The following is a 266,349-nucleotide window of genomic DNA, read 5'->3' as shown; positions in this document are numbered from 1 at the left end:
ATCTCCATCATTCTGATAAATATTCTCTTTTTTTTCATTTGTCCAAAGTTTTTGTTGTTGTTTCGTTTTATTTCTGAACTGTGCAGACTCTTCTGTAATTTGGCCTTCCAGTTCTTGAGTTTAACAACTGGTTTGGACCTCATCGTAAATACTCAGTAATTCCATTCATGAAGGCGTCTCTTGATTCTGTGGTCTTTCAGGTTTTTTGGGGTTGCTGAGCTGACCGGCCCATTCATTTATTTTGGCTACTCCTAGTAGTCCTAGTTCTTGCTCTCTGTCTCTCTGACAGGTTTATCTCATTTTTTTTCATGTGACAGCCTTTTTTACTTACCTTAATTCTAATACTTTAATGCTTTAATACATTTTTTAAAATAAAAACTTTATGAATCAAAGCTGATTTAAGATCACCTTTAGTGGTGTCTAAAGGCAAATTGACAAAAACTGTCCCTTTGTCCAACAAGTTATGCACCAAACCTTTTTATGTTTTGTACTGTGAATGTTGTAATTACACATATAATGCTCATAAATTGGTTTCCTTTGTCTTATTGTATTATTGTTTGCTGTGTTTTCAGCAAAGTTTTCAGGTGGGAAAGCTGGTCAACCACAAATCCTTGTGTCCGCGTTTCAAAGTGTTTAAAGACAAACAGTGAAAGGAAACAAGAAAGGGTCTTACATGGTAGTTAGCTGCAGCAAAGTGTGAATCATGGAAAGTATAAAAGATTATCATGGCTTCTGCGTCTGAAACATGAAGCCGAGCAGGAGTACCCTAAATCTCTCTTTTTTTAAACAACCAGCAGGGGAGACACCTGGCCTGCAGCAGCTAGATTTCTTACTAAAATGAAACAAAACAAAATGAATAAAGTCTTTGGCTAATTACTTGTGTTTGACAACTCATAAACTCAACAGGAAAGTGTTAACAGTAGTCAAATCAGACATTTTACCACTGCTTTATGACTGAACATCTTTTTCCAGCCAGAATTATTGCCATCTGGTACCTTCATATAGAGTGCTTGTTTTTATGCACTCCTGCATTGTCCTAATTTTTCCGACCTGGACCTAATATTTTTCATGTCAGTTTTCTGAGACATGGATGAACACATCTGGCTTAACTAGAAAACACTTTGGAGCAACTCCTGTCGTTTTACGTCTACTAGATAAATAGAGATCAATAAATCTTTTTGTTTTGTTTTGTTTTGTTTTTTTGCCTGTCCCGTTTGGCTCTTTTGCCATCAGAATTATTGTCTAAAGGCAAAGAAAGATGCCCAACGGATTTACTTTACCAACTTGACCATCCCAGCCTTGCCATAATGGTCCATTTGATTCACCTTTTATTGTTTATTTTATTTTCACTTGTTGAATACGGGACAGACTTGACTGGGGGAAAGAAGGGGAGAAAGAAAGAGGGACAGCTGAGAAGAGGGACGGGGGAGAAGGGCAAAAACCAAAAACCAACAGAATGAGCAGAAAAAAAAGAAAAGAAAAAAAAATGCATATATCAATCACCTGGATCACATGCTGAGAAAGAAAAAAGAAAACAAGCAGACGAGAACAAGAGTAATAGAATAAACAACATCACAATGATATATGGGAATATGACAGTAAATACTAAATATTAAACATTATTGTGCAGCACATAAGATCAACAGAACAGTGTGCTTTGAGGTAGGAGCCAAAAAGGGTGTAGTTTGTGGGTGTGATCACCCGTGTGTACACCTGTGAGCATGGACGCGCTTGTTTTTTTTAAAAGGTTCCTTCATGTAATGATCTGCTAGAGGGTGTGGGGGGGGGGGGGGGGGGGGGGGGGGGGGGCACAACCCCGTCCTCCAGGGCATGAAGCAGGTATGGAAGAGATCAAAACTCCAGACATCCAGAGGCCCCCAGAACACAAGAGACCAAGGAAGACTAACAGAGGGGCAGCCGCGCCACTGTCCCAGAAAGACAGCCTCTCGGCCGGGGGCACCCCACCTCCGAAGTGGCCCGAGCGAGCCCCAGGCTCCAGGCCCCGATATGCGGCCGCCAAGGAGTGAGCCGGTGTGTACCTGGACGCCCATCCCCGGACACAAAGAACCACCAACGCACCGATGTCTGAGGGAGTCCGCCACTGGCAGGGGAAGTGGTGGTAGGGGGAGATCAATAAATCTGCTAAACTTGACATAAAAATGCCCCACATTGCCTCAAATTATACACCTGGTATTTTCTTAAAAATTGCATCATCAAAAATGTATTTTATTCTAAAATGACTTGATCTGACATGAGAAGCTGGACTTTATATTTATCTCTGACGCAGGACAGCGTGAGAACAAAGTCTCACAATTTTTACAACCTTGTCCCCGACGCTGCTCTTTTTTCGGTACTGTTCAGATTTCTGGCCGAGGAGGTGGTGCTGCTGCTATTTTTAAAAATTCATTTTTATCTCAGATGATCTCTTTAAACTCCATTCAGATGGTGAAAACCAAAATTGGATGACTTAACCCTTTGTATGGTATTTTAACATATCATCCACTTGTGTCTGCTGCACTTTTTATCTTAGACTTTCAGGACTTTTTATCTTTGACTATTAAGTGAGGCAGCATTATCATTGTCTGGACTTTAACAGACAGCGATACCGAGTGTGAATGTGCTTGGCTCCATTCACCTTGCAGGACATGCTTTGGACTCTGCCTTCATAAATGCAGTCGCTTTCAGTGACCATAAAATCAGTCAAACACATTTTAATGTTACACAGAGATAAAACAATTAAGTACAAAATGCAGGTTTTGAACTGGCCTGGCCCTATCTGAAAAAGTAATTGCCCCCTAGCTGGTTGTGCCACTCTTGGCAGCAGAGAACTCCAATCAAGCTTTTGTGATAATTGGCAATGAGTCTTTCACATCACTGTGGAGACATTTTGACCCACACTTTAAAGAATTGCTTTAAATTATCCACCTGGGAGGTTTTTGAGCATGAACGGCCTGTTTAAGGTTATGCCAAAACAACTTAATAGGTTTTAAGTCCAGACTTGGGCCACTTCAGAACCTTCGTTTTATTTATTCATTTATTATTATTTTTGTGCTGGTGTGTGTTGGATCATTGTCCTACTGCATGATCCAGGTGTGCGTGAGTTTCAGGGTGCAAACAGTCAGCTGGACACGTTTTTCCTGGTAGAGAGCAGAATTCAGGCTTCAATCAGTTCTTTAGTTCTGGCCACTCATAGGAAGGCTTACCACTTATCAAAGTTTTCTCCATCTATTAGTCATGGCTCTCTGCATGGTTCACTGAAGTCTCAAAGCCTTATAAGTGGCATTGAGACTGATAGACATCAATGACTTTGTTTCATATATGTTCTTGAGTTTCTTCAGATGGTGGCGTGATGTGCAGCTTTTTCCTTTTCCTTGAGTCAGAAGTTCTCTCATTAATCATACCTGGACATGGCTACTGAAACTGAACTCAGCTTTTCTAAAAAACAGTTAATCTACGATTTAACGAGAGTGGAAAAAACCATGTGTGCTTTTTCATAAAAGGCAAAATTTTTGGACAGCCTCTTTTCTTCAATAAATGAACTGTATTTACTGAGGTTATCTCTGTCTGATATTAATTTTGTTTTATGATCTAAAACATGTTAGTGTGACAAATGTGCAAAAAATAAGAAATCAGGAAGGCAGCAAAGACTGTGGTACACACACACACTGCACCACATGGGGGCATGCTTTTCCACTCAGTAAATACCTCCCATCAACATGCTCGGCTTAAAAAGCCCCTTTTACAGGAAACTGGTAAACTATGACTCACTTTCAAGGAAAATGAGAAACACTTGTTACAGTGAACTTAAGTGTTGACTGACTTGTAAAAGATGTGCAGGCTGACATTGGTCATCAAGGTGAGTTAAATCTGAATTTTAGAGCATCATCAAAACTTTTTGCAGGTGCTTCCAAATATTCAAACTGTAGCTCTCTTCTCTCTGAACGCCGTGGTTTGTTTATCTCAGCTGTTGCTGTTGCATTATGCGAGCCAGAGTAAAATCGATAGAAGCTGCAATGAAGATGTCTCACTTGAGTGTCCACTTTCTGAAAAGGACAGCAGTTTCCTCTCTGTGGCATGGTACAAGGTTAGTCATTTACTTCAGGCTTAAAAGTGTAGATTGTATTTTGTAGATGCAAATTTTGTAAACATCAAAACTGCTTGTGTTTGTTATTTAACAGGTAAACAATGGGAATAAACATGGCATTATCAGGAGGAGTAATGGTGAGGATCCAGTGTACTACAACTTTTCTCGTGAGGTCACATTTGGGGAGAAGCAGAATCTACTTCTGCGTAAGGTTTCACCTGCCGATTCAGGCGATTACGAGTGTACCATCAGCGCAAATGTAGGGGGTCAAAACCGGAATCACAAAGTCAGCCTGATCGTTAATGGTAAGCTTTCAATTAAATATCGCTGGCAGAAATATGAGTTTTCGCTACCTCAGGTAGCGCACTGGAACTGAGCTACATATGAGCCTAGACAATGTATTGACATATTTGTTGATCCTGAGAGACAGAGTCAGACTTTATGATTAACGAGTTTATTATGGCAAAGCATCGTCTTCGTACAGGGCAATTAAAGCTCTGTAGGATATACAGAATGTTAAAGGTTTATCAGGAAATGTGAATATTGAACAAATGTTTGCTAATTTAAATTTATTTATTGATAAATGTACAGTGAGGTGTTAATGAAACTGTATATGATAAACCTAAATATACTGTAAAATATATATACAAATATGTCCTCATATGGGACAATGATTTTATAACACAATAAAGCCATCATTGCTTAACAAAGTATAAAACACCACTGAGCAGACCTGTAAGTGTAAGTGGCATCAAAGCCAGTGCATCATATAATTCTCACACAAGTATCAGGAAGTTAAATCTATCTAACAGTCTTACATAATTTAACCCCCGCCTTACCTCTGCAAACTGTCATGATGCCACATCAAAAGGCACGAAAAGCATTTCCAGAAATCAAATTTTTTCCATTTCCACTGTGACATTTAAAGAGCATATTTTCCATCCAGGCTCTTTTATTAATTCAAGCAAACAAATTTCTAATGGGAAAATGTTTAATTAAACCACATTTGTAACCCAAATGCAGAAATTCTGCATAACTGATATCACAGTTTTTCAGGAAGTAATTTGAAATCAATTCAAACTGATATGTAAATAACCTCACTTTGTGCTATAGTGATTTTTTATTTTATGTCGTCTAAATACAGAGTGCGTGCCCACAGCTCCACTGACAACACTGAATTATTTGAACACAACAATGACAACTCCGACCAGTCCGCCATGCCCAACACAACTCGTGGACCTGCCGGTCACGTGGAGCATAGCTGGCTATGCAGCAGTGGCCCTGGCCAAAATAGTTCTGTCTCTAATCGTCATCTGGGTAAATATAGTCTTTTATTTTTCTGCACACAGAGGAGAAATTAATCAAAACATTTAGGGGATATTTTGGTACATGCAGCACTTCAGATACTTAAATAGTTCTAAGCCTATTTCACTAGCGCCTGATCACAGACACCATGGGGTAAATAGATTCAAAGATGACTTCTAAAGTCACAGCCACTTAATAATTTGACAGTTGCTAAGTCTTCTAAGTAACAGCTGAACCAAAAACATTTGTTCATGACCTCTTAATGACACATTAAACCGTTTCACATTGTTCATTTGGGGAATTTTCCTCAGTGTTTCCAGTAATGTGGCTTTTGATTTTTGGGGAAAAGAACAACCGTTGTTGGTAGTTTAAAAAACAAACAAACAGTGTTTTGTTGGTGCATACATCCCTGCTCCTTCATAAATAATAAAAATAAAGTTATTAATTTCCCCCCATTTCCTAGGTCACAGTCAGCAACTTGACCCCTTGCCCCTAAAATTGACCACATTTTGGTCTTGCAGTGCCTACCAGAATGACTAGTACTGTCTTTTTTATTGAGAAGACAGTTTCCAAATGTAAAGTAAACAAATTGAAACGAAAGCAAACAGAGAATTACACAGGACTCCAACTGTAATTTACAGGCTCATGATTGCTACCATAAATTGTTGCCTTTCAAAAAATCATCATAGACAGTTTAGAAAGGAACTATTGGTTAAGTTAGCTAAGTTTAATCAAAACAGATAGAAAAGGGATAAGACTTGATTTTCAACGCACTTGCAAAAATCAAACATCACGGTCTTTTCTGGTTTCAAAACAGAATCAGCGGTGAAGCTAAAATTTCTTCCATGTAAACTGATATTTAAAGTAGGATGTGTAGCCTGAGCTGAGGGAGCAAAACAATTAAAACATCTATGTCTTATCAGTTTTTATCAAGAAACATTCACGCATTCTGTCTGAAAACGTTGTGGTTTTAGGGACCTAGAAACACATCTGGTGGAAACATATGTAGGTAAAAACAGATAAGGCTGAAACTAGAACTGTGTGGAAAAAACACAGAGACAAGTAAAGAAGAAATTCAACTTTTTAACTTTGAAACTCAGATATGTTTTTAAGTGTCCTTACTTTTATTTACCAGCCCTAGAAAAGTTCAAGATGTGGTTAAAGTGAAGGCTTTCAGGTTCAATTCAAAGGGTTTAGCTGTTTCCTAATACCCCATTTCCAGAGGCTCACAAATCATGATGCAAAATAACAATGTCAAATATAAGGAATTCCTCTAATTATTGGATGAACAATTTTTTGTAGTCAACGACTGACAGAAGTATAGAAGCCACATCACTAAATCCTTGTCTTTCCACTCGCCATCATCTGCATTAAATGCTCTGCGTGGCCTTTACTCAAGCCGCCTTCAGTTGCTGCTCTCTGCGAGTCTTTTGGGGTTTGGTTTTGTATTAAATGACAGGTGTATTTAATCAGGTGACTGACTCGGCTCTTGAGTAATATCCAATTTCAAATTAAAAAACTCTTGGGGGTATTTTTTTGTATATGTTGGGTTTTAATCCATTTGCACTGTGGACCACAGTGAATCAGTTTTGCAGCATTTGGCTGATTCTGAGGGGAGAGTGTAGCTACGTACACTTACCAGTTACATCATCAATAAACACCCTGGCTCCACTGGCAGCTGTAGACTTTAACAATAATACGCCTACATTCTCAAGAGTGTTATTCACTTAGTTCATGTGAAGTTGCTCATCTTACCTAGAAAACGATTCTGCGATTTTTTACTTTAGTTGTCTTCATTGTCATTCTTCTTAAGAATGTACCAGATTTTTCCGTTTTGTCCTTTTCTTACTTTTTTTGCTGTCTTTTTTATTTTAATTTATTCAGAGGCCTAATGATGGCCTCCCTGCTCTGACATCTCTTTGGAACTCAGATTTTAAATTACAGTGAAAAACTCTATAAACATAAATTCAACACTTTAAATCTGCTTTAGATGATAGGTCTGCTTCATTTTGCAATGAAATATCAGGGGAACAGAGCTCACCTGTACATGAAACTTGTGCCAGTTGTGCAATTAATTTTGAGCCTCTGAAAATGGGAGATTATCTATAAAAATAATTAATCCCTAATCAGTTAATACAATGCTTTTGTTAAACCCCTTGAATTTAACATAGAAGGCGCCACTTCAATCTTGACTGTTTGATTTAAAAGCATGGTAGTATACAGATTTAGAGTATATTTCCCAGACTTTGTAGAAGTAAAAATAAAGAATTTGTATACAAGTCAAGAGAGCCTAAACAGACATTTTCAAGAATATATTTATGTTTGTGATTACGTGAACACAACAATGTAAACACCGCAACAGAAGAAACGACTGTGTATGGTATGATCACGCCCGCCGTGTTAAAAACACAGGGAAGAAGGGGTTGTTGGGTATTGTGGTGTGTTGCATGTGCGGCTGGCAGCTTGTGAGCTGCAGCCGGGCCAAATAAAAATGGTCTTTACCTTGCAACTTTATTGCAAGGTAAAGAGCAAGTACTTCATGAGAATCAGAAGGAAAAATTCCCCTTTAACAGGAAGAAACCACAAAACCACAAAACCAGGCTCACAAAGCCAGGGAAGTTTGATAATGACTAATGATTAAATGTGGAGTGGTGTATAAACATGAGAGTGAAAAGAGGTGAGTGAAGAAGAAACTAATAATGCCTAATTTCATTTAGTACAAAAATCAAACTAACTAATGAAGAAGTCCAGGAGCATATCTTTTAGTAGAGGACAGACATTACAGAGATAATTAGAGTAATGGCTTAACGTCACTGTTGACGTTACCTCTAATATTCTAAATACTATGTAAATAACCCAGTTAGTGTGAAAACCCCATTTCCTGTTAGTCAAAAATGTCACTGCCTTCCTCCAGTTAATAATGTGCACCCATGCAACAGTTTGGTTGATGTGGTTCATGTTGTTGAGAAAATGTAGGCAAACACCTTCTTTCTCTGCACTGCATTTCCTGTTTAACTCTGATGGTATTTCTTCCTACAATCAAAGCTGACAGTCTTGTTTCCAGCATAATTCCCTCAATGTATCTTGTACGTACATATATATATTTTTTGTGTGTGTTTCTTTGAAAATCCAGGTTATTCGTCTCAGATCTTCAAGGCAACGATATAATAAGTGGCATAACTGAACCAACAATACAGACCCTCTACACACAGCCTTCCACGTGAGCGGGGAATTTTTTTCTTTTTAATTTATTCTATTTCTAAATGAGTTTTGTAAGACTCATGTATTATTTTTTTTACATGTAAATTGTAACACAGTTTTTGAGACCTCTACATAATGAATGTAAATTTTCAAATGTAATAAATAATAAACACTCCGGTTTTAACAAATTCGTATTTTCTGGCAGTTATTTCATGTTTCGGGCGTTACAGGTTTAAAAACACGCCTCGTCTTTTTATTGGTAACAAGGAGGTCAACGTTAACAGGCAAAGGTACACGATTCGTTTTGTTTCCTGTGTCCTAGTTCTTTTCGTCCACCACAATTAGTTTCAGAAATCAAACGTCCACAGAAAGCAAAAGTATTGTATCAACTCTTTAAGAAGTATAATCATTTTTATGCATAGTCCTTTATTTTACAAAAGCTCAGAAGTATTTCTAGCCTAGTATATTCTAAACTAGTATATGTTTTTCATCTTCAGATGAAAACCTTTCCAGCCTGCCTGAAATCTAAGACCTACAGACTTCTAGGGTTGCTTTTGCAGTATGCTTTGAATCATTATCGATTTGCACTGTGAAGCACTCTCTGATGATCTGAGCAAAGCCCTGTGCACTTCAGAATTCCACTTGCTGCTTCCATCAACAATCTATCCTCAATAAACACTAGTGACACAGTACTTCTGGTAGCCTTACATGCCCACACTATGACACTGCCTCCTCTGTGTTCAATAATGTTGTTTGGCTTGGGGTGCTGTTTCTCTCCTTCTTCATACTGATTTCTTCCTGTCCTTCTGCTACAAGTTAATCTTGGTTACATCTGACCAAATGTTTTTTTCCTAGAACTCTTGAGGTTCTTTTAGATGCTTTGTGGTGAAGTGTGATTTAGCCTTCCTGTTCTTGTGTGTGACCAGTGGTTTGTTCCTTGTTCTAAACCCTCTGCACGAAGATGTCTCTTGATTTTAAACTTTGATGATGATAAAACTGGAGAGTTCTTGACTTCATTAGATTTGTTTTTCTTAACCATGGAAATAACTCTGTCAGCATGCACAGTGGTCTTGGGGCTTTTGTGGTTGCTGAGCTTGCAATTGCATTCATTCTTTTTAAGTATGTACCAGACTGTTGATTTGGCCACTCCTGACAAATTATCTAATAGTTTTTTTCTGCTTTTCAACCTAATCATGGCGTCTTTCACTTGCATCAACATCTTTTAGGACGTCAATGTTAGAGTTCCAAATGCATGTTTAACACTTGGAATCAACTCCTGATGTTCCAGTTTCTCTTAGTTTGTCGTGAAATAGCGAGAGAACAGACCTCCGTTGTTCAATTCCTCCTGAAAATGTGGCACTATACATAAAATTAGCTGGACATATAAAACTACTGCTATAGTCAGTAGTTTTATAGTTTCAGTTTCAGTAACGTACAAGAGGAAACCATTTTCTCTATTTTTTAAGTCTTGTTTATAAAAAGTTAAACACACCCTTACTGCTTCCATAGGAATTAAGAGGCCAAGTAACATTGAGGGGTGCTAATCACATTCACATGATTAACTGATCATCAGTAGGTGTAACCACCTTTATAAATGCAAAACATTTGGCAGTTTTCTGGTCTGGAGCATTCAGGTGTGTGTTAACACAATGCTACAACCTTCCCCTGAGTGGAGTTTTGTGCATATTGATCGATCATTATACAGTTTTGTTTGAAGAGAGAGAAAGACCAGAAAACAAGCTGGTGCTCTTTTATGAGGATGTAACACCTATAACTAAACTTAGCACAAAAGGTAAGGAAACTTGTTCTTTGTTGTAACAATGCTTCTTGGCAAAAAATCTTATACTTTTGGAAAGCTTGTTTATTTCCCATCAAGTAGGTTGAGTTGAGTATGTGGGCTGCACCCATGAAAAGCTTCCCAGATCTTTTCTGCCAATGCCAAACAGGTTATGCTGTAATTAACTCTTGTTTGGTGTCATTTATTGACATGACTGAAGTCTGAAGAAACAAGATATATCATAATTTCACAATGTATTAATTTAATGAAAGCATGTAGCATGTGGAAAGCCATACACAGCCACAACAGCCTTGTTGTAAAGCACAGGCGTCGAACTCCAGGCCTCGAGGGCCGGTGCCCTGCAGGTTTTAGATGTGTCCTTGATTTAAATGGTTAAATTACCTCCTTAATATGTCTTGAAGTTCTACAGAGGTCTGGTAATTAACTAATCATTTGATTCAGGTGTGTTGACCCAGGGTGAGATCTAAAACCTGCAGGACACGGGCCCTCGAGGCCTGGAGTTCGACACCCCTGTTGTAAAGGCTCACCTTTCAGCACACTCACTTCACCAGATGCACCTTGTTTCTTTTCCTCACCTTTGATTGGGTGTGGTGCTTGCCCTTAATTGCATTCACCTGTCACCCGTTATAAAAGGACTGCACCTTATACTGCTGAGTTCATGTATTATTTTGAGTTACTTAAATCACACTTTATGTCTTTTCAGAAACAGCAGTCCATGTGTGTCTTTTCTTTTGCTCATTATTCAATAAAATGAGAAACTTGCAAGTGATTGCTGACTGTGCCAGTATTTGTCTCAACTCAGCCAGCGTGGTTTCATTGGTCAGTCTGGCAAGAACAGCACATCCAAGCAAATCCCACAAGTGTTCAGTGGGGTTCAGGTCAGAACTGCAGGTAAGCCATTACATGGACTCCCAAATTCCAGAGGTAGTCTCTGATAAACCCCACCCTGTGGGGGTGAGCGTTGTCATCTTGGAGGACAGAGCTTGTTCCTAGACTGTGGCGATATGGAATTTCCTCTGGTTGCAGAATTCCATCTCGATATTGCTCTACAAAGAGATTGCCTCCAGTCATAACGTGGAAAACAGGCCTGGCTGTGAAGGGCAGTCGTGGCAGGTCTACTGGAATGAGACCTATGAGACCAGAGATTAGCTGTCTTCAGTCTATTCCAGACTGTCTGGGTAGAGAGCTGCCAGCCATATCATCCTACAAACTTTGACTGAAAATCTGCAGGACAGCCTACAGTTTCCAAATCTTGACAGGGTGGTGAAGTTGCCCTATGGCATTGACCCTATCCAGATCAGTCAAATGTGGGCTGCTAGGTGAAGACACCAATTGACCACCGTAGCAGGTCCATGCTCATGGGTGCTGCTAATCAGGCACTTGGCTGTCAGCACCTCAGGTACCAGGGGGTCAAAACAAGAGTCAATAGCAGAATAACCAGTTTGGCATTGGCAGAAAACATTTGTCAAGTTTTTCATGGTTTAACCCACATACTCAACTCTGCTGCTCAAGCCACAAATGTACTTTCCTTACGAACATGGAATTGGTTAAGGGGGGAAATAAACAGGATTTCCAACATGTAATATTTATTGCCAAGAAACATTATTACATCAAAGAAATAAATCAGCCAAATAGAAATTTCATTAAAATTTCAAAATTAATAGCATTCATTTTCACCCCCACAGAGCAGCTTCTTTTCGGTGTTATGACTGCAGTTTAAGTTGCAGATAATAAATATTTTAAACTTAGACACAGACTGAATGCTTTCTCCTTACATTATTTTTATCATAAACTCTGATAAAAAGCTCTACTGCTCCACTACAGATTCACATTTTAAAAACATGCTTAACTGCTTTCTTGCTGAAGATCAATACCCATCATGTCTGCCTGTATCATTATGATTAACTCATCCATTTTCTGGATCAGTAGCACAAAATATATATTTTTACAAAAACAGAAATGAGACTTCTGTGTTAAGAGGAACTAAACAGATTTACTGGCATTTCACAACACCGAGCTCTTCCTGTGTGTACCACCTTTAATTCCTGTTTAAGAAGTGAAAGTGTAGCATAAGCTTGTGCTCTACAGTCTGCACAGACTTGGACTATTGTTGGTGCAGGATTCTAGCAGCTAGAATAAATGGTTCACTCGGTAGAGTGGAGTAAATACCTACCTCTGAGTTCTCCTCCTGCTTTACAAAGTCAGACACAGGATACACGTCATTGTGTTTGTAAATACGGATTAGAGATTTTACAAGAGGTGAGGTGTCTCACTGGGAGCAGCATGTACAGTGTGGAAAATAATGTGCAGAGGCCACCATCTACTGGCAAATCCTCAGAAAACATCACAGTCTGGCAAACCGGCACATCAGCTGACTTTTTTTTTGTGTCCCGTTTGGATCTTTAGCCATCAGAATTGTTGTCTTAAGGACAAGAAAGATGCCAAGCGGATTTATTTTACTAAGTGGATCATCATGGCCTTGCCATATTGGTCCATTTGATTGACCTTTATTACAATTGTGAATTTATTTTATTTTCAGTTGCTACAAACGGGACAGACATGACTGGGGGATAGGACAGGGAGAAAGAATGAAAGAAAGAGAGGGAGAGAAAGAAAACCAAAGGGGAGAAGAGACGGTGAGAAGGGGGGGAAGAAAGAAAAAAAAAACACCTGGGTCACCTGTATGGAGAAAAAAAACAGAAGAGAAAGCAAACAACAAAGAGCAACATAATAAAAAAAACGGCACCATCACAATAAACTAGCTAGCAGTAGATATCAGTAGATACTAAATAATAAACGATATTGTGCAGCACGCAAGATAGACAGCGCACAATGTGCTTTGAGGCAGCAGCCAAGAAAGGTGTAGTCCGCGTCTGTGAACACCCGTGTGTACACCTGTGTGCATACCTGTGTGGATCAGCACGCTTGTATTCCAAAGGTTTCTCCATGTAACGATCTGCTAGGGAGTGTGGGGAGCCACAGCCCCGTCCACCAGGGTATGAAGCAGGTATGGAGGAGATCCAGGCCCCAGATATCCAGAGGCCCCAGAGTACAAGGACCCGAGGAGGACCACCTAACCCTAACCCACCAAAGGGGGGGGGGGGGGGGGGGGGGACCGTGCCACCCTCCTGGGAAGAGCTGAGTAGAGCCCCAAGGGAGAGGTCACCCCGCAGCTACGGAGCAGAGGCCAGAGGGGGTTGCAGTGGCGTGCCTGCGGGCTCTGCCGGCAACCAGCTGTGCCAGAGAGGACCGAGCTTTTAAATAATGTATGATGTGGTCTAATAATACAATGGCATAATGGCCTATGATTACAAAATGTTTGGATGCACTTTCAAATTGTGCATATGTGCTGTGTTTAATGCACCTGAAGAGCATTCAACATGAAAATAGAGTCAGGGGCCACTAGTGCAATGCTACCATTACACTACCATTAACAAAAGTTATATACTGAACAGGGTGTTCAGTATATAAGTAAGTACATTTTTCCAGCTCCAAATTAGGTTAAACGGAGCAGAACATTTTACAAAGCAATGATAATGAAATTACTTTAGTCAACCAGTTGGGTGCTTAGTCAAGAAAGTAACTTAAAAAAAATAAACTTCAATGAATCTTCTAAAACAGACCCCAACAGCACATGCTGACTCACAAAAAATAGCACTGGAAAGAGGGCTCAAATGTAGGACACTGAAGCCAGTTAAATACACAAACAAAAAAGGCAAGCCTTTGATGGCCAATGGAAAAACCAAAGATACAAATTCCAACAGGTGAGTAAATAAAACAGAAATTCACACACGGGGCACAAGAAGCTAGGGAAGGCCAGCCAGAGAGCAAACAGTGAACCAGTGTTATAAATGTGGAGAGCTAATTAGGGAATTATGTGAATGCAGGCACAAGTAGGTGGGTTTTAAGTTTTGTGTCTTAATGGAATAAAATGATTTCTATTTTTATGTTGTCATCACATGTAGTGGTTAGAAAACATTTCAAGAGTCTGCAGGGCGAAGAAGGAAACGGTTAACAATGTTTCTGTCTTCTACCCTTTAAAAGCCAGCAACCTTTGACAACTTCTGCACATTTCAGCCCATTTTGACCTTTAAAACCTCTCATTTTTATAATAGGGTTAATGCATAGAGGACTCAGACGACCTTCAAAAGGTGTTTACTTAGTTTAAAACCACAAATCTCTCAGGCAATGGAAGAAAGGGTTATGTCCTTTATGTTTCCTCATATTTATACTCTAATGGTATTCTTTGTGTGGCAGCATCATGAAGTAGTCACAAAGTTCTAGGGAAAACAAACTTACCCATGGATGCTGACACAGTAAACACTAAATACAACACAAGTGGATGATTTTTGCAGCAAATACATAGCAGCAAAATAAGTTTTATTTGATCTTTTTCAAGTCTTCTTTGAAATTACTGTCAACAGTTTCTGAGAATAAAAAGCTTTTCTGCACTTTGCAAATAATGTTTGATGTTTTTCTTTTTACATATGTTTTATGGATTTAGAGAATAGAATAGAATAGAATAGAATGCCTTTATAGTCACAATACAGACGTACAATGAGTTACAGAGCATCTCCTACTCAGTGCAAACATGTGGGAGGAGAAAGGGAGGTGAGGTGCACAGTTTCAGCACTATATACATATGAACAGTAGTTAGAAAAAAACATTAAATAAACAAGTAAATAAAATAGTGTTATGTATTTACAGTGTGGGTTATTGCAGGTAAAATTAAGTATTGCACAGTGGTGGTTTATAGAGGGAAGTCCTTGGAATGGGGGGTGGAACTGTGTTATCAGTGCATGTATGAGTTCAGGGTGGTTACGGTACTTGAAAAGAAACTGTTCTCGAGTCTGTACACCTGAACACTTCCCCTGAGGGAAGCAAGTTGAACAGGTCAAAACCAGGGTGGGAGCTGGGGGATACTACGATACCCACCCAAGCCTCTCACCAAGGGCAACTTCAGACTGAGACAGAGTCCAGCCCCTTTCCAGGAGAATGGTTCCATAGCCCAAGCCATGCGTTGAGGTGAGCCTCACTATATCTAGTTGGTACCCCTTAGCCTCATGCACTAACTCAACCCACCAGAGAGGTGATGTTCCATGTCCCAATTTCTAGTCTTGGTAGCCGGGGATCAGTCTGCCAGGGCCTTCACTCCTGGTACGGCCACCAGACACTTGCTCTCAGGCACCCTCCCTGGGCCTGGCTCTAGGCCAGGGCCTCGGTAACCCTATCCCAGGCCGGGTGAACTGTTCCCTTGATCTTGCACTCATAGGGCTCTTCTGAGTCGCTCTTTGTCTGGTACCTCACCCAGAACCAATTTGCCATGGGAGACCATACCAGGGGGCAAAAGCCCCCAGACAACATAGCCCCTAGGATCCCTGGGACACACAAACTGCTCTACGATAAGGTAGCGATTCACAGAGGGGTAGTGTAGTTACCTGAAATAAAAAAATAAAAGTTACATTCTAAGAAAAACAGCAAATTTAAATACTTTATATTTAAAAACTAAAAAATGAAGTAAGAATGCATTTAATGTCTTTCTGTCTTTGTTAGGTTTAATTTCTTTATTTTTTTTTTATTTTTTTGATGTACTGTATTTGAAAACTAAGTGTTGAAAATTGCTACAGTGGAATAGAAGGACCTTAAAGCACACCATCTTTATGACTTCTTAGTATGACATTTCTTGGTATAGTGTATTCATGTTTAGATACTTTTACAAGCTTAACAAGCAACTCTGAGGTAGTCTTGTGTGACTAGTTTGTGTCTCTCTGTCCATCTGGAGCACAGAGGAAACTTGCAGGAGGAGAGTGGAGAATGCACAGGTGTATCCTTTTACTCTTGAAGTATAAAAGAGCCATGGCACACAGCTGGAACACACACATCATTTAGTTATTTAAATTCACCAGCAGCATAACCTGTTCTTTAACTTGTACACGTCTGAAAAATAAAGCTCACATTACCCGGGGTTGGGCTGGGAAAGGCACACTGTAGCTGCTTCCTTGGCTGGAGTTTGGCGTCTTGTCTTGTCCTGTGTCCTTGACCTTCTTGCTTATTATTGGGTCTTCTCTTTGGTTTTATGGTTGCTTATTGTTATATTAGATTTTCAGATTATTTTATATCTCAAACTTTTGCTCCTCTTTATTGATACTTGTATTTTTGCTTAGGGCTTATTTCATATAATAATAATATAATAATTCTTCAATAGCCTTGTTCCTTTCATCTGTGTGAAGTTTAAGTGGATTTTGGTATTTTATTTGTGTTTAGTAAGTTACTTCCTGTTTTATTTTGGTAGTAGTGATGGGATTTCCGGCTCTTTTTAGAGAACCGGTGTTGTGCCAAAAAGTGATTGTCTGCCAAAAAGTGATTTCCAATGTTTCTGTGTATTTTTTATGTGTAATATCTTTATGTATGTTTGTAAACAGAATTCGGTGAACAGGGTTTACAAAGGGGTTAGACATAGAATTAAAAAAATATCTGTTTTTCAAGTATCTTTACAACTCTGTGTCATTGTACTTACATTATAACCAATTCGGTCCTTTATCCCCACTTAAAATATTTTTACAAAACTATTGTAATAATTGCTGCCATTTCTGCTGTCCTCTTGGCCAGCTTACTCTTACAAAAGACATTTTTAATGTTAATGATATTTTTTAACTGCATAAATAAAGGTTATATAAAAGTCAATGCCAAAAACTGATTGCAGCTTCTACCTTGTTACATGAATGTTGTTTGTGGCTCAAGATGACTTTCTATCATCCATAAGGGATGCATTTGACATATGTTTCACATATTATAGCCCAGCAAGTTACTTATAGCAGTTTAAATACGAGCAATCAGTTTTTGGCAGACAATCACTTTTTGGCACAACACCGGCTCTTTCGGCTCGGATCACTAAAAAGAGCCAGCTCTTTCGGCTCTGAACTGGCTCTTCAGGTGGTTTTGTTGCTTTAATTAATTTATTATTAACAATAATATAAAATTATGCACAAAAGAAATTACTAATGTAAAAAAAAAGTGGTTTTATTTATATATGTTTATGTATAAATATATGTGCTGGCCCCTAGAGACAAAGCACGTACAAATTCCAAAAAGCACGTACAAACTCCAAAACACATTCCTAGAGTTAACTGAACTTCCAAAACAGAGCTACCTAGATCACTTAAATTACACAATTGAAAGCATATGTGTATGGTTTGTGCATTTATACACAAGCACTCATATATATTCAAATAATTTAAAAAAAAAAGTTCATTTACCTGTTACTACCACACACCAAATCCGGTCGTTGGTACTTGCTGGCTTGTGTAGCCACTAGGTAACAAAAGCTCAACACTGCGCCCAGCATCCTGGAACACGTCTGTTGTGTTTTGTACGTGTTTTGGAGTTTTTACGTGTTTTGGAGTTTGTACGTGTTTTGTCTCTGTAGGGGCCACCGTAAATATACTTTTATTTATTCACTCCACATAAAATGTAATAAATAAATTATATATTACAAAAACCAACTAGTCACAGTTTAGCTTTTAACTATTTAAATTTTCAGCTTTTTCCTTTTAAACAAATTTAAAATGAAACAATATTAAACACTACAAACCACAACACAATTAAATATAAATTAAAATATGAAAACAAAAAGAAGATGCACATTCTCTGTCATGAATAAACTTTCTGAATCCTTTATCATCTGCAACTGAAAATAGTTGTGGATGATTACTGTACCTTTCTAATGTGACGTTGTTGTCCCTGGCTCTCTTTCTCTCTCTCTCCCTCCTGCTCGGTTCCTGTGCTACTGCGAGTAACTACCACCCCTCCCCCCTCTTCCCAGCGCAAAGCACAAGACTGGCATGCGGAGTGAAGTGGAAAAAAGTGCAAGAGAGGGTGAGAGAAAGAAAAAGAAAAAAAAACCACGGCTTGCCTCATTCATGTCAAAGATCCGGCTCTAAGAGCCATTTCCTACACGTCACTATTTGGTAGTCTCGTGCCTTTCTTGCTTCTACTTTTCTTCCTGTCGCTCTGGTTTCACTGTTTTTGACTTACCTATTTTAACTTAAAAAAACAAATCCTGATAACGGGTAATGTGTGAAACAGTATAAATAGCCTTGCCCTCAGTCGTTGGGCATCTGTTAGCCCTCCCTCTTGTTCCTTGTTTATTCTGAGTTTTGTTTTATTTTAGGTCACCTTTCTGTTTGTGTTGTGGACTTTGTATTTATTTACACTGCTTTAACAACTTTATTTAAGGTCGGTTTTGAATTTCGTCCTGCATTTGGGTCCAAATTCACCTTTGGTCTCCTTGTTGCACTTGAGCTATTTCTGAACAGCGCCCATTTTATTTTTCAAAAACGCAAAATCAGGCCAGTAGTGATCCACCATGTCAACTGCACAGTTTATTCAGATTTCACTTTTGTATTACAGGGATAAAATAATAATAGAAAAATGTCAAATGCTGTGTGAAACAAAAAATGTGGTCTGTTGTAGGCATTCAGTTGTTTTTTGACTGCGGGAAAGTGAGCCGTCATTTGTGAGCCGCGGTCAAGCCAAGGAAATTTATGCGGCGGATAAGAGGCGGCTGGCCTCTTATCCGCCACATAAATTTCCTTGCGCTTTTACACAAGTCTTTACAGTAGCGCCTTTTCGCTTTATATCCTGATTGAAAGCCTAGATCCGCGCGCACACAAATTACAATGGAACAATGGAAATACAGCCATCGTGACAGTCTGGTTGCATATTCAAAAATTCATTAAAAATCATTCTTAACAGTTGATGCCAAGCTTTCAACACAATCCTCTTCTGGAACACCTACTTTACCTCTGGGCCAGGTTTTACCCAGATTTACTGTAATATTAGTCAGAAATTACAGGAAATTTGTATTCAATGCAATACAGTTAATACACTACAATTATGTCTATTTCAGAAATTCATTAAAAATCATCCTGAACACTTGAGGTCCAACTTTCAACACATTTCTCTTCTGGGACACCTACTGTACCTCTTTACCAAGTTTCATCCAGATCTACTGTAATATTACTCAGAAACGACAAGAAACTTGTATTCAATTCAATACAGTCAATACAATTATGTCAATTTCAGAAATTCATTAAAAATCATCCTTAGTAGTTGAGGTCCAACTTTCAACACATTCCTTCTCTGGGACACCTACTGTACCTCTGGGCCAGGTTTCATCTCAATCCGCTGCATCAATAATTGTTTAATATTGATGGATCAAAAGTGCTGCTGAGAGAGTCATAACAGGGACTATAAAGAGACAGCATATTTGCTTGTCTTCACTGACTCGCTTTGAAATCCAGATTTTAATTTTGGAATATTAGGTGTACTTGTGGTTCCTATAGAATTTTAAGGTTGAACAGGAATCAGTCTTCATCTCTCAGGCCTCTCTTCTGTGGATGCAGCTTACATCATTCTGTACAATACGATAATTTTTAATTCTACAACTGTTTATAACCTGCATAGTTCACATTTCTGTATAGCTGTATATCTCATATTTCTGTATAGTTTTTTTTCATATTCTGTATAGTTTTTCATATTTATATCCTGTTCATAGCCTGTACATAGCTTGTACTCACTACAGCCTGTACATACTTATAGTTATAGCATATTCATAACATACTTCATACCGTGTACATTGTAACATACCATAATAGACCCATTTCTGTAATATACTTACATACCTATATTATTGCTAATATATATTGTAATATATCTATATCATGGCTAAAGCACTTCTTGATGGATGCAAACTGCATTTCGTTGCCTTGTACCTGTGAAATGTGCAGTGACAATAAAGTTGAATTCTATTCTATTCTATTCTATTCTATTCTATTCTATTCTATATTAATTCAGAAGACAAACACCCGTCTCTGCTTTTGAGATTAGCATTAAAACCCTCAGTTTTGACAATTAATACAGTTATAGTGGATCAGGTGACCCTGAATCTTCCCTTATTTGTGCTGCAATAAGCCTAGGCTCTTGCGGGCTTCCCATCATGTATGAATTTTTTCCTTCTTTGCTCGTTCTGTGTTTATACACCTCTCTGCATTTAATCATTAGTTAGTATGTATCTCTTGCACAGTGTATATGTTGTCCTGTCTCCTTTTCATCAACCTCAGCCAGTCACAGTAGATGGCTGTCTCTCCTTGAGCCTGTTTCTGCCAGGTGTTTCTACCTCTTCAAATGGAGTTTTCCCTTCCCACTCACACTAAATGTTAGCACATATGGGGTACTTAAATTGTTGGGGTTTTCTTTGTATTATTGTTGTGTTTTTACATAAAGTGTCTTTAGGTGACTGTTGTTGTGATTTGGTGCTGTATAAATAGAATAGAATAGAATTGAATAGAATACTGTACTTCAGACCGGGAGATTGGCAAAATGTATAAATAGGATGGCGATTAGGGGAACTGGAGACAGCTGTGTAACACAGCAGGGATACATTGGGAATAAGAAGACAGTGGAAGTAAGACTCAACACAAGAAAGAGACAAGAGGCCACCAAACTAAAACACAGACTAAGACACACGAGCTTGACACAGACAAAACCATAAACAGACATAAATCTCCATTGTAATTTGTGTGTGTGCGCGTGCGACTGTTCGCGCGCGTGCACGGGTGCGCGGGTCTAGGCTTTCAATCGGGATATAAAGCGAAAAGGCGCTACCGTAAAGACTTGTGTAAAAGCGCAAGGAAATTTATGCGGCGGAGAAGAAGCGGCTGGCTTGACCGCGGCTCACAAATGACGGCTCACTTTACTGCGGTTATTATTTTTGCAGTCCGGCAGTTTCCAGTGTACTTTTTAAAATGAACGTATGAGCGGTGACATTTCCATCGCTGCCCCTGAAGATACCTCACTCCTGTCATGCAAGAGTCCATTCAATTGGGAAATTTGGCAGTAAGTCGACTATCCCATTTAACACACCATCACAGGAGGAGTTAACCTGTAGCAAAGCGTGTGGTTAATCTTCTCTGTGCTCAGCCACGGGCTTCAAAGTGCTGCCTCACAGGTTGCTCTCAGCCAGTCTGGACGTTTCCTAAACTGAGCACAACTTCAAGCCAGGGATGAGAATATCTGTACTGTCCAAGAAGCTGTGGTGCGTCCACAAACAGCTAATCCTTGTGCTCACTCCGCTCGTGTTTCTGCCTTTACTTTTTACTCTACCGGAGAAGGTGAGTGAATTTCTTTGTGCCACAGTTATGCACCCACTGTTTTCCAAAAAACTTACACACAGAAAGCACGGTTGTCCTATTATAAATGCATAACACAGGTGCAAGCAGGAGATTTATGTTTAAAATCAGACTAGTTCGCAAAGGGTTTGGTCCATCTTTATACTTGTTTTGATTAATCAGAAACTTACAGACATGCTTATATAAACTGAGATTTTTTAAGTAATAAATTTAGTCAATAATGCTAAAAACACTCATCTTCTACTGTCACTACAACCTCAATGCTTTTTACTCTTGGTTAAGCACAATAAAGCTTTTGCTGGGAGTATTTTCACTGTGCATACTCCGTGAATCATCTGATTCAGCCAAAGAGTCAATAATGCAAACCTAAAACTAAAAAGTGATTATTATGTTAATGCTTTCATGTTAACGATGTAAAAAAATAATGTTGTCTGTCTGAAACACATATAATGTGAAGGATACACAAGTTACTGAAAACATAACGTGTAATCTGCTTTCTTTTTTCTTGTTAAGTCTTTGCTTTGTTTTTTAGCTGTTTTTTTGTATTATTGCACAAATATTATTGACATGTTACTGATCTTTTTAGGAGGGAAAATGTCTTTACGTGGTGGTGCTCATGGCTATGTTTTGGTGCACGGAGGCTCTCCCTCTTGCTGTCACAGCCATGCTTCCAGTCTGCCTCTTCCCAACACTGGGAATTCTTCCAGCCAAAAAAATCTGCCCTCAGTACTTCATCGAGACCAATTTTCTCTTCCTCAGCGGCCTTGTGTTGGCATCATCGATTGAGGAGTGGGGCCTGCATCGCAGAATAGCCCTAAAGGTCCTCAGTATTGTTGGAGTAAAACCAGCCTGGTGAGAAAATAACTTTATCAGAAGGCAGTTTAAAGCTGATGAGGATTCTGTATTTATCCCATTTTAAGTAATACCTGGAACTTATTTTATTTCCCTGTGTTGTGAACCTCTGTGCTGTCCAGAAATACCTAAGTCACCCTACATGTCCTTTTCACGTCTGTTTAAATAACATTGTCACAAAATATGGTAGCTAGTTAATTCAGAAAATTCTGCAACAGGGAGGGATATAATAATAAAACATAAATGTCTGAATCTTTTGCACAGAACTACATTTAATTATATTTTTATTTTCATACTTAGGGTTGTTTACCGAGTTTAAGATTGTGGACTGAATTGTTTTTCCAGGCTCATTCTGGGAATGATGCTGACCTCATCCTTCCTGTCCATGTGGCTCAGTAACACCGCCACAACAGCCATGATGCTCCCTATCGCAAATGCCATCCTGGAGAGCCTGTTTGGTGATCTGGAAACCCTAAAACAAAAGTGCAAGTCTGTCGAGGATCACGAGAGTGCCATAATAAATGGTACGCTGTCAGTTTTCAAACTTATACTGATGACAAATCAAGGTTTTCTCTGAAATTTACATCTTAATATACTGAATGAAAGTGATTATCCTTTGAGTGAGAGAAAACGTTTGGCCAATTTTAAATCTTTTTTTGGCTGAACCAAAACATTGTTTAATTCAGTCTTATTGTCTTCATAGTCATTCAAGCAGCAAAGGGCATTGCTGTGACAGGGGCGAATGAACATTAAACACTTCATCTTCGAATGAATAGTGAATGAAGACAGGTTGAACGTTTATCATCCAACTGTGTCTCTTCACAAAATGTTTCATTCTTGAAAGATGATTGTTGCAACCTTGTTCCCAAGAGCCTTTAATATATAATCTAATATGTGAACTTTGTGCAGTGTTTCCAATGCACTGTCTGACAACAAGTTAGTGAATCCTGAAGTAGTAATGGATTAAGGGGGCTTTGTTGACTCAAAGTCAGCTATTAAATAAAACAAAAGTACACCACTGTAAAAGAGCTGAAACTCACAATTTAACTCATGTTTGGACACTTTGAAGATTGAGTAAGTTAGTTTCACATGTAACCCTGAACCCTGTCAAAATCTATTTGATTTATTTTCTTGCAGGTCAGTCTACTGTAAAGCTGCATTCACTGCCCTCAGTGCCAACAGAAAAACAAATAATGGCAACAGAAGGGTAAGAAGCATTTGTGTTTTGTTTTATATTTTTATTTTAAAGACATTTCACTCCTCTGATGTCTTTGCTAAATCATTACACAAACAATAGATGTTGAGCTTTGCTTAGCTTATGTCATGGTTGGCTGTGTGGCAGGCAAGCAAGCAGGAGTGGTGGACCCAAAATGCAGAACTCAGACACTGAAGTGAAACTTAAAGCGCAGCTTTATTGCTGAAAATTGAAAAACCTCGTACTAACTAAACTCACCAAAAGACAAACAAAAGTCTGAACAGAGGAACTGAGGACTGAAACACTGGAAAAGAAATACTAAACTGGAGCAGGAGACTCCATAAAACAGAAAGAAACAGACAGACTTGACACTGAACGAGAGACACAACCTAAGAACTAATCGCTCACAAAGAATAACTGAAACATAGAATAATACTAATAAACAAAGCATGACAAAAGGATCAGACTACAAAGGAATATAAGAACTGAAAATGCTGGGTCAAAGTGACCCAGGACTGTGACAGTACAGTACCCCCCCCCCCCCCAAAGGGTCTGGCTTCTGACAGCCCTAAACAAAAAAAAAAAAAAACAAAACAAGAGAAACAAAACACAAGGATCCCAAGAACAGGAATTACTCAAAACAAATCCCACTGGGTCTACCATGAGTCCACTAATCAAAAGGTTCAGGAAGCCGACAGCACAAAAGTCAAACAAAGGGTACTCAGGGGGACGGCCCCGCGGAAGGTAAATGGCCTATATTTATAGTATTTAGTATTTATTTATTGTCAAGAACAATGAAATTGCGTTTGGGGCTTCCATACAACCCAAAAAAAAAAAAAAAAAAAAAAAAAAAAAAAAGCGCATTACTAGTCCCTAAGGACCCCAAAGCGCTTTACATATCCAGTCATCCACCCATTCACATTTACACACTGGTGATGGCAAGCTACATTGTAGCCACAGCCACCCTGGGGTGCACTGACAGAGGCGACAGGTAGCGGAAGGCAGCGGCAGCGGCGACGACAGAGCTGGTCCGGAGGCCGCCCACGATGGCGACGACGCCCAGCCAGTGGCCTGGAAGGCGGCCGGCGATGTTGAGGGGCTGGACGTACATTGGACCGGGCGAAGCTGAAGGCTCTGAGGCAGGACCAGATGAGAATGGCGCTGCAGGCGGCGGCGTGGAAGCCGGAGACGAAGGCGCTGCAGGCGGCGGCGCAACAGGCTGGACGGATCCCTTGGACCCTTTAGCAGAGGGTGACAGCTGGGCAGGCTCTCCAGAAGCCCCAGCGTATGAGGTAGATGCAGGGCCAGAGGTCATTGAGACCACTGGTTGACCAGGTGGGTGAGAGTACAGCAGGCTAGGGGACTGAATTGAAGTCTGAACTGGTGGCCGTTGAAACGGTTGTGGTGAGAGTGGAGTAGGTGATGGAGTAGATGACTGCACTGGCGGCCAGGCGGGTAACTGGGCTACAGGCAACGGGGACACTGGAAACTGAGCCGAAGGTGGCGACTGAGCAGCTAACTGAGCAGAAGGTGGCTGCTGGGCAGGTAACTGAGCTGAGAGCAAGAGAGCAGATGACACTGGTTACTGAGCTGCAGGCAGCAGTAATGATTGTGATGGAGGTTTAGCAGGCCGGGCGGCTAGCTGAGCTACAGGGGCTTGAGCTAGTGACTGAGCTATGGACTGGAAAGATGACTGAATTGATGGCAGGGTTAAAGACTGAGAATACCAAGCAGCGAGGGTTTCTAAGAGGGTGGCTGAGTCTACTTTGCCGGGGCCACCAATGCCAAATAATCCAAAACAGAGCCTCGCTCTTAGTTCTGTTATGATTCGAGACAGCTCACTGATGTCTGGAAAACTCGGGGGGAAAACTTGTAGTTGACAGGAAATCATCAAAAAACACTACCTGAATCAGTCTCTTGGGAGTGTCCACAGCATGAATTACAGCCCGGCAATAATCCAACAGCTGCTCTAGCAACTCCTCCTCCCAGCCTAAAGGTGAGTCCACTGGGTCCATTTTGTGGTCGCGTCGTTCTGTCATGGTTGGCTGTGTGGCAGGCGAGCAAGCAGGAGTGGTGGACCCAAAATGCAGAACTCAGACACGGAAGTGAAACTTAAAGCGCAGCTTTATTGCTGGGAAAAACCTCGTACTAACTAAACTCACCAAAAGACAAAAGTCTGAACCGAGGACTGAAACACTAGAAACAGATCACACAGCCAGTTGAGGGTACAACACGATAGGGAACACAGGAAAACACAGGGCTTATATACACAGGGGAGTAATCAGGGAATGGAAAACAGGAGGGAGACACAGCTGGGAGGGTTTGGGGTAACGAGACACGAGGAGCAAAGCTAGACACACTGAGATGAGGATCAACCTTTCACAATAAAATAGAAAACAAGAAACAGACACAGACTTGACACTGAACTGAACTTATACTGAACGAGAGACTCAACCTAAGAACTAATCGCTCACAAAGAATAACTGAAACATAGAATAATACTAATAAACAAAGCATGACAAAAGGATCAGAATACAAACCATAATACAAAGGAATATAAGAACTGAAAATGCTGGGTCAAAATGACCCAGGACTGTGACAGCTTACTGCGAAGACTGGAAATGAGGTAGATGTAGTTCTAATGGCAACAAAATCCAAGAAACTATCCAGGTGCTAGTGCTATGAATATAAGGCAAGTTTAAAATACCCAGGATATATTTTCCTCTCTAGCATCATTTACCCTGATATCACGTTAGATGAGAGAGTGGTGTGATGTTCACGTTTTTGTGGTGTTATATGACAGAAGTGGCATATACACAGCCAGACAGAAGACATGTGGTTAGGTCTACTTACAGCAGAACTGCAAAGACAAACTATAATATTAGAAAAGCTCTGTACAGTAGTGTAGTATTAAAAAGTGTTGCATGAATATGACGGTGCTGTGGAATGCAAAACTGAAAAAGTGTCATATAAATGCAGACCTTGCAAGTCAACAGACTTATAAGTAACATAATTCTGTCATTAAAATATGAGGACCTGACTGTAACTATAAATATGTTCTGTTAAATTAGCAGGCGATGCTGTTTCATGTGCATCTAAGAGTTTTTGCCTTAGTTTTTCATCTTCAGCCCAGGCAGTGTTAACTGACCCGTAATGAACAGATGAAAACCAAAAAACAGATTTCAGATTGATAAATTTTCTTGGCCTTATGCTTAGGTGCCCTGTTTCAGTGTTGTAGTACTATAGTTTAGGTTTACAGAACAATACGGTTGCTTTAAATTGCTTATAGCAAACAGGTAAAAAGGACCTGTCTTGACTGAGGCTCATCATAGAAAGAAAAGAACTTTAGATGTTCTAGTCCTAGAACATGCTGTTACCGAAGCACTGAAGCCTGTGCATTTTTCAGGAATGGAGGCAGTGATTTTGTACATGATGATCTCTGATTGTGAACATGACCTGCTTTCAATCAGGCTTTCACAACAAGGTTAACCCTTAAGTAACCCTTCTAACCCTTCTAAGCCCCAAATCCTGCTTCATAGTGCAGGCATCATTCCCTTCGTCTGTGTTAAATTTATTTTTTAATTACTGACCTTTACATTTTACAGACTGTGAAATACAAAACTAAGCCAACACATATGAAGTTTGCGGATTCATTTTGCCATACAAACTAAAGAGTAATATCCAGCTGTGCAAACTCTGAAGTTTGTGTAATAATTCACATTTTATGTAAAATAATGCTTCTGAAAGGACTGATACACCAGAACTGACGGACCCGAGGACAGCTGAGGAGAGCCGAGCAGAGGCGCAGTATCAGCTCAAAGTCTGGAAGGGGTTTTTGATTTGTATCCCTTATGCTGCCAGTATCGGAGGAACCGCCACACTGACGGGCACGGCACCTAACCTCATTCTGATTGGACAGCTGAAAAGGTAACTCTTTTGTTTTTGTGTAGCATTTAAACAATGCTGATTCAGACACAGAAGTGATATGTTTCAGTGTGTTTAACAGTTATAATTTTGTCTTTCACAGCTACTTTCCAGACTGTGATCTTATCAATTTTGGCTCTTGGTTTGCATTTGCTTTCCCACTCATGCTCCTCTTCCTGTTTTTGGGATGGCTATGGATTGCATTTCTCTACGGAGGATTGAATACAAGGTTGTGTATCTTTTCTTGCTAAATTTTTCAATAACACCATCAGCATTACAGGATACAAAAACTGGACCATTCCATGAGTAAGGTCTTTATTTTATGAAAGCCAATGTTTACATTATGTGTTCAATTTTTTGCAGATTGTGCATCACAAAACAAGACAGGAGAACCCAGGCAGAAGCCAGAGCCAAGGCACTGATAAAGGAAGATTACAGAAAACTAGGGCCCATAAAGTGAGGACTCGTGTATGTCTTGAAATCTCATGCAATAGATGCTGGATGTAAACTTTCTAGGACATAGTCTTTGACTTACTCTTATTCTGCATTCATGCTTTCAGCTTTGCAGAGGGAGCCATCTCTTTCTTTTTTGTACTGTTTGCCGTTCTCCTCTTCACAAGGGATCCAAAGTTTGTGACCGGCTGGTCTGTGTTTTTTAAAAAAGGGTAAGAGAAGCTGACTTTTAAAACCTTGTATGAAAGCTAGCACATTGTATTCTGGTTCTGTGCTCTATTAGGTGTCCATTTCAATTTTGTGCTCGTCTTGCTGTCCTTCAGGTACGTTTCGGATGCAGTCACCGGTGTCATCATTGTGTCTATACTGTTCTTTTTTCCTTCACAAAAGCCTTCCCTGAGATGGTGGTCCGACCCTCAAGGTTAGTGATAGCATATCTGCTAAAATGCCATTTATGAGGCATCATTGTCTCATTTCAGTTCTATTTGTTACCATATATAGGATTTTCTGTCGCAATATTACAACTTTGATAAGTCAAAAGTTAATATCTAAGACCAGATATTTGTGGAAAATTCAAAGATTCTGTGTCTCTGTTTCTAGAACAGCTTTTGCAAAACACAGAAATTAAGCTGAGGAATGTTAATAATATAGATTAGAGAGTCTGAGGAAAGTTCCCGTCTGAAAGTGAGACTGTAGTTTCTCTGTTTCTGTGATTAGAATAATCTCTTAAAGCTATGTGGACACACTTTGGGTTTTTTTCTTTGTGTGTTTGTGTACTTGTATTTTGGATTACTCGTGTTGTAGCTACATGCCTGAAACGTCCATTTAATAATCAAATTCTGGTGAATCTTTTTGTCTTGGTGGACAAAAAAAATGTCTTATGGAAATCATTTTATTGATTTGGTTAACTCCAAAATGTGAATACAAATGCGAATCAGCATCCACTAAAACGGAGAAGCGTGTGTGTATGTGTGTGTATGTGTGCGTGTGTGTGAGTGAATGCTTATGTTATGTTCAGCTGGTCAAATAAACAACTTGATGCTGGAAAAGAAAGCAAGCCATGTGGTTCATCTGTCACTGAGGGTCACATTATTCGAATAGAGTGGGTTCACTCTATGTCAAACAGAGTAGGACTTTTAGCTCATTAAACTAAAAATAGAGCAAATAAATACAAAAATATGGTAAAACTACAAAAGAATATTTGGTAGAAAGCACTAAAATGTGTATGTTATAACATGCCAAATATATTATATGGTAGACTATATGGTTTGCTGCTAAGCAGTTTGGTAGTAGTTTGATTTTCAACTCATCCATATGTTAACGTGTTCTTCACCACAACCCTAAACCCAGAGATACTTCTTCCGCCTCTTTAAGATTCAAGATTTTTATTTGCCATTTGAGCACAGGACCAACAGTCCATGCACACTGGAATTCTTGTGCAGAGCTCTCCGGGTCAAGTCAAACTTTTTACAAGATAAAGACAAAGCAACTAAAAAAGGAAAATAGAAATAAAGTAAGGAATGGAGATGTTATACTGAGGCAGAATCTTTTACTACTCATTATAAGGTTAACAATTAAGTTTAAGGATTTTAATCTCACATTGTATCGGTGCACAACAGCCTTTACATTTTTCTACACATGATAAACATTTTCTAATTGTTTTATCTCACATTTTTCCTCAGCTCTAAACACTCCTTATGTGCCTCTCCTTTCCTGGAAAAAAGCCCAGGAATCGGTTCCTTGGAATATCATTATGCTGCTTGGAGGCGGCTTTGCCATGGCCAAAGCTTGTGAGGTAAAGATGTTACATATAATATGTATGTAATACATATAATACATCAACAATGTTTCCTGTCTCTGTGCTAAGTTAAAACTGCTATGTGGTGCCTATGGTGGCAGCCAACTTTTTAGCAAATATTTTGGGACCATTTCCCCCAAAATACCAAAGGAAGCTGTTATTTTCAGTTTGCTTACTAATGTTTCTTTAAACCTCTATAGTTTAGAGTGGAAATGGAGGAAATTAAAGTCTACTAAGTCTGTTTATTAAAACGTGTCTCTGCTCTCCTTCGGTTGTCAGTGCTTTGTTTGATTCAAGTTCTCTGTTTTGGTTTCTTATGTTGTTATTTGATCTTCAACCTTTCACCTCTGTCACGTGGCATTCTGCAGGAGTCTGGACTCGCATCCTGGATGGGAGGCCACCTCCAGCCTTTGGCTCAAGTCCCTCCTGCTGCAGCTGTGATGTTGATCACTGCTTTCCTGGCTTGTTTCACTGAGTTTGCCAGTAACACTGCCACCATTATCATATTTTTACCTGTCATTGCTGAACTGGTAAGGCTGGTCTTCAACCTAAATATATAAAATTTTGCATACAGTTTTAGACTGTATGCGAAATTAAAGTGAAAGTACAGTATATCATCAGATTATTTTTTTTATTCCTGTGTTATATTTTAGCTGAGAAAAATATCTTCACATATCAGTTTACCTGTGTGAGGTACAAACTCATTGCACCATGTCAGTGCAATCAAACTGACACAGATGACCATCAGGGAAACAAACTGGACGACTGTCTTACAAGATAAAGAAGTCAAAGTGAAGGGTGAACACGTTTTGCTGTCGACCTTGTCCTTTATGTCACTCAGAGGTTTAGTGGTCTTGTTAAACTTTTGCAATAGATGTTCTTATGTTTGTAGACTGTTGGACATTAACTGTTGTTAGACAATTATTATCTGGAGCTTAAGTACTCCAAGACAATGGCTACACAGGAAGAATAACCACTTAATAGCATGTATATAGGCTAGGTTTAAACTTTAGGATACTAAGCTGTTATTACAAACACAAACAGGCACAACACACATTTTGCTTTTACTGTATTTGAAGTTGTACACGCGCTAAAATAATAATTTAGTTTATCTTCTGGAGCTAACAAGTGAATGGCATTTCCTATATTTTTATTTTTCTCCCATTCTGCAGTACCTTCATTAGTGGTGTTATTATTTGTTATTTAACTGGTTACTGAATTCCCATCCTTGAGCTGAGTATTTTGGCCATCATCATCTTGTTTTGAAACTGGAAGTTACAAACAATGGGTGGCGCTGACAATAAGACTTAAAACTAGTGATTAAGACCACAAACCCATCAACAAAGTGTTAAAATAGTTTATAGATCGAGGGAGACAAACATCCATTTTCACACAGATCCCAATACAATTGTTTTGTAACTAGCAAAGTTGCCTCCATCTTGGTATACAGTCTATAATTATATAGAGTGAACATGTGATCACGTTAACACTAGCATTTAATAAAAAAAATAAAAATAACTATTCTGTACATAGTTAGTTCATATAAGTACTGTAACATGATTTTTCAGAAATGTAGTCAGTGATGATTAAGGCTTTAGGATTTAAACAATTTGTAGGCTAGGGTCCTAAAGCACACAATAAAAGAATTGACTGATTGACCGTTATTGCATTTACAGCCCATATTCGTTTCTTAATTAGTTTCTTAATTTTTTTAAATTAATTTTGTATATTAAATGTTAATTGGACTCCAGAGAGCCATGCAAACCCAACTCCTGTATTATCTGTTTTTGCAATGTATTGCTCCAAAATGAAGTATATAAAACTTTTATGCTTCTGTATTTTGCTGCCTTTGCCAAATGATAATGAATGTTCTTTTCACCTTTGTCCCCTTACTGTACTTTAAATTTAAGATTCTGGATTTTCACTCTGAATAAGCATAATGGGCCTTTTTATACATCCTGTCATAAACATCTTTTCCCTCCACAGGCTATTAATGTCTCAGTGAACCCTCTGTACTTCATGATACCTGCCACAGTAGGATGTTCATACGCCTTCATGCTGCCAGTGTCCACACCACCCAACTCAATTGCCTTTGCATCTGGACACCTTATGGTGAAAGACATGGTAAGATCCTCATTGGCTCTTGACGTTGAAAATATTACACAAAATTACAGCTTATGTTTTCCATTTCTGGTTCCTCAGGTGAAAACTGGCTTTGTGATGAACATCCTGGGTATCCTGTCAGTCACTCTGGCAATGAATACGTGGGGCATTGCCATGTTTAATTTGAATACTTACCCTGAATGGGCTCTCCCATTTAACAAGTCTGCTCTTGTGACCAATGCGCACTTATCTGTGGCTCAGTCGCTTAATGCCACGTTGTGATCACACACCAGATTTTAGCAAGAAGTTATTATAGAAGAAGTACCAGAAGAGTGAGCAGGGAGGAAAAACTGAAGTAGATACAGTTGTGATCAGAGGTTTACATGTACTCATCGTGGGCATGTGTGTCTCTGTAATTTAGGGCCTTTAATGATTTCTTTGAATTCGAGATTTTAATGGGTGGGATGATTACACAGCATACATGTTTCATTGGAATATTTGGGATTTTTGGTCATTAGACATCTACCAATGACAGTGAAGAATACTGTTGATTGACATAAATAAAGTAGTGGGTCACCTAGGCAACCAGGACCTGAAATGTCCACAAGTGACTAGGTGGCAACTTTAAAGCAATATATGCCGTGAAAATTGACCCCTTCCAACTGTACATATATTTCACATACATCACATTGGGAAGACAGGGAGAAAAAAGAACTCCACCCAGACTGAGCTCCTACAGGCAGTTTGAGAACAGAAAAAACACAGCAACACTGAGAGCACATGAACACACCATACAACAGAAAGGACGGGCATCGGAGGCATTTGGAGGGGAGGAGGGGGATTGTACATCTGTCTGTCTATATATTTGAGCCTGTACATATACTTTTGACTTGTGGATTAGAGAAAATCCAAAGTAAATTCAAACTTAAGATGAGATAACCTTTATTAGTCCCTTGTGCACCTAAATATTTTTTTAAGTCATAAAAGACGCTGTAAAAGTCATTCCACCCATTAAAAAGTCTAGTTCAAAGAAATCATTAAAAGCTCAAAATTACCATGACATTCATGCCTATGATGAGTGTATATAGTTCTTCACTACAATTGTTTCTGTACTGTCACAGTCAGAAAACACATTTTTCCAGCTGTTAATGATGCTTTGAAAAGGTTATCATATATATATTTGACTGCCTTTTTAGGGTCTCAAAGGTCTAGATTTTAAGCTGTGAACAGATTTGGTACAAAAATGTTAAGTTTTAAAGACAATGAAGCAATACATGAACTCAGTTAATGAGAGTTGATGTATTGCTAAGTTTAAAAACTGCTGAAGTATTTTACTCTCTGCTTTCTTAAAACTGAATTAGAGCAACATCTAACCTCAAACACATGCTTTGAGCACTGAAGAGTGTTTTATATTTTTTAAATAATCAGTCAGACTGCGGAGTGTGCTGTTTGTATCGTTACTACAGGCTGACCTCTGCTGGAAGAAGGAATGAGACTGTGAATAACACTTTTTAAAGTATATATTATGGTTAAAATCACTAAAAGATTGTTACTTGTTTATGTTTCACATGGCACACTGCTAAAGCCATACCACATAAACAACATTTTAAATCATTTTCTTTATTATATTATGAATCTTGACTAATGAATGTGTAACTTTTGTTACATGGTGATCTGCACTCATATATTGTGCTGTCATAAATAAAGCCAGTTTGTAACTTGATGTTGTTTATGTATTTGTTATGCACAGTTTTGTTTTGTTTTAAGTGAGTTCCCCTGTTTGTATCAGGAAAGTTTTTTAAACTCTTGCTGGAACATTGCGGCCCCTGCACACACACATAGACACACAGTACAAAGCACAAAATTCCTTATAATGTTCTCTTGGTGTTCTCACATGCCCCAACAATTGTTAACTTGTGCAGTAATGTGCTGGTTATTCAGTGTAAGCGTTGCCACAGCAAAAGGTCTGTAGTGTTTAAATGTGAAATCAGAAAATTTATCCAAAGCTAACAGACTGTAACCAAATGTACTAATTTGTACAACAAATACAAAGGTTACAGGCAAATAACCTTTGACCCAAAGCAGATTCATAACTGTGACTTGATGCTTTTATTTATTTTGTGTGTTTGTTATTCATAAAATTTGAAACAAAAACCAATTAGTATTTAAGACTCAAAATAAATAGGCCTACCTTTTTACCACAATAAGTAATTAAGTATTTTGTGTATCTTCTCTAACAACTCACACTGTGTTCACAGCCGACAGGTTAGCTTACTTGAATAAGTTAAAGTAGGCTTTGAGGAAGGCTTTTAGGAGCCATGGGTACAGCTTTCATTACAAACAGATATGCCAGCACCGAGTATCCATCATAGTCCTGAGTCCTGACTCAGTTTTGACTTCTTATGATCTTTTTAAACTTTTATTGTTTTTAGGGTGTCTGTCTGCCTTTGGGTTTATTGATTAGAATTGAATTCATTTGTGTTAGTTTATTCCTGCCTACTCAATTGTTTTCTGCCGATTACCCCTGTGTATCTTTCAGTATAAATAGCGTCAGGTGTCCTTTATTGTGGTGTCTCATGGATTTGTTATTCTTCTTTGGATTTTTGGATTTTTTGTCCCTTTGCCCATTTAAATATGACAGCCCCTTAAACCTGAATTCTTTCTGATGTTCACCTGACTCACTTGGTTCCAACAGAAGTCTAAGGAAAAATAGCTTCGATCTCCTTCGAATGTTTGACCTCATTAAATTATTTCCGTACGTGTTTGTGGTCTCAACACTAGTTTAAACTCTTATTGACTATAATAGAGTGAACATCACAGTTCCTATTAGAGTCCAAAAGGGAACTAAAACAGGGTGTGCTTTCCTGGAGCTGGTGTAACAAAAGTAAGCCAGGATGTCCAAGCTGTTATGTAACAAATTAACAATCCCAAGACACAGTGCCAATAAACTTCCTACGTATTCAAGACCTGTGTGAAAATTATAATCCATTTGGTAGGTAAATAAACAAGGCTTTCGGATTGAAGATGTAACATTAGCTTGTCTGCAGTTTTAGGGTCCTCCAAGGAACCTTGTGATTTTTTTTTGGCATTGCTTCCACCAAACCGAGTAACTAAGGACACAGTGGACAAAACGTAAAACACAAGGTGGTTACTGAATGTCAGCTTTTATTTGTTTAAACTTGAAGCAATTCTGATGTTTTCTGATGTTCAATTGGACAGAAAAGAGAAAACAAACCCACCTTCATGGATTTCTTGCCTCCATTCAAGAGCTAAAAAAAAAAACATGTTGTTGCTAGATATAATTGCCTAATATAGCTTATTCTCAATTATATTCTTAATTCTTAGCACCCAAGCTCAGTTGACACAAGACAGAAAGTAAATTTCAGTGGGGAACGTAACAATGACAAACCAGAGGAAAGATGACACACAAAAGTGTTATGTCATCTAAACTATTTTCAGTTTAGAAGAGGAGTTATAAGCAAAGTGCTCTGTTACTTGTATTGTCAGTGTCACCATCATCAAATCATTCTGAAAGCGCACTTTGGTTAGTGTGACCTGCCACATAGGGCTTATGAGTGTGTCATGCTCTCCATATGATTTTGTGTCATGTGTGGTTTAGATGCAGAGGGACTATCTTTTTTATTTTCCCACGTGGAACTTGTAGGCAACCAACATGACAGTGACTGTTGCGCAAAGTTCCCCTTTTTAGCCTTTACAGTCCACCAACACTTCCTGTTTATTTTCTCAGGCTCCTAATTTCTTAGAGAGGATGAAGATGATCACAGAAAATTTTGTTTTGCTTGTCAGGTAGGAGTTGATCTATTTTTTTGTTATTTAAATTATTTATATTTAACTGTTATTATTATTATTATTATTATTATTATTATTAAAAAACTTTTGTTTTCCACTGTGTCTTTTACAAACCCAGGCATTGAAAATGCATTATTTGTAAAATAACACGATAGGGAGAAAATAGTTGCATGGTTTTTTGTAACGTGCAGAGGGAAGAAAAAAATAATGTTTTAGTTTAGCATATGTTTCAATACTTTAGCCTTATAGATGTTGTTGTTTCTCCTCTGATCTTGAGTTTCTATAGATTGAGCATAACGTGTTGCTTTTTTAGATGTTTTAGCCTACTTTCCTTTGTCAGACAAGTTCTACTTTAGTGATTTCTTGATTCAACTGGACTAACAATTCAGGGCTGGTGGGAGGAATTAAGCTTTCCAAAAGAGTTAATTTGTGATTTAGGGGGAAATTACTTTTTTTTACATAGAGCCAGGTTTGAATAGCCTTTTTTCCTTTAATAAATGAAATTATCATTTAAACTTGTATTTTGTATTTGTTTGTGTTGTTTTTATCCAATATTCAGATTTGTTAGACGATCTGAAACATGAGACAAATATGCAAAAAAAAAAAAAAAAATAGAAAGGGACAAATACTTCTGTACTGTTTAGTGTTAATAAGAAATGCTTAGAGCCACTTCTCTGTTGAATCTTTAAATATTCTAAATATAAAGTGTTGTATTGTTTTCTCCTCAGAAAGAGAGCAGGATCTTGCAGACAGGCCTTAACGTCTCTGCTGTCATACCTCTGGGAAGTTTACTCGGCACCTTCTCCTGCAGGCAGGGACATCCTCACTCTGCTGTCTCTCTGTTTCACACTTGCCTGTGTTACTGGTGGCTTGCTTCACCACTGGCTGTCAAAGAGTCTGAGATATGATTACGAAGCGTCGGTTCAAACTGTCAGTATCTACAGCGTGAGCATGTTTCTGGTCTCCTTCCTGTGTCATCCCCTGCGCTGTGTGCTAACAATGATTCTTCCTACAGTCTGCACCAAACAAGGACGGAAACTCCTCATCACGGCCTCTGTCATGATTTTGGTGCTGAATGTCATCCCTAATATCACAGTAAATGTGGGAGCAGTGGCACGCATCCTGAAATGCACTGCTGAGGGTTTTGCAAAGACTTTATTAAACTCATCTGAACCTTTGAACAAAGCCAAGACAGACCTTGTTGAAGAAGCCATCAAAGTAAAGTGGGAGGACTTGAGCATTGTTACCAACTTAAGGACTTTGGATCATTACACACATATTGATGTGTCAGATGTCAAAAGCATGTTTACTAAGATAATTGGGAAGATAGAGGTCAACTTCTCACATGCCAGGAACCTCCTCAGAGAATACAAACTGCTGTCAAACCGGATTCTTGCTGCCGTCTTTGTTGCACTGCTGATCGCTGAGTCTGCACGCTACTTGAAATCTTATCTGACATCAGTTCATTTTGATAATGGGTACATCTCCAAAGAGCTCTTGCAAAAAATGCCAGTTAATGAAAGGCCAGCTAAAAATAAAATCAATCTTGAAAACTGTAAAGTAATAAGTCAGGAATGTTCCTCTTGTTTCGTATCACTGATTGTGGTAACTTTATATTTCATTGCAATAACCCTAATAGTAGTTTTGGATCATGTTGTGTACTACATAGTTCAGATGATTGTGCCATGGTTGCTGGATTTTCCACCTACATCTGCTGTTATAAGTGTCAATTATAAGGTAAGACAGCACTCGCTCAATTTAATCTTTTTATTTTCTTTTTGGCTTTTTGGAGTCTTTTATAAATTTGTTTTTCCTTTTAGGTTCAGTGGTTCCCCCCTGCGTTTTGTATTATCCCACAATCCTGCATCAAACGGGAGCTGGTAAACTTCCACAGGGATTACAAGTGGAATTTCAGCCCTGGGCCATCTCTCTGTGATGTGACAACTTCAGCTCCAAACCTGGGAGTCACACTCCTGCTGGGATGTCTCTGGCTGATGAGCTACTTTCTGGTTTTCCTCGAGGTTTACGCAAGGCGGTTACGCAGAAAAATCTCTGCATCCTTCTTCAGAAAGCAGGAGGAGAAGAGAATAGCTTACTTGATGAGGAAAATGCATGTGAAGCAAAATAAAAAACACAGAAAAGGGCACATTTCTGTTCATGTGCAAGTTTGAATGACATGTAACAGCTAATGAATAGACTGCTATGGCAATGGGTTGCATGTTTAGCCCATTTGGATCAACTTATCTAGTGGTACTTTCACTTTGTGATGTAACCAAAGTCGTGTGGATGTGTAATTTTGTATATTGGTATGATCTGTCCTGTTAGCCTTTTAATTCCGAACTCTAATAGAACAGCTTTGCTTGATTCACAGTTCAAAAAGTTATCTTATACTGGGCTTTGGTGCAGCCCCTCTCTTTATTCTCTATCCCTACTCACACCCATCAAAGCCAACTTTAGTTGTTTTTTTTTTATTTGAGGCTTTTTGCAAACAAAAGGTTCATGCCCACAGAGCTGTGTATTTGTGTCGTATTAAGGCTGTTCAACGACTTCATACAAGAGTAGAAATAACAGAGCTGTCTCAATCCTGACCTTTTGGCTCACAGGGCTCACAATGTTTCTTGTTTCATTCGGTGGTCTTCGTTGTTTCTGTTTTGCAAAATGTAAACTGAATACAGTGCATCCTGTGTATGAGTCACAGTTATAACACCTTTCCTCTGTAAGCGAGTCAACACTCAACATACGCCTCTTCAAACCCTGTGGTTCAAAGCGATGCACCAACACTTCTGCTGAATCTGCATCTTGTTTTGGACAGAGACTCGCCTGGTAACTTTTCCCCCCCATGATATCATCACAGAGCAATGTTTTCCGTGTTCTCTTTTATTTCTTTTATTTCTCTGCAAGTTAGCCTTTTTTTGTTTTGTTGTTGTTTTACCATCCAGCCCCACTAGATGCCACCATGGTGCTTTGGACAGCTGGGGACAAAGACTAATAAGAGGTGGTAGTTCCTGTCAGGAAATGAACAGTAACAGGTCGGATCTTACAGTTTTTGGAACACTATACTGACCCGAATACCTTTAATAGATTAAATGAATCTGTTTCATCCACATGTTCAATGATTCGTCAGCTTATTTTAATCACAGTGCCCCTATTTCCTTTCTCTTTTGCATATCAGTATGCTCCTGCTTAAAATTCCCATGAGGCTGTGAGGGTTTATTTTAAGACCTCATCCCAGAATATTAATAGACTTCTTCATTGTCTATTTTTACTCCTGACTTTTGGCCACTTCACAATTGTCTCAGCAGTGTAGAGATGATAATAATAAATTATTCATGTTTTGTCTGATATTATGAGTTATTGCTCCTGTGTTACCGTATAATAAATAAAACAAAATAAAAGAAATCACTTTATCATCCTTTTTATGTATATTTTTCATAAACTCTGACTGATACCTTTGACTTGACAAATAATGTGGCCTTCTAAACACACTAACTATAATCCTCATTAAGCTTTCATAACATGAAGCAGTTCAATCAGAAAATTACCTGTTCTGTAAGTTTTTTTCTTCTTTGACACTGTTACATATTCATTACACGCAGTCTGCAGACTGAAAATCCAAGAATCTGCGTGCATTAGTATTCTCAGTGACAGCCTTGTCCAAAGACAGAGGGTCAAAAAGCTTTTTAATCTGTTTTCAATCACTTCTGATTTTGTGGATGACCAGTGTTATCATTTTTTCTGCTATGGGGAGCGCAACTATTTAACAGTATCAGCTCTACCCTCACATGTATAATGCCAGAAGCTGTAAAAGCGTTCCCAAATGTGCATCATGGGAATAGCAAGACTCTTAATCTTAGGATGTCTGTGTCTGTTTGTCCCTCTGGGGAGAAGAATTATTCTAATTCTACACACTTTAGAAAACTGGAGAATTTAATGTAAATTATACAAGGAGAAGAGTTAACTAAATTACATCTGGTGTCCACAAAGGCTGTACTTAATACAGCAATTAGTGCTATTTTAATTGCATGTTCAATCATTCCAGTGGATGGTGTGTTGAATTGCATGGTGCCTGCGCTGTTCTTTCAGTAATTACAGGGTTATAGCCACAGAAGCTGACATGATGTTCAGGGCTTGGATGGTAAGATAAAATTGATTTGTACGTGGTGACTGTAGGAGGTGGGTTTGGATATAATGGTGTGAGATGGAGGGAGGAGTATATTGGGAAAGGAGAGAGAGGGAGAGAGCGAGTGAGACAGATGTGGGCGACTGGAGCAACTCTGAAAGAGGATTAAGCAGTCACTTATATTTCCTGGGATACTGCACCTGGGTACTGCCTTTCACAAATGATGGTAAGCTGCCAATTTTTTCCCTTTATCATCTCATTATTTTATTTCCCTGAACTAAATCAAATCCGAACGTGCATTTTTGTTCCTTCCCGAAGAGTCTGGCATTTGTAGGAGAACTGGGAAAGTCTCACATTTTTGATCACCCTAAATGTATATTGCAGCATTACCTTGTGAGATGATTTTAAATGGTTACATTGCTGGAAATTATAGATTTAGTCTGCATGATGGCTTTTAATGCAGAGGAGAACAATCATTTCAATTTTGAGGGTTACATTTTTTTTTATCACATCCAAGCATTGAATAAAACCAGTGTTTAATAATGAACTGAATGAAGACAACATTAGCATTTATGAAGATGGGAGTTTAGCTTTTTAGAAGCATAATTGTAGCACCTTTTTAAATCAAGTTGCTGCTATTAATGTGTGCATTGATGGCTGTTAGGACTATTTCTTAAAATCTATTATCATTTACAGAGCTTGCTACAGTTATTTCATGAAGTGTGACAAAGTGATGTTTTCAAGCCTTGTGCCAGAATAATTGCAACAGGAGTCCATATAGGGAGGAGATTAAAGTGAGTGAATGGATCAACAAAGCGCTAGACTAAACATTTCACACAGTATTCTTATTTAAAAAGTGTAACCTTAACAAAATGCCTCATTTAACCCAAACTAGCTTGAACTTAATTGGCTAAGGTTATTGTGTGGGTCATTGTTTAACAAAAGCAATTTGTCAATGCTCATGTTTGTTCATCTTATAATGTATTATTATATTTTGTTGCATTTAGGCTGTCACACCAGAAAACCTTCAGGCGGTCTCTGTTGTTTCAATTTGACTTCTTGCTTATTTATTTACTAATTTTAAATTATTCTTATGATATGCCCCTTTTAATCAAGGCGCATCCGTACACTGGTTTTAAACTGTAGCTGGGAGAGGGAGTATTACACTTTTTTAAAATCTAGACAAGAATTAAAGGCTTTTACGAAAAGAATTGTAATATTGAACACCCTGCAAGCAAAACTGCTGTCTAATAATTTTGTTTCTCCACATTTTTGCCTTGAGGATTCCCATTTTGCCCCTGAAGATTAACTGAATTTTGGCAGCTGGACTTGAGCAAGATGGAGAACAACACAACCACCTTTCAGGATGTCAGTCGGGTTCTAAATCTGACAGAAATGCCTCTGAACCCTCTTGAAGAACAAGTCATAACGATATTTTTGACCATGCTCATTTGTGGAGTTGGGATTGCTGGGAATATCATGGTGGTGCTGGTTGTTCTGCGCACTAAACACATGGTGACCCCGACTAACTGTTACCTTGTCAGCTTGGCTGTCGCAGACCTCATTGTGCTCCTGGCTGCAGGCCTGCCTAATATCTCTGATGTTGTAGCCTTCTGGATATATGGCTACACGGGATGCTTGTGTATAACTTATCTTCAGTACCTGGGCATCAACGTGTCATCCTGCTCCATCACAGCGTTCACTATTGAACGATACATTGCTATTTGTCACTCCATAAAGGCACAGTTCATATGCACTGTTTCCCGAGCCAAGAGAATCATAGCTGGAGTGTGGATTTTTACCTCGCTCTACTGCACGATGTGGTTCTTTTTAGTGGACACAGATGAGACCGTCTATACCAACGGGGTGGTCGTCACCTGTGGCTACCGTGTCTCCAGAAGCCTCTACATGCCAATTTATTTCCTAGATTTCACTCTGTTTTACGTGATCCCTCTCATTGTGGCCACTGTGCTGTATGGGCTCATTGCCAGAATTTTGTTCATGAGCCCTCTGCCTTCGCATCTTAACGACCGAGCCGGAGGCGGGTCAGTTCACCAGGGGCACTCCAGTACCACCAACAAGGCCAACAAGGGTGCAGTCTCTGCAAGAAAACAGGTACTCCTAAGGTTATAAAGACAAGAAGCTTAGAGCAAAAAGGAAATAAAAGTAATAAAAGGGTTTTTTCTGAGTGGTTCTGAATAAAAATCCATAAACAGATTTAGGTTCAGTCCTAATAGGGTGCTTGTTTGGGTTCAAAGTGGCTTTGTGGATGGGTTTGACTATACCACAGCTAAATAACTCAACAGCCTGACAAGATAGTTCATAAACACGCTGAGTATTCCCAGAGGAGGAAACCAGTCTCTGCCATCCCCGCTAACCTGACCTTTGTAGTTTTGAGTGAACTAATAGAAAACTATTAGAGTGTTTGCCATGACATTTGGATTGGCCACTCACATCCCCCTCAAGGTGGGCTGTAATTGTTTTGTTCTTCAATTATGTTTTCATCTAGCCTAAGGAAACAATTGATCAAAATTTTCATTTGTCCAAATTATTTGTTCATAGCCAAAAGGTACCAACAATTCCCGTCAGCTTTCACTGATGAGACTAATTAACAAATGTCTTCAGGGCTAACTAGCAAAAGTAAGCACTATGAATGTCTTCAAGGACTTAAACTGAGTGCTATGATCTTCATATCAACGTATTATTTATCATTTGGCTCTCTGTGATAGCAGACTTTCTCACTGTGGTTGACAGGGTCTTTTATTCTCACTGCAAGCATGTTTGCAAACTATCCTGTCCTTATGTACAGCCTTAGAGCTATTTATGTGCGTCATGGATTCATATTGGGCATCCTCTACAACACTCACTTGACAGTAAACTCTGAGTCACGGCATGCAGTATGTCTGCTGAGATAATTCACATAATTGTATTCTTCCTCATTGTTATTCCTTATTTCCTTCCTCTGCTGTCTCAATAGATAACAAAGATGCTGGCTGTTGTGGTCATCCTGTTCGCTCTGCTCTGGATGCCTTACCGAACGCTAGTAGTGGTCAACTCCTTCATTGACCCGCCGTACCACAACACCTGGTTCCTGCTCTTCTGCCGGATGTGCATCTACACCAATAGTGCCATCAACCCCATCATTTATAACCTCATGTCGCAGAAGTTTCGTGTTGCTTTTAAAAAGCTCTGCAAGTGCCACTGGGGCCACAGGGAGGCCGAGTACAATGTGCCGATGTATTACAGTGTGATGAAGAATTCGACCCATGAGTGCAATGAACCGGTCACAGAGCAAGAAGAAGTCAGTTATCACATCACCCACAGGTCCAACATGACAGATGATGAAGCTCTCAGCATTTCTTCATGAATTTTCCTGAAGAAATGAAGCGTTTCAGTGATTGTGCGTGTTTTATCGGTCCATTGTTACTGGCTGTGGGTGCATGATAAATTAATTATGACAATGTTTAGGTTTTCTGTTATTTGCACCTGTTAAAAAATAACTACTGTGAAATCATTTTACGTGTGGTTTAATAGTTGTGGTACTTTGTGAAACAGTATTGTAACACCTATGTTGTAAATATCAGTAGAGTCTGTTAGTCCATGCGTTCATGATCTCAGTTACCTCGCCAAAGGAGGTTATGTGATTGATTCAGTTTGTTTGATTGCATGATTACTCAAAATGTTATAAATGGATTTGCATTTTACCAGAGGGGGGCAAGGCCCAAATGAGAAGTTATTAACTTTTGGAAATGCTCAAGATCCAGGACTTTTTGGAAGGATTCTTTATCGCAGCACTTTGGATCATATCTTCATAAATACATATCGAATTGAGTTAAGAAAAAAATGGGAGACACTGTCTTGATGTTATCAAGAAAATATCACAAAACATTTTGCAGCCACATATCCTTCAGTGATTCGTTTTACGCATAACGTGGAGGAAGTTTTTAGTCTTGGTGGAGCTATGAAGTCTCCAGCTGCTCTTGTTACAATGTGCGCTAAACAAAATGTATTCGTTCTTCCAAATGCTTTGTTTTAAGACACACTGGGGATTTTATGTAATGCATGCTTTGTGTGCGTAGCTTGCCTCAAGACATTGTCCAGCCTTTGTAACTAGTTGTGTCAAGAGCTCGTTCTCTACAGCTAAGCCTCTGCAATACATGGCTCTACAAATGTTAATAACAACTGAACTTCTGCTCTTAGTGTGCTGAACAGTCTGAAGTGGCCTATACTTTGCGATAAATCACACTTTTTACCAACACCAATGATCCACACACACCACAGTCCATTATTTTTCTCTTTTTTTCCCCACAAAGGACTACATTTACTACATGGAAACAAGATAATATAAACAGCTTAAAATTTACTTTATCTGTGGGCACTGAGCATTTCAGACTGTGCAAGTATATCTTCCATTGCATCCTAATTTCAACATGACTAGAGGTCCATGAAGCGAGAATATTTGAATTCCTGCACAAATATCGACAACTTTCAGTGTTTCAAGTACATAGTAGCAAATTCTTTTTTCTTTATATCACATTAACCCTCATCGTCTCTTCCCTGAATTTAGACTAACGTATAATGCTAAAAACTAAGCAAATCTTATCCCCTCATCCATCCACCAAAATTATTCCAGACTACAAAGGATTTTTTTTATGCAGGACATGTTTGTATCATTACATTTTCAGTCCTGCAGGAAAGAGGTAATGATCACAGAAAGCCTGATGGCAAACACATCCGTTTTGATTCGAAACATTAAAATACAGCCAAAGGAGATCTAACAACAAGCAACAGTATTAAATAAATATTGTGATGCTAATTGGCATCAACAAGTTTGCACTCTCCCTTATCTTCTTATTGTTGTGGTGTGCTGCCAGCTGTATCAATGCGTGTCTTTGCACCTAAATATATGCAGGTCCATTTGTCACTTAGTATGTAAAGAACCAGTGTGAGGCCCATGTATTAAACATTTACAAATGTTTTGCATATATTGCAGTTATCTATTCTGTACTTGACTATGGAATTTTGTAAACAAGCTTGTGTTGCCCTGTGAACTGGGATTAACAAATCCCCTTTACACATCTAAATGTATTCATTATCTTTATGACAGTTTTGTGTGTTGAATTAAAATAAATCCCTACCATATTATTCAGGCATTTCTTTTAGAAAATAGGGATTTAATGTAGATTTGCTTTTGTGAAGTTGATTCACAAGTACAGTGGGGAATTAATTATTTGATCCCCTGCTGAATTTGTTCTGGTTTGCTCACAAAGAAATGAACAGTCCCAGAAATGCAGTAGTTTCAATAGTTTCATTTTAACCCTCTCAAGGCAGGCGTTGCAGATTTGCAACAGTTAAAAACTAACAACCTGATTACCCCACATACATATTTTATGAGGTTTTTTTTACTCAGAAGTACCACTGCAGGACTTGGTTGTGCATTAGCAACAAAAAGTTCAATTTGAGCCTGAGAGGGTTAATGGAGAGAGACAGAATATCAACCAAAAATCAAGAAAAAATGCATTACAAAAAAATTTATGAACTAAAAGTGAAATAAGTATTTGATCCCCAAGCAAAACCCTACTTGATGGGGAAACCTGCATTGGCAAGCACGGCGGAAAGATACTTCTAGTAGTCGGTCACCTGGTTTTCACACATCACAGGGGGGATTTTGACCCACTATTCTTCACAGAAACTCTCTAAATCCTTTATGTTTCTTGGCTGCCATTTGCTAAATGGCAAAGCTTCAGTCCTATCCACTGATTTTCAAAAGGTTTTAGAATTTCTTCTTCTTTAGCCACTTCTTTGTTACCTTGGTGGTATGTTTTGGGTCATTATCATCCTGGAAAGACACATCCATGCCCCACCTTCAGTGTTCTGGCAGAGAGAAAGAGGGTCTCAGCCAAGATTTTATGTTACATGGCACCATCCATTGGGCCTAAGTGTGAGAGCTGATGTTGTTCGCTACCCTTAGAAGAAAACAGCCAAAAAGCATAACGATTACACGTCCATGCTCGGCTGTGGGGGTGGTGTTCTTTGGGTCATAAACACCATTTCTCTTTCTCCAAACACAGCAGATCGAGTTGATCCCAGAGAGTTTGATTTGTGTTTGAGCACAGTATTTCCTCCCACGATTTCTGTAAATCATTTAGGTGTTCATTGGCAAACTTGACAGGCCATATCTGTGCCTTCTTCAGTAGGAGGATCTAGCAGCACTGCAAGACTGTGTAGCCACATAATGAGTTGGAGAATCTGTAATTCACTGGCTTACTGATTGTAACAGGATCAAATAACAATTTCCCCTACTATTGTTCTACAGGATATTTCAAGCAGCACATAGCTATTGTCCGTTTTCATCACTCTTAATAACCTATATCTGCTCACAATATGAATTAATTCCATATGCAGAGTTTCATAGTGAAGCACCACAAGAGCCTGACAAAGAGAATGAGGACGGAAACCTACAGCACAGAGCCAAAGAGAAGCAGCAGAAGCTGTTGACTGAACTCTAGGGTGTGAAAAAAGGAGCAATACTGTGTGTGTAGGTATAATAATAATACCACATGATTTATAATTCTCTCACATTGTTGTGGAGGACTTCTGACCCACTCTTCTTCACAACGTTGCTTCAGTTCATTGAGGTTTACAGGGATTTGTTTATACACAGGGCTCTTAAGTTCCTGCCACAGCATTTCAATCAGGTTGAGATCTGAACTTTGACATAGTCATTAAAAGAACTTGATGATTTCTTTTTCAGACATCCTAAAACAGATTTGCTGGTGGGCTTGAGAGCAAGCAGCTTGTCCTGTTCCATGACAGGATATACTGTGATAGGTCTCCACCAAACATGGTGCTCTGTATTATGGCCAGACATGTCCATTTTGATCTTGTCTGCCCAAAGGATACTGTTCAAAAAGCCCTCTGAACAAACCACCCAGTGACTGGGCTGTTTAGGTGCAGCTTTGCAAACTGTTGACATGTAGTTTTTAAAGAGAAGAGGCTTTCAGTTCTACACAAGCCGTGCTTGGTTTTGTTTCTCAGAGCCTTTCACAGTCTGACATTGGCATGAATTTACTGGGACATCACACTCCTGAGAAAATTGTAGCAGACCAGACCAGAAACCTGCCAAAATTGTTTTTACAAAGACAAGAGTACTGTATGGGTGACGTAAGGGTGTAGACATTAAACTGTGTACAATTCTGTGAAAATTACACTTTCTTTAAACTGTAGAGTAAATACACATAAAAATGTGTAACATACTCGATCAAAATCAAATCAAATCAAATCACTTTTTATTGTCACATCACATGTGCAGGCACACTGGCACAGCACATGCGAGTGAAATTCTTGTGTGCGAGCCCCACAAGCAACAGAGATGTGCAAACACAACAACACAAACGAGCAAAATACAAGAATGGCCAACCTGAAACTAATAAATATATGTACAATATATAATAGTGTATGCATTTCTGGATGTGTATACTAAATATTTTCCTACGTGTGTGTGTGTGTGTGTGTGTGTGTGTGTGTGTGTGTGTGTGTGTGTGTGTGTATACACATTTTTACAAATTAAATAGTAAAAAAATAAAATAAAATAATAATAATAATAATAATAATAAAATATATAAAATATACAGAGTTGAATATGTGCAAAACAAGTGGCATTTATATACAGTGTGGAGTGCATAATGTTGAAGTTCCAGTAGTGAAGCTGAGGTGTCTATGACGTGTTCAGCAGTCTGATGGCCTGATGGAAAAAGCTGTCTCTCAGTCTGCTGGTACGGGACCGGATGCTGCAGAACCTCCTTCCTGATGGAAGCAGTCTGAACAGTTTATGGCTGGGGTGACTGGAGTCCTTGATGATCCTCCCCGCTTTCCTCAGGCACCGCTTCATGTAGATGTCTTGGAGGGAGGGAAGCTCACCTCCAATTATCCGTTCAGAGCACCGCACTACTCGCTGGAGAGCTTTGCAGTTGTAGGCGGTGCTGTTGCCATACCAGGTGGTGATGCATCCAGTGAGGATGCTCTCAATGGCACAGCGATAGAAGGTCCTGAGGATGCGGGGGCTCATGCCGAATCTTTTCAGTCTCCTGAGAAAGAAGAGGCGCTGCTGCGCCTTCTTCACTGTTTTGTTTGTGTGTACTGACCACGTAAGATCCTCAGCCAGATGTACGCCAAGGAACCGGAAGCTGCTCACTCTCTCCACAGCAGCGCCGTTGATGGTGATGGGGGTGTGTACTTCTCTGCACCTCCGGAAGTCCACTATCAACTCCTTTGTCTTTGCGACGTTGAGGGTGAGATGGTTGTCTTGACACCAGTGGGTCAGGGCGCTGACCTCCTCCCTGTAAGCCGTCTCATCACCGTTGGTGATAAGACCCACCACTGTAGTGTCGTCCGCAAACTTCACAATGATGTTGGAGCTGTTAGTGGCTGTGCAGTCGTAGGTGTAGAGTGAGTACAGGAGAGGGCTCAGTACACACCCCTGTGGAGCACCAGTGTTCAGTGTGATGGGGGATGAGGTGATGCTGCCCAGTCTGACCACCTGGCGTCTGTCAGACAGGAAGCTAAGGATCCAGCTGCAGAGGGAGCTGCTCAGTCCTAGATCCTGCAGTTTCCTGTCCAGCTTCGAGGGAATGATGGTATTGAATGCTGAGCTGTAATCTACAAACAGCATCCTCACATACGTGTCTCTCTTCTCCAGGTGTGACAGGGCAGTGTGTAGTGTCAGGGCTATGGCATCATCAGTGGACCTGTTGTGGCGGTATGCAAACTGTAGAGGGTCCAGTGAGTCGGGTAGTGCAGAGCAGATGAAGTCCCTGACCAGCTTCTCGAAGCATTTGCTTACGATGGGGGTCAGGGCTACAGGTCGCCAGTCGTTCAATGAGGAGATGGTGGAGGATTTGGGTACAGGGACGATGGTGGCCATTTTGAAGCAGGCTGGGACTACAGACAGAGAGAGGGAAAGGTTGAAGATGTGCGTGAACACTCCAGCCAGCTGAGCCGTGCATGACCTGAGGACGCGGCCGGGAATCCCGTCCGGACCAGTAGCTTTGCGTGCGTTCACCTTCCTGAAGCACTTCCGCACATCCTCCTCAGACACAGTGTGCGCACTGACGTCATCCGCGGTGCGCACACTGTCCGGTCTCATGGTGTTCGCTGTGTCGAATCTAGCGTAGAATACGTTTAGATCCTCACACAGAGAGGCCGTGGTCTGCGGTGTGCTGGTTTTCCCTCTAAAGTCTGTGATCGTGTTTAGTCCCTGCCACATACTCCGAGGGTTGTCATTTGTCATGCATTGCTGTTCTTACGAAGTGTGTCAGACTATATCACTTTTTTTTTGCTACAAGAAAAACAGGAAAAAATACATCAATTCCTGAAATAGATGAAAGGCTGCAGGCTGCTGTTTCAACACCGTCCCCTGTTTGTTGTCAGTTTTCATAGAAACTGCCCAGACATGCTAAAGAAATGACTCAAAGTAACGCAGACCAAATTTGAAAGAGATCTAATTTCTTTTAAAGCAGCTAGTCTGACTAGTCTTGGTTACCACATGTTGAATTGTTGTTTAAAAACATGCTGTGCTTCAAGCTGACAGTTGTTAACATGGAGTTGTCTGGCTGTAGATTATTCAGTCAGAAAATAACTAGCAAGGAGGTTTACTGAAAGCAGCCCTCTCCATACAACAATTCTTTAACCTTTAAGGGACAATTTAGTATTTTTTTATTTTATTTTAATTTTCCTCTAGAGTTTTCTTTGTCCCAACGATTCACATCTGCGATCCTAAACAGATTTGTCAACTGTCAGTTTTCATGTTAATACTGTTATAACCTTTAACAACATCAATGATTCCCAAATGTCACCAAAACAAGAAAAACATGCAAAAAGCTCAACAGTTGCCATTGTTTCACATCAAATTGAAATGCTAATGAAAAGTAGCTCATTTGAAATTTAAATGCAACTGAGAGAAGAGTGAAGTGTTTAAGGGGTGAAAATACAAAGATCAGATAATGCAGAGTGCGTTTATACAGAGTCAAAGTTCCTGACGTGTTTTAAACAGTTTCTCTAACTTAGTGGAATCTCCTATTCAGTGTTTCTTTTATCAGTCTTTATGGGAAAAACAATTATCTGCAATCAGAAATTAAGACATTTCTGTTAAAGGACATTTACTTTTTAATCACAGAACACACAAAACACAAACCACAGCTTGAATAATGAAAAACAAAAACTGGATAAGAGCTGAGTATCTCTTCAGCAGACAAATATGCACAAAAAAAATACGAAGGATATGAAGCCATTTTAACTCAAATTCTAATATTAGAATATTTTAAAACTCTAATTAAGTGGTTTTGATGGTTGAACTTAGCCAAACGGGAAATTAAAAAGTTCTACCACAGGGGTCAAACTCCAGTCTCGTGGTTTAAAGTCATGTGTTTGTGCAACTCACCCAAACAGTTTCATCAAACTGAAAATGTTCAAGTTACTCTAACATAGGCACACACATTGACAAGAGTGAAATGAGACACAAGGTGATATTCTTGGTGGTTTTATGTCATATTAGTATAATGTTGACACAAATGCTACAAAAACATAAGCTCCTTGGCAGAAGTAATAATTTGACTGGCTTTTAATGATTTGTGAAGTAGTTCTGATGCCTGTCCTTCTCATTACATGCACAGTCATTAATAATCAGGCTCCATCTTATCTTAAAGATGCCATAGTACCATATCACTCTCTCTATCAGAATGCTGTTCTAATCTAAGGTCTTTAAAAGTAGAACAGGAGGCAGAGCCTTCAGCTTTAAGGCCCATCTTCTGTGGAAGCACCTCCCAGTTTGGATTTGGGAGACAGACGCCCTCTCTGCTTTTAAGATTAGTCTTAAATCTTTCCTTTTTGAAAAAGCATTGGGGCAGGATTAGGGATGGGTATCGAAAACCGGTTCTTGTTGAGAACCGGTTCCCACTGTTTCAATTCCTTGGAATCGTTTGCCATTTTTGCAAACGATTCCCTTATCGATTCCAGTCGCCCGAATGACGTCACCACGTTGCGGAGCGTCATTTACCTGGCAGGAAACACGGCGCCTAAGCGGCTCAAACGCTCAAAAGTTTGATTATACTTTATGAGAACCGATGACAACAGGGCAACTTGCAAAGTAGATATTTCATTTAAGGGAGGAAACACTACGAATATGCAAAAGCATTTGCTCACAAAACACGCGATGACACGCGTTTTTAATTCCGCTCCGGACTCGTGACTCTCAACCCAGCAGCAGCGCTAACGTTTGCACGTCCTCTCCCGTTAATGCGGCAGGTAAATAATCAACTAACAGTGCATATTATGTTAGCGCAATCTGCCTTATTACAAGACCTGCCATTACTGTACATGTAGGTGACCATGATGAGAGAGACAGACAGAGTCTGGCTCAGATGCTGGCAGTTCTCGCTGCAGTCTACCGGTAGCGTCTCCTTTCAGGCCAGGATAGACTAATGTCACCGAGCAGTGTCTAAGTTTGTGGTCAAAGGCTTGCACCCATTTGCCACAGCAGATGCCCCCGATTTTTGGTAAGTGAATGTGTTTAATTGTGGGCAGGGACATTACTGGATATTCTTGTGTAATTGCCACAGAACAATTTATGTTATACTTTGTTATTGCTACAGAAGAATGTTGCAGCTTTAAGGCAGGGATGACTCCTGGAGTTGCTTTCTCACTGCATATGCTTTATTTCACAATCAGATCGATTCGATAACAAAAACATACAGCAGCTCCTCTCCTACTCCTAGCCCTTCGCTGCGGTGGAAAAAAGAACGACTTCAATCCCCTTCAAGGAACATACGTACAAAATAGTTTTCCTGATACACCAATGGGGCGTTCAATGCCATCTTGTAAATATGAGTACTCTGGCAGAGTAACAGTTCAAATGAAAAATACACCAGAACAAACAAGCAAACAAAAAAAGAAGTGTGGGGTACCTTTGAACCAATGAACAAAGTATAACAATTTATACTTTTTAACATAACCCGACCCCGTCAATATGTGATATGTCTCACAAGAATATTTATTTTATTATTTTACATTTACAATTTTTTTTCCTGGGGACCCTGTGACACCCCATTGAAGAGCCGTAGGCTGGATCTCTCAAGATCTCACTGTTGGGTTTGTAAGGCCATGTTACTCCTAAATTATCTATCTTGTTCAAAGAGAAGATATAAAACAAAGCTCTGAGCTAATCGACCTTAGTGTTCTCCTTTTTAAAAAAAAAAAAAAAAGAATCGATAAGAGAATCGATAAAGAATCGAATCGTTAAACAGAATCGAAAATGGAATCGGAATCGTTAAAATCTTATCAATACCCATCCCTAGGCAGGATTGGCTGACCCCAAATCTTTCCTTAGTTATGCAGCACTGTGGGCTTCCCATGATGTGCTGAGTGTTTCTTCTTCTCTCACCATTTTCACTATATTTTATGCACCACTCTGCATTTAATTTTTAGTTATTAATAATTATTAATACCTATTAAAGGCTCTCTTTCACAGCTTGCCTTTGCCCTGGCTTCCTCACTTTACCCCTAGTTGGTTGCCCCTCCTTGAACTAGTTCTGCCAGGGCTTTCTTCTAGTTAAAAGGGAGTTTTCTACAATCATAAGGGGCCCAAAATGTGAAAAGAAAATATTCTTCACACATTCTTCCCACCCAATAAACCAAGACCAGCAGTGATATGTATGTTGATAAAATGTAACCGTATGGCAATTATAGTGCTAGCATTGGAAAATACATTTATTGAACCGAAGGCATTGTGTATTATTGTACCTACAATGATCATTTCCAGGCCCCCAGTTTTATCTTTAGCCTCCACGGAAGTATCTATGCATGATTTACAGTTCATAACAATCCCATGTTTGTGTTTAGTTTACCTTCTTTAGCTCTCCATTAAACCACATTTTTTTTCTGATTGGCTGCCCCCTGTAAACAGACGCTTTAGCCAGCAGTTGGGTGTGGGGTGCCTAGATAATAGGGATAGCCACTCTTAGTGACATCATACATATCCAAGAGTGGAGACTGGTGTCTGAAACAGAGCAGTCTGAAGCCTGGGATTTTGGTTTATAGGTGTTACTTGCACATACACCATTATTTAATACTTTGGAAATGTTCACTATCAAGGTTCTGAAGTAGGATTTTTTTTCAGTGCACTGATTCCACATTTATGGCTCTCCTAATTTACAGCCCTTACATTTGATAAATGTAACAGATCTGATGGGAATAAAGCCTAATGTGATTAAGAAATGAACCAAATTGTGTTTTATTTGTGTCACAGATGAATCTCAAAAAGCTCCTCTCAGCCTTTTTGTAAACATCATGCAGGTGATGTTGAACATAAAGAAAAGAACAGGCAGCAGCAAATGTTTTATATTTTAAACCCTTTTGATAACGGAGAACACGAGAAGCTGCTCTTCTGTGAGGATGAATAATTTGTTCATTTGTTATTATTCATTTATTTAATAACATGCGACTGTCGAGAGCTCTTGTCTTGTCAGTATCAACATAAATAATCAAAGGGCAGCCAGAGTGTTTGGTGTTGAACAGGAAGCCCATTACACTGTAATGAAGAGCCTGCTTATTTTTTCTTATCCATTAATCCTCCCATGTTTGAATGAATTAGTCTCTTAGAAGGTCCTTCAGCAAAAGTACAAAATGCTAGAGAGCCGACTTTATTGCGACATGAAGCTGGAAGACAGGGGATGGGTGAGCACATCTCACACTTTTCAGTACCCTCAAAGCAAAACTTTTGCTTTTGTTTTGTTCTTCAAAGGAGTCTGATGCGCACAGAAATAAACACCCTGGAGGTCTTGAGGTAAATAATATAAATCCATAAACATAACTCAATTTTTTACTGACCTTTAACTTAAAAAAAAAAAAAGAACAAAAGCTCTTCGTGTTTTTGAACGCGGGCACCAATTTTGTAAGATGAAAAGGGAGCTGAACTTAGCCAAGCTGATACTTGATGTATATGCACAGACGTTCAGTTTCGTTAAAGTGTGCAATACAGTACGCAAATATTTACCCCATAACTGCTGTCATAGTAATCTTTCTTACACCATTTATATAATTTCTTTAACTTTTTCAGGATCCAGTTATTTAAGTTGCATCTATAATGTATATGTTTGTTTTTAGCTCAACTTGTGATGCTTTTATTCTGAAGGTTTGAGTAACTCCTGCAAGCAAACAGCAAGCATGAGCATGTTTTGAAAGTCATGCTAATCAAAATGCACTTTAGCAGGATATTTTTAAGAAAACCTTTGATGAATGGACACAAATTTTTGTGCATATGGCCAACAAGAAATTTATTAGTTTTATCTTTGTTATTACTTTAGTAGAATTTCATTTTGCCAGCTGTGTCTTATATTAACATTCTCCATCTTGCTATTGCAGTGCATTTAGTTTTCAGCATTGCTTTTGAGACAAATCTTTGAATAAATCAGTTTGTCTGCCTGTAGTTCAAGAGAACAGTCATTTGACAAAGAGAGCACACCCTCACATTTGGCATTTGACAAGTCCTGTGGGTCTGAGATCTAGCTCCAAGAATATTGGACATATTAAAACAACTTAAACAGCCAACCCTATATGGGATTTACAACCTCATGCATTGAAATGTATCAGTTGAGCCATCAGCTGATGTGTCCTGGCATTTAATTAAAAAATTCATTGAATCTTGTTTTGACTTTATTTTTACTCCTTAATTAATTGTCCCTCCCTTTGACTTATCTCTGTGTTTATGGCTTCATATTCCTGGTTTGTTCTCCCCCACCAAAGGCAGGGAGTGTGGTCAAATTTTGTGTGATTGTAAATGGTAATAAAGGCTCGAGCTGATTTAATTTTGATGAAAATCGGGTCAAGCAACTAGTCCCAATGTTGACCTTGAAATTAAATTTTATAAAGCCATATTGAGAATAATATATGATATGAAAGGGCATGGAGAGAATTATACAACACTGTTTTTATTTTTTCAGTACAATTACCTCTCTATTATTCCCTACAATAATACCCTAAACCCACATTGTATGAATATATCTTCAAATCTCAAGTTTTTCTGGCTTATAAAAGCCAAAGACTTCAGTCAGCTCTGCTCCCTCACATGGGTAAAGATAATAAAATATACCATTTAGTATGTAATGCTTTAGTGTCATAAGTCAAAAGTTAGACACTGGCATGTTGTTATAAAAACAGGCTAATGTCAGCATGTTGAAATAAAAACATCATAAAACATTAAAGTTTTAAGATAAGATGAGATAAGATAACCTTTATTAGTCCCACACGTGGGAAATTTGTTTTGTCACAGCAGGAAGTGGACAGTGCAAAAGTTATGAGGCAAAAATTAGAATACAATAAGAATAAATACAGTACACAACTGTACAGAATAGAATAAAATACTATATACAGTAGAATAAAATAAATATACAATAAGATAAAAATAGAATACAAATACAAATACTATATACAACTGAGTAAAAATACAACGATGACAGAAAGGATTATTGCACTTAGTATTATTGCATATGTATGGATGTGGTTGCTTGATCAGTTAAAGTCTTTATTATGGAGTCTGACAGCAGTGGGGAGGAAAGACCTGCGAAATCTCTCCGTCCCACACCGTGGGTGCCGCAGTCTCCCACTGAAGGAGCTGCTCAGTGCTGTCACAGTCTGCTGCATGGGGTGGGAGATGTTGTCCAACAGGGGGAGTTGTCTTCTCTGGCTGCTTTTGTTATAGTAACTGAGTTTCCTTGTGAGTCTTCTGTGCTTTTACTTCCTTTATCTGAGTTTACTCCTTTGTGAGTGGTTGTTTGGCTTTAATTTTTTTCCAACCGAGCCCTGTTCCTACATCTGTATCACTGTGTAATTAGTCCTCCATGTATACAGTCTTGTCTTTTCCTTTGTCATATTTTCTGTTTTCCCTTTGGAATTCCACTTTTTTAAATAATAATAATAATAATAATAATGTTTAAATTCTTTTTTTTGTTTACTTTTCCTTGTATGAACAGATTGAGTACTCAATAGGACTCGTAAAAATTTTCAGTGTGATATTTTGCACTGCTTTTTACATCAAACAAATACACAGGCTGAATCTTTCCCTCATCTCTGCAGCTCAAATAAAATTCATACTGCTTGGATATATACACTGAAAGAATATATCATATATCCCCCTGTGAGTTTTCCTACCATGTGATGAGCCTCTCAGAATCAGGGTCTGATTAGCATCAGAGACCTGACTGAATGTGGAGGTTGTGGGTGAGGTTGCTATGAGACGGCCTGAACTTCATTCCTGGACTATAGATTAAAGTAATGATGGGTAAGAAGTATGCAGCTGTATCGCAGCTGTACTGTTTGTTCATGTTTACAGGAGCTGAACAATTCTTTGTGTTTGTCTGTGAAACCCTCTTCCTTCCATCTATGACTGTATCATAATCACAGTCAACATGTTTAAGTTGTGCTTTAATTTAATGCCCTCACTTGTTTTAGATCAAATTCTTCCAAAACTGGCTTCACGGATTTACTGGAACTGGTACATTACAACACATTTCACTGCACCTGTGGCAGGCAGTGGCCATTTCATTATAATGTTACCAGATACTGATACATATATAGATACTGTTGGTAAAATAAAATACTAAAATAGTGATGAAAAGTACCTACAGTTAGGAAAATTTGTTGAATTATGTAGAACCTTTGGTATGACTTACCGTATTAAGTAACACACAATAAGACACATAAATGTTACTACAGTAGATGCCAGATGTTACAAGTCTGTGACTTTTATTGCAGTCCTCTTGCACCAGGGGTTTGGTGAAGGTTGAAGTAGAATAATGCTTAATTTGAAATATCACAATTGTGTCCATTTATTGAGTCATTTGCCTATCGAGAGCCTACAGAGAGAGGTTTGGAACCAACGCAAACATACTCATGTGCAGTCTTCCAAACTCACAACTACACAGCGAAGGGAGTGGAAGCAGGTTTACCAGGAAAGGAAGAAGTGAAAAGAACAGTCATTGACTGAAGTGAATCATTTTCACTCAGTTTCACTTCATCTTTTTGTATATTATAAGATGGTGTGAAAAAAATTTGCATCCCTTCCAGATTTCTTTTTTTTCTGCATGTTTGTCACACAGGTTTCAGATCAAACTCATTTTAATATCACACAAACATAATCCATGTAAATACAAAATGCAGTTTTAAATGATGATTTCATTTATTGTTTATTTTTCATTTATTGTCTGGCTCTATGTGAAAATAGAATATGTAATCAAGCATTTGTGATAACTGGTAATGAGTTTTTTTTAACATCACTAGGAACAAATTCTAGCCTTGTTTGCAGAGTTGCTTTAATTAAGCCACACTGGATGGTTTTTGAAAGTATGAACAGCTTGTTTTTGGACAATCTGATTTATGTCCAGACTTTAACTACAACGCTTTCACCTGGGATGTTTCATAACATTTTGCTGCTGCATAACAAACAAGTATGGTTGGGGCACAAAGTGATGTCTGGACATTCTTCTTCAAGATTTTCTGGTAGAGAGCAGAATTTATGGCTCCATTTGTTACAGCAAATCATGCAGAACCTGAACAACCCCAATCCATCACACTACCACTATTGTGGTTTTTTTTTATTGTTTATGTGATGTTCTTTTTGCAAAATGTTAGATTTACGTCTGATTTAATGGGACACAAACCTTCCCAAAAGTTAAATTTTTGTCTGATCACAACAGAATATTTTCCCAAATAATCAAGATGCTTTTTGGAAAATATGAGTCTAAACAATAAAAGGTGAATCAAATGGACCATTATGGCAAGGCTGGGATGGTCAATTTGGTAAAGTAAATCCGTTGGGCATCTTTCTTTGCCTTTAGACAATAATTCTGATGGCAAAAGAGCCAAACGGGACAGGCAAAAAAGAAAAAAGAAAAAAAAAAGTATCTCATATATGTTTGCAAAAGGTTTAAACTGAAAAAGACCCAATTACTTTTTTTTAAATTGACATTTAGGAATCACTGTACAATACCATCAACTTCAACAATTTGTCACTACGTGCATTTTTCTTTTTTCTGTATTTAAACAACTAAAATATCCATACAAAAGGAATGAAAGAAGAAAAAAGAGGAAAGAAAGAAAAAAAAATATGAGTCTTTGTGTTATTTTTGGTCAGCAGTGGTTTTTACTGGGGAACTCTCCCATGGTCTCTTTCTTATTGTTAAATCATGAAAGCTTACCTTAAAGTTACAGTGTGTAAAATCTCACCACTAGATGTCAGTAGATATAAAATGCATGTTCACGTCTGTTTATTCTGGAGGAACCTGTAAAACTTGGTAAAAAGAAATCCGATATGAGTCAGTGACACTCACGTCTGTCTGATGACAGCAATACTGAGGTTAGTTGTTGAGGATCCTCTAAACGTTTCCCTTACTCAGGTTAGCTTTCACTAATATTTTAAAAAATTTAAAGAATACAGAAAAATACGTAATCAGGAAGGAGGTAAATTTTTCACAGCATTGTAACGTCACTCTCCTCCACAGCTCGCTGATGGACCAAGAAGAGCATACGCATCTCTGCAGGTACATACATTAGATACACATTTCAAAGCTGCCCATGGAGTAGTAGCAACATGCTACCACTACTGAACCATCATTTTTATGATATGAATTTTTATTACAAGTCACCAGCTGCACATATGGCCCAGGTTGTCGACCCCAAGCAAAGAAATACAACAAGAATGACCACTTGACTGTTGGTCTCCAGCTATCTGTGTCTGCAATGGAGTATAATCAAGACTTGATAGAACAAATCTGCTGAAGAGGTCAATGTGAAGAGCTGTGGAGCATGTGGGAGGACAGAGGTCTGATGGAAAAGGCAGAGTGGCTGAAGCTGAGCTGGAGAAGGTTTGCTTGGCAAAGATTGGATGGTTTGTAAAGACGAACTGATTTGGTATAAACAGCAGACACTAAAGCCTTGATTATACTCAACTGCCGACATGGACAGCTGTAGACCTGAATCCCGAGTAGACTTTCCTCTCATACTTCCTTCTTCACTTGAAGTTCGCTTGAAGTCTGCTGCCTGGGGTGCATGTTTAAGTGATACACTACAGCATAAATTCTCTGTAGCCAAGTCCAGAGGATCACAAAAAAAAGAAAAAAGGCACACAGATCATCATCTGATGGGGAAATTTACATCACTTGCACCTGAGTGGACAAGAGTGGAACGAAGCGGACTCGCCGTCATGGAAAGTGTGATCGAAACTTAAGTGCAAACTAAATTGCATCAGAACAAGAGACCTGGCATGGCTATCAGTAAAGTAGTGAAAACAATGTAGTAGAGAAGAGCTCAAAAACCAGGGTAGCTTTTCTGCATGATGATGAGTAGGTGAGTCACAGGTGTGCATACTGATTAAGAGGAACTTTGAGAGCAGGACATCAGGATGCCAGACTACCACACACAAGAGGATGAATAGTGTATTCCTGGGCTGTGGTCAAATGGTTAATTTTGCATATGAACCTTCCTCAAATGAGTGAATCAACCTGGAAGTATCTGAACAGCAGCCATAACAACAACTAGTTTTAATGTCTTTTTTTTTCACTTCATGCCATAACCTGATGACTTGGGCTGGACCTTGAATAACAACATATGTTAAATCTGCAACATTAGGTAGCCAATGATAAAATCTGCTTCTAATTAGGGGCATTTCCAAGATTTGTTTTAAATGCAGTGACATGGGAGGTGTCTAACAACCTTTTGCAGGCTCAAGAGAAATCAGAAAATTTACATTCATGCATAAAATCCAATAAAATTTCCTGAAAACTGGTTGAAAATTCACACATCTTTTTTGTACAGTTCGGGTGAGGTTTGACACACCATCCAAACCCCACCCTTAGCCCCGCCCCCTTTAAATAAGGTACTCTGTAAGCTCTACGACTATCAAAATGATCCGAGTGAATTCAGTTAGAATCAGGTCTGTCTGTTGCTTTATTGCCAGCCTTCAGGGTTAAGATTAATGACTTTTACTTCAGACACAGAGAGCCATTATAAAGGTATGAGTCACATTTGATCATGAGCAGCTAATCAGTGTGACAAGCATTTCATTTCACTTTACAGGCTAGATATTCCCCTTTCTTTAAAAATCAAACCTGTGTAGGAAATTCATGACTATCACCGATTCTCTTTTATTTGATCTGCATGAAACAACACAGTATTAACACGTTGGGCAAAGTATCTACAAAGATCTTTGTGTGATCTTTCTGTAGTTTTACCACTGCAATAATAATAATAGATTGCATTTATATAGCGCTTTTCAGGACCCCTCAAAGCGCTTTACAATACCACTATTCATTCACTTGCTCTCACATTCATACACTGGTGAAGGTAAGCTACAGACTGACAGAAGTGAGGCTGCCATATTGCGCCATCGGCCCCTCACCAGTAGGCAAAGTGTCTTGCCCAAGGACACAACAACCGAGACTGTCCGAGCCGGGGCTCAAACCGGCAACCTTCCAATTACAAGTCGAACACCCAACTCTTGAGCCACGATCGCCCAACTGCAGATGTACATTAATAAGCAGCTTTGTAGGAGTCTGGTCTGAGCAATGCTGGTGCCTTTTCCTCATGAGCTGTCTTTTTGATGATTTCCTTTGAGATTAAAGACAAATGTTTAGAAATTGTAAGACTTTTTTTTACTGCCTTCAAAAAAAAAGAAAATTATATGACGTATATGATGTTTTTTTTAACATGTCTGAAGATGTGCATTAATATGTGAAGATACAGATGTGGCATTGAACATGGCACACTATGAAAGCATACAGAATGCTTCAGTTGATGTGCTTTCACCATGATTGAGTAGAAACATTTCAGTGTTGATTAACGGTATTTAAGGTGTTGTAATGTGAACTTTAATGAGACCCTGCTGTATGTTCATATTTATGTTTGAGACAATATTATTGCGTGAATTTATACATAAAATTCTAAAGCACACACAAACGTGAGTGAAGCAGGTCATTTAACCTAGATAAGAATTTCAGAATCAGAATCAGAATCAGAATACTTTATTGATCCCTGGGGGAAATTATTTTTTGTTACAGTGCTCCATTTTAAACCAACATTAAGACAAGACAGACAATACACTAACTAAGAATAGTACAATATATACATATATATACATACATACATACATAAGTCACTTATAAATAAATAGTTGGAAAAGAAACATGTGTAGCTGTAGCAGCAAACAGTGTGTTAAGTGGATGCGTTGTACAGGGAGATGGCCACAGGCAGGAATGATTTCCTGTGTCGTTCAGTGGTGCTTTTCGGTAATCTCAGTCTCTCACTGAACGAGCTCCTGTGGCTGACCAGCATGTCATGGAGTGGGTGGGAGGTGTTATCCAACATTGGTATTTTAAAGGTAAATTAAAATATGCAGTAGTTTGTCTTGTAAGTGCATCCGCAGTTCTGCCTAATGCTGCTTCACGTGAATATCCATCAGACAGACAATGTTTTCAACCAGCTGACAACATGTACTTTTACTGATTCCCTGCAGTATCAAATAAAAACTGTCCATAAATACCTGTATATCAAATAAAACATGACAAATCACAATAATGAAATCCATATATATACACACAGGAAACATTCTGTTTGTATGTGCAATATCTGTGATGATTCAACTGAAAGGTAGATGTTTGCGATTTAGTGGTGTCTGGATGTGCAGGGTGTTGTGCTGTGGAGTCTGATGGCTGATGGCACCGAGGATCCCCCTGAGCGCATTAAGACACTTGTCTGGATGAGTCTGCAGCCAAAGATGCTCCTGAGCTGTCTCAGCTCGGCTACAGAGGATCAGAGGATGGATATTCTTCAAACAGAGCGGTCACGCATACTCTGTCAGTGTCACCGCCACTACCAAAGTAGATCCATGATGTCCACATTTATACCTAAAACTGTCTGATAGTGTTAGACCTACACAAAAAAGCTGTGTGTTGATGTAGTGTTGATGAGCTATTATTATTTGAAGTGTTAAATAGGTTCTAGTGTTCTTATATATAATTAAACAAATACTGGTTTTCTATTAAAATGTGTGAACACTGATAATAAAGTTTGAAAATGATTTATACTCATGATTTAGGTAAAATAATAGTTGAATATTTTCTTTATTTTTTTTTCAGGACATTTTGGGGCCTGAGGCAACAACGCAGAGCGCATAGAAATTACAAAAGTAGGCCAAACTAAGTAATGTTGCATCTAAGGGTGTATTGTTGTTGCCTGATGGACAAAAAAAAGCAGTTAGCCTTTGGAACAGTACAATAAAGTGTATGACAGCATTAGATACTGATGAATATCACATGCAAAAGAAGAGTGGAGTCGTCAAATCACATCCAGAATCAAATTATATATGCTTTTTGACCACAGCTTTTTGTCTGCCAAAATTCATACAATCAGTAAAACCTAGTTCTAATGGGTGTTCAAAGCACTCCGGGTACAAACACCGCTCTCTGAGAAACAGTCAACCCGGATCAATACATCTTGCATTGCAATCAGAACAGTCTTAAAAAACACACACTCACTCTGAAGTTTTTATGAATCGATTGATTGTATTTTTTTTTTTCCTTTGGGACCAACAGAAACATCAGTAGAGTGCTATAAATGAATATTTTATATGTGCCTTGAGGGGAGAATTTTTCACTACAATTCTTCTCTTACCTGTATCGCTGCTTTTTACTCTTCACTGTTGCCAAATATTGCTCACGGGGAATTTTTTAAATCACTGGGTTTTTCTCATATCTTGAACAGCAGTTACCTTGCAGTGTAAATTTCCTGAAAAGACTTTTGTTTTTATTTTATATTATGGTTTGTAATCAAAGAATAGAAGTCTGCTTTAATGCAAATAAGCCAACATTATCATGAGTGTGCAATTTGCTGACATATGTGAATCCTTATATGGAGGCTATAATTATTATTCCTTATACTAAAGCAATACTTGTTATTCTGTCACTGATAAATTCAAAAAGTGTGAAAAAAGAATCGAGCTGAAAATGTAGAGATACTGAACTGAACAGTACTGAACAGGCCGATCACAATATTTGTGGACTACATCAATGAGGCAGTTCATTACTCAGTAACTCAATGGAGAAGCTAACTTTTTAAACTACAAGTTACATTAGTTTTGCATTGCCCCTTAAAATGGTCTGAAGTGCATTTTCTCAAAAATACCAGTTAGTGATGTAAACCTGAGGTTATAGTCTCACATCTACACAAATCCTTGTCCAAATTAGGACATGCATACACTCTTTCTCTTAGTTTTTATGTATGAACACAAAACTTGATGATGGCTTGAACCCAACAGAGTTCAGTGAATGTTTTTGCAGATGCTACAAGGGTAGATGAGTATATGGAGGATCTCAGGAGAGCTGGTGCTAATGGGGGTGGGCGGGAAAGAAAAAAAACATCTATCATGTGGCACATGAGAATGAACAGTAGTGGCTGGGTTATAGCAGAAGCCTTGAGGCAGAACTGAGGTGCAGATGAACCAGGTGTTTGTTCCCCAACAATGAGACCTTAAACATAACAAACCACATTACAAACACAGATCACTACATGTGGCATCTGGTTTCAGCAGCCCCTGCTGCTAATATGCAGCTTTTCATAGACAGCTACACATTAACCTGCAAGTCAAACCAATGTTTGTTAAACTTTATTACTTAACATCAGCCTAAAAAATTTGTAATCAATAATATAATATAAGTTTTTATTGTCATTGCCATTACAAAATTTGCTGTGTACACGAAAAACAATATTTCCACACACCCACACGCTCATGCTGGAAAAACAATACATGCAAATAACAATTAGACATCCTCACATGCTTGTGTAATCACGCCAAATACCAATATGTCACACCCATTTCCACACTTACACATAAATCACCCACCTCTGTCTACGATAACTGCAAAGTACTCTGATAGGAGCATCAAATCCTGTGCTGTAAAAATAAAATAATAAATACGACTATTGCACCTGATGTCTACAGGTTATTGCACACGGATACGACATGACATGCAATACTGCACATACTGTTACGAAGCTGTTACACCTGAGCCTGACCAGTGTGATGTAAATGTTATAGTCAGTGGTGTAGTCCTGAGATTATTAAGATGCGGATGCTTGTAAAGTGCTGAGCGCTCTTAGCAAGAAGTGTCTTCTCGATGTCAGACAAAGTCATCACCTTAGCCTACAGGTTATCATTTAAAATAAAAGTTTGTATACCTAGTTTATTGCTGCGTTAATTACACTTTGTGCCACCTGGGACCTTTAAAACATGTTCAGGATATCTGGGAATCTTAGACTGAACACCTTAAGGAGTAAACTAAAATCCAGTATTCTTACAGATTACTTTAGGTATCTCTTAACTTCTATTCTATGTCTTATTCATCAGTACAAGATGGGAAGCTATGGCACTAAATACAAATTGCAGTTGTGGCTTTGCTGACATTTGATTATAAAAGTCACGGTAGCTCAACGGTGGCTCAAGGTAAAAATGTCTGATTAATCAACCACTCTGAGAGGAACAGAATGACAAAGGTGCAAAACAGCAATCAATACCTGGTGAGACATTTCACTCAAAATTATCATAAATCATAAATGTCAGTTTTGTGGTGGCTCTACAAGACACCAGAATTCAATATCTGGACAACATAAACATCTGTACAAGATTTCCCTTTGGGCGAAAGAAGGCGACAAACCGACCGACAGATCATCAATACCGTCTCTAAAGCTGAACCACTATATCGGCACTGCTAAAAATAAACAACCTTCCACCTTTTATCACCAAGCTCTTTTGTCAGTTTTCATCTAATCTCTCAAGTTTTAAAAAGCATGGTGTTGTTTGATCTGCCAAAGCAGACAAAAGACATATAAGACCAATGAAAGCATGACAAGCTGGTACTGTCCTTATTAGACGTCTCACTGGAGGAACTTAATTCTGAATGACAGCTCCATTTCACTGCCTGTGTCAACCTTATTGCATCTCAGTGTCCCGCAGTTGTATGGCCATGGCTGCTGTCATGATTAATCTGCTCCATCTCCCCTGACATCTGATTTTTGTGCCATAACTCAGCCGCTGACTTGAGGTGAGTGTTTTTTTCACACTCTGCTGTTTCTGCTCGTGTGTCTATAAATAAGACTTTTGCTGCACTGTAAACTGCCCGGAGCAGATCCCTGTTGATTGAGTGCTAACTTACTACTTAATCTCACAGTAAGTACATGCTCTTACTATGCCAGCCTGTGGAGGGAAAATGTAATAACTAAAACGTTATACTCGGCGAGACTGTCTTTTGAAAATAAAGGATTATCCGATTTGACAAGTGTGGCATCTTGTTTGTCTGAATTTGTTGCCTCGGCCCAGTTCTCCCACAGAAATAATGAAATAAACTTGAACTCAGTGGCATCTGAAAGCAGAAGAGACATAAAAATAAACCCACTAACTAGTCGTGCTTGGACTAAAATCCTTCTCTGTATATGTGAAAATGAGCACAGCTTCATTTTGATTTGTTGCCGAAAGCAAAATGAAAATATTATTACTATTTAATAAAGAACCAGTTATGCAGACCAATCTTAGTACTAATGAAAGAATAAAAAATATACTGAGACTATAGCTTCATAATAAGCCTGTGCATACATATCGATGTATACAATTCAGGTTTGATAACAATAAAAAACAGCTAAAATATATCAACTTACTTTCTGCACTTGCCCTACAGCCTTAATTTTTACTTCACTTGACCTCCTCAGTAAAACGCACCTGCTCCCCTACGTCTTACTCTCTTCACTCCCTTTGTTACTGTTTACTTTTTTCCCCCTCTGTCTTATTTTTTTTTTTTTTTTTTTTTACAGTACCTTGATTTCTAACTGAAGTATGAAATATTTGCCTTAAATAATTTCCCTGATCATCTTTGCACTGTTCTCATAGATTTCAAGCTGCATCATTGTTATGGTTGATTTTACCTCCAGTGCTGAACTGCCTCCCTTCTCTCTTTCTCCTTCCATTTCGCTCGTGTTGTCAGCACCTCCCCCCTGGAGGCATAGCTTCGACCGGTCTCTTCTGGCTTCCTGGTTGGTACACCTGCAGTTGGTCACTCATCATCTACTTTTTGCAAGATTTTTCTGCCAGTTATGTGGCACTGACTGTGTGTGGCAGCATTTTTTCAGGCCCCCTCGTGGTATTTCCTGTCTACTTTTAAAAGTTTGAAGTGTGTTGTCCTAATATCTCAGATCTTCTTTCAGTGCATCAGACAGTGACCAATGCCTCCAGGCTCCTCTGGTTTGGATATATGTCTGCCCACTCTGCACCTGCCTCCCCTTGGACCGTTCATTCATTCATCCATCCATTCATCCATTCTTTCCCCCTTATCCAACTCAGGGTCACAGGGGCTGGAGCCTATCCCAGCAGCCATAGGGCGAGAGGCAGGGTACACCCGGGACAGGCTGCTAGTCTACTGCAGGGCTAACACATAGAGACAGACAACCATTCACACCTTTGGGTAATTTAGAATTACCAATTAAAGTAAACCCACTAAGTGCATGACTTTAGGAAGGAAGTCAGATTACCTGGACAGAGAACCCATGCAGACACAGGGAGAACCTGCAAACTCCAAACAGAAAGACATTGGATTAGAAACCAGGACCTTCTTGCTGTCTGCCAACAATGCTAAGCACCATGTTGCTGTGCTTCCCCCTTAGACCATTATTGTGTATTTGTGAATAAACATTTTAAACTATTCTTTTTTAACTACCGTTTACTTACCTGCCTCACAAATCTTCTTGTTTATGTTTTTTATATTTATGCAGAGCGCCTTTTAAAGGAGACTGTTGTTGTTTTGCTCATATTAAAAATGGCCAAAATTTCAAATAATGAAGCCACTGTCTGTAGTTTAATTTTTTCTACTCTTAGACATCAGTTTGCAGATATCATTAAATGATCATCTATGGCACAGAGCCCTGTCTGAGCGCACGGAAGTCCTACATCTTTCGTTTATCAGGGCAGGTGATAAAAAGAGAGCTGGGTTGAAGGGAAATTGATAAGCGCTAGAATGAATTGTTTCAGGCAGTGGAGTTTTCTGAGAATCATGCAAATGCACACCAGCAGAAAGCACAAAAACAAGGAAGATACAAAGCAGAAAAATAAAACAACAATTCAAAAAATGCACGATAAGTCTGAGAAATCGATAAAGGTAAAAAGGAAAACAGGGCAGGTTAGTCGTCATTAGGCTCAGGAAAGCAATGAAAAACAGTGACAGTGATGACAGCACAGACAATCCCAAAGGAGGGAAAGGAACAAAAGCAGACAGTGAAACCAAAACAAGTCAAAAGAAAAAAAACAACCTTCAAAGTAAAACAGGAAGTAGCTAACAAACAAAGAACTATCAATGACCCATGAAGACAAGCCCTGATGACAGAGACAAGGGCACAAGGAGGGCACAAACACAAAGAAAGCAACAAATATAACAGGGAACAAAATACAACGAGCACATGTAGGTCCCCTATGTAGCATGCAGCTTTGAGATAAAACATTAATTTTAGCAATTGCAGTCCAGATGTAGATATGAGCTCAATAAGTTCAATAAGGAAGTTCTCTGGTCATTCATTTACCTGCATTCACGCTGCTCTTTTTTCTGCATTACTTCCTCTTTCCCACGCAGTCAAAGATATATATGTTGTCATCACTCTGGCCCAGTCTTTTTCTCACCTGCGTTCTGGGAGCCAGTCAGCCTCTGTTCCACATAGTTTAAATCTCAATGCTCTCCTGTCATTCTGCCTTTCAGACTTTTACTTCCTGCCTCCTCTACATCTCCACGTCATCCTGACCATTTCTGCCACCACCAGCGTCTAAACTCCAGGAGGGTCCTCTTCTATTCCTTGCCATTGTTGGACTCCACTATGCTATGTGGCTTCATTGCAGTCTAATTACCAAATACATTATTACTCTAAATTTCAATAACTCATGCTCAGTTCCTTCAAATCTTGACTTATTGAGATTTGTAGGCATAATGTTGCCTACATGCTACCACCTTAGTTTAGCATGCTAAGATTCTGATTAGCACTAAAAACAAAGTATAGCTAAAAGTTGTTGTTAAATTTCAACCTCATGGTGGCAGTAGAGGAGAAGCTCAGGGATCACTTAAGTCAGTATGCATCATCCCTTTAAGACCACAAGTACCTTCACAAATTTTAATGCAGGTTCATATTATATATAGCACTAAAACTTTAAAGGCACCCACTTTAACATGGTTAAAACACACACACACATTTAGAATACTGTTTGCAACCCATCATGAAAAGGATTAAATTACATTTTTGTGGGGAGATCCTATGAATAAACACAAATCAGAGCCTAAAACAATATTGTTTTGGTGCAAACTGAATTTAACCTTAATGAAAAGTCACACTGACTGAAATAAACTCTGAACTGTGCTGTGGCTCCAGCAGGATCCTGGGTAGTGAGAGTTGAACTCTCAGCTGGTCCGGCCTTGGACTTGGTAGCAGCTTTGTATTGACGCTGGGGGCAGATGGTCTCTCTCTCTCTCAGAGTCAGGCGTCAGCTGTTCACAAGCACAGATGAGGGACTTACTGCGGTGGACATTGATTTCACACACAGCTCTCAGAGAGAACAACATAAACTTTTGACAAACTATGGACCTCTCTCTTCTTCCCTGGGGTTAACAGCTAATGAGGATATTTTGTTTTTCGCAGAAAGTTTACTTCTACAGTGTGAAGATATGTGGCATTTGAGGTAGGTCACAGAATTTTTAAAATTATGTTTTCATTTAAGAGACTGTGGTTTCTTTATTGTTTGTAGTTATTCTGTTCAGCTCTATAGATAATCATACTGACTGTTTCTGCAATGAAAACAAAACATTTTTTTGTCACTGAATCTCACAAACTAGTAGAAAAATAATTATTTTAGTGGCTTTTCCTGTATTGAAGCTGTGATTTTTTTTTTATGTTTTTAATGTTACAAGGATTATTTAGCTGCTAGAAAATGTGTTTATGCTTTTATCTATATAAGAGGACACAGGAGTTGACAGGAGGATCCCTCACCTGCTAAAGCCCCTATAATTCCATTTGCTGACTGTAGGATCAGCCTGAACAGCTTATAAAGTCTTTACAATAATACACCCTGTAGCTAGACAGCTGCACTGTAAGCCAAGATGAAGAGTGTGTAAACACGATCTATGCAGTTAATAATGAGTGTATAAAATATCTAACAAAATAGTTTTAATTTAGCTGATAAGTAATCCTATTCTGTTTTTCTAGTGGAGGAAAATAGGTTTATGCTTTGCATAAATGTCTCCATCTTTGAGTGAAATGTATACCCCAATTTCACTCAAATTAATCAGGAAATATTTTTCTTTTGAATATTCATAATAACTATCCACAACATTAAAGTGATGCATCGTTAATTATAAGCTACAGTCCTTCTCCAGAATGCAAACTTTTAAATCACTATGTACTTAAAGGGTTTTCTGAATGCAGAACTCATTTGTTTCTGTACTGTTTTAGCTAGTTTTACTTATGCTAGAGGCTAGAGTACATCTATTCCACCATATAGAATATACTGTATTATTGTTGAGCTGTTTTTTTTTCATTATCTTGTGCACTAAACTTAACCATACTTAACCACATGTTCAGGACAATACATACGTATTACAATGGCATCAAGTCACAAGGTCATTTCCTCATCTGTATCCTGTTCTTGAACAAAAGAGAAACTCAAGGGGAACCCCAGTTTCCTCCTTTGGTTCCTGAACAGGGAATTGGACATGGGAAAGAGCAACATCCTCTCATAAATTCACCCAAATATGACTGATGCTTCATTTAAAAACTTTATGATGTCTCATATGGAATGGAAGTTGTGTTTTCATTGGAGAAATTTCCGGGATAGACGAGACTTGATGTTTAATAAATCTCAAGTTAGTGCAGGAAAAAATAGAACTGGGTCTGTGTTTGTCTTTGCTGTAGAAGTCATAAACAGTCTTTTCTTTCTGCAGGTGCACAACAGGAAACAGTTTAGTACATGCTCTTGGTTCAGGAGCTTCCTCTTTCCCTGGATACAAAATGCAGGCCGTTCCAGTTTTGTCCTTTCAATGAGCAAAACAGATTCACGTCCACACCAGCTGCTCACCACCAGAAGTAATAACCCTCCAAGATGGCACTCACTTCACTCTATGTTACTGAGAAACCAGGAGCTGGCTTAAGTGAAGTGGACATATGTACACTTGAGATTAATATGAAGTATGAAGTCATCCCATCTATTGTGTGCTCTGTTTGCCTTTCATTTGGCCTCATCTACTGCTTTTCCGGTACGTAATCATAATGTTATTAACGTCAAATTTAAGGAAAGACTACTTAAATTTTTTACATCTAACTGTCCACTCCGCTTTTAAATGTTTCAAGAGCTCACCTGATGGCTTAAAGCCTCAGTGGCAGGTGTCTGCAGGCTGCCAGGGGTTTAGGGTGGATAAGCCCAAAGCTAGAGAAGGCAGATGGGTAGTCCTGTGTCTGAATTTGACAGAGACAGCATATATGAAGTGCTACCTGTTACACACTCATGGTCTAAAGTTAAAGCTGAAGTCTGCTCCTGTCAGCACTGACAGTGATTTGTTTTTATGTAGAGCTACACAGGGAGAAAATATACTACAGTATTAAAACCAATATTTATTTGGTATTACTGAGAAAATATGCAGAGAAAAATTCAATCAACACAAAAACTGAGTGTGATAAAGAGTGTTGTGTCACAAGGACCTGCAGCCTAAAACATGTGACATTACGCAAACACACATGCTGCCAAAGTCTGTTTTTCCAGTAACACTAACGCACTGTGAGGAAATGTATAACTGTCAATAATTAATAATGGGGAATTTAAAAAAAGCAGTTTTAGTGGTGCAGACAAAGAGAGTGCTGTCATAGTTGTATTCACTTATGCAACTCTGTGGTTAGTGATTGCCATGCACATGCAAGTGGCCTGCCCACAGAGACTCAAAGGACACCAGAATACAAATGAGTCATGTGAAGCATTGGGCAAATGTACAGCAGAATTACACTGCAAACAATGAGCTTTGTCTACTATCATCCACAACCATCCACCCAAAAAAATTCATCAGAAATCTAAAACATTGCCATAACTGTCTTCACCATACGCCTTTCCATATCACAAAATAAATATCTTTTGTATTCATAGACACTAGTAAACATGTCTCTCACTATAACTAAAGGTAACCTGTGGTATTAGCCACAAAACTGTAAAGGAACGAGAGCAATCACTGTAGTCTCCCCACCTGGAGCTGGAGATGAATGCTGGAACAAATTTGTGAATGAAAAGGTATTTTAGTGTGTGAACCATCAGCATCTGCAGAGTCATCCAATCAGCTCTTATTGTTGTGGCTCATATAAGGTAAAAAAAAAATAGTGGACCTAATATTTCATCTACCTTGGATAATACACATTTTTAATCTGTTTTTTACAGATTCTTTTATTGTTTTTGTTTTCTTAAACATCTGTCCTGTCCTTGTAGCAAGCAGAATCATGGTCTGAATGCTTTGTTGTGCCAAACACATCTGCTTTCCCAAGAGGAGCACTATGGGCTCTCTGTAGGCTCCTTTTGTTAATCTTATTGTTTTATTTATTTTATTTTTTATTATTCATGCTATTATCTATGTGTATATTATGCTGAAGCAGAAAGGACATGAAAGATAGAAAAAGAAAAGGAGAGAGAGAGAGAAAAGAGTGGGTATGGGAGGGAGGAAAGCTGGGAAACAGACAGACATGCTGGGTCTCCAACTGCTACATCTAAAACAAAGCACATTTAAAAATCCCACCAAAACTACAATAAAACTAAAATAATATTATTATTATTGCTAAGTTACAGTGCGTCACTTTATTTCTGTTCACACTGCAGCTGTAAGAATGTGACTTTCCCAACTCTGAGACTAATAAAGTTTATTTGATTTTATGAAGAATAAAAACATGTTTGTTTGATGTGTTTTGGGCACAGTTAACAAAAGAATCTTTGCAATGCAATTTTTTACAATTACATAACTGTAACTTTAATATAACAGTTAAGGGGACATAATAAATGACTGAAGTGTGGTGCTTTACATTATTGCATTACTAACAAATAAAATGTAGTTACATTAACACATTACATCCTGCAAAATCCTGAAGAAACATGACAAAAATATTAGGTGATCTAAGCACATAAGCTAAACCTAAAACCTACAAATACAAACCAATATTCCTTAATTGATCCAGTGATGCCTATGCTTTGCCTGCTTATTAATCAGTATTAAAACTAACACTGGAGCTGGTTCTAACCTTCTTTTATTACCCTCCCCCAGGATACCGCTGCTTCAAGATGGTCATGTTCTTCTCAGGCTTCCTGTTAAGCTCGGCAGCCATGCTCCTCTTGTACCATAAAGAACCTGCACTGAGCACCCAGCTGCAGGCAGAGACCAAGGCGGGCATTGGCCTTGGTGTGGCTGTGCTGTGTGGACTGTTGACCATGTTAATGACAACTGTGGGACTCCTCATCAGCGGCTTACTTCTGGGAAGCCTTCTCTCCCTCTCCATCTTGGTGGTTATTGGACAATTTCACAGCCTTACTCCAGTTTGGGTGCCTCTCAGTGTTGTTCTAGCTGCCAGCATGGCCGCTGCTGTCTTTACACTCCAGTGGCAGAAACTATTCAGCATAATCTTCACTTCTGTGTTTGGAGCAACTGCAGTCATGCTGTGTGCAGATTACCTGGTGGGGGCATTTGTATTGCCAGATCAAGTGTATGATATATTTTCTCAAGCTGCTCCACGACCACTCTGCTGGTTTGACTGGGCTGTCACTGGAATCTGTCCTGTTTTGAGTCTCACCGGAGTGCTGGTGCAATGGTGGTTTACTGCCAAAGGAATGTCACACAATGGAAGTAAGTTTAATTCAATCTCTAACTCAAGGCTGTATTCACAACCTCCCTATTTGATGTTGTGTATTCATGTTTTATGTTTTTTTGTTCTCCCCTTTTAATGCATCCAGGTGCACATAAAAAACAGAAGAAATATGCAAAAAAACATGCAAATAAAGAGTCAAGGAGAAGACCTCAGCATCACCGCCAACGGAGGCCTCCACCCCTGAAACGCTATGCTGGGGATGTCCTGGCACCGGTCAGTGGCTGAGATTCAAATGGTTGATGTGCTTTTTGGTTCATATTTTATTTATCCATTCCAGATAATAATAATAACAGATGCCAAGGCACTTGGTTGTTTATCCATATCTACATAAGTCAAAAATGTAAAAAAATCTTTATGTTTTTATTGCTATTTCCTTGAATTATAAGAATCAAGTCAGTAATGTTGTGAAGAGCATTTTTACCAACTCTAAGTCATTAATAAATATTAAACTTAGCTATGTACCTAAAGGATTTAGTTATCCTTTGCTTTATTGCCTCCCACCTTTACTACTGCAACTTCCTGATATACAGTGCAATTTCCCAATTTGCATAGCCTGAAGCAACAATATAGGGCTACCCTCTTGTGGTGTCACCACCCAGAGGAGGGGTCAGACACAATGTGTGTTGGATGGCAATCAAGGGCTGCCAAAGTGCTTCTGGCAAATTGTCAGGCAACTCAAGAGGAGAAAGCAGTATTATACTCAAATGGTGCATAGTGCAGGTGGGAGCTGCAAACTTCAACTCAGCACATAGGCAGTGGAAGGAATACCTCAAGGATCACATCAATCCCATCGACATGGATGGATGAGGGGGCAACTTGGCCATCACTAAGGTGAGGTCACCATGATAGTTAAACCACTCCTTCTTAAGGCACTGGATGTTGTGTGACTGACACCCACAACATGCCTTTGGAAGGTAGAGACAGTGTCTCTGAATTGGCAAACTTGGGTGGTAGTTCCTCTCCTCAAGAAGGGGGACTGGAGAGCATGCTCCAGCGTCATGGGGGATCACACTTCTCAGCATCCCCAGAAAGGTCTTTGCCAGGGTGCTGGAGAGGATAGTCCACCCATAAGTTGTGTCTTGGATCCAGGAGGGGCAATGCAGTTTTAGTCCTGGCCGTGAATTCCCGATTAGCTCTTTGTCCTCTCAAGAATATTCAAGAGTGAGCAGGAGTTTGCCCAATCAGTTTACATTTGTTTTGTGAAGGCAATCGACTTCATCCCTCGGGATATGCTGTGGTGGGCACTTCTTTTTATGGACAGAATTTCTAGGCAAGTGACAGAAGGCTCCCACTTTGGTGGTTTAATGATCTCATCTCTGCTTTTTGAAGATGATGTGGTTCTTTTGGCTTCATCAGATGATGGCCTCCTTTCAGGAGGTGGTTAGGGTAAGAGAGGTCTGGGCTTCTCTGCTACCCCCACGACCCAACCAGGGATAAGCAGTGGAAATGGATGGATGGATGGATTTTATTTATCATTTATTCTTGTTTTTGAATTCTTTTTTTTTAAGTATACAATTGTTTATGTTGCTCTGTTGCTGTTTTATTTATCGTATTTTAATTTAAGTTTTTAGGTAGTTTTGGGTTTTGAAATTGGGTTGCTGGAGACCTTGAATGTAAATACGTTTGCCTGGAAATGATTTGGGTTATCTTCTGTCTCTTTCAAAATATGCTAGATAAATAAAATTGACATGACACAAGTATACATTAGTATTAGCACACTTTTCATACATGAACTGGTAAACAAGGCCCACTGCAGCTTTGTGGAGCACCAGAGTGTTCTAGGTTCTCACTGTGTATAATTTGTCTCCATGGTAAATGGCCAGTTTAACAACAGTGCATCCTCCTTTTGTTTGCCTTGCAGAGTTATCTTCAGAGCCTTCAGGAGCGTCAGATGGGAACCGGCTCCTCTAAAAGCACCGTCAGCACTATCACACACACTCTAATTGACTTTGACTTTGAAACAGGCTCCATGGTGCCTCTGACCACTTCCTCTCCAGTCTTCACAGTTTGATTAACATGGCTTCAAGCAACTATAGGTTACATATGTCTGAGGAATAATTAATCATTTGAATTTTTGACCATCACAAACACCTTTCCACAGTTTCAACTTGTGGTTTGAATCCTTATTACTGGCTTCATCAGATAACAATCAGCATGCTCAGACTGATATGAGGTACTTGGAGATCATCCCCTGAATGATGACAAGACAAATTAATGCAACCTCAACACAGCATCAGGCCCATGACTACTAAATCCTTTGAGCAGTTTAACTCTCAGATGAGTTCTTTTGTTTCATGCAATATCATTACAATCTTAAACACTCTGCTTATGTCACTGTGTACATACATAGATCAGTAACACATCTAGATTGCACTGAAATGTAATCATTACAGCTACAAAAGATAAATGTGTGCCAGCACATGCAATGAAACCAAGGATATACATAAAACATATAATTCTGAACGGTAGACCAATAAAATGTTGATCAGACAGCTTCACAGTCAGCTGTTTTGGGTATTGTCTTATGTTAAGAGTCATTAAATCAGCAACGTGATGTTTATGCAATCATACCAAAGATAAGAATGTCAGCAGCATCGAAAACACTGATGGTATTAAAACTGTGAAGAGTGTGTTTAGTTGTTTATGAGTTCAAGTTTGAATTTGAAAACCAGATGATGTGTTATTTCATCTTTGAAGGTTACATCCTTATTTTTAAGAGATTAAATAAAACATGCTTTTCCTCTGCTCTGTACTGTTATTAATCCATCTATACTCCTCTGGTGTGTTGTCCTTCTTTGAAGATATCTGTTCTGGAGAGGCTAGATCAAAATTCTCCTATTTGTAGGTCACAAATACATTTGACTCAGAAACTGTATCTCCTCCAAAAAATCATGACTAGGTCACAAAAAAATCCACACGCCTTCTTGGAGTAATTGTACAGCTGTTTTCTGTACACCATTTTGTCACTGCTATAAAAGAAGAATGCAGCTGGCCAGCATTACAGAGCGAGATGTCATTCATGTTTACATTCTCTGACCTTTCACAAACAAGAACCTCTTGTGTCTAAATGTTAAATCCAGTTTTAAAGCTTTTACTTCAGCATTTCTTTAGCATGTTGCATGTTTTGGAATCAGAAGTGACCAAATTTGGACAAATGGGCTGAGTTATCTACTAATATTACCATTAGCTTGATCCGTAAACTGCATGGATGCATCATGCAGACACAGATACCTTATAATTAGTGCTAAGCGAGCCATGTGATTTGGTATATAAATGTATTAAAAATGCTCCAAAAGATACAAACAGATTTGAGAAGTTTTTCAGAGTTGATAATAGACAGCTACCAGCCTTGAAAGTTTAAACAGTTCAAAAAACCTGTAATTATTATGAGGGATTTAATTATAGAGAACAAAGCCATTTTTGTACTAGACTGTAAATATGCCATAGCTAAACTTTGGCCTTTTAACACTGGAGTCTCTGAGTACAGACTCACTTTACGGAGCCAGCCTCAAGTGGTCACTTGAGGAACTGCAGTGTTGACTTCGATTTGCAGTCCCTTCTGGATGTTGCCACTTGGTCAATGCACTTTGTTCTATACAGTTTTATGGTTGTGGGGTTCAGGTTAGCAGAAAAGAAGAAAACAAGAAGTCTATGAACACTATGAAAATGGGTCCAAGATTTCTGGAACATTGTTTTAATTATAATTTAATTTTAATGTATGAATATGTCAGTTTTGTTCTTAACCTTCCCTTTATTCACACTTGTTTAAATGTTAATTCCACTTTTTTCCCACCCTTTGTTTTTTCAGTTAATGTCGCTACTGTTCAGCTATGTTAACTTTGCACTTTACGTGCAAGGATTTAGAATAGAATAGAATAGCCCTTTATTGTCCTTGTACATGCATAATGATATTATGGACATTTTTGTACAGAATGATGTTTATCGTAGCAAAAAACTTCTCCACACAGCAAATTCAAAAGTGTTAAATTTTTTGGTGTTAATAGTCTTCTTGCAAAAGTAGAGTTAATTTTACTCTAAGCAGAGTCACATTCTTTTAATGTAACTCTGAGGTGTAAAATGATAGTAGTTAAAATCGAGTGTTAAAAATGAGTGTTTCTCTGTCAAATCTGGAGGTGTTAAAATGGAAACATTAACTCTTGACCTCTTAACTCTGAACTCCTACAGGGGCTATGACACCAACAGAGTAAATTCACAGACTCCGCCCCCAGCACGGCTCCAATCGAAGCTGAAGTGAAGCCGTTTCAGAACATTTTGCTCTACATATTTGAGTTGTTTGCCATGCTTGGTAAGTCATTTTTTCAAAGATTGTTTCAATTATTATTATGAGCTTTTACTTCTGTGGCTCTTTGGAGTTGAGACAAAGCTGTGTGAAAGGCATTAGCCATGTTGCTCGCTGATAGCATAATATTCTGTTTTAGCTAGCTGAAAGGTATTGTTTGCGGGCAAATACCACAGCCTTGAAAAAAGCTTGCATGTGAATTTTCAGTCAAACTTTTGGTCAAATACACCTAAAACAATGTCTAGAATGTAAATGTTGGTATAATGGTGCTACTTGAAGCCTGAAAACGATCGCCCATAAAAAAAAAAACAAAATAAAAAAAAAAACGAGCAAACAGCAGTAGCAGACGTCCTGACTGGATTCTAAGTTAGCATAGATCCCTCCAGAGTTTTGTGCACACGGTTTAGGTAAAAATGAAAAAGGTTGAGGTTTTACATTTAGTTCAGTATTACCTGTTGCCTGTGTCTTTGTCTTTTGGGAAAATACTTTACACAAGTAATGGCTCAAAGAGGATTCCTTTTTTTTTCTTTTTTTTTTACTGTGCTGCAATTGATTACTGGATTATTTGTGCCATTAATTAGTGTCAACTAATTTATATTCGATCTCCGCACAGGATATGCTTGTGAAGATGGAATATGGGGGAGAGCAGAAGTGCGTTGAAGTTCCACAAAGGGATGAATGAAGGACATGCATATTGTATTGAAGAAATAAGTGATGAGAATGCTGTTATTTGCATTTACCATGTCAGACCTTTTGATAAACAAAATTCTAATGAAAGTGAGAACATGTATACTGTTACATCTTTCAGAAAATGTTTTGAAATTGTGGTGCACAGTTCAGAATAAATGTTTTTCAAAAACCATTGCGTCTTTTTAGTAAATGTTTATTTCCAAAAGAAATTTCTAGAAGTTCAGAACAGTAAAATTCCCATTTTTTAGAATGAATTAGAAGATAACTCTTACGTAGTTAAACTAAAATACTCTTTGAGAGTTAATATATAAACTCTTAACACCAAGTGTTAAATTATCAACTCCAGACAGATTTGGTGTTTAACACTAAATCAGAGTTAACGTACCAACTCTCCAAAAAGAGTTAAATTAACACTCTCTGGTGTGGACCCATATAGACACTTTAATAGTGTTGAAATCAAATCCGACAGTGTTAATTTGGACATGCTGGATTTGCTGTGCACAGACATTTTAAAAGAAAGTGGAAATGACATTTTTCACATTTTTGAGCCGTTGTCTTCTGTCTGAGTAAATACAGTTTCAATTTTTTTGTTCCTTCTAATTTTCATTTCATTTTGAATTAAAGTTTTCATTTCAGTGTAGCTTCAGCTAGTTTCCGCTGGTTTGCACATTTCACAATTGAGCTTTTTATGGTCTGACGATGTCCAGTTTTAATACAGTCTTTTTTTTTTTATGTGGGTGGTATTTGTTAAGGGCAAGTGCTAAGAAGTCCAGAATAGATATTAGAACACAACAGTGTAATCGAAAAATTACGGTCACGGAAAAACACATACAACAAAGTCTTCTGATGTTTCCAATAGAACCACACGGCAGCAAAATTAATTCTTAGTTTTCTGAATGCACAATATAATTTTCAATCAGCCTATTCAAAGTCTGATTTTTATTTCAGTTATTTCAATTGTTCACATCGAGTTGTAGTTTTTAGTTTCATTTTAATTAATTATAATAAACTGGTGCCTAAATAAAAGTGAACACAGAAGTTAGGTATTTGGAAGATCTCCATGTGGTGAAAACCGCCTGCTGATCTTGTTCACGTGTCTGAAGTTGACTTTCTTATCATGTAAAGTGACCTTATCCTTCAAAGACACTGCATGCACAACTACACAGGTGTTTTCCACCTGCTCTGACTTCTTAAGACTCCTGCTTTGTTAAGAGCAGCGTGAGCTTCACAAAAATCTGTTTTGGTTTTATTTGATTCGTTTAGATTTTACCAAGACTCCTTTATCTGGCATTTGTGGCCAGACGTTAAAAAGGGCACCCTAACAACATTTGATATAACTCATATAATATACTGACATAATGTACACATACACCAATAAAATGCAACCGGGGGAAGGCTACAGAGAAGTATTCCTCACGTGTTCTGTGATTAATGTCCTCTCCTCTGTTATCCTGGTTGATTGGTCTGTTTATTTAATGTTAAAGTGGAAGAGAAGCAGAAGTATGTATAATTAAAGATAACTATTTTAACTAGTTACTAGTTTATTTGTTAGTTTAATTAGGTAAGTGGAAGCTTTAGTATTCCTTTTTTGCTCAACATGACAGGACTGAGAAGCAAATATCATTGCACACACCCACATAACCAATACCCATACTGTGAGCTTGTTTCACTGTTATTAAATCAAGTCATTGTGCAGATAAGGCTAATGTTGAGTCCCCAGTGGCCTCTGGTGGCTCAGTCGTCACACTGCATCCAGCGCAAGGCAGTGTTGAGAGGGTAGGTCTTCTCCACTGCTTGGTAGTTTTGGTTTACACGCCAATACTCGGTGCCTTTAAATATGTATACATAACCATTAGTCCACGTTAGTGCAGCATCAGTGTTGCTGGGCATCCCTTTGAAGAGTTGTCCAACTGGTTTAGGGTATGATTTGAAATCCGTCGGAGCAATTTCATCCCATTGCCAGTATCCAGAGCCCTGAAATAAAGAGCAAATTATTGACTGAGTTCAGATATCAAAAACAACAAAAAGACTGAAAATCATCTTACTTTGAAAAAGATAATCTTCTGGTTCTTATTGAAGTAAAAAGCAGAGTCAATATTTGCAGGGATGTTGGACAAACGTTTGGGGAAGCCCTGGTCAAGTTTGAAGCCTGTGTATCTCCATAATTTGTCTCCTGTGAAAGGATGTTTGCAGAGGAAAGACACTTGAATTCAGAAAACACACCAAACAGAACACACAGCTGGAATTAAACATTCTGAACGCTGCTGATAAAACTACTGAATAAACCTTTCAGAAAGTAGGATTTGCCAGTTCGCGGAGAGTGAACAGCTGCACTGAGACTTCCTGGCAGCTCCTTCCACAGTGCGGAAATCTGGATGGGAGTGTTGTAGTCAGAGTTGGACACTGTCCACACATACTGCCCACTGAAAAAGTATGTCTTACGCAAAGGACCTGCAGGGGCAAAATGTAGGAGAAAAAATATCTTTAGAAGCATCTTCCTGTTTTGTTAAACAAAATACAGAGCAAAGCATATATAAAGGAATTTGTATTAGAGCATCAGAGTCTCTGTACCCAACATAACTGCATCCACAGTGGCCTTGCATGGATTTGGAATAACTCCTCCTGGCCTTGACTGTCCTGGATTTCTGGATTCAGGAATCTTCTCTGGCTTTCCTGAAAAGGGATAGCATTGCAGGTTGCATAAATAGTACTTCAAAGATATATTCATATGGTGCTGTAATAACATTTTGGCAATACCGTATAAAGCTTGGATCCCTTGTATGTCATCTGGATGAAGCTTGAAGTCAGAGCGGTATCCATTGTAAACAGGTCCCATCAGTGCATTGTAGTACTGTGAGTGGCCCAGGCCTAGAGCGTGGCCAATTTCATGAGCTGCTACAATCCTCAGGTTGGAGCCAGAACTCTTCCCTTCTGTCCACAGTTCATCCTCATCGAAGTGCACAATGCCAGACTCGGGGGCATCAGCATGCGCTAAAACACGGCCTAAAGATGAAGCAAGGATTCTAATTAAATACCAGAAGTCACTCAGATCACAAAACTTTGGAGTTTCTTTGTTCATATGCTGGTCCTACCTCGGCCATCAAAGGGTACTGGACACGTCTTGTCTTTTCTGTGAAATGAGATTTTGATGTCTGCTCTTCCTTGATCCAACTCTCTGAACCTTAAAGGTGACACATCACTCCAGTACTTAAAAGCATTCTGGATGGCCATGCGAGTCTTTCCCTGACCCAGATCAGGAGTGTAATTGTAAATGCGGTACGTCAGCATTTTCTTACGCCAGTAACCTGTGAAATTATAATTCAAAATCCTTTATATGCACATAAACTACACATTAAAAATCCAATATGTATACCGTTACCTACCCAGGACTCGATATTTGAGAGATTTGTTATCGAAAGAATCCTCGAGGCCACATCGAGGTTTATTCATCATTGCCAGCGTGGCTAAATCCAGTTTTCCTGATACCTGCAGGTTGGTCACTTTCTGAAACATTCTGACATTAAAAAAAAAGTTTGAACTTTCAATTGAAATGAAGTCTAAATAGTAAATGAGGACAATGTAAACTGATAAGATGGTTAACCTTAAAGCTTCCGCCATTTGCTCATGTGAATAATCTTGAACTTTACTGTCCAGTGGGATGTGCAGGTAGCCATACTTCTTTAAGTAAACCTAAAAGAATGACAGACAGTGTGAGGGATATTAAATTATTGATCTCTACTAAACAGATTAAAACAATTGTTCTTTCTTTTTTGACATGTTACTTGACTATTTTTGGTCACTGAAACTAAATAATCTCAGCATGGGTGAGGTGAGGTTGACTGAATATAGATGCTCCATTACCAGCTGAGGAATTACTTCCATTTGTGCCAATTATATAGAGATCTGGCCTTACAGTGACATTGGTGAGCTTAAGACAATTAAAAATCCAGTTTCTGCTGATCTCTGTGGAAGTAATGTTAAAACTGGACAGCAGTGCATGCTCCAAGTATTTCTATTTTAATTCTCAGTGAATTGTATGCAAATTCTAGACTCGGAGACTGTGATTTTTACATTAATATTTTAGATTATATTCCAGCAGATCCAGCTTGTTTTGTATTTTCTTACCATGGCTTCTGTGGTATCTTTTCTGCTCAGGGCGATAGATGAAGCTGTTATCAACAAAACAAGAAGCACCATTAACTCCAGTCTGTATTCCATTTTCCAGTTTGGGTCTTTTTCCATTACTAGATAGAAAAAACAACAACTTTGAATCCAATGCGGCAAGTTGATCTTTTCAACTGATAAATAAGCTGTGTGTCTTTCCAAACATCATTTTATCCATCTTCTCTGTGTTCGTTCTTCTATAACTGTGTCAAAGTTGGTGTCTTAGTATTTATACTGTCAAGTGTCTGTTCAGGACCTGCCTCGAAACCACATAATAAATATTTACAAGGAATGTGATGTGTCGACTGCAAAACACCAACACATATTTCAGATGTTAACCACCTGATCACGCCTTCTGACACCATCATTTAGAGCCATTTGTCTTGAAGGGTGTAAGAATAACTTCAGAGTAATGTTGTTTACGTCAAAGGAAGCAAATAAATTAAGAATGAACTTTTTTTAGAATGTGGATGAGCTGCCCACTACCTAATAAAGGTGCCGTCTTGCGACCAGTTATGTCATTGTGGTGGAAGACAAGCACTTTCTTGATTTTTAATTAAGCTGTATTACTTTATAACGGATGTCTGTGGTAGATGTAACAGAAATGCTACCGAGTTGCTCACATGTGATTCATGTTTGTGAAATCTGCACTTTATTCCACAATATCTGAGCGTTATTTATCCTGTGGTTGCCGTATAAAAAACAACAACAAACCACACATCCTCAATGAGACAACAGCTAATTATATTGTTCTCAAAGTAGGAGCCCATTCAAGCAAAAACAATGACACCCCCGTGTAACCATTGCTACAAATCGTGTCTGAGACAGAGTACGCCTCCTCCTCTGCTGTTTCATTGTGGAATAAAGGCTCATAAAAACCGAGACGGCAAAACTCCTGGGGTTTAAAACATTTACATCTCCTGGTGAGACCATCCCTGATTCCTCACCAAGAAAGAGAATTTTTATCTAGCCTCTCTGGCTCTTTAAGGCATAAGCTTTGTCATTGATTGACTAATTCTAATGGAGGAAAGCAAACATATTAAAGTGGATCTATCATGATTTTCTTGTATGCACCATCAAGATGGTGGATGCCTCTATTAAACACAAAGTTTAAAAAATGAGATCAGTGTTATTGTGTGGTTAATAGCTTACATACACGCATCATGGGCATGAATGTCAGGGCAATTTGGGGTTTTTACTGATTTGTTTGAACTGCTTTTTCCAGGGTGGATGATTGTGCAGCATACACCTTTTCTTTAATCCAAGTGGGGTCAAAAGTATACATCCAAACTGTCACCGTCAGATGAGAGGACACTCATTAGGATATTCATGAACAACACAGGAACCACCAAGGCTCAAACCTCCAATCACACATCTGGACCCATCTGGCCGCAATGACTTGGAATGGATAAAGCAGGCAAACATTAAGCTTCTGAAATGGCCTTCGCAAAGCCCTGATCTCAATCTTACTGAAAATTTGTGGACTTTGAAAAAAGCCAAGTCTGTGTCAGGAAGCCAACCAATTTAAAAGAACTCTGTCAACTCTGCCAATAAGATTAGTCAAATATCAGCCAGAATTATACCAAAGTTTGTTGATGGCTACCAAAAGCATTTGGTTGAGGTGCAACTTGCTAAGGGACATTTAGTCAATTACTAGAGCAAGTTTTATGTAAATATCTGAGCCTGTATGTTGTATACTTGTGTACCCTGTGTGGATTAAAGAAAACCCAAAATAAATCCAAACTTGCACACCTAATTGTATGCTGTACGATCATTCCAACCTGGAAAAAGAACGGGTTAAAGAAATCTTTAAAAGCCCCAAATTACTATGGCATTCATGTCATATGAACATTTGGCCACAACTGTACAGGTAATCCCTGTGAGCCTGCCCAGGTTTCAGACTGGAAAACAGCTACCAGTATAGACATTCAAACATATTAATAATAAAGATAGCCTATATAGGGACTTTCCTGCTTATATCAAATACTGGACAATCGTCAGAACGATGACTTTGAAGTTTTTATAAGTGGGGTTTAATTTATTTAAGCTTTAGGTACATTTTTATCAAATGACTAAACATAACAGAAGAATATATCGACTTAAGTTAATACAGACCCCTTTGCCTTGACTACATGTGGATGACTCATTCTTACTTTATGTTACATCCCAGCGGTCCATTTTGAGCCAGAAAAATCATTAATATAACATCCTCATCAGGACCACTCATCCCTCAAGTATAGGCTATCAACAATTCTACAACAGCACACTTTTTTTTTGGTTAGTTTTGACCCTATGCCAAACCCTTTGCATGAAAGGGGTAGTCCAAATTTGTCTGGCCTGTCCAGCATTAAGTGTCTCTGTCCTGGTGTTCCTGGTGGCTCTCTAGATCACTCAATGTGCTTCCTACCCTCTGTATTTTTTAATGGGTTTTTTTTTTCATATTAAAGCAAATGTTACTCAAAAGGATTAATCAGTGTATTTGTTTCAGCTGCTCCCGTCAAGGCTCACTATGGCATATCATCTATGCACTTAGTGTAATGGTAGCAAAGCTGCACAAAGGCATACAAGGAGTAGAGGAACATGTCAAAGACATGGCTCATGAGTCTGTTTGTAAAGTGCTGGAACAGCAATGGAGCTCTTTGGATACATTTTTGTTTTTTCAATAGGAAGAGGGCCATGTGACACATCAAACTTATTGGTAATGTCACAAGAAAAACAATGGTGTGCTCGGTTTCAACGTAACTTTATTTTTTCATGAGTTATTTACAAGTTTCTGACCACTTATAAAATGTCTTCAATGTGCTGCCCATTGTGTTGGATTGTCAATGCAACCCTCTTCTCCAACTCTTCACACACTGATAACAACACCGCAGGAGAAATGCCAACACAGGCATCCAGTATCCGTAGTTTCAGGTGCTGCACATCTCGTATCTTCACACCATAGACAATTGCCTTCAGATGACCCCAAAGATAAAAGTCTAAGGTGGTCAGGAGACATTCAACTGGCCCACGACGACCAATCCACTTTCCAGGAAACTGTTCATCTAGGAATGCTCGGACCTGGCACCCATAATGTGGTGGTGCACCATCTTGCTGGAAAAACTCAATATCCAGTGGCCTTGAGGTTTCCATTGATGAAGAATGGACCCACTATCGTTGTACCCCATATACCACACCAAACCATCACTTTTGTTGTTCCAACAGTCTTGGAGGGATCCATCCAATGTGGGTTAGTGTCAGACCGATAGCGGTGGTTTTGTTTGTCAACTTCACCATTCACATAAAAGTTTGCCTCATCACTGAACAAAATCTTCTGCCTGAACTGAGGGTCCTGTTCCAGTTTTTGTTTTGCCCATTCTGCAAATTCTGGGGCCGATCTGGGTCATCCTCGTTGAGATGCTGCAGTAGCTGGAGTTGTAAGGTTGCCATTTGTGAGTAGCTAATATCCACAGAAGGGATGTTCGACTAATGCCACTCTCCAGTGACATGCGGCGAGTGCTACGCTGTGGGCTCTTGCTGAATGAAGCTAGGACAGCCACTGATGTTTCTTCATTAGTGACAGTTTTCTTGCTTCCACATTTTGGCAAATCCAACACTGAACCAGTTTCATGAAACTTAGCAAGCAGTTTGCTAACTGTAGCATGGGAGATGGGTGGTCTCGTAGGGTGTCTTGCATTGAAATCTGCTGCAATGACCCGGTTACTGCGTTCACCAGATATCAACACAATTTCGATCCGCTCCTCACGTGTTAACCTCTTCGACATGTCAATGGCTGTGAACAAAGAGAAACTTGTAAATAACTCATGAAAGAATAAAGTTACGTTGAAACCACGAGCACCATTGTTTTTCTTGTGACATTACCAATAAGTTTGATGTGTCACATGGCCCTCTTACTATTGAAAAAACAAAAGTTGTATCAAGATGGCCGACTTCTAAATGTAATTTATAGATAAAAACAAAAATATAGATCATCACCCCTAGTCTTATTTTCTGAGCAAGTAAATGCTTTTTAAAACATATTCCACTTTAAAAACACAAAAGCACTTTACACAGCTTGTATTTTAATAAAAGTAGTGACTGTGAAGACTCAACATTAGTGAGACTACAAGAGGGCATCCAACCATTGACAAGAATGTTAATTTCCAAAACAGAAAGGTTAACAAACCAGATTTTCTTTGACAAAAAAATTATTTTTTCCATGTTTATTTTTTTCTGTAAATGAGTCCTCGTGATGTGATGAAAAGTACAAAACGGAGAGGACAGACACGCACAAAACAATTCACAATTATCCGTTTAAACATATTTATGGATGAAGAACCTCTCCTGTACAAGTATATGAGGAATCACAATGTTATTTATCAGAATCTATAAAACAACCTTGTCCGTGGTTAAGATGCGACACCTGCTATGCAGACGGTGCTGGGGCTGTGTTCACTTCCCAAGTTCATAACAAATATCAAATAGGTACAATATGTTTAATGGAATCTATGATCACAAAAGCTGCAAGGGTCCCTTCTTGTGTGTAGTTTGTACGTTGAGTTCATCCAACTCTTCTGCTGTCTTTTATTGCTTCAGGAATCCTGCTCCAGCTGCTCTAATTCCTCTTGTAAGGCCTTTGCCCGACCCAGCTTCTCCAACTGATCCTTTGTTGGCTGTTTTATTTCCCCTGAGTCCACTTTCTGCTGCAACTCCTCAACCTGTCGCAGCTTCTTTTTTACGTTTTTGATCTTCTTAGCCTTTTCAGCCGCCGCTGCTGAAGAGTCAATGGAAGAAGCCGCAGAAACAGGCGCCGCCGTCTTGTTTGAAGACTTGTCGCTCTCTGAAATGGACACATTCTCGACAGCGTTGCTCACCGACTCCACGTCCGCATCTCCATCCTGGCCCTGCTGCTGCTGCTGTTTTCGTTTTTCCTTACGTTTCATGTTGCGTTTGGCAGACTTTGAGAGACCAGCTGTGTCACTGTCCCCACACCCGGGGATCTTCTGCTGCTGCTGTTGTGTTGGTTGTGCTGCATCAGTTGGGTTCAAACCAGGGGGCAGATCTGGTTTACTCTTAAAAAACTTGACATACTTGTTTTCATACCTAAAGCAAGAGAAATGCAATTTAAATAATAGTATATGAGTAATTTTTATTAACGATGCAGCCCTACAAATGCACAAAAAGAAAGTGTGTACACTGTAGGGAAAGAAGAAGGGCGCTTACACAGGGACTTCTTCCTGGGGCACATAACCGTCCTTCACTCGCCTCGGCTTCCTCCAGGTTCCATCAGGTCGCTGAGTAGCAGCAATGTATTTCCCTGAAGCGAAACAGGCAAAGCATTTTAGAGATGACATACACCTTTGTGCAGGAGTGACCTGAAAATGTCTACTGCTTCTATTCTCACTGGATATTTTCCATGTTTTCCCAGAAAGGCAACACTGATGATTTAAAAGAAAGACTTGGACAGTGTGAGATTCCTGCAGCCCCAAGGCCCCGACCAACTACATGTATTAACTGTGAATCTTACGTTAATACAGTGCTTTTTATGGATTTCCATACATTTTAGGCATTTTAAAACCCATAAAATGTGATACTAACATGTTCCTACTTTGCAAGATTATTTTAGCAAATCTCAAAAGTCCACCATAAACCAAGGAGCTAACTCTAACTTTAAAGGTCTCTAACAAATCCTTATGCTAAGAGAGGAAAATAAAGACATTTTCAGCTGCATTTACTTTTTCCCCAATTTGTGGACTCTAAATTGGTTTGCATTGTTCGGTTCAGTTCAAAGTTACATACCAAACTTTGGACAGCTTAATACAAATAAGCACACTGCAAGTCATTATATTTTTGAGTGCATGGAAAAAATGTTTCAAAAGGCACTAATACCACAAACAAAGCCAAGGTCTAAGCAGTGAACCATGAAGCCTAGTAAAAAATAAACAGGTGACTTATAGCAATATACATTCCCTTTAATGTGTTTAATATGTGCATCCAAGACAACAACTTGATGTAGCTGAAAATAAAGAAAAGAACATTAACCAGTCAACTTAGTTTACAAGTATGTGCATAGAATACATTCTTCATGTCACATTGTGAACCACTTAAAAAGTTGTACACATATCAATCGAACGACCCCACAGTCACAGAAACTTCACACCAAAACACAACACATGCAGAATCATTACAGTGAGCAAGTGTGAAAGTGGCTTTACTGCAGATCATCTCAACAACAGTGCTAGAGTTTTCTTTAAATGCAGGGACATATTTAGTTTATTGCACACAGAGGTAAAACTTGTTTAAGGACTGTTATAAGGTTTACACACCACTAGATGTCACTGTGCTTGTTTGGAAAATAAGTGAATAACAAATCAAATTTATCTGCTTTTATTAATTCACAACTCTCCGTTATTTTTAACAATTGTACAGTCAAAAAATGTTTTTATTTACTACAGATGTTCTTTGGATTAAATTACAGCCTCTAAACGGACTTAATACAGTGACAGTCTAAGACAACATCAGCTTAATTCACGGCATCAGCAGCGTTAGCTCTAGCTGTTGCGGCCACTAACAGATTATCCCTCTACACGGAATTTAAAGTCAAATATCCAGATGTTTTCCTAAGCACCATGGAAATGTGTGTCTGACACCTATAAGCGTTATGTTAAACGGTGATTTAACTCTAATAACTAAAAAGTGCGCCTGGAGTGTTTAGCAACACGCTAACTAGCTTTACGGAAGACTTAGCCATTTTTAGTTACTAGCATTAGCTAGCTGCAACATAGAAAACCTTCAGTTGGCGGTGTCGGGGAACTATAAACGATGAATGCTGCAAAGGCGAAAGACGGGCTATCTCTCCCCTGTAGCTGTAAGATTTAAAATGTAAGATACATTTTCTTTGAGACAAAGGTCTGGCACATGCATCAGCCTTACCAGATTCATCTGTCACATAGGGGGTTGCCATTTTGGTGTAGTGAGCTACTCCGCTCCCCTCGCTCTGGATTACTATCTATCGGTAATGGTGTACCCAAAGGTCCCCTCCTTTACCTCGCTCACTCACAGCACCACACTTACAGCTTTTTAAACATCTGCTTTAAAGTTATTTCGCCGCTCGATGTGTGCCCGATCATGACAGCACATGTGTATGGCTGTTAAAGAGGCTGGCGGGCGGTGCAAGGTAACACAACGAGCGTACCCTATTCTTCGACTTCGGAAATGACGACGTGGATTCTGGGTTGCCAGGTTTGGACAGTATGCGTATTGTTCTCACGTTAATAAAAAAATACAAAAAGAAAAGTCGTGTTAAATTTGTTAGTTCTTAAAAACCTCCCTTCTTTCTATTCCAAATGCTATTTTTTTCTTCTTTCTGTATTTTTTGGAAGTCTGTCCTTTGGAGATAAATCTAATCAGAATCAGAATCAGAATCAGAAAGGGGTTTATTGCCAAATGTTGAGCAGGTTTACAACATTAGGAAATTGCTGCGGTGCTTCAGTGCAAACATAGTGTAATAAATAGCACTTAAATAGTGTCATAAATAGCACTTAAATAGACATGAAAAAATAAAAGTAGGGATAAGAATTAAAAGTGCTACGTAGAAAGATATGTGCATGAGCTATACATGAGATATACATGAGATATATACATGAGAATAAGAATTAAGAGTGCTACGTAGAAAGATATATACATGAGTGCAGGTGGTGATCAGTGCCAAACATGGAATGATGCAGTGACACAGCGTAGGGTCATGTGTTAGTGGTGGGAACAGTCATATGGTTATTGTTCATGTGTCCAACAGCAGAGGGGAAGAAATTGCTGTCAATATCAATTTGATTAAAAAAAAAAACCTTCTCTATTTTCTCTCTATTGAACTAACAAAGATCCAGATTATACTTTCCAGTATGTACTCGTGCTGTTTTTTTGTTGCCCGATCTTGTACACTTAATCTTTTTTAAACCAAAAGAATAACTCCTTTTGAAAAGCTGTTAAACGATAACAGATTGATATTACATTGATAGATTATTAAACATTTGTATGGCAGAGCTGCCATAAATTAGTCAATTGTTCACTTCGTTGATTAAAAGAAAAGTAATTTGCAATAGTTCTGAGTTATTTTCATGCAAAGTATAAAAATATTCATTTTCAGCACAAATACCATTTCACTATGTATTATTCTGTAACTGTTAGAGAGCCAGACACAATTGGAATTTATTAGCTCAGGTAACAATGAATTGCTTCATCCACTGATGGAAAGGACCCTGGATGTGCCTGTAAAACTTTTAATTATTCTTCTATTTATTTTGTTTACTATTTTATTATGTTGTTTTGACATAAGCCTGGGCATCAAGTGTAATTACAATGTACTGGGGGAAATTAGTCTGAAATATTTTAAAGTTTCACTTTGAATTTTGCACTTTTTCTTAAATGCATTGTTCTTAATTATTTTGAATAATAACCAAAAAATGCATGAGTTTATTCACTAATGCAGTTCCATGCAGCTGTAAAAAGAATTGCGGTAAAAAATAAAAAAATAAATTTATATATATATATATATATATATATATATATATATATATATATATATATATATATATATATATATATATATATACTAAAACTAACCTAAAAACTAAATGTACTAGCGAAAAAGTAAACTCAATGAAACTATATATACTCATAAAATGAGTAAAGTTCAAACACAGGAAATGTGCGTTTGTTGACTCTACATGTGAGTTAACTACTAGTTAATACTTTTTTGTCTGACTGTAATATCAGGGTCTTTAGGGTCCACACGACTGCTCTGCATGTCGTGCAAGACACTCACGTTAACCTAACCCTACTAACTGCATGTATGTGGATAGGAGGGGGGGGGAGCTAGAGTACCCGAAGAAAGCATGCAGTCTACGCAGAAAGGCGCTTGGCACATGATGGATGGTGGAACTCAGGACCTTCTTGTTGTGAGGCAACAGTGCTAACCACCTCGCTAAATATAGATAATAACTCAGCATTTTTATTTACAAAGGAAATCCTACATAAAAAAGTAAAACCAAATATTCTTGTAGAACAAAAACTAAATTTAAGAAAGCTAGTCGATCTTGCAAAAAAAAAAAAAAGCAAAGCGAAATAATACAAACAATCCTAACTACAGTAACTATGCTGTAGCACATTTCACATCCTGTTTGAATGTTATAAGGGGCGTTCTTTCAATCCAATCTGGCAACCCGAAGTAGTCTGGTCGAGGAAAATATTGCCCACAGCAAGACTACTTGGCATTAAAGACGGCTGGTGGTAGGAGCTGCAGACACTCGTTTCCAGAAGCTACTGTTCACTTGCTGCCGCCAACAAGTACGTATTCGTGATTTTTAGATCATATTTTTGTGCTATTAGACTGAAAAAACATGCTTTAACAGCAGCGGAGTATTTAACGCTAAAGTTAAGCAGCCGAGTGATGGCTAGACTTACAGCACAAACCCGACTAATAAAAGCCAAGCGGTCTGCTAGCTGCGCGCTAACGTTAGCCAAAGCGGCATCCAGAGGACCCTCCAGAGAGGGGTTGTTTGTCTGATGTGCTGTATTTAGCTATGCATACATTCTCCGTGTTTTTTGGGGAGCTAATTTAATGCGACAGAGATTTTTTTTGCGGTCAGCGAGGCAGAGCCTTGCAGAGATGCTATAAACGTTAGGTAATGTTAGCACGCTAACGGTAACGTAACCTCCGGACTTCAGCCAAATACGTGCAGTGAGCTGCTCTCTGATGAAAGACTGGACCGAGACCCCCATTGTGCAAGTTGCTTTCAGTCAAGAGTTTGCAAAAATGCGTAGATATTCATTAAAAGCGAACAAATAAAACAGTGACATTACATAACAGGCTGAATTGAGCGGATCGTTCCGCTACAATAAACGCGAAGTTCGGGGTTTTTTTTATGGCCGATCTTTGTCGTGAAGGTCCTTTCACAAAAGATTGGGATGTTTTTGGGGGTTGTGGGGAAGCCTTTCCGCTTCTGTAGCGATCCTTATTACTCAGGCTTTGAGCTGGAATATAATGCAAGATGCTAGTTAAGATGCAGCAACGGATGAGGGGGTATTTATATCTCTCTCCCTGATTAGCCAGCTACACTTAACGTCTTATAATTAAAGGAGGTAGTCTAGGTTTTCTAGTCATGCCCGACAGGTTTAATTAATTGTGAACCTAGCGATCACTGGCTTCTCTGGCAGCAATTCAACAGAGATTAAATTACAGCAAAGAAGAAAAAATAAAAAATAAAAAACAAAACTACCTGGTGATTGGATTGTGTGTGTGTTGTTTATCAGTGCTTTTCCTCTTAAATCTGCCACACACGCATGTACCTTCCTTGAAGCCCAAACTTTTTTACGTCATGAGTGCTGTGTTGGCATTTTCTTCTTAATGGCATCACTCAACAGGAGTGCACCTGGCATTCTTGAACGCTGGAGAACCATCCCTCTTGATAAACACAGTACATCTCGGTGCCTTTGCATGAGTGGCTTGTGCAGTGTCACTTGTTGATCGTGCGTGTATATGTGAGTTTGACGTCTGTAAAGGTGTGGTGGAACTGGGACTATGGCATGCCAAGTCCTAATCAAGAGGGTGTTGGCTTCTACAGCCTTTTAAGTTTCCGTTTCTGGTGAACCAGGATCAGAAAGGGAAACCTATAAGCTACAAATAGCTGGTCCATAAAACTGGATCCAGACTACTGGAGGTCTGACTGAAGCAATTTTAAGGCTAGAGTGGGCATAATTAAATAAAGTTCACATAAAGCAGCAGTGAGACGGGCAAGAGAATGTGTCTGCTATATTGATTACTAAGCATGATGACTGTAAAATTTCCAAGAGTGTAATAGGGATTTGCAGATGCTTTTTTTTTTTCCCCACAATGAAGAAATTGCAAAATTGTACTTTCGGTAGTTTTGTCTAAATTAAGAACCCATGTCATTATACCAAAACCAAACCTTATGTAATTTCTGACATCACCGACTCTTATTCTTCCTGTTTAATTTCCAGTAAAGAAAATAAGTTGTAAAAGTGTCCAAAGGTATTTTAAAAAAGAAAAGGAGAAAAAAGTCATTTTAGACTTCAGACCCAGTGTAGCCGTCATAGAGACTGCCAGAAAACTTAGAATATTCAAAGTAGTTTTAAATCACACACACAATTTTTTTTTTTTTTTTTTTTTTAAATACACTTTCAGATATTTGCACACAGTTGTTACCAGCCCAATCAAACGCTGCACACTGCAACACCATTGCCAGCACAGCATTATCACCCACCACTCCTGTAGACAACCGAGAAAAAGGAAATACCCCTAAAAATGTGTTAATCTGAAACCCTGCTAAACTTTTCTTCCCAACTATATGCAGCTTTTCTGCCAAGGACAATATGAACTGCAGATTTTTTTTTATTTATTTATTTATTTTTCTTGAGGACTCTCCGCCAGACAGACAATATATTGAAATCTGTTTTTCATTCATATTTCATAGCCAGAGGAAATGGATTTAGTTTGCATTCTTTTTTTTTCTTTTTTTTCTTTTTTTTTTCTCAAATCATCGAAAAGGGAATGGTGGTATCTGCATTTTTACTTGGTACAGCATGACCACAGTTGGGGTTTTCTTTTTTTTCTTTTTTTTCTTTTTTTTTTAATTTATTTTTTTTAATGTATTTTATTATTCCTACATTTAGATACTGACACGAAACCACTTCTTTATCACTAGTTCTGAGTTGTTCTTTTTCTTTCATTCCACAGATTTAGTGAGGGTAGAGAAAAGGGGAAAACTTAAATCTTTGACTGAATGGTGACGGTCTGGATCTGAACCTTGTTCTTCCAACCCTTCTGCCAGCTCTGAGCTTCATTGAGCTCTTCCCTACCGAAAGCAACTCCAACTGAAAGTTTTGTCACATTTGGACCTGTTAGCTCTGCATCAGCTTGAATATATTTGAAGGAGTATACACTGTAGAAAATAAACAGCAGAGATTTTCTTGGATACTTCTGTGTGACAACATGGCAAAGAAAAACAGCCAAAAAGGTAAGGGTTAAGACAAAATATGTAATGTAATTTATTGTAAAGTACTTGGAAAGTTCTTGATTTAATCACATATCTTTATAGTTTTCTTCCAAGGAACCAGACTTTGTTATTTATTTTAAAGTGGTTTTCAGGAATAGCTCTCCAGGTTTTCTGAAGGTCTTTCAAACTTTTTCTTTGGACAATGACTGCTTTTTCACCCGTTTTCAGTTAAGTCTTTCTACCTGACAATTTTCAGAGGAATGATGTGTTTGTTTTTCAAGCCACTTAACACTGTCATATGAATCAAGCATTAAAAGGTGCTTATCTGAAAGGAGGAACCAGTGTTGTGTCCACATATACCAGAAAAGGTTTGCAAAGAACCAATTTTATATTGCATCTTTAGGAACTTTTTTTTACTAGCAGCCTGTTGCAAAAGCACATCATTTGTTCCCATTGTTTAGTTCAGTCCTTGAAAAATGCCAAGGATAACACATTTAAGATGTTTTTTTTCACCACCGAGGTGATTTTGTGCTATTAGCTTAAACCTTGGCATATCTCAGGAGTGTTCTTCTTTTAAAATATTTTTTTTTTTTTTTTGAAAATGAGGAAACTTGAGAAGCAGATGTCAAAAGAACTGGGAGGCATTAAAAAAAATCTATCTACAGCAGATGAACAGTGTCAACGACAGAAATGGTCTCAGTAAAAGGGTGGCTGTTAAGAAGCCATTCTTAAGGAAGGAAAATGGCAGAGAAACAGCTGATGTATAGCAAATTACACGTCTTATAGACTGATGAATTCAAATTTGAAAGTTTTGGTTCAAATAATCATCATTAGCCATCTGTAAAACACAATTGAGGTTCTGTAACGTTTTGGGGCTACATTTCAGCCAGTGGTGTTGGGGACCTTTTCAAAATTGGACTTACGAATGCAGAAAAGTACAATCAGTTTTTGAAACGTCATACGATGCCGTCTGGAAAGCATCTGATTGGTAGTAGCTTCATTCTTCAGCAACACAATGATCAAAGATGTTGTTAATGCTGTAAAAAGGATACCTGGATACAAAAACAACCCCAGACCTCAACATTATTGAAGCAGTGTGGAATCTATTTGATAGAGAATTGATCACAACATCCAGACAAGAGCTTTGTCTTTCATGAAGCCTGGAGAACTATTCCTGAAGATGACTTAAAAAAACAAAAACAAACCTTCTCTAAAAGAGTTCAGACTGTGTTACACAATAAAGGTGGTCATGCTAGTGCTGACTTTCTCTCAATACGATATAGCCTTTATACTGCATTTCCATGTACCCGTTTCAACGAATTGCTATGTCCATTTCCCTAGCAAAAGGGACACGAAGGATGGTGCAATACTTTTGCACAATACTGTATCTCTATATGGTGCACAAGAATTGAGTTACAGATGGGTCACAGCAATAAATTATTCAACAAATAAATGTATGCATGATTGTTTTCAGCTAGAATCTAATGGAGTTGTCCTGAAAGTACGTGCAGATGGCTGTACTTTTACAGCGAATTGGAGCTGTGGATATTTACAGTGACATTAACCTACTTCCATGCATGAGAAAAACAACTTTTACAAGGGCTCAGCAGTTTCCTCCCTCTTGTGTCTTTCAATGGCTAGAGATTAACTGTGGACTTCACTCTGACTCTTCGCATTCAGCTGAAGGCCTTTTGTTTATCATTTTAAAGATTAGTGTCATCTGACCTTACAGGAAGAGATCTCATTTTACCTTGACTCAGCTGCTTGTCTCAGTGAGCCAGATTTATTCTCCTCCTGCTAGAAGAAACTCTGAAGTTTTTCCTTCTTGAAAGAATGTCTTTTTGGATGCTATCATTGGTTATTAGTCATTAAAATGAGATCCGTGTTCCAGACAGTTCAGGCACAGATGTGATGAAGTCTTCTTTTTTCTTTTTTTTAAGCGCTTCCTTTGTGCTTGTATCTGAAGTAGTTGTGCTTACATGCTTAAATAACACATCGTTCCACCTCCACAGTCCTGTGAGGCTGGCATCTTCATTTTTCATATTTGTTTATTTGCATACAGGAAGCAAAATCTATTTTCTCAATTTCATATGTAAATATTTTGTTTTTTATCATGTAGATTAACATGTCACGTCACATGTCTGTTTCACAATAATAATTCTGCTGCTGTAACCTGATTAGTATATTTATAAAGGTGGCCAGCAACTTTGTTTTTTTGTTTTTTTTTGTTTTTGTTTTTTCCCAGGAAATCTCTAAAGATGTCTGCTGGTGGTTTTGTTTTGCAAATGATGCTCTACAGAGGTTTGCAAGTACAATTGAAGGGTTAAATGGACAATGCTGTTGAGTTTCTACTATATTTTTCCAGATACATCCGGAGTGGTGTTTGATACCCGTTCAAAAATGGTCATGTCCCAGGGTGGAACGGCTGAGAGGATGAAGGAGAAGGTAAGAAATTTACACACTCCTCAGGAGTAGTGCTGCAATTTTCTTTCTTTCTTTTTTTCCTTTTTGTTTCTTTTTTTTTTTTTTTTTTTGGAGGCCTTAATCTGAAACATCAAATTGCAAAATATTTGTTCTCATTTGTGGATATGGCTGTAGATGGAATTAAGATTAGAATGAAATTATAGAAGAATCACAAAATACATTCAAGAGATTACACGAGGTTTTAAATTGCTGAAATTGCGTCTTTTTTTTCTTTCTTCAGCAAAAATCGGCACAATAATTGAACAGTTATGAGCTTTATATTAATTTAAAGATAATGTACACTGCATAAAAGCTCAACTGAAACAAAATGCAAATACCTGAGTAAACAGATATCTGTAGACCTGCATGTGAGTCAGTGCTATGAGCTTGACGTCACTGTCTTGCAGTAGATCAAAAATAGCATGTCAGCATTGATAAATAGAACTGATAACATTGGAGGCACGATTTTGATGGATTGTACTATCTCAAACTAGTTCTCTATTCCCATCTCTAACCATTGGATTCTTATCTGCTGCCAAAGTTGGACGCTTCTAAAGCTTGACATTCAGTTTCATTTACTGTGAGATGTGTACAGCAGGTTCCTGGAAAGTAGCTTTTTGGCGACAGTAAACATGAGAGGGCAAATTGTCAGAGCATGATTTATGTTGAAGTAGAGCAAAAATCAGATTCACCAGCTTAACAGATATCTTATCTTGAAAAATGAGAGCTATATAGGTATGTATCACTTAATCCCATGCCAGGAAGCATCTTTAAAGCTGTTAAACTATAATTTAACAGTTCTGGGGAGTTTTATATAGGATCCCAAAAATTATTTTACATTTTTGTTAAATTAAATGGTGAAAAGCAAAAATATTTCATTAAAGCGTCCGATAGATACACTCACTGGCCACTTGGTAGTCCCTACTTTAATTCTTTGTGGTATTGGTTCAGCAAGGTGCTGGAAACATTCCTTACAGGTTTTGGTCCATATCAGCATGATGGCATCAGACAGATTCTGGTGTTTGTTTAGATTTAGATCCATGATTGCGTTATGCTGACTGTGGAGGCTTTTTGAGTGCAGTGAACTAATTGTCACGTTGAAGAAACCAGTTTCAGATGATTTCAGGAACCATTCACCACACTTCTCCTAAGTCACCTTTCTTCCTCATTCTGATGCTCAGCTTAAACTTCAACAGGTTGTCTTGACCTTGTCTACATGCATCATATGCTTGTCTGATTATATAGTTGCATTAACAGTCGAATTTTCGAACCAGTCGAACAGTTGTATTGACTAAAGTTGCCATGGAGTGTCATTCTTTCACTGACCAAAATGAAAGCTTTGTATATTTCTACATTAATAGTGTATTATTAAGAGTATGCATTCATGTCCTACAGCCACTTCTTACTTAAAGTGTATTTTCAGTAAATGTTTGAGGGCCCTTATGCTTGTCAGTGCTAATGTTCACCATGCTTCACAGATCAGTGCTGTCAGGGCGGTTGTCCCCAACAAAAGCAACAATGAGATTGTGCTGGTGTTACAGCATTTTGAGAACTGCGTCGATAAGGCCGTGCAGGCTTTTTTAGAAGGTATGAGGACACCAAATCTCTGAAAGTTACTGTGATGTTGTGTGACTGGATATTTCTGTAAAAGTGAATTTGTAATTTGGTATTTAATGGAGCTTACTTCACTCACTCCACAAGTAGAGTTGTGTTTACATACACAGGTCGTGGGCATGAATTTCACTGTAATTCTGTGCCTTTAATGATTTCTTTGAACTGTCCTGTAATTACAGTGTACATGTTAACATGTACACTGAACTTTTTTTTTTTTTTTTTTTTTGTCTTTAACCTTAAATTGTTTTCACCATCATGCCTGCCATGCTTTGCATTCTGTAGTTGCGTATCATTTGCATGCCTTTGGTTTGGCAGGTTTAATTATAGCAAAGGAGCGTTGTGTCTCTACGTCAGACTACTCTTTTGTTTCCTTAGTTAGCCGTGTCTAAACAACGCCTCGAGGCATTCATATGTTCAGATGGTATTACAAGATTTTCAATCTGCCATGTGTCAGCGTGTACCTTCGTCATCATTGTTTGGTTTACACCGCAGGCAGTGCAGCTGAGATCCTGAAGGAGTGGAATGTCACTGGAAAAAAGAAGGTGAGAACCACAAAGCCTACGTCTTAAACATCTCTTTGTTGAGTTGGCATATTTATGTCACTGTTTCTTAGTAAAAGATTTAGTTTCAAATCATTGATGACATTTTAATCTGCTCTCATTGGTTCTAAAATGCATGGATTTGTTTAGTAAATTCTTCTGCCAAAAGCTTAATTTTCATTTAAATCAAAGCTTTCTCTTTTCTGCATGCACTGAATTAGTTGATATCGCTGCACTGATACTAAAAAGATGATAAAAAAAAAAAAAAAGAAGGCTAACACTGATATCCTACTGTTCAGCCCAAGAAGAAAAAGAAGCCCAAACCTCAGCCAGAAGCCCCAGCAGAACCTGCTCCACCTGAGGCCACATCGCCCGAAGAGGGCAAGGACGAGCTGAATGGCTTTCATGCCAACGGCTCAGTAATGGACGGAGAGTCTCTTGATTCGCTGAGTGAACACTTGGACTCTGCCTCCCTGGATGCAGCCGAGCTGGACTCTGAACCTGCTACATCCGAAACCACCGGTAAATGCAACTGTTCGGCTAAAATGTGATGGATGGATAGAGTAATTTATGGCCATGCAAATTGCTGCTCTTACAACCTGAACCTTATTTGACCCTTTAAAGTAAATCTGTTCCTGGACAAATATTTTTGTTATATGACTTAACTGCAGGAAGGTTACCTTAAGTGAGCCAAGGACACAGTGTGAAAGTCTCATTAGATTTTTATCAATGAAACTTAGATTAGAGCAGAGCCTGTTGCTACATGCTGGTAAAGAGTTATTTATTACTTAACTTGAAGAAATTAATTTGGTGTTATCTATTCAAAATCAAAGTTCAGTGGGGAAGTGTGTACTTGTAATCTTAGTGGTTTAAAAATGTCCTCCTGAAATGTGTGACTAGGCAGTTTTTTTGTGGGGGGAGTTAACTTTTAAAGTGAACCACATGGTCTGCTGACTTAGCCTGAGTGGGCAACTTGCTATTTTATTTTATTTATGATTTAGCCACAAGCTCTTCAGGCCCATTTGACTGTTTCCGTGTGCTGGTCGTTGGTACAAATGCAAATAAATCTTAAAGAGAGAATTCTTAATCAAATTATATCCAGAGGTCTTTCAGTGTGCTTTGGTGAATGCCATCCCTCATTTCCCTTCATAAGAGTTGCATGCAACCAAAGCATGCTCAAATGCTGTCAGAAACCAGTGCAGCAAGTGCTACAAGCGTACTACAAATAGAAAATACCAAGAACCTTGTCCCTAATAGATTCTGCTTCTTCACATGAGGGTAGTTTTATAATTATTTACTTTGTGTCCTGACAAGTACTTTGTTTTCTCACAGGTGCAGAAGCAGAAAGTCAAGGTAGTGCTCCAAGTCCCACCTCTCAGCCAGGAGGAAGAAATCACCAGGCTCCCAGAGGCAATAAGTCACGACAAAGGCCAAACTCAAATTCACATCATCCCCCTGCCTCATTAGCATCTAACACAGATGAGCAAGGATCATCAGGCGTAAAGAAGATGGGTTAGACATGGCTCTTATTTCCAGAAGCCCATTTTATTCTATCCATATTGTTTCTTTGTGCCTCACAACCAAGGGCAAAGGTAACATGAAAACAAATGTGTCATAGCCCCAAAACTCTTGCTTAACTTTTCCTTATTCTCTCCTTCTCAGCTTCCAACATTGATCGCTCTGTGAAGGACCTGCAGAGATGTACTGCATCACTGACTCGCTACAGGATGGTGGTCAAGGAGGAGATGGACTCCTCAGTAAAGAGGATGAAGCAGACATTTGCTGAACTACAGAGCTGGTATGGGAATTCATTTTAAATCTGCCTGTTGTCATACAGTTGATGTTGAAGTAAAATTGTTTTTTCATTTAACAATCAAAAAGTATATTGATATTATATTGACAATATTCTGTGCTGTTAATAGTATATTTATAAACACTACTTCCAAATAACATAAAATCATAAAGCTAGTCTGCAGGTCTCTACAGATGTCTCAGGTAGTTTGATCTAAAATTAATGTCTGAAGTTGTAAAAACACTGCTTTTAATTTTGTGTGAACTTCTTTAAACTTTGTCTTGCTAAACAGGACCCACAGTGGGGTTTTTTGTTGGTTTTTTTTTTTTTAAAGTAAGTGAGTAGAAACAAATCAGGAAATAATTGTCACTCCTGTGACAGTGTCAACAAGCCTCTATATTCGTAAGACAACCCTGAAATAATTTAGAATCTTTGAGTCTAAATAGACCGTGACGAGAGATGCATTAAGAAGAAAATTGTTTCAGAAAAGCAAAGAAGAATGTAAAAATAGATCTTTGTTCCAATTTGATTTCTCAGATTTGTGTTGCATGTTCACTAAAGCAGTTCAGACATTATTGCATTTTTATAGGTGCTGCTCAGTTACCTTTGTCCTTCTTGGTGGTGCAACTTTGCATAATAGTAAAAGAGGTCCATGTGTTGAACCTTGGATTGCTTTCATAGAGCCTCTGGTGTGTGCAGAAAAAAAGACTGATTTAGAACACTTTATTAAAGATAATAACAAACTAAATATTTTACATATTATTTCATTGTAGTAATTTGTCTTTAATCCCTGGATTTACACTTGCAGTTGAATTTTTTTTTTTTTTTTTTTTTCACATTAGGCATACAGTTCATGTTAACTGGATTTACAAACCAGTTTAATTGTCCAGTTTTAGTGGTTTGTCTACTTTAGGGTGTTCTTTAAATGGCTTACAAACTTCATAGGTACTGCTGGTCTGAGCAAGAAGAAAAATCCATGCCCGTTAAGCCCCTAATAATTCATCTGGATAAGATGACTGTCGTGATCATTCTCATGAGACTTTAGTAAATGCTGAAGTAGCTGGCAGTAGATTATGAGCTCACTAATAACTAATTGGTTGAAGATTATCTGGGTTTAGTCCAAGCTGGCAATTACAGAGTATCGTCTACAAAACCTCAGGTTATTAGGTCTAACTCGGCAAAGCAAAAAGATTAACTGAAACATTTGCACGTTGATAAAGTGTATTCCTTATAAATTCTCATAGAGCGCAGCCATTGTTCATCTTTCAAAAGCTGAAACCTGATGCTGTGGTTGACTGTGAGGATATCCATTCAGCTCCACTCTTGGCTCCAGACCACTGCTGCCACTGACTTATAAAACTTTTAACAGTTATTCACTTTTACAAAGATAAAAGACAGATCGGTTTGTTATTGTTCAACACCTACAACTCTTAAGAGGCTCTTACTTCAATTCCGTGCCTAAGACTTCCACTTCTGTGAAACACTCATGAAAAAAATTTTTGTTTTATTGTCAGTAAACTAGAAGATTGTATTGAGGCAGCCGGTACAAAAGCAGGTAGTTGGTTATTGTCGAAAATGGATGATAAGCACCGCTGTGTCGTATTTCAGCTTTTTAGAAAGAAAAGCTACATTGTGGCTATCTTTTATTTGTAATCTGTGAACAACCATCAGCTGAGAAACAAAACTGAAGCGGTATAATTAGATTTACAAGTGTGGACAAGAATTTTAATTTCCATATTTGCTTTGTGCGTTTTATTATGAGTAATGATGATACCATCTATCATCATTACTCAGACACTCAAAGTTTGCCATGGGTGTAGTCTAATTCTCGTTAGTATCTCACAGCAACCTTTAAGGCATACAAGATGGCCATCTACGTAACGGCTGACTCTGTAATGCTACAGAGAACGGAGCGAGATGTCCTGAGTGTAAAGCTCAAACTCCAGTAAATGTGTTATCCCATCAAGACTGAAGCGTTTATGCCAGCAGTTGTGTTCTCAGGTTCGGGTTATTTGTTGTCTAGCAAGATTACTCAGTCATGAACAGATTTACATGGATATTTTCTCAGAGGTGGAGCTTTGTCCAGTTTAGAAGTAATCAACTTTTGGAGTCTGGATCCAGGAATTTTGGAAACTATTCTTCACCATGAGAGGAGTCAAAATTGTGCATTTCCTTTGGTGTCTCTATAAATGTATGCTGAATTAAAGTGATAAAAATAATCATTATTGATGTTCTTAAAATATTAAACTAATCAATATTCCAATATCCTTCTGGCTTAATTTGTGCATGGTGTGGAGGAATTTTCAGCCTTGGCAGAAGTCTGCTGTCCCCAGTGGTCTTATTGTTTAACCATATTGGTATTTTGCTGCAATATTAGTGCAAAGTCGGCATGCACAATCTTGTTTTAGAGAAGATTCTAGAAAGTTTACCCTCTTTTCTTTATTTTTCTAGTTTAATGGACAGAGAGGTGACTCTGCTGGCAGAAATGGACAAAGTGAAAGCTGATGCCAGTAAGTATTGTATTTTCCAGTATGCTTGTCACATACCACCCTGCAGCTGCTTGTGTTCTTCTCATGATATGATCACCTGACTCAAAGGCCCCAAGACTCTGACCTAAATCACTTCTGGAGGTTGTAAAAGAAATCTTATGGAACAGCAAGTCCCAGTTTCTTCTAAACTGCAGTGTTGCCTTAAGGTCCTGATACACCTAGAGCGTGCGTACGTGCGTGCGTGCGTGTGTACGTACAATGTAGGCCTCATATTTGTACAACTAGGCCATTCTCTCTTATTCTGTCCTCTCAGTGTAGAGTGTTGTGTGTTCCAGGCCTGGAAAAAGTGAATAGTGTCAGGTGTCAAGGGAGACTCAATGCTGTCTTTGTGCAAGGCGTGTGGTGAATTGAGAGAAAAGCAAAGAAACTCTAGTCCTCATCCGATGTTACAAAAGCCAGGTTTTCTCAAAAGTTACTTTACTCTAAGAATCTCTTCCTTCAGGAGAAAGTGATACAACTGATAATATATATGTATATTTATTTTAGATTATATGTTTCAAATAGAGAAAAAAATAAGTATTTGTTAAACCTCTTTCCTGGCTGTGGGACTGTATCAGTAGTGCTAAGGACCAGTGGGTACTTCAGATGTCCTCTTTAAGATTAGTCTGAGTGGGACATGTCATGTGCTTGTTGAAAACACAGGTGTATGATTGTTGCTTTTACAGCCGTGATTGGACACTAAGGAAGGAGAGGAAAAGACTTGTATCAATTGACTAAGTAGCGAGAGCAAGCTAGAAAGGATTGGGAAAGGTTAAAGTGATTAAGGATAGAGATTGAAATGTGCTAACAAGTGAGCAGACTATGTTGAGAAGATGGAAGGACTTTGAAGACCTTCTGAATGAAGAAAATGACAGAGGAGGCTGGATGGAGGAAAGTTGGGTAAGGGAGTTCAGATGAGAATGAAGTGAGGACAGCCAAGAAGATGATGATGAGTGGAAAGAAAGCTGGATCAGGCAATATACCTGTGGAGGCATGGAGATATTTAGGAGAAAGGGGCTATGGAGTTAGTAGATGATGATGATGATGATATTAGTAGTAGTAGTATTAAGTAGGTTAACAGAATCTTGGAGAGTGAGAGCATGCCTGAGGAATGGAACTGTACTGGTACTGATTTTCAAGAACAAGGGTGATGTGCAGAACAGTAATAACTACAGAGGGATAAAACTGGTGAGCCATACCACAGAGATGTGGGAAGGAATTTTTGAAGCTAGATTAAGTAGGCTAGTGACAATTAACAAGGAGCAGTATGGCTTCATCCTGAGAAAGGCCAGTGCAGATGCAATGTTTGCACTGTCTTTTTGGATCTAAAGAAAGCTGGTGAGGTGGAGGTGGAAGAGAGCCTGGAGAGGTGTGGGTATGTGTTTTCAGCCTATGCTTTGGAGAAAAGAGAAATGAAAGTTATTAGATGTAGTTAAGATACAATGAGCAGAGGTGGACAAGTTTAAGTACCTGTACTAGTCATTCAAAGCAATGAACAGGGTGGACTGGATGGAGTAGGTGGAGAAGAATGTCAGAGGTGATTTGTGACAGAAGTATAGCAGAAAGTGAAGGAGAATGTTAACAAGATGGTAGTGAACACCTGCTGATAGCACTAACCAGTGGCAGCGTGTAAGATTTTCACTGATGGTGACCACCAGGTTGGGCAGATTGAGCAGTTTAGAGAGAAAATTAGAAAAGCAAGGCTAAGATAGTTTAAGCATGTTCAGAGGAGGGATAATAGATATCTTGGGGGGGAAAGGATGTTCAATATGGAGCTGCCAAACAATAGAAAAAGAGACTGTACTGAGAAATTTTGTGTTTGGTGAAGATATGAAGAGATGACATGTCTTCAGAGGTATGTTATTTTTCTCACAGAAGAGAATGCTGGGGGTGGGATGTGCGCAGATGGTCCGTTGTGGTGACCGATAAAGGGAACAGTTGATCAAATAAGAAGCTGTATTAGTGCAGAAGCTCAGAGATTTAGACCAGCGTTTATGTAGAGTGAGTGGAGATGCGAGTGGTGACGCCTATTGTTAAAGACAGTATTGCAGGTGAATACTGCCATACCTCAGCACCAGTATGAATGGAGTCAGGGTTGTGGTGAGGTCACAGTTGGCAGCCATCATAATGGGCCCTCAACTGAAATCTTTGTCATTTTCTTTGAACTGGGGACCAATTGCATATTTCTGCAGGGCAACCCATTATTCTAGTTTGAGCTTCATATTTTGTTCTTTGATTCTAGTAGAGCAGCTTTGGATGAGTCATTGTTCATTATCATCCCTTTTGTCTTATACTGGGCCCTGGTGCTGTCTCTCAGGTTATCATTACCTGAAACAACCTGTTTTAGTTCCCATCCCTTCCTCTTTAAGATGCTGTTCTTTTGATTGGCTGCATTTCACAAACTGACGGAGTGATGAGTATTTAGATGAAACTGAAAGATTACGAGACCTCTTTATTTTAAACTTAAGCAAAAGAAGAGGGTCGATTTTGAATGTATTTTTACTTTTTGAAGAAAGGAAATTCTGTCTTGTCTTTGCTTCCTAACACACAGGACAGTTTGTCTTTAAGAGAAGGCACAGTTTTTAAAGTAGTGGGTGGCCTCAGACTTATTTTGTCTGCCAAATTTCCAAATTGGCTGCTGGACGTGTCTCACAGTGAGCGCTAATGCAGCCAACTTTGGACTGACTAACTGAAATGTTCCTCCTAATTTAAAGTTTAGAGTTTAACAGCTCAGAATCACTTTAGGTGCAGCTCTGTTTTTAAACTTTTGCTTAAATGTGTGGAAGACATAATACAGGCAGACATTTGACTGCATAATAAAAACCCTCCTTAAATTCTTTCACATCTGTTCATATTTTTGCTGCTACGTTTCAGTGATGATCTTGGACGCTCGGCAGAAGAGAGCCGAGGAGCTCCGGCGGCTGACAGATAAGTCGGCATCCATGTCAGAGGAGCAGCTGACTGAACTGCGTGCAGACATCAAGGTACCTGCACAGCACAGCTGCTCCACTTTGATGCTGTCTTTCAGCATCAAAGTGGTGTTTTATTTCATAACCGACTGAATGGGAAATTGGTGTTTATTTTTAATTAATCTACAACTCAAGGCAGATTCTCCTACTTATGCTTACAAAAGTAGAGATGAAAACAACAAATTTTGAGACACAACGTGGGTGGGTTTTTTCCCTGACTTTTATTTATTTATGTTTTTATTTGCAGCACTTTGTGAGCGAGCGTAAATACGATGAGGACCTTGGAAAAGCTCTAAGATTTACATTTGATCTTGAACCGCTGAAGACGAGCATTGCAGGGTTTGGATCAGGTACAGTATCAAAGTCATCTCATTTATTTCTCTTACTGACCTGTGTTCAGCTATGCCTCACGCTCGACTGGGACACACCTTTCCTTAAATCACAAAATACAAGACCAGCAGGCTAGAAATGACTAAAGCAGTAATTATTATGATATGGCAAGCATGCAGTACTGAATGAGCAGAGCGCTATTTTTATGGTTGGAAACTATAGTGGAGCAATAAGGAAGCTTTGATAATATTGTTAGCAGCTCTGTTTATTAATTAACCTCTGAAGAGGAGGATGTCAAGTTGGCTGTTATGAGGGAGAAAGAGGTTTGTTCGTGTTCTTTTTTTCTTTCTTGGTCTCTGCATACTCGGACCAGTCTGCAGAAGCTGCTGTCCCATCATGTCAGACATTTGGTTTATTTGTATTTTGACCGTGACTGTGCTAATCAGAGCACTCTTTAAGCAGTCTTATCTGACTCTAAAATCTTAACCCAAAAATTGTGATTTCATGCTATTTAAGGTTCTGAGAATGCCTCTAATGTAGATCTGTCTAAAACAAGTTTTTAACACTTTATTTTATGCAATTAGCACACTTTTTTTCTGCTTGGTGAGAAAGGTTGCTTGGTTTACCATTTTTGACCATAGCCTATATTTAACAGAGGGACGTAGACACCATGACTTCACGTACAGGTTTTGGATTTCACCTTTTGAAGACTCAACTTGGTGTTTTTGCTACTGCCGTGTTTTGTGCTGTCAGAATTTGCCATATTTAGACCATTGGTACAGTGTTAAGTTGTCACCTTAGAGCCCAGTCACACAGGCCTGTGCAAGACCAGATGGTGACCACCTGACAACCTCTGGTAACTAGGAAACGTATTGCCTAACTTGCTGGCAAGTGGTTGCTGTTGGTGGGTGAAATTAGTCAGAAAGAGGTGCTGCACTGAAACCACCTTGTGACCACTTTGGTTGCTAGCAGTTTGTTGCAGTTTCACTGTGCAAATTGCAGTTTTTTGTAATTTGTATAACGTCTGTAAAATGCTCTACAACTACTCACCAAGTGGTAGTGAAACTTTAAGAAGTGCAACAGCTGAATGTTCTCCCCAGAGAAAAGCAAAGGTTTCTCCTTATGAAACGTCTAGTTTGGAGATAAGGCAAAACTTTTACTTTGAAGGTGAATGCTGCTGTTTCTTTAATCACATTGCACTTTTTCCAAGTTTTACTACAGCTCAGTGAAAAGTTTACAGCGTTTGCAGACAAGCTGGAAATCCATCATGGCAATCTACTAGCAACCGAAATCATAGTAACCAGATTTCTGGTGAAGCCTCCTCTTTGCAACTGTTTTCACCAATTGGTAACCACTCTCTAATTTGTTAAGAATGCACTTTTCTTTCCCTAGTAAGCAGTGGTCACTTGGGGTCACTGACCATTCATGCCTCTGTGACTGATGACTAAGGCTTGTAAAAGCTTTGTTAACAAGTTGTATTCATAAACTGTACAAGTGCAATGCACTGGGACAGATCATTCATGATGTTCGATGTTCATTAGTGTTACAGAAATATAAATACTAGAATTTCACTCACCAAAATTAAGGCATAAACTTGTGGGAGGGTTTTTTTTTTGTTTTTTTTTTTTAAAAACCTCACAGCAAGCCATATTAATAATTAGATAAGGCATTAAAGTACTCCAAAAAACAAACACAGTGGAGTGGTCCAGTTCAGTGACTGTCACTGGCATAGGTGAGGCCTATTAGCTGCAATTTCCTGTTTTAAGACACACCTGTAAATGTAAGTCTCAACAGTTAGGAAAAAAATGAGTCACTTTAAATATCTTTTCAAAAGGAAAACTATTAATAGATCCCAAATAGTTTCTATAACAGGGTGTAAATGTGTTTTTTGATGCTGCCATTGACTTAGTTTTAAGTAACCATTAGAGGAAATGTAGATTTTGGCACTTCTGCATTTGCTTCATCTTTGAGCCCCAGAGGTTTCCGCTGAGTGTTGACTCACTATGTCGATTTTCTCACAGTTTACCACCCACGTACAGGCTACTCAAACCGATCCCGCTGTAGCTCCACATCATCTTCTGTCGCCAGCCCCACCCTGCCGGAGACGCCTGCTCCTACCCAGATCCAGAGCAACCACCCAAGTGAAACCCGTCCTCCACCAGCCAAACAGGTCAGCTGGAAAGCTGTAGTTTGTCAGACATTAGACCAAATGCTGGTTTACTTCACTGACAAACTTTAAACTCTCCCCCTCAGATTTTCCAAGGAAACAGGCGTACCTTCCACGGACAAGGTTATCACACAGGTGGTCAGCGGTATAACGGTGGTTCCTACAATGACAGGAACGCTGGTCGTGCAAACCACCGCCATCAGAATGATGGTGCCTCCTCTGGGCCTACATCACAGCACTCTAACAACTCAAGAGGTCCCTCGCATTCCTCCACATCCTCTCACAACCAAGACCGACCCTCTCACAATGGGCTTCCCCAAAGGGTTCCACGAACACATGGTCCTTGACATTTAAAAAAAAACAAAAAATCACAAGCTCAATCAAACCCATCAACTAACCCTTGAACTCCTCCTTCTCTCCACATACCCTTCCCCAACCCTTCACCTCCTCCCCACCTACTAACTCCTTTTAATGAAGAATAGAATACAAGTTTACATATTTCTGTCAGTTGAGCTGTAGTGCCGCCTCGCCACATCAATCAATTCATCCTTCAAACTTGAAAAGTGCTCACTGTTCTATAATCGCTCTTCCTCTTTCTTTTCTCGCTCCTGATGACGGTTAACAGTTTCTATCTTTAGGTCCCTTTTGAGAGATCTTACTGTCATGCTATTGTCAGTCTCTGATATTAGTTTTAGCAGTTAAAGCAGACTGCCAGAGACTGACATGATTACCTGCAACAATTTGTGCACTATTGAAGTTGAACTCTTAGTACTTTTTCTATTTTTACTGTGGCTTTGTCAGCTCTCTGATTCGAACCTCAGATCTTATTATTCTGCTTGTCTCCCAGAACCATTTCAATGCCTTCACCACGGAAAGCGTTGTGAAAGTGTAAAAGCAGTTCTAGCATTAGCTGGGACTTCTGAAGAGTAGACATGCAATCAACACTACAAACTGTCATTAATCATTGCAAGGTAAAGAAAAAAGAGACATATCAAACTGTAATCCAGAGCTTTTTGTACGGCTGCTACAAACTGTAGGGAACTTGTTAACGCTAGGACTTGGCTGTATTAAGAGTAACACTGTGGACACAGATGGTTACCCTTTTGAAAGGAGTAGTTTAACATTTGTCAGTGCGCTTTCCCTCACTCTTTGCTCTGAGTTGCATAAGTAGATTAACACACGTGTACACTAAATATGAATCTGGCAGCTGATTAGATTAGCTTGGTGTGAAGGCTGCAGAAGGAGAGTAACTGCGTTGGCTGTCTTAATGTGGCAAACTGCACCTCTAAATTCACTAATTCACACAATCTTTTCTGGGGTTTTGCACAAAACTGGGATTTTTCTGGGGGGTTAAGTTTGAGGCTAGCTGTTACTCATTTCTGGCTTTAATGCTGAACTGATTGGCTGCTGCTTGTAGTTCCTTATTTAATGTAAGCACAAGTGTGTTATCTACCTCCTCATCTGACTGCATGGAGGTGATAAGTGCCTATCCCAGTGTCAAATGTCAAACTACTCCTTTTTAATATTGCCTAAGGCAGTGATGTATCGCCCTCCCACTGGCCGCCGGAGTTATCATGTGTGCTGTTTTTTGTTTTTTCTTAGCTAGCTGTCCATTGTTTTATAACAAAGAGGGCTCATTACCTTTTGTAGAATAATGTTAAATATGTAAAAACTCTCAACAAAGGAAAAGTCCTTTGTGGTGCACATGCTTTTTCATAGTTCTGAACATTTATTCACAGGCCGTTTGTTCTTTGTGTTTTTCTTGTTATATGCACACGAATGGCATATTAATGTCGTGCTTGCCTTTAGTCACAGACTTCACATTTGCCTTTCTAGAAACATGGATGTCTGCATCATGATGGCTTTGTAAACAGACGGTACTCATAGAGCAGATATGTGATTTATGAATATGTGCAAAAACAAAGTGTAGGATCTATTCTTCCCCTTCTCCTGCCTGACTGATATAGATATCAGCCATTCACTGATTTATGGATATTGGCATGTATGCTGTGTGATACAGAAACTCTTTTTTTTTTTTTTTTTTTTTTTTAAAACAACATAATGCAGAAAAAAGATGCTTGGGGTACTAGAATTAAAAGTTTGTCCAGCAGTGTGACTCCATTGTTTACAAAACTCTCAGCAGTGCCTGCTGCACCACTGAGAAGATGGAGGTGTGGAGTCGAGAAGTGTCTCCACATTAAGTTACGACCTAGTTTGTGAAATACATTACTGGAAACTTAATAATGACCCCTGTATTTTCAATTTCAGTAGATCCCATATTTTGTGTGTGGGGGGGGGGGTATTGGCTGATATGTCGATATCTAGCGTCAGTTGGCTCTTCTTTTTATGTCCACTCTGTGCATCTATGGAAGTAAAATTGAGTAAACTGATGAATGCATTAGAGGGTTGTATTGATTTCTTAGATCTTTTTTTTTTTTTTTTTCCCTGCCAAGTAGCTGCTGCTGTTGGGGCTCAATCTCATCGTAGTGTCCAGTTTGTGAACAAAAGGCTGGCGAGTACCTCGTCGCTCATCCTTCGACACTACCCGTTTCGAAGTCGTTCTCTCACAGTGGGCTCTTAGTTTGGGACATGGACCCCCTGGTGATTCCTCCTCTTATAATCCTGTAGTTAATGTACATATGAAAGGCTGTAGTGGAAAATCGGTTGTTACATTATTGCTGCATCTTCTTCATAACATATTGTCTTCCTTTGAGCAGATTTTTTTTTTTTTTTTTTTTTTTTTTTTAAAGGGGGGTTTTTGGTTCTTAAAAGAGTTTCTGGGCATATGGAGCTTTTTTTTCCTGCCCCATTGAGATTAACACTCTTTACGTAGTTAAATTAGTGAGTATTTGTGTAGAAAAGAATGCAAACTGGTTTCTGAACTTTGGTAAATGTTTTCTAGCTTGTCTTGAAAGGATGATTTAGCGTTATGGGAAATGAGCTTTTAGCTTGTTACAGTAAGACAAAACTATCTGGAACAATGAGTTAGCTTGGTCTGGCATCAAGCCAGGAATTGGGTAGATTCCTTTCACATTAAACGGGCCCAGATTGTGGGGTTTTTTTGTTGTTGTTTTGTTTTCCCTCCTAACATTTTTTTTCTTTTAAGACAGCTGCTTCAGAAAGAGAAAAAACTAGCAGTTTTTGCTTTTCATGCCAGGTGCTTCTTTTTTTCTTTTTTTTTACTTTTATTACAGCATTAAGGTTGCTTCTGTGTCTTTTCAATGATATTTCCATTCTTGCTCCTTGGGACCACTGGGTGGAAAAATAAACAACCACTGCAACTGTGGCCCTGTGCAGCAGCAGTAGTTGCAATGAGTGTTTCCAGTTTTCTGGTCTCAGGAGGGCAGTAATGAACCCACCCGTCTGTTTAAAAGCAGCTCTCAGGTGTTGTGGTTTGTTTTTGGGGGTTTTTTGTGTTTTTTTTTCTTTTGTTGTGGTTTGGGTTTTATTGTTTTTTGGGGGGGGGGGGGGTTGTTTTATTTTTACTTGTATCCATCCTAGACTACAGTAAAAAAACTTTTCATTTCCAATGTAACTAAATTGTCTGCTAAGCACCTCAATAACAGAAGTCACAGCTGCATAGAGCTGCAATAACAGAGTCACTGGATGCATCTGTCACACTGCTTGTGAGCTATCCTATTGCAGCTGTGTAAAGTAACAAACTAGAATCGTTAAATGCAGTAAAGTTATGAATCTAAAGTTATTGTTTTTTACAAATGTTGTAAATCTTTAATTCGGGAACAAATTCACCCCTTTTGAATATGGTTCTCTGGCACGCAGCCTGACCCTGCAAAATAGTCACATGTAAATTTAAAAAAAAAAAATCTTCAAAACATTTAATGTGATTTATGGGCGTCGGATGTGCTGATTAGGTGCATTGTGTTACAGCTGGATAAAGCCAGACTGGCCTATGCTAAGCAAAGCTAACCCTGTTCAGATAGGCAATTGCTCTTCTCATCCAAACTTGCTGGACACTCCATAAGACGGCGAGCGCATTTCCCAAAATGTTTCCTTTTAAGTGCATGCACAGCTGGTAGGGGGGTTATATCATCACAAAGATCTGTATAGACTGAAGTTGTACCAAAATCTGAGCCAGCTCATCATCGACGGGCTGCGGTATGAAGTGATTTAAAGCTGCAGGACAAATGCTAAACAATTCATTAATTATCTCATCTGCAAAGTTGTTTGCCTTCCTTCAACCACCCTTTGTTTTACATTCCTAACTGTAGGGATATTAAGTTATCGCCAAAGAAACTATCGTCCTGTGCAACTTTTCTGCCTGTTTTTTTTTTTTCCTTCTTTTCCTCTGCCTGTAAAGAATTCCCACTGGGATAAATCAAACAATTCACATTCTTTTTTTTTTCAATCCTTTATTTGTTTCCTTACTGTATATACATATATGTAGGTATATAATTTGTGCTCACATAGGGCATTTTGTATGTGATATTCATATTAGGCCTAATGGAGGTTAAAACATAAAGTTCATTAATTTCTTCCAGTAAACCCTTTGTCCATCTTCTCAAAAACCTTTCTGAGACAACTGTAAACTCAAGTGCCTTTTTCTCTTTTCCCACTGATTTATCAAAGTCCCCTCCACCAGAGTATGGACCAAAGACATCAACCGTCCCCAACTACCCAGCCCTCTTTCTCCCTCTCTCACTGAATGGCACACTTTCCATTTACTACAAATAAACAGTTTGCAATACTGAGTGTGTATGCTTTGTTTTTGTTTTTTTTGTTTTTTTTAATTTATAGAGTTGCATTATAGAGTTTTCCATTACTCTGTCTAACCAGACCAGGACCTTGTGGCTTAGATTTCATGACTTCATAAGAAAAAGAAAAAACCATACCCAAGGATATCATGGTGTACATCTAACACCCTTCACATGCTACAAGCTGTTAATCCCTTAAATATGTACCATTAAATCTACAAGAGTGACAAAAGTTGAATAATGTTCCCTACTCCTTTGTTGGTAAATATGGACAGAACGGATGGCAAACAGATAAATGACATCTCCATGCAGTACCAGAAACATCAGGTAGAGGGAACCGTTACATTCAGAATAAATAGACATGATTTGGGAAGGTTTGAGAGTCATTGTGTGATAACTGAGAGCCGTGAACTGAGTATCCTGAGCTGATATCTGAAGGGCACTTATGCCGAATTAGTGAGAGGGTAACTTAAAGAGAGTTTTAAAAAGCTGCACGTCTTCTGGCTTCCTTCAATGTTATTCACTTTCTCCTCTTGCCTTAGCAGTGCAGGTTTTTCTCCTTCAATTTCATCAACACTTTGTCTGCAGTAAAGGTATTTCCTTATCTACAAAAATTGGGGTTAAAGGTATGAAGATTGTGTTGCGAGACCACATGGCTGGTTCCAAATTATTCAGATTTCCTGTGTGATATACTAAAGATTATTTTTTTTAAACAAGTCAAAGGTTTCCACGCAAATGTAAGTGAAATAAAAATATTGTAGTAGTGAATGAGACATGCAGTAGCAACGATAGCATAATGCCAGAAATGGTATACGCATTGCAACAGATTCAAAGGTGGATGGTGAAAAGAACAAACTAAATTAATTGTTAAATTTAAATGATTCTCTGAACATCCATGGATTATAGTTTTAATCTATTTTAATCAAGATTTTCATGGATTCGTGCACATTCTCCACTTCCTGGTATCAAACAACAAACATTTTACAGTGCTCAGGATGACTTCATCTACATGCAACAATTTTGACTTTTTCCTTTTTTTTTTTTTTTTTTAAACAAAAATGCTTCAAATTCATATTTTGAATGATCACTTTCCCCCCTGTAAACCTCTCTGATATAAAAAGCTTACATTTAGATATGATAAAAACAACTGAGTCACTGACTCAAAGCAAATAACTATAAAATATGATACAAAATAAGCAGCCCGAGCATCTTCAGGTCATGGTGTTGCTCACAGTCCCATCACAGAGGGAAGCACAGCAGCACCCGTGGATGGAAGGAGAGTGCATTCAGTCCACTCAGACGGACTATCTCATGTCCGAATCTGGGACTTTCCAGTTCAACTGGAAGCCTTTGTCGTAGACTTCGTAGAGCACTTTCGTCACGTAATGATTCCCTCCTTCCTGATACAGCTCCAGGTACTTCCTGTAAAGCTTCAGGGCCGTGCATGAGTCCTCCGTGCTGTCGTGGGTTTCTCCCTGGATGTTGAGGCCTGTGGACATGAAAAAAAGGTCAGGAATGATTAAAATGAAAGTGTTCAGCTTCAGATTACAGTGTGGATATGAGGAATTGACACGTACTCTTTAGTGCATGAACTCAAAAAAGCCTCTAAATACTTTGTTGTTCAGATTTAATTCCAAGATGGGTTTGATGACAACTAAAACATCATGAACTATACTGACTTCGGTAACATGAGCGGATTATTCAGTTTACATATTTGGATCCTAATCCCTCTCACTGTAATAATGTGATTTAATTCGATTAAAGACTCATATTTGGATTATTTGGATTTGATTTTGTTTTTTTTGTTTCTACTAACTTACCAAGAAAATACCAAGCAAGGAATTTCAGAGAAATCATCCTCTTGTAGGGCAATCGGAAGAGGTCGACGGTGTCGATAACTTGATCTTTGGGAACCTTAAGAAACAGAAAATAAAAAACATTAAAATCAAAGCACATCTATAAAAAAACATCTCTAAACTATATGAACTAATTTGAAATATATAACAGATGAAATAACGTACCACTAAATTAATGACACGAAAGTCATTCTGCAGGCCGTGGCCGACGAAGCGAACTCCTGCATTGATGAGGAAGCGTAGCTTCAGGTAGGTCGACTTCAGCGTGGTCACGTGCTTAGAGGATACTGTGGCATCCAGGTCTCCAGGTTCGATTCCAGAGTATTTTGTCAAATAGTCGACCACCTGGAAGAACAAATTGACAAGTTAGCGGGTGGATCCTTGAAACATTATATATTCATTCTTTTAGGTCATCGTGGTCTTTTCTCTCTGCAGCTTCTCACCTGCTCCTGAGTGGAGATGTAGTCATCGATGAAGGGGACCCCCTCGTTGGGCCCCTGACCCCTTACACAGGTGATCCTGGCCACAGACATCTGACTGGGCGTGATGGTCGATTTGGTGCCGTCGCTATGCAGCACTGCTTCCTCCTGCAAACGCACACATTCAGGGGTCAATTTTGTTTTAAATACTTGAGTCAGATTAGCTGAACTACTGAAAATATGTATTAGGAATATTTAAAATTGTTTTTGATCCTATATTATAATTAATGATGGTATCATAGCCAGACTTACCTCACTGAGCTTTACAAACTCAGCGTCCAGCCCCACCAGGTCACCAGCCTGCGGCATCTCACTGACTGTGAGTGGGATGAAAGTGGCGTCTGTCTTGCTCTGCTTCTGAGTCCGATATAAGTCGGATTTGACTTCAGACTGATTGTGCTGAAACTCACTGCGGAGGTCGTATTTGGTGTGGTAGTTTCTCTTGGCGTAACACAGGATGGCTGGCACTTTCCAGCTCACATCAAACTGTGCAGCCTCAGTCTGAAAACAAAAGGAGAAACATTTTTAAATGACTGCACACATTAAAGTTAGCATGAATAAACAAGCAGGAATCTTATCTAGGATCCTTACCTGCTCAATCGGCTCAATGAGGAAGTCATTGAAGAGGTACCACTGCTGGCGAGAGACTCCCTGAAATAATAAAATCATTTTGAATGTTAAAAATGAAACTTTTTGTAGTCAGCAGATGTCAAATTTTCTTATCTAAGCGTCGCTCACCTCTTTTCTTTGATGGTAGGTCTCACCCACTTTGATGTGTGCGACCAGATTACCACCCGCGCCAGTGTCCAGGATGTGCGGCACCGTGGCCACCAAGTCATACAGAGAAGCTCCCTCCGCCTGTTCAGCAGCACTTAACTAGTAACAGAAAGTGCAAATAATTGTAAGATAAACTTTTTCATTTCACAACAGTTGAGAAATTCATGTGTTACAGAAACAAAAACACTAAAACCAACCTATAGTTCAATATCTACAGATTAGTGTAATAATGTTTTAAAAATATTGCTCCTGGAAATATGGTTTTAATCTTGAAGTGAAATTTTAACTTGGTGATGAAAAGTTACTCAATTATTTCTTCAAGTGCAAAGATCAGCTGAAAATCTAAAGTCCTCACCTCCTCGCCCTCAGGCCAGCTGCTGATCTCCAGTCTCTGACTTTTGCTGAGGGACATCTTGAGAGTGGCGGGGATCCACACGTGACGCTGATCCTGATCTGTCTTCTGCATGGATTTGTTGAAGGTGTACTATAAAAACAGAAACATGGGCAATCATGTAAATAATGAACAGATAAATCATTACTTTCTTTTAACTGTATTTAAACACGGTGAATCAGTGGCTTACCTCGGCCTGAACCTTCCAGAATTCAGCCTCTTTGCTGCTGTTCACCTCACAGTTTATCACCAAAACATCTGGGAGACATCGAATGTTGCGTGTCTGCACCTACAGTGTAACACAAAGAAATGATTACCCTGCACAACAGGTAACAATCAACCATAAATGAATTGTCATTATGAGTGAATGAAAGCTGTAACTCACTGTGGGCTGATACTTGTCACAGTTTCCACACCATGTGTGAGATCTCTGCTGCAGGCAGATGCTTTTCTTCAGGATCTCAGCAAAGTCGTGCTCCTTTATTCTTTCTCCTGAAGTGTCAAAGTACAATGAATATCAGTGTATACATCAAATCAAGCAGATATTTCCCTCTGCTCATTCAAAAACTAAATTAATTCAAACCATTATGTAATCATTAATAGTTCAAGTTTCAAAGACAGAGTAATTCACAGTCACAGATATCCATGCTCTCAGTGCTCTCAGACTCACCTTGAGAGTCAGGGTAATGCATGTTGAACAGCAACATGAGGGAGGAGTAGACTGTTTCTATGCCACAGAGACACGGGCTGCGGTTCTCAACTTCAGAACAAAACAGCTCTCTAATGACAGAGTCGCCAGGGGAGCCCAGAGAACTGCAACACAAACACAAATCAGTTTCAGAAACCAGAAGGAAAACTCTGCATTTATAAACAAACATAATGATAAGACTGGGACAGTGTCCAGTAAGAATGCAGGTCAACAACGATGTGTTTTACCTGCTCCTGGTCGTCCTGTAGGCCCGTGGATCCTCCTGCTCCTGTGTCTCCTGGAAGAGCTGGTAGAGGATGAAGTGATTCCATCTCTGGATTAAGCGACCTAGCTTGACTGTTCCTGTCGTCTCCTCATAGTTTGAGAGGATCAGGCCCATCTCTTTGGCTTCAGGGACGTTTCGAAGTGCTCTGAGGAAGTTGCTGGCCTTAAGGAAGAAGACATTAGAGGTTACTTTGGGCAGTCACAACAAAATGAGATTTCAAAGTAAGAGCCTTGTAATCCCCAACAGATTGAAAAGAAAGAAAGAAAGAAAGAAAGAAAGAAAGAAAGAAACTTACCTGACATGGATCTCCTTGTGACAAATCCAACATGTGGAAGAGGAAGCCGAGTTCACAAGCCAAACAAAACTCCTTGTGGCACAAATGATTCTGAACAAGGCAGCGAACTGGCTCCAGGAAGTATAACACCTAAGATGCAAACATAAAAGACCCATGGAACATTTGACAAATTGTCTCATATTAAAAATTAAATGTACACATTGTGAATCTTCAGCTTCTTACCTGGATCATGCAGTTACAGTAGGCGTTGGGAATCTGCGGCTCCAGGCCAGCAAACAACGTCCTGTTGTAATGTTTGAAGTCAAAATCTTCCCGTCCACGTTTAGAGTATTTAATTGTCACCTGAAGCACAACAAACACATCTTCGTCACATGCTTTGGAAATCAAAGCTTGTAGCATCACTCTAGAAATTGTTACATCTTAAAATTAACTGTATCTCTATGAACACCAGGGTGAAACGTAGCAAGTCCAACCTTTCTGTACTTTTCGGGAACAATGTGAAGGAGCGGCTCTTCATCACTCTCTGTTGGAGATTCAGGGATGTGGTTGTAATAACCAGGTGACCCTTCTTTATTTGCAGGGACCTGCAAACAACAAACAGGAAAAAAAACTTAAAATACACCACGTGGAGATGGGTTTAACTTTTTTTGTAAATTTATTACAATATTGTAAAAATGACAGTTTAAAAGAGAAACAAGTTTTTTTTTACATACCTGGTTACAGGGGCAGGCAGAAGGATTTTCCACATAACTGTTGAAGCCAACAGTTTCAATAGTTTGTGGGATTTCTGGGTCCATCCCAGGAGCCCACCTGTTGAAAAGAAACATGTTTTAGATGGAAACCTTTAATGGGAACTACGTGAGACTCTAACCATTTATATCAACTGGGGAAGACTCGACATTATCTTACAAACTTTTATTGAATCTGAAAACAATATGTATGAACGCTCTAATGCAAACTCTTCAGTCTCGTTAGTGATTGTGTTACCTTGAGCTGGGTGTAGCCTGGGCAGTGGGGATGGGAGAGCAGGGCTGCAGGTTATGATTCCAGGCCAGCTGAGGCTGTGCATCCACAACGCAGGGCTCTCTGGAGTAGACGTTAAACATAACGTCCCGAGTATCGGACCAGAGACGCACACATCCCCCCGAATCTCCAAAGGCTAAGGCTTGTTTGCTGGATGAGACCTCAAAACTTGTGAGACAGTGGCCGTTTGTGTTGACGTGGAAAATATCCGCCATGTTGGCGAGGCCAGTGGGCTCACAGAACTGACACTCACCTGGAAAAAGACACAGAATGCAGGCAGTTATAGCAAAGCCACAAATCACACAAAGAAATTGTGTGTCACATTTATTGGCCAAACATAGTAAGACTATGCTACAGAAAACTGGACTAAAGAATCCTGAAGCCAGCTTCATACCTGTCTGTGAGATGATTGCGAGCCGTGACGTGTAGGTAGGAAGGAAGCGCACAAAGAATGGATCCACATGCACCCAAAGGGGGGTTGCAGCTCGCATCATGCGGAGGTCATACACCATCAGGAAACGTTCATTCAGCCCTCGGCTGGAGAACCCACTCACAGCCAAAAGGTTTCCATGAACATCAAAGTCTGACAGGCCGCCAGGAAATGCGTCAAACTTTTGTGTCCTAAATGTGCGCAAGTCTCGAAGGGTCACCTGTTATCAGCAGAGGGTCAGTGTTAGAGAGATATAAACCAAACCTCATCAAACTGATCCAATCAGGGGATACTTACTTTGCCAGAAGGGTGCCCAAAGACGAAGAAATGATTGGTCTGACGCATTAGTGTCACTCCAGGTGCCTCCACTGTGAACTGAAAGGACAATCAAGACAGCAGACAGTCAGACACTCGCTGTGAAGTCAGTTGTATGATGTGCCAGTGGTGTAAGCATAGATAGTTGTGGATTTTGATAAACATAAGCCTGGTGTCTTACTTTTTGAGTTTCTTGAAGTGTGTTCATGTCAATTTCAACCACATAGTTTTGTAATCCCCCCATGAGCAGCATGTTATCAGTCATGAGGAGACTGTGCATATCAGCTCCTTTCTCCATCCTGCAAAGCACCAAAAATGGCCATTAATTCAATAACATAAGGAATAATTTCACAGCTTCAGATCATCAACAGTCAATGTAACACTTACCGATAATCAAACATGACGAGGCCTCCACGAGTGTAACATCTGAGGTTGCACTCAGAAAGGAACAGCACGCCTGTTTCCAAACTCTGTATGTGTCTGATGGCATCAGTTGCGTGCACTTGGAAAGAAGAGTAGTGTGCCATCGTAGGTCCAAGGAAGGATTTTACATGACCCTAAGAGAAGAGCACAAATATTATTACAGAGTGCAACGTTTAAGGTGAATGTAGAAGAAACAAACTCTGCTGAAGCATCATTTTGGCTCTTACCGTGTAGTTTCCCATCCAGAGCATTTCCTGCTGCTGGTCAAAATGTGTTGCAGTGACGGGGCTGCCAGCTTCTGAAACTTTACTGTGCAGCTCAGAAAAAATCCCCTTCCTTACGTGCACAGGTTTAGGAACGGTCACAGCCAGCTCCTGTGTGTACACGCCCATGTCTTGGTGGAGGTTTGGATTCAGATATGAGTTCATGGAGGGTTCCAGTCCCCCAGGAGTCCACCGAGGAGAGCAGTGAGGAGTCCAGTGAGGAGAGTTCATAGTCCTGTGATGGTTGGCCCAGTATTCACCTAATCTTGTGCTGAGAGCTTCAAAAATCTTCTTGAGTTCAGCTAAATCAGCCTGCAGAGGAACTGGAACTTCTGTAAATAGTAGTGGAGAGAGCCGGGTATTTAACCTCCACTGGGATTCAAGGCGGTCCTAAGAGTCGTTGACTGTCCCTGTATTCAACGTTAGGCTCACAGGTTTTAGGGTCTGAATCAAGGTGGGTGTGGCTGAGTTTACATGAATACAGGTGTGAATTCTTTGGGAGACGTGGGCATCATATCATCATTAAGCCCACATTAAGGTGTCAGAGGGGGGTTGACCCAGTTTTTGCCTGAGCGTGTTGTTTCTGAATTGTACCAAGATAATGAGTTTGATCAGACTGGGAGGACCTCGTTTAGCACGCTTAATCCACACCTTGATTAACAGCCGTCGTCAACAGGTCGTCAAAAGCACCAAATTCCTTGGTGTCCGAGATGCACCAGATGTTGAGTTTGATTCTTCTGAGCTTCTCCAACAAATCTGCTGCATGTCGGACGACAGTTATGTTACACATATTGTAACAAACTAACCATGATTTAATCAATTAAGTGGTCCTTTAGCATGACTGTTGTTAAAATTCACTGGATTAATGTCAGAGTTCAGTCTTGATCCTGTGTATCCAGGTAGTTGTTCTGAAGTGGTGATCAAAAAGTTGTGGAAATGGATCCATATAGATGAAAAACATTATCATCAGTGGTGAATTCAACATTTCAGTAACAATTAAAATAAAAATTGACTGGATTAATCTCAGAGTTCAACATTGATTAAATAAAATTAAAGTTTTAAACTTTACAGGTTTTATTTTCTCATCCAATTAATGAAAAATACAACTTTTGGTTTAGTCCTAGCTGAAACCATATAATCCAAATTTGATGCCCTCATTGGTTGAGTCAGTTCAATTGAAGCTGATAGTTGACTGTTGATTAAAGATAGTTTCAGCTATTGTCTGTTATCTGTTTCCGTGGTATTGATTAATCTTGGAATGGTGATTGTTTGGTTTTAATTAACAAAGGACCATCAGCACTCTTCCAAACTGCATTTGTGTGAATAAAATAAATGACAACCAACATTCAAAAACACAAAAATTAGCATTTTTATTGATTTCATCATGTTCCTGTTTCCATCAGTTTATTCAACAAACTAGTTATAACAAGTTTATGATCTTACAATAAAGACACTTAAGTCATTTTCCTCAGCCTGTGCTTTTCTGGGTCAACTTCCTGTTTCATGTTTGACCCACTCACCTGTGTCACAGCAATAGAACATGACAATTTAAGCTTTTTAACTTTTTTAGCAAAGAATTTAACTCATCGGGCGAGGAAATAAACCCTGTGTAGCCTTAATTCAGCTTTTAACATGTTTAGTGTTACTAACAAAGAAAAGATCCACAGACATGATTTGGGCCGAAACAAAAGAAAAAGTCTTTTATGGGGCAGGGTTGTTGGAGACCAGGCGGGGCTCATTTATGATTCACACCTTGATACCAGCTTGAAACCTGTGACCCTAAAAAACAAAGACAAGCTCAACGACTCTCAGGACCACACCAACCATAAAATTAAACAACAGTTTGTCCCATTTTTGGAAAACATCTTTTGCTCCTGGAGTAAAATAAAACAAATACTATAAAGATTAGTTTCATGTGGTTTGAGCAACTTCCTGTATCTGTCCTTGTGGCAGCAGAGTTAGAGAAAGTGTGCAGCAGATTAGTTTGAATTTCAAACACAATTTTTCTAAATGTTGAAAAATCCTGAATATTTAAATACTGTTTAAGTCTTCTCTGATCTTTTATCTGACTTACACTGCAGCTGCCATCTTGTTTTTAAAAATGACTGCCCTCCAGGAAAAATATAATACATATATTTGTATTACATGAACATTGCCAAGTAATTTACTGGCTAATAACTTATATTTATCAATTACATTTAGTACATTTAGGACCTCTGAAGGGTAACATCCTCTAGTATCTCAAAAATGTTTTTACTTGCTGGTTTGACACAACCTGAGCTGTGATCTGATGAATGTTAACATTCAGTTCAACCTTTATCCCATTTATCTACATTATATTTCATCCATATGCACAATGAAACAAATTGTTTATACATTTCTCATTTTACTCGGCTTTTCAATCAGGTCCCAATCAGATATTCTTTCATTGATGTTTTGAATATGAGAGAGGGATCGAAATAATAATGATCGAAAGGTTGCGCTCCCGCTCTGTCTCTCTGTTTCTGCTCTTCAGGAATAATTCTGATCAGTTATGGAACAGCAAAACTGAGCTGAACTTGTCGGTCTTGCATTCACTGTAATGTACGGTTATGTTGGTTGTTGCTGTAGTTTCCCTGCTTTGTTGTTCTCTTCTTGCATGTTTTTCCCCTGGCAGGTGATCCAGTTAATTTTAGTGTCTTTTCTCTCTGTTCCATCTATTTTCTTTCCATTCTCCTTTGTGGAGCCTCTTCCCAACTTCTCTCGTCTTTCTCTTCCTTGTCCACCGGTCCTGTCTGTTTAGATTGTAGTAATTTAAAATAAAATAAAATAAATAATAAAGATCGAAAAAGCTATAATAATAATAATAATAATAATAATAATAATAATAATAATAATAATAATAATAATAATAATAAAAACAAGATCCATTCGCGCAGGTACATTGCTACACGCGCAACTTAAGTTGGTGATTTGGCGTCAGTCCCAACCATTTCTAACAGACGAGCTCATCCTTATAGAAAACCGTGTTGATTCTCCTGCAGCATCCTCTGATTTATCTGAACTGTCACACTGTTTTCAGAGAGAATCTTTTATAAAACTTCTTACACTCTTGTGTGTGTACGCCGCTGCTTTGCGCTGCGTTTGGCTGGGAATTGCTGAAATTAAATGTTTACATCTTTGTATATGAATCACATGAATTAGCGCACTGTACATCACCCAAAGAAATTTCCACTCACACGGGTAAATTCATCATAAAACTAACATTGCACCTCTTCGGGTAACCACGAAAGCAGCTTTGTGAGCCAAAAGAGGTTTTTGCGTTGCGCGGACTGATACTAAATCTGGACCTGGATATCAGCTTCACACCAGCCATTCGTAGTGTTATAAGTCTACTTCACGATCTTCTGAAGAGTCCTGAGTGTTTGGTGACTTCTGACTGACTTTTAAGTTTAAACAATACTCTGGCACGGAAAAGGTTACGGCTTTCTTTGGACTTTTATACCCCTGAAAAAATGCTTCCTCTCTCTCACAGAATCTGTTGATTTCGGAGCCTTGAACTGGTTCAAAGGCCTTGACTGTCTTACTCGCCACATATTGACAAAAATATTCGTACTGATTTATTTTAGTATTATTATCGATATTACAATATTTCTGAGACTGTAATAGCTCGTTTTTAAGCCTCCCAGTTATCAGTATTGTGATCACACTATTGCTTTAATATTATTGAGACTACACAACACATTCATCCCTGACCTCCACATATCCAGCTGAACAGGATTACTATACTCTGTGTAGATTTACACATTCTTTCGTGGAACATTGAAATAACTGTGTTGTGTAGTTTTTTAACATATCTCCTGGATCATTACTAACTGTATGTTTAGTTTTACTTGTAGAGTTGTTGGTAAGACCAGACAAGGAGTTCAAACAATTTCATTTTATGGTTCCCAAAACAAAACAAGCCGAAAAACAATGAAAATAATGACATAAACCTTTAAAAACAACTGTAAGAGTGAACGGTAAGAGTGTGCATATTATCCAGCAGAGGGCACCATTATATCAAAAAATCGTTCAAATGTGACTTAAAGCTTTATTAAATGAAGCATGTCTATTAAAGTATAGTTACTACTTTTGGTGGTGGCTGTAAATGCTGCACTTGAAGCACAGTCCTTACCAGTTAGAGCATTTTAAAGATGTCGAGGTGAAATATTGAGGACAATTTTTTCAAACTTGCTAAATGTGTCATTTATAGAAGAGAAATAACAGCTTTTGAAAAACTTTACGTTGATCTGAATTCTGAGAAAGCTACAAAAATCCAGCTGGAAAATGAACAGTGCAACAGATTTCACAGAATCTGGCGGAAAAAAAACAAACTAAATTCATTGTGGTTGGAATCTGTTTTAATCAAGATTTGCATGGATTCATGCACATTCTCCACTTCCTGGTATCAAACAACAAACATTTTACAGTGCTCAGGATGACTTCATTTACATGCAACAATTTTGTCTTTTTCTTTAAAAAAAAAAAAAGCTTCAAATTCATATTTTGAATGATCACTCCCCCCCCCCCCCCCCCCCTAAACCTCTCTGATATAAAAAAGCTTACATTTAGATATGATAAAAACAACTGAGTCACTGACTCAAAGCAAATAACTGTAAAATATGATACAAATTCATTTCCAGTGTAACTAAATTGTCTGCTAAGCACCTCAATAACAGAAGTCACAGCTGCATAGAGCTGCAATAACAGAGTCACTGGATGCATCTGTCACACTGCTTGTGAGCTATCCTATTGCAGCTGTCTAAAGTAACAAACTAGAATCGTTAAATGCAGTAAAGTTATGAATCTAAAGTTATTGTTTTTTACAAATGTTGTAAATCTTTAATTCGGGAACAAATTCACCCCTTTTGAATATGGTTCTCTGGCACGCAGCCTGACCCTGCAAAATAGTCACATGTAAATTAAAAAAAAAAAATCTTCAAAACATTTAATGTGATTTATGGGCGTCGGATGTGCTGATTAGGTGCATTGTGTTACAGCTGGATAAAGCCAGACTGGCCTATGCTAAGCAAAGCTAACCCTGTTCAGATAGGCAATTGTTCTTCTCATCCAAACTTGCTGGACACTCCATAAGACGGCGAGCGCATTTCCCAAAATGTTTCCTTTTAAGTGCATGCACAGCTGGTAGGGGGGTTATATCATCACAAAGATCTGTATAGACTGAAGTTGTACCAAAATCTGAGCCAGCTCATCATCGACGGGCTGCGGTATGAAGTGATTTAAAGCTGCAGGACAAATGCTAAACAATTCATTAATTATCTCATCTGCAAAGTTGTCTGCCTTCCTTCAACCACCCTTTGTTTTACATTCCTAACTGTAGGGATATTAAGTTATCGCCAAAGAAACTATCGTCCTGTGCAACTTTTCTGCCTGTTTTTTTTTTTTCCTTCTTTTCCTCTGCCTGTAAAGAATTCCCACTGGGATAAATCAAACAATTCACATTCTTTTTTTTTTCAATCCTTTATTTGTTTCCTTACTGTATATACATATATGTAGGTATATAATTTGTGCTCACATAGGGCATTTTGTATGTGATATTCATATTAGGCCTAATGGAGGTTAAAACATAAAGTTCATTAATTTCTTCCAGTAAACCCTTTGTCCATCTTCTCAAAAACCTTTCTGAGACAACTGTAAACTCAAGTGCCTTTTTCTCTTTTCCCACTGATTTATCAAAGTCCCCTCCACCAGAGTATGGACCAAAGACATCAACCGTCCCCAACTACCCAGCCCTCTTTCTCCCTCTCTCACTGAATGGCACACTTTCCATTTACTACAAATAAACAGTTTGCAATACTGAGTGTGTATGCTTTGTTTTGTTTTTTTTTTGTTTTTTTTAATTTATAGAGTTGCATTATAGAGTTTTCCATTACTCTGTCTAACCAGACCAGGACCTTGTGGCTTAGATTTCATGACTTCATAAGAAAAAGAAAAAACCATACCCAAGGATATCATGGTGTACATCTAACACCCTTCACATGCTACAAGCTGTTAATCCCTTAAATATGTACCATTAAATCTACAAGAGTGACAAAAGTTGAAGAATAATGTTCCCTACTCCTTTGTTGGTAAATATGGACAGAACGGATGGCAAACAGATAAATGACATCTCCATGCAGTACCAGAAACATCAGGTAGAGGGAACCGTTACATTCAGAATAAATAGACATGATTTGGGAAGGTTTGAGAGTCATTGTGTGATAACTGAGAGCCGTGAACTGAGTATCCTGAGCTGATATCTGAAGGGCACTTATGCCGAATTAGTGAGAGGGTAACTTAAAGAGAGAGTTTTAAAAAGCTGCACGTCTCCTGGCTTCCTTCAGACAATGTTATTCACTTTCTCCTCTTGCCTTAGCAGTGCAGGTTTTTCTCCTTCAATTTCATCAACACTTTTTCTGCAGTAAAGGTATTTCCTTATCTACAAAAATTGGGGTTAAAGGTATGAAGATTGTGTTGCGAGACCACATGGCTGGTTCCAAATTATTCAGATTTCCTGTGTAATATACTAAAGATTATTTTTTTTAAACAAGTCAAAGGTTTCCACGCAAATGTTGTTAGGATGCCTGGGTCGTTGACCCAGGGTTTTTGAGTGTATGATATTATTCATATTTTCTAGTTTTTTGGTTTCTTTGAGTTCTGTCTCATGGTTTATGTCTCTGTCTTCTTTAGTTGCTCTGTCTCCCCTATCACCTGCATCCCCTTGTCTAGTTCGCGTCTATGTGTATCCTTAGTTCCTATATCCCCGTGTCCACTCAGTGTTTGTGTCTGCCCTGGTCCCACGTCTCTGTTCCCTCTGTAGTGCCTACATGTGAGGCTGTGTCTTTGTTCAGTCTGTGTTATGTGTTTCCTGTTTTACTTTGAAGGTCTCTGTCTTTTCTCAGTGTGTTCAGTTTACGCTTCTTTGGTCTCGTCAGTTCTGATTTGTCCCAGCTGTGTTTCCCTCCTGTTACTCATTCCCTGATTGCTCCCTGTATTTAAGCCCTGTGTTTCTCTGTGTCCGTGTCGCGATCTACCGTTTATTTTGCTGTGTGTTTTGTCTGTCCACCGGTGTAAGTTTATTTTGAGTTTTTTCAAGTTATGTCATGTTGCGTTCAGAATTAAAGCCTTTTTTGAGTTCACGTCTGTCTCCGGAGTCTGCACCTTGGGTCCTATTCCTGCCTGCACACAGCCCCGCCTAACAAATGTAAGTGAAATAAAAATATTGTAGTAGTGAATGAGACATGCAGTAGCAACGATAGCATAATGCCAGAAATGGTATACGCATTGCAACAGATTTAAAGGTGGATGGTGAAAAGAACAAACTAAATTAATTGTTAAATTTAAATGATTCTCTGAACATCCATGGATTATAGTTTTAATCTGTTTTAATCAAGATTTTCATGGATTCGTGCACATTCTCCACTTCCTGGTATCAAACAACAAACATTTTACAGTGCTCAGGATGACTTCATTTACATGCAACAAGTTTGACTTTTTCTTTTTTTTTTTTTTTAAACAAAAATCCGTCAAATTCATATTTTGAATGATCACTTTCCCTCCTGCAAACCTCTCTGATATAAAAAGCTTACATCGGACAGTCTCGGTTGTTGACAAGACACTACACCTACCGCCTACTGGTGATGGCCAGAGGGGCCGATGGCGCGATATGTACCTACCCCAGGGCAGTTGTGGCTACAACTGTAGCTTGCCTCCACCAGTGTGTGAATGTGAGAGTGAATGAATAGTGGAATTTTACAGCGCTTTGAGGGCCCCGAAAAGCGCTATGTAAATGCAATACATTATTATTTTTATTATTATTATTATTATATTTTTGCATGCTGTAGCGCCATTTGTGGGAGCATTTCAAGTTACTATACATTATATCAATTCAACCGTTATAGCCCAAATTTTAATACTATGTATGCATTAAGTCCATAGAAACTACATAAATTGCAAAAAAGTGCAATAAACTACAAAAAAATTGAAAATTGTTTGTTTTTTTTAAACATATATTTCTAGTTAGAGAAATTTAAAAGGCTTATCCCTCAAAACTGTAAATACAAAAAAGTTACACAAAATAGTTTCCAACCATGGGAAATTTATGTGTCTTCATAGTTTTATTTTTGAGATACACCAATTTTTATATACAGGAGGAAAAAACGAATAATGCAAATATGCAAAAAAACAAAACAAAAGAAAAACAGCATGTGCATCAAAATAAACTATTTCCAGCAGTGCAATTTGAGTTCTAAGCATCACAGAAACAATACAGTCAAAGTCAAACATAACTTTTAAAAACATCAGTATAGCAAAATGACCCAGAACCGTGACAACTGTGCTAAAATCACTGTGGAAACGAAGCCCGGTATTGTCACGGGAACATCCATTCATCCATCCATTTTCTTCCGCTTATCCGGTGCTGGGTCGAAGGGGCAGCAGCCCAAGCAGAGAAGCCCAGACATCCCACTCCCCAGCCACCTCCTCCAGCTACACCAAGGTGTTCCCAGGCCAGCCGAGAGATATAATCTTTCCAGTATGTCTTGAGTCTGCCCTGGGGCCTCCTCCCGGTGGCACATGCCTGGTAAACCTCACCCAGGAGGCACGCAGGAGGCATCCTTATCAGATGCCCGAACCACCTCAACTGGCTGCTTTCGATGTGGAGGAGCAGCGGTTCTACTCTTAGGCCGAATGGCTGAACATTTCACCCTATCTCTAAGGGAGAGGACAGCCACGGTTCGGAGGAAACCCATTTCCACCATTTGTATCCGCGATCTCATTCTTTAGGTTACTACCCACAGCTCATGACCATAGGTGAGGGTAGGGACGTAGATCGACCGGTAAATTGAGAGCTTCCCTTTTACACCCAGCTCTCTCTTCACCACAACAGACCGGTACAACATCCGCATCGCTGCAGCCGCTGCACCAATCGGTCTGTCGATCTCCCACTCCCTTCTCCCGTCACTCGTGAACAAAACCCCGAGACCTCCTCCACTTGGGGCAGGAACTCGTCCGGAGTGGGCACTCCACCCTTTTCTAGCTGAGGATCATGGAGGTGCTGATTCTCATTCCCACTGCTTCATACTCGGCTGTGAACCGTTCCAAGGCGAGCTGGAGGCCATCACCCGGAGAAGCTAACAGAACCACATCATCTGCAAAAAGCAGAGATGAGATCCTGAGACCACCAAAGTGAAAGCCTTCCGCCACTTGGCTATGCCTAGAAATTCTGTCCATAACAATTATGAACAGGATCGGTGACAAAGGGCAGCCCTGGTGGAGCCCATCACCCACCAGAAACGAGTCCAACTTATTGCCAGCTATGCTGACCAAGCTCTTGCAACGGTTGTATAAGGACTGAATGACCCGTAGCAACGGGCCAGAAACCCCATACTCCCAGAGCACCCCCCACAGGACCCACCGAGGGACACAGTCAAATGCCTTCTCCAAGTCCACAAAACACATGTAGACTGGTTGGGCAAACTCTCATGCACCCTCATTGTAGAGACATGTCAACCAAGACAGCCCTACAACATCCAGAGCCTTCAGGAACTCAGGACGGACCTCATCCACCCCAGGGGCTCTGCCACCAAGGAGTTGTTTAACTGCCTCAATGATCTCGCCCCCAGAGATTGGCAGGTCATCCCCTTCGTCGTGTCACGGGAACATGCGTTAATTAATTTGGTGATTTATTAAATGTATAAATGATATTATACTTATAACATTATACTTATAACACTTATATTCTAATCTGCTGCTGAGTCTCTTATGCTGATGGAAATGCAGATAACACAGAACATGCAGGAACACCTGTTCAACCAATCATGTTCATTCCACTATGCATTCCTGAAGCGTTCATTTCTTTTACAACAGTGTTGTGTTTGGCTGGTATGTCTTTATTTTCTTTATTCCAGAGATTTTCACTTCTCTGGAATAGTTGGCACTAATAAGGATGATTTTCTGTAAAAGATTATTTATATGACCAATTAATCAGACTTGTAGATGATGTTAGATTAGTTTGATGCTGCCAATGCTTTTATTTAACCATGCTGGGAAACACTGGGTTAACTTAGAGAGCTGAGAACCAGCTTTGTGTGACTGTTTATCCAGTTCCCAGTGTTAGGGTCAGTGATTCCAGATAACGGAAAGATATCCTGGATATGCTGACCTCACTCTGTAGTATGCAGGGCTCTGAGACAGCAGCTCGACTCTACATTACCCTCATGCTTAATATTCACAATGAAAATATTAGTCGAACATCGTGAAGTCTGTATGTGTTTCTAACAAGCTTTGTATAGTTAAACCTAACAGTTACTACATGATGGAAACAACAATGTTATCTGTTTTTATAAAGATTATGCATGAATACACAGGGCACACTGATTATTGATTATTTATTTCCTCCCCCTTAAACATATTCTTATTGTTAGTTTAAATTCAGAATTGGCAACTGAAACAAAGTATGTCACATACGAACATCAGGAAATAAAGACCCAATAGATATATTCTCAGTAAATGAAGTCTGTGTTCAACCTGTGAGAGGTGACAGTCAGCGGGGGCTATGACAGTTGTGTACCGGGACCTGCACTTTGCTGGCGGTATAACAGCTTGAGCGCTATTTCAATAATTATTGAAATATTTATTTAATATAATTAATTTAAATTTAAATTAATTAATAAAATATTTATCAATTCATTCATTTTGTCACTCCTGGCCCTCCATAACGATAAGCGATGACAATATTTGCAAAACTATTTGAACAATCAAATAATGTGTTTGTACATTTGTACAAAACGTATTTGCTACTCAGATTATTTCTTTCAGTCGCTATTGAGACATTATGTATGTGATGCTTCAGGTAGGGTTCAGTGGCTGTTTTATGTTTGTTACTGTAAGATTTGTGAAATGTGTATATTTTATCAAGTCATATTTGTGTTGGTAAAATCCCCTTGGAATATTTTCCCGCAAATAATCATTCTGATGGCTGACCTGAACCAGCTATAAAAGAAAGCATAAATAAATGGATTTAGCATTGAATTTGCCAATGTAAGCCAGTTAAGAGTTTCAATTACAGGAACTGGTACAGAATCACTGGTAAATGGTGGGAATGTGATGCAAAGAAAAAAAGGACTCCAGCAAAATATAAAAACTCCCAAAACAATAGCCAGAGTTTTGGTCGCCTTTCTCTCCTTGATACTGGCAGTTTGTCCACACTTTGTGTTCTGGATGCTTCTTGCTTGCCTCAAAGCAACAAAGAAAATCTTTAGGTAGATACAAAGCATTATGGTCACTGGCAGGTAAAATGATAACATGGGTCCAACAGTGCTTTCCATTAGAACGTCAATCAAACATGATTCCTCACATTTTTCATTATTAAATCCAGCAATGGTGACACTAATTCCAATTATCCCAGAAACCCCCCAGCTCATCAGGATCATGAACACAACAACACGATGGCTGATTTTAGTTTGATATGTCAGAGGCTGGCAAACAGCATGGTATCTGTCAATAGAAATACAGCAGAGGTTCAGGATGGAACATGTGCTCAGTGAAATATCAAAGGTCCCTCGCACTTTGCAAAACAAACCCTCATGATAAAGACATGAGCTGAGAGAGAATGCCATGCTGAGAGGAAATGCTATAATCCCAACGAGCAGGTCAGCCACAGCAAGAGAGAGGATGAGAGAATTAGGAGTATGGAGCTGTTTGAAGTAAATCACAGAAATTATTACAAGGAGATTTCCACATATTGTTATAACAGACAATAATGCAAGGAATGCATACAAGAATACACACATAATGGAAGGGCTGTTTGTCAGCATGTATTTGGAGTCTTGTATTACATAACAGGGATGTAGATCATTTACAATGTTGGTCATGTTGATACTGACCTTTTGTTTCATAATTAAGCAGCTTAAACCAACAATATGATTTTTTTCTGCTGCACTAACCTGGGACTTGACTTGATGTAGATTGTCCTTCAGTGCAGGTCAACTACTGATTGCTAAGAAGAGCGAGAGTCCAGACTGAGTTAAAAGAGGTTGTCAAAGAGGGAAACAGCATTGAGATTTGGTCAATTACACAAGCTCAAAGGATAACAAACAAAACTGGGAGCATCCAGAATACCCGAAGGACTCAATCAGGAGTCTCTTGTCAGAAAAGGTGACAAAAAATATATGAATGAAAAACAAGGTAACGTGTAAACAACGTACTGGAAGGATGAATCATAATTTATTCAAAAGCCATTCTCTCATGCAATTTCCTGGTAATTGTGGTGTTTTGGCATATTTTCTAAATATTAAAGCCATAACACAGGATTCACATTATTTTCATTTTCATCACAGAACTCACCAATAGATTCAAGCTTTGTAAATAGAAACAGGGCCATCTGCATAGAAACTGTTTATCACTGGATATAGGAAGATCCAGCGCATCATGCTGGTTTTGTAATGACTCTTCTTTGCCAGGGAAGTGAACTTACTCTACTACCTTATCCACCAATTGATCTGAAATTGGTGGATAAGGTAGTAGGGTAGATAATTGATGGATAATTCCTTCACTTTAAGGACTCAAAGGTTTTAAGTTTGATTTGTCACCTTCCTTACGTACTCTTTTGGTACAGGAAGTGCTGAATGAAAACAGACCAACCATCGACTAGGGTTAGGGTTAGGGCACAATTCAGTGTTGCTTAAAGAAATATCTAAATAACTGATCACTAATCAGTGCCAGTGTATTTAGATTTAAAAAATATTTAGATTTAATATCAATTTTATATTAGTAAATATTTCAATTTAACATTCAGTCATAACACTTGAATTCAGATGTAAATGTTTGTAAAATTTCCTGTGAAAAAAGGGTGTGTTGAAAACATAATAATCAGAGCCCCATATCCTAAAGATTTTTTTAAACTGTAATTGCTAAAGTTAAGACATATATGGGATGGGTGGGGTTGAGTTGATAATAAATCAGTGCTATCCAGTGACCAATAATAAAAGTTGTCATGTTAAATATAACAAGAAACTAACATCTAACCAGATTATTATGTTTGCAAAGATGGGAATTTCTGCAAAGATGGGAATTTCTGCAGAGTAATACTTTATCAAAGGCTGTGTGAATGAGGAAATGAAAACAAGTCAGTCAGCTGGATCAGCTGACTGACTTGACAGGAGGAGTCAGAGAGAAACTCAGAGTTTGTTGAAGATAACTTGCCAGCATGCAGCTTCACTACTCAGGTGACTGTCTCAGAGATCTAGGTACAGTGGGGCAAAAAAGTATTTAGTCAGCCACCGATTGTGCAAGTTCCCCCACTTAAAATGATGACAGAGGTCAGTAATTTGCACCAGAGGTACACTTCAACTGTGAGAGACAGAATGTGAAAAAAAAAATCCATGAATTCACATGGTAGGATTTGTAAAGAATTTATTCGTAAATCAGGATGGAAAATAAGTATTTGGTCAATAACAAAAATACGACTCAATACTTTGTAACATAACCTTTGTTGGCAATAACAGAGGTCAAACGTTTACTATAGGTCTTTACCAGTGTTGGGTAAGTTACTTTAAAATAGTAACTTAGTTACATTACTAGTTACTTCTCTCAAAAGTAACTCAGTTACTTCAAGTTACTCATTACTTTCAAAGTAACTAGTTACTAGGGAAAGTAACTTTGGTTTTACTCAGAATTCTCTTGTTAATGTGTTTCTTCCATAACTTTGCCAGTCTTCTAGCTTGCTTACTTGCCACAGTGCACTGTGCCACCTACCAATAGAAAGGAAAAGATAATGTGCATATTTCCACGAGAGAAATCCCACGCCTGGACCGTCATTGACTGCTGCCATGATTCTAGCCTACGTCACAGCGTCATGTGCGCCTTTTACATCCAACACAAAAACTGCAGTCGTGGTGCTTTCGATTGTACTCAGAACTGGGAAATTCTGCCTTCTGAATAGGAAGATGTAGGCAACACCAGACTGCAGATAAGCTGCATACAGGGCTGGACTGGGACAGAAAATTGTCCCGGGCATTTTGACTAGAGACTGGCCCACCATTATAGGAAAAATCATAAAGCCTTTGAATGAAACAGTGATGTACACTGTTCTGATGGTATATATGCATCAATCGTTTGTTGTAAGATTCAGATAATTATTTTTTTAAAAGCTAGACATTTTAAATGAGAATAAGAAAGAAAAGTATTTCTTTGTGCCCCCCTTTCCCTGTTAATGCCCTACATGCCCCCCTGGCAACACTTTGCTAGACCCGCACCTGCACAGTTACCAGCTGTCAGCTACCTAAAAAAGGATCCTGGGGTTATTTGTCTCTCAGAAACAGTTCATAACTTCCCTTCAACTCATTCATGTCACCTAAAAGGTAAACCTGTTTCTCCATCACCTGTTCAGCTCTGATGCTTCAGTAAGGACATCTCCTGGTTTCATCTTCATGTTTCCCGCTCACCAGATAACCAAACCATATCATGACCAGCAGCTTTTTTGCAGCTGTGGCTCCAGCAAACATCAGCTGATACTAGAAATTAATATTAAATAAATTCTAACAACAGCTGATCAAGCTTAAACGTGCTGCTGTTGTTTAGCGCAACATCCGCTGGTTTCCTCTTTCGGCGCAAAGTGAGCGATAAACAAACAAGAGAGCCGATCAGCTGATCATTGATCAGTTTTCATGATTGAAGCAGAAACTGGAGACGGAGGGGAGAGAATGAAAGAAGAAGAGGAAGCTGTGCAGCAAAGACAGAATAACTCCAGCTTTGTGCCTTTTTCATTGTAGCTGAATTACGGGACAAACTGTCCCTTTTCACCTCAATAAGAAACGCATAATATTTTCTCTGAATACCAGATGGGACGGTTGGCAACTCTAATAACTTATGAACAAAATAAAGTTCAACATTAACATCATAGCACCCACCCAGCTTGTATAGAAACTCCGTCATGCTAGCTAGCACGCAGTACGGAAAAAGTCAGAATAACGAAAATAAACTCCACCTAAACTTGGTTTATATCTGACCCAGAGAGACTGCAGGTCATAACTTCTTACCTGAAGTTCAGTTCACACTTGGACCGGCGGCCGCCTCGGGTCTCTTTTCCTTCTGCGTCCCCTTTCCTTCATCCACCTGCTGGCTTCCACCACTTGCTAATGTTATTGAATCTGTGGAAGCTCCGCGATAGCCACCACACGAAGTAACGAGTAACGACCCTATCTAAATCCCAGTAACGACTAACGTGTTCCTGATTTTGGCATAATAACTAGTTACCGTGCTCGTTACCACAATAATAACGTAGTTACTGTAACGCGTTACTTAATAACGCGTTAGTCCCAACACTGGTCTTTACCAGGTTTGCACACACAGTAGCTGGTATTTTGGCCCATTCCTCCATGCAGATCTTCTCGAGAGCAGTGATGTTTTGGGGCTGTCGCCGAGCAACACGGACTTTCAACTCCCGCCACAGATTTTCTATGGGGTTGAGGTCTGGAGACTGGCTAGGCCACTCCGGGACTTTCAAATGCTTCTTACGGAGCCACTCCTTTGTTGCCCGGGCGGTGTGTTTTGGATCATTGTCATGTTGGAAGACCCAGCCTCGTTTCATCTTCAAAGTTCTCACTGATGGAAGGAGGTTTTGGCTCAAAATCTCACGATACATGGCCCCATTCATTCTGTCCTTAACACGGATCAGTCGTCCTGTCCCCTTGGCAGAAAAACAGCCCCATAGCATGATGTTTCCACCCCCATGCTTCACAGTAGGTATGGTGTTCTTGGGATGCAACTCAGTATTCTTCTTCCTCCAAACACGACGAGTTGAGTTTATACCAAAAAGTTCTACTTTGGTTTCATCTGACCACATGACATTCTCCCAATCCTCTGCTGTATCATCCATGTGCTCTCTGGCAAACTTCAGACGGACCTGGACATGCACTGGCTTCAGCAGCGGAACACGTCTGGCACTGCGGGATTTGATTCCCTGCCGTTGTAGTGTGTTACTGATGGTGACCTTTGTTATTTTGGTCCCAGCTCTCTGCAGGTCATTCACCAGGTCCCCCCGTGTGGTTCTGGGATCTTTGCTCACAGTTCTCATGATCATTTTGACCCCACAGGATGAGATCTTGCGTGGAGCCCCAGATCGAGGGAGATTATCAGTGGTCTTGCATGTCTTCCATTTTCTGATGATTGCTCCCACAGTTGATTTTTTCACACCAAGCTGCTTGCCTATTGTAGATTCACTCTTCCCAGTCTGGTGCAGGTCTACAATACTTTTCCTGGTGTCCTTCGAAAGCTCTTTGGTCTTGGCCATGGCGGAGTTTGGAGTCTGACTGTTTGAGGCTGTGGACAGGTGTCTTTTATACAGATGATGAGTTCAAACAGGTGCCATTCATACAGGTAACGAGTGGGGGACAGAAAAGCTTCTTACAGAAGACGTTACAGGTCTGTGAGAGCCAGAGATTTTCCTTGTTTGAGGTGACCAAATACTTATTTTCCACCCTAATTTACGAATAAATTCTTTACAAATCCTACCATGTGGATTCATGGATTTTTTTTTTCACCTTCTGTCTCTCACAGTTGAAGTGTACCTCTGGTGCAAATTACTGACCTCTGTCATCATTTTAAGTGGGGGAACTTGCACAATCGGTGGCTGACTAAATACTTTTTTGCCCCACTGTAACCCTCTTTGTCGAACAGAAAACCCAGTCGCCCCTATCTTTCACTAAGTCTCTTGTTTAAAAAAAATAATATTTTTATTAAATTGTTGGTAATCAGGTAACAAAGAAAATGATAAATTTAACAGTTACATATCAAAAACAATCACACTTTTAAAGAGTCGATTGTGCCGTTCGAAATATAGAATTAGGGTAGAGTTAGGGTTACAATTGTCACCTATGATGGCTCAAACCCCAAAAGTTAAAAAAAAAAGTCTAAAATTAGATCAAAGTAAAATTCATTAACAAATAAGGAAATTTACTTTTTCATTTATTTGTTGAGGAAAATTACCCACTAGTGACTGACAAAGGTTTGTAAATCTCTCTCTATATATATTTTAAAACGTTCTCGCCACTCGCCATGCAGGTGGTCTTTATCCTTTAAGCCTGGATCTTCTACCAAAGGCTTGGGAGCTTGAGGGTCCTGCACAGGATCTTTGCTGTTCCTAGGACTGCGCTCTTTGGGACAGAGATCTTGGATGTTGTTCCTGCGATCTTTTGGAGCAACTCGCCCAGCCAGGGGTCACTGTCCCAAGTGCTCTGACTACCAGGGATCACTGTTGCCCCACTGTTGCCTTCACCCTCCACCACGTTGTTTCATCCTGGATAGTGGTTCTGACACTCACTAGTTCTCAGTCACCTTCCTTAGCATACAATCTCAGGGTACTGGATTTGGGGTAAAAACTTCTGTGCACGGTAAAAAGCTTTCTTTTTTTGATGATAGTGGCTTCTACCTCTTTCTTTGGTCATCTTATTATCTAAGCAGGGTATCTGATAACCGGCAGGACGTAGGTGTTAATTGTATTCTTTCCATTCAGCTGACTCCTCAGGACTTGCCGGACCCTCTGCAGGTATGTTGCAGCTTTCCTAGCAGCCTTTTCATGATTTGCCTTTGTGATTGGATTTGCCTTCCAATAGCACAATGCCCTTTGTTGTGACTACTTTCCCTCTAATTTTTTTTTTTTTTTTTTTTTTTTTTTTTTTTTTGCCTGTCCCGTTTGGCTCTTTTGCCATCAGAATTGTTGTCTAAAGGCAAAGAAAGATGCCCAACGGATTTACTTTACCAAATTGACCATGGGGGAAAGAAGGGGAGAAAGAAAGAGGGAAATAGAAACAGCTGAGAAGAGGGACGGGGAGAAGGGCAAAAGACAAAAACCAACAGAATGAGCAGAAAAAAAAAGAAGAAAAAAAATGCATATATCAATCACCTGGGTCACCTGCTGAGAAAGAAAAAAGAAAACAAGCAGAAGAGAACAAGAGTAATAGAATAAACAACATCACAATGATATATGGGAATATGACAGTAAATACTAAATATTAAACATTATTGTGCAGCACATAAGATCAACAGAACACAGTGTGCTTTGAGGTAGGAGCCAAAAAGGGTGTAGTTTGTGGGTGTGATCACCCGTGTGTACACCTGTGAGCATGGACACGCTTGGTTTTTTTTTTTTTTTAAAGGTTCCTTCATGTAATGATCTGCTAGAGGGTGTGGGGGGGCCACAGCCCCGTCCTCCAGGGCATGAAGCAGGTATGGAGGAGATCAAAACTCCAGACATCCAGAGGCCCCCAGAACACAAGAGACCAAGGAAGACCAACAGAGGGGCAGCCACGCCACTGTACCAGAAAGAGCTGAGGAGAGTCCCAGATGAGGGCTCACTCAGCAGCCGCGGAGCAGAACCCAGGGGGAGTTGCAGTGACGCGCCCGTGAGCTCCGCCGGCAGCCAGCCGTGCCTGAGTGACCGAGCCCCAGGCCGAGAGGCCGGGGGCACCCCACCTCCGAAGTGGCCCGAGCGAGCCCCGGGCTCCAGGCCCCGATAAGCGGCCGCCAAGGAGTGAGCCGGTGTGTACCTGGACGTCCATCCCCAGACACAAAGAACCACCAACGCACCGATGTCTGAGGGAGTCCGCCACTGGCAGGGGAAGTGGTGGTAGGGGGAGATAGGCCTCCAAACCTTGGAGGGCCTAAGATGTCCCCAGAGAGGTGGCGCCTGACACCCAACCTGACATATAGACACAGAAATACAGGCACACACATATACAAACATCCATTCCCACCCTCATGCTCTCATATGCACTTACTCCACACTCAACCAACGTGGAGACAGACATAAAGAGACGCTGTACACACGATCACACTCTACAAACTCTACTCTACTCTACAAACAGGGTCTAGGTACCCTTGCCCCTGGAGGGGGGAACTGCACCCAGACCCAGGTGGTGTTACCCTTTTCCCTGCGGTGGGGGGAGGCAGACCACCCCGACTCCGCAGCAGCAGGGAGGCTCCACACTCCAGACCGCAGTCGGACGGCCAACTCCTCCTCCTAGCCCCCCCCCCCGCTCCAGCAGGTCGCAGAGAATGGGGGTGAGAGAAGACTCCAAACCTCCCTCCACCCGCTCATTGTAGTGTTGATGCATGTGTGTTCTAAGGTGCATTTAAAACCCAGGAGGGCATGGAGCTACCTGCCAGAGAGCAGCAGGTAAGCGCATGGTCCCTCCTGCTAGCCCTCAATGTCTACGTGTATTTAACATTGAGAGGTGGGCAACGACGCCAGGGGTGGGGTGTACACCCTGATGGTACTTTAGATTCCGTGTATCGAGCCCACCCCCAAGATCCTATATGTATGTGTAATGAGAGTGTGAGTAATGTGAATGTCTAAGTTGTGGGACAAAATTGAGGCAGAGGCAGCCAGAAGGGGACAGGGGGGGTGGCCTCCTCTGCACCCTGGTGACATACCCCTACTCCAAGGTCCTGCATGTGTGGGTGGTTGTGGTGGAGCGGGTATGGTATCTCATTGATACCATACAATTACACTCCGATATCATTGCGATAAGTGCTCGTGGTTGTGTATCATTTGTTTGATATCACATTCACTCCTTAATGTCATGAGGTTAGCTTCTAGAATGAAAATGTCATGGTCCGCGGCCCGGCGTCCAAGGTGCTGATGGGATGCCCACTCCCGTGGGCGTGGCTGCTAACTCCACACCTGCATCCCATCCCAGGCGATCACCAGGTGGACTATTTAATCCTGCCCAGCCTGCTGCTCCACGCCAGTCCGTAGTCGTCCTTCAGCGGTAACGTACACCTGCGGGAAAGCCCTTATGCAAACCTATCCGTGTGAACTAACACTAACTCTGCCCTGTGTACTCAGATCACAGCTCGGCGTGTTTGAGCCACCAGCCTGTCCACCTGCCTGTCCGGAAATTTGGATCACATCAGCCCCAGCTGCCTCGACCTTTCTGGAGCTTCTCCCCACGGACCCTCACCCCTCCCTCCGGTTCCCTCGGCCCCGCTATCATCCCTCCCACAGTCCCGCTCTCGGTGTTCCAGCGCGACTCGCCTCCCGGTCCCTCGGTTTCTCTGGTTCCGTGCGTTTTTTCCCTTCTACCCTCCCGGGACACCGTCAGTTATAATAAAGTTTATTTTTTGTTCTCTCGTACCACTGTGTGTGTGTTCTGCTCCTGGGTCCAGCTTGTGCGTGGAACTTCGGTTCATGAAAGAAAATTTTCATCAAACAAATTGAATGACATATAATGATTAAAAAAACAAAACAAAACTGCATGACATCTGAAGCAAATATCACAAATTTTAAAAAATGAAGCAAATATGTTTCTGGATCCAGGAGCAAAATGCATGCATATTATGAATTTAGTTCCTGACAGCCCTGTTTGGTTTTCTGTTTATTTTTGGATGCCTCATTTCATGAGCTGTCTAAAAGAATAGTGTACTTTCTAAACATATGTTATCAGCCAATTTGTAAATAACAGATTAGATCGTGTTACAGTATTAGCTAAGGTGAGAGCACAGATTGAGCTCAGATAAAAGCACTATAAAGTTAGCCTTGCAGATCTCTAAGGGAGAGGACAGCCACGGTTCGCAGGAAACCCATTTCCACCGTTTGTATCCGCGATCTCATTCTTTAGGTCACTACCCACCAGAGATGGGCAGTAACGCGTTACTTGTAACACATTACTGTAATCTGATTACTTTTTTCAAGTAACGAGTAAAGTAAGGGATTACATTGCAAAAACGGTAATTAGATTACCGTTACTTTCCCGTAGTAACGCTGCATTACTGCGTTACTAAAACCGTGATTTTTTGCAAGAATGTCTCACGACAGTGACGTAAGCGAGTGCGCCGTTAGTGACAACAGCTGTCTGCAGATCAACAATGGATCATATATCGATTGTGGGAGACAGTATGAGCGTGCAGCGTTTAAAGCGTGGAAGTACTGACCTTTGAGTTTGATTCCATAAAAAGTGACAAAAACATTAGCCTCCATCGTGCTTGGGAAGAAAACTTCTTTTTACAGCGAAAAAAACCCTAAACTTCCAATCAAGCACCGAGTGCGCAACGACGTAATGGGGAAATTCACAGAGAAACTTGCGGATTCTTCAACTGACCGCGGCACACCTGCACCAGGGTAAGCCTCAACCTACCGCAGTCCTGCTTTACAGGTGAAAATAGAGCAACAGGACCGCTAGTCTTTGACTTTATTTATTTTCTGCTGTGTTTTACTTGCATCTATTTGAAAGAGTGAGTGTAAACACAAAAAATATTTAATTTTATGTGCTGGAATGTGTAGAAAATAGGTTTAAATGTTAAACTAATTTATTCAAGTCAGAGAATGTTGCATATGATTACATTTTTGCTTAAATTTTTTGCTGAAAGATCTATCGCTTTATCACCTCTTCAGGTTGCAAATCGTGTTTTTAAAAAGTAACTAAGTAATTAATTACTTTTGAAAATAAGTAATCAGTAAAGTAACAGGATTACTTTTTTGGAGTAGTAATCAGTAATTAGTTACTGATTACTTTTTTCAAGTAACTTGACCAACACTGCTACCCACAGCTCGTGACCATAGGTGAGGGTAGGGACGTAGATCGACCGGTAAATTGAGAGCTTCACTTTTACACCCAGCTCTCTCTTCACCACAACAGACCGGTACAACATCCGCATCGCTGCAGCCGCTGCACCAATCGGTCTGTCGATCTCCCACTCCCTTCTCCCGTCACTCGTGAACAAAACCCCGAGACCTCCTCCACTTGGGGCAGGAACTCGTCCGGAGTGGGCACTCCACCCTTTTCTAGCTGAGGATCATGGAGGTGCTGATTCTCATTCTCACTGCTTCACACTCGGCTGTGAACCATTCCAAGGCGAGCTGGAGGCCATCACCCGGAGAAGCTAACAGAACCACATCATCTGCAAAAAGCAGAGATGAGATCCTGAGACCACCAAAGTGAAAGCCTTCCGCCACTTGGCTATGCCTAGAAATTCTGTCCATAAAAATTATGAACAGGATCGGTGACAAAGGGCAGCCCTGGTGGAGCCCATCACCCACCAGAAACGAGTCCGACTTATTGCCAGCTATGCTGACCAAGCTCTTGCAACGGTTGTATAAGGACTGAATGACCCGTAGCAACGGGCCAGAAACCCCATACTCCCAGAGCACCCCCCACAGGACCCACCGAGGGACACAGTCAAATGCCTTCTCCAAGTCCACAAAACACATGTAGACTGGTTGGGCAAACTCTCATGCACCCTCAAGTATCGTTGAGAGGATAAAGAGCTGATCCAATGTTCCACGACCAGGACGAAAACCGCATTGTTCCTCCTGCAGCCGAGGTTCAACTAACGGACAGACTCTCCTCTCCAGCACCCTGGCATAGACTTTCCCAGGGAGGCTGAGGAGTGTGATTCCCCTGTAGTTGGAACACACCCTCTGGTCCCTTTCTTAAAGATGGGGACCACCACCCCGGACTGCCAGTCCAGGGGTACTGAACCTGATCGCCACACAACATTGCAGAGACATGTCAACCAAGACAGCCCTACAACATCCAGAGCCTTCAGGAACTCGGGGCAGACCTCATCCACCCCAGGGGCTCTGCCACCAAGGAGTTGTTTAACTGCCTCAGTGATCTCGCCCCCAGAGATTGGCAGGTCATCCCCTTCGTCCTGTCACAGGAACATGCGTTAATTAATTTGGTGATTTATTAAATGTATAAATGATATTATACTTATAACATTATACTTATAACACTTATATTCTAATCTGCTGCTGAGTCTCTTATGCTGATGGAAATGCAGATAACACAGAACATGCAGGAACACCTGTTCAACCAATCATGTTCATTCCACTGAAGCGTTCATTTCTTTTACAACAGTGTTGTGTTTGGCTGGTATGTCTTTATTTTCTTTATTCCAGAGATTTTCACTTCTCTGGAATAGTTGGCACTAATAAGGATGATTTTCTGTAAAAGATTATTTATATGACCAATTAATCAGACTCGTAGATGATGTTAGATTAGTTTGATGCTGCCAACGCTTTTATTTAACCATGCTGGGAAACACTAGGTTAACTTAGAGAGCTGAGAACCAGCTTTGTGTGACTGTTTATCCAGTTCCCAGTGTTAGGGTCAGTGATTCCAGATAACGGAAAGATATCCTGGATATGCTGACCTCACTCTGTAGTATGCAGGGCTCTGAGACAGCAGCTCGACTGTACATTACACTCATGCTTAATATTCACAATGAAAATATTAGTCAAACATCGTGAAGTCTGTATGTGTTTCTAACAAGCTTTGTATAGTTAAACCTAACAGTTACTACATGATGGAAACAACAATGTTATCTGTTTTTATAAAGATTATGCGTGAATACACAGGGCACACTGATTATTGACTATTTATTTCCTCCCCCTTAAACATATTCTTATTGTTAGTTTAAATTCAGAATTGGCAACTGAAACAAAGTATGTCACATACGAACATCAGGAAATAAAGACCCAATAGATATATTCTCAGTAAATGTCTGTGTTCAACCTGTGAGAGGTGACAGTCAGCGGGGGCTATGACAGTTGTGTACCGGGACCTGCACTTTGCTGGCGGTATAACAGCTTGAGCGCTATTTCAATAATTATTGAAATATTTATTTAATATAATTAATTTAAATTTAAATTAATTAATAAAATATTTATTAAGTCATTCATTTTGTCACTCCTGGCCCTCCATAACGATAAGCGATGACAATATTTGCAAAACTATTTGAACAATCAAACAATGTGTTTGTACATTTGTACAAAATGTATTTGCTATTCAGATTATTTCTTTCAGTCGCTATTGAGACATTATGTGTGTGATGCTTCAGGTAGGGTTCAGTGGCTGTTTTATGTTTGTTTTTACTGTAAGATTTGTGAAATGTGTATATTTTATCAAGTCATATTTGTGTTGGTAAAATCCCCTTGGAATATTTTCCCGCAAATAATCATTCTGATGGCTGACCTGAACCAGCTATAAAAGAAAGCATAAATAAATGGATTTAGCATTGAATTTGCCAATGCAAGCCAGTTAAGAGTTTCAATTACAGGAACTGGTACAGAATCACTGGTAAATGGTGGGAATGTGATGCAAAGAAAACAAGGACTCCAGCAAAATATAAAAACTCCCAAAACAATAGCCAGAGTTTTGGTCGCCTTTCTCTCCTTGATACTGGCAGTTTGTCCACACTTTGTGTTCTGGATGCTTCTTGCTTGCCTCAAAGCAACAAAGAAAATCTTTAGGTAGATACAAAGCATTATGGTCACTGGCAGGTAAAATGATAACATGGGTCCAACAGTGCTTTCCATTAGAACGTCAATCAAACATGATTCCTCACATTTTTCATTATTAAATCCAGCAATGGTGACACTAATTCCAATTATCCCAGAAACCCCCCAGCTCATCAGGATCATGAACACAACAACACGATGGCTGATTTTAGTTTGATATGTCAGAGGCTGGCAAACAGCATGGTATCTGTCAATAGAAATACAGCAGAGGTTCAGGATGGAACATGTGCTCAGTGAAATATCAAAGGTCCCTCGCACTTTGCAAAACAAACCCTCATGATAAAGACATGAGCTGAGAGAGAATGCCATGCTGAGAGGAAATGCTATAATCCCAACGAGCAGGTCAGCCACAGCAAGAGAGAGGATGAGAGAATTAGTAGGAGTATGGAGCTGTTTGAAGTAAATCACAGAAATTATTACAAGGAGATTTCCACATATTGTTATAACAGACAATAATGCAAGGAATGCATACAAGAATACACACATAATGGAAGGGCTGTTTGTCAGCATGTATTTGGAGTCTTGTATTACATAACAGGGATGTAGATCATTTACAATGTTGGTCATGTTGATACTGACCTTTTGTTTCATAATTAAGCAGCTTAAACCAACAATATGATTTTTTCTGCTGCACTAACCTGGGACTTGACTTGATGTAGATTGTCCTTCAGTGCAGGTCAACTACTGATTGCTAAGAAGAGCGAGAGTCCAGACTGAGTTAAAAGAGGTTGTCAAAGAGGGAAACAGCATTGAGATTTGGTCAATTACACAAGCTCAAAGGATAACAAACAAAACTGGGAGCATCCAGAATACCCGAAGGACTCAATCAGGAGTCTCTTGTCAGAAAAGGTGACAAAAAATATATGAATGAAAAACAAGGTAACGTGTAAACAACGTACTGGAAGGATGAATCATAATTTATTCAAAAGCCATTCTCTCATGCAATTTCCTGGTAATTGTGGTGTTTTGGCATATTTTCTAAATATTAAAGCCATAACACAGGATTCACATTATTTTCATTTTCATCACAGAACTCACCAATAGATTCAAGCTTTGTAAATGGAAACAGGGCCATCTGCATAGAAACTGTTTATCACTGGATATAGGAAGATCCAGAGCATCATGCTGGTTTTGTAATGACTCTTCTTTGCCAGGGAAGTGAACTTACTCTACTACCTTATCCACCAATTGATCTGAAATTGGTGGATAAGGTAGTAGGGTAGATAATTGATGGATAATTCCTTCACTTTAAGGACTCAAAGGTTTTAAGTTTGATTTGTCACCTTCCTTACGTACTATTTTGGTACAGGAAGTGCTGAATGAAAACAGACCAACCATCAACTAGGGTTAGGGTTAGGGCACAATTCAGTGTTGCTTAAAGAAATATCTAAATAACTGATCACTAATCAGTGCCAGTGTATTTAGATTTAAAAAATATTTAGATATAATATCAATTTTATATTAGTAAATATTTCAATTTAACATTCAGTCATAACACTTGAATTCAGATGTAAATGTTTGTAAAATTTCCTGTGAAAAAAGGGTGTGTTGAAAACATAATAATCAGAGCCCCATATCCTAAAGATTTTTTTAAACTGTAATTGCTAAAGTTAAGACATATATGGGATGGGTGGGGTTGAGTTGATAATAAATCAGTGCTATCCAGTGACCAATAATAAAAGTTGTCATGTTAAATATAACAAGAAACTAACATCTAACCAGATTATTATGTTTGCAAAGATGGGAATTTCTGCAGAGTAATACTTTATCAAAGGCTGTGTGAATGAGGAAATGAAACCAAGTCAGTCAGCTGGAACAGCTGTAGCAGGACAGGAGGAGTCAGAGAGAAACTCAGAGTTTGTTGAAGATAACTTGCTAGCATGCAGCTTCACTACTCAGGTGACTGTCTCAGAGATCTAGGTAACCCTCTTTGTCGAACAGAAAACCCAGTCGCCCCTATCTTTCACTAAGTCTCCTGTTTAAAAATAATAATATTTTTATTAAATTGTTGGTAATCAGGCAACAAAGAAAATAATAAATTTAACAGTTACATATCAAAAACAATCACACTTTTAAAGAGTCGATTGTGCCGTTCGAACTATAGAATTAGGGTAGAGTTAGGGTTACAATTGTCACCTATGATGGCTCAAACCCCAAAAGTAAAAAAAAAAAAAAAAAAAGTCTAAAATTAGATCAAAGTAAAATTCATTAACAAATAAGGAAATTTACTTTTTCATTTATTTCTTGAGGAAAATTACCCACTAGTGAGTGACAAAGGTTTGTAAATCTCTCTCTATATATATTTTAAAAAGTTCTCGCCACTCGCCATGCAGGTGGTCTTTATCCTTTAAGCCTGGATCTTCTACCAAAGGCTTGGGAGCTTGAGGGTCCTGCACAGGATCTTTGCTGTTCCTAGGACTGCGCTCTTTGGGACAGAGATCTTGGATGTTGTTCCTGCGATCTTTTGGAGCAACTCACCCAGCCATGGGTCACTGTCCCAAGTGCTCTGACTACCAGGGATCACTGTTGCCCCACTGTTGCCTTCACCCTCCACCACGTTGTTTCATCCTGGATAGTGGTTCTGACACTCACTAGTTCTCAGTCACCTTCCTTAGCATACAATCTCAGGGTACTGGATTTGGGGTAAAAACTTCTGTGCACGGTAAAAAGCTTTCTTATTTTGATGATAGTGGCTTCTACCTCTTTCTTTGGTCATCTTATTATCTAAGCAGGGTATCTGATAACCGGCAGGACGTAGGTGTTAATTGTATTCTTTCCATTCAGCTGACTCCTCAGGACTTGCCGGACCCTCTGCAGGTATGTTGCAGCTTTCCTAGCAGCCTTTTCATGATTTGCCTTTGTGATTGGATTTGCCTTCCAATAGCACAATGCCCTTTGTTGTGACTACTTTCCCTCTCATTGATACCATACAATTACACTCCGATATCATTGCTATAAGTGCTCGTGGTTGTGTATCACTTGTTTGATATCACATTCACTCCTTAATGTCATGAGGTTAGCTTCTAGAATGAAAATTTTCATCAAACAAATTGAATGACAAATAATGATTAAAAAACAAAACAAAACTGCATGACATCTGAAGCAAATATCACAAATTTTAAAAAATGAAGCAAATATGTTTCTGGATCCAGGAGCTAAATGCATGCATATTATGAATTTAGTTCCTGACAGCCCTGTTTGGTTTTCTGTTTGTTTTTGGATGCCTCATTTCATGAGCTGTCTAAAAGAATAGTGTACTTTCTAAACATATGTTATCAGCCAATTTGTAAATAACAGATTAGATCGTGTTACAGTATTAGCTAAGGTGAGAGCACAGATTGAGCTCAGATAAAAGCACTATACAGGGAGTGCAGAATTATTAGGCAAGTTGTATTTTTGAGGAATAATTTTATTATTGGACAACAACCATGTTCTCAATGAACCCAAAAAACTCATTAATATCAAAGCTGAATGTTTTTGGAAGTAGTTTTTAGTTTGTTTTTAGTTTTAGCTATTTTAGGGGGATATCTGTGTCCGCAGGTGACTATTACTGTGCATAATTATTAGGCAACTTAACAAAAAACAAATATATACCCATTTCAATTATTTATTTTTAACAGTGAAACCAATATAACATCTCCACATTCACAAATATACATCTCTGACATTCAAAAACAAAACAAAAACAAATCAGCGACCAATATAGCCACCTTTCTTTGCAAGGACACTCAAAAGCCTGCCATCCATGGATTCTGTCAGTGTTTTGATCTGTTCACCATCAACATTGCGTGCAGCAGCAACCACAGCCTCCCAGACACTGTTCAGAGAGGTGTACTGTTTTCCCTCCTTGTAAATCTCACATTTGATGATGGACCACAGGTTCTCAATGGGGTTCAGATCAGGTGAACAAGGTGGCCATGTCATTAGTTTTTCTTCTTTTATACCCTTTCTTGCCAGCCACGCTGTGGAGTACTTGGACGCGTGTGATGGAGCATTGTCCTGCATGAAAATCACGTTTTTCTTGAAGGATGCAGACTTCTTCCTGTACCACTGCTTGAAGAAGGTGTCTTCCAGAAACTGGCAGTAGGACTGGGAGTTGAGCTTGACTCCATCCTCAACCCAAAAAGGCCCCACAAGCTCATCTTTGATGATACCAGCCCAAACCAGTACTCCACCTCCACCTTGCTGGCGTCTGAGTCGGACTGGAGCTCTCTGACCTTTACCAATCCAGCCACGGGCCCATCCATCTGGCCCATCAAGACTCACTCTCATTTCATCAGTCCATAAAACCTTGGTAGTAGGCTTCCGAGCCTATACAGCTTGGAGTAAGACAACATGCATGAAGAGGATGATGTGGACAAAATACTCATTTGCCTAATAATTCTGCACTCCCTGTAAAGTTAGCCTTGCAGATCTTTATTTATTTTAGCACCACTGGCAAGAGTTTCTAAATTAATCTTACTGACACCAACCATTAGTATGACACTGCAGGCGTGTTTTTGATTTTGATATTCTGTAACAGAGGTGCACAAAGCACTTTGTGAATAGACAAACAGACTGGCCACACAGGGACAATCAACATAGTTTTTTACACATTCAACAAATGTATCAACCTACATTCGTCTCAGCGAAACCAGACAGACAGGTGTGTGACTCACACAAAGCAATGAAGGAAGTTTATTTTCTCATGTGGTGCTGTAGTCTGTATGTGAAGGTGTGCTCTTGTATTGTTCCAGGGATTTCTTGATCCATGTTTGAGGTACTGAGTCATAGGTTTTCTTGTAGTGAATCCAGACTACAGTTTGTCAGTTTGATCTATCTACTAGTAGCAGGTGTTCTGCCCCTCTGATGTTTCTGTCAATTCCTTTCTGTGCCCGTTTCATGTATTGAGCCATGTGCCTGTTAATCATAGTCACTATGTTGCTTGACAAGGGCTTCCATACTAAGGCAGGTTATTGGCCAGTAGATGGCTGGTAGTTGGATGGGACCAATGCCTTCTGGCGATCCTTGGGGACCAGGACTGTCCGGCATTTGGTTAGCCACTCTGGATGTGTCTTCTCCCTTACCAGCAGGTTCATTTGTGCCACCAGACACTGGTGCCTCTTTAGCTTGTAAGTGCGAATCATGTCAGGGAATGGTTCTGTCCAACTCTTCATACAATATTGGCGACTCTGTCTTGGATGTCTGCCACTGCGATGGTTATTGGATACTATTCAGAGAGTTTGCTCTAGTCTGCTCTTAGATCTACTAGCCACTGAGCAGTGTCGCTATTAGTGGTGTGCGGATCGATGTTGAAATATCAATTCTTCTGATACCAGTAATTTATGTTCTAGAATCGATTCTCATATTAAAATATTGATATTTTAGTACTTTGGGAAAAATTTGTAGTTTTTTATTAACAGGAACACAGTGGAAAGAAACTGTATCATTCGGATCGTCTAAATTGGAAGGAACTACTTCCTGGCCAGGGGCCTTTCATAGTCATATGCAAAATATGGCTGTATAAATGTGTCGCAGCCCCTGGCCAGTGTTGCCAACTCCTCAGTAAGGAAAATCACTATTGGCTATCCTAAAAATCTCTAGAAGTCGCTATAGCATAATCGCCTAATTTGCATAATTGGTCATGCTAATGCAATTGTAACCCACGTTGTAGGAGAGAAAAAAAGAAGAGACATAAAGTGAGTAAAAAAACGTCCTAAATGCATTTAGAATTTATTTAGAACTACAAATTAAATTTCTTTCAGCGATTATTGTTTTTTTTTAATGTCCCAATTCTAACCCTGCTCCTTTATCTGGGCTTGGACCGGCAAAAGTGACCCGAAATAGGCACTCTGGTGGAGTTACTTTGTGCGTGTGTGTGTGTGTGTGTGTGTGTGTGTGTGTGTGTGTGTGTGTATTAGAGATGGACCGATCCGATATTACGTATCGGTATCGGTCCGATACTGACCTAAATTACTGGATCGGATATCGGAGAAAAATAAAAAATGTAATCCGATCCATTAAATATCACGAAAGCACCTCACAAAACTTGCAACACACCATAACTCACCTCAGAACGTTAGCACGTCGGAGCAGTATGCATCACGTGATAGAGCGGCTGTGGCATGCGGGACCTGTCGGTGGTCTGGATAGCATTTGGAGCTTCGCTAGCAACCCGGCATTTCATCTCCGACAAAGTTATCCCGAGAGAGTGCGTGTGTGTGTTTAAGTAGTTTTAAACCTTGTGAGCCACAAAACAACATAACAGTAAAAGAAGAATTGATTGCGTTACAGTCATTGCGGGAGCAGAGGTTTCACTCATGCACGATCATTTGCAGTTTGAACGCATAGGTGGGAACATTTCCTGCCCTGATAGCAGCTGGGGGAGGACTATCCTCTGCCCGTGAGCGCTTTGGCACGGGCGAGGTGCCCACGGCAGCACCCACTGCTTGTTGAGAAGAGCAATACATACTTTCACGTCAAAAGTTGTCATAAATAAGTCTCCAATAACACCAGAAAAAGTCACCAGATTTGATTTCATTTTGTAATTTTGCAAACAGGTTTTAATCAGGTTCGTACAGTTTTTGGGTTCGGGGACCTTAGTTTTACTGCAACTTAGTATAGTATGGTACTGTAACATGTAGCTGACTTCACTAATGAACTGAATGAATCAAAACATGTAATAATCACAACCTACAGTTTTGAGATTTTCTTTTTTTTATTATTTTCTTGTAATATTACATTTTTGCTTCATTTCTATTTTTTCCTAAAATTATTATAAATAACAGCACTAGTAATATACAACATGATTTAAAATAAATAGTTTAATATGTGATATCGCAAATGCAAACTCATGTGTTAATTATGTCTCAAAAGCCTTCAATTAAAGGTGTGATTATATAGTGTGAGTGTTGCTGGGCCCTGAGTTAATATGTTACCAAACAACAAAACACAAATATATTCTCCTTCCCCAGATCATCTGAGGTGTTCAACATGGGGCCTCACTCTTTTCCAGCAATAAGAAAACTAAAAAAACAAACCAATTAATGGCCATTTAATGATCTGAATAAAGTGAGATTATACCCACAGAGTCCAATTAACATGAAAAAAGGAAAACAGACAAGGGAATACATTCTGTGTATTTACAGGAACACATCAGAAGTTCACTTCATCCACTTTATGATGTTAGTTACACAGATATCTAAACAAATAACTATCAGATGAGTACCACAACTTTGGAACTTTTATAGCACTGGTAATATGTATAATAATACATAATAATTCACATAAACTTACCACAAAACATAAACCATGTTTGGCTCATTGTTTCTTTTCTGCAACAATGGTTCTTGGCAATAAATTTTATACAACTGGAAAGCCCATTTATTTGCTTTTTACCAATGAACAATAAAATGTGAAATTTTTCATCAAACAAATTGAATGACAAATAATGATTAAAAAAAAAAACCTGCATGACATCCTAAGAAAATATCACAAACTAATAAAATAAAGCAGATATGTTTCTGGATCCAGGAGCTAAATTCATGCATATTATGGGAGAAATTTTCAGATTTGGCACCCCTGTTTGGTTTTCTGTTTGTAAACACCAGTCAGCCAATTTGAGGTACTGAACGAAGACCATGAAGCACTGTCTGCCTCAACAAGGACAATCATCAACACATTGAAGTTTATCAAGTGTATGATCTACATTTCTCTCAAAGAAACCAGACAGACAGGTTTGTGACTCAGAAAAAGCAATCAAGGAAGTTGGTTTCTCATTTGATGCTGTAGTCTGTATGTGAAGGTGTGCTGCAAAATGATTATGCTCTCCTGACAAGAGGCTTTACAGACGGCAACAACGGCAAAAGGTAATCAACTTAATGTAGAATTTCCATTACTCAGTGTCTTTTATATTGTATTATTATTCCTCATATCTTCAGACCAATTTTAAAAAAGTATCCTAGAATGTTTACAGACATATCTAATATCTAGCTATTTTGCATTTACTGCTATTCAATAAGCAGTATTGAATAGCAGTATGCTATTCAATACTGCTAAAAACAAACAAATAATTAACTTTGCAAGCAAACAGCAATAAATTAAATATTTTGAATGTTTGCTATCTGTTATCGTATGACAGCTGAGACAAGCTTACAACTCCTGCTACCCCGAATAGGGTATGTTGAGGAAGACGGATGGATTAATGGATGGATGACTGGAGATAATACACTTTTCAATTCAGGAACAAACATCAATAACATCAATAACAGATCTGAGACAGTCTCAGAGGTACACATGCGCATTAACTTATTAGTTTCCTTTTAAAATAAATTATAAGACAAAAATCTTATTAGTAAGGTTGAACTCTTGGGGTATAATGCTGCTAAGAACTGTGAAACATTTATCGAGTTCATGATCCAGAACAACTAATAAACATGGGCACATTTCAGCAAACCAAACGCCATCTTCACCTAAACTTAGACTAATCTCATTGTTATGTTTTTATGTCTGTGTCATTTCTCTAACTTAACGAAATTCTACTCACACTGTGCTGCTAAAGTCAAAAGTGAGTGTTTAAATTCTTTACCACTGCTGTACATATAAACTTTATTTTAATGCACTTAGTATGTATTGCACAACACAGTGTCTTTGTTTCAAAGTCTGACATAATTAGGGATGGGTATCGAAACCCGGTTCTTGTTGAGAACCGGTTCCCACTGTTTCAATTCCTTGAAATTGTTTGCCATTTTTGCAAATGATTCCCTTATCGATTCCAGTTACCGCGAATGATGTCACCACGTTGCGGAGCGTCATTTACCTGTCAGGAAACACGGCGCCTAAGCAGCTCAAACGCTCAAATGTTTTGTTATACTTTATGAGAACAGGGCAACTTGCAATACTTGCAAAGTAGATATTTCATTTAAGGGAGGAAACACTATGAATATGCAAAAGCATTTGCTCGCGATGACCTTAAATGAATGTCATGTTTTTAACCCTTTCAGGCTCAAATTAAGTTTTTTGTTGCTAATGCACAACCAAGTCCTGCAGTGGTACTTCTGAGTAAAACAAACTCATAAAATATGTATGTGGGGTAATCAGATTGTTAGTTTTTAACTGTTGCAAATCGGCAACGCCTGCCTCGAGACGGTTAATTCCGCCCCGGACTCGTGAATCACAACCCAGCAGCAGCGGTGACGTTGCACGTCCTCTCCCGTTAATGCAGCAGGTAAATAATCAACTAACAGTGCATATTATGTTAGCGCGATCTGCCTTATTACAAAACCTGCCATTACTGTGTGTTGCATTTAGGTGACCATGATGAGAGAGAGCCTCTCTCATCATGGTCAGAGTCTGGCTGGCTCAGATGCTGGCAGTTCTCGCTGCAGTCTACGGGTAGTGTCTCCTTTCAGGCCAGGATAGACGAATGTCACCGAGCAGTGACTAAGTTTGAGGTAAAAGGCTTGCACTGTTAGGAGTTGGGTTCTGGTTATGTGGTGTTTTTGTCTGTATGTGTTTTTTGGTGCCTCCCTTTTTGTATAGGTAGGCGGGGCAGTGAGTCACTGAACCTGGCACACCTGTTAATCATCAGATGCAGTAGCGGTTTTTGATACGGGCAACACAGGCGGTTGCCTCCCAGTCAACACACATATGTAGGGCCTAAATAGGGAGCAGCAGGGCTAATATTTGGGGCCCACTTGGGAAACCCAACTAGGGTCCAGCTAATTTTGTCCTCAGTTTCCATGGTGGCCCCAAATGTGTTTTCCTAGATGGGTTTATGCTGGGTCCGAGATAAGCCCCAAATCAGGCCCAGCCAACAAATGAGTATGGGGCCCAGATGGGTAGAAGCGGGTCTGATGGTTGGGGCCCACTTGGGCTACCCACCTGGCACCCAGCTACTTTTGTCCTCAGTTTCCATGATGTCCCCAAATGTGTTTTCCCAGATGGGTTAATGATGGGTCCCAAATCAGCCCCAGACAACAAATGAGTATGGGGCCCAGATGGATAGAAGCAGGTCTGATACTTGGGGCCCACTTGGGTTACCAACCTGGGACACAGCTATTTTTGTCTTCAGTTTCCATGGTGGCCCCAAGTGTGTTTGTCCAGATGGATAATGAAAGTAAGCTATAATTTAAATCACCTGTACAACAAAGCCAGTTTATCTTTTTTTCCCCTACAGTTTATAGGAAAAACAAATGCAGCAAACCACAGCTTCTCACTCATTCACCAATCCATTGGTCCTGAAAGAAATAAAATAAAATAAAAAATTAGTGCATTTTTACAAACAAAATCAGATTTGCGATAGTACTGGAGTTGTTTTGGAGGTTGTGCTGTTCAAGTTGTTTGACCTCCTACATTGAACTCTTTGAAGACCATGAGTATTCATGGAAACAGAAAAGCTATTTACAAAAGGATTTACCAAGTAGGCACTCAAAAATACATACATGAGGTGATCAGGGGAAGTGGAGACACATGAGGACACAGCTGACTAGAATGAAACATAATGACATTAAAGGGGAGAGTAAGACTAAACACGTAGTACAAAGAAACACAAGACCTTTCAAAGTAAAATAGGAGCCATGGGGACACGAGCCAACAGGGAATACTTAACACAGGGATGACTACATAAATGGATCTACTAAAATGGCCTGTATTTATATAGCGCTTTACTAGTCCCTAAGGACCCCAAAGCGCTTTACATATCCAGTCATCCACCCATTCTTCACACACACATTCACACACTGGTGATGGCAAGCTACATTGTAGCCACAGCCACCCTGGGGCGCACTGACAGAGGCGAGGCTGCCGGACACTGGCGCCACCGGGCCCTCTGACCACCACCAGTAGGCAACGGGTGAAGTGTCTTGCCCAAGGACACAACGACCGAGACTGTCCAAGCCGGGGCTGGAACCGGCAACCTTCCGATTACAAGGCGAACTCCCAACTCTTAAGCCACGATCGCCCGTACTAAACAAGGACTAAAGAAACCTAGAAGCTAATACCAAAGAAAGAAACAATGAATATCAAAATATAAGGAAAACTCAGAACGCTGGGTCACACGACCCAATACCGTGACACAACTGTGATAAGAAAATTAAAACAATTTTCTTATCTAAGAACAGGAAAGATTATTGGCACTCGAAAATTCTCATACTGTATCTAGACCATCAGTTTTTTGTTTTTTTGTTTTTTTGCTTAGTATTACAAGTTGTTGACTTTGACAATGTTTGAAGTTAAACATTTTTAAAACTCTGTTTGCATGCTAACAAATAAACATTGACAGGCTGGTATGATCCAAATACATTTAAACAAGTTGAGCAGCACATTATCTGGAAGGCAGAAAACCTTTTGCCTTCCTGTTGGCTCCCATTTACAGAAGGAATGCCAGCAGCATGACACCGTGAATAATGACTGATTTTATTAAAAGGACTTGTGTTCTTTTCTCTTTAGTTAGGATGACATTACGAAAGGTCTCGTTATGCATCGTTATTCTCCTAGTCATATGGAACTGTCTTAAGTATGAGAGACACAGAGAGTTTCTAAACGGCTTCTTTGAGGTAAGAATAAAAATGAATGAATGTATAATGATGAAAAAATACAGTGAAACAAATAATTTTCCTCCTGGATTTTCTTCCAGGAGTTAATGAGTGCAGAAGAATCCAGCATTCATCTAAGACAAAAAAGAGAAAGTGAGTAAAATTTTAGCAGTGTTACTACAACGTAACACATGTTTGTTGACTAATAATATAATTATATAATAATTGTATTTATTAAAAAAAAACATGCTTTGCAAAGTGCTTTGAAAAACTAGACGAGGGAGGATATTCAATGAACAAGCAGAACTGAATAGCAATAACAGTATCTGACCAAGTCCAGATTATCAGTGTTATCATTGCTTTATGGTTTGTTTGGGTTTTTCTTTTTTTTTTTCTTTTTTTTTACCTTTAGCTTCATCAAATTCCACTGAGTATGAGTTCCAAGCTGTTATAAGCGTCTCAAATCTGGAACAATTCCAGTCGATACTGAACACTCTCAGTTTTCCTTTATTGATCAACGCCACTGGTGAGATTACAAGCATTAATACAACAACAGGTAAAACATCCATTTATGTTGCATCTCCATTGCTTGCCAATCTTATTCACTCAAAGTGTCACATTGAACCATTGTGTTGTGTTCTTCTCAGTGTGTTCACCAAACATAACTGCAAACATAACTGGATACCAGTGCACATGTGAGGAGAGCTTTGCTTGGTCATATAACAAATGCATTGACTATGAGGCCTGTGATGCCATCGTTGGTGATACGTGTGGATGCATTAATGGACTTCCAGCAGATGGGCAATATTGCCAGTTAAAAACCAGCAACCCAGGTAGGACTAGGCAAACATGTATCACATGTGATAGGTAAGTAAGTATGTAATGTAAATGTAAGTACATTTATCCAGCATATGTAGTTAGACTGAGGTTTCTACGTCTGTGTTCTGTGAAAGGATTTAATAATGTAATTTTTTTTAAAGTGTAAAGGATGTTGATTTGAATTCTATCCTAAAGCCATAACTTTGTATAAAAATGGTAAATGGCCTATATTTATATAGCGCTTTACTAGTCCCTAAGGACCCCAAAGCGCTTTACATATCCAGTCATCCACCCATTCACACACACACATTCACACACTGGTGATGGCAAGCTACATTGTAGCCACAGCCACCCTGGGGCGCACTGACAGAGGCGAGGCTGCTGTACTACTGTATATAGACTGGCGCCACCGGGCCCTCTGACCATTTGTATGAAATTTGTTTCAAAGGTTCAGTTGCTGTAGTCGCAATTTTCTTGTTTACGAGAGATATTTAAAATTTATGAAATGTTTGAGAAATGTTTTCTCAGTGTCAACACTAGCTACACCAACAGCTATATCACTAAATGATATATCACATGTAATTTAATATACATGTGATATATGTATTTCACATGTATATTATATATATAAAGTTGCAACAGAAGTAGAAACATCTTAAATAAATGGGGTGCTTGTTTTTTGTCTCCTCTACAGTGCCAGTGGAGTATGATATAGACTTTAACTTGCTCTTGCCAGTATCCAGCCTGCCCCCAAATTTCATTGATCTGTTCAGAAACTATGTGGGAAATTTGTCATTCCCCAAAACCATCACTCAGTCTTTAATAATTGAAGACTTGAACTTCACCACATGTAAGAATTTTGTACTCGGACAGATTTAAATGTGTTCATACTCTGGTGCATGGTTTATGAGGTGTGTTTTGTCATTGTTTTGAATGACTTTAACAGGGTGCTATCCAAACTCCACCGGAGGAATGCAGTGTCAGTGTGAGGACCACTTTGGTTGGTCATGTGAAAAGTGTGGCCTATACGGTGCATGCAGTAATGTCACCTCACAAGCCTGTGGATGCATCAAAGGGGTTCCTCCTGATGGAGAGTTCTGTGAACCAAACGCAAGTAAGAAACTTGCAGCTGAAGAAATAGAAGCATTTTAGAAGCATATTAAAGAAACATTAACAGATCTAACATTGCGTTCAAAATCCTTACTGACATTGCTATGACATAACCAAAAGTTATGGACTTCCTCTGAGTGGGGAGTTCTGTCAACCAATCACAAGTAAGAACTGCAATTGTCTAGCTGTTGGATGAACAGACTACTTCCTTTATCAAATAGATGAATGAACTTTTCAACTGTCTGATTACCTAACATTGTGTTATGAGAGTGATTAGACATTAGATATGAATTGCTCTGTGGAAACACACTGCAATTAATTCTATACTCACTGTATTAAAGAAACATTAACACACCTAACACTGCATTCATTATCCTTGCTGACATTTCTATGACATAACCAAAGTCATGGCGTTTAGTTTCTGGCTTGAAATTTAAATAATTAAACATGTAATGTTTTTCCACAGGTGTCGCTCCTTGCCCAACACCACCTCCTGGTATGACAAACATCTTTGTTATTCATTTGTGGAAGCACAGTTCAATTCATTCTATACACACTGTATTAAATTATCTGATTGTTTGTGTTCAAAGACACAAATGATCTTGTTATGTTTAATTTGTATTTTGGGTGTGTTATCAAATATCAATATGTAAGAAATTATTTTTACAATGGAAAGTGTATACAATATGTTATTTAGAGAGAAAAACGTGGAGGCCATCAATTTGGCAACAAAGAAAACACTTTCAAAAGATATGGCTACTGTTGTGCTTTAGCTCAGCCGCTGATAATTTTCTAAAACTTACCAAGTAGCTTTTTAGGCATTGACCTAAACCCATGTGTTGGTAATGGATAAACCTGGACAAGTAACATACTTTAATAAGTAATGCATTCTTAAATGATAAAGGTATTTGAAAATCTGTAACATGCATGAGTCGAACTTGGGTCAGTTTTACATTTTCACGTAAATATAGTTTCCCATCATTGCAACAGTTGTATGTGATGGATTTCCCCTTTTCTCCTTCACAGCACCAGTGGACTTTGATATAGACCTTGAACTGCACATCCCAGCATCTAGTGTGCCCCAGAATTTCAGTGTTGTGCTCAGAAATATTCTGAGAAATTTCTCCTTCCCCAAAATCATCACTGGGTCTTTAACACTGAAAGACTTGAACTTCACCACATGTAAGGACCTGATCTTATTTGACTTCCAACACTCCAACACATTTAATGCTGTTCATATGGTGCTGTATGACTTGTGAACTGTGTTTTGTTATTCTTTTAAATGTCTTGAAAAGGGTGCTATCCAAACTCCACTGGAGGACTCCAGTGTCAGTGTGAAGACCAGTTTGCTTGGTCATGTGGCAAGTGTGATGAGTACAGCACATGCAGTAATGTCACCTCACAAACCTGTAATTGCATAAAGGGATTTCCTCTGAGTGGGGAGTTCTGTCAACCAATCACAAGTAAGAACTGATATCGTCTAGCTGTTGGATGAACAGACTACTGCCTTTATCAAATAAATGAATGAACTTTTCAACTGTCTGATTACCTAACATTGTGTTATGAGAGTGATTAGACATTAGATATGAATTGCTCTGTGGAAACACACTGCAATTAATTCTATACTCACTGTATTAAAGAAACATTAACACATCTAACACTGCATTCATTATCCTTGCTGACATTTCTATGACATAACCAAAGTCATGGTGTTTAGTTTCTGGCTTGAAATTGAAATAATTAAACATATAATGTTTTTCCACAGGCGTCGCTCCTTGCCCAACACCACCTCCTGGTATGACAAACATCTTTGTTATTCATTTGTGGAAGCACAGTTCAATTCATTCTATACACACTGTATTAAAGAAACATTGACAGATCTAACACTGCGTTCATTATTTGCAAATTCTTTAAATGTGACACACATTTATACATTCTTATTCTTTAAAAGAATACTGTACAGGATGTTCTAAACATCACCTCTATTGTTTCTTTGTATGCCTGAGATATAGTGTAAACTCTTAAAACATAAAAAATTGTATTTGAAGAAACACCAGACGAACTGAGCATCCCAGTCTCATGGCAGTTTGTGAAGTCATCACTACAGAATTATCTGATTGTTTGTGTTCAAAGACACAAATGATCTTGTTATGTTTCATTTGTATTTTGGGTGTGTTATTAATTATCAATATGTAAGAAATTATTTTTACAATGGAAAGTGTATACAATATTTTATTTAGAGAGAAAAACATGGAGGCCATCAATTTGGCAACAAAGAAAACACTTTCAAAAGATATGGCTACTGTTGTGCTTTAGCTCAGCCGCTGCTAATTTTCTAAAACTTACCAAGTAGCTTTTTAGGCATTGACCTAAACCCATGTGTTGGTAATGGATAAACCTGGACAAGTAACATACTTTAATAAGTAATGCATTCTTAAATGATAAAGGTATTTGAAAATCTGTAACATGCATGAGTCGAACTTGGGTCAGTTTTACATTTTCACGTAAATATAGTTTCCCATCATTGCAACAGTTGTATGTGATGGATTTCCCCTTTTCTCCTTCACAGCACCAGTGGACTTTGATATAGACCTTGAACTGCACATCCCAGCATCTAGTGTGCCCCAGAATTTCAGTGTTGTGCTCAGAAATATTCTGAGAAATTTCTCCTTCCCCAAAATCATCACTGGGTCTTTAACACTGAAAGACTTGAACTTCACCACATGTAAGGACCTGATCTTATTTGACTTTTGCACTCCAACACATTTAATGCTGTTCATATGGTGCTGTATGACTTGTGAACTGTGTTTTGTTATTCTTTTAAATGTCTTGAAAAGGGTGCTATCCAAACTCCACTGGAGGACTCCAGTGTCAGTGTGAAGACCAGTTTGCTTGGTCATGTGGCAAGTGTGATGAGTACAGCACATGCAGTAATGTCACCTCACAAACCTGTAATTGCATAAAGGGATTTCCTCTGAGTGGGGAGTTCTGTCAACCAATCACAAGTAAGAACTGATATCATCTAGCTGTTGGATGAACAGACTACTGCCTTTATCAAATAAATGAATGAACTTTTCAACTGTCTGATTACCTAACATTGTGTTATGAGAGTGATTAGACATTAGATATGAATTGCTCTGTGGAAACACACTGCAATTAATTCTATACTCACTGTATTAAAGAAACATTAACACATCTAACACTGCATTCATTATCCTTGCTGACATTTCTATGACATAACCAAAGTCATGGTGTTTAGTTTCTGGCTTGAAATTGAAATAATTAAACATATAATGTTTTTCCACAGGCGTCGCTCCTTGCCCAACACCACCTCCTGGTATGACAAACATCTTTGTTATTCATTTGTGGAAGCACAGTTCAATTCATTCTATACACACTGTATTAAAGAAACATTGACAGATCTAACACTGCGTTCATTATTTGCAAATTCTTTAAATGTGACACACATTTATACATTCTTATTCTTTAAAAGAATACTGTACAGGATGTTCTAAACATCACCTCTATTGTTTCTTTGTATGCCTGAGATATAGTGTAAACTCTTAAAACATAAAAAATTGTATTTGAAGAAACACCAGACGAACTGAGCATCCCAGTCTCATGGCAGTTTGTGAAGTCATCACTACAGAATTATCTGATTGTTTGTGTTCAAAGACACAAATGATCTTGTTATGTTTCATTTGTATTTTGGGTGTGTTATTAATTATCAATATGTAAGAAATTATTTTTACAATGGAAAGTGTATACAATATTTTATTTAGAGAGAAAAACATGGAGGCCATCAATTTGGCAACAAAGAAAACACTTTCAAAAGATATGGCTACTGTTGTGCTTTAGCTCAGCCGCTGCTAATTTTCTAAAACTTACCAAGTAGCTTTTTAGGCATTGACCTAAACCCATGTGTTGGTAATGGATAAACCTGGACAAGTAACATACTTTAATAAGTAATGCATTCTTAAATGATAAAGGTATTTGAAAATCTGTAACATGCATGAGTCGAACTTGGGTCAGTTTTACATTTTCACGTAAATATAGTTTCCCATCATTGCAACAGTTGTATGTGATGGATTTCCCCTTTTCTCCTTCACAGCACCAGTGGACTTTGATATAGACCTTGAACTGCACATCCCAGCATCTAGTGTGCCCCAGAATTTCAGTGTTGTGCTCAGAAATATTCTGAGAAATTTCTCCTTCCCCAAAATCATCACTGGGTCTTTAACACTGAAAGACTTGAACTTCACCACATGTAAGGACCTGATCTTATTTGACTTTTGCACTCCAACACATTTAATGCTGTTCATATGGTGCTGTATGACTTGTGAACTGTGTTTTGTTATTCTTTTAAATGTCTTGAAAAGGGTGCTATCCAAACTCCACTGGAGGACTCCAGTGTCAGTGTGAAGACCAGTTTGCTTGGTCATGTGGCAAGTGTGATGAGTACGGCGCATGCAGTAATGTTACCTCACAAACCTGTGATTGCATAAAGGGATTTCCTCCTGATGGAGAATTCTGTGAACCAGTCACAAGTAAGGACCTTGTCGTTTTTATAACAAGATGTATTTTTTTTATTCACTTTAAATTCATCAAGTTTGCGTCATGAGTGTTCTCCGTGTCACTAAAACAATATAAGGAATTCTTGAATGTTTCTCCACAGATATCATTCCCTGTCCACCAATGCCAAACACAACAACACCAGATCCTACAACTACAACACCAATGCCAAACACAACAACACCAGATCCTACTACTACAACACCAATGCTAAACACAACAACACCAGATCCTACAACTACAACACCAATGCCAAACACAACAACACCAGATCCTACAACTACAACACCAATGCCAAACACAACAACACCAGATCCTACTACTACAACACCAATGCTAAACACAACAACACCAGACCCTACTATAACAACACCAATGCTAAACACAACAACACCAGATCCTACTACAACAACACCAATGCTAAACACAACAACACTGATTCCAAACACAACTACACCAGATCCTACTACAACAAAACCATTACCAACAACTGCACCAACACCAATTCTAACCAATACAACAATTCTGATGCCAAATACAACCACACCAATGACAGACACAACAACAACACGGGTTTCGAGTACTACAAGAGTGCCAACTACTACAACCACAGCGATGTCAACTACAACAACAACAGCAAACACAACTACTACAATAACACCAACTACTGCTTCTGTTACAACAGATCAATTGACCATAAATGTGGAATTTAGTGACACATACAATAATCCAAACAGTGTTTTTTTCAGAAATGTTAGCACTGCTGTAAGTCTCAATTAGCCCCATCTTTGTGTCATTCAATTTTCACATAATCTCAAACTACTCAATTCAGGTGGTTTAATTCATGTTTGGCAATGTCACTATCTCAAACAGATTCAAGCAGAAGCACAGAAGAACAAAATCACAGCACAATTAATTAAATTCCGGTAAGTCACATTATCTTTTTTAATATACCAATCCTAACAATTGTTTCTTTGTTTAGGTTTTTTTGTTTGTTTGTTTTTTTACAGTTGTTACAGTCTTTGAAAAGTTTCTCCTCTGTGTCAACACTGCAAGTCAAAAGAAAAAATCATTATGTGGCTACCTTGAAGCTTCTTAACATAAATGCCCTACAAAAAAGGGATAACTACAACCTAAAGTTCCACTACCCATGAATCACTTACACACACACCATACTGGCAAAAACATCTAGTATAACATCTGTATAATCATCACCTTATACAGAGGCAGACTGAGACTCTAATACAGGCCAAGAACTTGACTTACAGTTTTTTACAGCCGCTAGGACACATTTCTCAATACTTAGGTCACTTTTGCAAAACTCTTCACACAATTCTCCTAACTGACCTTCAGCTTGGCAAAGCAGTTCATTTCACATTCAAAATGCACTACAACTACCAAAACACTTTATTCAGGTCTCAAATAAATTCATTCTTCCAGAACACTAGCAAAGGTTGACAGCCGACAAACACACTTTGTCACCCACAAAACAATGACCTAAAAAACACTAGCAACATGTAGCATTATACAGTGTTTTCTTGTGTAAAACAAGGACACATCTCTGTTTATAATTTCAATATATGTTACTGGAATGAATTAGACATCATGCAGAATTCGTCAATATTTGTTTATGTATTTTTAGTTTTTTGCACTAAGTAATCCCAAAATACAAGAATTTGTATACACACCATCCACTGATACACATACAATAGTAATGCTAATCTACTCGGTCTTCTCCATTTGGCCACAGGTTCCCATCCACATCACATCTTATGTCATCTAGGGCAATACACCTAGGAAAGAATCTTCTGGCATGCCAGAATTGAAGGAGTTGAAAAATTGAAGGAGTAACACCTGTGTAGATGTTCATCTACAATGAGAATCAGCTGTGGCTGGTTAAACTGCATTTTTAGATTTACAGTTTTTTCTGATTGCTTAAGCACATTTTTTGTAACTATTGGCTAATTTTGCAAAACTCTTCACACAAATAAGAAAACCTGTCACCCAATAATCAAAACATTGTAGTTCTCTTGCAAAAGCAAACACAGCTAGATTAACTCTTCACACCTTCGTAAAAATGGTGTTTCCGTATCAAACAGTACACACAAGCCATCATCTACTAAGCACACAATGCGCCAACTGCACATTGATGGTATGAATACAAAACACATCTGGCTTTTGCTTTCTCTGTGCACAAGGTAGGCTATGTCAGTTTGAGCTCATACTTCTGTCATAGATCCATAAGCATGGAGGGATCCAAACTTCAAGTACTGGGCCCTGTGCTTCGTACGTCGCTTACTACATCCAAGATCAAATGAAACATCCAAGACCAAATCATCGCGCTAACTCTGAGCTCGCTATTCCGGTTCCCCGAACACACCTGTTGTTGACGATTAGTATAGCTGGATGAAGTAATGTGAGATCACTGGGTGGCCCAACAGGGGCTACGCATCGATAGTAGAAACATTGATCGGCAACCCTTTGATTGGTCGGCGAAAATGTCGAAGGAGCGCGCTCGGTATTTTTCGGCAGCAGAGCAAGAACTCTTGAGTGAGGGATTTCAGGAGTTTCAGAGTTTAATTAAAACACAAGGGAACACTGCAAAGGCTGCAAAAGCAAGGAGAGAGGGCTGGCAGAAAGTTGCTGACAAATCAAACTCGTAAGTAATTCAATAATAACAATAATAATGGAGTGGATTTATATAGCGCTTTTCAAGGTACCCAAAGCGCTTTACAATGCCACTATTCATTCACTCTCACATTCACACACTGGTGGAGGCAGCTACGGTTGTAGCCACAGCTGCCCTGGGGCAGACTGACAGAAGCCAGGCTGCCATATTGCGCCATCGGCCCCTCTGGCCAACACCAGTAGGCGGTAGTGTAGATTTATCATATCACACCATATTATCCAATATTATATTACATTATATTATATTATAATATGTTATATTATATCCCCTTTCACATGAGAGCCACAACAGGACCCACTAGAACATGGGAACAAGTAAAAGTGAAATATAAGAATATTCTACAGAATGGTAATATTTATCACTTATATTGCTTGTCGTCTCTTGGAAAGAGACCCTGGAATACTCTGTTTGTTTGTTCATAACAGCAACCAAGAAAAGGGCAGAGCAAAAAAAAAGACAGGTGGTGGTCCTGCACCCCCTCGTCAACAAGTTGGTTAAGTGAATAATACCCTCACGGGAAAATCGATATCTCTCTATGAGCACACTGTCGCGCTGAGCTAAAGGATCCTGTCTGTCCCGCAATATACGCTGAATTCTGAGGACTCTCCTTATCAATCTTGCACCTTCCGCAATGGGTTGCTCGCGTAAACGGACAGGATATGACTGCGACAGACTTCCCAAATCCACCTTCGCTTTTATAGCCGTGGTCTCTCATCTTGATTACACGAAGTAATTTACAATTACTACTCTGAAATATGAATTACATCTGTAATAATCACATACATGTAATAGAATGTTAATAGTACATTTCCCTTTTTTAGGGAATGACCTGTATGTATCTGTGTGAAATCAATAAAAGGATCAAGTGCTGCATTATCTTTAGTTACATTGATGTTATTTATTTATGGTGAAACAGTGGTGGAATATCGCTGTTGCTTTCGTATGAATGACGCGGACATACCTGCGTGGCCGCGATCTAATCCTGTTTACATAAAGTAAACCTGCTCCCCAGCAGGTTTACGCTTACGGCTCTGTTGCTATGACAGCAAGTCCCGGATGGGCTTCGGGGAACCGAACGATCCAGGATCACGCGAAATCGTCAACAATCTCATCCAGCTAACTCACTTAGCGCGGTACGAAGAACAGGCCCCTGGTGTTTATTCAAACACATCAAAACAAACACAAGTGTTTATTTCCAAGTATAGGATTATTTGCAATCGCCATAATGACTATATGGGTTACTTGGTCTGCAGTGAACATGCTTCCTCTGCCCCAGCATCTGGTCATCTAGCAATTCTGTAAAGTAACAATTTCAGTATTTTTACATCAATGGTATTGGTGTGTTTCTCATTGGCATATGGCAGTGCTACAAATCTTTGTGCGAAGTGACTGTACTAACCGATTCTCATTTCAAGATGTCCTTATGGTGCTTGCTACAGTGTAGCGGCTCGAGTTAGGCTGGACCCGTTGGCCAGCTACCCTCAGGGTCATTCCACGGTTGATTACATGGTCCACTATTGTAGCTCTGATGTCATCAGCAATTCTATTTCTTACTCTTCCTACCCTTCCTCTCCCCCCTCCTCATCTTCCTCTCCCCCCTCCTCGTCTTCCTCTTGCTCCTCCTTGTCCTTGTCATCCTCTTCATCCTACTTCTTCACCTCCACGTCCTCTTCCTCGGCTTCCTCTACTTCTCACTCTTTCTGCTCCCTCCATTGTACTCCGCACACACAGCTTACCTGTATTATAGTGCTTAGGCTGATTGCAAAGTGAACTAATTATCTAAAAAAGTTTTCACATGTGAAAGTGTGCCAGACAGTTGGCAAATTAGTGTTAATGATAGCCATACATGTGTATACTTTTGCTAGGAGTGTGTTGGAAATTTGGTAATTGAGTGTTGTGCAGTGAATTGTGCCTACAGTTTTGCAAAGTGTGTGTTACAAAATTGCAAACTGAGTGCAAAGCAGTTTTTGTGCTTTTAGTTTTGCAAACTCAGTGAGTGGTTTTGCTATAAGTCTGAATAGTTTTAGAGATTGTGCTACAGGAATCACAGTTAGGGTTTAAGCATTCAGAAAAAACTGTAAAATATGTTTCAATAAAATATTGCTGTTGAATTTTGCTGTCTTATTCAGTTTTGCATTATGTTATTGTTTTGGCCATAAGTTTAACAGTTTTGAAAACAGTATGTAAGTACATGCAAAATGTCCTGTACGTACAAAGATTTTTGGCAGTTGTTGTGTCTGAGTGAGAAAATAATTCATGAAATTTGAGAGATGTAGTCATTGAATGCATTTTGTGCCAAAACAATGATAACTGATCCTCAGTTTAGCCCACATAGACTTCTGTTGTGCTCACTGTGTGAGGAGTTTTGCAAAAGTGACCTAAGTATTGAGAAATGTGTCCTAGTGTCTGTAAAAAACTGTAAACCCAGTCCACTTAGTCTGTCATTCTCTAGTCTATAAGAGCCTAGCATCAGAATGGGAAAGAAAAGTAATTTATGTAACTTTGAATGTGGCATGGTTATTGGGGCAAGACAGATTTGTCTAAGAATTAAGAAAATGCTGATCTACTCACATCTTCCTGCACAACTAGCTCCAGGGTTTACAGATAATGGTTTGAAAAAAATATATATATATTCACTATATTGCCAAAAGTATTCTGCCTTCACACACATATGAACTTGAGTGATATTTCCCTCTTAAATAATATCGACCAACTCTTTACAGCTATAATAGCTTCAGATCTTCTGGGAATACTTTCCACAATGCTTAGGAGTTTGTTTATGGTCATTTTGGACCATTCTTTCTGCAGCACATTTTTGAGATCAGACACTGAAACTGGAAAAGGAGGTTTGGCTCAAAGTCTCCGCTCTAATTCATCCCAAAGGTGTTCTATCAGGTTGAAGTCAGGACTCGATGCAAGCCTGTCAAATATTTCCACACTAGACTTGTTCATCCATGTCTTTATAGACCTTGCTTTTTGCACTGGCGTACAACATGTTGGAAAAGTAAGGGGTCATCCTGAAACTATTTCTACTAAGTTGGGATCATGAAATTGCATAAAATGTCTTGGTATGCTGAAGCATTAAGAGTTCCTTTTACTAGAACTAAGGGTCTAAGCCTTCCTTCTAAATAAAACTACCCCACACCAAAATCCTATCTACACCTGGCACAATATATTCAGTTAGGTACCAGTTACCCCTGTACAGGAAGTCTCGACCGGATCTGTGTGTTACTGATCCTAGGGATATTATGCTAATAGGTTATCAGAAACTGATCTAAGGCCAAGTCCACACTTTTCATTTAAAAATGCATATTTTTCTCTCCGTTTTGGCCTTCCGTCCACACTGAGACGGTGTTTTTGGTCAAGGTAAACTGAGCTTTTTGAAAACACTCTCCAAGGTGGATACATTTAAAAACGCCGTTTATGCGTCGCAGTGTGGGCTGCGAAAACGGAGGCTTTTGAAAACGATGACGCATTTTAGTCATATGATGCAGTCATGTGACCGATTCAACTAAGATGGTGGACGGCATTGTACAGCAGTTGTTTGTTTGCTCTCAATTTTGACAGCCCTATTACAGTTTTTTCTGATTGCTTAAGCACATTTTTTGTAACTATTGGCTAATTTTGCAAAACTCTTCACACAAATAAGAAAACCTGTCACCCAATAATCAAAACATTGTAGTTCTCTTGCAAAAGCAAACACAGCTAGATTAACTCTTCACACCTTCGTAAAAATGGTGTTTCCGTATCAAACAGTACACACAAGCCATCATCTACTAAGCACACAATGCGCCAACTGCACACTGATGGTATGAATACAAAACACATCTGGCTTTTGCTTTCTCTGTGCACAAGGTAGGCTATGTCAGTTTGAGCTCATACTTCTGTCATAGATCCATAAGCATAGAGGGATCCAAACTTCAAGTACTGGTGTTTATTCAAACACATCAAAACAAACACAAGTGTTTATTTCCAAGTATAGGATTATTTGCAATCGCCATAATGACTATATGGGTTACTTGGTCTGCAGTGAACATGCTTCCTCTGCCCCCAGCATCTGGTCATCTAGCAATCTGGTCATCTAGCAAAAAAATAATTTCCCCCAGGGATCAATAAAGTATTCTGATTCTGATTCTGATACTGTAAAGTAACAATTTCAGTATTTTTACGTCAATGGTATTGGTGTGTTTCTCATTGGCATATGGCAGTGCTACAAATCTTTGTGCGAAGTGACTGTACTAACCGATTCTCATTTCAAGATGTCCTTATGGTACTTGCTACAGTGTAGCGGCTCGAGTTAGGCTGGACCCGTTGGCCAGCTACCCTCAGGGTCATTCCACGGTTGATTACATGGTCCACTATTGTAGCTCTGATGTCATCAGCAATTCTATTTCTTACTCTTCCTACCCTTCCTCTCCCCCCTCCTCGTCTTCCTCTTGCTCCTCCTTGTCCTTGTCGTCCTCTTCATCCTACTTCTTCACCTCCACGTCCTCTTCCTCGGCCTCCTTTACTTCTCACTCTTTCTGCTCCCTCCATTGTACTCCGCACACACAGCTTACCTGTATTATAGTGCTTAGGCTGATTGCAAAGTGAACTAATTATCTAAAAAAGTTTTCACATGTGAAAGTGTGCCAGACAGTTGGCAAATTAGTGTTAATGATAGCCATACATGTGTATACTTTTGCTAGGAGTGTGTTGGAAATTTGGTAATTGAGTGTTGTGTAGTTAATTGTGCCTACAGTTTTGCAAAGTGTGTGTTACAAAATTGCAAACTGAGTGCAAAGCAGTTTTTGTGCTTTTAGTTTTGCAAACTCAGTGAGTGGTTTTGCTGTAAGTCTGAATAGTTTTAGAGATTGTGCTACAGGAATCACAGTTAGGGTTTAAGCATTCAGAAAAAACTGTAAAGAATAATATAAGTTTCTACATGCTCCAGAAACCTTCAGATAAAACTCAGCACTTTTCCTCGACATTTTGCCGCAACATTTCAAAGAGCCGTAAAGTAAATAAACGGCAGACGTTTCATGCATACGCAGTACAGGAACGTAGCTTTTTCAGTGTGGATGAAAACAACTGAAAATGATAGTGTGGACGCGGAGTGTTTCTAGACATAAACACCGTTTTCAAATTTATCCAGATTAGTGTAGACGTAGCCTAAGCTGGTGGTGAGGAAATTCACGTAAATCCAGATGAGGCAACCCAGGAGCAATCGTAAAGGTAGGCACATTCAACTGCCACATCTATAAAATCAGTTTTCCTGAGTCATCTATGGACTTGGTGAATAGCAAGGTTAAACTTTAGTGCCCAGGAAAATAGGTCCCAGAGATCTGTTAATTTTAAGAGCTAGAACAACCTGTAAGAAGCATTATGAGATGTGATATTCATACCCTAGTTTTACTTTTGATGCTTCACAAAGAGTTAAAAGAAAAAAAAGGATTGTCCACAATATTAGACTTTAAATGGAGATTGGCATTTGCTTTGACATGCTTAATCCTTCAGTGCTCCTCACTTTAAAAACAAAGCAGATGGAACATTTTGAGGAAGAGTTTGCTCTCTAAATGGTTCATCTGCTTGTGACAAAATCCGGAGAGCAGTTCTTTATTAAGAGAAACATCACTTTATACGCTTTCACAAACTTTACTCTCCCCTTTCCCTAGTCCTGTTGAAATCACTTTTGACCCAAATGACACCAGTTGCACCATGCTTAAATCCTTTTTTTACTGTTCATCGTGACCTTTGTACAAAAACACCTCCTATTCATGATACTATTGCACTTCATTCATTCAGAATCATTACAGAATGATTACTTCCACTTATTTTGTTACATTTATAATCCTGAATTTTAAGAAAATAACCATAGCGCAAACAAATTTTATATATTCCAGAACTCCATACTTTACCAATAATTATACGGCTAAAGATTCAGCACCTTATTTAGACCGACTCAGGCGGATGAGGCTTTGAGGATTTCAGTCTCTTCAACAGTCAGTCGTATACAGTTTTTCTGGCAACCACCAGAGCAAGATCGTATACAGAGAAGCGTTATTAATCACTCCAGTGCTCTTGAGTCTACTGGCAGCATGCTTTACACCACCACATCCTACACTTTGCATTGCAATTGATGATGTAAGGCTTGGCCATGGAAACCCATTCCATGAAGCTCTCTACACATTATTCTTGAGCTAACCTGGAGGCCACATGAAGATTAGACAGATTTGTCTAAGTATCTGACAAGTCATTGGCTGTAACAATTGACTCTGCTGAAACTTGGCAACATCTGAGCACTATTTTATATTACCCATCACATAAAATCCCCACTGATTGTTTGCCACTAATAATTGTCTCTAGAATATTCAGTACTAAGAAAGGTTCACAGCTGTACCATTCTAGAATTCACTGAGAATGACCCATTTTTTCACAAATGCTAGAGTTCAAATTCAGATTTTATTTGTCACATACACAGTTCAACATGTAGGGAAATGCTTGCGCCCAAGATTTAAGTGGGGGAGTGAAAACCTTTGGCAATATTGTGTATCTAGTGAGCGACAGTTCTCTGTAATAAATAAATAAATAAATAAATAAATAAATAAATAAATGAATGAATTTTAAAAATGCATTGCTAATATCAAAGCTCAGAGGAAAGTGCCCTAACTGCTTTGAGCAGATAGGAGGGAAACAGCAACTCAAATAACCACTTGTTGCAACTAAGCAGTGCTGGGGAGTAACGGAATACATGTACCAGCGTTACGTATTTGAAATACAGAATATGAGTAACTGTATTCCATTACAGTTACCATTTAAAATGATGATATTCAGAATACAGTTACAAATAAAGGAATTACACAGCGGTCTTTTCCTGTTTCATATGTTAGGCAATGCCCTCTCTATTTTTGGTAATTCCACGCCAGTGGAAACCCAAACAAAAATGCATTAAGAGGATCTAATGCCTGGGTCTCAATCTTGCAGCCCATGTCACCCCTACTTGCGGCCTGCATAATGACATGAAGAAATATTTTTCAAAATTATTATTCAAAAAATTATTTAACCCACTGGGGTCGACGGACACGCCGGCACGTCAAAATCGCATGACCAATTTAAGATGAAACAGCAACAAGATGCAGCAACCCAGAGTCTCCTTTTCAACCAATACCAATACTTTGTTCAAAAACTTAATGTGTTATTGTATTTCAAATTATAGCTTCATAATGATTACAGGACATCAGACTACTTGTTCTCATTGTTTAGTTATAAGAATAATCACATAGAAATTAAAAAACCTGAAGTTGTGTGTTAATTGACGCTATTTGAACACGTATATCTTTTCATTTTACATGTATATACTTGCCTGGATATTTCAACAAAAACATTCAACATTCACACTTTCACTCATTCACAGAAGTGCTCTGCCACACTACAAAGGCAATCAGGCAGCTAACTGGGGAAAGGGTAGTGTGCCGTGACTTATGAGATGAAATCTCTGAACACATTTTAATCACCACTATATCACTGTGATTGTGATCACTGTGATCTACATGTGTTTTGAAACTGGGTTTTTGGCGACCTGGTATATGTCAGTGTTTCTGTCTGTAGAGCACACAAAAAGGTTCAGACATTTTTCATTGTGCATGGTTGAGGTTTATTTTTTCCAAAGGAAAAAAGGTCTACATATTCAACTTGAACGATAAAAGCAAAGTATCGATCCAATTTCCTTTCCTTCCTTAAACAGCTCCATTTCCTTCCAATTCACCTCTGTGTCAATTTCAAGATCCTGCTTCTTACTTTCAAAGAGCTTCATAACCTCGCTCCTCCATATTTATCTGATCTTCTCCATATGTATGCCTGACTACAGACCTGTTGGGTCTAACACTTAAACACCGCTGGCTCAGAGACCAATCATTTGTGTACGACCACAGTGCTTTTTGTCTTTTACTTGCTGCAAGGGGAGCCTGAGCTCTTCATCTGATCTCAGCCAACTCCAAACTCTGGGACCCCTCTCACAGTCCTTTTATTAACATCAGTATTTACACAAACATCTCATTAATCATGCGACAGATAAGACACCCACCTGTGAACATGGGACGTGTGTGTCTGCGATGTGTGAGCATGTGATGTCACCAATATCCTCAGTCACCCCATATATGGCGTAACATTTTAACGAACCAGTGTTTAGAAAACAGAGCTGAGCATTCTTGCTAAAGATCTAATCACCTTGCTAAAGATCTAATCATCTTGCACAATGACAACCATATTGATGCACAATTCTCTAACAGGACTTTTAGTTGCTCTGCCCCAAGACTTTAGATGCACTTCCACCAGCTCTTCAAACTACAAACTCTCTCTGTACTTTTAAAACACGTCTCAAAACCCATCTATTCAGAACTCCATACCCTTTTATACTTGTTTATATACTTTCGTGCTTGTTTTTTTTTTAACCTTATGTTTAAATTTTGTTTTGCTATACTTTATTATATTGTATTGTTGTATTATTGTAAGGTGACCTTGGGGGTCTTAAAGGCACCTATAAATAAAATGTATTATTATTATTATTATTATTATTATTATTATTATTATTATTATTATTATTATTATTATTATTAATAATAATAAGGCAAGGCAAGGCAAGTTTATCTGTATAGCACAATTCAACAACAATGTGATTCAAAGTGCTTTACAGAGACATTAGAAACAAAAACAAATAAAAAGCATGATTTAAAATTGATTAAAACAAGCAAACAAACAAACTAATTAACAAACAAACAAAACAGTATATAAAATCAAAACAGATAAAATCAGAACAATAGATAAAATCAGTAGTTAAATGTAAGTTTTGAAATTTAAGCTTAAAAGTTTTCTTCTACAACATCAGCTGTAACTGCTGCTACTTCACTGATGAACAGTTTAAGCACACCATTAACACGGAAAATAAATTATCAATAATCCATTTTAATAGCAGAAGTCTGTATGCCAACTTCAACAATATAAAGGAATATCTAAATGAGTTGGCAAATCCATTTGGAATTATTGCCATTTCTGAAACATGGATCAATGCGGAGAAAGGAATGGACTTTGGGCTGGAGGGATATGAAGTGAATTTTGTAAAAAGAAGGACCAAGAGTGGAGGGGGAGTAGCTGTGTATGTGGATAAAAACCTAAACTACAAGGTGGTAGAAAGTATGACAACTGTAATTGATAATTTACTAGAATGTATAACAATTGAAATTTATAAGGAAAAAGAAAAAAATTTAATAATTAGCTGTATATATAGAACACCTGGCTCTAGTATTCAAGTATTTAATGACTTCATAGAGGAAATATTCTCTAAAACAAATCAAAAAGTTATGTTTATCTGTGGTGATTTTAATATTGACCTGTTGAATCCAAAAAAGCATAAAATGACCGACGAATTCCTAAACACTATGTACAGTTTGAGTTTACATCCTAAAATAACCAGGCCTAGCAGAATTACACCACATTGTGCCACCTTACTTGACAATATTTTCACTAACAATATGGAAAACAACATTGTGAGCGGATTATTAATTAATGACATCAGTGATCACCTACCAGTTTATGCAGTTTATGACACTAATTATAAGAAAAATCAGCATGAAGAACAACTGAGATACAGACGTGTAAGGACAGAAGAAACTATGTGTCAAGAACCGAAGTTCAACACACAAGCTGGACCCAGGAGCAGAACACACACACAGCGGTACGAGAGAAAAAATAAACTTTATTATAACTGAGAGTGTCCCGGGAGAGTAGAAGGGAGAAAACGCACGGAACCAGAGAAACCGAGGGACCGGGAGAAGAATCGCGCAGGAAATGCCGAGAGCGGGACCGTGGGAGGCTGAAACAGAAAAAGAAAAAAAGATTATTGGGGTGCGGGTAAACCGGCAGCATACGAGGGGAGGTAGTGTACGCGTCTTACGATGATAGCGGGGCCAAGGGAACCGGAGGGAGGGGTGAGGGTCCGTGGGGAGAAGCTCCAGAAAGGGCGAGGCGGCTGGGGTTGATCGTGATCCAAATTCTGGACAGGCAGGTGGACAGGCTGGTGACTCAAAACACGCCGAGCAGTGATCGCTGAAGGACGATTACGGACTGGCGTGGAGCAGCAGGCTGGGCAGGATTAAATGGTCCACCTGGTGATCGCCTGGGATGGGATGCAGGTGTGGAGTCAGCGGCCACGCCCACGGGAGTGGGCATCCCATCAGCACCTCAGACGCCGGGCCGCGGACCATGACACTATGACTGCATTTAAGAACGATCTATTAAATCAGGACTGGGACAATGTGTACAAAGAAGCTGATATTGATATTGCATATGGCATATTTTTAAGAATATTCATGGAGTTGTACGATAAAAACTGTCCAACAATAAAATACAACAGAAAGCACAAATATTCAGATAGACCATGGCTCACTAAGGGTTTACAAAATGCATGTAAAAAGAAAAATACACTCTATAGGGAATACCTAAAACAAAGAACAAAAGATGCTGAAAATAAATATAAAAAATACAAAAATAAGTTGACCAATATTATACGTGTATGTAGAAAGGAGTATTATAGTAAAATATTGAACAACAATAAACATAATATGAAAGGAATATGGGATGTTTTAAACGGTATCATTAAAAATAATTCTGGACAACAAAGTTATCCACAATACTTTATCGATAATGGCAATATTATGGAAAACACTGCTGATAAGGTCAACAGCTTTAATCATTATTTTGTAAATATTGGACCAAAACTGGCAGAACAAATTCCTGAGTCACTGCCATCAGTAGAATGTAGTGAAAACCTGATTGATAGGAACCCTAACTCAATGTTCCTCACATCAGTGGAGGAAAAAGAAATAATTGACATTGTACACATGTGTAAATATAAAACATCTACTGATTGTAATGATATTGACATGAAAATCGTCAAGAAGGTCATTGAAGGAATTGTAGGACCTCTAACATATATTTGCAACTTATCATTTCAGACGGGAAAAGTGCCAAACAAAATGAAAATAGCTAAAGTTGTGCCGCTGTATAAAACCGGGGATAGACGCCACTTCACAAATTACAGGCCTGTTTCTTTACTACCACAATTCTCCAAAATCCTAGAAAACCTGTTTAATAAACGATTAGACAAATTCTTAGATAAATATAAATTACTCTCTGACAGTCAATATGGATTCAGATCAAAAAGATCAACATCTCTGGCATTAATCGAATCAATTGAGGAGATTACGAATGCTATAGATCAGAAACAGTATGCAGCTGGAGTATTTCTGGATCTCAAGAAAGCATTCGACACAATCAATCATGACATATTAATTAATAAACTGGAACGGTATGGGATTAGGGGGGTTGTACTGCAATGGGTGAAAAATTATTTAAGTGACCGGAAACAATTTGTGAAGCTGGGTGTCCATTCCTCATCATGCTTGGACATTGCTTGTGGTGTTCCACAAGGCTCTGTACTGGGTCCAAAATTATTTATTATTTATATAAATGATATTTGTAAGGCATCTGATATATTAAAATTTGTATTATTTGCAGATGACACAACTATTTTTTGTTCTGGGGGGAATCTAAAGGAGCTGCTGGATACAATTACTTCAGAAATGTGCAAAATTAAAAAATGGTTTAACAGGAACAAACTATCGCTAAATCTAAGTAAAACTAAAATTATCTTATTTGGGAATTCCCTTAGAAATGCACAAGTGCAGATTCATGTAGATGGTGTGGAAATTGAAAGAGTACTTGAACATAAGTTTCTTGGTGTGATTATAGATGATAAATTAAACTGGAAGTCTCATATAAATCATATACATAACAAAATTTCAAGAAGTGTCTCAATCTTGAGTAAAGTAAAACACATTCTGGACCACAAATCACTCCACATTCTCTATTGTTCCCTGATTGCACCGTATTTGAATTACTGTGCAGAGGTTTGGGGCAATACTTACAAATGTTCGCTATCATCAATCTTTATATTACAAAAAAGGGCCATAAGGATAATCCATAAAACTGGTTACAGAGATCATACAAATCCACTATTCTTAAAATCAAAAATTCTAAAATTCACAGATCTGGTTCATTTTCTCACAGCACAAATTATATATAAAGCAATAAATAACCTGCTTCCTGACAATATTCTAAAAATGTTTTCTAAAAGGGAACGGGGATACAATTTGAGGGGGGAATTAAATTTAAAACATCCTCGTATCCGTACAACATTAAAAAAATTTTGCATCTCTGTGTGTGGAGTGAAGCTGTGGAACAGACTAAGTAAAGATATGAAGCAATGTCCAAGCATGGCGCAGTTTAAAAAGCGGTTTAAGGATACGGTTTTTACAGGGTACAGGGAAAAGGTAGAGATTTGATAGGGTGTTCTTGTCTAATATTTTCATGTGTGTGCGCATGCACGGGTTTGTTGGTATGGGTGTATGTGTGTATATATATATATATATATATATATATATATATATATATATAAATAATATAATATAATTATAATTGTAGGCTGTGTATCCTTGAGGTGTTAATGGGGTTATTGAAAATGTGTATATGTGCGTATGTGTGTATATACGTATTAGGGGTGCAACGATACACAAAATTCACGGTTCGGTTCGATACTTTGGTGTCACGGTTCGATATTTTTTCGATACAAAAAAAAAATGCTCATGCCTTTTAATTTGTCATTTATTAAAATTATAAATATATATTTTAACACAAAAGTACAGTTTTTAAATTTAACCCTAACCCTTGTGCGTGTTGTTTTTTAGCTCGTCATATTGCAGCCACAGAAATTCTTTTGTCCATGAAACCATAAAGCTGCACTTTCTTTTTGCCTTATAGTCTGATTTGTCATAACTTCTCCGTTTTGTGGTAAGCTTTTCTTTGGCTGTCACTTCTTCACCCTGACCTGTCTTATTTGGCTCAGCAGAACTAAAATATATATCTGTCTGTGAAGGTTCTCAATCATCCAGGTCATCGTAGTGAAATATATATCCTGCCGCACTCACATAAGCTCAGCGATTCTCTGCGCGATCAACCTCTCACATGTTTAAGCTGCGGGAGATTTCACTTGTCATGTTTGCATAGTAAGCTAACAATTAATAAGACGATGTCAGAGGAATTGGTGCACAAATTATCATCACTCACAGATCAGTGCTGTCGCTCTCTATACACAGTTCGCGCGATTGCAAAGTGAAAGCAAAAAAACAAGCGCAAATTCAAACACGATTTCAATATGTCACATATTGACAGTGGCTCACCCAATGACATAATTACCCAGCTACATTTCTGAAAGAATGCAAAAGCATTGACATATATTTTTCCTTCCTACAATAGCCCGACAGGCAGGGGAGAGATAGCCCCGGGACGTCGGGCTAGCGATATTGCGAGCCCTGTATCTGATTGAGGAATCACTCATCTTTGGAAAAGAGAGTCTATTACAGAGAAATGTCTCTTTCCAAAATAAAAGCTATACTATCCGCTTCTTCTGGGCTATATTCTCAGCTAGGGCTGCTCAATTAATCGAATTTTAATCACGATTACGATCTGGGCTTTCAACGATCATTAAAAATGACTGAGCCGATTATTAGCCCCTCCCTCATTTATCCGCGACACCTTAAAGGCCGGTCCGTGAAAATATTGTTGGGCATAAACCGTCCGTGGCGCAAAAAAGGTTGGAGACCGCTGATTAAGAGGACCCGAGGGAAGCTCGGAAAGCTAAGCAGAAGTTATTTGGAGAGTGACTGCCGTTGGTTGAAAAGAGAGTTTAAAAACAAACTTCAGTGGTGTTGCACACTATTTTATATTATTTTTTTAAAGTCATTGTTAACCCTTTAAAGCCGGTCAGAGCTGCACGCTCCGTTTTGTGTAACTATTGTTAAATCCCTGTAGAACCTGAACCATGTAAGCTAGCGCAATAATTTGTTTTGCATATGAAACCGGAGGAGTTGTACTTACATCTGATGCCATCAGCTTGTCCTCGGTCACGATTTCCTTCCACATATAGCTTTGCAAAAATTGCATAAAAAGCGCTTGCAGGAACAAAAGCATAATATTCCAGAAACACGCTTTGCCGTTCCTATCAGCTGTTCGTAACACTTCCCACAGTGAAATGATGCACCTGCTGTTTTCTTTGCAAATTTGCATCATAGGATTGTTTTTTGTTTTTCCTGCAGTGTATAAAAATTGCTGTATCTCCAAAATAAAACTATGAAGACACTCAAAATAAATTTCCTGTGGTGGGAAACTATTTTTTGCAACTTTATTGTATTTAAAGTTTTGAGGGATAAACCTCTTAAATTTCTCCAAGTAGAAATATATGTAAACAAAACAAAAGCGATTTTCAATTTTTTTTGTAGTTTATTGCACTTTTTTGCAATTTATGTAATTACTATGGACTTAATGCATACATATTATTAAAATATGGGCTATAACAGTTGTATTGATGTATAGCAACTTGAAATGCTCCCACAAATGGCACTACAGCATGTAAAAAAATAATATAAGCTCTGGTGGACTTGGTTCTATAGTAGGTCTTAAAGGGTTAAATAAATATCGTCAAATAATCGTGATCTCAATTTCAGTGAAAATAATCGTGATTATCATTTTTGCCATAATCGAGCAGCCCTATTCTCAGCAGCATATTAAACATATCAGGTCTCCATAAGGAGAATCCTGTGCTAACAGCTGTCTAAATGACTCGGCTAAAGTTTGTAGCATGCATGCTTGTTGTTTTTGTCTTTGCACTAGGATGATGTCGGTGTAAATGTGCAGTCATATTCGTTGTGTTCCCACTAGTGCTTTCAGGTTAATCTCGTTGAAATAACCTTAACGCCACAACACGGCAAATCTCCGTTAACGAGCTACCCTATACAGAGGGGCTAGACGGCCAACACGTTAACGAGCTAACTGCGCTAACACACTAGCTCCCACCCATGTAATTGAGCATTGCATGGCACATCCAACATACTGTTTTACTTTAGTCCATGACTCGCTTACCTTCAGGGTCATACGTCACATGAAAACCAAAATAATTCCAAACGCCAGATCTGAATGAGGGTGGGGAGGTCCACTTCTGTCTCGCTAGCTTGCCCTGCGCTCTTCCTTCTGACGATGCTGTCTGTGTTGAGTGCTCAGTGAATCTGCGTTCGACTACTCCGCCTAGGCTGCACTCTCGAGCCTAGGCGGAGTAGTCAAATGCAGATTCACTGAGCGCTCAACACAGACAGCATCGTCAGAAGGAAAGTTGATAAAATAAATTACAAATTTTGTATTGTTCTTTTTTTTTTCTCCCCTTTGGTTTTCTTTCTTTCTCTCCCCCTCTTTCTTTCATTCTTTCCCCCTGTCCTATCCCACAGTCATGTCTGTCCCGTTTGCAACTGAAAATAAAATAAATTCATAATTATAATAAAGGTCAATCAAATGGACCAATATGATGATCCACTTAAAATAAATCCTCTTGGCATCTTTCTTGGCCTCAAGACAACAATTCTGATGGCTATAGATCCAAACGGGACACAAAAAAAAAAAAAAATTGAAAAAAAAAAAAATTTGAAAAAAATTGTATTGTTCGATACATATGGGTACCGAACCGAAAGCACTGTATCGAACGGTTCAATATCGATACGAATATCGTTGCACCCCTAATACGTATGTATGGATAGATAGAAACATATATGTGTATATATTTAAAAAAAAAAAAAAAATTACACATAACATATAATGTAATTGCAAGGAGGTATTTCTGTAGTCTATTGATACTAGATAGTGGAAAAGGGGTGGGATTAAATAAGCTTATGCTTCTTCCTGCTCCTTTTTGAACATGGACGTTATTTGGAGTTGTGGTTGCTCGTTTTCCTTTTGTTTGCTTTGTTCATTTGTCTCTTTTAATTCTATTTTTTTTATACTTTTTCAACATGTTCAAAATAAAGATTCAATCAATCAATCAATCAATCAAAGTGTGGATTTGGTGCTTTATTAAAATGTAGCTGAGAATAGGTGAGTCTTCAACCTGGATTTAAATAAACTGAGTGTTTCAGCTGATCTGAGGCTTTCTGGGAGTTTGTTCCAGATATAAGGAGAATAAAAGCTGAATGCAGCTTCTCCGTGTCTGGTTCTGACTCTGGGAACTGATAAAAGACCAGATCCAGATGACCTGAGGGATCTGGAAGGTTCATACTGGGTCAGGAGGTCACTGATGTATTTTGGTCCTAAACCATTCAGAGCTTTATAGACCAGCATCAGAACTTTAAAGTCTATCCTCTGACGGACAGGCAGCCAGTGTAAAGACCTCAGAGCTGGACTGATGTGGTCCACTTTTTTGGTCTTAGTGAGGACTCGAGCAGCAGAGTTCTGAATGAGCTGTCTGACGGATTTTTTAGGTAGACCTGTAAAGATGCTGTTACAGTAATCAAGCCTACTAAAGATGAATGCATGGACTAGTTTTTCCAGGTCCTGTTGAGACATCAGATCTTTTATCCTTGATATATTCTTGAGGTGATAGTAAGCTGATTTTGTTATTGTCTTAATGTGTTTTTCTAAGTTTAGGTCTGCATCCATAACTACACCCAAATTTCTCGCCTGGTTTGTGGTTTTTAGGTGTATAGATTGAAGTTCTCTGGTGACCTGTAATCGTTTTTCTTTGGTGCCAAAGACTATTACCTCAGTTTTGTTTTTGTTTAGCTGGAGAAAATTGTGGCACAACCAGTCATTAATTTCCTCAATGCATTTACCAAGAGCCTGTACAGGGCCTCGGTCTCCTGGCGACATTGTGATATATATTTGTGTGTCATCTGCATAGCTGTGGTAGTTTATTTTGTTGTTCTTTATAATCTGTGCCAGTGGGAGCATGTAAATGTTAAACAGAAGGGGTCCCAAGATGGAACCTTGGGGAACTCCACATGTGATACTTGTCTGCTCAGATGTGAAGTTACCTATTGATACAAAGTATTTCCTGTTTTCTACGTATGTTTTGAACCAGTTTAGTACAGTTCCTGAAAGACCTGCCCAGTTCTCCAGTCATTTGAGTAATATGTTGTGGTCATCATAATAATAATAATAATAATAATAATAATAATAATAATAATAACTTGATTTTACCAAATGGTAAACTACTAACTCGTAAATTGAAGAAAAATGTGAGGTTTTTGGAGAATTCTTTTTAAGTTAAGTATAGTGCAAAGCTATTTAGGGGATTGGATTCCAAGTGCTAGTAGACTGAAAATATAAAACTATGACTCAACTATCATTGACTTATCTGTAGGTGTGAGAGTGAAAATGTACATTACATGCCAGAAATGTTAGCGTTTCCAATCCTTTTCCATATTATAGGAGTGGAAGCACCATCGCTGAATATAATGTCACTGCTGCTACTACAGTCATCCAAACACTAAACAATGGAATTTTTGACCAGCTAGCAAAAATCTACTCTATGATATCAGATGGTAAGCACTTGTCTACATTTGTGATTTTATTCAATTTTACATATATGTTTAATGTCATATCAAAAAACACATGAGATCAGATGATTGTTTAATCATTTTTTTATATTTATGTTCATTTTTATAGAGCCACGTTTTCTGGATTTTAAAATTGAAGGTAGTGGATTTTGGGAGGATAAAGTCAATGTAACATGTGGCCATCCACCATTGGATCTCTTTGGTACTGACTGGAGAGCAGAGTGGAGACGTGATGGCAATGTCATAGTTGCAGATGGAGTACATACCATTTCAAAAAACAACAGTCACTCAGTCTTATCTGTGTCACAGTTCATTCGTGCTGACAGTGGTAAGAAGCAAACAACTGCATTCCATGGGGAAATTCACAAATCATATACATTTAAAATGCGAGTGCAGTCTCAGCATTTTTTAGTGATTCAGCAAGTGCAATTACAACATTCTGATTGGCTTAAGGGTAAAACTTGTTTGGTTCAGAAAAAAGCATCACATGTATCTTTTATCATAACTCTTTTACGTGGCCTATCGACACAATTTAAAATCTGGTATATAGTTTGAAGTCCGCACTTCTGACCCAAGTTGAAATGGAGTCGCTGGGTCGCTGCAACCCCAGAGGGTTAAGGAAAACGTTGTTACTGCAATGGAGCAATCAATATTAGTGCAGAAGGACTGAAATCATTTGATTTAAATAGTTAAACCATTGCTGTTGCACAAGCCTTTCTCAAGAGAAAGAAATACCAAATTACAAGTGCCAGTGTAAATGTGTACTTGTGTGAACACAGATGTCAACTAATTCATATTAGAAATCCTATTTAAATTTGGAAATAAGTGGTTGCTGAGCTCTTAATAATATAACAGTAAAATAAAATGTTGCTAGACAGAGAATGGTATTCTTGAAACAAAATGGAGCAAAAACTCGTTATCAGCTACATTATTGCTTTTTTGTAGGAAACACTGAATCTGCATAGGAGAACCAGCCATATTACAACTGTATAATACAGAAATAAGTGACACTGTCAACCCATATATTATTATTTTTGTTTGGCAACACTATTTTATTTATGTATATAATAATTTACTTTCATTCCAGGAAATTATGAATGTAGGCTCATACGGGAAAAGGATGAATCATTTTATCGCCAACGATCCAATGGAGCCTTCACACTCAAAGAGAAACCCTTGATCAGAGTGGACCCAATTCAAAAATTTTTGAATTGTAGTGGTCAAAATGTGCCACTAAGCTGCACTGTCAACAATGACTACAATATTAATTTCACAAACGTGAATATTAGCGGTAAATCTGAAACAAAGAATCAACAAAATGCAAATCAGCTATTGGGAAATAATTTCTCTGCTCATCTTGCAATACTTACGTTATTTACTAATATGAGACAAAACTTTTTAAAAACTAGTCTGATTAATATTACATCAGATCTGAATGTTTAGCTTGTATTGCTATTCATATTGACTTTGTTGTTTCTGCGATTTATCCAAAGGTAAAAAAAAAGCATTTCCTATCAATATAAAACTGATAGCTGTACAGACAAAGAGCAGGATACAATTACCTGTCAATCAACTACCTATCCTGAATTCAAAGAAACAATAACACTCAGGTTTTACAAAGGAAGTGAGTATTAACACATTATAAAGCAATTTATTAAATTCAGGTTAAAAATTATCTACATTTAATAAGGTCTTTTTTTTGGTTTTGTTTTATTAGATCCTCAAATGTGTGATGATAAAGAATTTGGAAAGGCAGTTAGTGACTCCAGAGCCAGAATACCCTGTGCAAACAATGAGGAAGGAGAAAAGAGTGCATTGTGCAACATCACAACATATACTGAAATACGAGACACCTGCATACTGCAACCCATTAAGGAGCTGCTTGACCAATCTGAGGTGACTTATATAAACTGCCATGTTCTTTTTAGTTCTTTGTATTGTGGAAAATGTACCTTAGAGATAAATCACAATATTACATATTTTAAAGAGTTTAGAAAGTTCACCTAAGTGAAGCCACAAAAATATTACACAAACCTCTCTTTAAGTTACTCTTTTAATTAAAGTTAATTTGCTATGTGTTTTACTTGACAACTGTGACTATAAATTTCAAAACTAGATTATATCAAATGGTAAGATAGGCTCTTAAATGACTAATTTTTTCTACTCTACATTTCAATTTTGCTGATGATGGAAATGACCATGTAATGTAAAATATAAATGGTTCTCAACACAATCCTGTTGATTCTATTCTGGGCTATAATGGAAGATGAATCCACCTCTCAAATTATTACAGCTCCTTCAACCAGTTTCCAAATGGATGGTATCCTGTTAGACAGCAAAACGATCATGGTCTTAGGATTAAGTGGTGTTTTTATTTCTTGGTGAACATACTTGAGTTTTAGTTGACTTTAGTTTTCTAGTGTTAGTTTCAAGTTCCAGGGCTCTATGTACTACAAAGTAAGTTAAATATATACAGGGATTCTTTCCATTATTTGGATTCAATTGCCCTAACGTCAAACATCACAACTACTAAGTTAACTAAGTTTCAGCTATAAAATTAGAGATATAATTCTCCTCTTTCAAGGAACATTTGAATTCTCTCTCTAGCCCAAAATGGTTAAAGCATTACAGTGATGTGAACTGCACATGTTAACTAGTATCTAGAAGAAGCTGATTTTTCTGTCTGTGTTCAGACAACAGTACCTTCTGAATGCGTTGTGCTAACATGATACTTAAAATATCACCATAAAGCTTGTCTTCTCTTCCTTCCGAAAGCATCAGAGCTGGGGCAGGTGCTGTGCCAATGGTGAAAAAAAAGAGTTAAATAAATGTTTAAATTTGCATAACGCAGTTTTAGTTATTATTCTTTCAGCTGGAACCTTGATGTTGTTTAATAGTCTGAGAATAAGTAAAATACAAATGCAAAATGTAGGAAATGTAATATTCCCTAATTTAAAGTAACCAATTTATATTGTCCACAAGTACAAATAGATGCCCCTAAATTGTACGTGCTTTGGAGTTTGTATGTGCTTTTCGAGTTTTGGGAGCTGAAAGAGCCGGTTCTCTAAAAGGAGCCGGAAATCCCATCACTACAGAAAACCCTGGTTCACCCCAAAGTTACCCGGATAAGACAAAGTTCTGCTTCATAGTACAAACCTCAGAAAGTTAAAAAGAAAAAAAAAGATAAAAAAGGATAACCAGTACACCAAAAAACCCCGCACAACAGAAATTAAAGTAAGCTGCAATGAGTCAATGCTTATCAAGCCCTTTAACTTTGTGCAATACATGTTTTACAGTTTTATACCATTTGTGATGACAGACAAACTGTTAATACAATTTGTGATGACAGACAAACTGTTAATACAAAATAAACTTGTCACCCATTTAATAAAAATAAAACTTGTCAAATAAATAACCACAAAGTAAGCAGGTAGTTTAAGTTTATAAAGTATGCACAAAAAAACACTTTTTCAATAAATAACCACAAAGTAAGTAAGTAGTGTTTCTTTGTTTTGCCACTACAGCACTATTTACAATTTGTGATCAGAAGACATGGAAAGCACAAATGAAACACGGTATTAGCGATGGTAAATTCGATTCTTTTTACTGAATCGAGTTTTAATGAGTCACTTACCAAAGTGAATCGGTTTTTTAGTCATTTGATTCACTGTGTCAGTTGACCAGAGAGTGCAAAAAATGTACATTTTCAATCAAACTTAATTTGTTTCCCTTTTCATGTAAATCCTACTGCTAAGATGAATGATTCTAAAAGAAAACAACAATTTTATAGAGCAAAAAAGAGCAAAAACATTTCTAAAATTAAGCAATTTCCTATCAAAGTTGCTTAATAAACATTTATTTTATTTTATTTTATTTTATTAGTATTTTCCTTAAATGTGTTAAATATATTTTTTCTCATCTAAATGTCCACTGAGCTGTGAGCCAGGGGGCGGTAATGCGCCTTAACATTGGTTGCCAACCAAGAAGAAGAAGAAGCTGTGAGCCAGGAGGGAGGGGGTGAGCGAGTCCTAAGTGATTCGCTTAGGCAGAGCGATGCTACTGTGAACCGAGGAGCTATTTTCTTGATGTGAGCTTCTACTCAGGGTTTTTTCTTCCAGTTCAGAGCAGAAGTTTTTTTGTTACGATACTGGATGTTGTGTTTTTCTCCACAATTTTAATTATAAGCTAGATACATTGCTGCTAACAGCAACAGGGATGAGTCAGTGAGTCAGTTGGGCTTGTGAATCATGATTCATGAGTCAGTAAAGTGATTCTCGAGTATTGAACGATTCGTTCATGATTCGCGCATCACTACACGGTATTCACTGTTCGGTTTATAACTGCAGGCAGATTAAGGTTAAAAGACTGTAGTAAACGTAAGCCAGATTCTGTGAGGATTTCTACAAACAAAAACCTTTGAGATAGGAATTAGTAAATAGGAAGCCCAAGTTTGTCATTCTAACTTAAACATTGAGTTAAATTGTGAAACTAAATACTTTTTCTCTTCAACTCTTGCAGGTCTTGACTGCCACTACACTGCCAGCATTTTTGCAACAGCTCAGCAATGTTACTAATGGGAATTCTGAGCAAGTGGTTAACTCACCTAAAAATATTGATGCTGTTGTTCAAATCCTCAGAAATGTAGCCAACAGAACAGAATTATTCAATATCTCAATCAATGAAAACTCAATGAAGGTACATGCTAGTTTACTGAAGTTTGAGTATTCTAAATAATACATGCTTTTTTTAAATTTTGTATTTGTTTATTCAATCTAATACTTTTTTTTTTTACTGTAGGATATCCTGATAACTGCAGGTGTTCTCACCACAGATCAGGCAAGGGACTCATGGAACTTTCTGAACAAAAACAATGAAAGTATCTCGTATAGCATCTCTAACCCTGACGGCGTTAGTTCATCATTATTGCAGTCTCTTGAAATAATAACAAAACACCTTGCCAGTTTCAATAATTCTGGTATTGACACGCCTTTTATCATCTTGAACAGAACTATATACACAAACCCTATCATTGGTGATTTTAATTCTTCAGTGGTGATAGAAATACCACAGAATGAGGGTAAAAATAAGTCAATCACAGTGATAACATTTGCCTCGCTGAATAATGTACTCCCTGCAAGAGAAATAGACAATTCATCGATTAAGGTCATCGGTGGCAGGGTTGTACTTGTTCAGTCCAGTGGCCAAATCAATAATATCTCTTTGACATTTGATATTTTAAATGATACACTGAGAGATCCAAAATGTGTCTTCTGGAACTTCAGTCTCCTTAATGGTCTCGGAGGATGGGACGATGAGGGCTGTGAAGTGGTAAATACAAATGAAACTGGAACTGTCACCTGCAACTGCAACCACCTGACCTCATTCTCTATCCTGATGTCACCAAACAGTCCAATTAGCCCAATTTTGGACTATATAACCTACATCGGAGTTGGCATTTCCATGGGTTCCTTGGTCATATGTCTCATCATTGAAGGCCTCATATGGAGAAAAATAAGAACGAATGAAACCTCTTACCTGCGTCATGTTTCCATAGTTAACATTGCTGTGTCCCTCCTGATTGCAGATATTTGGTTTATAATTGGAGCAGCCATTTCAGATGCAAATCATAAAAACCACTCAGCATGCACTGCAACTACCTTTTTTATCCATTTGTTCTACCTAGCTCTGTTCTTCTGGATGTTTGCCTCAGCTTTGTTGCTGCTCTACCGTACAACTAATGTCTTTGGTGGGGGTTTGTCTAAAGCATCTATGCTGGCCATTGGATTTTCTCTAGGCTACGGAGCTCCTCTAATCATAGCAACAGTAACTATAGCTGCAACTGCACCAGACAACAAATATATCAGAGAAAATGTAATCTGCTGGCTCAACTGGGATGAGTCCAAAGCTCTACTGGCGTTTGTGATTCCTGCACTTTCAATAGTGCTGATAAATCTCATTATCCTGGTTGTGGTTTTGTACAAAATTATAAGGAGAAGGGTTGGAACAACTGCTGCACAAGCAGGTGAAAAGAGCGTTTTACTGGTTATTGTCAAGAGCTTGGCTGTGCTTACACCATTTTTTGGAATAACTTGGGGTTTGGGAGCTGGACTTCTGGTGCATCCAAGAGACATAGGAATCAATATTGCATTCGCACTCTTCAATTCGCTACAGGTACAAATAAACTTTTTACCTTTTTATACCATAATAGCAGAATCTTTAATCACTGAATCCTTGATAACGGACATTACTCTGTCTTTTAAAAAAGGGCTTCTTTATTTTGGTGTTTGGAACACTGCTGGATGGTAAGGTATGTACAGCTCAATTTTAAGTCAAGTTAATGAATAAGTGCTTATTGTTGAATTACTTTAAATTAATGTTAAATGATATAATTTGGTTTAACCAACAAAGTGCTTAATGTCTACAAACCTTTACTGACAAAGGAATATGAATTGTAATAATACTACACTAAAATCCTCTTGTCAAGTCAAACTTCTGCCTTTTAGTGCCATTTCATGGTTTCTCTGTAAATCCATATAAATGACTAATTCAGACTTGATGGTGAAAGTAGCAAACAGCAGGTGGGCCCACACTTCAATAAATAACAGTTATATGTATGTGTTCGTATCCCACACAAGCACACAAAAAAGCAAGATAAACATCACCATAGACTTACAAAAAGATTCCTTTTAGTGTTTGGCTGGGCATCATGAATTAATTTACTTTTACAGCTAACTTGTGCAACTTCCATTGTAGTGTAACATTTGAGATTTCACTTACCAGGTGCGGTCAGCAATATCATCATATGCACGACCGTCCAGAAGTGGGACAGGGGTAAGAACAGTTTTCGTGTTCCTTTTTTCTTTCCTTATTTTTGGATCTCAGCCAACTTGTTTTTTGTTTTGTTTTGTTTTTTCAAATATTGCATGATTTGTTTTTTGTATTGTATTTTAGAGCACAAGTGCTGGAAACTCATCGTCAAGTGGACTTCGATTTTTAAGGAACTGGAGACGTGGAAGAGGTAAATAACAATTAAAAAATTAACATAAAGATGCAGGAAAAGCTGTGTGTTGTTAGGTGTGCTTGTACCTTAATCAGGCAGTCCAACACAGAAAACAATTGGATGGGTTGCACATTAACACAAATTAATTTTTTTAATTTTATTTATTCATACAATTATTTTACTTCTTACTTCAGTGTCTACTGTGTATTATTTTTTGCCACAGATTAACTATACTGCTCTGTTTTTTTTAGATGGCTACAACATGACATCCAGTGCATCCAGTGATTTACATTCAGCTAGCAACACATAATGAATGCAGAAATCTGTGGTTATTCAGATAACCAACAAGAAGTCAGGCTTTTCTTTGTTCCTTTTTTCCATAGTATCAGTGAGTTAATCTGTTGTGTTTTTATTAATAGCTTATATAATATTTAATCCCAGAAGAATTTGGCTTGGTTTTTAAGGAAAACAAATAAAGAAAAATATGTGTGATCACCAAAATATTTTTGAATGGCATAATAAATTTTGGAATTGTAATCAAACTTTAAAAAAAATTATGTCATCGTTTTCATCTTTGATTTTGATTTGCATGCATGATTATCAACACAGCACAGAGCATAGATTTGTAGTTATACTAATAGATTTTTATCAATCTATAGATGTTTTTAAAGAAAAGAGTTGAGTGTTCTTATATTCTAAAGAGTGAGTAGATTTGATGTCTGATGTAAACATAAGTAAAACATTGTACTCGCAATATACACAGAAATACAAACTACCTTTGTTTAAAAAAACGTTTTTGTGTTGGGGACATCTACTCAAAATCTTGCCGTTTCATTCTGTGTCAGTATGTATCATGGCACACAGTCCCACAAAGATCCACATGAAAACTGTTAATTGAGCTGTAACAATTTCATTCATTTGTAATTCAATAATTTCTGGTAATCTTTTATTTTGTGCATTTTGTGAAGTAGCCATGTGTTGTAAAGATGAAACGGATGTCAGGGAACTGTTGCACATTAGGTAGATCTTAATGCTGAAATTTCTCATACTCATGTTAATTTTACCCATATTTATTTTTTTCTTTGCAGAACAGATAACTGTTATTCTAATTAGCACCTTCATAATCTTTACTGGCTACTCAAAGATTAACTAAGTATGCTTTCTGTGCGCCTTTTGTGCATTTAATGTGGTATGTTTTTGGATAGCTTTGACATGCCTTAATTTTGATCCTGATTAATAATGTATACAACTAGCTTTCTATTACTTTCTATTACTAATTATGTCCTGAATTTGTTAAACTTTTATTCAGAATTTGGTGATTTAAATCTTTTAAAAATACCAATCTTGTGTCAAACTCCAGCTTCACACACCCTGTTAATCTGGCAGATTTGTTTGAAGTATCCTAAAATCCAAATTCCTAAAACAAATAAATAAATAAATAAATAAATAAATAAATAAATAAAATAATAAAAACCTGAATTGGAATGACACACAGACAAAGTTCCTAATAGTGGTGTGCGGATCGATATTGAAATATCGATTCTTCCGATACCAGTAATTTATGTTCTAGAATCGATTCTCATATTAAAATATCGATATTTTAGTACTTTGGGGTAAATTTGTAGTGTTTCATTAACAGGAACAGTGGAAATAAACTATATCATTCGGATCGTCTAAATTGGAAGGAACTACTTCCTCTTACGCCTTTGTCATTTGTGAAATACGGCTGGATAAATGTGTAGCAGCCTCTGGCATGCACACTCACAGCAATGGCTGAGCATAAACGGAGTCATGTGTGGATGTATTTTACCTCCACAAACAGCTAAGACGCGGTTTGCGATACATGTGGCAAGACAGTGAGGTGTTGTGACAGCACCATTAACCTCGTCAAACACCTGAGAGTAAATCATAGAATATGATGAGCTTATGTTGAGGCGAACTGAAGAGGAGTAGAGGGACAGACTCAAGCGCAGACCACAAACTCCTTTCGAACAAGAGTGAATTTATTTACAGTGATCTGCCACAGTGCAATATATATACAAAGGTGTTTGGGGGAAAGGGCCAGGGTTCCAGGGTCCAGGAGTGAAAGGGACCGGAGTCCAGGGGAGGGGGTTTCCACACACAAACAGCTCCTCTTTTCTCCACCACTCTTCTTGCTCAGTCACAGTTGCACAGGGAACGGGTCCGGTGCCGATCTGCGATGCGTTTGTTGTTCTCTTTTGTGCGTAGTAGGGCCGCTTGAGTGGCCCGCCAAACTCGACAACACCTGTGTAAATTCATTTCTTTTGAATTAATCCCTTCTTCTGAAAAAGAACCTCTCCTGGTTTAAATGGCACTTTGGATTTCCTTACTTTCTGTTCCGCTCCCAACCCCAAATAGATGCTGACAAGCTGACACAGTAACATGGAAGAGGAAAAGAAGTTGGAAGGAAAAAAAAATAAACCTAATGCCTAACAATGAAAAATGTAAAATAAGATCAATAATAATAATAATGATAATAACGGTAAAAGATGAAGCAACAAGTTTTTAGTTTCTTGTTTATTCCAAATGATCATCCAGATGTATGTGACATGTGATGACAAACACCATGTTTGTCATCACATGCTTAAACTCATCATATATTTTTACATATGCTGAACAGGCAGTCAGACATGCTGTCACTGTGGGGTAGATAACTGCTTGAACACCATACGGCAGGGGTCTCAAACTCCAGTCCTCGAGGGCCGCCGTCCTGCAACTTTTCCATGTGTCCCTGTTGCACAACCCGTTCTCACTCCCGACGCGTAACACACCTAGTAGGTCATTAGCAATACTATAGAACTTGACTGCATGCTGAGTTGGAAATTCAGCCATTTGATTCATGTTACAGCAGCTCATGAGTGAATGAACATGGTGCAATAAAAGTATTTTTAGAAGTATATGTTTCCAAATACATGCATTTACTTACTCGATGTTACAATATTTCTGAGAGCTCGTTTTTAAGCCTCCCAGTTATCAGTTTTGTGATCACACTATTGCTTTAACATTATTGAGACTACACAACACATTCATCCCTGACCTCCTCATATCCAGCTGAACAGGATTACTATACTGTGTAGATTTACAAATTCTTTCGTGGAACATCGAAATCCATTGTGTTGTGTAGATTTTTAACATATCTCCTGGATCATTACTAACTGTATGTTTGGTTTTACTTGTAGAGTTGTTGTAAGACCAGACAAGGAGCTCGAAAAATTTTATGGTTCCCAAAACAAAACAAGCCAAAAAAAAAAACAACAATGAAAATAATGACATAAACCTTTAAAAACAACTGTGTGGAAACGGTAAGAGTATGCAGATCATCCAGCAGAGGGCACCATTATATCAAAAAATCGTTCAAATGTGACTTAAAGATTTATTAACCCTCTCAGGCTCAAATTAAGTTTTTGTTGCTAATGTACAAAAGAATACCTCCAGTGGTACTTCTGAGGGGAAAAAAAAACTCATAAAATATGTATGTGGGGTAATCAGGTTGTTTAGCTTTTACTTGTTGCAAATCTGCAACGCCTGCCTTGACAGGGTTAAATTAAACACATCTATTAAAGTATAGTTACTACTTTTCAAAGGTGGTGGCTGTAAATGCTGCACTTGAAGCACAGTCCTTACCAGTTAGGGCTTTTTAAAGAGCTCGAGGTGAAATATTGAGGACATTTTTTTTCCCCAAAAAATGTTACATGTGTCATTTATAGAAGAGAAATAACAGCTTTTGAAAAATTAAAAATCGATCTGAATTCTGAGAAACCTAAAAAAATAAAAATAAAAATCCAGCTGTAAAATGAACAGTGCAACAGATTTCACAGAATCTGGTGAAAAAAAACAAACTAAATTCATTGTGGTTGGAATCTGTTTTAATCAAGATTTGCATGGATTCATGCACATTCTCCACTTCCTGGTATCAAACAACAAACATTTTACAGTTGTTACACCCCAGCCCAGGGAAAACTGGCGTGCAACAGAAGAAAAATAAAAATAAGGAGAAATGCCCCCACACTCCCTGCTCTCAAGGAAGACGAACCAACAAAAAACAGCTACCACGGATTTCACAACAGCCTGTCAATTTATCAAGTCCCAAAAGGTAGCAGGCGTCAGGGTGAGCATGGCCAAAACAACAAACAAAAACTCTAGAAATGAAATGCAGCTGGCTTACCTTCACAGAAAACCCCAAACGAAAATTACAGGTGTCTTACCTGCCTCCCTAACCAAAAACAGGAGAAAAGGTTCCCAAAGAAAAATGGCTTCTCACCCCTACAGCTACCAAGTAAGACAAAGTATCGACAACTATTTACAACACAGGGGGAGATCGCAACAATCCATCCATCCATTCGCTACCGCTTATCCTTTTCAGGGTCGCGGGGGGTGCTGGAGCCAATCCCAGCTGTCATAGGGCGAGAGGCAGGGTACACCCTGGACAGGTCGCCAGTCTGTCGCAGGGCTAACACACAAGGACAGACAACCATTCATACTCACATTCACACCTAGTGGCAATTTGGATTATCCGATTAACCTATCCCCACAAACTGCAAGTCTTTGGACGGTGGGAGGAAACCGGAGTACCCGGAGGGAACCCACGCAGACACAGGGAAAACATGCAAACTCCACACAGAAAGACCCGGCCTGATGGTGGAATTGAACTCAGGACCTTCTTGCTGTGCGGCAACAGTGCTAACCACCGTGCCACCGTGCTGCCCACAACAGCAACAATGACAAACTGAAATATAGGGCTTAAATACATAGCGGGAGCTATCAGGGAATGGACAACAGGAGGGAAACACAGCTGGGGCAAATCAGAACTGACGAGACAAGGAAGCGTAAACTGAACACACTGAGATAAGACAGACCTTCAAAGTAAAGCAGGAAACACATAACAGTCACGCCTAAACAAAACACTGACAACATTGGATTGTAACACAGTGCTCAGGATGACTTCATTTACATGCAACAATTTTGTTTTTTTCTTTTAAAGAAAAAAAAAGGTTCAAATTCATATTCTGAATGATCACTTTCCCCCCTGTAAACCTCTCTGATATAAAAAGCATTTAGATATGGAAAAAAACAACTGAGTCACTGACTCAAAGCAAATAACTATAAAATATGATACAAAATAAGCAGCCCGAGCATCTTCAGGTCATGGTGTTGCTCACAGTCCCATCACAGAGGGAAGCACAGCAGCACCCGTGGATGGAAGGAGAGTGCATTCAGTCCACTCAGACGGACTATCTCATGTCCGAATCAGGGACTTTCCAGTTCAACTGGAAGCCTTTGTCGTAGACTTCGTAGAGCACCTTCGTCACGTAATGATTCCCTCCTTCCTGATACAGCTCCAGGTACTTCCTGTAAAGCTTCAGGGCCGTGCATGAGTCCTCCATGCTGTCGTGGGTTTCTCCCTGGATGTTGAGGCCTGTGGACATGAAAAAAAAGGTCAGGAATGATTAAAATGAAAGTGTTCAGCTTCAGATTACAGTGTGGATATGAGGAATTGACACGTACTCTTTAGTGCATGAACTCAAAAAAGCCTCTAAATACTTTGTTGTTCAGATTTAATTCCAAGATGAGTTTGATGACAACTAAAACATCATGAACTATACTGACTTAATACTGAATACTTAACTTAATACTGACAGTAATATGAGCGGATTATCCAGTTTACATATTTAAATCCTAATCCCTCTCACTGTAATAATGTGATTTAATTCGATTACAGACTCATATTTGGATTAGATTTTTGTTTTTTTTATTTCTACTAACTTACCAAGAAAATACCAAGCAAGGAATTTCGTGTCGATAACTTGATCTTTGGGAACCTTAAGAAACAGAAAATAAAAAACATTAAAATCAAAGCACATCTATAAAAAAACATCTCTAAACTATATGAACTAATTTGAAATATATAACAGATGAAATAACGTACCACTAAATTAATGACACGAAAGTCATTCTGCAGGCCGTGGCCGACGAAGCGAACTCCTGCATTGATGAGGAAGCGTAGCTTCAGGTAGGTCGACTTCAGCGTGGTCACGTGCTTAGAGGATACTGTGGCATCCAGGTCTCCAGGTTCGATTCCAGAGTATTTTGTCAAATAGTCGACCACCTGGAAGAACAAATTGACAAGTTAGCGGGTGGATCCTTGAAACATTATATATTCATTCTTTTAGGTCATCGTGGTCTTTTCTCTCTGCAGCTTCTCACCTGCTCCTGAGTGGAGATGTAGTCATCGATGAAGGGGACCCCCTCGTTGGGCCCCTGACCCCTCACACAGGTGATCCTGGCCACAGACATCTGACTGGGCGTGATGGTCGATTTGGTGCCGTCGCTATGCAGCACTGCTTCCTCCTGCAAACGCACACATTCAGGGGTCAAATTTGTTTTAAATACTTGAGTCAGATTAGCTGAACTACTGAAAATATGTATTAGGAATATTTAAAATTGTTTTTGATCCTATATTATAATTAATGATGGTATCATAGCCAGACTTACCTCACTGAGCTTTACAAACTCAGCGTCCAGCCCCACCAGGTCACCAGCCTGCGGCATCTCACTGACTGTGAGTGGGATGAAAGTGGCGTCTGTCTTGCTCTGCTTCTCAGTCCGATATAAGTCAGATTTGACTTCAGACTGATTGTGCTGACACTCACTGCGGAGGTCGTATTTGGTGTGGTAGTTTCTCTTGGCGTAACACAGGATGGCTGGCACTTTCCAGCTCACATCAAACTGTGCAGCCTCAGTCTGAAAACAAAAGGAGAAACATTTTTAAATGACTGCACACATTAAAGTTAGCATGAATAAACAAGCAGGAATCTTATCTAGGATCCTTACCTGCTCAATCGGCTCAATGAGGAAGTCATTGAAGAGGTACCACTGCTGGCGAGAGACTCCCTGAAATAATAAAATCATTTTGAATGTTAAAAATGAAACTTTTTGTAGTCAGCAGATGTCAAATTTTCTTATCTAAGCGTCGCTCACCTCTTTTCTTTGATGGTAGGTCTCACCCACTTTGATGTGTGCGACCATATTACCACCCGCGCCAGCGTCCAGGATGTGCGGCACCGTGGCCACCAAGTCATACAGAGAAGCTCCCTCCGCCTGTTCAGCAGCACTTAACTAGTAACAGAAAGTGCAAATAATTGTAAGATAAACTTTTTCATTTCACAAAAGTTGAGAAATTCATGTGTTACAGAAACAAAAACACTAAAACCAACCTATAGTTCAATATCTACAGATTAGTGTAATAATGTTTTAAAAATATTGCTCCTGGAAATATGGATTTAATTTTGAAGTGAAATTTTAACTCAGTAATGAAAAGTTACTCAGTTATTTCTTCAAGTGCAAAGATCAGCTGAAAATCTAAAGTCCTCACCTCCTCGCCCTCAGGCCAGCTGCTGATCTCCAGTCTCTGACTTTTGCTGAGGGACATCTTGAGAGTGGCGGGGATCCACACGTGACGCTGATCCTGATCTGTCTTCTGCATGGATTTGTTGAAGGTGTACTATAAAAACAGAAACATGGGCAATCATGTAAATAATGAACAGATAAATCAGTTTCTTTGTTTCTTTTAACTGTATTTAAACACGGTGAATCAGTGGCTTACCTCGGCCTGAACCTTCCAGAATTCGGCCTCTTTGCTGCTGTTCACCTCACAGTTTATCACCAAAACATCTGGGAGACGTCGAATGTTGCGTGTCTGCACCTACAGTGTAACACAAAGAAATGATTACCCTGCACAACAGGTAACAATCAACCATAAATGAATTGTCATTATGAGTGAATGAAAGCTGTAACTCACTGTGGGCTGATACTTGTCACAGTTTCCACACCATGTGTGAGATCTCTGCTGCAGGCAGATGCTTTTCTTCAGGATCTCAGCAAAGTCGTGCTCCTTTATTCTTTCTCCTGAAGTGTCAAAGTACAATGAATATCAGTGTATACATCAAATCAAGCAGATATTTCCCTCTGCTCATTCAAAAACTAAATTAATTCAAACCATTATGTAATCATTAATAGTTCAAGTTTCAAAGACAGAGTAATTCACAGTCACAGATATCCATGCTCTCAGTGCTCTCAGACTCACCTTGAGAGTCAGGGTAATGCATGTTGAACAGCAACACGAGGGAGGAGTAGACTGTTTCTATGCCACAGAGACACGGGCTGCGGTTCTCAACTTCAGAACAAAACAGCTGTCTAATGACAGAGTCGCCAGGGGAGCCCAGAGAACTGCAACACAAACACAAATCACAGTTTCAGAAACCAGAAGGAAAACTCTGCATTTATAAACAAACATAATGATAAGACTGGGACAGTGTCCAGTAAGAATGCAGGTCAACAACGATGTGTTTTACCTACTCCTGGTCGTCCTGTAGGCCCGTGGATCCTCCTGCTCCTGTGTCTCCTGGAAGAGCTGGTAGAGGATGAAGTGATTCCATCTCTGGATTAAGCGACCTAGCTTGACTGTTCCTGTCGTCTCCTCATAGTTTTTAACAAGTTTTTTCTAGTTTGATGTCTTTAGTGTGATGATGTTATTCTGATGTGAATAACTTTTTTATTTATGCTCTTTTATAAATTAATATTTTATGCGTATATACATGCCTTGTTAGTTTCTTACTTCATGATATACAAGAAAACATTGACAACTGTGATTAATAAAGAATTGTCTAGCAGACCAACCACTTATTAGATCAGAACTTTTAAACTTACTGACAACTGGGCTGAATTAACCACCCTGCTCGCATTTCTGTTGTTTTTAACAGAGGCAGCCCAGTTACTGTTTTTAAACTGTTCTTGTTTTTTTTCAATCCCTCCTTTACGTTCAGGCTGCCCAGACATCCACTGCATGTCTTCCTGTTGCAGGTGTTTGGAGCCTGACAGGAAGGGCATGGTTTGGTTTTTGGCTTTGTCATTTCTGCAAATGAAAATGGAACATGTAGGGATTATTTCAGGTCTGTTTTGGTGAAATGATTACAAAAATAATTTATGACCAAAGAAATAACTTATATTACGAGGCAGTATTACACCATATTTAGAAAAAAAAATCAATTACGAGATTAAAGTCGTTAATATTGAGTTAATTACGTGAATAGGGTTAAAAAAAACTGAATTGATTACAGAAAAGATACATTGCTAAAATCGAGCAGCACTAACATTAGCTGGGTGGCCAAGCAAGTGTCTTACACATGAGAATACATCACCAAAAAAAATTAAATAAACTTTTGCAGAAGTAGTTCTCTTGGTACACAGACTGCTCTGTGAAAACATTTCAAGTTTAATATCAGTTTAACATGCAAATTACCCACAGTTTATTACAACTTACTTAGCTAGGATCTGCCTCGTGTCGAGTCGAAAGATTCGCTGCAGGACCGTGAGTTGAAAGATACATTTACTACGACTCCCAAGATGCATTGCAGTAAAAACCATCCAATCGCCTTGCTTAAGATCTGTTGACGTGTCACTAAAGGCGCGCTGTAGATAAATATTGCAATTTGTAAAAAATAAAATAAAAAAATAAAATTTGCAATTTGTAATTACATAATTAAACACTGGGCCAGTTTATTTTCGTATTATCGCTGGTTATTATTTTAGAGTAAATAAAGGAATAACGGGTAGCACCAAGCTGTTGTTATCTTCATTTCCATAGCAACGGCGTTTGAGGATTATGGGTAGTGTGCAGTTACGGGATTAGTGCGCCGTCTGCATAAATTGGTCTGATTGGTTGGAGCCGAGCGCATCCAAAACTAACAGTGGTGGAGTGGTGGATGAATCTATAAATGTGTTTTACGTGTGAAATGAAAATAATAAACCTAACAAAGGATTATATACGTTAAATCTGCGCACTTTCAGCTCGTGAATCACTTTGGAAAACACTGTGTGATGGCCACAACATGAAGCGATTTTATTGTTGAATTATCAGTGATACTTTCATGTGTTTTTGTTGAGAAATGTTAACGATGTCATTAAAAGAAAGCATTCAATTGGGGGGGGGGGGAACCCTAAGCATTTATTAAACCTCATGTTTTCCTTTAAACGTTTTATTTTGCTTTATATTTTAGTGATACTCTGGTAGAGAGGCTCTTATACTGTTAATTCAGCATATACTAAAAAAAAAATAAAAGCCTTTAAAAGCCTATTTCTGGACAATTATTATTTTATAATTATATAATTATATAATCAACTATTTTGCAATACTTCCAATCAACACACATCAAAAGAAAAGCTTGTGATGGCATCACATGAGATAACTTAAAGCTCAAAGGCTGTTCCATTGACATGTAACCAATCACTTCAAAGCACAAAACCTCTAATGTCATAGTCTTTTTGTGTGTGTGTGTGTGTGTGTGTGTGTGTGTGTGTGTGTGTGTGTGTGTGTGTGTGTGTGTGTGTGTGTGTGTGTGTGTGTGTGTCCTGTCTGGCACTGTAGCAATCAGAATTATTGTCTGAAGGCCAAGAAAAATGCCCAACAGATTTACTTTCCCAAGTGGGCCTTTTGCTATACTGGTCCACTTGATTGTCATAGTTTATTTGATCTTTATTACTTATTTTTATTCTAAGTTATTGTAATCAGGCCAGACTCGTGGACGGGAAAGAAAAACAAAAAGAAAAGTTCAGAAGAAAGTTAACAGAAGGAGAGGGAAAGAAAAAGGAGAAAAGAGATAGAGAGAGAAAAGACAATGAAAATCTGCTTCATCACCTTTGTCTTTGTGTCCTTTTTTTTCTCTTTTTCTTTTCCTGGATCACCTGTTGAGAAAGAAAAAAGAAAAGAAGCAGAAGAAGACTAGAGCAATAGAATAAACAACATCACGATGATCTATGGGAATATAACAGTAAATACTAAATGTTAAACATTACTGTGCAGCACGTAAGATCGACAGCGCACAGTGTGCTTTAAGGTAGGAGCCAAAAAGGGTGTAGTTTGTGTGTATGAGCACCCGTGTGTACACCTGTGAGCATGAGCGCGCTTGTATTTAAAAGGTTCCATGTAATGATCTGTTAGAGGGTGTGGGGGGGTCACAGCCCCGTCCACCAGGGCATGAAGCAGGTATGGAGGAGATCAAAACTCCAGACATCCAGAGGCCCTCAGAACACAAGAGACCAAGGAAGACTAAAAGAGGAGCTGAGGAGAGTCCCAGATGAGGGGTCACTCAACAGCCGCGGAGCATAAGCTGTTGAGTGTTCATATAGATTTTAAATAACATACCAGTTGATACTGACATATTTTTGTTACATTTGCAGTGTTGTGGTGTTATATTCTCATGATTCTGTTCATTTTATGAGTATATCCTTCTGCCTTGCTTCACATATTTAATGCTGCTTGGCTAGTTTTAGTCGTGCTAGCATCAGTACAGGTAGAAACAGAGAAACATCAGAGAATCTGCCATGCATTGCCCCATCTAAATACAAATGGAAAGTACGAAAATAAAAATATAGATAACTTTATTAAAGCAATCAATGTTCCCAGTGTTCCCATGGTGAAAACACATTTTTTCATATTATGTTCAAGTCAGTTGTTATCCAATTTTAAAACTATAAAATATAATAAAGTCTATTTTTAGTTTATTTTGTTAATAAATAGATTTTTTTAGGATTTTCAGAAACACTAATGTTATACATAGCAAAATATCTGTAGCCGTATGACAGCCATGTATAGTAGAAGTCCAAGATATTTCTACAACTCTAGCGTTAGGTTCTTCCAGTCAAACTTTTTCCCCTCACTGTAGATTTCTTGCAGTGTTTGTGTTTGTACAAAAGTGTTGCGTTTTTCAGCCCCCGCCCGCCCCCCAAATAATAATTAATAACAATAAAACCTTGCATACTTTGAGGATAAAAGTTATTTTATAAATGTAGAATGCAGAACTTTAATGAATAATAGTGAAGTTTGTTGAACTGAGTAAAAAGAAACCAACTGATAATTCAGAAGTCTTTTTGACAATCAAAAACAATAATTTTAAATTATAATATAATTAAAAAAATAATTAACACAAAGACGAAACTTAGCTTTAGCAAAGTTGCCATTTTTTTATTTAAAAAAAGTGAATTACTCTTGTTTAGAGGCTCTAGACGAACTTGGTCCTACACCCAGGCCATTTTACCCTTCTATATAGCTTCCGGAAAGTTTTCTCTGTCTTTGAGTTCTTTTGGACATGTTTTCTTTCAATTTAGAATAAGAAAAAATATTTCTTAATCGCGACATTTTTGCTCCTTCATACCAACTCGAGTGTTTTTCCCCCCTTCTTCTTCGGTGCTTACCCAGCCAACATGTATATATGGGCCCCACCTGGTTTTTGCTCGGGCTGGATGGGTACCATGTGGGCATGGGCTCAAACTGGGCTTTTTGTATGGGGCCTACTTGGGTTCTTCACATTAAACCCATATGGGCCATCCCAAGTGAGCACTTTTAGTAGGTCCTAGCTGGGTCAAACATGGGAAACACTTAACTTGGTCCAAAATGGGAAACACATGTAGGACCCACTTGGGTTTTCCACCTGGGATAGACATGGGCAAACACAGTCATTTAAGGATAGGCTGTTGTTGTGTGCCCCAGGTGGGGCAAAGTTAGGTAATCAATATATGTTTTAGTATCGATGACACAGGTGGGCCCCACCTGGTCAAACTAAATGGGTCGCACATGGGCAAATGCAAGTCAGACCCTGAAAACATGTCTATGTGGGCCCCAGGTGGGGCAAAGTGAGGTAATCAATATTTTTTTTTTTAGCACTGATGACATAGGTGGGGCCCACCTGGTCAAACTATATGGGTCGCACATGGGCAAATGCAAGTCAGACCCTGAAACATGTCTATGTGGGCCCCAGGTGGGGCAAAGTTAGGTAATCAATATATTTTTTTAGCACTGATGACATAGGTGGGGCCCACCTGGTTAAACTATATGGGTCACACATGGGCAAATGCAAGTTAGACCCTGAAAACATGTCTATGTAGGCCCCATATGGGTTATGTTAAGTTAATATGGGCATATATTTTATGTGGGCTCAAGATTGTTTAGTATATATGGGACCCACTTGCGTTTCTAACATCAAATCCATATGGGTGGGCATCCAATGTAGGTCCTAGTTGGGTTAGTGATGGTAAATGTGTACATTGGTTCAAAATGGTAGCACATGCTTATGTGAGGATTCTTCTTCTGTGAAGAGCCTGAGAAAGTGTTATTTGAATAAAGGAGGATTTATTCCAAACAAGCCCATCACAGATTGCGCACAACCCAGGGAGTTCTGAAAGTCAAATTGTAAAAATAATCTCAAAAGAAAGTATGAACATAACTCTCTTTTATAACCTGCAGACGGCACCCATGTGGTACCATTCTCTAAGAAATCACCCTAACTTTAACATATTTGGCACAACCTCAGTCTATCACTTTTGCTACCCTTACGTACAGTCAGATGTTCTTGACCCTTCATTTTTGACCCTCTCAGTATTTAGCCTTGGCTAGCAAATGTACTCAAAGTCCACATTGAGACCTCAAGATGTTATGTGTTATCAGACACTACAACCCAGCTGTCAAGTGAGACTATAGGAACTTTGGTGTTTTTGAACATTCAATGTTACTCAAAACACTCTGCACACTATTCCAAATAACTGGTTTGAAACTGGTTACTTTTTAATTTTAGATTTCATTTTATGTACTTAATGTGAACTCTGCATGGTAGGCTGCATGGTGAGGCTCAGATAAGATAAAATAAGGACTTCATGATTCTTCTTAGGTAAATTCACTTGTCACAGCAGCAATAATAAGTGATTAAAACGGACACAAGAGTAGAAAAAAAGAAAAGCAAAAAATACGAATAAAAAACCTAAGATAAAAGTGAATTACACAGACAAAATCCAGATTTGGCATTTGCAAATTAAGGATTACTGGTTGTTCAAACAATTAAGACTATTTACTTGAGCAAACATGCAGTTGAGGATTTTTAGTAGATCAGACACACTCTACTGTATTAGAGAAAAGACAGTTAGTTACATGGAAGATGGAAGTTTTGGTTAATCAGATCCAGTAAAGCTCCTGAAGTATATTACCGATCTGTTAAAATGTTACTCTTCAAACTTGTGCCCTCAAATTATATAACCAGAAATAATTTATATTTTCTTTGAACTAGTGGAAAGGAGAGGGAATGGGGTCTTTCAAGCAGTCACACTTCAACTGTGAAACTCCCTTGTCCTTATGGTGTATTGACACTATTGAAACTTTTCAAAACCAGTCTAATGTTAGAAGAGCTTTTAGGTAAACTGTTATTCTTCTTCTTATCATTATTATATTTTTATTAATTATATTTTTATTATGATGTTGATTTGGGTGACACTTTTTGATAAATATTATATATTACTTTTTAAAACATATTAACCATCCCTATGCTTAAAAAACTTTTAAAAATAAAATTGTTCTTTTAAACTTGTGCATTGTTTGACTTTTAAAATTTTTGTATCAGGTGTAAAACGACTTTTTAAATAAAGTTGTTTTTAATGTGAGCAGCTCCTATTGGCTCGTTTAAAAAGAGGGAGGAGCAGATTGCACCGCCTAGCGTCTAGTCTTCGCGGTCTTTCGTCTGTTGCGCCTTTTCTCTCCCTGGTGTTTAAGAACGTGGAGGACAAAAGGATACCAAAGAATCGAAAACTATGACAAAGGTAAATACTTAAAGTTTGATACGTTTTCATCAATGGTTATTTTAGTAACTTTCTATAGTCGTCCTAAACGGTATAAGGGGGAGAAGCATAACATCTTTAGCTAGCAGGTAGAACTGGGTTAATTTGCTGCATTGTCTTTGGCAAACATAATTTAAAGTTAATTAAAAAACTCTTACTGCCTATATTCTACTCAATAAAGTTCATCTTATCTTATTCTGTTTTCATTGCACCATTCTCTCTATACAGTTTTTGAATTTACACACTATAACGTACACGGCAGTTTTTTTCTGTGCTTCTGCAACTGTTTCTTGGGTTTTCCTATAAGGTTTTTGTAATTAATTTAAAAAATTTATATTATTTTTTTGGCTTTAGTGGATTCCTGCTCAGCTAACTCGGCCATTATGCACTACCCAGTAAACAAAATGGCTGAACAGTATCTTAAATGTCTGAACATGAGCTAGTCATACCATGTTACGTAATATTCATGTGCAGTGTAGCAAGGTGATTGTTTAAATTACAGGAGTAGATGCCTGCAGCTGAAACGGTTTTCTGATCTGAATACGGTAATGTTACCAGATATGCATTGTACTATGGGAAAACGGTGGTGGATCAGTGTGTAAAAAGCCCCCAAAAGAAACACACAGCGTCTTTAGCTCAAACACTGTCTGATCACTCTCTTAGATACTGTGCTGTTCCATCTAGTTATTGGTTACTGAGAAATGTTAGGTCATTAATTAATTAAGAGAGTGCAGCTGTTCAGATCAGATGGTGGAGTAGGAAAATGCAGAACATGTTATTATAGCTGAATGCTGTGTAAAATACTAGTAATAAATCTAACTCCCATTTATGGCTTTTACTACTGTGGGGCTAAATAAAAAATTACAGACATAATGAAATCTGCTACAATTACAAAGCTTAAGTTTAAAACAATTATTATATATTAAGCATTTTTTTGCTCTTTTTTTTTTTTTAATTCTTTTTGCTAATAATGGACTCAATTTTATTATCAACTTCAAAGACCTATTAAACTTTTAAACCATTAAATCCAGGAAATTAGATGCCCGTAAATGTACGAGACCCTCTTTATGTCTAGTATCCCCAAATATTTAATAATCCTTTCTAAAAGTACACAAATTTTGTTCTTTTCAATTAAATATTGCATGTTCAATGTATTCTTGAGCAGGTAAAAATTCCACTAAATTAGTTTTTGCATATTTTTAAGTATAATCAAATTTTTATAGTTTGCGAGTACTTTTAATTTGGAGATTTTGCCACTTGATTTGAAGTTTGGATAGTGCTTTATAGTAATTTGTAAATGTTTTGAACTCATCTGGCTTCTTAATAATTTAATAAAAAATTAACAAGCCATGTAATAATTTGAAAACCACTAGGGACCACTTATAAAAAAGTAATTCCTTTTTTACTTAAAGGAATTTAGGATTTATGTCTGTCAAGTCATTTGTTCTGGCATAAGTCACCATTTTGATATATCTTCCTGTGACTTTAAAGTCTGTCAGCTAGTTAGATACATTTTTGCACTGCTAGTGTTTGCTGCTTGAATTAGTCAGTTTATCATATAAACACATGCAGTGCCTTTCAAACTTTTAATTACACTGTTCATTTTGTGCATTAGTAAGAGAATCTTTTATATTGAATTATCCTGGGAAAAAACAAAAATGTTTGTATTTTCTCATGCACTTTCTTTCATTTCCTTATCACGTTTAGATTCTTCAAGATCACAAGCACCATCTTTGACATGTAAGTAACTTTCATATTATTTGTATTACTTATTATTATTATTATTATTATTTTTTTGAAAAGTGATGGTCTTTGGGGCATCCTTTTTTTTTATTGGTATTAAGTATATATATTTATTTAGGCACAGGAGGCAATGATCTATTTTAAAATTTAACATTTATTTAATTTTCATCTTTTATGCTAACAATAATGCCAACAGTGTTCTCTTCACTTGACCCACAACTCTGACAGTTTTGGTCCTCTGCTCTCCTCACAATTGGCTGATTTCCATCTGAGCTGCTACTGTCAACTGCATTAAACTGATTTTACATTGCCTTGTTATTCTAATCTTTATCTGCGTTTTGGACTCCAAACATTCACACCTGCTGTTAGTAACCAGAGCTCACAAGAGTGTAAGGCGTGTAGTTCAATAAAGTGATCGATGTGTTCACTAGCTGATTTCAATAAACCGGTAACTTATCAAATCCATATTTTATAGGAAGTACATTACTGATAAAAGTGGTAATAAACACGGTAACCAATAAAAATTTAAATTTCCTGTTATTAAAAAAAAATACTGCAGTGAGCTCGGTTTTCTAACACCAGGTGTGAACATCTACAGTCTTTAAGCGCTGGTAAAGATTTAAAAATAAAAGCATTCAATAACATAACATTAAACACTAAATTAGTTTGATGGTGTTGACTGCAGCAGCTCAATGTTAATCAGCTGATGGTGATGGAAGCAGATGAGCGTTTTTCATCATGGTTGTTAGTGATGTGTTGGTCAAAACGAAACGGCTCTTTGAAGTGAACGACACAAGCGTGTTTTTTCTCTCTCTCTCACCCTCTCTCTCGCACTTTTTTTCCGCTTCACTCTGCACTCGAGCCTTGTGCTTTGCGCTGGGAAGAGGGGGGAGGGGCGGTTGTTACACACGCAGTAGCACAGTAACAGAGCAGGAGGGAGAGAGAGAGAGAAAGAGAGCCAGGGACAACAACGTCACATTAGAAAGGTATAGTAATCATCCACAACTATTTTCAATTGCGGATGATAAAGGATTCAGAAAGTTTATTCATGCAGGCCCATATGACAGAGAATGTGCATCTTCTGTTTGTTTTCATATTATAATTTATATTTAATTGTGTTGTGGTTTGCAGTGTTTTGTGTTGTTTCACTTTAAATTTGTTTAAAAGGAAAAAGCTGAAAATTTAAATAGTTAAAAGTTGAAATGTAAATAGTTGTTTTTTTTGTATTATATGATTTATTTATTACATTTTATGTGGAGAGAATAAATAAAAGTATATTTACGGTGGCTGCTAGAGACAAAGCACGTACAAACCCCAAAACACGTAAAAACTCCATAGCACGTACAAACTCCAAAGCACGTACAAAACACAACAGAAGTGCTCCAGGATGCTAGGCACAGTGTTGAGATTTTGTTACCTAGTGGCTACACAAGCCAGGAAGTACCAACGACCGGATTTGGTGTGTGGTAGTAACAGGTAAATGAACAGCTTTTGGAATTTTTTATGAATATATATGAGTGCTTGTGTATAAATACACAAAAAATACACATATGATTTCAATTGTGTAAATTAAGTGATCTAGATAGCTCTGTTTTGGAAGTTCAGTTGACGCTAGAAATGGGTTTTGGAGTTTGTACATGCTTTGTCTCTAGGGGCCACCATATATATTTATATATAAACATATATAAGTAAAACCACGTTTCTTTTTTTACATTAGTAATTCCTTTTGTTCATAATTTTATATTGTTGTTAATAATAAATTAATTAAAGCAACAAAACAACCTGAAGAGCCGGTTGGGAGCCGAAAGAGCCGGCTTTCTAAAAAGAGACGAAAATCCCATCACTAGTTGTGTAATATGCTGGTATTGATATGATCAAAAATGAACTGAGTTGTTTCGTATTCTATAGAAATTGTACATCTAATTAATAACAAGGCTTTCTGCTGATGTTATTAATTAAAAATTTATTGTTTTATTTTTAAGCAACAACTTTTTAGCATGCAATCAGTCCATGCTGTACAGGACAGATTTGTAAACTGTGCATACAAAAATAGACTATTTTACAAAATTGCTCTTTCAACAAATGTAAATCACAGCAGATTTTTTTTGTTGTAGGTGCACTGTCACAACTAGAAATGTGGGGGGAAGTCCTCAAAGTTGAAGGCAGAACAGGAAAATACATGGAAATAACAATTTTCCTTTAAATGGTAAATGGCCTGCATTTTTATAGCGCTTTTCTAGTCCCTAAGGACCCCAAAGCGCTTCACACTACATTCAGTCATTCACCCATTCACACACACAATCACACACTGGCGATGGCAAGCTACATTGTAGCCACAGCTGCCCTGGGGCGCACTGACAGAGCACATCAGTAAAGGTCGATCTGGATACTTGATAACTGTTGGTATAGGTATGACATGAATTTGAATCTCCATTATCACAGGTTTTAATTGGGAGGGAACATGCAGATATACAGGAGGACTATAAACAGCAATTCCTATTGCATACAACTGTTTTAGAAAATACCAACAACACTGTTAATTTATCACTTGCTGGTCTATAGACTTTACAGTGTGGATGGATGGAAAATCCATCTGGCTCCACTCTGGCTGAATTGGTGCTACAAACAACTCTGCGCTCGGCTTTCCTGGCTGTGTGTGGATTTATACTTACACATCCAAATTTTGACCCTATTTTTCTTCCTTTCAGCTGATTGGTCAATTTCATGTCAATCACCAATTAAACAATCCAATCAGAGAACATCTCCAGAAGTTGATTCTGTTCATCTGGACGTAGCATTTTCAGTGGGAGAAAATGCTGCAAGTGCTACGTCCAGATGAACAGAATCAACTTTTGGAGATTTACTTACCTGGATGATTGAGCATGCATCAAGACAATCAGAGAACAGATAGGTTTGGCTGTTGGAGGGCTGCATTACGGAGCTTCAGGTCCTGGAAGAATAAATTCCCTTTTACATACCAGACCAGCATTTTTCTTCATTAGCACGAAGGAAAACAGTCTGTGCGTGTCAGAGTTCTGTGGTTTTTGTGTCACAGGGCTTATAATATGTGTAAAAATCTGGCCAGGGACCATCACATCACACTGCTATCATATTTTTCTGTTGCTATCATGTTTCTTTTCTGAGATGTTGTTACTTTTATGACAGATGTAACGAGAAATCTTCCAGAAAGTTAAATTTTTTATTCTAATCAAATATTTGATTCTGATAACAGATAAAGATTTTTTTTTTTACTTTTGTTCTGCTATTTCATAGTTTATACAAATTTTGGCCAATTCCTATTTATTTTAACCCTTTAGCCCCCAAAAAGTCGCCAGCGACAGGTTTTTCCAAACCTGTCTCGTCAAACCTGAGCTCTGCCAGGGGCCCAACACGCCTGGACTTTTAGAAGAAAAGAGATGTCCGAAAATAAACCACAGGGTCAAATACTTAATTTTGTTCAGTGTTTTAGAGTTATTAATTTGAATTGACTAATTTAAATATTTTATTCATGTACATTTTGATTGCCTTTAGTAAAAATGGCAAAATTTCAATTTCTTTTTTCTTTCTGTTATTAATCCTTGATTACATTCATATAGTATACAGTAGAGGAAAAAACCTACCAGACCTACCAGTTATCCTGCGTAACATTATTGGGGATAAAGGGTTAAGGAAGCGCAATTAATTTTTTTAGTTTAGCTTGTGTTTACTACCATTTTTTTTTTTATCACCACACAGTAAACATTAAGTAATATGTAAAGTGTCCATTTATCCTCCATTCCGGTCCATTAGCTTAAGCTTAGGCTGTTGCCCCTCGACCCAATCCGGTACTAAGTAGAGAGGCCCAGACTTCGCTCTCTCCAGGCACTTGGCCCAGCTCTTCCGGAGGAATCCCAAGGCATTCCCAGGCCAGCCGAAAAACATAGTCCCTCCAGCATGTCCTGGGTGTTCTGGGTCTCTTCCTGGTGGGACGTGCCCAAAACACCTCACCAGGGAGGCATCCTAACCAGATGCCAGTATCTAATCTGTCCTTTTTGTATGTTCCCCTCAGGTTGCCATGGTAGCAGATACAGGGGAAACAAGTGTAGACGATGCCACAAGAAGGATGATGAAATTCCTCATATTACCTGAGCTGGCTGTGGAGTACAACATGCTTGGCCGACATGGGGGAAAAAAAGTTCAGAGATTTGCGTCTTTTTAATGTTGTGTATGGTAAGTTAGTTTCACTTGAGACATTTGAACTTTAGAAAACTAAACTTTTTTAATAAAGTGTTTGAAAGTGTAACTGAGATTGGTTATCATGCAATTTGTATATATTTTTTGAGGCAATAAAGTGAAATAAACATTGTTCTTTGAAAATCATCACCAAATGAAGTAAGCTAAGATTAACTTTACTTTGGCTTGCCCGTTTTTCTTCTTCTTCATTTGCAGAGGCACTGAAGAATTATTTAACATCAAAAGTCAACTTGCAAGAAGCAGAGAAAGCTCTGTCCAAGTGGTTCAGTGGAGCTAAAGACAGAGGAGGACCGAGGGCTGCAAGGGTACAAAATAGACTTACGGCTCTGTAATAAAACAAACCCTGCTGATTCAAGATAAGCTTTTGAGTTTTCCATCTGACTTTTTCCCCATGTTGCTACAGTTCCAAATATCTAAGGAATTTTGCTGTAGTTTGACATTTCTAGTTTTTAAACGTTTACGCACTTTGGAATACAGTTACGTAAAATCACAGTTGTTGGACAAAATAAATGTGAAAAATGTTGTTTTGTGTACCCTCGTGATTTTTGAAATGGTTTTATTTACAAACTAGATTTTGTTTGCGGTCAGCTTTAATATATTTGGTGTCTTTGTGTCACAGAACCCGTATTAGCCGTCTGAAAAATTGATTTTGTGACTGTTTTACTACATGGGGCCCACTCAGTGCCAGAACTTAGTCAATTCAAACTAGAAATAAGATGCAAATACAGAACCCACTGCTAATGCCATTCCAACTTTTTAGCTCATGTTTTCCTCATGTTGTACCCACTAAGAACTTGAAAAATGGGGCCTAGGTGGGTTTCAGTGTACTTTGCCCAGTTGGGGTCCATTTAGTTCCCAGATTTTACCTATATAACACCGAGATGGGCTTATAAAATGGGGCCATTATGGAACCCGCGGACAATCCCACTTAAAACCCACTTTTTAGCCTATGTGGTACTCACATGGTACCCACAAAACAACTTGAAAGGTGGGGCCTGGGTGGGTTTCTTTGTACTTTGCCCAGTTGGGGTCCATTTAGTTCCCAGATTATCCCAATATAACACCGAGATGGGCTTACAAAATGGGGCCATTATGGAACCCGCGGACAATCCCACTTAAAACCCACTTTTTAGCCTATGTGGTACTCACATGGTACCCACAAAACAACTTGAAAGGTGGGGCCCGGGTGGGTTTCTGTGTACTTTGCCTAGTTGGGGCCCATTTAGTTCCCAGATTTTACCAATATAACACCGAGATGGGCTTATAAAATGGGGCCATTACGGAACCCGCGGACAATCCCACTTAAAACCCACTTTTTAGCCTATGTGGTGCCCACATGGTACCCACAAAAAACTTGAAAGATGGGGCCCAGGTGGGTTTCTGTGTACTTTGCCCAGTTGGGGCACATTTAGTTCCCAGATTTTACCAATATAACACCGAGATGGGCTTATAAAATGGGGCCATTATGGAACCTGCGGACAATCCCACTTAAAACCCACTTTTTAGCCTATGTGGTGCCTACATGGTACCCACAAAAACTTGAAAGATGGGGCCCAGGTGGGTTTCTGTGTACTTTTCCCAGTTGGGGCCCATTTAGTTCCCAGATTTTCCTAACATAACACCTATATGGGCATTTAATATGGGGCCATTACGGAACCCGCGGACAATCCTATATGGGGCCCATTTTTCAGCCCATTTCCAAACCATATGGGCCCCACATATAAATGTTGGCTGGGTTAACGGCAACTGGCATCCTTTTCGGCGCATTACTGCACTATCACTTTGAGGTCACTCAATACTGTCGCCCTTCCTGTGCCACTGACATTATGTACTCGAGCCAGCCGCCGTAATTTCCACCACCTTTAGAGTTACCTCCCGTGTATGGCAATGGGAATGATTTATTCTTACAAACTTCTTACAGTATGTTTAAAAAGAACAAAGAAAACAAAATGAATGCATATGAAATATAAAATACTAAAACAAATATAATAAACGAGAGTATATATACTAAACCTGTAGGCATTAATTATTTCATGCGTGTAGTTATTCGTGACTGCGCTACACACTGAAAGCAAACTTCTGACAAGCGTCATAATTCGGTTACAAGAAACGTTAAAGTTTCATAACTGCATACCTGTGTCTAATAACAAATGCATAAATGTTGTTGTTTTTTCATAATCAGTCGCACGGAAGTAGCTGTCAACGTGCGTAATCTGGGCGCTGCAGCTTTATAAGCAACTTTCTGGCAGACAATCACTTTTTGGCACACCACCTGTTGAGGATCATGGCCTCAGATTTGGTGCTGATTCTCATTCCCACCGCTTCACACTCGGCTGCGAACCGTTCCAGTGCGAGCCAGAGGCCATCACTCGACGAAGCCAAAGAACCACATCAACTACGAAAAGCAGAGATGAGATTTTGAGACCACCCAAGTGAAAGTCTTCCGCCACTTGGCTACGCCCAGAAATTCTGTCCATAAAAATAATTACGAACAGAATAGGTGACAAACGGGCAGCCCTGCTTAATGATATACAGCAGGAGAATGCATGGAGCACCTGTAATAAATACTGTATCAATAACAAGGTTAATAAAGTGTATTTCTTAACCTTTCAGTTTGTGGGTAATGTCGCAGGTTTGTTGTACGGACCTGTTTACACTGTCTCTATAAGTTTTGTAAACCAAAAACAAACAAACAAAGGCGTCTGTTTAGTCTCTTGGCCACACAACAACAACTCACAGCAGAGCAGGAGTGGAGGGGGAGGGGCGCGGTTGGCCGGTTAGGCTGTGACTGGACAGCAGGCGGGAAAGTGATGTGACGGAAGTGAAAGGAGAGCAGAAGTAGATGGCGGGAGAGATGATGTAGAGGTGAAATAAGATAACGGGAGGAGGGATTTCAAGTGATCATAAAATCCAGAATGGCCGTCGTTTGGTGAGTGGAACCAGATTCAGCAACAACACCAATAAATAAGCATGTTGGGAGATTAGGATGTCATCCAGGGAAGACGGACGTTGTTTTGCTGTGCTGTATTTTTATGTGAAGTGTATATATTTATTTTTTATATTGCATGTATTTTGTGCAGTGTTTTATTTAGTTTGCATGTTTTTAGTTGCCGGCAAATTGTCCTGGAGAGACTCCGCCTTTTCCCCCGTTTTTACTAATTGGACACACCTGAGAGAAAAGAAAAGGTAATTTACAGAGTGCTCAAGGACACATAAGAGGTTTGGAGCCGGTGTTCAACAAAAATGTAACACGGAGAATGCGAGACAGACAGAGGAAAGACACAGACGATCAGAGGGGAGAGCGAGAGACGATCAGAGAGTAGAGATGATCAGATGGAGCAGACGACCAGCGACTGGGAAGAGAGATTACCAGCGACTGGAAAGGGGAAACGATCAGAGGAAAAAAAGGCAGATGACCAGCGACTAGGGACGCGTAGCGGCAGTCTGGTGGCAATAACGACAAGAGCCAGCTCGTGCACTGCGGGAGAACAGAAGCAGTGAGACCGCGGTGCCGATTGCAGTTTGAGGAAGTGGCGGGCGGAGTTGAGAGCTCTGCCCACCCGGGTAAGTCTTTGACTTATCCTTTTTATAAAGTAAACTGCCAAAGGAATAGTGACTGCCGCTCCCTCCCTTTCTTCAGTGCACCAGGACGTGGAATGCGGGGAGGAAGGCGAGGACTCCGCTGGGTTTCCCTCTTTTAATACTACGCTGGACCTCTTAGTTTTCTGTGACTTTTAGGCCGTGGTGGATTCCACTGGACTTTTAATGTTGTGTGTTATTGATTTTTATTGTGTCTTCCCTTGGCCAAGGTTGTTTTAATTCATTTTATATTTTTAACTATTTAAACATAATAAATTATATTTTTAATTCTACAGTTTTTGTATCGTGTGCTTTTCCCTCGGCGGCTCCACTGCTCTGCCCGCTTTGAGGAAGGTTTCCTTCCTTTTAAAAAACACAAACCATCTTGGAAACATAATCAGCCTTTCCGCTCCGGTGTCACAAACACAATGCCAATATTAACAAAACTAACAAGGTTAGGCCAAGTGTTACGACCCAGCTTGGGGCCATGGAAGGTAACATAAACGAGCCCATCACAAGGGAGGTCAATATAAGAAAAGGGTTTATTACAAACACAGAACTGAAAACTGTTAGTGTAGCTTACAGCGAATCACTAATTAAACAACACAAAAGAACTCTCACACATTCAAATACAAATGAAAACTAGCCACTCAGGCAGAAACACATCTCAAGGCTACTCATGCAGAACTCCCACGCTTAACCTGAGTTAGGCAAGCGGGGTCAAGGACAGAGGCAAGAGGGACAACTTGCCTGCTCAGTCCAAAAACATAGTCTTCCCCTGAGTGAAGGATCCTCAGGCTTTTGTTGCCACAATGAACACAGTTAGTCGCTTCATTGGTCCCTGGAGCACCACAAATCCCCAGGCAGTCAATGGTCTTGAGGACTGGCACATTAAAATCTACATGCAAGTGGGCAGGCACGGGTCCCCAGCCAGCCAATCGTCTGTGAGTCCTGGCACGCTTGGATTTCTTTACAGGATGGCCGGCCACTTCCTCCGAGACCAGGGGCCTTAACACCAAGTTTAAAAAAAAAAAAAAAAAGGAAATTCAGCAAAGCTTGAAAAATAAAACTGAAAACTAGAATAAAAAATAAAATCAAATGTCCATCAAGATCTTTACAACCAACAACATAAAATTTATCTTGATTGGCTAGTCTAATTCAAATAAATAACCCCTAAAGCCCTGCCTAATGAGAAACCTGACGCAGGGTCATTTGCATACTAACAGTGATTGGATGTTTAGCTCGGGGGAGGGTGAGTGCAGTGTGAGCCTGCGCACAAACAGAGCACGGAGGGAAAGAGCGAACGAGAGGTGAAACCTATAATCTCATGTGTGCCTTTTCCAGTGGATTTTTCAACTACTGTAGTAAATCCTGTCCATGTTCAGTTTGTGGGTAATCTATTAATTTCTTTCTCAACTTCTAAAAGAAAACAGATTAACCTGATTTTTAGATACTAACAGTCTCTTCTCTGGGGATCAGAATGGGTTTCATAAAGAAAGGGATGATGGATAGTTTATTATGTTTGGAATCAGAAATCAGGAAAGCTCAAACAAATAAGGAAATGATGATAGCTGTCTTCTTTAATACAGGCATACAACGTGTTATGGAAAACATTAAACCCAGAAATCTAGGCGTAAATGGAAAATTGTAGTATTGAATTATAAGACTGATGAAAGAATATAATTGTCTTCCCTGCTATTCTCCTGTTCACACTCCAGTCCAGAAGGTGGGATAAATGCATCTGTAAGCTGATATGTCAAACGCCATCAACCCCCAAAGAAGAAGGGAGGAGGACAGCACTACTGTGGTAGTGGAGCAGTGTGTTTGCAGACATAGCTGCTGCTGAAGAAGCGGACTGAACCTAGAGAAGAGACAGAAGCTAAAGTATTGATCCCGTCAAGTTAGTGTGGATCTGATACCAATATTAACATCTGTGTCACTTCTATTGATGCTTGTATTGATCCGCCCAGTCTCAGTTGAAGCAGCAATGAGTTCAGTACAGTATCTGAGAGAGTTCATCAAGGAGAGACTAACTGCTGTTTATGAAGAAATCTTCTCAGAGGTTCAAAAAACCATCATCCAGTATGAGGAGGAGATCAACCGTCTACGCAGACAGGATATCAACCGGAAACCTGACAGAAACTCACACATCATAGGTATGGACATGTTTTTAACAATGTGCTGTTGAAGCTGAGATTCTTCAGTATGATTAGCTTTACTAGAATATGTTAAACTGGGTATCCTTTGCTCATCCCAATCGGTCGCAGCAGATGGCCCGGCCCCTCCCTGAGCCTGGTTCTGCCGGCGGTTTCTTCCTGTTAAAAGAGAGTTTTTCCTTCCTACTGTCGCCAAAGTGCTCACTCAAAGGGGGTCATATGATTGTTGGGTTTTTCTCTGTATTTGTTATTGTAGAATCCACTGTACAATATAAAGTGCCTTGAGGCGACTGTTGTTGTGATTTGGCGCTATATAAATAAATAAATTGAATTTATCAGTGCTGTAGTTCAATGTTCAGTGATGGACTATGTTGAACTGGTGCAGGTCGATGGTCACTGATAGGTTAGGTTTTAATACATTTTAATTCATTTATTTATTTAAATTTTTTCTCTAACAGATTCCAATGTTGAGTACATCAGGCATTAGTGTTTTAGATCATCTGTAAACACTGAGATTGTGCAGTAAAATATAGTTAGATGTCAGCGGAATACACATTTAACAAGTTGTTAACAGCCTTCTCTGAAGTTGAAGTGAAGTTTCATTTAAAAAAGGATTTTACACACTGTAACAGGGCAGCCCTTAGCGGCTGGAAACACAGTGAGACAGACCAAGGCAAGCGTAGTGGAACAAAGTATTTATTTGCTATATGGCTCTCCTTACAACAATTAACTTGTCGAGCTTCTGCACAGCACAAAAAAAAATCCACCCTCTAATGACAACTGGCAGCCTTAAATATGTTCAGCTGTCACAGACTTAACCATTATTCCACTCTCAGGTCAATTCTTAAATCCCAACCTTCCACCACAGTACACAATATATCAATAAGAATAAATAAATACATAAATACATTTTCACATTTACATATTAATAAATATTTCACACTTTAATGTTACCCCAAACCCAATATTATAAAAACCCAGAAACCCAAGCACAAAAAGATTCACCACACTCTCTTTACCAATGGTCTCTCCCGGAACCTTTAAATGGTGTCTGGACCCCAGGGGAAACATTTGCCCAAACACCTTGAAGAGGACACAGGCAAGAAAGGTGAGTAATCATTAACTTACAAACACTTATTTGCACCACTTTTATCCCTAGATTTCACACACACATTTGCCTTAGTTTTCCTTATTGGTAAACCTTAATCACAATCTCAATCACCATTCTTCTCTCCTGACAGTAGTGATGGCCAAATGAAGCTTTCCGAAGCACTGAATCTTGTATTGAAAACCGGTTCATTACTCGAAGCTTTTCAACACAGTCCTCTCCGGTGACATCTGGTGGTGAAAATTTTGAAGAGCAGCTTGAATCTGCAAAATAAAACGGACTGCTCAATTATCACTGCTCACTCAAGAGTGGAGTTCTCTCTGATATTGGGCCACCGTTCCGTTGCTTTGAACATGTAATTGGTTTTGTTTTCTCGATTGGGGGGCTGAAAAAAATGTAATGCGTATTTGCGTAATACATTTTGATCAATAAACTTTCCCTATTTAAACATGCACTATGGTGGCCTTTCTTTGCTCATAACTCCTTGATGTTGGTAAATACAATAAGTGAGCAATATATATAATATACATATGATAATGCACAGCACATTATGGAGTATGCCCCTGCTGTGAAGTCCTGCCTCCATCTACTTGTCGTTTAATCACTGGACAGCTGGACAGGTTCATACAAAATATTAGATTAGGCCAATTGTCCTATACATATTTTTGACCTAGGGGTGGGATTGATTGTGAACTGGAAAGGGAAAATGCTTAGGAAGCTGAGTAGGGCTGCATCGTCACTGATTTGTAGAATCATTTTGATTCGATACAGGATCCGATTCAATTTGATTGGAATCTGGAAAGTTTTGCCTCAGTCAGAAATATTACAAGTCTGATCATTTAACAGTATATATCCATAATTTCGTATCTATTAAAAGAAAGCTGACACATGTGAGACTCAATTAGAGATGTAAACAGAGAGTTATGAAACCTGCAGCTGCAGAAGCCAGCGAAAAAAAAAGAGGCAAACACAGCGCGGACCCGCCGACACATCAAAATCTGACTCTGACGCGTCGGGTCCGCGCTCTGTGTTCACGTTTGTATGCAGAATCCGTAAACCTGCTCCCAGTTACTGTTTTAGCTGCATGGTGTTTGACGACATGTTGTGAGGTTTAACCTGAGATGCTGGCGTTTCAGGCATAATAACGTTAATTTACAAATCGACACGGGATTTTAATGAATCAATATCACTTTATTCAATTTAGCATGGATTGTAATCAGAAAGGCGATAATCAAAACCCACCCCTAATCAAGAACTTGCAAAGTAAAAACATGATCAATGTAAGGTAGCCCTTTTGTTATTTACAGTTAACAAGAGGATTAGTGTTACTGTGCGCTGGCTGAGTCTGTTTCTTTTCTTAGAAATAGTTTCTCCTGCCCTGGAGAAAATCCACTTGCATGGAACAGAAGAGGCTGTGGAGTGCAGGAACTACACTGCAAGTTGGTAGATATGCAGGTATTCCTGGGTCCTGCAGACTATCACCTAAAAACAATAAACAAAATGATTTTCTAAACTGTAGCAATGTCATGTACGTATAGTGTCAAATACATTTTTGTAGTCTTCATCAGCTTTAATTCACATGGAAGTGTTCCTAAAGTCATATGCTGTAATGATATTTACATTATGAAAACATGATTTTGGACATTTCAAGTTTTTCACTTCGGCAGATAAAATGAATTGAGCAAAATCAACTCAAAATATTCCCACACGCCAGAACGTCCTCTCTTCCTCGCTGGCTCCATATCTGTCAGTGGAATGATCACCTCGTCGCTATCTGTCACCATCAACACACTCCACGAATCCCGTGGATGATTCACTTCCTTATATCTGTTTGAATCAGGTACCGAAGCAGTTACGTGCGTAATGAAGCTTCGGACGTCACTGGTCACGTGACTTTTGCCAAACGAAGCAAGCCTCGACACAGTGCTTCTGAACCAGTGTGTTTTTTTCGACACAAGCTCCGGAGCGTCAGCTTCAAGCGGGCCATCACTACCTGACAGACAACCACCACATTCCTTGACGAGGAACAGCTGTGCAGGATCTGAAACAAGGCCACCAACTGACCCTAAAATTCCCAATAAATAGTCAACAAATATTTAAACTTCTTGTGTGCAAATCCATGCTTAAAGTGCAATGCTCATAAATTGCTTGATAAGGTGCTTTTAATAAAGTGAAAGGTGTGCTCTAAAGTGCTATACAGACAATACAATATAAATAAATACAGTAAGGGAGTCCTCTTCCTTACACACACTGATGTTTTCATGGTGGTCACATTGCATTTTAGTTTGGTGAACTTTGTGTCTTTGCTCACAGTGAGGATCCTTGCTGTGAGTGTGCACAACTATTTCCCTGAGCATGCGTGTGCGTGGGGCTCGTAATGGGTCATATGATAGGCTGATCACCATTTCTTGGTTTTTGATTCATGCTTTTAAAAATATTAGTTTTTATATCACTGTTATGTTCCCCTGAGGGTTCTAGGTGGTGAGGGGGAAGTAACAAAAAGTGTCCGGGTGAGGAAAAAGAGTTAAGGAGGCAAACGGGTTAAATTAAACAGTTTTATTAAAGTAGCTCAACTAAAAGAGCCGCTATCACCATTTAAGAAAACAAACAAAACTCAGGCGTTGGTCAATAAAGTAAAACATAAGCCAAAAAGAAAGAGCAGCTCACTAGCTGCAAACCACAATAACACAGCTCACTAGCGGCAAACACCACAAACTCTCAGCTCACTAGCTGTAACCACTCACATGGCACTCTGGCCCAGAGCTCACCTTTCCCTGGGGTTAAATACCTTTAATTACTGATGAGAGTCAGCTGTGTAAAAGGGAAAGGTGGCACCTCAAGCAGAAGCGATTGAAGGACACTCCCACACAGGCACCTTCAGGAGGAGGCCCTGCTAGGGCCGTAACAATCACTAAATATAAAAAATATATAGTTTTTGTATCACACAATAGTGATTATTGTTCTTGTGTTTCTTTATTCCTCAAGACCTCCCAAAACAACATGACTGTAAGGAAGAGGAGGATCTGGATGAGCAGCAGGTCTGTAACCAGGAGAGTGGTATATGGTATATTAGTGGTATATGTGAGCAACAGGCTCACTATGTAGAGACCTGCTAATGGTTCAGACCAGTAAATATTTTCTCAAATGTTTGTTTTACTATCATCTTTTCCCCTTTGTGCATTCAGATGCCCTACAGCAGCATGCTTTTGAGGAAGAGGAGGTTCTTACAGACCAGCAGGTCTGTAACCAGGAGAGGAACTCCAGTCTGAACCAGGAGAAACCAGAGAATCCACAGATTAAAGAGGAAAAGGACAAACTTGGCAGCAGTCAGAAGGGAGAGCAGCTTGGGCTGAAGCAGGAGGCTGAAGGCATTATTGTCTGGACTGATAAAAAGCAGCTCAGACTGCTGGAGACCATCTGGAAACCTGTGATAAAGTTACACAGAATAGGTATGTAAAACTATGTTGATTTAATAAAAGTGAATATAACTCACAGACAGCTCAGTGGACCAGTGGTTAGCACTGTTGCCTCACAGCAACAAGGTCCTGAGTTTGACTCTACCAAGTAGCCAAGCCTTTCTGTGTGGAGTTTGCATGTTCTCCCCTTGTTCACTATCCAGAGACATACGAACAGCCGGGTTAGGTTAGTTGGTGATTTTAAATTGCTCATAGGTGTGAATATGAGTGTGAATAGTTGTCTGTGTTTCTGTGTTGACCCTCCGACAGACTGATGAACTGTCAGAGAATTGAAGGTCAAAAAGTAATAAGCAACATGAATGAATCTCTTCAGCCTGATTTCTTGTTCTTTATTTAAACACATTTCCACCATTAACCTGTGCAAAACGGTGAAAATTAGTACGTAAAAATTCACCAGAATGAAAGACGTGAAACATCTGGGTTTCAAATTTCCACTCACTGGTCAGACAAAATCTACACAGAGACACAAAGTCAACAACACAAGTTTCATTTTGTTCTGTTATCAGTTTAAGTTAAAGAATTATGTTTCCTCTGCAGCATGGAAATGGTAAATTTGAACAGTTTACAGGTCTGGGTAATATGAATAAATATTTCTATTCTGTTTTGGAAAATATGGAATTCAGAGTTTCTAAAGTTAAATTTGTTAGACAAGAAGAGTGTTTTCATGGTATTTCAAGCACAGCCAAAACGTTTACTACTGTGTAAGAGAGCTCTTCCCCAGCATGCCTTCTTGTAACTGCGGCCAATTCAGACATCCACATTCATTTAACAAAAAACAACATCTATTTATTTTATATATCAAAGACATAAGAAGCTGAACTTTGAAATTTGCTAATAAGAGTGTCAGAACTAAACATTTGCATCAGTGCCCAAATAATTTGTCACGTTTGTAGACTTTAATTTTAGTGGTATATGTGAGCAACAGGCTCACTATGTAGAGACCTGCTAATGGTTCAGACCAGTAAATATTTTCTCAAATGTTTGTTTTACTATCATCTTTTCCCCTTTGTGCATTCAGATGCCCTACAGCAGCATGCTTTTGAGGAAGAGGAGGTTCTTACAGACCAGCAGGTCTGTAACCAGGAGAGGAACTCCAGTCTGAACCAGGAGAAACCAGAGAATCCACAGATTAAAGAGGAAAAGGAGGAACTTGGCAGCAGTCAGAAGGGAGAGCAGCTTGGGCTGAAGCAGGAGGCTGATACCTTCATGGTGACACCCGCTTATGAGGAAAGTGCCTACAGTAAACCAGAACCAAACAGTGAGCAGCTCCTTTCTCACAGCTCTCCTGAAGCAGAGACCCGAGATAATGAAAAAAGTCAGCATGTGGTCTCAGGAACTACTAGAAATACAGAGCTGAATGAGAGACGTCACAGTCAAAGAGTAGACAACCTTCCTGTGTCATCGAGTAAAAGTAGAACGGACACAAAGAACAAGTCTGTACAATGTGAAGTGTGTGGAAAAACTTTACAGGATGAATACAATATGATTACACATCTAAGAGTTCACACAGGTGAAAAGCCGTATTCCTGTAGCACCTGTGGGAAAAGATTTGCTGACTTATCAACATTCAAAAAACACAAGAGAATTCACAAAGGTGAGAAGCCGTATTCTTGTGGCACCTGTGGGAAAACATTTGCTACTTCATTAGAAGTCAAAAAACACACGAAAAGTCACACAGGTGAGAAGCCGTACCCTTGTAGTACCTGTGGGAAAAGATTTGCTACCTTATCAAAGGTCAAAACACACACGAGAATTCACACAGGTGAGAAGCCGTATTCCTGTAGCACCTGTGGGAAAAGATTTGCTACCTCATCAACATTCAAAACACACACGAGAATTCACACAGGTGAGAAGCCGTATTCCTGTAGCACCTGTGGGAAAAGATTTGCTGACTTATCAACATTGAAAAAACACAAGAGAATTCACACAGGTGAGAAACCGTATTCTTGTAGCACCTGTGGGAAAAGTTTTGCTGACTTATCAACATTCAAAACACACACGAGAATTCACACAGGTGAGAAGCCATATTCTTGTAGCACCTGTGAGAAAAGATTTGCTTCCTCATCAACATTCAAAAGACACATGAGAATTCACACAGGTGAGAAGCCGTATTCTTGTAGCACCTGTGAGAAAAGATTTGCTTCCTCATCAACATTCAAAAGACACATGAGAATTCACACAGGTGAAAAGCTGTATTCTTGTAGCACCTGTGAGAAAAGATTTGCTACCTCATCAACATTCAAAACACACATGAGAATTCACACAGGTGAAAAGCCGCATTCTTGTAGCACCTGTGGGAAAAGATTTGCTTCCTCATCAACATTCAAAAGACACATGAGAATTCACACAGGTGAAAAGCCGTATTCTTGTAGCACCTGTGAGAAAAGATTTGCTACCTCATCAACATTCAAAACACACATGAGAATTCACACAGGTGAATTCTCCTATCTCCCCTTCTCTGAAGATAACCGTATTGTGAAGAAGCAGCATAGCTTGAACTAAGTTGTCACATGCAACGTGGGGTTTTTTCTTTCCTTTTTTTTTTTTTTTTTTTTTTTTTCTTTCCTGCTTCCTCTCTCGGCCACATTGTTTATGCTGTGGTTGACAGGACAACCAACTGCTGGACATCCAGGAGGATGTTAAAATTCAACATATCTCTCCTGACAGCTTGTAACGTTGCAGAAAGGAGACTTTTGGTTTTTTTCAATGTGTTGGTGACTGCATAAAACACAAGTTAAGAGAATAAAAGGATATGGTTTAGTTAGCAATCATTTTTGCAAGCTATAATTTTATAGTTAGCTAATTTAGTTGGCTAATTTACCAGCCACATAAGCCCTGGGAGTTTTTGTGTTTCAATAACATTAAAATCAAATGAAGGTTCCTCCATTATTCAAATTCCTACTGATGCTAAATAAAGTTGACCCTGATGGATAAATTCCATGGCTGTTCCCTTTCATGAGTGAGTGATATTGGTTTTTGGTGTCTTCTCCCTGTCGTATGATGAGGGTAGAGCTGTACATTTTAGTTAGAACATGGTTTATCATATTTAGGTTGAAACTAACTTGCTAAATTCATGTGAACTTCTAACTCCACTGAACTTGGTGAAGTCCTTATTGTAACACCTCTGAGAACAGCTGCACATTGAAAGACCGTTTTTAACTCTCAGAGGTGCCTCAGTTGCTTTGACTGTGGGGACTGAAGGAGCATCTGGATCTGGAAACTTCAAACAACATCAAACAAACAACTTCAGACAGGACAACAAATCTTTCAGCCAGGTATTGCCCCTTGGTAGCATAAGAAAGAATGCAGCTTTAAGACACTTCTGTGTCAGCTTCACTATTAAAAACCTAAAACACATCCATCTTTAATACGATCTATTATTGTTACCGATATAACGTCTGAAGCAAGAGAATCACTTACATTTTAAATGAAGCAAATGTGAAAATCAACCATAAATTAAATTATATAATAAAACAGTATCTAAAAAGAGCTTCTTGCATTATTTTAATAGTCAAGATCAGCGCCTCTTAAAACTTAGAAAGAAAAATCTAAGACCAAACCACATCAACACAGACAAATTCAGCGTTTATTCTGATCTCAGTGCAGCTCCTACAAGCAAATATAACGTTTTCAATCCAGCTGCTGATTAAACTGAATAAAACTTGTCATAATAAAACTTTTTGCAAAGCACTTGACAGCAGTCAGACACTTTTCTTTTTCCCTGCCATGTTTTCTTTACAGCCCAGGTTTTACTGCTCAGGAAAAACAACTCTAAGGGGAAGCCTTTGTTACTCAGTGAGAAGTCAAGACTAGGGTTATTTTTTAAGCTCATTTAAAATACCTGCTGTACAGGCTATAAAAAAAATGTACATTTATGATCACTATATCAACAAACATGCACAGAAATACACAATAAAAACATAACACTCAATAAAACAGCTGAAACAGCTAAAGCTGAAAGCCAGTCAGAGTAAACTGATTTCTAACAGAGTCTTAAAATGATCAGACACCTGTTATGTTAATCGGGGAGGTTATCCTAAAGATTAGTGGCAGCCACCAAAAAGACTCTGCCACCATGTTCACGAGATACTAGACATATTTCTTTGGCTGAATGTGATTGTGCTGCTGATTTTTGCTGGATGTTTCACAGATGTGCTGAGCAGGCTCACTTTGACTTAAGCTACCACTGTACTGATTCTTTGGTAAGTGTTGTGTTTCCAGGTGCTGAATTGTACTATATGCTGTTTAGCCAACAGAAAGCTGAATTTCATTTAAAATACACTTAATGACAAAAGATACTTGACTGTTGATTTGGTTTACCATTAATAATCCTGGAAGTTAGACGACCTCTGGAAGGTGGACTAGCTTTAGATGAAAACCATACTCAGGTCTCTCCACTTATGCTTATTTTTAACAGTGGACGTCTTTCAGGATCTTTCTCCACCAACCAACATGGAATCTACTGCCTTCATCAGATGCTGCTCTCCGCATAGTTTCATTTGCCTTTCATGATAAAAGTGACCACTCCATGAGAACCATGAAATACTCTTCAGCGTGTGACACAAATTTCCCTCTTGAATTCACAATGTGTAGTTTCATAAGCATTATATGTCTAAATGATGCAACACAGATACTCATTTTTTCTTGAGCCACAAGCATGTCTGCAAGAAAAATGTCATCTTACCTTTCTCTCGTTGAGCAGGCATTTCAACTCTACTAAGTTAGGAAAATAAGTGAAAAAGACCAAACAATTGATCCAGGGCAGGCAAAGACTCTTCCATGCTCACGAACAAGAGAGTGTAAGGTGAAGATAAGGGTTATTTGAAATCAGCAAAGCTTCCAGAAGAGCTTGTGGAAGATAGACTGAGAGAGAAAGAAGGGAGAATAATTTCTGATCATTCTTTTTCATGTCCACAGGCCTCAACATCCAGGGAGAAACCCATGACAGCACGGAGGACTCATGCACGGCCCTGAAGCTTTACAGGAAGTTCCTGGAACTGTTTCAGGAAGGAGAGAATCATTACGGGACGAAGGTCTGACACAGTCTGACTTACACTTCAGCTGCCATCTTGTTTTTAAAAATGGCTGCCCTCCAGGAAAAGTAACATACCTGTATTTAGTCAAAGGAGCTTGCAAAGAAAAGCGTCTGGACTTCTTTAAGTTGCTTGAAGACGTTTCACCTCTCATCCGAGAAGCTTCTTCAGTTCTAAGGTCAAATGGTGGAGAGTCCCAGATATAAACCTAGTGGGACTAACCCCCCACAGAGGGACAAAAGGACCCCCTGATGATCCTCTAAATGCCTGAGCCAAGGTGTGAAACTGGGTGTGGGTCCCAATCAGCCAGAGTTTCGGGTGAGTTCATTGTGAAACCTGGCCCCACCTTATCATGCGAATTCCTGAGATCAGATGGCCCAGGATGTGAGTGGGTGTTGGATATTCACAGACGTGGACTACAGCTTTCTTGGCTGCTGCCTCAAAGCACATTGTGCGCTTTCTATCTTGCGTGCTGCACATTATCGTTTATTATTTAGTAAGTACTGATATCTACTGCTAGCTAGTTTATTGTGATGGTGCTTTTTTTTTTATTATGTTGCTCTTTGTTGTTTGCTTTCTCTTCTGTTTTTTCTCTCCATACAGGTGACCCAGGTGTTTTTTTTTTTGTTTGTTTGGTTTTTTTTTTCTTTCTTCCCCCCGTCTCTTCTCCCCTTTGGTTTTCTTTCTCTCCCTCTCTTTCTTTCATTCTTTCTCCCTGTCCTATCCCCCAGTCATGTCTGTCCCTTTTGTAGCAACTGAAAATAAAATAAATTCATAATTATAATAAAGGTCAATCAAATGGACCAATATGGCAAGGCCATGATGATCCACTTGGTAAAATAAATCTGCTTGGCATCTTTCTTGGCCTTAAGACAACAATTCTGATGGCTATAGATCCAAACGGGACAAAAAATAAATAAATAAATAAAAAAGGATGTGAGTGGGCGTTAACGCATCTGGGAAGGGATCTCAAAACTGGATTATAGATGGCAGAGAGTTGGTGTCGTAAACCCCCGCCTCTGTTCAAAGATGGTCGCTCACAGTGGACATAGATGGCTTCTTTCACTCCTCTTTCAAACCATCTGTCCTCTCTGTCCAAACTGTGAACATTGGCATCCTCGAAAGAGTGTCCTTTATCCTTAAGATGCAGATGGACTGCTGAGTCTTGTCCTGTGGAGGTGGCTCTTCTATGTTGTGCCATGCGCTTGTGAAGTGGCTGTTTGGTCTCTCCAATGAAGAGGTCTCGGCATTCCTCGTTGCACTGTACAGCATACACCACATTGTACACTCATATGTTTTGGCGTTTTGTCTCTCGGGTGAACCAGTTTTTGTCTGAGCGTGTTGCTGGGTCTGAAATGCACCAGGATGTCATGCTTGGAGAAAACTCTCCTGAGTTTTTCTGATACACCGGCTACAACGTCTTTGTGATGGACCGAGCAGTGAAGGAAACTTAGGCACAGGTTAAAGTCCAAAAAATGATTTTTTATTTAACCCAAAAAACATAATTGGTTAACTCATGCAAAAAGAATCAAAATCTTGGGCCCATAAAAAGAGGTCAAACTAACAAAACTCTACTCAAAGTTAACAACACAACTGATAACTCAAACAAACTGACCTAACTTAATGAGACAAAGGGGAAACTTAAATAGTGGCTGATCAGCCCACAAAAACAGGAAAAGGGGTAAAACACACAAAACCTAACTAAACCAAACATAATGAACTCCAATTCCCCCCCATGGTCCTGAGTTATGGCGTGAACCAATTTGTAGCCTTCCTTTAAAGCTCGCTCTGCCCCTTTTCCACCTCTTGGCTCCTTAATCAAGGGACTGGAACAGCTGCAACTAAGGTAACTCAGAAAACAAAAGATTAATCATACATAACAGTGTAAACTAAAATGTGTGCACTTATTTTAGAATGCAGCGTTATGTGGATATATTAATTAACTAAACCAAAACCAGTTATTTATTGTCCTGTAAATAAATTCCTATATTTAAAGAAAGAAATGTGAATGCAATGTTACTTATAAGCCTCTACACTAACATGGTGGGTATTACCACTGTGTGGCTGTAAGTGCAGCCATCACAGTCTTCAAGTAACTTAAAGAAGTCCAGACGCTTTTCTTTGCAAGCTCCTTTGACTACGATGACCTGGATGACTGAGAACCTTCACAGACATACCTGTATTTAGTTTGTTTGCACAACCAAAAAGCAAAAACTCAGAAGACCTTTAAGACCTTTAAATAATGCATATTTAGGACCTCTGAAATTCAACATCCTCTAGTGTCTCAGAAAATGTTTTCCTTGCTGCTTTAACACAGCCTCACCTGTGATCTGATAAATGTTAAGATTCAGTTCAACCTTTGTCCCATTTATCCACATTATATTTCATAGATATGCACAATAAAACAAATTGTTTTTATTAAACAGACAAATTTTATACATAGTACATATAATTTGCAAATTGACAGAAATCCATGAGAATTAATTGTCAAAGTTGCCATTAAAGTCAAGCATCAATCTTTGCTCATATTTTTGTTATTGTACTTTTATGTTTAGCTGTGACTAACTGAACACATTTGTGTCCTGCTTTGAATGAAAGGGTCCATTTCTCATTTTAATCATCTTTTCAGTCAGGTCCCAATTAGGCATTCTTTAATTGTTAATAGGTAAATATGAGGGTTGGGATCAAAATGTTGTGCTCCCTCTCTGTCTCTCCATTTCTGCTCTTCAGAAATAATACTGATCTTTTATGGAACAGCAAAACTGAGATGAACTTTTCTTTTTTAATATCCTCACACAGATCGACCCATAATTGAAATTGGAGCGATTTTCGTCTACTTCGTTTTTTTTTCTTCTCTCAGTCAAAACATAACCACGATATTCAAATATCAAAATGCAGCTGTTAGTGTGACCTTGTCGGTGTCAGACTCCAGTAAGACACAGCCTCACACAGCCTGCAGAAAATAACGAGCAATTCGCGCAGTTACTTTGCTACACTGCTCTCGTGCTCTGGGGGGCTTGTAGATGTCTGGGGCCTTGATCTCCTCCATTCCTGCTTCATGTCCTGGGGGGCAGGGCTCCCCACACCTACTATTAGACAGTTACACGGAGAACCCTTGTGAATATATGGATCTACACGCACACAGGTGTGTGTTGTCGGACTTGTGTGCTGCTCAGTAACATTCAATATTTATTATTTACTGTTACTTGTGGTTATGTTGGTTGTTGCTGTGGATGCGGATGTGCTCATGTGTAAGCCGCTGCTTTGCGCTGCGTTTGGCTGGGAATTGTTGAAATTAAATATTTACATCTTCGTATATGAATCACATGAATTAGCGCACTGTGCATCACCCCAAGGAAATTTCTACTTACTAAATCTGGACCTGGATATCAGCTTCACACCAGCCATTCGTAGTGTTATAAGTCTACTTCACGATCTTCTGAAGAGTCCTGAGTGTTTGGTGACTTCTGACTGACTTTTAAGTTTAAACAATACTCTGGCACGGAAAAGGTTACAACTTTCTTTGGACTTTTATACCCCTGAAAAAATGCTTCCTCTCTCTCACAGAATCTGTTGATTTCGGAGCCTTGAACTGGTTCAAAGGCCTTGACTGTCTTACTCGCCACATATTGACAACAATATTCGTACTGATTTATTTTAGTATTATTGTCGATATTACAATATTTCTGAGACTGTAATAGCTCGTTTTTAAGCCTCCCAGTTATCAGTATTGTGATCACACTATTGCTTTAATATTATTGAGACTACACAACACATTCATCCCTGACCTCTACATATCCAGCTGAACAGGATTACTATACTCTGTGTAGATTTACACATTCTTTCGTGGAACATTGAAATAACTGTGTTGTGTAGTTTTTTAACATATCTCCTGGATCATTACTAACTGTATGTTTAGTTTTACTTGTAGAGTTGTTGGTAAGACCAGACAAGGAGTTCAAACAATTTCATTTTATGGTTCCCAAAACAAAACAAGCCGAAAAACAATGAAAATAATGACATAAACCTTTAAAAACAACTGTAAGAGTGAACGGTAAGAGTGTGCATATTATCCAGCAGAGGGCACCATTATATCAAAAAATCGTTCAAATGTGACTTAAAGCTTTATTAAATGAAGCACATCTATTAAAGTATAGTTACTACTTTTGGTGGTGGCTGTAAATGCTGCACTTGAAGCACAGTCCTTACCAGTTAGAGCATTTTAAAGATGTCGAGGTGAAATATTGAGGACAATTTTTTCAAACTTGCTAAATGTGTCATTTATAGAAGAGAAATAACAGCTTTTGAAAAATTGAACGTTGATCTGAATTCTGAGAAAGCTGCAAAAAGTTAGCTGGAAAATGAACAGTGCAACAGATTTCACAGAATCTGGTGAAAAAAAACAAACTAAATTCATTGTGGTTGGAATCTGTTTTAATCAAGATTTTCATGGATTCGTGCACATTCTCCACTTCCTGGTATCAAACAACAAACATTTTACAGTGCTCAGGATGACTTCATTTACATGCAACAAGTTTGACTTTTTCCTTTAAAACAAAAACAAAATGCTTCAAATTCATATTTTGAATGATCACTTTCCCCCCTGTAAACCTCTCTGAAATAAAAAGCTTATATTTAGATATGATAAAAACAACTGAGTCACTGACTCAAAGCAAATAACTATAAAATATGATACAAAATAAGCAGCCCGAGCATCCTCAGGTCATGGTGTTGCTCACAGTCCCATCACAGAGGGAAGCACAGCAGCACCCGTGGATGGAAGGAGAGTGCATTCAGTCCACTCAGACGGACTATCTCATGTCCGAATCCGGGACTTTCCAGTTCAGCTGGAAGCCTTTGTCGTAGACTTCGTAGAGCACTTTCGTCACGTAATGATTCCCTCCTTCCTGATACAGCTCCAGGTACTTCCTGTAAAGCTTCAGGGCCGTGCATGAGTCCTCCGTGCTGTCGTGGGTTTCTCCCTGGATGTTGAGGCCTGTGGACATGAAAAAAAGGTCAGGAATGATTAAAATGAAAGTGTTCAGCTTCAGATTACGGTGTGGATATGAGGAATTGACACGTACGCTTTAGTGCATGAACTCAAAAAAGCCTCTAAATACTTTGTTGTTCAGATTTAATTCCAAGATGAGTTTGATGACAACTAAAACATCATGAACTATACTGACTTCGGTAACATGAGCGGATTATCCAGTTTACATATTTGGATCCTAATCCCTCTCGCTGTAATAATGTGATTTAATTCGATTACAGACTCATATTTGGATTATTTGGATTTGATTTTGTTTTTTTTGTTTCTACTAACTTACCAAGAAAATACCAAGCAAGGAATTTCAGAGAAATCATCCTCTTGTAGGGCAATCGGAAGAGGTGCACGGTGTCGATAACTTGATCTTTGGGAACCTTAAGAAACAGAAAATAAAAAACATTAAAATCAAAGCACATCTATAAAAAAAAATCACATCTTTAAACGATATGAACTAATTTGAAATTTAAAACTGATGAAATAACGTACCACTAAATTAATGACACGAAAGTCATTCTGCAGGCCGTGGCCGACGAAGCGAACTCCTGCATTGATGAGGAAGCGTAGCTTCAGGTAGGTCGACTTCAGCGTGGTCACGTGCTTAGAGGATACTGTGGCATCCAGGTCTCCAGGTTCGATTCCAGAGTATTTTGTCAAATAGTCGACCACCTGGAAGAACAAATTGACAAGTTAGCGGGTGGATCCTTGAAACATTATATATTCATTCTTTTAGGTCATCGTGGTCTTTTCTCTCTGCAGCTTCTCACCTGCTCCTGAGTGGAGATGTAGTCATCGATGAAGGGGACCCCCTCGTTGGGCCCCTGACCCCTCACACAGGTGATCCTGGCCACAGACATCTGACTGGGCGTGATGGTCGATTTGGTGCCGTCGCTATGCAGCACTGCTTCCTCCTGCAAACGCACACATTCAGGGGTCAAATTTGTTTTAAATACTTGAGTCAGATTAGCTGAACTACTGAAAATATGTACTAGGAATATTTAAAATTGTTTTTGATCCTATATTATAATTAATGATGGTATCATAGCCAGACTTACCTCACTGAGCTTTACAAACTCAGCGTCCAGCCCCACCAGGTCACCAGCCTGCGGCATCTCACTGACTGTGAGTGGGATGAAAGTGGCGTCTGTCTTGCTCTGCTTCTCAGTCCGATATAAGTCAGATTTGACTTCAGACTGATTGTGCTGACACTCACTGCGGAGGTCGTATTTGGTGTGGTAGTTTCTCTTGGCGTAACACAGGATGGCTGGCACTTTCCAGCTCACATCAAACTGTGCAGCCTCAGTCTGAAAACAAAAGGAGAAACATTTTTAAATGACTGCACACATTAAAGTTAGCATGAATAAACAAGCAGGAATCTTATCTAGGATCCTTACCTGCTCAATCGGCTCAATGAGGAAGTCATTGAAGAGGTACCACTGCTGGCGAGAGACTCCCTGAAATAATAAAATCATTTTGAATGTTAAAAATGAAACTTTTTGTAGTCAGCAGATGTCAAACTTTTCTTATCTAAGCGTCGCTCACCTCTTTTCTTTGATGGTAGGTCTCACCCACTTTGATGTGTGCGACCAGATTACCACCCGCGCCAGCGTCCAGGATGTGCGGCACCGTGGCCACCAAGTCATACAGAGAAGCTCCCTCCGCCTGTTCAGCAGCACTTAACTAGTAACAGAAAGTGCAAATAATTGTAAGATAAACTTTTTCATTTCACAAAATTCATGTGTTACAGAAACAAAAACACTAAAACCAACCTATAGTTCAATATCTACAGATTAGTGTAATAATGTTTTAAAAATATTGCTCCTGGAAATATGGTTTTAATCTTGAAGTGAAATTTTAACTTGGTGATGAAAAGTTACTCAATTATTTCTTCAAGTGCAAAGATCAGCTGAAAATCTAAAGTCCTCACCTCCTCGCCCTCAGGCCAGCTGCTGATCTCCAGTCTCTGACTTTTGCTGAGGGACATCTTGAGAGTGGCGGGGATCCACACGTGACGCTGATCCTGATCTGTCTTCTGCATGGATTTGTTGAAGGTGTACTATAAAAACAGAAACATGGGCAATCATGTAAATAATGAACAGATAAATCATTACTTTCTTTTAACTGTATTTAAACACGGTGAATCAGTGGCTTACCTCGGCCTGAACCTTCCAGAATTCGGCCTCTTTGCTGCTGTTCACCTCACAGTTTATCACCAAAACATCTGGGAGACGTCGAATGTTGCGTGTCTGCACCTACAGTGTAACACAAAGAAATGATTACCCTGCACAACAGGTAACAATCAACCATAAATGAATTGTCATTATGAGTGAATGAAAGCTGTAACTCACTGTGGGCTGATACTTGTCACAGTTTCCACACCATGTGTGAGATCTCTGCTGCAGGCAGATGCTTTTCTTCAGGATCTCAGCAAAGTCGTGCTCCTTTATTCTTTCTCCTGAAGTGTCAAAGTACAATGAATATCAGTGTATACATCAAATCAAGCAGATATTTCCCTCTGCTCATTCAAAAACTAAATTAATTCAAACCATTATGTAATCATTAATAGTTCAAGTTTCAAAGACAGAGTAATTCACAGTCACAGATATCCATGCTCTCAGTGCTCTCAGACTCACCTTGAGAGTCAGGGTAATGCATGTTGAACAGCAACATGAGGGAGGAGTAGACTGTTTCTATGCCACAGAGACACGGGCTGCGGTTCTCAACTTCAGAACAAAACAGCTCTCTAATGACAGAGTCGCCAGGGGAGCCCAGAGAACTGCAACACAAACACAAATCACAGTTTCAGAAACCAGAAGGAAAACTCTGCATTTATAAACAAACATAATGATAAGACTGGGACAGTGTCCAGTAAGAATGCAGGTCAACAACGATGCGTTTTACCTGCTCCTGGTCGTCCTGTAGGCCCGTGGATCCTCCTGCTCCTGTGTCTCCTGGAAGAGCTGGTAGAGGATGAAGTGATTCCATCTCTGGATTAAGCGACCTAGCTCGACTGTTCCTGTCGTCTCCTCACAGTTTGAGAGGATCAGGCCCATCTCTTTGGCTTCAGGGACGTTTCGAAGTGCTCTGAGGTAGTTGCTGGCCTTAAAGAAGAAGACATTAGAGGTTACTTTGGGCAGTCACAACAAAATGAGATTTCAAAGTAAGAGCCTTGCAATCCCCAACAGATTGAAAACAAAGAAAGAAAGAAACTTACCTGACATGGATCTCCTTGTGACAAATCCAACATGTGGAAGAGGAAGCAGAGTTCACAAGCCAAACAAAACTCCTTGTGGCACAAATGATTCTGAACAAGGCAGCGAACTGGCTCCAGGAAGTATAACACCTAAGATGCAAACATAAAAGACCCATGGAACATTTGACAAATTGTCTCATATTAAAAATTAAATGTACACATTGTGAATCTTCAGCTTCTTACCTGGATCATGCAGTTACAGTAGGCGTTGGGAATCTGCGGCTCCAGGCCAGCAAACAACGTCCTGTTGTAATGTTTGAAGTCAAAATCTTCCCGTCCACGTTTAGAGTATTTAATTGTCACCTGAAGCACAACAAACACATCTTCGTCACATGTTTGGGAAATCAAAGCTTGTAGCAACACTCTAGAAATTGTTACATGTCATATTTAACTGTATCTCTATGAACACCAGGGTGAAACGTAGCAAGTCCAACCTTTCTGTACTTTTCGGGAACAATGTGAAGGAGCGGCTCTTCATCACTCTCTGTTGGAGATTCAGGGATGTGGTTGTAATAACCAGGTGACTCTTCTTTATTTGCAGGGACCTGCAAACAACAAACAGGAAAAAAAAACTTAACATACACCACGTGGAGATGGGTTTAACTTTTTTTGTAAATTTATTACAATATTGTAAAAATGACAGTTTAAAAGAGAAACAAGTTTTTTTTTACATACCTGGTTACAGGGGCAGGCAGAAGGATTTTCCACATAACTGTTGAAGCCAACAGTTTCAATAGTTTGTGGGATTTCTGGGTCCATCCCAGGAGCCCACCTGTTAAAAAGAAACATGTTTTAGATGGAAACCTTTAATGGGAACTACGTGAGACTCTAACCATTTATATCAACTGGGGAAGACTCGACATTATCTTACAAACTTTTATTGAATCTGAAAACAATATGTATGAACGCTCTAATGCAAACTCTTCAGTCTCGTTAGTGATTGTGTTACCTTGAGCTGGGTGTAGCCTGGGCAGTGGGGATGGGAGAGCAGGGCTGCAGGTTATGATTCCAGGCCAGCTGAGGCTGTGCATCCACAACGCAGGGCTCTCTGGAGTAGACGTTAAACATAACGTCCCGAGTATCGGACCAGAGACGCACACACCCCCCCGAATCTCCAAAGGCTAAGGCTTGTTTGCTGGATGAGACCTCAAAACTTGTGAGAAAGTGGCCGTTTGTGTTGACGTGGAAAATATCCGCCATGTTGGCGAGGCCAGTGGGCTCACAGAACTGACACTCACCTGGAAAAAGACACAGAATGCAGGCAGTTATAGCAAAGCCACAAATCACACAAAGATTTTGTATGTCACATTTATTGGCCAAACATAGTAAGACTACGCTACAGAAAACTGGACTAAAGAATCCTGAAGCCAGCTTCATACCTGTCTGTGAGATGATTGCGAGCCGTGACATGTAGGTAGGAATGAAGCGCACAAAGAATGGATCCACATGCACCCAAAGGGGGGTTGCAGCTCGCATCATGCGGAGGTCATACACCATCAGGAAACGTTCATTCAGCCCTCGGCTGGAGAACCCACTCACAGCCAAAAGGTTTCCATGAACATCAAAGTCTGACAGGCCGCCAGGAAATGCGTCAAACTTTTGTGTCCTAAATGTGCGCAAGTCTCGAAGGGTCACCTGTTATCAGCAGAGGGTCAGTGTTAGAGAGATATAAACCAAACCTCATCAAACTGATCCAATCAGGGGATACTTACTTTGCCAGAAGGATGCCCAAAGACGAAGAAACGATTGGTCTGACGCATTATTGTCACTCCAGGTGCCTCCACTGTGAACTGAAAGGACAATCAAGACAGCAGACAGTCAGACACTCGCTGTGAAGTCAGTTGTATGATGTGCCAGTGGTGTAAGCATAGATAGTTGTGGATTTTGATAAACATAAGCCTGGTGTCTTACTTTTTGAGTTTCTTGAAGTGTGTTCATGTCAATTTCAACCACATAGTTTTGTAATCCCCCCATGAGCAGCATGTTATCAGTCATGAGGAGACTGTGCATATCAGCTCCTTCTTCCATCCTGCAAAGCACCAAAAATGGCCATTAATTCAATAACATAAGGAATAATTTCACAGCTTCAGCTCATCAACAGTCAATGTAACACTTACCGATAATCAAACATGACGAGGCCTCCACGAGTGTAACATCTGAGGTTGCACTCAGAAAGGAACAGCACGCCTGTTTCCAAACTCTGTATGTGTCTGATGGCATCAGTTGCGTGCACTTGGAAAGAAGAGTAGTGTGCCATCGTAGGTCCAAGGAAGGATTTTACATGACCCTAAGAGAAGGGCACAAATATTATTACAGAGTGCAACGTTTAAGGTGAATGTAGAAGAAACAAACTCTGCTGAAGCATCATTTTGGCTCTTACCGTGTAGTTTCCCATCCAGAGCATTTCCCGCTGCAGGTCAAAATGTGTTGCAGTGACGGGGATGCCAGCTTCTGAAACTTTACTGTGCAGCTCAGAAAAAATCCCCTTCCTTACGTGCACAGGCTCAGGAACGGTCACAGCCAGCTCCTGTGTGTACACTCCCACGTCTTGGTGGAGGTTTGGATTCAGATATGAGTTCATGGAGGGCTCCAGTCCCCCAGGAGTCCACTGAGGAGACCAGTGAGGAGTCCAGTGAAGAGAGTTCATAGTCCTGTGATGATTGGCCCAGTATTCACCTAATCTTGTGCTGAGAGCTTCAAAAATCTTCTTCAGCTAAATCAGCCTGCAGAGGAACTGGAACTTCTGTAAATAGTAGTACTTGCAGGTTTAATCCCAATCTCTTGAAATGCAGAAAACTGGAGTCCAGATCTAAAGTCTGATGGATAGAGCCACGTATTTAACCTCCACTGGGATTCAAGGCGGTCCTAAGAGTTGTTGACTGTTCCTGCATTAAACGTTAGGCTCACAGGTTTCAGGGTCTGAATCAAGGTGAGTGCGGCTGAGTTTACATGAATACAGGTGTGAATTCTTTAGGAGACGTGGGCATCATATCAACACAGGGGCACCACAGGGGACTGTCCTCTCCCCCTTCCTCTTCACCCTCTACACCACAGACTTCAGCCACTGCACAGAGACCTGCCATCTTCAGAAGTTTTCTGATGACTCTGCGGTGGTTGGATGCATCAGCAGGGATGATGAGACAGAGTACCGGGCTGTGGTCGACTCCTTTGTCACGTGGTGTGAGCAGAATCATCTGCAGCTCAACGTGGCAAAGACCAAGGAACTGATCGTGGACTTCAGGAAGACCAGGAAACACTTGACCCCTGTTTCAATCCAGGGGGTCAGTGTTGACATTGTGGAGGACTATAAATACCTTGGAGTACACATTGACAATAAACTGGACTGGGCTAAAAACACCACAGCACTTTACAGGAAGGGCCAGAGTCGTCTCTATTTTTTGAGGCGACTGAGGTCCTTCAACATCTGCCAGAAAATGCTGAGGATTTTCTATGAGTCTGTGGTGGCCAGTGCGATCCTCTATGCTGTTGCATGCTGGGGGAGCAGGCTGAGGGTCGCAGATGCCAACAGACTTAATAAACTGATCCGTAAGGCCAGCAATGTTGTGGGGATGGAGCTGGACTCCCTCAAGGTGGTGTCGGAGAGGCGGATGCTGTCCAAGATAAAGACAATGTTGGATAACACCTCCCACCCACTCCATGACATGTTGGTCAGTCACAGGAGCTCGTTCAGTGAGAGACTGAGATTACCGAAAAGCACCACTGAACGACACAGGAAATCATTCCTGCCTGTGGCCATCTCCCTGTACAACGCATCCACTTAACACACTGTTTGCTGCTACAGCTACACATGTTTCTTTTCCAAATATTTATTTATAAGTGACTTATGTATGTATGTATGTATATATATGTATATATTGTACTATTCTTAGTTAGCGTATTGTCTGTCTTGTCTTAATGTTGGTTTAAAATGGAGCACTGTAACAAAAAATAATTTCCCCCAGGGATCAATAAAGTATTCTGATTCTGATTCTGATTCTGATTAAGCCCACATTAAGGTGTCAGAGGGGGGTCGACCCAGTTTTTGCCTGAGCGTATTGTTTCTGAATTGCACCAAGATAATGAGTTTGATCAGACTGGGAGGACCTCGTTTAGCACGCTTAATCCACACCTTGATTAACAGCCGTCGTCAACAGGTCGTCAAAAGCACCAAATTCCTTGGTGTCCGAGATGCACCAGATGTTGTGTTTGATTCTTCTGAGCTTCTCCAACAAATTTGCTGCATGTTGGACAACAGTTATGTTACACATATTGTAACAAACTAACCATGATTTAATCAATTAAATGGTCCTTTAGCGTGACTGTTGTTAAAATTCACTGGATTAATGTCAGAGTTCAGTCTTGATCCTGTGTATCCAGGTAGTTGTTGTTCTGAAGTGGTGATCAAAAAGTTGTGGAAATGGATCCATATAGATGAAAAACATTATCATCAGTGGTGAATTCAACATTTCAGTAACAATTAAAATAAAAATTGACTGGATTAATCTCAGAGTTCAACATTGATTAAATGAAATTAAAGTTTTAAACTTTACAGGCTTTATTTTCTCATCCACTTAATGAAAAATACAACTTTTGGTTTAGTCCTAGCTGAAACCATATAATCCAAATTTGATGCTCTCATTGGTTGAGTCAGTTTAATTGAAGCTAATAGTTGACTGTTGATTAAAGATAGTTTCAGCTATTGTCTGTTATCTGTTTCCGTGGTATTGATTAACCTTGGAATGGTGATTGTTTGGTTTTAATTAACAAAGGACCATCAGCACTTATCCAAACTGCATTTGTGTGAATAAAATAAATGACAACCAACATTCAAAAACACAAAAATGAGCACTTTTATTGATTTCATCATGTTCCTGTTTCCATCAGTTTATTCAACAAACTAGTTATAACAAGTTTATGATCTTACAATAAAGACACTTAAGTCATTTTCCTCAGCCTGTGCTTTTCTGGGTCAACTTCCTGTTTCATGTTTGACCCACTCACCTGTGTCACAGCAATAGAACATGAAAATTTAAGCTTTTTAACTTTTTTAGTAAAGAATTTAACTCATCGGGCGAGGAAATAAACCCTGTGTAGCCTTAATTCAGCTTTTAACATGTTTAGTGTTACTAACAAAGAAAAGATCCACAGACATGATTTGGGCCGAAACAAAAGAAAAAGTCTTTTATGGGGCAGGCTCGTTGGAGACCAGGCGGGGCTCATTTAACCCTTCTGATTCACACCTTGATACCAGCTTGAAACCTGTGACCCTAAAAAACAAAGACAAGCTCAACGACTCTCAGGACCACACCAACCATAAAATTAAACAACAGTTTGTCCCATTTTTGGAAAACATCTTTTGCTTCTGGAGTAAAATAAAACAAATACTATAAAGATTAGTTTCATGTGGTTTGAGCGACTTCCTGTATCTGTCCTTGTGACAGCAGAGTTAGAGAAAGTGTGCAGCAGATTAGTTTGAGTTTCAAACACAATTTGTCTAAATGTTGAAAAAGCCTGAATATTTAAATACTGTTTAAGTCTTCTTTGATCTTTTATTTCACAGTCTGACTTACACTGCAGCTGCCATCTTGTTGCCCTCCAGGAAAAATATAATACATAAATTTGTATTACATGAACATTGCCAAGTCATTTACTGGCTAATAACTTATATTTATCAATTACATTTAGTACATTTAGGACCTCTGAAGGGTAACATCCTCTAGTGTCTCAAAAATGTTTTTACTTGCTGGTTTGACACAACCTGAGCTGTGATCTGATGAATGTTAACATTCAGTTCAACCTTTGTCCCATTTATCTACATTATATTTCATCCATATGCACAATGAAACAAATTGTTTATACATTTCTCATTTTACTCAGCTTTTCAATCAGGTCCCAATCAGATATTCTTTCATTGATGTTTTGAATATGAGAGAGGTATCGAAATAATAATGATCGAAAGGTTGCGCTCCCTCTCTGTCTCTCTGTTTCTGCTCATCAGGAATAATTCTGATCAGTTATGGAACATCAAAACTGAGCTGAACTTGTCGGTCTTGCATTCACTGTAATGTACGGTTATGTTGGTTGTTGCTGTAGTTTCCCTGCTTTGTTGTTCTCTTCTTGCATGTTTTTCCCCTGGCAGGTGATCCAGTTAATTTTAGTGTCTTTTCTCTCTGTTCCATCTATTTTCTTTCCATCTCCTTTGTGGAGCCTCTTCCCAACTTCTCTCGTCTTTCTCTTCCTTGTCCACCGATCTAAAACATGTTTCTTTTCAACAGGTGGGCTCCTGGGATGGACCCAGAAATCCCACAAACTATTGAAACTGTTGGCTTCAACAGTTATGTGGAAAATCCTTCTGCCTGCCCCTGTAACCAGGTATGTAAAAAAAAACTTGTTTCTCTTTTAAACTGTCATTTTTACAATATTGTAATAAATTTACAAAAAAAGTTAAACCCATCTCCACGTGGTGTATGTTAAGTTTTTTTTTCCTGTTTGTTGTTTGCAGGTCCCTGCAAATAAAGAAGAGTCACCTGGTTATTACAACCACATCCCTGAATCTCCAACAGAGAGTGATGAAGAGCCGCTCCTTCACATTGTTCCCGAAAAGTACAGAAAGGTTGGACTTGCTACGTTTCACCCTGGTGTTCATAGAGATACAGTTAAATATGACATGTAACAATTTCTAGAGTGTTGCTACAAGCTTTGATTTCCCAAACATGTGACGAAGATGTGTTTGTTGTGCTTCAGGTGACAATTAAATACTCTAAACGTGGACGGGAAGATTTTGACTTCAAACATTACAACAGGACGTTGTTTGCTGGCCTGGAGCCGCAGATTCCCAACGCCTACTGTAACTGCATGATCCAGGTAAGAAGCTGAAGATTCACAATGTGTACATTTAATTTTTAATATGAGACAATTTGTCAAATGTTCCATGGGTCTTTTATGTTTGCATCTTAGGTGTTATACTTCCTGGAGCCAGTTCGCTGCCTTGTTCAGAATCATTTGTGCCACAAGGAGTTTTGTTTGGCTTGTGAACTCGGCTTCCTCTTCCACATGTTGGATTTGTCACAAGGAGATCCATGTCAGGTAAGTTTCTTTCTTTCTTTGTTTTCAATCTGTTGGGGATTGCAAGGCTCTTACTTTGAAATCTCATTTTGTTGTGACTGCCCAAAGTAACCTCTAATGTCTTCTTCCTTAATGTGACCCTGACCAAATGCTACAGCAGCTGGACCCACAACAACAACCTGAAAATGTCAACAGTGCTGCAGGAAAACGATCTCATGCAGCGGAGACGGAGAGCATTAAATCCAAGGCCCGTTTCACTACACGGGGGAGATTTCCAGACAGCTTCAGCTGACAGAGCTGTGACGAGACGCCCATTAAGCCCGGAGGAAAAGTGAGGCCGAGCAAGACAATGCTGACCTTAACAACTCTGCATTAAAACTGTGCAGGACAGTGACGGACCAACACGGATGATCGGGCAGCAAAAAGGGCGTGCCAGAGACAGGAGGAGTAACTGAGGTCAGGAGGCACCTCGGAATGAACAAAAGCACCAGGAGAAAATAAGCTGAAGGCACAGGTGTCGGGGCTTGGCCAGGAGCTGACCTCTGAGAAGAGCCGAACAGCAGAGCTGTAGAAGGCCGTGGAGCAAAGCAAGGGAAACATCAATGGACTTCAATCTGACTTGTACGGAAAAGACTCTGAGGTTTCTGCCCTCAGTAAGAGCTCAAGGCATCAGAGCAGGAACTGAGCATGGCTCAGAAGGAGCTGGCTGATAATCGAACCCATCAGGCTTGGAGTCCCAGACACAGGACTTGAAATCAGGCCGGAGCTTGCTGGAGCAGGAGGTCGCAAAAACCTGACGAAAAAGCTCCAACAGCAGGAGCAAGCCCTGAAGGAGCTACAGAAGCAAAAGGGTCAAGTTAAGGAGGAGCGGAACAAGGAGAAGATGCAGGACACTGGAGAAAAGCACTGCCTCAATTGGGGCCAGAACCAGTATGGACAGAACTTTGAGCAGCAGCACCAACGGATGCAAACGGACTGAAAAGGAGGAGGGCAGGACCCCAGGGCACGCTTCAGGCCGTGGTTTACCCAGAACACCAGAACAGGAAAGTGATGAACACAAACACCCACACAAACACACACATCCACATGCACTGACTCAGAATGAAGTGAAACACACATATGCACTCGTTGATTGAGTGAGAAATGACACACACACACGTGCACAAATCGAAATGCTGATTCAATTCACTGAGAAATGACACACACATTCACAAGCTTGTGCAATGAAGAGTGATACACACACACACGCTGATGCAATGAACTGGACTTTGGTTTTGCACAACACTGGTCACTATATTCTTCATTTCCGGTTAATACTTGTACAGCTGCTGTTATTGTGTATATATTTATTTATATTTAGATTTCTTCATACATTCTTATATAGTTCTATATTGTGTATTTTGTTGTACAGTTATTTTATTTTCAACTTTAATTTATATATTTATCTTTATCTTATTCTTCCCAGTTAAATTTACCCTTCATTCTAATTTGTGTTGTACAGTTATTTCATTTTTAACCTTAATTTATATTTTATTCCTTCCTAGTTAAATTTACCCTTTTTAATTTTTCATATTTATTTCCTATCTTATTCATAGCCTTTTCCTTTTTTGTTCTCTTTAGGTCACGAGCAGTTGTCCAAGCATTTCACTACATATCGTACTGTGTATGACTGTGTACGTGACAAATAAAATTTGAATTTGAATTTGAATTTGAATTTGAAGAATGCTTTCCTAACAAAAGCTGCACACAAACATCCAAATACGGAGTCGGTTACAACAACAAGAACCCATTGATTGTTTATTGGTTAAATGCATTTCATGCCACCCAGAGGGCATTTGTGTAGATTTAGGGGACAAGGTTGGGTTGTGAAAACAATGTCTGTGCGTGATGTCTGTTTATGGCTTAAGGCCTCCACTGAATTGTTTACTGTGCTTCACACAGCCTGATAAGGAGCAGTGGTACAGAGTGAAAATGATGAATTAACGGGGTGAGTTTTATTTTGGAGAGAATATGAAAAGGTTGTGTTGATTTGACTCAGTTGTTTACGTTTCTGCCAAAGCAAAGCATTTGTGTGCAACCAGTGTCCACTATTGAATTAAGTCAATCCAACATGTTTTTGTCAGTGCAAAAAGGAGTTACGGTACCTGTATGCTTACACAATATTGTCCCGGGAGGGAGAAAAACTTTCTGGTGAAGTTTTGGTTGATCTTTGGGTTTTGTTTGACACTAGGTTGATTCTATCAGTGAGGTTTGGATTGTTCTCTTTCTCTAAGAGAGAGAAGGATGGTTTTATGCTTGGACATGTTTGCAATGGGCCCCAGTATTTGTTACTATATGAGTATTTTATTGTTTACGTTTGTTTTTGCTTTTGTTACAGTGCACTGAGATAAGAACATCAGAGAGGTGTGATCCACCGGTGGTGATATTTTGGTATTTTGTGAGTTCCTGATTTAACAAATCAGCTCTTTAATCCAAGCCTGAGAGATTGAACTTTAAAGCGCTATAAAATATTCTTACTGAAAACAGTCGCAAAGTATTTTTCTCCATGATTATAATGGGCTTGGGAGAAATTCACTTATATGGGACACTGATCGAATGAGAAGTCCTGAGCTTAAAAGGATTGCAGCGAGTCAATCCAGTCCAAAGAAGGAAAAAACAAACAAGGAACTGTTTCCTTTAAAATGATGACGTCATCTTGCTGGTGATGGAGCCTCGAATAGGTTGCGCGTGAGACTCCATTATCAGCAATATCTGGTATGAATGTGTGTGGATGTATGCATGTGACTGGACTGTGACGGACTGACGACTAAAAGTTTTAACTGACTTGGTACTGAGACAAAAACGGTACTGACTTTAGGATTAGTAGATGTCCACAGACAATTCACCCAGCCTGTAAAAGAAGGGTGGATGTTTTTTCTTGCTTTGTTTTGTTTTTGCAAGGACAGAGGGTTGACAGAGACTAAGGGGGCTAATGCTGTAGCTTCACAGGAGTGTGAACTGCAGACTTAACCCTTTGGTTGCTAAAGTGAAGAAAAGGTTTGATTCCACTCATGACTGAGCATGTTATTATTAACCATGGCGGGCCACTGTAAAGAGTCAATCAACTTTTATAGAGGTAAAAAAAAACAAAAAAAAAAACCTCCATTGAGGTCTATGAATAACAGGGGAATGATAGACTTGCCACACTCAAAATGGAGATATGTAATGATAAACACTGGTCCCCGCCTTTTGGGTGCTTTCTTGAAATAGTCAGCAATTTAAAAGTAAGATAGAACCGACAGGGGCATGTGCTGAGGGGTGGTGCTGCACAAGAACAAGAGCAAGATAAAGAAAAATATTCTGTTTAACTTTGAGAAATTCAAATTCAAATGTACCATTACACTCAGGGGATCAATATAAAGTTCGATATATGCTAATTTCGTATGAAGTACATGACTGGTGACTGTTCTGTCCTGAGCTTTTGTTTTTACAGCACCCACTTGACCACACCAACAGTTTCTCACCACCTAAAAGGAGTACTTGCAAAGAATAGAGAATGGGGAGGAATATCATCAAAACTGGGAAAGGTAAGCCCCAAAGGGGGTGATAACGCCATAACTTTCACTTATGGTCAAATTCTTAAAATGTGTCCCCGAACTTGAAAAATTCTTCAAACATTTAGAGACAGAGTGGAGGTTTAGATAAACATAATGTCACACACCACATAAGGATGGAGCACTTGAATCGATAAGATGGTGCATTGACACGCAGTAAAATGTGGATCATGTTGATTATGTTTATTCCAGTGTGCAGAGCAAGGTTATTATTATTAAAGAAAAAAAATGAAATAACGAAAACTACAAGTGAAAAAACATTTGCGTTAACGGAAATAAAATCAAAACAAAAAAGGAAAACTAACTAAAACTGTAATGAATGTTCACAAAACTAACTAAAATTGACTGGATTTATAGCAAAATGTGTTTAGTTTCATTGATGTGCGCGTGCCCTGCAATAGAAGTCAAGGCAGTACGTTAGTCGAGTCGTCTGTGTTGCTGCTCCGTCCACGCGCAGAATCATGTCAGGAAAAGTCAGGAGAAAGCTCCAGAGTCCAATTTGGGATTACTTTGAATATGACTGTTTTTTAGATATAGCAAGTGGCTTGTAGTGGAAAGAGACACAATGTCCTCCTGAGGCCCAGGGAAAGAAGAAAAAAAAAAAGGAAAAGTATTTTCATTTTTTCTTTTTCTTTTTTCTTTAAGATAAATCAAGTGTTGGGACGGTAAAAAAAACACATTACAAAAACAAAATTGTTTTTAACTAATTTTATTTAAATTTTACAACATGTGCACTACAGTGCACAAGGGGAGTTCATTGATCATGAATGTGAAACTAATAACATTCAAGAGCTATTTAAGAAAATTAAAAGCTCCACTGAAATTTTTGTAAGCAGGATATTAAAACGTATTTATATAACAATATCATAAAAATGTAGATCAGGGATCAACTTAGTAGTCACTGACACTTCACTAGCTGTAAGCCATTGGTTCAGGAACAAGTTATTGCACTGGGCTTTCTATTTCACAAAAGTCAATTCATTTATGATATCTGAGGAAGTACTGTGATTTTTTATTTGGAGACACAAAGGAACATTTGGCACTTCCCACATCTCACATATGTTTTACTGTTGCACCCAACCATTCTACAACTGAAATGCCTTGGACTGTTAACCATTTCAGGCAAGTGGAGTGAACCATATTTTGCTACACTCTCATCTGATTGGGGCTTCCTTTTCTTGATTTTTGGAGAGAACTCTTCATTACTGGTATTATTCAGGTCTTGTTCACATGTTTGTCCCAGGTTTCTCAGCCAAGAGGAGCTTGAACTCCAGATACTGTGAGTTATTTTCGCACATTGAGATCACTGATAACTTTTAGCAACGACGTGATCTTGTAGAAACAATTAGGTGTCATGGATTCAGCTATAAATGCAACTCTTATTTTTTACTTTACTGGAAAACATTTCTGCATTTTACCCATATTTTATTTTTAACTCAAAATCAAAAATTCCAGATTCTCCTACATGTTGGTTTTGGACCAGATAGGACGACAGATTTCAGGTGGCCCTGTGTTTTTCTCTATTACATCTGCCACTGCATCTCGATAATCTTTGTGTGGCTCCTCCTGGGTTCTCACCCTCTCCTATCTGGCTCACATGACTCTCATCTTCTGAAGAATCTATGTCTGAATCTCGCTCAATTATTCTGTTAAGAATTCTCTCCGCCTTTGTTAAAGAGTTGTTTACTAGGAAAAAGTGAAATAAATATAAGTACAAAGTCCTGACGTGCACTAGAGTACACAGTAATAAATTAGTCATTTCCTCTGTGAAACTAAATAAGCTTAATTCTTAAAGACCCCTCAAATTATTTACTAGATGTTTATTTTTGAAAATTAATAAAAATCTGAGTTTAACAAAACATTTTAAATGTAAATATCAAGCTTACCTTTCTTTCTTCCAGAAAATGTGCTTGTGGGCATGCCAGCCATTTTGAAAAACAATTGGCAAGGCCACACCCCCACACATGTGATATAATTTTAAAGGTACTGTTGTCCTGTTTAAGAAACATCAGGACTTAGATGAGTGGCAAGTAGAGTATGAGAGCTACAAGCAAAAACTAAATGTGTACTACAGTGCGCAAAAATGAAGTACTGGGTCATCAGGGGGTTGAAGTGCACCTTGAAGTGCACTTGAAAAGCTCACACAAGAAGGTTAACTTAGCTTATCTTGAAGAACTCATCAGGGGGAGCACACTCCCCCTCCTTGAAGAGCTCCCCCACTCAACCCGCATCCCCAGAAAACAGCTAACACCAGGTAAGGCAGCGTGATGCATCCCAAGACAACAGGACTGGGACATCTAAATAACTGTGTGAGTCAATCGCCTTCAAAAAGTTTATCAATTCACTTGAACCAAAATTAGGCGCACCCGGTGCTGCAAGAGTTAATAGTCTCAATACCCAAGGATAAGCAGAAGAGCATGACTGATATGATGGAACTGGGATTTGGTTACACTTAATTTTTGCAAGACACTACTAAAACTATAACTGGCGCTAATCAGAACTAAGCTGAAAACTAACGATTTTCAGAAAAAAAAAACTAGACTAAACTAGCAAAGAATTGGTAAAAACTAATTACAACTGGTATAAAATTGAAAATCTGGAGTCGAAACTAAATAAAAATAAAAACTAATGAACATTGCAAAACAATTAAAACCCTGGTGCAGAGATTGGCAAATCTGACCAGGAAACGTTATAAAATGGATTGTCGGAACAGTCAGCGTTAAAGTTACCTTTGACAGTCCAGACTAAGATGGCGTTGAACATCTTCAGGGCGGAAAAGGGTTGGTGTGACCAAGGTGTGGTTTGGCTTGTTGTACGTATATTTCGAGATCATATGGCTCTGGGTGGACCAGTTACCAGGGCATGGAAGGAGGACAGACTCATTAAATGAGGAGAAGGAATTTTCTGGGATTGGAGATCCTCTGGGTGAGTGGTTGACTGAAAGCATGCATAAAACATAAGCTATCTGTTGTTATTGATTGGTAATAGATTGATAATTGGCCACCTTTACAGCTGTATTGACTTGTTGTGGACGTAGTTTACTTCATGGTTAAGCACTCTAATTAACAGGTTGAAAATAGTGACATTAAAGGAAGAGTATGCAGCGCCACCCTGTCAGACCCCAGTGACGGTGGGGCTCAGGGATGAATCCGGTGAGCTGGATTCATGGTTGATTCAAAACTAAGTTTCCCCTGCTGTGGTCAGTGAGGGGAAAACAGGGGAAATAAAATTTAAAAGAGGCATTTATAAACGTTTATGTGTCAAGTTAAACGGGATAAAGGGGGTGTTCTACTGTTATTTTAGCATCAGCATTATTATTGCATCAGAATCATATAACAAGCATTGCATTAAACATTTATTGAAGCTTTTGACATTGTACTAACATTTGTGTTCCAGTGATTGTTATAACCGCAGGTTAATCTTCTATTCTTAATCGTATATTCACAGGTGTCAGGATAATCATATGATCTTCTATTGCAGGTGTAACCATGATCATTTTCAGACATATTGCAGTTTGTTGCTCATTATAGAGTTGTGCTCAAGTTAATAAGGGTTAAAAGCTACAGTCAACGCGATGTTTGGCTGATCTATGGCGTGGAGTGACTTCGAGCATAGAAGGCCGCACGCGCTTACATAACACTGATATCATGTTATTCTTTGTGATCTTTTATTCAATTATATCTTTAAGTTAAGTTTTAAGTAGTGGTAGTTAATTAAACGACATTCTTTTAAGATTATATACTTGAGTCAGAGCGTTACACGCAGATCAACTTAACAACCTGGGAGACCTTGTAGCTGCAATATTGTGTCTCCATAAGGGACAGTAGGTGGAAGCAAACACATGATTTTTGGGGGGCAAATGTGAGAGTTAAAAATGGCTAATTTCTTTTTTGATGTCTTTTCTCAATATGAGTGGTTTTAATAATTTTCAGACACACCTTGCAAATGTGCTTATAATGAGTTGGCACTCGGCCTTTTGAAGGTCATAAGCTTCGTTCGGCGTGATGGTCCGGACTGATAAAGTGTAGGAAATGCCTTGAGTGCAGAGGGCTAAATGCAAACACGCTTACACACACATAGGATATGATTAGAATAAGTCCCTGGGACATTCTGAATATTCTAAACCAAATCTGAATCACTAGAAGGTCAGTAGATAACAACATTAGATTATTAGGGTTAGGAAGAGAGGTGTTTTGGTTTTCTGTCTCTTACAGAGAAAGGAACAGACACCAGACGAGGTCACAGAGATGCGAGGATCCTTCGCAGCAGAGACAGACACAGTGACTGCCGAGACACCAACTGGGTCCAAGTGTCATGGCGTTTGGGCTCCAGCTAGTCACCTCAAAAGGATGGATCCCATAAACACAGCAATAACCATGAAGGGGTTGGCGGAAATCCAGGAACACCAGACCAACGAGGTTCGAGAGGCTCTTGGGGAAAAAGGGGGACGCGTTCCTGTTCCTTTTTCTGGAGGATATACAGGAGACACAGGACCCGAGGATACACAGATCGTTGTTTGAAATCGGGGCAGAATAATCCCCTGATCTGTGCCACGACTGAAGGGTTGTCTAACCCCTGAGGTTGAAGAAAGAAGAGCAGAGGATCACCCAACTGGAAGACACTGGTAGCTGCAGCAATAAAATAAAGGCTAAAAGCTCCTTGGACAGAGGTTCTAGTCTGAATACGTCTGAAGGGTATAAGGTAGCACCAAATAAAGCTGTGGGAGGACTGGGGAGTGTCATCTGTACCTGCTACTGTTGGAATAATAGTTTTTCTTACATCTGAACTGCGCAAACACAGAGGTCCTCTAACATATGGTTCGCCCATCAGGGGGACAAAGGACCTCGGGAGTGAGAAGAGATGAACCCGGACACACTGGATTACAGGGTGTTGGTGAGCTCATTATTCTAACGAGCTCATCAGGGGGAGTGTTAGATTATAATATTATTTTATGCCATGTTATACCCCTAATTAAAGATTGTGAATTATTATGTAGTCTTAGTTGGCATTATTCTCCTGAATTAGAAGAAGCTGATAACTATTGCATTAGTTAAACTGATTTGTATTACATTAGACTGCTGATTTATTCTGGATGAATGATATTGTTTTATGATGTTATAAGAAATACTGTTTGCAGAAAGTCATCGCCTTATTTGTCTGATTAGAAGAGAACGGAACATGCTGGAGTTTTCTGCCCCATCTCAGCAGGAGCAGATAAACGGGGAGCCAAGGTCGTAGCTTAGGCGCCATGTGAGAGAAAAGCATGTGAATGTTTAGGCTTTTATGATAAGGTGGGGGCACCAGAGGCTATAAGAGTTTGATCAATGCTCCACCATTTTGAGATCTGAGGCTGTCTGCATACAGTGTCCATCTCCCACGCGTGTGACTATTAAAATCATCGTTTGACTTAACTCGGCCGGACCAGTGTTGTTATTGTGGTTTTTTCTCTTGTCTCCATCCCCAATTTTGAACTCGTAACAGGGCCCAGTCATGAAGAACTTTAATAATACTGTTAGCTTAAAGAAAACGACGTCTTCTCTGTGCAGTTAATGAATGGGATATTAATGAATTAATAAAAAATGTCATGTAGGCTATTACAAGTAAACTAGTGTGAAATAAGAGGACTGTTGATCAGCCTACGCTGTGGAAAGCTGTGACTCTGTCACTGACACGTGTGGCATGATGGATGCAGTCATGCTGGGAGAAGCTACGTGAGTGCAGAAACCTCTGATCACCAGACGATCACGTGGTCATCAGTTTTCAAACAGCTCATTGCAGTTTTATAAATCATCTTCAGAGGTTATTTGAACCTTGTCTTTGCAGAGACCTGCAGACCTGAGGCAGTAATGCAGTGATAATGACCAGCACACAGTGTAAGTCATGCTGCAGCTGCCCTGAATCTACAGTGTTGGTTATTCCCACCATGTCTCTATGTTTCTGATCCAGTGTGGACGAGCTCTTTATTCAGTCTGAACTGGTTTTAAAACTAAAATACAATTGATTTGTTATTCATAGATTTTCAGATTTACTCTTACACAAAAAAGTAAAACATTTTTGTTGCCAGATCACACGTATTTACTTCCAGTCCTGAACAGAAGGAAATCGTTTTGATGCCTAAATGACATTTTATGTTCAGTGACAACCTGGTGTGCTTGGGTCCATGAATGCAGTGGTGTCGTGAGTGGGCCCTGTTACAGTCGTCAGTGCCAGCATGAGGTGTCAGTGAATATATTTACACATTACTTCATTTAAAGTACGAGTTTGTGTCTCTGTCCACAGGCAGTCAACCCCGGCTGTGTCCTGGAGGATTTTGTGCGCTGGTATTCACCTCGGGATTACGTAGAAGAGGAAGTGGTCGATGAGAAGGGCAACACGATGGTGACGGGGACACTCAGTCCCAGGATGAAGATCCCAGGCAACATGTGGGTGGAGGCTTGGGAGACTGCCAGGGTCACACCTGCACGACGCAAAAAAATACTTTTTGATGACACCAAGGAGGCCGAGAAGGTCTGAAGCAGGTCGTTCGTTTTGCCGCATGCGTGTTTTTAAGCCAAACGTGTTTACTAAGTGGATCACAAAGTGTTTTCATGAATGTTTCTGCTGATTTTCAGGATCAGCTTCTGCCATGGGACCGTTTTGGCTCATGTATGTTGGAGAAGTCAGTTTAACACAGATCTGTGCTCACAGACATGTTGAAGCATTTTCACATGTTGATGAAAAAGGATCTGATGCTGTCACACACGATGTTTAACTGACACACAGCAGCTCTCTGTGGTGTGATGGTGTTAAATGAAGAACAACTTTAAACCAGCTTCTATTAATGATCCGGTCGGCTTTATGGGAAAGGGACAAACAGTAACTGGGGTTAGTTGTTTCCTCACCCAAAGAGGGTCCTGGATTTGGACCCGGGCAGGTCCCTGCCAAGCGTTTGCATGTTCTTCCTGCACATATGAAAGCAGAGCTCGGAGCTCCAGTTTGCACCATCACTGAAAATGTTGCCTGTCTTTTAAAGACATTGTTTATCCAAAAAGAGAAAGTTAAAAATAATGCTCACTGATAGTCTTATGACAGATTTAAAGATCTGGGTATGACCGGTCCCTCTGTGAATAACCATCATAGAGAAAGGTCACCGTTTATCTGGAGTCTTCTTCAGAGGCAGCCTGTTGGCTGTGCAAAAATATTCTGTTGATCTGAAAGAGCAAAAAGAAAACAGAAGCCAGGAAGACTAAACTTTTTGGGGGTTTGTCTTTAGGTTCTGCACTACATGGCGATGCAGAAACCTGCAGACCTGGCCCGTCACCTCCTGCCCTGTATACTTCATGCAACTATTCTGAAGTTGAAGGAAGAAGGTAAGTCCTCACCGTTTGGTTGAAAAACACGTTTATATGAAATAAAATCAGGGAAAATAACTCTGAGCCCACAGCAGGTAAATTATAGTAAGACCGAAATACAAAAAACTAAAGATATTAAAATAAGTACTAAGAAAATGAAATGCAACCCGAGATGTTAATGCAGAAAAAAAACCAGAAGCTTCATCTTGGACGCTGCCAGCATAATGCACAGGCTTTTGACGGGGCTCGCACACAAACACAAAGCAGATGATGAAGCATCACCAAATATGTTTCTGTTGTGATATTTTGATACCATGGTAGCATTTACAGGATATTGTTTTTGATGATGTTATACAAAGGACCCTGTTTCTGCAATGCCCTTTGTTTGAACCTCATCTCCTCTTGCTGTGACCCCATGGGCGACTTCCCTTGGCCTGCTGGTCTGGAAAATCCAACAGTTCATCTATATGTAAAGAAGGCACTTAAACTGGAACAGGCATAGCTGCTTGATCCTGCCGTGGAACAATAGGACGGGGTGCAAGCTCTCATGCTCCCAGGACGTGGGGGTGCATTCCTGGAGTGCACACCAGGCTTGCAGCCTGCTAAGGATCACACACAATTGATTATGTGCCTCTGGGTATACATGGTTAAACATTTCCTAATGCAAATAACTACATGCAGTATTCTACCATGTGCAAACTTATATCACTAAAGGATTCTAACTGTCTAGTGTTTAACGGACCTTTCAAAGGTATGTTGAGATTATAGAAGGCCCCTTTCAGAGCTAGGGGGAACTTCCTTATATGGTTGTAACTTGAAACTTGTTGACACACAAACCCTTCTGCCTATAAAAACTGCTGCACAAAGAATAAACTTTGAGTTAGTTTGGGATGACAATTTAGAACAGTCTCCGCGTCTTTTTGTTCTTCCAAACTGCTCCCGGTACTCCGGCCGGTGCCGTAATTAACCGTTGATCATGCTTGAGAATATTTTAATTGTTATAGGAGGATGAACTCTGATGATGAAAGCCCACGCCTCAGAGAAACCCGGAATGGAGTTTCTTACAGTTTCCAAACCAAAGAAGATAAGATGAAGCATACCTGCGCAGCGGTGGGTGATGAGGAGAGGCCACAGCGTGTCTGTCTTAAAGTGCAAGTTTGTGACAGTTTAAAGCTTAACAAGCTAAGACGCCAAACATCCAGAGCACAAAGACAAGTCAGAGGGCTTTTTCAGACACACACTTCTAAACCGTCGTGCTCAACAGTGTCTCTGCTAAAACTGCGTCTGTGCTCTACCCCTGTAAAGTTGCCTATCGAGTGCTTAATGATAAGGTGCATGGTAGCTGCTTTCCTCTGCAGGTGGATGAAGCCACTGATAGTGACAAAGGAATGACTTCTCTGGTGTATGCCTTATACCAGGGGTGTCAAACTCAAATACACAGTGGGCCAAAATTCAAAACTGGAACAAGGTCGCGGGCTAACATTAATATTTATTGAAAAAAAAATCTTCCTCCAGATTTAAGAATGAATCTCTTCTTATGGACTCAAACAAGTTTTGCTGAAAAACTGAATATGGAACAAGCAAAGTTTAATACTAAACAATATGTATATTAGTTGTATAATACCAGTAGGCCAGCTCTAATAATAATTTGGTATGGCTTCGCGGGCCAAATGTAATTAGGCTGCGGGCCAAATTTGGCCCGCGGGCCAGAGTTTGACACCTATGCCTTATACTGTCATCACTGCCACCCTGCTGCAACTGACTGAAGCATCCTGATGCCAGGCTGAGCATGCATGACGCATGATCCCGCGTGATCCCTTGCATGACCATCTGACTGTTCTTGGTGGAAGTGACTTGACAGAGCTATCGAGATGAAGTTCTCTAACCTGTACAACAACCTGGCCTGTGGCAGTTTGCGTGTCGCCTCCACATTGCCAGAGATCACTAGCATATCCAGACACTTCCTTGGCCAGCATTTAGTGTTGATGTCTCTCCCACTGAATATGCCTGGGTAATTTTGGGCTGGCATGTTCATTAGAGGCAACCAGAACCCATTGCAGCTGGATGCTGCATTTATCTATGAATGGAAAGAAATTGCTCAACAACAGATCTGCAGTCTGTGCTCAGACAGGTGACTGCTTGCACCTGTCTGAGGTAATACTGTCAAGCACCGTCATTATAACAGTCTTGTACTATACATACAGTGTATATATGTGTTTTGTTTCTTTCTTTCTTACTACTATTGTACATCAGTAAAGTGCAGGAGCCCATTTTTCCAACTAGATAAAAGTCTAATACAACCCAAGAAAACAGCTTAGCCATGAATCACACTTTGTAATATCTGTGTTTGGATATTACAAAGTGATTTTATTAAACAAAATGGCCTATTAAGGTTAAATATGAGCTAAATATGATATTGTAGTCCATTCGTAAGAGTGTTTTGAAGTGCTTATTTTACTAGGTGACCTCTGTGAGGCAAACATACAAAATGCTGTATGCTATCTGTGAGGCTCATATGCAATTTCTTAAATCCAAATCAAATCAAAACAAAGCTTTTTTTTTATGCAATGAAAGGTTCATTAAAACAATGTAAATATACATTTCAAAACAATTCATGGCAACAGTTGCCAAGTCATGATGATGTCATGGGCTCCATTCCCCAAATTCCACAGTTAGGTTTGATTTTGAACACTTCAAGACAAACTGCAGACAAAAAAAACTAAGAAAAGCAGTCACAAAACTCAAGATGAGTGAAGAAGGCCAGCTGCCATACAAGTCGAGCTCAGTAAATAATGAACTCTGTTTGGAGGGACAATTTTGTGATGCAATCATCAAAGTGGAGGATGTTGAATTTCCGGTCCACAGGATCATCCTATGTAACTGTACGCCGTACTTCAGGTGAGTTGCTTACCTGATAATGTGAAGGACAGTTGACTGATTTATACCTGTGAAAAATGTAATTCATGGTCTTAGTTGGTGAAACAGTGCCAACCAAAAGGAACAGGTTGAATCATAAAACTTTTCTGATAGAAAGACTTTGTCACGGTCAACTGACAGATACACCCAAAACCAGTGATGCCGGTAACGCGTTGCTTAGTAACGCGTTACTCCGAATATGACCCCTTTTTCAGTAACGACTAATCTAACGCGTTACTATTTCCATAACAGTAGTCAGATTAAAGTTACTTGTCCAAACCACTGTGCGTTACTATTTTTTTAAGCAAAAAGATTTGGTTTTTTCTTTTCGTCTCAGCGGATGACAAACGCATACGTGTCGTGAAACGTCACATAAGCGACAGGTCACGTTTCCCGCTCACAAGCAGCCAGCGACGTAAAAAAGTGTAAACAACAATGGAGGGAGAGAGATGTTCGTTCTTTAGCTGGAAATATGGTCACTATTTTGAGTTTCTGTCAACTAAAGATTTAAATATTAAGGTTCGTTGTACACTCTGTGTTGGCGAAAAAGTGTTATCTACCTTCAAAAACACTACGTCAAACTTAAAGAAACATTTGGAGTCGCAGCACAGCACAGTCAAACTCACAGAGAGAGTCCCACCAAGTGGTCCGAAGCAGAGAGCCGTGACTTCCGCAGAAGGTCCTACACCCCCCAAACAACAAAAGTTGGACTTTGGTGCAAAACCAGTAAGTGATGAAGAATTGAAGAAGTTGGTCGCGCAGTATATTGTAGAAGAAATGCTACCTATAAACACTGTTGACTCGCCCTCGTTTCGTGCCATAATAAAAAAGATCCCTACTTCTGTTAATGCCGAGCTGCCTCACCGAACGACTTTTACTTCTTACTTGGAGAAGGAGTTTACAGAAATGGAGAGAAATTTGAAGGCCACACTGAATGAGATTGACTTTGTTTCAACTACCGCGGATATTTGGACTGCTAACAACAGAAGCTATATGGGAGTAACGCTCCACTGGATCAGTAGAACCACATTAGAGCGTCACAAGGTTGCATTAGCATGTAGGCGAATTCGTGGTAGACACACGTATGATGTCATTGGTACAGAAATCGAAAACATTCACTCCTCTTATGGATTACTCAACAAAGTAGTTGCAACAGTTACTGATAATGGATCCAACTTTGTTAAGGCGTTTCAAGTTTATCATCCTGTCACGGAGTCCGATGATGAGACGGAGGAGGAAGAGTCCAGCCCCAAAGACGATGATGTCACTTTTTCTGATCTGTCAGAAATCCTCTCGGCTGAGAATGAAAGTGATGGTCAGCTGTCTCTTCCCCCGCACCACAGGTGTGCTTCGCACACCATCAACATAATTTGCACACGTGATGTGGAGAAACATTTAACAACCAATGCAGAGAGCAGGGCTGTGTATAGGAGCAGCACAGCAAAATGCACAGCTCTTTGGACCAAATCGAGTAGATCTACACTTGCATCAGAAACAGTGGAAGAAATCAGCAAAAGAAAGCTCCTAATACCAACATCCACAAGGTGGAATTCCTTTTTTGATGCTGTAAAGAGAATTGCAGAAATCCCCATGGGTGAGCTGAATACTCTGTGCACAAAGCTAGGACTGAAGTGCTTCAAAGATCAAGAATACCAGTTCCTGCATGAGTACTGCATGGCCATGAAACCTCTGACTGCAGCACTGGACATTTTACAAGGCGACTGTCCATATGGAACTTTACTACCAACACTTGAAGTTCTGATGCAGAAGACCCAGGCTGTGAAAGATGACCTCTCCAGGATGACTGCAGGCCTTCCAGATGCCATTGTACAGGTACGCTCTATCTTGAAATTAGTCAGATTTTTTGCTTCATACAATTCACAAACATGGAACAGAATATTAATTATCATTGAAAAATAAGATTAAAACAATTAAAATGTTTACAAGTAACCTAAAACAAAATTAATCCATAATACTGATCTCATATTAGGCATGGTTTGCAAATAATTCAATAACATAATAAATTGTAGGCATAAAAATATCAATTATGTTTTTTAGGCTATTCAGACTCGTTTCGCCGGTGTGCTGGATGACAAAGATGCCCTTCTTGCAGCTGCCAGTTGTCCAAAATTCAAACTCCGATGGCTGAGAGATGCAGGAAGGAGGGAGCGAGTAAAACAGCTTCTGACAGCAGAGTGTTGCACCACTGCTCCTCTGGCAAAAAACCCTGCCAGTGTGCCCAGTGCTACTACATCTAGCAGCCAAGGTGAGATGGACTTTTTCACTTTTGAGGCAGAGCCAGAGGAGGAGACCTATTCTGCAGAAAAAGAAGTCATGGACTACCTGATGTCAGGCTACGACCTTCAGATTCTGCATAAATTTTCAAGCATAAAGACAATTTTTTTTAAAGTATAACACTCCAACCCCATCAAGTGCTCCTGTGGAGCGACTTTTTAGTCTGGGAGGTTTGGTGCTCACGCCTAAAAGAAATCGACTTTCTGACAAAAGGTTTGAGAAGCTTCTGTTAATGAGGTACAACCACTGGTTTACTCGCTCCACTCTACTGTTTCCCCCATAACATGCGATGACAACATATACTGAAAAAACAGACAATGGGGAATCCAATTTAAATAACTATTTACAAGTAATTGAATTAAGTTTATCAAAGTCACTTAATAAACTTATTAAAGTTTTCAAGTTGATTAACTTAAAACAATTACCTGCAAGGAAGTAAGGCAATTTAAGTTGGACCTGCAGTCTCTTTTTTTTTTTTTTTTCATAAGATTAGTCCAAAGTTACAAAAGCGGACAATAGTGCTTACATGTGGATGGTATAAAAAGTATCTTAAGGGAAGTCAAGAAAGACTCTTTGTTTGTTTGTTTGTTTTTTTATAAAAAGTATTTATGTTAAGTGAAGTAACAAGACTGTCTTTATTTTCATACAAACAAGTATTTCTGTCAGGAAAAAAGTTTTAAGTTCAACTTCAAATGTCAGGAGATATATTGTTGACATTACTGTTAAAATACACTTCCAATAAAGTGAGTATTGGCAAAATCGGTTGATGTTTTTATGTTGAGGCAGTGGGGAGTGTTATTGGCAGCTTCTGAAAGTAACTAATAAAGTAACTAGTAATCTAACTTAGTTACTTTAAAAATACAGTAATCAGTAAAGTAACTAAGTTACTTTTGGAAGGAGTAATCAGTAGTCCGTAATATATTACTTTTTCAAAGTAACTGTGGCAACACTGCCCAAAACATAATGCAAACATTTGCAGATTTCATCATTACCTTCACAGAGCTCCAGATTCCACTTCAGTAAATGTGCCATTTAAAAAGCACTGTGAATCACTTGGTGATTGTGTGAAGTCTAATTGAAGTGTTTTATTAAGTTACATTAATATCTTCCCCACTGTTATTGAGACAGTAAGACACACCAGACTTCCTGATACTAAAAAGGTTGAACTGTGTTATACAGTTATACGCTGAGCAAAAGTTTTGAGTTGCCTCTCATTTTTTTATATTTTGCTTTGAAACAGATGATTTTTTAAAAGTCCACTTGAGCAATAGTTCTGTGTTTTTTTGAAGACTTATAAAGGTTTCGTTTGGACATTTTTCACCCTTTTTAGTCCAGTGCTTGTACCCGATCATTTTCAGAGGAATGGTTTCCTCATCCTCATCAGAAATGGTTTCATGGTTCATGTAAAACCTGTTAAAACCAATAAATAAATGTTAAGAAAAAAAAAGAAAAGAAATGGTTGTGGAAGGGAAACAGAGACTGTAATTAAGCAACATGCACTGGAACTTCCATAAGGAAAGGAAACAGACTGAGGTATGCCAAATTACGCAATAACTAGACTAAATATCAGGGTAAACTGGCCCTATGGAGTTGATTTCAATATTTGTCATAGAGGTACAACAGTGAGTGTTTAGAGTTAACTTTAAAGCACGGTGGAGGCTCTGTCATGGTGTGGGACTGCATTGTGTTTGGCAATAGCTTCATAAACATGCTGCCAATGTAATAAAGACATTGAAAACCCAACAATCAAGTGCACTAAACATGTACAAACTCTGTTTTGGAGTTATTTGGAGTACTTGTGCATGACATAGTTTATTATCTTGTTGCCTCCACACCTTTTAATATTCTCTACTCTGTCTCCATCTCTACCCTCAGGGCTCTTTTCACCCACTGCAGCGACCCAGACAAACAGGTCTTCAACATACCTGGCTTGTCTTCTGAGATGATGGCACTCATCATTAACTTTGCATACACCGGCTCAGTTTCCATAACGGGGGAAAATGTAGTGGAACTTCTCATGGCAGCTGATCAATTCAATGCAATGGACATTGTGAAACTCTGCTCTGACTTCCTCGGGGAGCAACTGTGCCCAGAGAACTGCGTTGGCATTTGGCAGTTCACAAAAGTATGCTTATCACCCGAACTACGCACCAAGGCCTACCACTACATCATCAGTAACTTTGAGCAGGTTGTTCTTGAGGAGGAGTTCCTGCAGCTAACTGTGGAGGAACTTGCTGACATCCTTGATAGAGAGGACCTCAATGTGCAGTTGGAGACCACTGTGTATGAAGCGCTTACAAAGTGGATTAGCCATGTACCTGTACAACGGAAACAACACCTCACCGCTCTGTTGTCCAAGGTCTATAAACTTTCATTACTACATTTAGTTTGGACTTAAATCTTCAGCATTTAAGTCATAGATTGAGTCGATCCATCTGGGTATAAGGATGCTTTAATATCTTGAGATGTTGCTCTTTTCAGGTGTAGCCAAACCACATTTAAGAAATTCTCTTCAAGAGCATTAAAACCGTATCAGATCTCTACACACATACTATAGAATAAATTATATTTATTAAGTATAGTTGCTAGGGCTATGACTAAAAACTGTCCCTGTTGACGAAAAGGCTAATGGTGTCTGACTTTGGTCGCTCTCTTGCTAGCAATAAGAAAATTAAACAACATTAGGAGCATTATCCTAAAGAAGCTTGAGTTTACTAAAACTGATGTAGTTGAAATTCATAGTCACATTCTCTTCAGTCATCTCTCTATAGGTCCGACTGGGATTGATGACGTCAGACTACCTAAAGGACAATGTGCTGTCTAGTGAGCTGGTGGAGGCCAATTCTGAGTGCCTGTCCATGATAAGTAATGCCATCTTAGACATACATGATCTAGGAAGCAGACCCTTCATGTCTGCCTTGTATCACCCTCTTGCTCGTCCCCGCCTGCCTCATTCCATCCTGCTGGCCATTGGGGGGTGGAGTGGTGGTGAGCCAACTAACGGCATCGAGGCCTACGATTGCCGGGCTAACCGCTGGGTCAACGTAACGAACAACCTCGAGTGTCCTCGTGCTTATCATGGAGCCGCCTTCCTCAACGGGTACGTCTACTCCGTTGGTGGCTTCGACGGGGTGGAGCATTTCAACAGCGTCCGTAGGTTTGACCTGACCACTCACGCCTGGAATGAGGTGGCGCCCATGCACTCCCGCCGCTGCTATGTGAGCGTGACTGTGTTGAACGGGTTCATCTATGCCCTGGGAGGCCACGACGGGCATGTACGACTCAGCAGTGCAGAGCGCTATCAACCTGAAATCAACCAGTGGAGTCTTATTGCACCGATGCACGAACAGAGGAGCCACGCCAGCTGCACAACACTTAACAACCGGGTGGGTGAAGTAAAACAGTAGCAGAGAAATAGAGTAGGGTCTAAGGCACACAGGCCTAGAGACCTGTCAGCAACCTTTGGTAACAACCAGTTGCTAGGGGAAAATGTGTACTCCTCAGCTGGTTAGGCAGTGGTTGTATGAAAGACTCTACAGATTTCTACAGCAAATAGTTTGAGTATTTGCAGTAAGTCAGAGTACTCCATGCAAACCTCAACAGTCTGCTTACGACCAAAGGAAACACAAGGAGGCTTGTGGTGCAAAACCTTCCTGGTTACAATTTCACAGTAGTGACAGCCATCAACCTCCAGCAACCACTTGCCAACCAGTCAGGGAATACACATTTTTACAGTGAAGCGAGGTGCAAGATAGGTCACAAACTGGTTTCTATGTTCATGTTTTCAAATTTAAAAGTATAGTTTAAAAAGTTGAAAAATATACTAATATATATCTATTTTGTTTCTAACTGATCACAAGTGCATCTTTGCATTTATGTACAGTACTTTATTTGAGTTGACTTGTCAACTAAAATATAACAGATATTAAAAAAATTGTAAAACACACACATTTGTTAATTGTCATATTTTTCAGTTGGACACTTGGGTACTGAGTATCGGTCTTACTTCACAAATGATGTGGAAACATTTCACTTACAGGTAACATTGTTTCCAACTGAAATCTAAGAAATGTAAAAATTTTTAATGTCCCTTTTTTGTTTTCAGATTTACATTTGTGGTGGACTCAATGGCAACGAGTGTCTGCAGACAGCTGAATATTACAACCCAGAGAGCAACCAGTGGACGATGATCAGTCCCATGAACAGCCGCCGCAGCGGGATAGGTGTCATTGCATATGCGGATCATGTCTTTGCAGTAAGACCACAAAGTAGTGCTGACACTCACGTAACATACAAATCAAATCTGTAATGTGCTTTGATCAGCAAGGCTTAACACAGATTTGGCTGACACAGAATTTGGCTAACTTTGTTTTGTATTTATCAATGATCAGATTCCTATCCTGACCACAGGTTCAGAGAAGGCATTCTTACTCATTCTATGTATTAATTTAACTGATTAGTGATGTTTCTGCCTCTCTTTTTTTTTTTCATGTGCCTCATTCCCAAAATGTTGTGTCTTTGATGATTTCACATTTCACTCAGTACAACAGAAATACTTATTCAAAACCAACATTGTCATCCTCATCGTTCCATAGAGGACATATGTTAGAGACAATTTCAAACTTATCCTGCAATACCTTTAGAAAAATGAGGGAATAAGCCAAGTGATTAGAACTCATCCTCTGGGGACGGTAGGCCTTTTAGCTGTAAATTTATCTTGCTATTTGCCTTAAAACCACTTATTTAGTTGTTTTGCAGCTGCACCCTTTGGTAAAAAGCAAAGATTTTAGTCTCACCTTCTGAGACACACTTCTTTATTTAGCTAGCTACCGTTTAGTATTTATTTTCTATTCAGACTAAGTCTCTATTCAAAAAAAGGAAAAGTTATCATCAGCAGAATGCAGTGACCTTACCCTGGTGCTGACCTCAGGGTCTTTGATCAGGCTTATAGGCACCAAGGCCTGTCAGGGCTACTTTAATCTGTTATAGGAAGAAAGGACTGGAACTCAATGTTCCTTTTTGGACTAAAGGCAAAAGAGCTGTGAAGACATTTATACTGAAAACACAAATACTTTTTGTTGAGGGCTATTCATCTTTGTTGATAATAGCGTGGTGTAATAGACAACAGCACTTTAATAGCTGTAGTTGAGGCTTGAGTGAAAAAAGGTCTCATACAGACTTCCACAACAGCTGGCTTCTACTTTATTTTACTTTCTCCTTTTAATTCAGAAGTCATTTTCACACACCACTGCACCCTGATCTTTTCTAGACATTCCCAACAAATGCGGGCCTGTGAAAATGCAAATACTGGGACGTTAATGGGCCTTTTTTAAACAACTTTTATGTGTAAACTCCATATAACAGCATGAGAATATGTCAGGTAGCTGTTCGCTTTATCCAGGTAAAACCCTAAACCAATCAGAGTATTTCCAGTAGTCAGATCACACCTAAGGTAAACAATTTCCTTGCATCTGCTACCTATTAAGGGCAACTTTGGACAATATTGCAACTTAATTCTTCCGTCACTTTCTGGAGTATCTGTGCAAAAGCAGCTAAAGACATATAGCAGGTGCATTTTCTTACAGGGGTACGGTGAAGCTGGTTACACTTACATTCAATCATTTGAGCCACGTATTTACTTTTAGGTTGGTGGCTTCGATGGAAACAACTATCTGCGCACCGCTGAGGCTTACAACCCGCATACCAACACGTGGAACCTCGTGTTCTCTATGCTGACCCCCCGCAGCAACTTTGGCATTGAGGTAATTGATGATCGCCTCTTTGTCGTCGGGGGTTTCAACGGCTTCACCACCACTTCGGACGTCGAGTACTACACCGCTTTAACCAATGAGTGGTATGAGGCGTGCGACATGGATATTTTCCGCACAGACTTGAGCTGCTGTGTGATGTCCGGACTTTCCAACCTGACTGAGTACACCTTTCCTCGTGACTTCCTGCCACTTGAAAATGTTCTGAAATTAGCAATGGAGTCAGCAGAGTCCACGTAAAATCTTTAAAGTGCAGTACTGCCATGTGTCAACATCTGAGTCTCCAACATGAAGGACTGAAATAAATCTTTAGAGCATTAAACTGCTGGTGAACTGGACATTTTATGTATGTATCTCAAAAACTTTCAGTAGGAGAGCCTGCACTGTAGATACTGGGTTTTATTAAGAGAATGCAATTGCAACAATAACAAATTGAAAAGATTTTTTCATTCCCTGTAATGTATGGCTGCTGAGCAGCCATACCAGACATGCACACAGGGTGACCAGATCACAATAAGCCGCATGTCGGACTTTTCAACTCTTGCTAGGTAAACACCATAAGAATAAAGGGAAGTTTTCACTCTCCCTTGTTATTTCAGCTGCGGTTCTGTCTGGTAACAGTCTATAGGTTTGAGTAAGGATGTATCCAATATTTTACAGTTGTACTAGCCAATACCCAATAAAGCAATTCTTACTTTTATACCAAACTAGTCAGTCTCAGCTTAGTCAATTTACTCTTTCACAGTAGAGCCTATTTTCTGAATAGTCTTCTGTCTAAACTCAAGATTAAAAAAAAAAAAAATCTTAAAATTAACTAAAAGCGAGGCTGTCTCTGCACTGCACAAACCAAACACAAAATGTCGGCATGTTAGCCAATATTATCGTGCACCCTTAATTATAACACTGGGCTAACCTGGCCAAATTACAAACAAAAATCAATCACAACCAACATGGACTGTAGTAGCCGTGGAAGGAGAGAGGAAGTCCTTTCCTATAGTCCATCTGACCATATTGGCTTTACTGGCCAATAAAAGCAGTCCACTCAGCCATGCTCTTCTTGTAAGATGATGTGAGATCTCTCTCATGGATTTTGTCCAAGAGAACCTCCGTCTGTATGACGGAAAGCAGAGTGGCTACACACTTTGGGTATGTAAGGTGAAGGGTGTAATAGTAGGCCATAAGGTATAAAGCACCCTCGGTAACCAAGTCTTTTGGAAATGTGGTTATTGGCACATCTCCTACCGCTAGGATGCAGTTGGATGGACTCACAATCAGGACTGGGCAGGAGAGAGGACGTTTCATCAGATAGGTATTAGGGTCTTCTTGGTCCTTTAACACATAACACAGACATACTTTTGTAAGGATGATGCACTTTTGTTTCAAACACATAACTAAAGCTAAATTACAACAAAAGTTGAGGTTCTGAGAAAACACATCTGAAATTGCTACTTTTAATTATTCTCGATGGAATTACTGTTCACATCTGTCTAGCCTTCCTGAAAAACAGAAAACCAAGGCTACATTTAATTAGGTATCATTGAGGTGATAAAAATGTGCTACCACGTAATGCATCCATGTTTGTATTTACTGGTCACAGAGATCTAACCTGTGAGAACCCTCATTCCAAAAATGTGTTTTAGGTGCCTTTTGAAGGCTTAGAACATATAATATGTGAATATAAAATACTTTGGCACTCATCAGAAGCATTTTTTAATACTGTTGTCCCAAAAAGAACAAAAACAAAAAACAACTACTACATTTTACACAACTCACCTCAAGGACATGCACCAGAGCCTCACTCGCATCCCGTGCCCTCTTTGGAGGAGCAGAGGTGGATGGGAACAGTGATGGCAGCACATGTAGGATCTCAAGAGCCTGTTCAGCTATACAGAAAAAAGAATCATCATCTCATTACCACACTTAAACAAAATCCTCAAGCATGTCCAGCAAAATCGCTGGACATGCTCGTAGGCAAGAAGTGAAGCAGCACATGGCGGGGAGAAATGAGGGGTGAGAACAGACACAATTTTGCACCGGAGGTTTTCGGGAAGCTTTTATTTTGGTATTTCCGTTGATTCGTACAATAAATTTGCATATTAGCCTAAACATTTAGGTTTAACATTTAACATTTAGATTTAAATATAATATTTAGATTTAATATTTAACATTTAGATTTAATATTTAACATTTGATGAAAAGTTACAAATATTTTACTAAATGTTGTAAAAAATTACTTGAAAAAACATGTTTTTGTAAGGTTTTGAGCTAAATGTGGAAAAATGTTGCCGTTAATTTCAGCATGTTTCAGTTTACAAACGGCGCCCCATAATTATCAGACTATTTTTGCCGATTACTGCTCACAATTTCTTTGTATTTTGACCTCAAACAACATTTTTTTTTGCGATTAAGTGTCAACAGAGATACAGAAAAGTGGTTACACCTAAAAAGCAAGGTCACTGAAGGCAGCGGTGTGGTTGTACAATGGTGCTGTAACCTTGTCCTGTCACCAGGGGGCGACGTCAAAATATCTGCTGTTGTCTTGTTGGCCCTTGGCTTACGGTGCATTCCAGATTGAGTCGGAAGTCGGAATTCCTGAGCTCCCAGTAGTAATTTTCATCTGGAACTCCCCCTCAACTAGTATTTCCTTCTTGGAAAGTCAGAGCAGGCAGCCTCAACAATCCAAGATGGTGACAGAGAACATAAACATAATCTGCTCTGTCACTCACCTGTATTTGTGACTCATGATATAAGCCACATGCTAAGCACTTACCACATTCTATCAATGAACGTGCTGCAGCTAAAATAAATCCCATCTTACTTTGCTTTTCTGACTTTCCTGCTGGAATGCACAAACTCGGGAATGACGTCACTGCCAAAAAGGACCACAGACATCAGAACATTGACACAGCTGCCAGGTTGGAAAAGTGAAGCAACAAAACAAAAAAACTGTACTCCATTTACAGGCCACCAGGGGGCGACCCCTGCGTCTGTAAAAGACTTCTGGCCCTATAGAGGTCTCTGGGACCTCTGTGAACAGTTCCCTGATGTGTTCAAGGGTTCAGTTTCTCATTTCAGAACACAGCTGAAATGATCAAGACTCACTGAAGGGGTGTGAAATGTGTCTAAATCTAGGGAACAGAGGCCTGATCGACGATATGTTCTGCAGACTCGTGTCTTTGTTCATAAACAGAAAAATGAAGGTAAAACACAAAGGCTTCCTTCAGTTTGACCTCTCAAAGGCCAAGGTCAGTCCAGTCTAACATGTTTTACT

General features: G+C 39.2%; 18 protein-coding genes, 3 long non-coding RNA genes and 1 pseudogene across 23 annotated transcripts; 14 read left to right on the top strand and 8 right to left on the bottom strand.

Moving 5' to 3' along the window:
- The first annotated feature begins 3,797 nt into the window (after positions 1–3,797).
- On the top strand, positions 3,798–8,762 carry LOC146645239 (uncharacterized). The gene is made up of 5 exons (XM_085394363.1): positions 3,798–3,856; positions 3,965–4,084; positions 4,179–4,389; positions 5,229–5,401; positions 8,523–8,762. Exons 1-5 carry the CDS (start codon positions 3,830–3,832, stop codon positions 8,571–8,573), a joined length of 582 nt encoding a protein of 193 aa, XP_085250489.1. The 5' UTR covers positions 3,798–3,829; the 3' UTR covers positions 8,574–8,762.
- A 12,339-nt stretch (positions 8,763–21,101) lies between these two features.
- slc13a3 (solute carrier family 13 member 3) lies at positions 21,102–33,603 on the top strand. The gene is made up of 13 exons (XM_085394351.1): positions 21,102–21,559; positions 22,164–22,429; positions 22,775–22,953; positions 23,567–23,636; positions 27,372–27,551; positions 27,652–27,777; positions 27,912–28,004; positions 28,109–28,213; positions 28,325–28,422; positions 29,684–29,796; positions 30,168–30,329; positions 31,786–31,923; positions 32,002–33,603. Exons 1-13 carry the CDS (start codon positions 21,452–21,454, stop codon positions 32,182–32,184), a joined length of 1,821 nt encoding a protein of 606 aa, XP_085250477.1. The 5' UTR covers positions 21,102–21,451; the 3' UTR covers positions 32,185–33,603.
- LOC146645238 (uncharacterized) lies at positions 24,518–25,746 on the bottom strand. Its single transcript, XM_085394366.1, has 2 exons — positions 25,529–25,746; positions 24,518–25,178 (listed from the first exon to the last, which is right to left on the bottom strand). The coding sequence occupies exon 2, from the start codon at positions 24,937–24,939 to the stop codon at positions 24,568–24,570; it is 372 nt and encodes a 123-aa protein (XP_085250492.1). The 5' UTR covers positions 24,940–25,178; positions 25,529–25,746; the 3' UTR covers positions 24,518–24,567.
- A 3,060-nt stretch (positions 33,604–36,663) lies between the features above and the next one.
- On the top strand, positions 36,664–37,883 carry ocstamp (osteoclast stimulatory transmembrane protein). The gene is made up of 2 exons (XM_085394358.1): positions 36,664–37,449; positions 37,533–37,883. Exons 1-2 carry the CDS (start codon positions 36,664–36,666, stop codon positions 37,881–37,883), a joined length of 1,137 nt encoding a protein of 378 aa, XP_085250484.1.
- Positions 37,884–41,170: 3,287 nt separating this feature from the next.
- Positions 41,171–43,598, top strand: LOC146645235 (thyrotropin-releasing hormone receptor). The gene is made up of 2 exons (XM_085394357.1): positions 41,171–41,947; positions 42,810–43,598. The coding sequence occupies exons 1-2, from the start codon at positions 41,171–41,173 to the stop codon at positions 43,197–43,199; spliced, it is 1,167 nt and encodes a 388-aa protein (XP_085250483.1). The 3' UTR covers positions 43,200–43,598.
- Positions 43,599–50,854: 7,256 nt separating this feature from the next.
- On the top strand, positions 50,855–52,092 carry LOC146645234 (uncharacterized). The gene is made up of 2 exons (XR_014909123.1): positions 50,855–51,133; positions 51,212–52,092. It is a non-coding gene; the product is annotated as an uncharacterized LOC146645234 (long non-coding RNA).
- A 16,348-nt stretch (positions 52,093–68,440) lies between these two features.
- LOC146645233 (transmembrane protein 198-like) lies at positions 68,441–75,567 on the top strand. The gene is made up of 5 exons (XM_085394359.1): positions 68,441–68,630; positions 69,889–70,200; positions 72,235–72,810; positions 72,918–73,045; positions 74,694–75,567. The coding sequence occupies exons 2-5, from the start codon at positions 70,047–70,049 to the stop codon at positions 74,841–74,843; spliced, it is 1,008 nt and encodes a 335-aa protein (XP_085250485.1). The 5' UTR covers positions 68,441–68,630; positions 69,889–70,046; the 3' UTR covers positions 74,844–75,567.
- A 3,833-nt stretch (positions 75,568–79,400) lies between these two features.
- LOC146645232 (matrix metalloproteinase-19-like) lies at positions 79,401–82,064 on the bottom strand. The gene is made up of 9 exons (XM_085394356.1): positions 81,948–82,064; positions 81,424–81,512; positions 81,206–81,336; positions 80,915–81,127; positions 80,580–80,825; positions 80,394–80,495; positions 80,109–80,273; positions 79,868–79,995; positions 79,401–79,796 (listed from the first exon to the last, which is right to left on the bottom strand). The coding sequence occupies exons 1-9, from the start codon at positions 82,062–82,064 to the stop codon at positions 79,557–79,559; spliced, it is 1,431 nt and encodes a 476-aa protein (XP_085250482.1). The 3' UTR covers positions 79,401–79,556.
- A 3,966-nt stretch (positions 82,065–86,030) lies between these two features.
- pym1 (PYM homolog 1, exon junction complex associated factor) lies at positions 86,031–89,160 on the bottom strand. Its single transcript, XM_085394362.1, has 3 exons — positions 88,899–89,160; positions 87,189–87,282; positions 86,031–87,068 (listed from the first exon to the last, which is right to left on the bottom strand). The coding sequence occupies exons 1-3, from the start codon at positions 88,927–88,929 to the stop codon at positions 86,558–86,560; spliced, it is 636 nt and encodes a 211-aa protein (XP_085250488.1). The 5' UTR covers positions 88,930–89,160; the 3' UTR covers positions 86,031–86,557.
- A 1,753-nt stretch (positions 89,161–90,913) lies between these two features.
- spats2 (spermatogenesis associated serine rich 2) lies at positions 90,914–113,087 on the top strand. 2 transcript variants are annotated; one of them, XM_085394354.1, is made up of 13 exons: positions 90,914–91,307; positions 93,718–93,997; positions 96,342–96,421; positions 97,918–98,026; positions 98,546–98,595; positions 98,892–99,114; positions 99,925–100,104; positions 100,255–100,390; positions 102,836–102,894; positions 105,787–105,896; positions 106,129–106,231; positions 108,233–108,381; positions 108,465–113,087. In XM_085394354.1, exons 2-13 carry the CDS (start codon positions 93,973–93,975, stop codon positions 108,723–108,725), a joined length of 1,485 nt encoding a protein of 494 aa, XP_085250480.1. In that variant the 5' UTR covers positions 90,914–91,307; positions 93,718–93,972; the 3' UTR covers positions 108,726–113,087. The 2 variants fall into 2 exon arrangements, with proteins under 2 accessions (XP_085250480.1, XP_085250481.1); XM_085394355.1 differs by lacking the exon at positions 93,718–93,997 and having other exon boundaries at positions 91,181–91,307.
- Positions 113,088–114,009: 922 nt separating this feature from the next.
- On the bottom strand, positions 114,010–120,678 carry LOC146645229 (PAN2-PAN3 deadenylation complex catalytic subunit PAN2-like). Its single transcript, XM_085394349.1, has 22 exons — positions 120,281–120,678; positions 120,018–120,187; positions 119,812–119,929; positions 119,613–119,690; positions 119,280–119,535; positions 118,850–119,138; positions 118,576–118,672; positions 118,336–118,446; positions 118,085–118,204; positions 117,863–117,991; positions 117,530–117,729; positions 117,264–117,406; positions 116,979–117,085; positions 116,784–116,882; positions 116,558–116,686; positions 116,164–116,301; positions 116,017–116,076; positions 115,678–115,926; positions 115,390–115,533; positions 115,112–115,291; positions 114,911–115,004; positions 114,010–114,579 (listed from the first exon to the last, which is right to left on the bottom strand). Exons 1-22 carry the CDS (start codon positions 120,545–120,547, stop codon positions 114,395–114,397), a joined length of 3,363 nt encoding a protein of 1,120 aa, XP_085250475.1. The 5' UTR covers positions 120,548–120,678; the 3' UTR covers positions 114,010–114,394.
- Positions 120,679–131,250: 10,572 nt separating this feature from the next.
- Positions 131,251–132,234, bottom strand: LOC146645228 (trace amine-associated receptor 1-like). The gene has a single exon (XM_085394326.1). It carries the CDS (start codon positions 132,232–132,234, stop codon positions 131,251–131,253), a length of 984 nt encoding a protein of 327 aa, XP_085250452.1.
- Positions 132,235–144,242: 12,008 nt separating this feature from the next.
- On the bottom strand, positions 144,243–145,229 carry LOC146645227 (trace amine-associated receptor 1-like). The gene has a single exon (XM_085394325.1). The coding sequence runs from the start codon at positions 145,227–145,229 to the stop codon at positions 144,243–144,245; it is 987 nt and encodes a 328-aa protein (XP_085250451.1).
- A 10,793-nt stretch (positions 145,230–156,022) lies between these two features.
- LOC146645226 (uncharacterized) lies at positions 156,023–190,412 on the top strand. The gene is made up of 29 exons (XM_085394324.1): positions 156,023–156,172; positions 156,253–156,304; positions 156,564–156,707; positions 156,799–156,984; positions 157,665–157,820; positions 157,917–158,084; positions 158,182–158,244; positions 158,547–158,576; positions 159,107–159,262; positions 159,376–159,543; positions 159,846–159,875; positions 160,650–160,805; positions 160,918–161,085; positions 161,388–161,417; positions 162,192–162,347; positions 162,460–162,627; positions 162,756–163,417; positions 163,526–163,578; positions 182,682–182,794; positions 182,919–183,137; positions 183,897–184,101; positions 184,306–184,433; positions 184,527–184,705; positions 187,328–187,504; positions 187,607–188,980; positions 189,075–189,116; positions 189,590–189,640; positions 189,761–189,827; positions 190,061–190,412. Exons 1-29 carry the CDS (start codon positions 156,023–156,025, stop codon positions 190,117–190,119), a joined length of 5,310 nt encoding a protein of 1,769 aa, XP_085250450.1. The 3' UTR covers positions 190,120–190,412.
- Positions 190,413–193,684: 3,272 nt separating this feature from the next.
- On the bottom strand, positions 193,685–199,269 carry LOC146645225 (PAN2-PAN3 deadenylation complex catalytic subunit PAN2-like). 2 transcript variants are annotated; one of them, XM_085394353.1, is made up of 13 exons: positions 199,150–199,269; positions 198,182–198,741; positions 197,914–198,056; positions 197,629–197,735; positions 197,434–197,532; positions 197,203–197,331; positions 196,809–196,946; positions 196,662–196,721; positions 196,323–196,571; positions 196,035–196,178; positions 195,757–195,936; positions 195,598–195,649; positions 193,685–195,246 (listed from the first exon to the last, which is right to left on the bottom strand). In XM_085394353.1, exons 3-13 carry the CDS (start codon positions 197,933–197,935, stop codon positions 195,062–195,064), a joined length of 1,365 nt encoding a protein of 454 aa, XP_085250479.1. In that variant the 5' UTR covers positions 197,936–198,056; positions 198,182–198,741; positions 199,150–199,269; the 3' UTR covers positions 193,685–195,061. The 2 variants fall into 2 exon arrangements, with proteins under 2 accessions (XP_085250479.1, XP_085250478.1); XM_085394352.1 differs by having other exon boundaries at positions 198,186–198,741.
- Positions 199,270–202,852: 3,583 nt separating this feature from the next.
- On the top strand, positions 202,853–210,984 carry LOC146645224 (uncharacterized). Its single transcript, XR_014909124.1, has 4 exons — positions 202,853–204,467; positions 206,193–206,225; positions 210,277–210,437; positions 210,657–210,984. It is a non-coding gene; the product is annotated as an uncharacterized LOC146645224 (long non-coding RNA).
- A 4,784-nt stretch (positions 210,985–215,768) lies between these two features.
- LOC146645223 (uncharacterized) lies at positions 215,769–223,675 on the top strand. Its single transcript, XM_085394367.1, has 4 exons — positions 215,769–216,196; positions 220,290–220,358; positions 220,391–220,753; positions 221,799–223,675. The coding sequence occupies exons 1-4, from the start codon at positions 215,989–215,991 to the stop codon at positions 223,280–223,282; spliced, it is 2,124 nt and encodes a 707-aa protein (XP_085250493.1). The 5' UTR covers positions 215,769–215,988; the 3' UTR covers positions 223,283–223,675.
- Positions 223,676–230,493: 6,818 nt separating this feature from the next.
- On the bottom strand, positions 230,494–236,134 carry LOC146645222 (PAN2-PAN3 deadenylation complex catalytic subunit PAN2-like). Its single transcript, XM_085393500.1, has 20 exons — positions 236,022–236,134; positions 235,823–235,900; positions 235,490–235,745; positions 235,060–235,348; positions 234,786–234,882; positions 234,545–234,655; positions 234,294–234,413; positions 234,072–234,200; positions 233,759–233,958; positions 233,491–233,633; positions 233,206–233,312; positions 233,011–233,109; positions 232,785–232,913; positions 232,400–232,537; positions 232,252–232,311; positions 231,913–232,161; positions 231,625–231,768; positions 231,347–231,526; positions 231,141–231,234; positions 230,494–230,809 (listed from the first exon to the last, which is right to left on the bottom strand). Exons 1-20 carry the CDS (start codon positions 236,118–236,120, stop codon positions 230,625–230,627), a joined length of 2,907 nt encoding a protein of 968 aa, XP_085249626.1. The 5' UTR covers positions 236,121–236,134; the 3' UTR covers positions 230,494–230,624.
- Positions 236,135–240,609: 4,475 nt separating this feature from the next.
- On the top strand, positions 240,610–241,276 carry LOC146645221 (uncharacterized). The gene is made up of 3 exons (XR_014908986.1): positions 240,610–240,723; positions 240,855–240,974; positions 241,068–241,276. It is a non-coding gene; the product is annotated as an uncharacterized LOC146645221 (long non-coding RNA).
- Positions 241,277–250,928: 9,652 nt separating this feature from the next.
- On the top strand, positions 250,929–253,484 carry rab3gap1 (RAB3 GTPase activating protein subunit 1). Its single transcript, XM_085394323.1, has 4 exons — positions 250,929–250,940; positions 251,048–251,275; positions 252,021–252,117; positions 253,458–253,484. The coding sequence occupies exons 1-4, from the start codon at positions 250,929–250,931 to the stop codon at positions 253,463–253,465; spliced, it is 345 nt and encodes a 114-aa protein (XP_085250449.1). The 3' UTR covers positions 253,466–253,484.
- A 1,750-nt stretch (positions 253,485–255,234) lies between these two features.
- LOC146645219 (uncharacterized) lies at positions 255,235–257,626 on the top strand (annotated as a pseudogene).
- A 1,553-nt stretch (positions 257,627–259,179) lies between these two features.
- LOC146645218 (kelch-like protein 10) lies at positions 259,180–263,318 on the top strand. The gene is made up of 4 exons (XM_085394478.1): positions 259,180–259,669; positions 260,082–260,696; positions 261,416–261,565; positions 262,956–263,318. Exons 1-4 carry the CDS (start codon positions 259,253–259,255, stop codon positions 263,316–263,318), a joined length of 1,545 nt encoding a protein of 514 aa, XP_085250604.1. The 5' UTR covers positions 259,180–259,252.
- The last annotated feature ends 3,031 nt before the right edge of the window (positions 263,319–266,349 follow it).

Source organism: Rhamphochromis longiceps, linkage group LG20 (assembly GCF_057381845.1).
Source record: "Rhamphochromis longiceps isolate RC_006_pf linkage group LG20, R_longiceps_female_GT1.1, whole genome shotgun sequence".
NCBI classification, from domain to species: Eukaryota; Metazoa; Chordata; class Actinopteri; order Cichliformes; family Cichlidae; genus Rhamphochromis; species Rhamphochromis longiceps.
This window is presented reverse-complemented; position numbering and strand designations above follow the sequence as displayed.

Excerpts from the sequence above, each read along its gene's own strand:
- pym1 (XM_085394362.1), bottom strand. The coding sequence starts at position 88,929 with ATGGCAACCCCCTATGTGACAGATGAATCTG. Across the intron at positions 87,283-88,898 it reads CTATGTGACAGATGAATCTG|GGAAATACATTGCTGCTACT; the intron begins GTAAGGCTGATG and ends GTTTCGCTTCAG. Across the intron at positions 87,069-87,188 it reads CCCCAGGAAGAAGTCCCTGT|GTATGAAAACAAGTATGTCA; the intron begins GTAAGCGCCCTT and ends CTCTTGCTTTAG.
- LOC146645233 (XM_085394359.1), top strand. The coding sequence starts at position 70,047 with ATGGCACTCACTTCACTCTATGTTACTGAGAAACCAGGAGCTGGCTTA. Across the intron at positions 70,201-72,234 it reads CCTCATCTACTGCTTTTCCG|GATACCGCTGCTTCAAGATG; the intron begins GTACGTAATCAT and ends ACCCTCCCCCAG. Across the intron at positions 73,046-74,693 it reads CTGGGGATGTCCTGGCACCG|AGTTATCTTCAGAGCCTTCA; the intron begins GTCAGTGGCTGA and ends TTTGCCTTGCAG.
- LOC146645238 (XM_085394366.1), bottom strand. The coding sequence starts at position 24,939 with ATGACCTCTGGCCCTGCATCTACCTCATACGCTGGGGCTTCTGGAGAG.
- LOC146645218 (XM_085394478.1), top strand. The coding sequence starts at position 259,253 with ATGATGGCACTCATCATTAACTTTGCATACACCGGCTCAGTTTCCATA. Across the intron at positions 259,670-260,081 it reads TCACCGCTCTGTTGTCCAAG|GTCCGACTGGGATTGATGAC; the intron begins GTCTATAAACTT and ends ATCTCTCTATAG. Across the intron at positions 260,697-261,415 it reads GCACAACACTTAACAACCGG|ATTTACATTTGTGGTGGACT; the intron begins GTGGGTGAAGTA and ends TTTTGTTTTCAG.
- LOC146645226 (XM_085394324.1), top strand. The coding sequence starts at position 156,023 with ATGACTGATTTTATTAAAAGGACTTGTGTTCTTTTCTCTTTAGTTAGG. Across the intron at positions 156,708-156,798 it reads AAGCATTAATACAACAACAG|TGTGTTCACCAAACATAACT; the intron begins GTAAAACATCCA and ends TGTTCTTCTCAG. Across the intron at positions 159,263-159,375 it reads AGACTTGAACTTCACCACAT|GGTGCTATCCAAACTCCACT; the intron begins GTAAGGACCTGA and ends TGTCTTGAAAAG.
- LOC146645229 (XM_085394349.1), bottom strand. The coding sequence starts at position 120,547 with ATGAACTCTCCTCACTGGACTCCTCACTGCTCTCCTCGGTGGACTCCT. Across the intron at positions 117,992-118,084 it reads ACTGTAACTGCATGATCCAG|GTGTTATACTTCCTGGAGCC; the intron begins GTAAGAAGCTGA and ends TTTGCATCTTAG. Across the intron at positions 115,927-116,016 it reads TCATTGAGCCGATTGAGCAG|ACTGAGGCTGCACAGTTTGA; the intron begins GTAAGGATCCTA and ends TTTTGTTTTCAG.
- slc13a3 (XM_085394351.1), top strand. The coding sequence starts at position 21,452 with ATGAGAATATCTGTACTGTCCAAGAAGCTGTGGTGCGTCCACAAACAG. Across the intron at positions 22,954-23,566 it reads CGAGAGTGCCATAATAAATG|GTCAGTCTACTGTAAAGCTG; the intron begins GTACGCTGTCAG and ends ATTTTCTTGCAG. Across the intron at positions 28,423-29,683 it reads ATGGTGGTCCGACCCTCAAG|CTCTAAACACTCCTTATGTG; the intron begins GTTAGTGATAGC and ends ATTTTTCCTCAG.
- rab3gap1 (XM_085394323.1), top strand. Across the intron at positions 251,276-252,020 it reads ACACCAAGGAGGCCGAGAAG|GTTCTGCACTACATGGCGAT; the intron begins GTCTGAAGCAGG and ends GTTTGTCTTTAG.
- LOC146645228 (XM_085394326.1), bottom strand. The coding sequence starts at position 132,234 with ATGAAACAAAAGGTCAGTATCAACATGACCAACATTGTAAATGATCTA.
- LOC146645232 (XM_085394356.1), bottom strand. The coding sequence starts at position 82,064 with ATGGAAAAAGACCCAAACTGGAAAATGGAATACAGACTGGAGTTAATG. Across the intron at positions 81,128-81,205 it reads TCTCAAATATCGAGTCCTGG|GTTACTGGCGTAAGAAAATG; the intron begins GTAGGTAACGGT and ends ATAATTTCACAG. Across the intron at positions 79,797-79,867 it reads AGAAGATTATCTTTTTCAAA|GGCTCTGGATACTGGCAATG; the intron begins GTAAGATGATTT and ends TCTTTATTTCAG.
- LOC146645235 (XM_085394357.1), top strand. The coding sequence starts at position 41,171 with ATGGAGAACAACACAACCACCTTTCAGGATGTCAGTCGGGTTCTAAAT. Across the intron at positions 41,948-42,809 it reads CAGTCTCTGCAAGAAAACAG|ATAACAAAGATGCTGGCTGT; the intron begins GTACTCCTAAGG and ends CTGTCTCAATAG.
- LOC146645225 (XM_085394352.1), bottom strand. The coding sequence starts at position 198,265 with ATGGAATCACTTCATCCTCTACCAGCTCTTCCAGGAGACACAGGAGCA. Across the intron at positions 197,736-197,913 it reads GCATTACCCTGACTCTCAAG|GAGAAAGAATAAAGGAGCAC; the intron begins GTGAGTCTGAGA and ends TTGACACTTCAG. Across the intron at positions 195,650-195,756 it reads TTCGTGTCATTAATTTAGTG|GTTCCCAAAGATCAAGTTAT; the intron begins GTACGTTATTTC and ends CTGTTTCTTAAG.
- LOC146645223 (XM_085394367.1), top strand. The coding sequence starts at position 215,989 with ATGCTTGTATTGATCCGCCCAGTCTCAGTTGAAGCAGCAATGAGTTCA. Across the intron at positions 220,359-220,390 it reads GCAGGTCTGTAACCAGGAGA|CAACAGGCTCACTATGTAGA; the intron begins GTGGTATATGGT and ends GGTATATGTGAG. Across the intron at positions 220,754-221,798 it reads GATAAAGTTACACAGAATAG|ATGCCCTACAGCAGCATGCT; the intron begins GTATGTAAAACT and ends TTGTGCATTCAG.
- LOC146645227 (XM_085394325.1), bottom strand. The coding sequence starts at position 145,229 with ATGAAACAAAAGGTCAGTATCAACATGACCAACATTGTAAATGATCTA.
- LOC146645222 (XM_085393500.1), bottom strand. The coding sequence starts at position 236,120 with ATGCACAGTCTCCTCATGACTGATAACATGCTGCTCATGGGGGGATTA. Across the intron at positions 235,901-236,021 it reads CACTTCAAGAAACTCAAAAA|TTCACAGTGGAGGCACCTGG; the intron begins GTAAGACACCAG and ends TTGTCCTTTCAG. Across the intron at positions 235,746-235,822 it reads TTGGGCATCCTTCTGGCAAA|GTGACCCTTCGAGACTTGCG; the intron begins GTAAGTATCCCC and ends TGCTGATAACAG.
- spats2 (XM_085394354.1), top strand. The coding sequence starts at position 93,973 with ATGGCAAAGAAAAACAGCCAAAAAG. Across the intron at positions 98,027-98,545 it reads CGTGCAGGCTTTTTTAGAAG|GCAGTGCAGCTGAGATCCTG; the intron begins GTATGAGGACAC and ends TTTACACCGCAG. Across the intron at positions 105,897-106,128 it reads AACTGCGTGCAGACATCAAG|CACTTTGTGAGCGAGCGTAA; the intron begins GTACCTGCACAG and ends TTTTATTTGCAG.
- ocstamp (XM_085394358.1), top strand. The coding sequence starts at position 36,664 with ATGTTTCTGGTCTCCTTCCTGTGTCATCCCCTGCGCTGTGTGCTAACA. Across the intron at positions 37,450-37,532 it reads TTATAAGTGTCAATTATAAG|GTTCAGTGGTTCCCCCCTGC; the intron begins GTAAGACAGCAC and ends TTTTCCTTTTAG.
- LOC146645239 (XM_085394363.1), top strand. The coding sequence starts at position 3,830 with ATGTGCAGGCTGACATTGGTCATCAAG. Across the intron at positions 3,857-3,964 it reads GGCTGACATTGGTCATCAAG|CTGTTGCTGTTGCATTATGC; the intron begins GTGAGTTAAATC and ends TGTTTATCTCAG. Across the intron at positions 4,085-4,178 it reads TCTCTGTGGCATGGTACAAG|GTAAACAATGGGAATAAACA; the intron begins GTTAGTCATTTA and ends GTTATTTAACAG.